General features: G+C 42.3%; 2 protein-coding genes across 6 annotated transcripts in view; both read right to left on the bottom strand.

The window, feature by feature from the left end:
- Window positions 1-50,446: 50,446 nt before the first annotated feature.
- Window positions 50,447-205,058, bottom strand: CLCN5 (chloride voltage-gated channel 5). 5 transcript variants are annotated; one of them, XM_045995030.1, is made up of 15 exons: window positions 204,914-205,057; window positions 204,181-204,297; window positions 202,667-202,823; window positions 95,636-95,782; window positions 77,665-77,816; window positions 74,967-75,066; window positions 70,998-71,185; window positions 67,891-68,013; window positions 66,818-67,024; window positions 63,893-63,973; window positions 62,924-63,466; window positions 60,894-61,080; window positions 59,089-59,487; window positions 58,715-58,931; window positions 50,447-57,436 (listed from the first exon to the last, which is right to left on the bottom strand). In XM_045995030.1, the coding sequence occupies exons 3-15, from the start codon at window positions 202,680-202,682 to the stop codon at window positions 57,346-57,348; spliced, it is 2,451 nt and encodes an 816-aa protein (XP_045850986.1). In that variant the 5' UTR covers window positions 202,683-202,823; window positions 204,181-204,297; window positions 204,914-205,057; the 3' UTR covers window positions 50,447-57,345. The 5 variants fall into 5 exon arrangements, with proteins under 5 accessions (XP_045850986.1, XP_045850987.1, XP_045850989.1 ...); XM_045995031.1 differs by lacking the exon at window positions 63,893-63,973 and having other exon boundaries at window positions 204,914-205,058; XM_045995033.1 differs by lacking the exons at window positions 95,636-95,782; window positions 202,667-202,823; window positions 204,181-204,297; window positions 204,914-205,057 and adding an exon at window positions 79,984-80,116.
- Window positions 205,059-252,700: 47,642 nt separating this feature from the next.
- Window positions 252,701-255,953, bottom strand: part of USP27X (ubiquitin specific peptidase 27 X-linked) — a 3,271-nt gene continuing 18 nt past the window's right edge. The window contains exons 1-2 of the mRNA XM_045994757.1: window positions 255,844-255,953; window positions 252,701-255,338 (exon numbers count right to left, since the gene is read on the bottom strand). The exon at window positions 255,844-255,953 is cut by the window's right edge and continues 18 nt beyond it. Coding sequence (XP_045850713.1) covers window positions 252,992-255,338; window positions 255,844-255,953 — 2,457 coding nt within the window. The 3' untranslated portion in view covers window positions 252,701-252,991. The remainder of the gene's footprint in view (window positions 255,339-255,843) is intronic.

Here is a 255,953-nt window from a genome sequence, read left to right as displayed (position 1 = left end):
ACCTCAGTGAAAGGGTTTGTTATTAGATGTTTTTATAGATAAGAAATTAGGGGCTCAGGCTTCAAGGCCTCTTTCTAGGCCCTAAGTGGGAGAGTTGGGATTCAAATCCAGGTTTGCCTTAGGTCAAACACTATGTTCTTTCCATTCTATCACACTGCCATCCTAGTAATTCAGAGTCCATGTTTACTAAAAAACTATAAAACATGAGCGAGAAGGACATCTGGGTGGCTCAGACAGTTAAGCATTTACCTTTGGCTCAGGTCATGATACCAGGGTCCTGGGTCTAAGCCCTCCATCTGGCTTCCTCCTCAGAGAGCCTGCTTCTCCCTCGGCCTGCCGCTCCCCCCTGCTTGTATTCTCTCTTTCTCTCTCTCTCTCTCTCTCTGACAAATAAATGAATAAGTCTTAAGAAAACACATGGATGAGAAAAACTAAAGGAGAACAGATAAATAGGAAAATAGACCATGTTCCTAGCTGGTAAAACTAAATAAAACATCACTCTTTTTTTTAAGTGTGTATTTTTTTAATAGGCAAAACACTTCTATTGGGTCAACGTTTAAAATATACAAAAGCATATTAATTTTAATTAACATATACTGTATTACTTGCTTCCGGGGTACAGGTCTGTGAATCATCAGGCTTACACATTTCACAGCACTCACCATAGCACATACCCTCCCCAATGTCCATCACCCAGCCACCCTATACCTCCCGCCAACCCCCAGCAACCCTCAGTTTGTTTCCTGAGATTGAGTGTTTTACGGTTTGTCTCCCTCTCCAGTCCCATCCTGTTTCATTTCTCCCTCCCTTCCCCGCACGACCTCCTGCCCTGCCTCTCAAATTCCTCATATCAGATCATATGATAATTGTCTTTCTCTAATTGACTTATTTTGCTCAGTGTAATACCCTCTAGTTCTACCCACATCATTGCAAATGGCAAGATTTCAGGGTTTTTTGATGGCTGCATAATATTCCATTGTATATATATAACACAGATTCTTGATCCATTCATCTGTTGATGGATGTCTAGGTTCTTTCCATAGTTTGGCTATTGTGGACATTGCTGCTATAAATATTCGGGTGCACGTGCCCCTTCAGATCGTAGGGTCATAGGGTAGCTCTATTTTCAACTTTTTGAGGAACCTCCTTACTAAAACATCACTCTTTAATTCAACATGTAGGTCTCCTATAATGCCATTTTAAATCTTTATGGGATATCCTGAAAGTATCTCTCCCCCAAGAAATTTATTCATTGAAAAGGGAAAAATCATAATTTCATTAACAGATGACTCCAGCAGTCACACCTTAATTAGGTGATCAAGGTTAACATCATCAGTAAAGATACATCGATACCATGAACCTCCTGAGAAGATGTCATGAGAAGAACACATCGCCTCTGAGGCATTCTTGTCAAAAACCCATGACCCCAGTCTAATCATGAGAAACCGTCAGGTTAAACCCAAGCTAAGGGACATTTGCAAAATACCTGACCAGAACTGACTGCAAAGGGTCACAAGGAAACATTTTAGGGTTATGGAAAGGTTAACTATATACCTTGAGAGGAAAGGTGTTTAACGAGGCATATGTATACATTTCTCAAGACTTATCACTTAAAACTGGTGAATATTGTTCTATCTAAATTATATTTCTTTTCTAAAAAAGATGTTATTTATTTATTTGACAGAGAAAGAGTGAGAGAGAGAACAGGAGCAGGGGGAGGGGCAGAAGGAGAAACAGGCTTCCCGCAGAGCAGGGAGCCCAATGTGGGACTCGATCCCAGGACCCTGGGATCACAACCTGAACTGAAGGCAGACACTTAACAGACTGAGCCACCCAGGCTCCCCTATCTAAATTATATTTCAACAAAGTTGGTTTCTAAATATATTTAAACCTAATACCTGTAGGAAAACAATCCCCTACCACCATTCACAAGTTTACTGTTCTTCCGCCTCTTTCCAGAAAGTCTCCCATTTAGCTAGTCTTCGTGACTTTGGGCTCTGAGCCACCCTTAACTTGCAGCCCTCCCTCCTGCCCCCTCCACTTGGCTGTGGTGGCCTGAAGCAGGCCTTGGAAAACCCGTCTTTGGGAGAATTTCCCTCCCAGACCCCAGCTATGTATGCAAGATGATTGGGAGAATTTCCCTCCCAGACCCCAGCTATGTATGCAAGATGAGAAGCTTTCCAGCTCAACTTCTTCTTGTTATGGAAGTCTCCTCCTCAGAAAAGCCTTCCTTCACTACAGTATCTCCCGCAGCTACCCTCTACTACATCACACCCAGCTTATTTTCATCACCAGAACTGATCTATCCTTTGTGATACTATTCACTTGCTTATTGACTGTCTTTTCCCACCAGAATGGCAACCCCAGGAGCACAGGGACCTGTCTGTTTGTCCTCTGTACCCAGCACGGTGCCTGATGCCTAGTAGCCATTCAATACCTGTTTATTGAATAAATAGTGATTCACCTACATTGGTGTTTCCTGGTGGGGAAAATATCATTAAATGGGGACTCAGAAAATTCATCATTAACCACAGAAATTTAATGCTGCTTAATTATCTTAATATAGCCAAGTGTCCATTTCCTCACCTTAAAAATCAGGGTGCTAACCAATACCTTTCATGTCTACTTCTGTGGAGATGATGTGCAGATCAAAGAGACAAGCAAGGTGAAAATGTTTGAAAATATGCATAAATATGCCCAGTAAATATTTAATGCAAAATAATAATTAAACTGAGAATAACTTTTTCTGAGCTTTTACTGTGTGTCAGGCATTCTTTTAAGTGCTTTCCACTTTAATCCCCCCACCAACCCCCTGAGGTAAGTACTCTTATTAGCCCATTGCGCGGATGAGGCAACTGAGTCCCAGAGAGGCAGAATAACTTGCTCAAGTTCACACAGTTAGAGGAAGTAGTAGAGTTAGGATTCAAACACAGATAGTCCTGCCTCTGAAGCTCCCATTTTATACTGCTTCATAGAATACCCAGACCTTGTCCGTCACGTCATATAAAGGATAAGTCCCGGCAGAGTGCAGATAATACTCAGAGAATGGAGAGGCCTGTCTCAGAGGCAATAGGAATCTCCGGTGTGGTGTGAATGGTTGCCTGGAAGGAGTCCAGGCTGGTGGCTAGGCACAGATTTCCAAAGGGTATTGTAAGCATAGGCCTGGGCCCAGAAAGGGACTGAAAACTGCCCCAAGACAGCAGGCAGCTGGGCCAGCTCCTGGGACTCATGGAGCAGGCAATATTCCCAAGTGCAAAGCAGAGGTGGTTCTGAAAATGCATCCTCATGGAATAAAATGATACTCCGTATTTGCTCCCAGTGCCCAGGGCCTCTACCACTGGTGGGAGGGGGCTGGGCAACCAGAGCAGAAGAACAATGCCAAACAAACTAGTGCGTGTGCCCTGGCAGGGAACAAAGGCAATCCCTGACGGTGTCCAATCATTGCTCCCAAGAGCCAGACTACAGAGGCACAGCGGGGAGGAGAGGTTCAGGACACCTGGATGTTCAGGGTATTTGCCAATCAGTATCAAAAGTATTTTGAAAATTTTAACAGCCAGTAGGGCTGTACCAGCGCCTAAAGTCTGAATACCAGACCTGGGTTGGAAATTCTCTACTTCCTCCCATCTTCCTCAAGCCGTGGGCCCTGGCTAAAAATCGAATTTGAGGTAACATCTGAGGTGAATCCAGCTGACGAAAAGTGTGGAAGGGAGGGAACCCGCAAGTTGCTTTCCTGGCTCATAGAGCTCTATCCGTACTTTGAACCCTCAGCATGACAATGCCCTATTTCTGGATGGGCCTTTCTTCTAGACTGTAAGTAGCATGCAACAGATGGATAGAAAGAGTCTCCCACTTACCGGGCAGCCAGCTAGTCAATGTTTGTTGAGTACTAGCTAACATGTACTGTGTGCTGACTTCGGGCCAGGCCTCTCACCTGATCTTTGCTGCATCCCTACTGGTAGCCCCATTTTGCATCTGAAACAAATGAAGGCAGAGAAGACCAGGAACTTGCCCATACCTAGGATTCAGCACTGGCAGCCAGATTCTGGAGCCTATAGTCTGAAAAACTGTGCTTAAGTAGCTGGTGGGTGGCCATACATGTGCAATAGTTAAGAGATGAATGAAGTGTGACTTGTTTAGGAACTTGAGAGACATATGGTAGCTGGAGTGTAGGCTGTGCGAAAGGGAGGTCATGGGTGACAAAGCTGGAAATATCAGCTGGCATCGGACTGTGAAGGGCTTTATTTATCATGGTGAAAATTTTGGACTCACTGCTAAGGTCAATGAGCCTGGCAGTTTCTGGTGAGATGTATGTTCTAGAACGTTCTCTCAGTCTGTTGTGGGAAGGATGTATTGGGAGGAGCATTGTGCAGCTTGGCTATTATTTATTTCCTTCATTTATTTCTTTCATTCCCCGTTCCATCTTCCGTGTTTTAAATGCCATCTTCACTGGACTTTACTGGAGGTGGAAAAGATTTATCCATATCTGGGCCAACATATCTCTGGGGGTCAGGAGAAGGGAGGTAATGGGCACCCTTTCTGACTGGCTAGAAAACTCCAGCTGTAGTGGAGCCAATTGGTGAAGGGGAGAATGGCAGATTTCCGCTTCCTTTCCCTAAGGCTGCACTTTGTCCAACAGCCTGTACTGACATTCTCACTCACATCAGATGCTAGGAGGGGTAGACCCCTCACTCCATGCTCCCTCCACCCCCAAATGACAAATAGGTGTATTTTCTCTGACTCTGAAGTGGTCTGACACAACACCTCCCAGAAACTATAAATCCTGTCCCAGAACTCACCAAGAGAGAGAAGGAAAGGCAAACACCCTAACCTGCTGACCTTCCTCTCAGGGGTTTGATAACATCTGTCTCCCAGAGACCCTACCTTTGGAAAAGAAATTTCTCCAATCTGAGATTTCAGGTGCTTTTGTCAGCCAGCTCTGTGGCACAGGCTGTCTGCTGGAAGGAAGAGGCAGTTGGCCAGGAAAATCTCCTCCAGCACCGAATGGTCCACTTCTGAACTGATAGAGCAACTCAGCCCTCCTCATCCTGATGCAATCTCAAAACCAGGCACACCTCATATCACTTGTCTTGGCCTATGTCTCTATTTCCCTTCAAGTATATTCCTGGGGTCTCCATACTCCTCCCCTAACCCTCCCTTCTCTTTCTCTGCCCATCTGATACATGTTGGAGGACCCTAGGATCTATCTTCAGCTCACTGTCTTCTTACCACCAGCACCCCCTAGCTGTACCTGCTTTGCAAAGGGTTGGCGGATGGCCCAGCTGCAGCCAGAAAGAACTGGGTCCAGGGTTTGGTTCCTGAAAGAAACCAAGAACCAAAGGAAGCAGAGGTGGGTCTGAGAAGTTCTCACAGTGATGCTTCTTTGTTGGGAACTGGGTTGGAGGGGGGAGAGCCTAGGACTTTAAAATGCAGATTCCCAGGCCCCGCCCAAGAAAAGTCTTGATTTCTTAGTCTGGGGCTGCAACACAGACATGCGTATTTGGAAAAATCTTCTCTAAGTGACGGTCTATTATTAACCCTTCATGTTTTGAAAAAATTAGGACCTATGGAAACTTGCAAGGTTAGTACAATGAGTACCTATATACCCTTCAACCAGTTTCACCAAGTATTCATGTTTTGCCATCTTGCTTTATCTATCTACTTAAGCACACAACTGAAGAAAATCATGTATATATAATTATTATGTTAAATAATAATTATTATTTTGCTGAACCATTTGAAAGTTAGCTGCAGACATCTTGATATTCAACACTAAATACTTCATTGTTTATCTCCTAGGAACAAGAGATTCTTCCACATACAATTCATATTCAATTTTCCTTGAATATCCCAATAATGGCCTATATAAACATTCCCTTCAGTCCCACCCACAATACATATAACGCATTTAGTTATCCTCTAGTCTCCTGTAAGCTAGAACAGTTCAGCAGCCATTTTGCTGGTCTTTCATGACATGGACATTTTTTTTTTTTTAGTGCAGGCCAGTAGTTTTGCAGAATGTCTGAGAGATGACCCACATCCAGGTTTCAGGACAACTTCGAGAGTCCTTTATTTTGGAGATGTCACAACCAGGCAATGAACTGAAGGGCAGGCCTAAGGTCAAAATGGCAGGTTAGGAACCAGACAAAAACTGGAAGATGATCAGGAGTGAAGGGAGGAAGGGTGTTGGCTGGGCAAGTTGGAGGGCTCAAAAATACGGGGTCACAGCAGCTATTCTTCCTATGGTTACAAACATTGAAATCCCTGCAGCAGTGATTGACATGGTGACTCACATAGTGAATCCCTCTGTCTTCTCCTCTTGTCTCCCATGCCCCAGACCCTCCTATGGAGCCATCTTCCAGACGTAGACTTTATTGAGCATGCGCTACATGCCAGGCACTGTTCTAAGCACATGGCATCCTTGAACCATGGCAATAACTCTCTCCAGTGGTCTCTGTTTAATGGGCTAAGAAACTGAAGCACAGAGGGGTGGTAACCTGTTCAGGGTCTCACACAGCTAGTAAACGGGGGGAGCAGAGTTTGAACCGAGGCAGTTCTGGCTCCAAAACCCTCACTTTTTTTTTAAAGATTTTGTTTATTTGACAGACAGAGATCACAAGTAGGCAGAGGGGCAGGCAGAGAGAGAGAGGAGGAAGCAGGCTCCCCGCAGAGCAGAAAGCCCGATGTGGGGCTCGATCCCAGGACCCTGGGATCATGACCTGAGCCGAAGGCAGAGGCTTTAACCCACTGAGCCACCCAGGCGCCCCAAAACCCTCACTTTTTAAAACAATTTTATTTTTTAAATTATTATTCAATCAAATTGACTTTTTTCGTTTCATTTACGGCTCTATAAATTTTGGCCCCTGCATAGATTCGTGTAACCACCACCACAATCAGGATATATACAGATCAGGTCTGTCACCCCCAAAAATCTCCCTCTTGTGATCCCTTTTAAGCCACACCCACCCCCCTCCCCAACCTATGGAGAATGCTACTTTTGTTTTGTTCCTTTGCAGGCTGTGTTTCCAATGCCAGGTAAGATTTTTAACATTTTGTACCATTAAGCGGGTCTTTCCTAGTGTTTGCCAACCGGTGGTCAGACAGTTGGGTCCTGGGGGAGGGGAAGACCATTTCACTCAGTTCTGTCTTTATTATGCTAATTAGAATCAGTTCAAGGCACGTAGAGGTCAAGGCTAAATTAACCCTAGAGTCCATTAACAGCTTTACCAGGCGGCTTTCCTGTGCTCCTCACTCTCCCTTATTTTTCCAGTTCTCTGGGCTCTGACTTTTGGTCCTCTGGGCTAGTAATAACCCATGTCCAGTACTGCCGTGAGGCTGGGGCTGAGTGGGAGGGGACAAAGAGAGGAGGAGACAGAGACAGAGAGAAAGGAATGGGTTTGGGCCCTCGATGTTAGAGCTGCAGGTCCCTTGGACAGAGAGGAAGGTAATGTTCACATTTGGGCTCCTGCCATTTTCCATTCCCTGCTGCTCTTTGCCACCCTCACTGTGGGCCTACCTGATGACTGGGGTACAAGGGAACTGAAAAAAAGAGGAGAGAAGAAGCAGCAGGGTATTTACTCACAACAACATCATCTAGCCCCAGAGGGAGGAGGAAACCTTTGGCCAGTAAAGAAAAAAACACCTTGGATGAAAAAGGTGAAAAGGATTTTTCCAGATTGAAAAGAGATTCCCCTAATACAAGAGGAGAAGAGAAAGAGTGGCAGAGCCTGGCTTGGCTTCGGGGCAGTGTGCAGGGAAGGCCCCAAAGAAAAGTAGTGAGGTGGGGAATCTAGGAAGTTGAAACCCTAAGCAAAAGTTCCTCACAAAAGCAAGAGACCACTGCCAGACCTGAAGCGCCCTGCACTGGGGCCAACAGATATCTCAGCATTAACCACAGTAAACCAGACTTGATGACCTCCAGTCCATACCCCAGACCCTGGTGCATATAAAATACAGGAAGTCGGGCACCTGGGTGGCTCAGTCGACAAAGCGTCTGCTTTCCACTCAGATCATGATCCCAGGGTCCTGGGATGGAGCCCTGGCTCCCTGCTTAGCGGGGAGTCTGCTTCTCCCTCTCCTTGGGCTGCTCTCTCTCTCTCTCTCTCTCTCTCTCTCTCTCTCAGTCAAATAAATAAATAAAATCTTTAAAAATAAAATAAAATACCATAAGTCATGCACAACTCTGAACGAGGGGCCCCAAATAATTAACGTTGAGTTTCTCTCCAGCCTCATGGGGATTGGGAACTCAAGATGGAATTAACTCGGGTTTATAAAGAAATGTGATATTTCTTATCCATCTGAGTTGCGGACTGAGGCACATACCTCCTACACTAGTCTGGCATTCTCCAGGGCTCCTGCTACATACAGAATCTTTGTGAAGATTAGAAAAACAGGCACTGCCTCTGGACTGACCAGTTAAGGAAAGGCTCACTTTCGTCTGAGCGGGCAGTGTTGGGCCAGAACATTTGGCTTGATAAGTGGAATGTGGGCTAGATTTCAGCTCCCATTCATGCTCCCTGTACCATATTCAACCTGCACTGCTATGCTTGTCAATCCTAAGTGGCTCCTGTCCCAACCCACCTTTCCCATACCGGAGGTCTTGCTCTAAAACACACACCAGACCCTGGCACTGCTCTGCTTAGAGCCCTTCAGCGGTTCCCTATTGCCTAGATCGGCTCTGACAAATACAGTAGCCACCAGTCCCCTGTGGCTCTTGAGCATCTCAGATGTGACTAGTTAGGATTGAGATGTGCTGTACGTGTAAAATACATATCATATTTCAATGACTTTGTATTCAAAAAAGAGTGCAAAATATGCCATTAATAATTGTTCATACTGATAACCTGTTGAAATTATATTTTTGATATGTTGGGTTAAATAAAATATTAGAGTTTATTTTACCTGTTTCTTCTTTTCTTTCTTTTTTTAAAAAAGATTTTATTTATTCATTTGACAGAGAGACATCACAAACAGGCAGAGAGGCAGACAGAGAGAGAGAGAGGAGGAAGCAGGCTCCCTGCAAAGCAGAGAGCCCGATGCGGGGCTCGCTCCCAGGACCCTGAGATCATGACCTGAGCTGAAGGTAGAGGCCCAACCCACTGAGCCACCCAGGTGCCCTCTTCTTTTCTTTTTTTAATGTGGCTAATAGAGCATTTAAAATTGTATATGTGGCTGACATTATAGATATTTGTTGAAGATTTTATTTATTTATTTATTTATTTATTTATTTCAGAGAGAGAGAATGAGAGCAGGAGAGCACAAGCAGGGGGAGCAGCAGGCAGAAGGAGCAGCAGGCTCCCCGCTGAGCTGGGAGCCCAATGCAGGACTCAATCCCAGGACCCTCGGGATTATGACCTGAGCCAAAGGCAGATGCTTAACCAACTGAGCCACCCAGGCACCTGAGCGTGTTCTAGTATTGTTTCTGCTTCTTCTATAGTCTTATCTACCCTCCTCTCTTCCTCCTTTCTCCCCGCCGCCTCCAACACATTCATAAACACATTCATTCACTCGGACTCGCAGACATTCAAAATCTCTTCACATTCTCTTTTTACCTTTTGCAAGTGCACAACCTTTTTCCTGTCTCCTGTTGTCAAATGTACTTGCGTCCCTTGAGTCTTAGGTTCCTGAAGTGTAAAATGAAGAAAGAGCTGTAGGTAATCTAACATTCCTTCCAGGCCAGTGGTTCTATAATTTGACTTAAAGAAGCACACCACAGCATGGATAATCCAACAGTCCTTTACATTTGCATTCAATGTGAGAAAATAAAATATACCACGCACTGGTGGCCTTCCTGCCTGCCAGGCTCTGTTCCAATTACTTTTGGTGCCACTTAATCTCCTCAGCCATCCCGTGAGATGAGTACTATACTACTGCTATCCCTATTGTATAGATGGGAAAACCTAGATTCAGAGAGGTTAAGTGATTTGCCAAGGTTACCAGAGACTTCAGTGCTCAGGCTCTGAACATCTATACTGTGTTCGAGAAACTGGAAATTGATAGCATTTGCAACTGAAGGAATCCACACAGTGAATAATGACTTGGGGGGGGAAGATGGCAAGCTGCCCAGATCTCTTACCCTGTTCTCGCTCTTTTGAAATTCAACTGCCGTGTCTCTCTTGACACCTGCAGACAGCAGTCTCCCTCTGTCACTGTCTGACCTTCCTTCCAGGTTTATATTCCCATAAAAGCTCAATTATGAAGCATCAGCCTGCAACTCAGGACCTCTGCCCGTGGACACCATTGGATGCTTCCCCTTCACTCTTGCTCAGCTCTCCCATGAATCCAAAGGTTCCAGCCAGCAGGGGATCCTCAGTATTCCTCAGGCTCCTCTCTTCAGGTTTAGGGATTTCCTGATTCTGGAATTAGATTGCCTTCCCAACAAGTAATACATTTGTCTAATAATCCCACCAGGTCATAGGTAAACATGGAGGAAATATGCAAATAAGAGGACAGAAGCATATCCATATTAATTTGGTCTCTCCTCAACACACATTCACACTCTTTTCTCTCACGTACACACTCATACTTTTTAAAAAATTATTCTCAGCGTGCCTGGCTGGCTCAGGTGGTTAAGTGTCTGCCTTCAGCTTAGATCATGATCCCAGGGTCCTGGGATCAAACCCCAAGGCCAGCATCAGGCTCCCTGCTCAGTGGGGAGACTGTTTCTCCCTCTCCCTCTGCCCCTCCCCCCTGCTCATGCTCTCTCTCTCTCTCTCAAATAAATAAATAAGATATTTTAAAATATTTTAAAAATATAAAAATATTATTCTCAAAGCAACATAACAGCAACGTTAAAGAGGAGGTGTGGGAAAAATCATCTTAGGCCAGTTACTAAGAAATGGTGTGAGATCTGTCAGAGCTGGGTTCCACTCAACTTTGCTATGTGACCTTGAGCAAGATAGCTTCTCTGTCTGAGTCTTCTGATAAACTGCTAAGCTCCCTCCATCCCTTTAATCCCCCCTACCGTGTCTCTAGCCATTTAGCTGCCCTGCTTTGAATTCTTCCACAACCCCGGGCATTCAACTTGCTTTTCTCTCATTCAGTAATTGTCAGCTTTCGCTCTCTGCCTTGGGGTTCAGCTTCCCCAAGATTGACTGAGGTGTGGGGTCCAGGTCTGAAAATCCCCCTTTTTTGCTGCCCTCCAAAGACAGGGGGCCATGACTTGGCACCTGGAAACTTTTCTTAATCTGGAACTTTTCATGATTTTCAAAGGTTTTGCTGTCTACCCCTTCGGGGAAACAGAGAGGGATTAACAAAAGTCGCTAACACTGAATTATTGACAAAAGTTCCAGAATCTTGGGAAGTTCTCTGAGTCCCTGTCCCTGTTGTTTTGCTCCTGGGTCCCTTGCTGGATGCTCCTTTGAAGCCCTGAGAGTCTTGTGTTTCATTTTATCTCTCAGGATGGGGCTCATTATTTTTCTCATTTGTATAATCCTGAGCAAGTCATTTACCTTGAGTCTCAGTGGACATAATATCTCCGGCTACTTATTCCTCCCTCATGCTTTCTTCTTCTTTCTAATCTTCTGCTCTTTCATTGCCCCCCTCAGCTGAAGCACTCTCCCCAGCTCCCAGCCCAGTCTTTGTACTGCTGGCAACTTAGTCTTTAGGTCTCAGCTTAACTATCCCCTCCTCAGAGAGGCCTTCTCTGTGTATCAGGTCTAAAATAAACCATCTGCCCTCTTACTTTCTCTTGGAATTTCTTCTTCCTAGCAGTTATCGCAGTTTGCAATTATGTATTTACTTGTTGGCTTATGTGTTATCTGTCTCAGGCCTAGACTGGGGCCTACAGAGGGATGGAGGTCGTTGACACAGAGCTGCTTTGGCTGAACCCCACTCGGTGGGGGCACATTTATTTGGTATTACATGTGCTCTCTGGGGTTCCCACACACAATCCGATTACACCAAAGATTTTATTCTTAAAAAATTAGAGGCTGGGAATAGAATCTATCGAAGATGTGGAAAGACTGGGGGAAGGGACACACTTTCCTGTCGCTCCCTTACTGCTTCTCTCCCAAGCCTCATCCTGCTTTCTCTCCACACTCCAAACTCCTCTTTCTCTACTATCAAAATTATCCCTCCCCTCACTTTTGCCACAATTTTATGCCCTCAGGAGCCTTTTCCCCCCTTTTTCTCCAGATAATTATGTATTAAAGAACATTGCTGAGAAAGTCAAATAAGGCCTCCTTTGTTGTCTCCCCTGTCCCATTTTCCCTACCCCCACCAGAGGCAAATGATATTGTGAATCTGGTGCGTAAAGTTTTAATCCAAGACTGGCTTCCTGAGGACAATGGCTCCACTCTTGCATCCTCCAGCTCTTCTGCCCCAAGCCCAGGGCTTCCTAAGTCAGTCTGTGATGAATGCAGGGAGGAGTGGACTTTCCATTTTGTCTTAAATACTAATTACTGCTTTCCTTCCCCCAGGGGATGCTGTCCTGTGAGGGGTACAGGGTCAGTGCCTGCCCTGGAGGTATTTCTGCTGTGAAAGAGGAGAGAAAGCAATACATGAGATGGTGTGTTCTCTCTGCCACGTGAAGGCGCCAGCCAACACTCTCTGAGTTCAGAGGAAGGACTGCAGCAGGCCCATGAGGCCTTATCGCTGAGGCAGGACTTAACTTGGGTGTTAAAGAAATAAAAGTCTTACTTAATCAGAGATTGACTGGGGAGAGCACTGGAAGAAGAAAGCAACCCAAGTGAATAAGAGGAGAAAGGAATACAAAGGCTGCCGAGGGCACACCAGCATCTAGTACGGTGCTCCCTGACATACCATCATCTGTAACTAGCTGCCAAGCTCCATCCCAGGTCCCTAAGGCAGCCTGGGATACTAAAGTCGCTTCTCTGGTCACCTTTCTGGGGATCATGAAGGCTACCTCACAGGTTGATAGTTTCAGAAATAGCCCTAAACTGTATTCTGGGTAAATTACATGACCCAGATGGAAGTGCATGGAGGTATATGATGGGTAGGTAGGGCCCATAGGTAGGGCCTATCCAGAAGTTTCTGTAGCGGTATTACTTTATATTTTATTTAACAAACACTTAAATAACATTTACTAGTGCTGGGCGTTCTAAGGACTTTGCAATATTAACTCATTAACAAATATCAACCTCACTAACATGTGACCAATGCGATAAGTTCTACTATTATCCTCATTTTAGAGTTGAGTAAACTGAGGCATGGAGGCGGTTAAGTCATTCGCTCAGGGTCACGCGGCTAATAAGCGGCAGAACTGGGACTCGGTCAACTTTCAGCCATTTATGCTTTAGTGCCTCTCCCTACAGAAGTCTTGGAGAGATGGTTGAATTAAGATCCTTTAGATCCTGTTAAAGGAATCTTGAGACTATTCCTCTTCTTTTCTAAGTTTTATTTATTTAAGTAATCTCTACATCCCACATGGGTCTCGAACTCCTGACCCTGAGATAAAGATTTGCATGCTCCTCTGACCGAGCCAGCCAGGCACCCCTCCTCTTTTTATTTTTAATAAACTCTTTATTTTGGAATAATTTTAGATTTACATAGAAGTTGCAAAGGCAGTACCAACAACTCATGTATACTCTTCACCTAGTTTCCCCTTATTTTTTTAAATCAAATTTATTGTTTAAATAAATTTGTTTTGAAAACAAAAACAAAAACAGTTCACTCATTTCTCTCATTCCCCAACCCCCGCTTCTGGAAACCATCAATCTGTTCTCTATGAGCTTGGTTTTATGTATGTATGTATGCATTTCTTTATTTTATATATTCCACATGTAAAAGTGATCCTATGGTATTTGTCTTTCTCTGTCTGATTTATTTCACTTGGCATAATGTCCCTTCAGTCCATCCATGTTGTTGCAAATGGCAAGATTTCACTCTTTTATATAGCTGAGTAATATTCTATTGCATATATATACCACTATGGAAAACAGCATAGTTTGGAGGTTCCCACCAAAATGAAAATTCAGCCATAAAAATGAATAAAATCTTGCCATTTGCAATTACATGAATGGATCTAGAGAGTATAATGCTAAATGAAATATATCACTCAGGGAAAGACAAATACTGTATGATTTCACTCATACATGGAATCTGAGGAACAAAACAAATGAGCAAAGAAAAAAGAGAGAGAAGCCAAGAAACAGACTCTCTCTTTTTTTTTTTTTAAGATTCTACTTATTCATTTGACAGACAGAGATCACAAGTAGGCAGAGAGGCAGGCAGAGAGAGAGGAGGAAGCAGGGTCCCTGTGGAGCAGAGAGCCCGATGCAGGGTTGGATTCCAGGACCCTGGGATCATGACCTGAGCCGAAGGCAGAGGCTTTAACCCACTGAGCCACCCAGGTGCCCCAAGAAACATACTCTTGATTAAAGAGAACAAACTGATGGTTACCAGAGGGGAGGTGGGTTGGAAGATCAGTGACATAGGTGGTGGGGGTTAAGGAGAGCACTTACGTGATGAGCACTGGGTGATGTGTGGAAGTGCTGAATCACTATATTGTACACCTGAAACTAATAGAGCACTGTATGTAAACTATACGAGAATGAATTTTTTTGAAGTTTTTAAAAAATTAAAATTAGAACTACCATGTGATCCCTCAATTCCACTTCTGGGTATTTATCCAAAGAAAATAAAAACACTAAGATATATGCACCTTCATGTTCAATGCAGCATTATTTATAATAGCCAAGATACAGAAGCAACCTAAGTGTCCATCAATGGCTGAATGGATAAAGAAAAAATTGTGGTAACCATCACAATCAATTTTAGAACATTTTCATCACTCAAGGAGAAACCATTTAACTATCATCCCCATATTCCCTCATCCCCTTATCCAGGCCTAAGCAACCAGTAACCTACTTTCTGTCCCTATGGATTTCCGTATTCTGAACTTTCATATGAATGAATTATATAGCATGTGGTCTTCTGTGACTGGCTACCTTCACTTAGCATAGTGTTTTCAAGGATCATCCATGTTGTAGCATATACATCAGTACTTTGTTCCTTTTTTACAGCTGAATAATATTCCATTGTATGACTATACCACCCCCCTTGTTTATCCATTTGTCTATTGATGGATGTTTGGGTTGTTTCCACGTTATGCTATTGTGAATAATGCTGTTATAAATATTTGTGCGCACGTTTCTGTATGGACACATGCTTTTGTTTATTTCGGGTATATACCTAGGAGTGGAATTGCCAGATCTCAGAATAATTCTATGTCTAATCATCTAAGGAAACATCAGACCATTTTTCAAAGTGCCTGCACCATTTTATGTTCCCACCAGCAGTGTATGAGGGTTCCTGTTTCTCCACATCTTCTATATCAACACTTATTATCTGATTTTTTGGTTTTAGCCATCCTAGTCAGTGTTGAGTAGTATCTCATTGTGAATTTGATTGGTAGCATTTCCTTGATAACTAACAATGTTTGAGTATCTTTTCACTTGCTTTTTGGCCATTTGTACATCTCATTTAGAGAATTGTATATTCAACTTCTTTGCCCATGTTTTGATTGGATTATTATTTTTTTATTATTGAGCTGTAAAAGTTATTTATATATTCTAGACACACGTTTCTTATTCTTATTATTCTCATCCCTTGACTGAGATCCATACCTGGTAGGAAAGTGCACAAGGTGAATGTCGCAGTCAAGACGATGGTATAATAAGGCCAGCAAGAGCTTCAGACAGAAAAAGCTGGACATGTGGAGAAAAGACCCAGCCTGGCTTCTGGATTCTCAAGAAGCTTGGAAGCCCACAGAAGGGCTCCAAGGGGAGCCAGCTATATGTAGCTAGCTGGCTAGCAAAGCTTCTCCTGGTAGTTGTTAAAAATTATTTTACCATATACAAATTTTAATTAAATGGTGCTCTTTGTAAGGAAAGTCTCTCTGGGCACCTGATAATTTCAGTTCCTCATCTTAGAACAATCATGCCACTGTTGAAGAAAAAATTATCATGACAGTTATTAAAGACAGTAAGGCAGACTTCATGCAGGGGGACGACTACAATGGGGTTTTATAGGAGAGGAGACAGACTGGGCTCAACTTGGAATACAACAAGGAAAAGTGGGAATTTGTAGCCCAGAGGCAGGGTTGGTAGGGTGGTGGTAGTGATGGAAACATCAGGGATAAAGAAGGGTTTCTGGCTAAACTGACCTAACAGGATTCTTTTTAAAAGCATTTAACTGGGGGCCCCTGGGTGGCTCAGTAGGTTAAAGCCTCTGCCTTTGGCTCAGGTCATGATCCCAGGGTCCTGGGATCGAGCCCTGCATCAGGCTCTCTGCTCAGCAGGGAACCTGTTTCCTCCTCTCTCTCTGACTATTTGTGATCTCTGTCTGTCAAATAAATAAATAAAGTCTTAAAAAAACATTTAACTGAAGCACAGTTGACATGCAATATTATGTTAGTTTCAGATGTATAACGTAGTGCTTTGATGATGCTATATATTACAAAATGTTTGTCATCATACAAAATTTTCTGTTATTGACTACTTGTCCTATTCTGTACTTTTCATCCCCGTGACTTATTTATTTTATAACTAGAAGCAGGGTTCTTGCTGAAGTCAGGCCAGAGTGATCAGATATCACCTGAGGATGAGGAAACCAATCAGATATCAAGGGTAATCAGATAACAAGAATGGGGGATTCTTCAGGTTTCTTGGGTGGCTCAGTCAGATAAGTGTCTGCCTTCGGCTCAGGTCATGATCTCAGGGTCCTGGGATCAAGTCCCGCATTGGGCTCCTTGCTCAGTGGGGAGCCTGCTTCTCCCTCTGTCTGCTGCTCCCCCTGCTTGTGCTCTCTCTTTCTCTCGCTCTGACAAATAAATAAATAAAATCTTTTAAAAAAAGAATGGGAGATTCTGGCTAAATGGACTTAGCAAATTTTTGCTAAAATTGGGTAATGCAGAGACAAACACAGAAGCTCAAAAGCCAGAGCCTAGGGGCACCTGCGTGGCTTAGTGGATTAAGCCACCGCCTTTGGCTCAGGTCATGATCTCAGGGTCCTGGGATCGAGCCCCACATCAGGTTCTCCACTCAGCTAGGAGTCTGCTTCCCTCTCTCTCTCTCTGCCTGCCTCTCTGTCTACTTGTGATCTCTCTCTCTCTGTGTCAAATAAATAAATAAAACCTTAAAAAAAAAAAGCCGGAGCCTAGTTGAGAAGGCAGTTGAGAGGAGCCTGACTAAAGTTTGGTCAAGAAGAGACCTTTTCACCAGTCCCCCTCCCCCACCTCCTACATTTTGCCTTTCTATCTTTGTATGGGGAGTAGACCAAAAGAAGGGACAAATACTCCTCGGGCCCACTGTGCTGTAGGAGGGTTGCTAGGCAACACATCCCTCCTGGCCAGGGTGCTTCTGCTTCCCCCTACAGTGGCTTTCTGTCAAAAGTATTATGGGGGGGGGGGCGCCTGGGTGGCTCAGTGGGTTAAAGCCTCTGCCTTCGGCTCAGGTCATGATCCCAGGGTCCTGGGATTGAGCCCCGCATCAGGCTCTCTGCTTGGCAGGGAGCCTGCTTCCTCTCTCTCTGCCTGCCTCTCTGCCTAGTTGTGATTTCTCTCTGTCAAATAAATAAAATATTTTTTTAAAAAGTATTATGGGGGAGGAGCACCTGGGTGGCTCAGTCAGTTAAGAGTCCAACTCCTAAAAAAAAAAAAAAAAAAGAGTCCAACTCCTGATTTCGACTCAGGTCATGATCTCATGGTCTTGGGATTGAGGCCCACCTCGGGCTATGTGCTGGGCATGGAACCTACTTAAGGATTCTCTCTCCCTTCCCCCTTCTCTCTCTCTCTCTCTCTCAAAGAAAAAGGTTTTTTGAGTCCCACATCTGCCTGCAGGCTGGACACTGCCAAGGGGCAGGAGGAGGCAGCTTTGAGGTCTGGTGGAGGAGGGAAGGCAGAGTTGTGCCATTCCATGGGGGTCACCACAGTGACCAAAATCATTTTGGTGCTGCAGGTTGCCTTTGCCACCTGCTTGTCTATTTTGCAACGTCCATTTTCTAGGTGAAGGGAGCTGGGAGCCCTAGAGTGTGGATGGCTGGTGCCCCTGGGGATGGTCTAGCACAGGTGGAGGTCAATTATTGCCTACTTGGGGCTCATTTGTCCCACCTCACTCCCTCTGTGCATTCCTCCCAAAGAACCTGGATTTCAGAGGTTCCCTCCCTATGACCTTAATGTGAACTTGGGCTGGGGCAGGACCCAGACCTTGGCTTAGATGTGGCCTAGTGAGTGGGCAGCAGTAGGAATGAGGCTAAGCTTTTTTGTCTTGCCCAGAAAGGACCAGCAGGCAAAGTAGGGCCCCTGGGCAGCCTGTAGGCTCCTACTCCCCAGGCCGGAACATTATGTGCTACCACATCCTGGGGGTGAACTCTGCAGACGCCGGTGAAAACAGAAGGTGCATTCAGCCCAGGATCCCCCCAGAGAACAGACAGTGCAGCCAGACTGCTTGTGTTCAAACAGTGACTCCATCACTTACTAGTTGCGTGACTCTAGGAAAATTGGTTTAACTCTGCCTCAAGTTCCTTGTCACGGGTTCCTCGTAAATGGGAGATAATAGTTCCTAATTAAGGTTGTTGTAAGGGTTAAAACGTGTTGCTATAAATAAAGTGATGTTTACTATTGTTTTCATTGTGAGTGAAAAGAAGGGCAAACGTCCTGGTTTTATAGAACCTGGCCCGTGCCGCGGTTGATTTCCATAGAGCCAACAGACATTGAGCGTCTGGTGTGCAGGGGGCTTCACTCATGCCTGCAGTCAATCTTCTGGACAACCCAGGAAAGTGTGTATTATCAGCCCCATTTGCAGCTATATCTCTTAGCAAAGCAGGGGAAAGGGATGGGGTTAGGTGGGGAGGAAGGGAGGGATAAAGGGAGGGAAGGAGGGAGTGAAAAGCTCAGTCTCCTGATTTCCCAGCCAGTGCCCCTCTCCACTTCATAGTCTGCAACACAGGGAGGAAAGAACAACTCTGAGCAGCAAAATATCAAAAGTGTTCTATCTTACCCTTGCTGCGGAGTCAAAGTACAGCAGCTTGGAGCAGAGAACCGCAGACAAGGAAGGGCTTTCTACTCGGGCCCAGAGCTATGTTTTGACTCTTGGTTCCAAGGAGTTGTGGCTTTCCTCTGAAATTGGAATTTATTTCCCTCCTATAGAAAAAACCCAAGAAACTAACCTACTCTCCTATTAGCTAACCTAGGTACCCTCCGAAGAAAACCAAGTCCTCATTAATCACCAACTCCGGCCACCTCATTCTTCCCACTCCTCACAGGCAAACACACACGAACACTCAGCCCCTTCCCCAATGAGAACTTTGATTTCTAAGGAGTAAAAAAGAAATCTCTCACCCCACTTCAGACTTGTTGAATAAATGTCTAGTGATTCTCAAAACAGGAAAAATATTACTCCAGGAGGAAGAGGCCAAGAGCAAGGGAGAGTAGTGACTTTGTTACTCCCTCCCTATGTTTTTCTACATTCCTGAGCCCCCGTTGCTACTCTAAGAGGGAAGTATGGATCTGCCTTTGACTAATATATAGGAATGGAACCCAAAGAAGTTCAGAGGTTAGCTCAGACGAAGAGTAGCAGAACCCAAGGCTATGAGGATTGATTCCCAGCCCCTGGTTTTCCCCCTCATAACTAGGACTCTTCCTAGAGAGGGGTATAAAACTGCCTCCTGAGATTACCAGCCAGACAAATTTCAACACACACTTCACCCTCCGCTTGTCACACACTAAGTCAAAACCAAATTAAGACTTCTAAAGGGGTGTCTGGGTGGCTTGGTCCTTAAGCATCTGCCTTTGTCTCAGGTCGTGATCCCACGCTCCCGTGACTGAGTCCCATGTGGGGCTCCCTGCTAAGCAGGGAGCCTGTTTCTCAGTCTCCCTTTACCTGCTACTCCCCCTGCCTGTACTCTCCCTCTCTCTCTGTCAAATAAATGAACAAAATCTATAAATAAATAAATAAATAAATAAATAAATAAATAACTTCTGAGGGACACCTGGATGGCTCAGTCAGTTAAGTGTTTGCCTTTGGCTCAGGTCATGATCCCAGGGTCCTGGGGATCAAGCCCCATGTCTTGTCAGGCTTCCTGTCCAGCGAGGACTCTGCATCTCTCTGTCCCTCTGCCCCCCACCCCACAACTCATGTGCACGTGCTCTCTCTCTCAAATAAATACATAAAATCTTAAAAAAAATACAAAGACTTATTTAGTGTAAGGACTGAAAAATTTGCTTTGGTAAACCAGCTACTTGTCAACCTGGTCTTTGCCATCTTTAAATTCATATGTAAGCTCTCCACATCTTAACATGCCAATCATTTTTAAATACTCTGAAGCAAAGTAGATGTCATAAGCTAAACCTCTCTTTCTTGGGAAAAATAGTTCTAAAACACAAGTTAATATGAACTTGTGAAATTGAATTTGGACTTCAAATAAGTTACAGTTTTATTTAAAAAATAGAGAAGGTCGGGTGCCTGGGGGGCTCAGTGGGTTAAGCCTCTGCCTTCCACACAGGTCATGGCCTCAGGGTCCTGGGATCGACTCCCGCATTGGGCTCTCTGCTCAGCGGAGAGCCTGCTTCCCCCTCTCTCTCTGCCGGCCTCTCTGCCTATGTGTGCTCTCTCTCTGTCAAATAAATAAATAAAATCTTAAAAAAAAAGAAATAGAGAAGGTGAATGGGATTAAGAGGTACAAACTTCCAGTTATAAAATAAGTCATGGAGATGAAAAGTACAGCATAGGGAATATAGCTAATAACGTCATAATAATGTTGTACAATGACAGATGGTGACTACACTTATCTTAGTGAGCACTGTATAATGTATAGAATTGTCAAATCATTATATTGTACACCTGAAACTAATGTAACATTTTATGTTAATTACACTTCAATTTAAAAAAAGAAATTGAGAAAGTCCTGTTTAATGTGACCATGGTTTCCTGGGAACATGTTTTTTAAGTTCTGAAGTAGTCTTTCAAAAACTGAGGCTTTTTTTGCCATATGAATTTTTGTTGCCATGTATACATAACATCCAACAGCCCAGGTACAGTCAGTTCATTCTTTTCTAGGCTTCACGTGACCTCTTCAAAGATCTTCAAACAGTTTCAGAGAAACAGCAGATAAATTTCTGTTTCCCTGTGCTCGGTTTCTCCATTCATATTCTCAATGTATTTCCAAGTTACAAAAGGATATTCTTCTTGTCCTGCATTTTGAAATTATGATTTTATAACAGGGTGACCTTTCGACATGTTTTCCATGACCAGCAACAATGATTGGCATCTTGTAAGCACATATCTAAGAAGGTGATCTACCTCTATTTCTATAAAGTAAAAACCTCCTTACATACTACTGCAAGCTTTGAAGAAATTGAAAATGACCCAAAACGTTCATTATGAAAGCTTTAATTTTACATACAAGCAAAACACACTGCTCTTAATCAGTGTTGTGTATAAGGTGTGCGGGACGTTTAACAGGTAAGAGCTTTCCACTTTCTTTAGTACGAAGTTTAGAGACTGAATGGAATTTCAAAATTTACATTTGTACTGTTTGCTGAATACGCATGTAGATGAGCAATGTCTGGGTTGCATTGTTTCATGTTTTCTGTAATTTCATTAACATCTTCATAGAAATCAAGAAGACAGTATGAGACTCCACTTTGTAAAAATCAAAGTACCTAACAGGTGGGGGGAACGATTTTTTTCTTGCTGCAATCAGACACGTAGAAAGCATGATCTTTGCTAACATCCAACAGAATCAGCTCTATGCTGTAAGGACCAACATATGTTATCAAAATTTCCCCCTTTCATTCATCTACAGGACATTTTAATTGCAACCACTGAATTAGGAAATGTAACTTTTGTCAGTTTCATGAAGCAATCGAGGGAATAACACGATAATGCATGTTCACTTGGGTGGTATGCCCAAGCGAATTCAGCAACCGCTGTTGACAAGTGAGCATCAACACCTTTGGGGGAAGACTTTTATTGATTTAGAAGTACTTGCCAGTCTCATCCTGGGCTTATGAGATTCAGTCTCCATATGTGCCTTCACATATCCTGTTCTACCATGCCTGATCACAAATTATTTTCTCTGCGTTGTTCAGTAGGTTCTGTTTGGGTTATTTACCTCCCTAATCTAGTAGCATGAGGTCTTCACCTGTCATTAAAATAACCCAGTAGTTTAACCTTGTCTTCAATGACTCTGGCATTGGTATTGTAATGGTTCTCATTTTCCTTATCTGCATTCTTACAAAACATGGTGTTATAGGCTGAATTGTGTCCCTCCAAAACTCATTTGTTGAAGCCTTAACCCCCAGGACTTCAGAATATGGCTATATTTGGAGGTAGGGCCTTTAAAGAGGTGGTTAAGTTAAAATGAGGCTGTTAGGATGGGTTCTAATCTGATATGACTGTGTCCTTATAACAAGAGGAAATTTGGACACACAGAGAGGTACCAGGAGTGTGTGCACACATAGAAAACACCATGTGAGGACACAGCAAGAAGGCTGCCATTTACAAGCCAAGGAGAAAGGCCTCAGAAGAAAGCAAACCTATTTATAGCTTCTAGTCTCCAGGAACATGAGAAAACAAATTTCTGTTGTTTCAGACACTCAGTCTGTATGTACCATTTTGTCATGGGATCCCAAGCAGATTGAGACGCATCATGACAATATTCATGACATTAAAGGTAAAACCAACACCATTTTGATACAAATCACAACAGGAGATATGCAGGGAATGTCGAAGACTGTTAGCGTTCACAATTACAACACACTGAAGTTACATACTGAAGTGGCATCATTCAGAGTGATGCAATGAATGACCCATTACTGTGAATCAAAAATCACATTTGTCCATATTAGCAGTTGGGGGAAAAAACTAGCCACAACAACTACAGAAGAAGACAGATAATCTGTAGCATATCCATTTGACACTAAAAACTGAGTTGTTTTCATCTCCTATTTTAGGTCACCATATGGGGCTTATATTCTCCCTCTCCAATCTTCTGTACCATTCACTAAAAACTGAGACTTTTCCCACCCAAAGGAGGGGTTTCCTAGGATTCAAGACTTTCAGCGCTAAAACTGGAACAGTCCAAGGCAAACCAAGCAGTTGGCCATCCTAAGTGGTGTTCCTGGAACGCTGCTGGCAATGTTCTATTCCCTGCCTGAGTGGTGAACCCATGATGTTTACTTCATAATGACTTTTACCTGTACACATGTGTTTTATACATTTTATATTTATCTATTAATTTTTACAAAACATGCACTTTAGGAAAAATTATGTCCCTCACTTCCCACCCTATATATAATTCAAAGTAAAATGTTACTAAGCCATTAAGAAAATGGAATAAAATGTAACCAATTTCTGATTTTTCTACATTTTATATATAATGTGAAATTGATTTTTTGTGATGCCTCTGCTTTGCTGATGCCCTAGGCACCTGTTTATGCAGATAACCCACTATTGCCCTAGGTGAATGACATCACATCACTGGATACAATACTGACAGGCCTTCTGGATCAGACTCCTGTCTTTTGACTTTTAGTCCTCTTTCAGGTAGAGTTAATGGTTCCTTTCCACTGCACTCTGCGAATCTCAGTGCTGATCACCATGAATTGGAATTAGGTGTTTTTTGTGTGTCTCCCAATATTGGACTGAACTCCTTGTGAGAAGAATGGTGTGTTTTTCATTTCGGCATCATCAGTATTTTGTGGTTGACATTTGGTAAATGTTTGTTGAATGAATGATGGGCTTTTATTGGGGCTATCAAAGTCATCCTTCCCTCACGGCCTTGTTCTTACAACTGCCTTCTAAGACTAGCTCTGTTGGCTAACCCGGAGTCTGGCTCTGTCCCAGCCCCATCAGCCTACAACTTTTAGCAGGTATAAAATTCAGTTATCTAAGATACATCCATTTACTTCTCACTGTGCATCCTACCCTGGAGTACAAAGAAGCAAAATCCAAATTGAAAGCATTATCCAATGCTGAGTTTCTGGCAGGGAAGATTCATCTATGTGAGTCATTTACTAAACCTTCTACACTCATGTTCCTGTAAATAACTGCTTAGCATCATCTTTTCTAGCCAAGCAGAGCTGACATTTGTTGGGTCTCATCAATGCTTGAGAACATTCAGATTCCACAGACATCCTCCTGGGTCCCCCATCCTCTATAATTCTTTTTCCTGGTAACTGTGATGGATGCTCCTCGACCAAGGAGTCCGTAATACCATTGAGGGTGGAGGTTGAAAGGAAAGTACAAGCAAAGGGAGGGGATATTGGAACTATACAGAAGTTATACCTAAAATACCAGACTGGTTAGGACTTCCCCAGACAGGATATAAAAAATCCTAGTTTCAGGTGGTGGGGGTAGAGACAACTGCAAATGTCTAGAAACAAGCACAATTTTTTTTTTTAGATTTTTGGTTTATTTCTGCTACATAGTCTGGCTCTCACAATCCTTGGTCCTATATGATTAGAGTTTCTTTTCAAAGATCAGAATCTTCTCCAGATAATTTCAGCAGAAAGAGATTTATTTATAAGTGATGGCTTATAGAATCATCGGTGGTATGAAGAGAAAAGATCTAGGTAGAGCTTCCAGGAATGTTCCCAAATTCACACCACAGCACTGGGCCATCTATGTGGCTGCTGCTCCCACTCTAATCAAGAAGCTGCCTGTCAAACTGGGGAGCTACTACCGTAGCAAACTGGTTCCCAGACTGCACCACATTTGCGATGATCTGCACTAGTAAATGTTTGATTCTGAGTCCTGCCTCTCTCCCCACTAAACTCACATCCAAATTCAAGTCTTGAGCTAGTTCTGATTAGCAGATCTTATGTTATATCCAGAACCCAACTGCTAGTAAGTGTGGGAAATAAAGGTTTGTACTTTCAAACCTCCAAAATACGGGAAAGGACACAATGAGGGTCTTGGAATGGATGCTGAGTGAATCAATCAACAAGATCTGTCACAGACCCTAATAACTGAAATTGGTCAAGGATTATTGTATCAGTCAAGATCCCTCCAATTGCAAGTAACAGAAAAACTGAAACTGGTTTAAACAAAGTAGGAAAATGTATGACTCATAGGAACAGAGGTAGAGCTGGCTTAAGATAAGTCTAAGTAAGTCAATGCTTCCTAACATTGACTCCATTTCTGGAAGGTTGTTCCCTAACAGTCCTAAGAAAGTTACTAGCAGCTCCCAAAGCTATGTTTCCTTCTTCATGGCTGGAAGAGAGAGTTAATGTCCCACCCACATCCCCAGCAGAAGTTCAGTTTTGGACTAGTTTATGTCCTAACCCTACATCTGAATCAATCACTGTGGCCAAGTGACTGTTAGGTGTTAATTGACTTAGGCCAGGGCTAAGATCATATTTGTGAACCTACCACTATGGCCAAAGGGAATGTTTGAAGAAACAGTGAAGAATCAGTTCTTTATTTTAAAGGTTTTTTTCCACAAGTAATGCATAAATACATTCTCATAAAATTTAGTAGTTGCTGCCAAGTTGCACTTCAGGGTGGCTCCAATTTACATATCCAGCAACGATATATGATATCCACTTCTCTTTACCACCAGTACTTGATATAAGCAATCTTTTGAAAACCTAATGGGGAATCTCATTGGTTTTTTTTGTTTTGTTTTGTTTTTTGTTTTTTTTTTAAAGATTTTATTTATTTGACAGAGATCACAAATAGGCAGAGAGGCAGGCAGAGAGAGAGGAGGAAGCAGGCTCCCTGCGGAGCAGAGAGCCCGATGTGGGGCTCGATCCCACGACCCTGGGATCATGACCTGAGCTGAAGGCCCACTGAGCCACACAGGCGCCCTGGGAATCTCATTGTTTTTATTTTGACTTTCATTAATCACTATTAAAATTAAACGTGTTTTCATATTCCTTTGGTCATTTTTATTTCCTACTTGGTGAATTTCTAATTCATATTCTTTGTTCACTTTTTCATTAGGATATTGGTATTCTTGTATTGATTTGTAGAAGTAATTTTTAGCACAATAAAACATTTAATATAAATGGTAAAACATTTTCAAACTTTTATAAATCCTAAAACTCAAAACAGTTTCTTTAAACCAACTACATATATGGAATTCCATTCTAAGTTAGTATGGGTATGTGTATACACATACAAGTATTTCATATCACTCACATGTTTTTTTTTCCCAAAAGACTTGCTTACAACTAGGTCCAAAGATCATGTGTTAAACTTCATGTGGGTCATTTGCATTAATTTTTAATAGAAATCTAAATAAAGCAAAAATAAAATCATGAGTTACCACAATTGGTATGACTTATGCCATCATCCAAAATGTACTTTATACTTTGTGTTAATTTACAACAGTCTCAAAAACTTAAGCATTAATTCCTTGTACATCTCAATGGAGCCTGACTTTCTATCTGCTGGCCCTCAAGCTTTTTGTCCCCCTATAGCCCACAGTAGAAAAGAAAAACAAAACAAAACATACTGCTGGTTTTACCTTATATTCCAGAAGAATGTATTTTTTTTATTTTATTTATTTGTTCATGAGACACAGAAAGAGAGGCAGAGGCAGAGGGAGAAGCAGGCTCCCTGCTGAGCAGGGATCTTGATGCGGAACTCGATTCCAGAACCCTAGGATCATGACCGGAGCCAAAGGCAAACGCTTAACCATCTGAACCATGCAGGTGCCCAAGAATTTATTTTATTTTTTTTAATTGAAATCTTACACTAAGAAATTTGATGAAAAGATGAGTTTCTCAGTCTCTACTAAATTTAATCCATAAAATATGCATAATTCTGATCCAGGCATTCATTCCTAAAGGATTCATAAACCAAACTTTTGTAGCACTGTTTCAGATAGAGAGCTAATGGAAAAAGTGACTGCACTGGAAGCAAAACTGAGATGATCAGTTATTAGCTTTGAAGTTGTATATTGGGGCTTCCACACTCAAATACCTAACTGGGGCCTCACACTCTACCTAACCTAAGTGAATGATGCCAATTAGGTAGAGCTAGCTTGTGCTGAACTACAGAGCTCAGACCCTGTCTAATCAAGGCAAGAACTTTTCATCTCCAAGGTAGTTCTTACTAGGTGGCAATATGGGCCCAATGATGTCATGTCTTTCAACTTTTCAAGAGAAGGAAGAAATGTGACTTATATGTGAAATCTTCTTTTTTTATTTTATTTTAAAGATTTTATTTATTTATTTATTTGACAGACAGAGATCACAAGTGGGCAGAGAGGCAGGCAGAGAGAGAGAGAGAGGAGGAAGCAGGCTCCCTGCTGAGCAGAGAGCCCGATATGGGGCTCGATCCCAGGGCCCTGGGACCATGACCTGAGTGGAAGGCAGAGGCTTTAACCCACTGAGCCACACAGTCGCCCCTATATGTGAAATCTTCTAATTTTTAAACCTCAGCAGCTAATTTTAGAAAATGTTTTAAAATACTTTCTGAGCCAAACAAGAAAAAAGTCTATAGGCCTTTGTAGCACATGAACAGCCAGCCAGGTTCTGAACTTTGCTGTATAGTGCAATGGTCAAGTGTGTGGACTAAGCATAAGAAAGACCTAAGTTCAAGGCTGTATTTTCTATTCATTTATAACAAATTACCACAAATGTAGCAGGTCAAGACAACACCTATATATTGTCTCATGATTTCTTAGGGTCGAGACTCTGGGTATGGGTTAACAAGGTCTCTGCTCAGGGTCTCACCAGGCTATAATCAACGCATTGGTTGGGGCTACAATCTCATCTAAGGCTCAAGGTCTTCTTTCAAGCACACTGGTCACTGGCAGAATGTATTTCTTTGCCATTGTAGAGCTAATATTCCTGTTTTCTTCCTAGTTGTCTGCCAGGGACTTTTCTCAGTTCTTAGGAGCCATCTTTAATAGGCCCTCTTGCCATGTGGCCCCCTCCACAGGCCCTCTCACAAGATAGCAGCTTACTTCCTCACCACCAACATTGGATTATCTCTTTTAAGGGCTCATCTAATAAGACAAGGCTGAGCCAGGACAATCTCCATTTCTATTAATCCAAAGTCAACTATATAGGGACCTTAATTACAGTGGCAAAATTCCTTAATCTTTGCCATATAGACTAACCTAATTACAGGAGTGATATCCCATCATGTTTACATGTTCTGCTCATACTAGAGGAAAGAGGACTATATAAGGGGTGTACATCAGAAGTAGGAATATTCGGGGCTATCTTCTTTCTTTTTCAGATTACATAATCTCTATCAGTCTATCTTCAAATTCAGTGATTCTTTCTTCTGCCAACTCACATCTACACTTTAGGCCCTCTAGTGAACTTTCATTTCAAATATTGTAGTTTTCAACTCCAGAATTTCCATTGGTTCATACATACATACATACAGACAAGTATATAATTTCTACCTTTTCACTGATATTCTCTATTTGATGAGACATTGTCATCATATTTTCTTTAATTCTTTAAATATGGTTTCTACTGGTTCCTTGAAGATATTTAAAATAACTGCTTTGAAGAACAAACAAAATCCAAAATAAGCAGAAGAAAGGAAATAATAAAGATTGGAGCAGAAATAAATGATAGAAACTATAAAAACAATAGAATAAAGCAATGAAAACAGAAGCTGATTCTTTGAAAAGATCGACAAAATTGATAACTCTCTACCCAGACTCATTAAAAAAGAGAGCAGATTCAAATAAACAAAATCAGAAATGAAAGAGGAGAAATAATGACCAATATCACAGAACTACAAACACTTGTAAGAGAATATTATAAAAAATTATATGCCAACAAATTGACCAAACTAGAAGAAATGGATAAATTCCTAAAAACATGCAACTTAACAAAACTGAAGCACGAAGAAATAGAAAATTTGAGTAGACAGATTAACAGCAATGAAATTGAATCAGTAATCAAAAAACTCCCAAGCAGCAACAGTCCATGACTAGAAGGCTTCACAAGTGAGCTCTACCAAACATTAAAAGAAGATGCAATACCTATTCTTCTTAAACTTTTTCAAAAAATGGAAGAGGAAGGAAAACTTCCTAACTCATTTTGTGAAGCCAACATTATCCTAATACTAAAACCAGATAAAGACACCACAAAAAAAGAGAACTAAAGGCAAATATTTCTGATTAACATAGATGCAAAAATCCTCAACAAAATATTAGTAAACAGAATCTGACAATATCTTTTAAAAAATCATTCACAGCAGCTCTTTCTGCCCATGAATCTGGTCCCCATTTTAATAAATACATAATAAAGGTGGTTTTAATAAAACCACCTTTTTTACACTGTAAAAAAATAAAAATTTAAAAATAATTCACCACAATAAAGTGGGATTTATTCCTGGGGTACAAAGGTTGTTCAATATTTGCAAATCAATCAAAGTGAAACATCACATCAATAAGAGAATGGATAAACACCACATGATCATTTCAATATGTAGAAAAAGCATTTGATGAAGTACAGCATCATTCATGATAGAAACACTCAACAAGGTAGGTTTACAGGGAACATACATCAACATAATAAAGACCTTATATGAAAAACCCACAGCTAACAACATACTCAATGGGGAAATACTGAAATCCTTTCCCCAAAAGTCAGGAACAAGATAAGGATGTCCACTCTCACCACTGTTATTCAACCCAAAACTGGAAGTACTAGCCACAGCAATCAGACAAGAAAAAGAAATAAAAGGCATCCAAATTAGTAAGGAAGAAAGAAAACTGTCATTGTTAGCAGATGACATGATACTATATAGAGAAAACCAAAAGCCACCAGAAAAAAAGACTAGAACTGATAAATGAATTCAGTAAGTTTGCATGATACAAATTCAATATATAGAAATCCATTGCATTTCTTTAGACTAATAATAAAGCAGTTGAAAGTAAAATTAAGAAAGCAATGCTATTTATAACGGCATCAAAAATACTAAAATACCTAGAAATAAACCTAACCATGCAGGCGAAAGACCTATATTCTGAAAACTATAAAACACTGATGAAAGAAATTAAAGATGACACATGAAATGGAAAGACATTCCATGTTCATGGATTAGAAGAACAAATGTTTAAATGTTAATACTACCCAAAGCAATCTACAGATTTAGTGCAATCCCTATCAAAATACCACCAGCATTTTTCACAGAGCTAGAACAAATAATCCTAAAATATGTATGGAACCACAAAAGACCCTAAACAGTCCAAACAACCTTAAAAAAAGAGAAGCAAAGCTTCAGGCACCACAATTCTGGACTTCAAGTTATATTGTGAACTATAGTGATCAAAACAATGTGGTACTGGGACAAAAATAGACCTAGATCAATAGAACGGAATGCAAAACTCAAAAATGAACCCACAACTATATGGTCAATGACTCTTTGACAAAATGGGAAAGAATATTCCATGGGAAAAAGACAGTCTTTTCAATAATTGGTGTTGGGAAAACTGGAAAGCAACATGCAAAAGGATGAAACTGGACCACTCTCTTAGACTATACACAAAAATAAATTCAAAATGGATTAAGGACCCAAATGTGAAATAAGAAATCATAAAAATCCTAGAAAAGAACACAAACAGTAATCTATTTGACATAGGCCTTACTTCTTACTAGATATGTCTCTTGAGGCAAGGGAAACAAAAGCAAAAATAAACTACTGAGACTATGTTAAAATAAAAGGTTTCAACACAACAGAGAGAAAACAAACAACAAAACTAATAGACAATCTGCTGAATGAGAGAAGATATTTCCAAATGATATATCTGATAAAGGGTTAGTATCCAAAATACATAAAGAACTGATCCAACTCAACACACAAACACACACACACACACACACACACACTCACACACACATTCCCATTTAAAAATGGGCAGAGGACATGAACAGACTTCTCAAAAGAAGACATCCAGATGGCCGGCAGACACATGAAAAGATGCTCAACATCACTCATTGTCAGGAAAGTGCAAATCAAAATTACAATGTGATATCACCTCGCACTTGTCAGAATGGCCAAATCAAAAACTCAAGAAAGAACAAATGTTAGCAAGGATGTGGAGAAAAAGGAATCCTCATGCACTCTTGGTGGGAATAGAAGCTGGCGCAGGCAGTGTGGAAAACAGTATGGAGGTTCCTCAGAAAGTTAAAAATGGAACTACCCTACTATCCGGCAATCACGCCACTGGGCATTTACCCAAAGAATACAAAAACACTAATTCAAAGGGATATATGCACCCCTATGTTTATAGCAGCATTATTTACAATAGCCAAATTATGGAAGCAGCCTAAGTGTCCATTGATAGATGAATGGATAAAGGAGATGCAGTATGTACATACAATGGAATATTATTCAGCCATTAAAAAAAGAAAGAAATCTTGCCACTTGCAACAATGTGGATGGAGCTGGAGAGTGTAATGCTAAGCAAAATAAACCAGGCGCAGAAAGTCAAATACCATAGGATTTCATTCATACGGGGAATTTAAGAAACAAGATAAATGAACACAGGAATAGAAATCAGATAAACCAAAAAACCAGATTCATAACTATAGATAACAAACAGATGGCTACCAGAGGAGAGGTAGGTGGGGGGAATAGGCGAAATAGGTGAAGGGGATTAAGAGTCCACTTATCTTGATGAGCACTGACTAATGGCTGGAATTGCTGAATCACTATATTATATACCTGAAACTAATACACCACTCTATGTTAACTACACTGGAATTAAAATAAAATATAAATAAATAGGTGATAGGTAGATTAATAGGGAAAACTGAATATTTATTTGCTAAAACCTAAAAATTTTAGATAATATGTTGCATCAAATCTGAATTCTGATTCCTAACCCCAGCAGCCGTTGTCATTGTTACTTGCTCATTTATTTAATGACCTGTTTGGATGCATTTTGTAGAGTCTGTCTTTCCTGCAGTGTGTAGCTGCTGATATCTGCTGAGTTTTTTTTTTTTTTTATTTGACAGAGATCACAAGTAGGCAGAGAGGCAAGCAGAGAGAGAGAGGAAGGGAAGCAGGCTCCCTGCTGAGCAGAGAGCCCGACGTGGGGCTCGATCCCAGGACCCTGGGATCATGACCTGAGCCGAAGGCAGAGGCTTTAACCCACTGAGCCACCCAGGCGCCCCAGTTGTTTTTTTTAAATTCTTGTTTTTCTTTTTAAGCCTGGCTTCATAGAGGCTACTACTGAGTAAGCATAGCTCAAAGGCCAGCCTATAATTGATCAGAAGTTGTGCTTAAACATTTTTAGCTATTGGGGCGCCTGGGTGGCTCAGTGGGTTAAAGCCTCTGCCTTCGGCTCAGGTCATGATCCCAGGGTCCTGGGATCGAGCCCCGGCGTCGGGCTCTCTGCTCTGCAGGGAGCCTGCTCCCCCCTCTCTCTCTCTGCCTGCCCCTCTGCCTACTTGTGATCTGTCTTTCAAATAAATAAATAAAATCTTTAAAAAAAACATTTTTAGCTATTAAGACTTCCACCCTTTGCCAATCAATCTGGTGGGGTTTGAGGAACACATTTGACATTCAGGCAGTTTGCAAGTTTGCCCAAGCTTTTATTTCCTTTTCTGTGCAGGACGTCATACTCATCCCGGGAGAAATAGGGCCCCGCCTGCTGTCTTCAGAGCATGTGTGCAGGTCTGTGCAAGTACACAGTCTTACAGACTCCAGGAATCTGTGAAAGCCCACTCTGCCTGTCTTGTTCTTCAGATCCCTCTGTTAGATTTCTGACTGGTTTGCCAGTCTGTTGCTTTCTCCAGCCTATACAGAGATTTCAGATTACGTGTGGTATTTGCCAAATTCCCTTTGTTCTGACCAAAGTTCCACATTTTTCTTAAATTAATCCTTCTCAATTTGTTGTATGCCTTTGGTCGCCTTTCTAGAGGCCCTAAGGAGTTGTCTTTGAGAAGTAAAGCATTGTTTTTTGTAGGGAGAGTTATCCAAGCTCCCTGTTCAACCATTCTGAAAGTCTCTACAATTGTTTATTCATTACTGTACAAGATTCTTTATCCATAAAAATAGTGCAATTTTCAAATAGCTCCAAAATAAAGAGGAATTTCTGTCTTAAAATATAAGGCAAAGATTGTTTCTTCATTGCCCCAAAGCACAAAACAAAACAAAATCTGTCAAAATCATTTTTAATATTCAACTCATAAAATAACAAATATTAGGTAATCTGAAGTCCTTGGCCATTATGAGGCACTTCTGTTTTCATATCTTTGTCTTAAAGTTGTCTTATGTTTTTGATGCAGTCAAATTTATTTACCTATCCCTGTCTTATGCTTATCCTACCTTAAGGCTTAAAATACCCTCCTATATATCCTTTTATAAGTTTATATTTTATGTTCAGGCCATCTATCAATCTGAAATTTACATTTATAAAAGTTATGAGGTAAAGTTCTAATTTTTTTTCTGAAATGGAAAACCAGTTTTCTTAATATCATTCATGGAGTACTTCATCATTTCTGCCCTGTCAAAAACTAGATTCCCATATATCCTTGTATTTTTTTTGGACTCTTTATTCTGATCTATTGATCTACTTGTCAATTTTTGCTTTATTGTCACATCTTTTTAAAGATTTTATTTATTTATTTGACACACAGAGAGAGAAATCACAAGTAGACAGAGAGGCAGGCAGAGGGAGAGGGGGAAGCAGGCTCTTTGCTAAGCAGAGAGCCCGATGCGGGACTCGATCCCAGGACCCTTGGATCATGACCTGAGCTGAAGGCAGAGGCTTAACCCACTGAGCCACCCAGGCGCCCCCACATCTTTTTAATTACTATACCTCTCTGGTATATTTTGATTGTCTGGTAGGGCAAGTCTCCTGCCATTGTTCTTTTGCAAAATTGTCTCAGGTATTCTCGTACATTTTTCCCTTCCAAGGGATTTTAAATTATTTTTTTCTAAATTAATATTCATCCCAAGGGATTTTTAGAATCAATGTGTTGAACTCTTTTAAAAATATATCATTAGGATTTTGACTGGGATTAAATTTATAAGCTTTTTAAGGTAGTTGGCATCTTTACAATATTGATTTTACCATACTGAAATACATTATTTTTATCACTTCATTCAGATATTCTTTTATGTCCATCAGTAAAGTTTTATATTTTTCTTCATCTAGACTTTATACATTTATTGCTAGTTTTCTCCCTTTAGGCAATTGGTAGTTCTAAGAGTTATTGTAACTGGCATCTTTTCTTCATTACATTTTCTAGCAGATTATATTGCTGGCCTATGAAAACACTATTGCTTTTTTGTATGTCGCTCTTGAATTTTGCCACTTTGCTTAATTATTTTTTATTGGTTCTAATGGTTTCTTAGTTGATTATCTTGGATTTTTTAATGTAAACAATCATATTGTTTACAAATAACGATAGTTTTGTATTTCCCTAGTATTGTCATTTTACCACTTCAAATGAAATAGAGGTCCATTTTGGTCCAATTATGCTCCCATTTTATAATTAATTTATCCTAAATATTTCCTTTACATACATTGTGAACCATATCAGACAATAAAATTTTGTTTTCAATAATATATCAATTTCTTAAAACTTAAAAGTATTTCTAAACATAATTTTTAAGACTCAGAAGAAGATGTATAATCTATTATACTTACCTGTTCTGTTGGTATTTCTTTATTCTTGATGTTCCACGTTTTCTTTCATTGTCACTTCCTTTCTATATGAAGAACTTCTTTTGGTCATTTTTTTTAAGATTTTTATTTATTTATTTGACAGACAGAGATCACACGTAGGCAGAGAGGCAGGCAGAGAGGGAGGGGGAAGCAGGACCCTGCTGAGCAGAGAGCCCGACGTGGGGCTTGATCCCAGGACCCTGAGACCATGACCTGAGCCAGAGGCAGAGGCTTGACCCACTGAGCCTCCAGAAGCCCCTATTGTCATATATTTTTAAATAAATAATTGCATTGCTTTTTCTTACACAAGTAATAAATAACATTCATTGTAAAAAGAAGAACCAAACAATATAGAAATATAGAGAGTAAAAAAGGAAACACAATCAGTCTCAGTTGGTCATTCCCCAACCTCAATCCCATCAGTCCCACATTCTTCCCCAGAGCTGCAGAGACACTGCTGTGTGCTCAAGAGTTTCACTCTGCTACTTGCAAAGACATCAGGCACTCATTCTGATGTCTCTTCTTTGGGATTGGAATATTTGTCATAGGGGCATAGCTGAGGTTCAGCTTTACCATATCCAGAAAGAAGCACCTCAATAGTAATAAAGACTGAGCACCGCAACAATAATAAAGACAGCAGAGAAAATGTCCAAACAATCTATGTGAACAAAATGGCTTAAAAGTCTTTCAAAAGCTTTAAAGGCATCATTTCCCTACAACAAACATGCAAGCTATAAATAATGAATTTATTAAATCAAAATGCAGAAAGATTCTAACTAAATAATATAATTATTATATTTTATATATTTATATATTTACATTTTTGTATTATTAAATATATATTTTATATATATATTTACACATTTTTTAAAGATTTTATTTATTTATTTGACAGAGATCACAAGTAAGCCGAGAAGCAGGCAGAGAGAGAGGAAAGGAAGCAGGCTCCCTGCCAAGCAGAGAGCCCGATATGGGACTCGATCCCAGAACCCTGGGATCATGACCCGAGCCGAAGGCAGAAGTTTTAATTCACTGAGCCACCCAGGTGCCCTACACATTATTATTAACTAAATTAATAGTAATTTATTTCTTATATCTTTGAAAGTAGTGGGATGGTATTTAAATAGAAATGGCAGGGTGAATCAGTAAGAAAAGACAGAGGTAGAGTCTACATGTCCAGAGACAGACAGACTGGGATAAATTAGTTTCCTCACATCAAATAGGAATAATTGTAAAATATGTAGCTTATAGAGATACCGTAATGAATAATAATCTACATAAACTGCTTAGCACAGAGTTAGACATCAAGTAAGTCGTCAATAAATGGTAGTTATTCTTAGCTATTCCTAAAGTCTTTCCTGGAAGAGGGAAGGTACTGTGAGTGGGAAGTACAGAATGAATCAAAGCTTGGGTTCTGGAATGGGGATGATGTGTCCAGAAGCACAATGATGAGCGCTGAGTAAAAGTGGACGATCTGTGCAGTAGATGGGGAAGGAATGACTGAGGGAAGATATTGAAATGGTGAGGAAAATGGAAATATTTTAGGCAAAAATCATGTGAAGAGTGAGTAGAACAGTTTGGGATGGGGAAACCAGGGAGTTGGTGGGACCAGTAGGAAGCCGTGGCAGCCCCGAAGAGAGGTAATGGATATACTAACACTGGAGGAACCAGATGGCAGAAATGTTGTGAATTGATATGGATGGACAAAGAAAATGCAGTATATGCATACAATAGGATACTATTCAGTCTTTAAAAAAAAAGAAGAAAACTTTAAAATATGCAACTACATGGATGAACCTTGAGGACATTATGCTAAGAAACCAGTCACAGGGACAACGGGGTGGCTCAGTGGGTTAAGCCGCTGCCTTCGGCTCAGGTCATGATCCCAGCTTGCTCGGCAGGGAGCCTGCTTCTCTCTCTGCCTCTGCTGCCACTCTGCCTGCCTGTGCTCGCTCGTGCTCTCTCTCTCTCTCTCTCTCTCTCTGTCTCTCTGGCAAATAAATAAATAAATAAGAAACCAGTCATAGAAAGGCAAATACATCATTCAACTTAAAGGAGATATTTAAATTGCCGAATTCATAGAATCAAAGAGGGAAATGGTGGTTTGCAGGGGCTGGGAGAGGGAGGAAGTGAAGAGTTACTAATCAATGGGCATAAATCTTCAGTTAAGTAAGATGAATAAGCTCTAGAGATCTGTTACCCAACATTTTACTTACAGTCAACAATGCTTAAAAATTTCTTAAGAGGGTAGGTACATTAAGTGATCTTAATAAATTAAAAGAATTTGGAGCACCTGGGTGGCTCAGTGGATTAAGCCGCTGCCTTCGGCTCAGGTCATGATCTCAGCGCTCTGGGATCGAGCCCTGCATCGGGCTCTCTGCTCTGCAGGGAGCCTGCTTCCTCCTCTCTCTCTGCCTACTTGTGATCTCTCTCTCTGTCAAATTAATTAATTAATTAATTAATTAAAAGAATTTAAAAAAATTTAAGACTACCCAAGCCATGATGCCTGACTATTTAAGGTATGGGGAAAGAAGGGAGAAGGGAAAACTACTTTGTTAAATCGATAGTGTTAGTTGGAGGGGCTGGTTTTTTTTTAAAGATTTTATTTATTTCTTTGACAGTCAGAGAGATCACAAGTAGGCAGAGAGGCAGGCAGAGAGAGGAGGAAGCAGGCTCCCTGCCGAGCAGAGAGCCCGATGTGGGGCTTGATCCCAGGACCCTGGGATCATGACCCAAGCCAAAGGCAGAGGCTTTAACGCACTGAGCCACCCAGGCACCCTGGAGGGGCTGGTTTTACTCTAGGTGGAGACCTGAGACTGAGAGCATACTGCGTATGTGTGAGGTGACTGCTGAAGACTCCAGTTAGTAAGCTTTCACTGGAGGGAAAACCAACAAGGCCAAGGTCTTTGGGTCTCTTCTCCAGTATTTCTGACATCTAAATAGTTTGGATTCAGAATGCCCAGTGCAACCATTACATGTTACCAAAGATGCTAATTTAGGAACACTCACTATTCTCCTCTGATTTTGTTTTTCACCTACAGATTTCAGGATTGTTCCAAACCCTCAGTCCCATGCCTGTGGGACCAGAAGTTTTGCTACTTCAAGAAGGCTGCTTCGGAGGTCTGATTCCAACATGGCTCCCATTCCAATTGCAGCGTCTCTGGGTTCTGATGGGTTATAATTCAGAGATGTAGACCCTTGCTATTTAGAGTGTGGCCTAAGGACAGGCAGCACTGGCATTACCTAGAGCCCATTAGAACTGCAGAATCTCAGGCTCTACCCCACACCTACTCAGGCAAGAATCTGCACTTTAACAAGGTCCCTATATTAAAGTCTGAGAAGCACTGAACTACAGCATGGTTTGGGGAGTCAGATACTCTTTGGAATATTCCCAATAGGGGAGAAAAATGACCTTAAGTGTAAATGTAAAATAATGATATGATGAGTCTCAATTTCAGAAATTTGAAAGAATAGCAAATAATTAGAATTGAGGAAACATGGTAGTTATATATTCAGTAAATACATCTATTACTTTTGTAACCCAAGTAGATGATGATGACAATAGTTAACATAAACTTTCATGGAGCACTTTGTTTCAGGATTGAAGCAAAGTGCTTTCCAGATAGGATCTCATTTAACCTCCAAAAAAATGTATAGTCTTGCAACAAATCTATGAGACAGGTATTGTCATCATGCCCATTTAACAGATAAGGAAGCTGAGCTACAGAATGTTTAAATGACTTGCCCAGGTACACATAGTTAGTAAGTATTGGAGCGACTTTTCAACCCAGTGTCTGACTCCAGAAACCACAGGCTTAAATTCCGTATGTCAGTTGACAAATTTCCCCTATCCCAGAGCTGGGAAGTTCAATGTTCTCTCCAAGGTGTCTGTAGTCTCAATGTCACTTGCTCACTTTTGCTTGAAGAATCTGCTGTTGCTGAATTACTCTGTATCCCTCTTACATTTTACCTCTTTTGGCTGAACTTTTCTACTTTCTCTGAAGGAACAACTACATGGGATCAGTCTCTTAATTTCCACCAAAATTATTCACAAAAGACACTCGTGTGTGTAGCAGACTTTACTGAAAAGCTTGAAGCAATGGACGGAATTGATACTACAGCAATACAAAAACAAAAACAAAACTTGACTGAATATTTGATGCCCTTGTCCTTAAAATCCTTTGTCCATCTTCCTAGTAGAAAATTTCCACTGTCTTCTTATGATCTTGCCCAATGTCCCAGGATCTCAATTTCCACATTGCAGGAGGCTTACCAAGCTTTTTTCCTTAAAAATTGCATTCTTTCCCATCCCTAAGAGAATTGTAGTGCCAGCTATTAAAATACCAGATACTCACATCACTATATACGGATCCAGGTTTTTGATGTTGGTTTTGTTTTCCATGAAGTGGGATTATATTGTACTTAATCTTCTGCAACTTGGTTTTTTGTTCAGTTACATGCAACAACTATTCTTCCATACCAGCCCATACCAATCTACCTTGTTCTTTTCAGGATATGGCTGTATCATAATTCATTAATCACTTCTATATTGGTAGATAGTTAGGCTCTATTTATCCATGATAGAGACAATGCTGAGATAAATACACTTTTACATAAAGCTTTGCACAATTGTTTATTTCTGTAGCAATGTTTCCCAGAAGAGGAATATGAGGGACAATGGGTAAATGCACTTCCCACTTGGCGAGATTGTGACCAGTGGGCCTCTATAAAGGTTGCATCAACCTAGAGTGTCTGGGGGTGTCCCTTTCCTTGTACTCTTTCCAACCTAAAACCTCAATCTTTGTTATAAATCTTAATTTACATTTCTTTCACTGTGAGCAAGATCGACTGGCTTTTTCAAGTATTTATTGGCCATTTGTGCTGTTTCCATGACTTGCTAATTTCTACTTTTTGCCCATGCATCACTCCCCTACCAGTCATGTTTTGAACTACTCAATTCCTTCCAGGGTATCTCAGGCTCAAAAAGCAGGCTCAAAATATATCTCTACCATTTGAGGCTTTAATCTCATCATTTGCTTAAAATGTTCAATTTTGTTAACATACTTGCTGTCATTCTTAATATGAAAAGCAAGCTATTTTTTTTCTTTCAAAGAATAGTGAATGAAGCAGAAAACACAATGGAATGCTAACGAAACCACTCTTCAAGGTGAAGAACTACAGTCCCACCTTTGTGTAACTCATGCATGTTTGGCCAAAGTTGTAATCACAGCTGGGGTATAATTTGGTGCCTCACTTTTGGCATTTATCACTGAATCATTATTAACCTTGGATTTTTCTCTGTCAACCCAGTGCCCATTTGCATTCCCTTACTCCTTTGGCCATAATCTTAGCCTGTTGCTGTGGCTCTAATTGCTGTGCTTTAGTAAAGCAAGCCTGGAATCTGTGACTTAAGGGAGTCCCAGATTCTGGTTTGCTCCTTTTACCTGTTCCCCAGAGCCGCCATTTCCTGTCATCTTTCCCCAGCTGGGTTGCAGGTGAAAACAGAGTCGCTGAGCAGTCACGTGGACCGAGGCAAGTCCACAGGGGCAAAGCTCCTTTAGGCTTGGAGCCAGGGCCTGAAACAGGCCAAAGCTGGGTTGGAATAGACTGGAGAACAGGAAGTCAAAAGCCCAGGAGAGAAATCATTCTGGAGGAAAAGACATCTGTGGAAAGCCATCTGTTCCAATAAATATTAAGTGGGAGGGGGGGAAAAGAAGAATATAAGGCACAATGGATTAGCATCACTCTAATTCTATGCATACGTGTGTGTGTATGTACAAACTGTCATATATAGAAAAATAGCAAAAATATGTTCACCAAAACCTGAACAGTGGTATCTGCGAGTGAAGGAATTGTAGAGAGTTTTACTTTCTCCACTGTGATTTTCTGCATTTTCTTATTTTTTAGAGTGATCCTATATTTTATAATCAGAAAAAATAAAACATTAGAATTTAAAAAGCAGATTGTTGCTTTTCATATGTCCCAGTGTCATCCTTGGAACAGTTAAGAATTGAGGGAAATGGATTCTGATCTCTGAATTCTAATGGCTTCACCCAAGGACGGGGTGTCAGTCGGCTTCGTCCACCATAGTACAATACCACAGAGGGGTGGCTTAAATGACAGAAATTCATTTTCTCACAGTTCTGGAAGCTGTAAATATGGGATCAGGGTGCCAACATGCTCAATTTTTTATGAGACCTCCCTTCCTGGCTTGTAGACGGTTGCCTTCTCATTATGTCCTCACATGGATAGCTTTTCCTCAGTGAATGCACATAAAAAGGAAGAGAGAGTGATCTCTCTGGTGTCTCTTCTTCCTCTTCTTCTCTCCCACCTCCCCTTCTTCCTCCTCCTCCTCTCGCTCTTCTTTCCTCTTCTTCTTAGCTTAAAACAACAGCAATTTATTTTTTTCACAATTCTGGAGGCTAGAAGTCCACCAAGAAAGCTCCCTCCACAACCTCTAGAGGAGAATCTTTCCTTGCCTCTTTTAGCTTCTGGGGGCCCCAGCATTCCTTGGCTTGGGACAGTATGCCTCCCTTATCTGCTTTCTGTCTTCCCATGGCAATCTTCTCTCTGCTTTTCTTTTTAAGATTTTATTTATTTATTTGTCAGAGAGAGAGAGAGAGCACACAAGCAGAGGGAGCAGCAGGCAGAGGGAGAAGCAGGCTCCCGCTGGGTAAGGAGGAGCCCGATGTGGGACTCCATCCCAGGACCCTGGGATCGTGACCGGAGCTGAAGGCAGGCACTTCATCAACTGAGCCACCCAGGCATCCCAAGCAGCATCTCTTCTTAAAGGGACACTAATCCTATTGGATCAGAACCCCACCCTTAAAACCTCATTGAACCTTAGTTACCTCCTTACTCCAATTACAGCTGCACTAAAGGTTAGAACTTCAACATACAAATTTTAGGACACAAACGTTTAGTCTATAACAGAAGTAAAGGGAAGGGATCTACACACCTACTCTATGCCAAACAGTTTCACACATACTCTCATGAAATCTCAGAACAACTTTGGAAGTTAGGTGTTATTTTTCCTAGCATGTACATAGTAATAGCAATAGTCAAATTTATCAAGCACTTACCATGTGGCAGGCACAGGGCTGTGGGGGAATCCCTTTAAAGTAACAGAAAGCAAGGAAAAGAATAAATGAAACAAGATGGGATTGGGAGGGAGACAAACCATAAGAGACTCAATCTCACAAAACAAACTGAGAGTTGCCCCGGGGGAGGGGTGTAGGGAGAGGGTGGTGGGGTTATGGACATTGGGGAGGGTATGTGCTATGGTGAGTGCTGTGAAGTGTGTAAACCTGGCGATTCACAGACCTGTACCCCTGGGGCTAATAATTATATGTTTATAAAAAATTAAAAAATAAATAAAGTAGCAGAAAACAAACGTATTGAAATTGTTGCCTGAAGTCATGTGGAAAATAGAACACATAGGTGATGAACTTGCTTATTTACTCAACAAGACTTCCAAGCAAAAATGGTGAAGGCGGGGCCTGGTTTCTTCTTGCTGTTTAGAATAGAATGTGAAAGGAGGAAGATAAATTGAGGGAAGAACTGTCAAATCAAAAAGGACCCGGGGCTTGATGACTCTCAGCCTCTCCAGATGATAGAAGATGCTAAAATTAAGAAATGGTTTCCAAACACTGTTAGGAAAGGATGACATGAAAAAAAGCTGAGGGAGTGACTATACAACCTTTCGTTACATACTCAGAAAGATGAAACATCAGAGTGGTATTTGGTCACACAAAAGGCCCTTTTAAGAGATTTAAGGATGTGCCTCATGGAACCTCTCAAACAACCGGGACTTTAGGAAGCTTAAGGCCGTGTATCTAACCAGTCAGAGATAGAGAAGGGCTTATCTCCAACAGATCTGTGGGTGTGTCTTTTTTCTACTGGGCTAAACCCCTGTCAAATCCACTGAAGATTCATCTAATCAGTTGAAGGCCTAACTAAAACCAAAGACCAACTTCCTCCAAGCAAGAGGGAATTCTGCCCACAGACAGCCGTCAGACTCAAACTACAACGTTGGCTCTTCCTTGGGTCTGCAGGCAGTCCACCTGCAAATTTTGGACCTGCCACCTCCATAAGTTCATGAGCCTGTTCCTTAAAACTTCTCACTCCCACCACCCATTCACCTGCGCACATGTGTGCGCGTGCACACACACACACACACACACACACACACTATTGCTTCTGTTTCTCTGGAGAACCCTAACACAGCAAGGAAACAAGAGGGCCTTCTGGTTGTCAGCAAGCTAGGAACCAAGGACTTCGGTCTGGCAGCACACAAGGAATTGAACACTACCAACAACCATGTGAGCTTGGATGTGGATCCTTCCCCAGTTGAGTCTCAGATGAGATCCAAGCCTGATCCACATCTTGACTGCAGACTTTACAGAGAACCCAGATGAGCTGTGTCAAGACCCCTGAGCCACAGAAACTGCGATATAATAAATGTGTGTTTGTCTTAAGCTGTTAAGTTTGTGGTAATGGTGTTACGCAGGAATAGATAACAAATACAAGAAGATATGGAAACTTGGGGACTTTTGTCTATGGAGTTACTATTTCTTACAAGGGATCTCCTAGCTTCCAGAAAGTCAACCCTATGCAGGGCTTTCTTAGCCGAAATAGCCTTTGGAAAAATTGAAGGATTGTGGTATCGTAGAAAGAGGCTCAGAAGTCATATAGACCTGGACTTGGATGCCACCTCTACCACTTCCTATCCATGTAACCTATGGCAAGTCACTTCCCCTTCTTAGCAGCATGAGATTCCCTTTCCTCATCTGACATAAAAGATTTTAGGGGCACCTGGGTGGCTCAGTCCATTAAGCATTTGCCTTTGGTTCAGGTCTTGATGGGGGGGTGGTCCCTGCTCAGCAGGAGGTCTGTTTCTCCCTCTCCCTCTGCCCCTCCCCCCCAGCTCATGCACACTCTCTCTCTCCATCAAATAAATAAAATCTTTAAAACAGATGTTAATAACAGTGTTTCTCAAGGTTGTCATGGGGATTAAATGAAATAATAGATGGGACACAAGGAGTCTAGTGCATGAAACAGAGCAAGCACTCTCAATATGTGCTTTATCTAAAGATAATTTTCAGAGGGTTCCCAAGGACAAGCACCATTGCCTGCCCCTGCCCCAGATCCATGACCACTCATTCATCTGGGGGAACAGCTCGTAGTGGTCCGGCAACTAGTGACCATGGCCACCATTCTCCATTAGATAGAGAAAAACTGCCAGGCCTCATAAATATTTGATGAAAGAGTATGTGGAAAACAAAACAGAAACACCTCTACCGGACTCTAAGCCCTGTGAAGACAAAAACCATATCTATGTTGTTCGTACTCTATCTATAGCACCCAGCACAGTGCCTGAAACAGAATCGATGTTCAGTAAGTAGTTGCTAAATAAATGAATGAATGAACAAACGAACAAATGAATGGTCATCTCACATATGGGACACAAAGAGAAATAGTTGGGTGTTTACTTCCAATATGTGGTTCCTCCACCTGAATGTCTCCTCAGAGATCCCTGAGAGAAGCACTGGGGCTGCCCAGGGACTCCCTTTATGCTGGAGTATTTCTACTGCTGTCCTGGGGAACTGCTAATTTCCCCCAGAGGGAGGGAAATAGCTGGAAGCAGGCCAACCTTGGTTTTCTAATTAGAGGTAGAATGCCATTTTTAAAGTAGATACTGAGTATCAGACATTACTTAGCTTTTTAACAAACATTATTTATCTCATTTAATTCATTACCACAACTTTCTGGGTCAGGTATTCATATTATCTGCATTTGGCTGGAGAGATTACTGAGGTACAGAGAGGATCTGTACCAGGATCTTGATCAGGATCACACAGCTGGTAAGCGACAGAGCTAGGACATGAACTTAGACCTGTCAGACTCCAAATGTACAGACTTTCAGAAAGTCTAAGAGCAGGGACCCTATCTTATTTGACTTTGTGCCTCGAGTTCTATCACAGTGGCTGTCAAGTAGCAGAGCTTCAACAGATGCTTAATGAATGAATCTATCAGTAAAGAACTCTTCCCACTCGTTCATTCTTTCATTCATTGAACAAATACTTGCGTGCCTATGTGTGCCAGGTATGTCTAGGTAGAAGCCAGGGATACAATGGTGAACAAAGTCCCTATGGCACTTACATTCTAATTGGAGGAATATACTACAAACAAAGAAAGAAGAAAATATCAGATAATGATGAGTCCAGAGGAGAAAAAAGAACACGAAGCAACTGAGAACGACTGGGAAGTCAGGGAAGGCCTCTGTAACAGAGGACATTTAAACTGAATAATGAGAAGAAGCTAGTTATATGAAAGTCTGAGGGACATACCTTTTAGAGAAATGAAACAGCCCGTGCAAAGATCCTGAAGCAGGAATAAACTGGGTGTGTGACAAGTTGGAAAAAGAAAAAAAGAAGATAGAAGAAGACAGTGTGCTAGGAGCAAGTGAGAGTAGAGGATATGTGCTAAGAGATGGGGTGTATTAATTTGCTAGGACTGCCATAATGAAGTAGTACCACAAACCAGGGGGCATAGCAGAAATGCACTGTCTCAGTTCTGCAGGCCAGAGGTCTGAGGTCAAGGTGTTGGCAGGGTAGCCTTCTTCCGAGGCTGTGAGAAAGAATCTGTTCATTCCTCTCTCCTAGCTTCTGGTGATCCTCTGGCGATATTTGAGGTGCCTTCTAGAAGCATCACCCTGATCCCTACCTTCATCTTCCCATGGTACTCTCCCCATATGTGTGCTTGTCTCCAAAGTTTTCCTTCTTTAAGGGCATGGGTCATATGGGATGAGACTGCACCCTACTCCAGTTACCCCCCATACTAATTCAGCTAATTACATCTGCAACAACCCCGTTTCCAAATAAGGCCACATTCTGAGGTTCTGGGGTTTAGGACTTCAACATATCAATTTTAGGTACAAACAACTCAACGAATAACATGAGGTTAGCAAGATAGGCCAGGTGAAGGGTATGGAAGGCCTCAGAGGCCAGGGTAAGGGCCTTGGATTTGCTCCGGTTGTAATGGGAAGTCACCAAAGGGTTTCATTCACATCAGGCAAGCAGCATGATCTGATTTATGGTTTAAAAGGCTCATTCTGGCTGCTATGTTAGACTATGAGAGAAAACAGCCTCCTGTGCCTGCATGAGTCATATGGCCCCCCTGCTAGGAATGGGAATTCTCATAACAACCACTTACGGGACCTGAGGCTTTAGTTTTAATTATCTACCATTAGTTCACAGGAAAAACAAATTTAGCTTCCAGTTGATGAGATGAACACATCCTTATAACTATATATACAAATACTGTTTTCTTTCCTGGATGTTTACATTTTAAAAAATCATAGAAGTGGTACAAGATCTTGGTAAAAGCTTTAAATAGTACCGACAGAGGTAAATTAGTAAACACAGGATCCCAGACACTGTTCCCCCGACCCCTATCCATCCCCACCTCTCACTCTTTACACATCCACATTTTTAAAGAAACTTTGGAGATTCCCTTCCTAGAATTGTTTCCGATAACCGCTACACATCTCTATAGAGATTCTTACCCATAGTAAATTTTTAACACTAGGCCAACTGCCCAACCAGACAGGCTCCTGTTACCTCCTTCCCATAAACTGGCCTGGAAATGGTCAAGGGTGAACAGCACTTAGCCACAAGATTAGTAGTAGAAATGTCACTGGACTTGAGCTCCAGTTTCTGTTCCAACCCTTCCTGCCTCTGAGATAGTAAACAAATCCCAACAGAGTCTTCATCTTTGTTTCCTCATATTTTGCCCGTCTCGGGGGGTTGTTGTGTAGTTCAAGGGTATTTGTGTAATAAAGCAGCTCCAGTATATTGTTGCTAGTGTAGACAATCCTCCACTCTCCACATACACACAGCCGTATCTGTTGGTATTCATTCATATACAATGGAGTTTTTGTTTCGTAACTGGACCTATAAAGAGGAGTCATGCTGGAGGACGGGCAAGGAGGAAAGAGGTACAGTTGGCTTTATCAGGCTGAGTAGTATCTGGGAGGAGGAACAGTTCTCTCAGGTGGCTTTGCCAGCTTCATATGTGGCTAAGTGGGATTTGGAGCCAGAAGGAATGAAGTGGGTATATCCTCCTTGAGAACCAGAGCTGACAGATTGGTTTGAGTGTAACTGGGACGTCCTGATTTAATGCGATATTCCAGAGTTTCAGAAGCAAAAATAACCAAGAAATATTTTGGTGGGCAAGAAGGTGCCAAGATTCTACTAATATTCAGGAGAGGCTGACAATCCCATAGATACTGGGCTTGGAAAAAAGTATTTCATCACTGAATAGACTTCTGGTTTATGGCATTCTAAATGGACTGTGATTTGGATTGCCATCTAGGGAATGGGCCTGTTCTTTCTCTCATTGAATCCTTAGTGCCTAGTGGTGCCCAATAAACACTGACTGTTCTCGTGTGTTATCTTTTAGCCGTCATGACAATTGAACAACAAACGATGTTTGTATAGCCAACTTGTAAAGCCCAGTTTTTAGACCCAGTTTCAATTCATCTCAACGATCCAACGAGGTGGTTTTTCTCATCATTCCTACTTTACAGATGAGGTTCCTGAGGTTAAGAGAAGTCATATCATGAGCCAAATGAGTAGCAGAGCCTGAAATAAACATGCCCTCCATCACTTCCCAAGGGTTGTATGAGAGAGTGATTATTAGGTCGTGATTTATAAACTCAGCTAGAAGAATTGCTTGTGGGCGGGTAAGTGCTGTGTCCCCGGAACGTGGTGTACGTCTAGAGAAGAGACATGTCTTCAGGCAGGAAACAGGAACTAAAAAAGGCAAGCTTTACACAAACAGCTGTCCCACCAGTTACCGTATTGTCAGACGGCCCACATTGTGCTGGGCCCTATACCTGCTACTTGGGACACAGGAGGGAAGGACCTGGACAGTGAGTTCTCCCAGGTGATGCTAAGTCGGGGCCCACCATGTAGGAGGCTGATAAGGCTTCAGGGTGTGGGGGCAGGGGGTGAGTGAAGCCTGTAACACTCCTGTATGGTTTTTCAAATACCAGTCCAAAATTCCAGGGATCTGTATTTTAAGACCTCTTTCAGATGATTCTGATGCATCATCAGGATAAGCTGGATGATTCTGTTGCATGCCACGTGGGCTCCCTTTTATTTTCCCCAGGTTTTTAGATGAAAAATTCTACCTCCCTCTCAGCTGTGCTATAGAGGCACACTCAGGCCGGAATCTTTAGAGAGTAGTGGTCTCCCAAGCTCCCCCCGCCACCCTCAGGCCAGTGAGATAACTGGAAAAATGGGCTCAATGGTAAGGAGAATCCTGTGGAACTCGAAACCCATGCTGTGAGATCCAGAAGCCCATTCTCAAGTGGGTTCCCTTCCTTCAGGGCCCATTGTGGAGATCCCAAGTTTTGTTTGAATGAGAAACACAGCAATTCCCCTGCAAAAAGCCTCCAGTCTAGGTCCTCTGGCTCCAAACCCTATGTTTCTTCCCTTCTGTCTTCTCACCCATCTGCAGCCTCCTGACTCAAGATCCTAAAATGTCTACTGAGAGACACCAGCAGTGGGTAATGCATAGATAATGAACTCTTCAGCTCCACAGTTTAAGGAGGCCTAAGGGGAGTCAGAGGCCAAAAATGTCTTTTTCCTCCCCCTGAATGTTGCTCTCTGCCCAGAGTCCTACTATTATTTTTGAGAACAAGACTTTTCTTTACCTGTGGTTGTTCAAACACCTCTTTTACCTCACATCCCATAGCAGTTAAGATGAGATTGCTTATCACGAAGGAGGGAAGAGAGGCCAGGAGAGGGGGCCTTGGGAGCTCAAGGGAAAGGCAGAGTCTGAGCTCCTAGGGAAGGAGCCTTGGAGACCTGGAGCTAGATGGAATCCAAAGGCCAAGAGCTGGAGATCCCTGAGGAAGAGAGAAACTACGCTTCTTGCTTTGCCTGGTGTTGGGAACGGAATGTTTGTGTGCCTCCCCAAAACATCTGTTGAAATCCCGATTCCCACTGTGATGGTATTTGGGGGTGGGACCTTTAGGAGGTGATGAGGTCCGAAGAGTGAGGCCCTCATGGCCAGGATGAGTGCCCTTATGAAAGGGACCCGAGAGAACTCTCTAGCTCTCTTTCTACCATGGGAGGACACATGAACAGTGGCTAGTCTGTGACCTGGGAGAGGGCTCTCAGCAGGACCAACCATGCCAGCTTGGACTTCCAGCCTCCAGAACTGTGGGAAATAACTTCCTGTTGTTTCTAAGCACCTGGTCTGGGATAATTTGTTATAGTGCAGCCCAACTAAGACATAGGCAGTAATTCCAGTCTACACCGGTTGTCTCTGGGTAATCATGAACACCACCACCACATCATCAGGGGTGTCCTCATCACCCAGTATCAGGTCATCTTAGTGAGGGAGGAACTGGGGTCCTTCTTCCCTCCCTTTTACCTAGGACACTGCTTTGAAAAAGCAGCTACAACTTCCCAACAAAAGGACGAGGAGCTCCTTAAAGGTAGGGGCTGCCACGTGATTAATTGAATAATAACAAAAGCATAACGTTTCTTAGACACATTAAAAAGAGAACGTCTGCTAGACACCTTGCTACTGTATTTTGTACTCCCACCATCTAGCTGTGTATGATGACTTCACCCTTCTTGCCTCACCTGCCCTCTGACACGAGGTTCTCTTTTGACCAAAGTGTAGTTACGTCAATATTTTAATGATTGCACTGACATCTGGTGGTCATTTCCAGGTGTTTCTGGGGGCCTCTCCGCTACTATGTGATGGATCCATCTGTACGTCATACTCCATCAAAGCCACTTTTATCTGAGCCCCACAGCGATCAGACATGACACTCTAATTCCCAGTAAGTTGTTGATCGGCAGTAACGCCTAGATGTATTGCTTTTTTTCTCAAGAGGTATTTAGATTAGAGGCAGGGATGGTAATAGTGTGGAAGGAATCCAGTAAAATGAGAAATAACACCAGAAACTCAAATTTCTTTGTGGAATTCAGGCTTATGAGGGAGTTATCGTTATACAGAGGTGTCCTTCCTAAGATGATACCAAGTAGGCCAACGGTCTTCAAGTCCTTGATAGCAGCAAGGCAACGCCATTGTAGACGCGAAGGGATACCCACTGGAGAAACTCTGCAAACAGCTGGATATGCAGTAAACTGCCTTCTTCAGGGTCTGGCTAACAGAAAGGGGAGGGACGAGTCACATGCAGGAAAAGATTACTGAATTTGAAGTCTGACTTTCCTTTGTTTTCCATGTTCCACAAAAGTGTGAAAAGGAAATGTTTGCATATTCGACCACCTCCCCCAAGAATCCCCCTCCTTGGTCACCTCAGAAGGTTTCTCACAGGAGATATTTTAATCTCGAAACACCATGAAGAAGGTGCTACTAACCTTCCTTTCCACCAGAGGCCCATTTCAATCACCCACCCCGCTCCTAGTAAGGAGTGACTGTAGGCAAGAGGCCCGTCAACGCCCATCATCTGACACCATTAAGAGCTCAAAAAGAGAGAGAAAAATAAAATCCAGCTCCCAGTTAATCCTCATGTCGTCAAGAAAGTATCACCAACCTATGAGATGGGAACGCTAAGGAGGCAGAAGGAACGAGGTATCTGGAGTCTTGGAAGAGCAAGCTGCCCCTCGTTGCTCTCCTTATGATAAAAAGGTATTACTGAACCTGTACTTGTTAAAATAATTAAGCATCTAATAAGTCATTTTTAAGAAGCGAGCCTCCCAGTAGGGGTTTGTAGTTCCCTTTTATACCATCCTCCCTCAATCCTCCCCTCCCCCCCACCCTGCCGCCTTGCTGCTATGATCAGAAATCAGTAGTTAGAAACCTTGGGGGCTTCAAGAACACACCAGACACCAGGTAGGATAAGGCTGTGCTTTATTACATGCATAATTACAAATCTGTGCTAGGTGAAAATGTATAAAGCAATGGCGACCCGGGTTTACGCCACACAGAGAAAGGACTGGACGAGCCCCTTAACCCTTCTGCCAGTGTCCATTCCATTGCCTTTAACGTGATTGTTTCCGTCTCTTACAGTTTGCATAGCACTTACTTGTCAAAGTACTTTCCATTCATTGTCTCGGTTTATCCTCACAACAACCCTGTGAGGTAGGTAGGGCAATTAACGCTATCCCCATTTTGCCGATGGGAACACTGAGGCACAGAGCGGTTAAGATCTCAAGGCTAGTTAGTAGAAGCATAGGGAATAGAAACCAGGTCTCCTGACTCCCCAACCCATGTCTTCCTTTTTAGACTATGTTGCTATGCATGACCAGGAAGCGAAATGAAGCAAGCAGTACGCCACAGCTTTGGTACAAGGTATGCCTATGAACGGGGACCAACCCCTCTACAAGCTAGAACAAAGCTAAGAAAGCGTGACATAAGGCTTGGCAGCACTCGAATAAATAATCGCTCACAACAGCTCGGCACCAAGCTCCCTATGCAACTCGGGCTGTATGAGCTTTGGCTGATGCTAGCTTCTGTACATGCCTGGCTGCTGCTGCTGTCTATGCATTAGCTTCAGCGGGACCTTTACCGACGCTGAGGACCTAAAATGTCGAGTCAGACGGGTTTTCTTTGGCTACTGTGGTAGGGAGCCGGCCTTACAAATGAACGTATTACGGAGAATTCAGAGAGGGGCCCGTGGGCTGGAAGCCGGCTTTTCTGATCCTCCTGGCCTCACTGGCTCACCCAGTGGGTAGCAATTCTCCCGGAGCCAGGGGTGAATTAGCGAGGTAAGAGCGGGAGGCTGGCCTTGGTCAAAAGAGAAGAGTCACCGTGGCAACATCAATGTCATCCTTAGGTGACATGACCAGGGTGCTATCTGGCAGGCCCAACTCCTTTCTGGCCTGTACCGGGTTAGCAGCATAGCTCCAAAAGACAATTTAAGAGAAAAAAATACTAAACACGTCGGGTTTTTTAATCTAGAAGGAAATCAATTCTTAACCATTACATAGTCCCAAAGGACCAAATATATAATAAAAATGTAAATATTTATTTAAAAGCTGAGTACTGAAAAGGCAGGGCAAAGGGCGAGAAGGGAGGGAGAAAGGGGCCAAAGTAAAACAGAGGAGGGAAAATGAGCACTCCTGAAGGACCGTGTGTTCTGAGGTTGCACCCAATGTGACCAGACTGAACATTCCCACCTGAGGAGACCATCTCGGGCCACCCCCTTGTCCCCATGTTGCCAGATGGCACTTCACTCACCAAATCCTAGGCTGCCTCTGACTTCCAACAGATTCCAACTAGTAGAAAATCAGGTTTAGCAATGAATTCTTCCTATGTCTGCCTTGAGACAGTAAAACCCTCAATGCTCTCAAGAAACACCCCTGGCTTTGGGCCCGATGGCGAAGCAGAACCCCGTGTGGCCCAGCAGCTCAGAAGTGTCTTCCATTCTCTGTCCTCAGAATGACGCCGTCCCTCCCCCAAGGTCCACATTCAAAACAACATGCTTGTTAACAACTGAGAAAAAAATGAATCTGGGGATAGGGAGAGGGGTAATAGGAGGAAAAAAGAGGAGGGAGGAAGAGGAGGGAGAAGGAGAGGCAGAGATCGCTTTTTTTAAACCCTCCTATTTTTACACCATCATATGCCATTTCTGCTTTTAAAGAGGCCAAACTTTAGGCAAGGCATTCATTGAGTGAGTGCACACAGAGGCTGAAGACCCTTTGGCAGGAACTGAGAGGTAGGAATTTATGACTGTGGGACTGGGCAGGGGGACCTGCGGGGTCCCATCCAAGAAACACAAACTCTGCACATCACAGACTTTCTTTCTTGGGTGAGTTGGCAAAATCGGACTACACAGTGGAAAAATCAATTCTGTTCCCTACATCACTTCAAAACGTTGCCCAGATCCAGATGTTCAGAAGTGAGACCATGGCCAGCAAACATTTGTGGAGTAACGTGAAGTTGCTAAGACCTACTATTCCAAGAACTTCTCTCCTCGGAGTGAACGACCAAAACTGAGGCAGAGCAAAGTGCTGCCCGGGGACCACTACATTAATTTCCCTGCAAGTTCACACGGCTCCCTGAGCTCTGATCCGAGAAGCCCTCACTGTTTTTAATACACAAGAAGTACATTCTCAGGAGGCTACAATATAGATTTTTTAAAAATGTCTTGCTATCAAAATTCAAGACAGTCTACCTAAAGCTTCTCATTTAGGCAATGGCATGTGGTCGCTGGCCCCCTTCCTGAGCAGATGTCTGGTCTCAGGTCAGCCCTCCCCATCCAAGCAGACTGCCTCCAGCGCAACGTGGCTCAGAGCCTCTCCTCTACTTGCAAAACCTGGTCTCTGAAAGACTACTTGACTTGTTCTCTACCCAGGCACATGAACAAACAGTTTATAAAGGCCAGGCTGTATGGCTTGGGGTGTAGGACGCCTTCCTACCACCATCTTGCAAGAACTCACACTTACTAGGGTTTTTCTACTGCTGCATCTTCCGATTCTCTCTCCAGAGGGAGTCCAGGCAAACCCAGAGGTGGCTTAAAAAAAAAAAATCAAGGTTTTAGGACACTTAAGTTCAGACATTTTTTTTTAAGAACTGAATGTCCTACTTCCCATTTACTCTCTAAAGCTATAGTTTTTCTCAGGGTTTTCAAGAGTTCAATACTCTGTGTACTACCCTAAAAAAATGTCCTCCTGCTTTCCCTGAATTTATTGGTGGCAATGTGGACGGACAGTCCTCAGCAAGCACTTTGGCAATATAAAACACACTGGTCATTTCAGATTCTCAATATTGTCTTCACTATCATCATTAAAAACGCAACTTCAAAAATTGCACTCCTCGTGATTAAAAAAAAAAAAAGATACCATGGGATAAACAAGTTCACCATCCTCCTCATCACCTCACAATACAAACCAAGATAGAGACCCAACCGGGACAGGCAATGCAAATACTTAAAATGTATAACATGCTTGATTACTCTGCATGATGGACTCTGCTGCATGACAAGTTTTTATATTTGCTCCCCCCACACCTGAACGAGTTCCTAACATCATGGTTTAGGGGCGCCTGGGTGGCTCAGTCGGTTAAGCGTCCGACTCTTTGATTTCGGCTCAGGTCACGATCTCAGGGTTGTAAGGGGTTATGAGATTGAGCCCTGTGTCAGGCTCAAAGCTAGGTGTGGGTCCTGCTTAAGATTCTCTCTCTCTCTCTCCCCTTCTCCCTCAGCCCCTCCCCACCTTTAAAAAAAAACAGATCATGGGCAAGAACTACTTCGCAGCCTTAAGACCACACTAAATCCCCATGACTTTATCTTGCTCACGTTCCAACGGAAATGGAGACTTGCTACAGAAATTTCTGTTGTGCTCTGCTCTTCCCGTAAGGGCTTCAGATTCAGCCTCTGATGCCAAAACAACTGAGCTGCTTTGCTGTTCAATCAGCAAATTAGTTGTCTGCTCTGCCAGCTGGCAAATCCAAAGTGTCATCAATGTCAGATTATCCACCAGAGGATATCAATTCTGTGGATTATACCACCTCTATTCCACAGCTGACCTAAGCCAGAAGGAAGCTGGGGCCAGAAAAGAGGAGAGCATCTGAACAAACATCCGAATAGAAATGACCTTGAAAGTGGCCATTAGTTTGCATTTTCAGTCCCTTGCTTCCTCCTTCCAGTGGTCTAACCATGCATTAATGGTTTTGGCCTCTGTAATTCTTTACACTGAAGATCTGACTCTACAAAGTATAGCAGCTAGACTTCCACAAACCTACCAACCCCCATTCTTTTCACAACTGGATGTCTCCCAGATCTTTCTCCTCGGAAAATCCTCTCTCCTGGAGCACTTACTGGCATTCCTTTGTAGAGCCTTCCCTTGTGTTGGGCAATTTTCTTTTCTTTACACCCAAACACACTTGTCTCAACTCAAATTAATTTTTAAATCACAGATCATCTAGTCTTTTGCCATTGAGGTATGTGGCCACTTGAGGCTACAGAGAGGCCTCCCTGTACTGGCTTTGTTTCTTGGTTAACTGGGGCCAACTGCTAACTTTGCAATGGCAGAAAGCATTTTCCTTTACCTGAAGACAAGAAACCCTTGAGTGTCAGGTGCAGAGCTAACAGTCTAGCAGAGAGCTCTAGCCACAACTAGCCAACCTTTGAGCCAAACCATAGGACTGGACATATAATGAATACCATACACTATAGCTACTTCTAGCCTACGTGTTACAAGGATTCCTGAGAAGCTGAGGTTAATGAATGAGATTTATCAGGAGTGAGGTATCAAAAGGATATTGTTCTCTGGAGGGCCAATCGGTGCTTAGCATCTAGAAAGTATACCTTGGCACAGTGTTATCTGTTTTCTCGAATTAATTCTCTGAAGTAGCACCTTAACACTGGCTCATCTGTCTGAAATCAAAAACAGACCCTAGAAGAAACACAAAGGCAAACTCAGACGCCCTCCATAGCACTGCTGCACTATGAAACGCGACCAAACCTTTGTCATCAAATACCAGAAATACTAATGCTTCCTGTTTTGCAAACTTCAGCTGGACAGCTAATAAGGAAAGATAGGTAGTGAACCAGAAATATACAGATAAGAATGACTTCTGCACAATACACAGGGGCGGTTTAGCCCACGGCCTCATCTCAGATGAGGAAATCAGTGGCATGGAAGGGACAGAAGACATAAAGTGACTAAGTCATGACTATAACAGAAGATAACCCAAAGAGTTTTTTTCTCTTTCTCTAAAATGTTAGCATGATATACTTTAAAAAAAGAAGAAGACACGAAACAAAGCTCTGGTGAGTGCCTTGATAGCTAAAGATAAAAATCAATATAAGCCTTAGCTACCCAGGTCTGGGCAATAGAAGAATCTCAGATTTTGGAGAGAACTAGGGGTAAAAAAAAAAATCCTAGATTCAGGGCTCAGCAACTTTTAAAATGAGGAACCCTGAGGTCTTGGGGGAGGGGAGGTGGAGGACAGGGGAGGCTGTGCTGAGTGACTGCTGGTTCTAGGCTGGAACGATGGCGCACAGTGCGGGGACGGACCTGCAGAACAGGAAAGGCTGAACTCACAGCCCTGGCAGTTGAGTCCCGCTGCTGCGGGCCCTGGGCATCAGCACAGAGAGGGAGGGAGGCATGGTGGCGGCAACTGCACTAGAGAGCAAAGCAGACGGCTATGCGCTACCTCGGGTCCACGTGCCAGCAGGTTGCTGAGCCCCAGTTTACGATCTAACTATCCCTGGGGGTTCTTTCTTGAGAGAGGAATGATTAACCAGGCATGGCGCCCAATCCCAAAGAGAGGACTCGGGACTGAGGAGTGGGAGGGGCCAAGAATGGAGGGGAACACAGGGTTGGTAGCGGGGGCAGCTGCACATGGGGAAAACAACAGAAAATGAAACCGGGCGTCAGTCGGAATGATGGTGATCGTGGTGGCTCTGTGATTCCACCAGGTGTCCCTACAGTGTGATGTTTTCTACTGCAGTAAAGGTGGTAGAAAATTGAGACAGGCACCTTTGCAATTGGATAAACAAGCACCTTTGGTGTCACCAGGCCTTGTCCACACCCCTGGGTCTTAGGATAGCTCTGCGTTTTACTTAGAATTCTAAGGAGCCTCAAGGGAGTCGCAGCTGCCTATCCTAATTCCAATGCCTCAAATAGATTTGAAAGTACCCCAAGCCTAAATTCATGTTCACAGGGACAACACTGGCCTGTTATGTGTACTTAACACTGGGAGGAGGCACGAGCCCCCAGCTATTTTAGTACTGGTGGTCTTCACAAAGGAATGCATGAGAACGCAGATTCAGCTCGGGATCTTCCCTGGTTTATCAGTACGCAGTCTCGAAGTGATTCCCTTTACTACTCTTACATATTCCAGAAGCCTAAAGCACCATCACTCGTGGAGGCGGCATCTGGCTAAGAGAATGAGTCGGGACCTCACAAGAAAATGTGAAATTCCTAGTCATTGATTTTGCTTAGAACTTTACTAATCATTCATTCCAAGGAAGCTGAAGAAATCATTCCTTGCTACTAACAAATTCATGACGAAGTCCTTGTCTACTGGCTAACAGATACCATCTGGAAAATTACCCTTTTTGCAGACAAGAAGAAAGTTTCATAACTTATCTTTGTGCACTTCAAAAGAGTACCAGGAACAAGCAAGCTATAAAAGTCAACCTCTCTAAATTCGTTAGAGAAGGTTAACCAAAGCAGCATTGTCTTATAATCAGATATTAAAATTAACATACATATACACACACACAAACTAATAATGCTAAATATTGTAACAGGAACAAGATAACATTTGAACTGAATTTTCACAGTCTGGAAAACACCATTACTATTTTCCTTCTGGCTTTCCTTTCTGTGGTTGGAAAAGCAAAGCCCCTTAGCTTACACTTCATCTTCCACCAACGACAGTTAAGAGTCCAAAAAAAGTGACTTTTTCATGAGTTTCCTGCAGGCTATAGGTCAGGACGGTTGGAATTTTTCTTGCATAGTTTTCAGTGATTGCATATTGGCTAACAATTATATTTTAAATTTTAAAAAAATTAAAAAGAATCAAACCAGAGCAATCTCGTTGACTCTTTCATGAAATCTTCCTAATGCAATATCACAGAAGCCTAACTGTATTTTCTCCTAAAGAGAAGATTAAATTCCAGAGATTATGTAGTGCAACTGGTTAACTTAGAGGAAAGAGACAACACACTAATAATATAACTTCACCCTCCAAATACGGGAAATGTGTTTTGGGTACCCAGTTAACAAAATACATCCATGGTCTGCAATGTCCTTCCTGTTTTATATCCAGCACAACCCTGTGATTCTAGTTGAAGAGAATGGAGTCGGGATCTTGGTTCGCCATCTGTGCTATATGCTTTAACACATCCTTTTTGGTAATGATTCCGAGCAACCGCCTGCAAGACAAAACAAGACAACAAAACAAAAATAAATCGGGGGTTAACATTCTCTGAGGTGACACCCTTCCGCCCCAGTCCTTTGCAACTCTGTCTTCAACACCGTTCGGGCTTACAGCATGAGGCACTCCCGAGACTAGGTTACATGTGCCTGACAAACGGGACTGCGCACGGGTCCCCAGACAGGCTGCCAGCATTTCTACTTCCGGTCTCACATCCTGCTACCTCTTGTGGCTTAAATATTCCCTACATATCTGAATCTTCTCGTTTGCCACCCAATTCAGGCGCTCCTCTTCCAGAATGCCTCCCTGATCCTGCAGGATGGCAATGCCTGCGTCCTCCAGGCAGCAACGGCCTGGCCTACGCCCTTGTCCCATCTGCTGTTGTGTGATATGGGTTCACGTGTTCTCAGATTCCCTAGGACATCGCGCACTCCTTGAGGGAGGAGAAGGGCCTTTTTTGTGTCCCCTTGGCATCTAGCGGAATACCTTCTTGCGTGAAATAGGGGATTCAGTAAGTGTTGAATGAATCAGTTAGGGAAAGTCCCCTTGCTGATTCAAATCCTGCAAGACATCTGTTACAACATTTAGAAATCGTAGAGAGTAAAATTCTAATGTAATTGCTGGATTAACATAGCATGCTTAGAAAAAAAAAATCCACCCTCCTCCTCCACCTCCCTTGTTTTCCAATAAAAATAGCAGGGCTTCCTTTACGGCATGACAAATGTCCCAGGGAGGGGGGTGGGAAACTGAAAAAAGAGTTTTTTAATTAAAAAAAAAATAAGGAAATGTCCCAGAAAGAGCGAGCCTTGGTCTTGTGAGTCAGAAGACTTGTGTTTAAAGCCTACCTCTCTACTGTATATTAGCAGGGGGCCCTTGTGCAGATCTTCAAACCTCACAGAAACTTGCTTCTCTCATCTTCAAATAATAAAAATAAAGGTACTCTAAGGACCAAGTACTAGATATACATATACTATCTAATACCATCATAACTTCAGTGTTGTCTGTTCAAAAGGACACAGCCGTTTCCTTTGCAGGGGAGGGACTACATTATTTATAATGTGCAGCCAGTAGTTCCCATCTCTCAAACACACTTTTTCCCCCAAACCCCTTTTCCATTCATGATGACGATAAAAGAAACACATCCATCTTCATCGCGGAGCTTCAGGAGGGCCTGTAAGTGCTACTGACGGTCAAATGAATTGGGTTCTTCTCTCTTTCTCTCTCTACAGTCTCCTTCCTCCCACAATCCAATGTGCCTCCCCCAGGGAGCTCTTACCCGTTGTGTGTAACCAGGCACTGCCGCAGTCCCAGCTTGCGGAAGATGTCCACGACAATCTCCATGGGGGTGAGGTCGGTCACAGTGAAGGGGCTGAGATCCAGGATGTTCCGGAGCTTCAGGGTGGGCGGGGTGTAGGGCGGCATGGGAGGAGAATGCTCCGTGAAATAAATGATGGACGTGCTCACAACCCCATCCTGTTTCTTCCGTGCATTTTCTATTTGAGAAGTAGGGGGAAAAAAGTTGAAAATGGAGGTGCTCCTTCTATCTTGATGGCCCCTAATTCATCCCGTCCTCCCTGTCTCCCCACCCTTTGTGCATGTATTTATTTATTTCCACCGTGGATCTCATGATCCTCTTTCTGAAATCCTTACCAATTGAAATAATGAGATCCCTTCGGAGAACAAAACCCACAAGTCTTTGGGACTCCCGGGACACCACCACTGGGAAGCCACTGTAAGTGGTTTCACTGATGATAGTCTCTACATCTTCCACAGTCATACTGTCCTGAGTAAGGACAGTCAATAAAGGATCATTTCTCCGGGGTTTCATCACATCCATTGCCAGGGTCTTATGGGCAAACTCTTCTTTGGCTTCAAGAAAGGGGTAACCGTTGAGACGAATGTGGGCATCATAGATGCCTTCCCGCCCAAGAGCGTCTGCCACCCACTTGCTTGTCATGGCTGCAGCCATCAGAGGCACAATGTACTCCAAGCCCCCAGTTAGTTCAAACATTATGACAACGAGAGAAACGGTCATCCGCGTCACCCCACCTGCAAAAAAACAGACATGGGCCACTGAAAACAGGAACAGTTCATTCATGCCAGGTAAGGGCCTGTGACAGACCCCCGTCCAGGGACAGCTTACTTGCCAGAAAAAGGAGGTCTCCCCTGTTAACTGCAACTGCATTAAAGCAAGTTTATAATGGACACGAGTTACATTTCTCAAAATAACATCTACGAATGTGCAAGAGGCCTTCTACATTTGTCTCCTTTTGTTTCTTATTTGTGCATTGCTTTCTCTCCCCTAATTATAAAGGTCACTGCAAAAGATATCCACAATTTGTGTAACAGTACTGAGAGGAGAGGTTCTCTGGAATATACAGGCTCTTGTGGAAAAGTCAGAAAACACTTCTTTAAAGTCAATAGAAGATGGGGCGCCTGGATGGCTCAGTCGGTTAAGTGTCTGCCTTTCGTTTGGGTCATGATCCCAGAGTCCTGGGATAGAGCCCTCAGTTGGGCTCCCTGATCAGCAGGGAGCCTACTTCTCCCTCTGCCTTCCCGCCCCCCCCCTCCCCGCCCGGCTTGTGCTCTCCCTCTCACTGTCTCAAAATAAATACGTGAAATCTTTAAAAAAAAAAAAAGTCTATAAAAGAAAGTCATTATCCATAAGCTTACTCCCTAAAATAAGCTGAGTAAAAATTCTGAATGACTTCTGCAAGTTTTTCATGATGTAAAAATACATGTTTTTATGTAAGTGAGCTCATGTTACACGTTTAACTCCCCAGCATGCCGCCCCCGACTTTATGTCAGGAACATCTTGTGTATTAACACAAATTTATTTAACATTATATTAAAAATATTAAATATTAGGATCACATTTAATAGCTACATAGTAAAGATTTTATTTATTTATTTGACGGAGAGAGAAATCATAAGTAGGCAGAGAGGCAGGCAGAGAGATGGGGAAGCAGGCTCCCTGCTGAGCAGAGAGCCCAATGCAGGGCTTGATCCCAGGACCCTGAGATCATAACCTGAGCTGAAGGCAGAGGCTTAACCCACTGAGCCACCCAGGTGCCCCTAACAGATACACAGTATAATATTACCCGGTTATATGGACCCTAATCCACTTAACCAGTCGCTTCCTGTGCATATTTAAGTTGATTCCAACTTCTTGCTATCATAGATAATCCTGCAATGAACATTCTTGGGCAGATATCCTTCTCCAAGTTTCTGATCATTTCTTTAGTATGATGAAATTTGAGAGTAAAATTGCTCCCCATAGGGAGGAAAACAGCTATATGATAAAGAATACTTCCTTAAAGCACTTGAAAAAATGGCAAACCCAACAGGAAATGGTCATTAAAAAAAAATCTGCAGTGAACCGTGTTTCATATCATGCTTCTTTATTACATCACCTGGGTGGCAACTTCTTCAAGGTCAATGCAGACACTACTCACCTAAGCAGGCTGCAGCCCCAACCATCGCATAAAGGCCAGGGGTGATACAATCCGCTCCCTGACTACACCAGCTATTGAAGATGGCCCAGTCGTGGTGGTAATAAGCCAGCTGCTCCATTCCCACTCCTAAAAGTCGACCGGCTATAGCACCAACAGCCATGCTAGGGATAAACAGGCCAGAAGGGATCTGCAAAGAGAAAGCAACAGGTGCTTAGGGAGGAATGATGCACTCGCCTGGCATGTGGTAAGGGCTAGAGGACTGACCCTCTGCGAAGCAAACAGGCCAATGACAATTTAACTATGCACTATGCTAGCAAGTGGCCATAAAGACGTATGTAACACTACAGGAGCTAGAGGTTCTCTGGGACGTGCAGGCAAGTATGACTGCAAAGAAGCTTACCCTGATTTGGGGGTCCATCTGGCAAGAGCCTGAACTCTCCAGACCAACATAGAACTGGAGGGTAGACATTAAGCCTTTCCCAAAGAACAAGGAAAATAGATGGAATTTCTCACATATGCAGACATTTCCCCCCATTCTGAATTCTCAGCAACAAAAATTCCCCTCTATTGACCATCTACCACGTTCTATGCTAGATACTCAACTGACAGGATTCCCCCAGTTCTGAACAACCACCCCCGGGGAGACAGGCATCATGATTACCCAATCACAAAGAACTCAAGGTTCAGGGAGGTGAAGCAACTCACCCAAGGTCAAGTTACAGTAAATACCAGTGCCAGGGATGAAACACAATCAGTGTTCCTAACCACTCCCATGTACTGAATCTTTACCCACTAGTCACATTAAAAGGATTGTATACGAGGTCACATTTTATTTTGTAATAGTATAAAGAAAGATGAAATGATTACATTTTTTAATGCAGCAGTAACTGTGGTTGTGTGAGTATCCAAACAAAACAACCCCACCACCACTACCACCAAAAGACCCTCTCGGCTATCTCCCCCTCTATTTTCCTGACTCTTAGGATATCTACAGTGAATTCTCAATGTTCTGTGTGAAGGGAGAGAAATGATGACAAGGACAAAATGAAACAGCAGATTATTTTTAAACAGCCTGTGTTCAATTGTGAAATACATTTGAATCTGGGTGGGTTGGATGGTCTGAACATTATCACTTTAAATCAACGAATAAAGCCATGACAGGGAAAAATAAATCACTCAAGAAGCACTGTAAAACCTTCTGGAGTGTAGAGGATGACACATTATCAATTCAGAGACTATAATGCTGCCTAAACTGAGCTGCGACGTCTTCTTTCCCAGTTTGAACCTCCGTTTCCCTAGAGGAGAGAGAGAACTGACTTGGTAGTTGGGTGTCAGAGGAAAGACAAACAAATAACCTAGGGAGGAGAAAGAAAATACCTTAACAAATGTTCCTTTCTGACTTCTTTTGAAACATGGCAATGATAACAGGTACTGAAAATAAAAGATGCTGGCCTGATGTCTGCTTTTGACAGTTGCAATATTAACTTGGGATCACCTGTGAAGTTCCTGATCCTTGGGCATTGATAACAATGGTAAAGAATACATTTAGCGCCACTGGGCCGAACCATGGGACACTGCCACTTTAGTGGTCAAAATGGTTGAATAACGGCTACTTTGTTTGATTCAACTTGATACTTTGCTCTATGGGCAAACTCTAAAGCCACCCTATAAGGACCACAAATGTGGTGGTCAGATATTGCTTTAATACAATAGGCACGTGAACAAATACCTCACCATCCCTTTTCTAGGGGCAAAATCTGTTTTCCACCAGAAAGGAGAAAACATTTCTTCTTAAATCTCATCACTGAGGTCTGCATGTGGCCTAAAAGTCAGCTTGGATGATGTTAGGTAGAGGTACCACTGTCTAGGAAGTTGAGGACACGTTGGCGGGGGCCTTCTGAAGTGCGGGCATAATGCTGCATGAAGCCGGAAGTGCCACATGAGCTTTGAAGACTGTATGATGTCTTGGCTTTGCCCCCCAAACCCATAGCCACACATCTACCCACTGAGTAGCCAAAGAATCTCCTCACCTTCATGCCAAAGGTGAATATAGTGATGACAATTTTCAGTATGAGCGTCAAGGCCAGCTGCCACATGGCACTGTAGACTCCCACACCAGCCGGTCTGTCAGGCAGCTCACCCCCCTTGCTTGTGTTGAAACGGTTCTCATAATCACAGAGCTTGGAGGAGTCCAGAAGTCCACAGTCATTGAACAGCTCAGAAATGAGCTCACTCGTGCTCATGCGGGTGTATTCATTGGGGAAAGCCAGGATGGCAGTGATGGCTGTCACAACGAGTACCTCTACAACAGGATACTTCCCCAGCTGCGTGGTCTTACGCTTCCGACACCAGGCAATGTTGGTGCGGATAAACAAAGCTCCCCACAGACCACCAAATATGCCCAGCAGAATGAAGGGCACAAGCTCAAAGAGATGCCAGGGGGTGTGAAACTCCACATAAAATAGAACCAGGCGGCTGTTGCCAAAGGGATTGATGGAACGTAGAGTAAATGCTGCCACCAAGGCAGCAAAGAAGGAGCGCCACAGCGTTTTGAGGGGGAAATAGTAGCTGACCTAGAGGAAAGAGGGTGAGAAAGCAAACGTAAACCAGGACGCAGAAACAGTTTCAGGTATGGGGTGTCTGGATGGCTCAGTCAGTTGGTCATCTGCCTTCAGCTCAGGTCCCTGGATCAAGTCCCGCATCGGGCTCCCTGCTCAGCAGGGAGCCTGCTTCTCCCTCTGACCCTCCCCACTGTCATGCTCTCTGTCTCTCTGTCTCAAATAAATAATAAAATCTTTAAAAAAAACTGTTTCAGGTGAACAGTGCTGCAGGAAGGAGAGCTGAGGACAAGAGAACTACCCAGAGAGTTCTGGTCACACAGTAAATGGTAACACGTGAGCTGGGCAGAGCACCTCCGGTCTAAATGTCCCACAGACACTGGCCAGAATTCCTGACATGAAAGCAGCACACATATTCTACAGACAGATAAAAGTACTTACCTCTTCTAGGCTGAATAACACTCCGCCGATAGGTGCCCCAAAGGCTACAGATACGCCTGCTGCTGCTGCAGCCGACAAGACCTACAATCCAAAACTCAGAATTAGTCTTGGAATAATGATACCTTTCTACCAACGATCACATTTTTAAAAGGAAACGTTAGTGTTTAGTAAACATTAAAAAAAAAACTATACGTGCTCCATATCCAATGGATCAAAAATGAAGTTCAATTCATATTTACTTATTCGGAGAGCAAACGCTGCGGGCTACATCTCGAACACATGGGTCTAATGCTCGAACAGGTAGAGGGTCTTTACTCTGTAATGAATCCAGGCATGGACTTTATTCCGAATCATTCCCCTCACGCCTGGTCCTCTCGATTCATTAACTGATTTTGAGTCTATAGGCCTATTAACCACCTAAATGAAGTATTTTCAGTGACATATTTACATAGCACTTTCTTTATTAAGGAAGGCTTTTCTAAATAAGATTTTAGAGATGGCTGTAATGATATAAAACTGAAGTAACAACTGGCTCACAGCCATTCGGGAGCTAAAAATCTTCACACAATAGGCAGTTGGGGTTTCTTGTACTCAGTGCCCTCCTCCATCCCCAGCGACCAGTGGAAACAGAAATAGGGAGGAAACTAGAAGCAACGAGAAACAAGGGGATAGATTTTGAAGAAAGCCCTAAGTGTATTTCACTGAGGCCAGGAAAAGGGCTAGGTGGGAGAGGAAGAGGAAGGGGAAGAAGCTGTCAGAGGGAAATAAAAAAGGACAAGGAAGGGGAGGAGAAAGAGAGAAAGTGATACTTAGCTCTACCTCAGTACATAGGCACACTCATGTGCGTGGAAAATGTGTAACCAACACACCAGAATTAATGGAAGGATAAAGTCCTTTCACTGGATTCTGGTTGCTGTGGAGTGATAAGTGATTTGTGGTAGTAAGGAAACTTTTAGAAGAAAGTTTAATAAAAATTAAGGGTTTCTGCAGAAAAAAAACGGTTCTTGGCAAAATAAACAGGCAGCTTTCCCTGGGAGTGCAGGGAGGCGCAGGAAAATGAAGGGAAGGAAAGAGTGAGGTCTTTGGGGCTAGCCCAGCAGGACTTCAAAATTCGTGCCTATATACTGGCTTTCATCGGGAAAGGATGAGGACAGTCAAACAGGAGGATTTCAGTGACTTTTCAGGATGAATTATGAGGGAAAAAAAAGAATCATGATGGTTAGTTTGCTTTAAGTTTTTGCTGACAGAGTGGAGTCTGTCCATGCTCTTCCTTCTCAAATCTGTAATCTCCACCATCTGCCCACTTTGACAAGGCCCAGGGACACAAGAGGCCTGCTGCTGATGGTGAGAAGGACAGGAAAAAATAACTAGAAAGTCTAAATAAACAATAGGAAGTGAACTCAAGATGCAAGTATTCATGAGTCTAGTTAGAGAAATACATGACATCTATACAGAGAAACAGCCCAGAACTCCCCTCTCATTTTACAAGGAACTGTGAACAAAAATGCCAATTTTATGGCATGAAAGTAACCGGCCATCTATAATTTCAAAGTCACCCCGACCCATGCAAAACCAGCAAGAATCAATGCTCTCCTCCTGCCAGCTCAAATGGTTTTTCACCTCTTCAACTTCTGTTGTCCATTATTCCCATCTAACAACCTTACCAGTTTCACACTGCCGTTATGCCCCGCTACCATCTGACGGTAGCTAAACAATCGACTCAGATTTCCCTCTCCCTTTCCTGTTAGTCTTCCTCTCCTGCCAGGAACTCTCCCCCTTGAACTATCTAAATGTATTCCATATTTGAAATTTCAACATCTCTGAGTTTCCTTCTGGGCCTTATGGTTTGTTTTGCTTCGTTTTGTTTTCCGAATAAATCACTAGGTTGCAATTTTGTGAAAAATCCATTCTAATAAAATGACGTTGGCCTTGACCCATTTCATATGTGATTTCTGTGTAATTCAAAGAAAACAGAGCAAGAACCATTATTTCCTTAAATCCTTAATTATAGCAGGATAAAAGTAACCAATGATGTGGAACATTTCTAAAATCTGTTCTTCCTCCACAAAACGATATACATTAAGAACTGCATGAACATGAGAACAGCTATGGAGACGCTGTGACAGGACTAATTTAGCCGGATGGAGGCAGAAGGCAGAGAGAGATCCTATACACGGAGAAACTCATTTAGCGTGGCATTAGGTAGAAATAAAAGATGGAAAAGCTGGTATCTGAAACATATGTGGGGCTTATATTCTTTCACAGGGGAAAAAAATGACTTCTTTTAAAAAATCTCTTATTTTTGTAACTTATTCTGTAATAAAACAGCACAACTTGTGTAGAGTTATATGTACTAAAAGTTCTTAAAGTCCTTACTTCTCCCTCACTACCACCTCACTTTCCGGCTCACCACGAGCGGGGAAATGTCACCACCGGTGGACATTTTCAACAGTTTGGAGTAAAACTACTTTTCCAGACATTTTCTTTCTAGGTGCACATATACATACTTTAAAAAAAAATTACTTGAATTATTTTATACACGTGTTATTCCAAAATTGGCTTCTGAAACTTAATGATCTTCTGTAGCCATCAATCCACATCAACATATATAAGGCTATCTTTATTAACGACTGCCTAGTATTCTACAGTATGGCCAGAATATCGTTTATTTGATCGGTCCCGTTGATGGACATTGTGACTGTTTGGTTTTACCACGATATTGACAAATGCTGCACCGACTAGCCCCACACACATACCTTGGTTCCCACACACACTTGGAGTGTCTATAGGATAAATTCCTAGAAGTGGAAAAACTGGGTCACAGGGTATTTGTACTGATATTGGTAGAGTCCCTAAATCCCCATCCCTAAGATCGAACCATTTACGCTCACCAAAAAAGAGACAATTCAGGCCATCTGTTATTACCTCTCTGCGCTTGGCTTCATTCTTCCTATATTTGTTGAAACAATGGCACAGGATGTTCCCACAGCAGCAAGCCACGTGCACTAGGGGGCCCTCTTTGCCCAGGCTCAAGCCAGATGACACGGCCAGCACCAGTGTGATGGTTTTGATAATCAGAGTCCACTTACCCAAATAGCCCCTAATAATAAAACCGCTCAAGATAGTTTTTATCTGCAGGTCAAACACAAAGAGATTAAATATAGACTAGGCAAGTAAACAAGGCTGGGAAGCAATAATCTGGTCCTCATTAGGAAACTGCACCTTTCAAACAAGTGACATATAAATGTTTGACCTACATGACCCCAATTTGGGAGGGAGCCTGGGAGCCCAAGAAAGCAAGAACTGGTCTTTAAGCTTTCAAGTTCCTTTTTGTTTCCCCCAGCCATGTGCTAGCTGGGCAAGAGAGTACTGCAAGCATGAGAGTGTGCGTATTTGGAGAAGGGGAGGCAGAGTGGGAGGGTGTTTTCCTTACTTACATCCTTACAGGCCAGTAGAGCCTTGATTCTCTGCCAAAGAAATCTGTAACTATGACTTGGTCAGGAAACAGAGAGGGGCAAGGTCATGTGGGTAACCTTAAATCTTAGTGGTTTCGGTCACTGTCAAGCAATCTAAGCCAAAAGTAGTCAGAAACAGGATTTCAGTCACCTCCCCCCGCCCTTCTAGCCCTAGTCATACTATAGGAAATATAGCAAAATAGTTTTATTTCTCCTGCTCGAACAAAGTTGACAATGCCAGTACTTTTTCAGGCCAGAAACTTGGGGTCTACCCTTGATCTCCTTGGGTAGGGAGCAGGGGTTGGCTTTCAAGAGGACTGATTCCCCAGGAACCCGCAAGGGGGCTAGGAACCCACCCCCTTTCATGTCCAGGTGGCCCAGGCTGGGAGACTTGAGGGAAGACCTAGAGAGACTCCAGATTTCCTCAGGGTCTGATCCTGTTTCTGATTAGAATTGCAGGATATGCTGGAATACCTATTAAAGACTCTTAACCAGGAAGGATTCACTACTGTTAACCGTTTATAAACTGTTTGAGAGACTCACCTCAGGAATTCCGGAGCCACAGGCATAAGGTGCAAACACTTTGACAAGAGACACAGCAAGGAAGGCAAATAGGAGAGCCCAGAGGACATACATGAAATAATTGACTATGTAGGCAAAGGCTCCCTAGAACAGGGAAAAAAAGAAAAAAGCTTGTTTTAGTCCAGGCTGCCTCAGTGAGGCACGGAGCACTGCTGACAAATAGGGTTTCAGGAGAGGTGGTCAGGCAGAAAAATAACATCGCTCAAAATGTTCCTTCCAAGAAGGGCAGCAAGGCAACCCCTGAAACACGGTCAGCCCACTTGGAACTGAAAATGTGAGGCTTTGCTCCCCCCCCAAGGAAACTGACACCAGTTGCTGAGGATCGACAAGAAGGAGGAACAAACAGAACCCTAAGCAAACTCAGGTTCAACATGAGACCTCTGGCAGGTTTGGGGGTCAAGTCGGTCTCATTTTATGTCAATTTTATTAAGAATCTTGACAGCTCTGTTATTGGCTACACATTTGAGGTGAAGACCAGCTCTACCTACCTTGGTGTCAGATTCTCACGGGAGGTTACAGTGTCGAAAATTCCTGAGCGGTTTCCTTAAAATACACAGTTAATTAAGTTCTGCAGAGAACCACCACATCTTTGAGAGAATTCTGCTATCACAGACTCAGCAACAAGTAGATGTGAGCAGAAAGTTTCAGGCTCTGACCATAAAACAAAACCACTGAGATGCCAGCTCTCCCAAAAAATAAAACAGCAACCCCTCTTTTTAAAATGGGTGAATATACTTTTGAGACTGTCCTCCTATGCTAATGAAGTCTGCCAGAAAATAAATCTAATATTGACCAGTAATAAGGAGTCACCAACATAAAGGGCTGACAAACAGTTGCATCCCCCCCCCAAAAAAAAGCTATTTTGAACATCCGGAGATCATGCTTACTGATAAAAAACTGTAGAAGTTGAAACTCACTCAAATTACATGAAACACAAAACTCACTGTACTTCTGACTTCTTAAAACATAAAACATTATTAAAATAATTCACTGACCTAGACAAGGAGAGCCGAACTGCTCAGGGTTATTTTTTTCCCCCTCCTAAGTTATAGCTTTGACACAAGTTTTCCATTATTTTAGTCCCTCAGAGGAATAGAAAATTGCTCTCCTGACCTTTCAAATGTAGCTAGGGAGGAAGAAGACTGGGGGGGGGGCAAAAAAAGAGGGAGGGGGAGTGAAAAGGCAAGCAGCCAGAAGTGGCTGGGGGCACAAACCTGGAGGCTAAGTTCTTGGCTGGAGAACTCTTAGAATCTAGAAGACTCTATCCAGGTAAGGATTTCATTCATTAAAAAAAGGATGGCCAGAGAAATATGTCACTTGAGCAAATCTCAAGCTCCCACTTGAAAGCTACAGTTGGACTATTTAAACACACACACACACACACACACACACACACACACACGGAATAGCACGGCAAAGCCTTGCCAGGATGAACAATAGTTCTAGACCTTGATTGTAGTGGTGATTACACAAATCTACACATGCAGTAAAACTGCAGAGAACCGTATACACACATACATATGTACACACATCTATGCACGTAAAATTGGTGAAATAAAATCTGTGGACCATATCCTTGTCTTTCTACTTATCCTTTATTCAGAGAAGATGTCACCACTGGGGGACACCTGGGTGAAGGATATGGGAGACCTCCCTTGTTTTGCAACTTTTTGTGAATCTATAATTACTTCAAAAATAAAAGAATAAAAAAAAGTCAAGGGAATCTCTCTCTCTCTCACACACACACACACACACACACACACACACACACACTCACACACACATTCACCCTAAACTCCAGTGCTTCTCAAAGTTTTCTACCCAAGTACTCCTAATCTACGAGAGAGGGTAGGGGGTAGATTACGCAGGAGCAGAGCTGAAAGAGACTGTTATCTTAATAAACATGGGAATTGTGCATCCCTTTGTAATTCAATATAATTTTAGAAAAAAATATTTTTAAAAAACCCTGATTTTCTGAGATGGCACACAGCATTTATCCTGCGGTTTCAGCCACCCACTGGCATCCAACCTTAGCCCAGTTTGAGAAGAACAGATCTAAACCCTCTCACACGTATGGTATGTATCCAACCCTTTTACTGAGCTCTTCCCCCAAGCCAATGTGTACAGTCATTTATGTACATAAACACTCTTATTTCTCACTTGATTATTTTCCCATTCTTCTTTTCCCTTGGCTGTGTGTGTGTATGCGTGGGTGCACGTGCACCTGCACAGCCACACACCCCATTTCAAATCATCTGTGGACCGAAGGAGGAATAAAAATGCATTTTAAATGTATAAATATATATCCTAGCCTAGTCTCAGTCACTTCGCCAACAGGGTAAATGAGGAGTGAGCTGAGATGGCACCTGTTTCAGTTGATAGAAGCCAGAAAGGAATTGGGAATTGAGAGCTGTTATGTTCTGTCTTGTGTGTTTTTGTTTTTAGTAGGAGTGACTTAACAAACAGCCCAAGTGGTAATAGAAAGGGAAGGAACTGAAAAACAATGTTACTTTTACATTGAAAAGTATCTGCTGGGAGACAAGAACAAATGAAAATATTGATTTAATCTCCAAAGAAGACTACGGGCAATTTTACTCCTGTGTTTCTGTTTTTTTCCTATGGAATGTATTCTAATTTTTTTTTAATGTTCTAATGCAATGCTCAGGGGAAAATTACTTTTGGAGTGTATACAACAGACACATTTTTAACCCACTGCTTTTGTTAGAAATTATAGCATCCCTGTTGGCTGGCTCTGACATCTTTAACGAAATTATTAGAGAAGGGCAGATTCAATCACACTGCGTACTAACAGCTAAGGAGAAACACGGGACTGTTTATGAGAAGCAAAAACGTTAAGTTACTATGTAAAGCATCAAAGGATTCCACGTGGCAGAAGTGAGGGAAATAGGGCCGCACTTACTCCACAGAGAAAGGAAGCTGGCGCGGGTTTCCCTTTCCATGAAGAGGAAAATAGGGGCGCATTCCACAAGTGCCATGAGTACAGTATAGGAAATTCAGTCAGCGTAAGAATACCGGTCAGCGGTTCAGGAATCTTCACAACACGTTACCTCATCCGTGCTGATGATAAGCTGGGACCAGCTGTTCCACTCTGGGCATTTGTCTCTGTCTTCGAAAGTGACGTGGTCGGAGTTCCAGCAACAGTGCTCATGGTTAAACCAGAATCCTTCTGTGCATATGCCTTCTTTCAAGTCTGTCATCCAATGAGCAGAAATGTCTATCAAGCCAGCTAAGGAACCTGATTTGAGGTGAGGGAAGGGGAGGTCAAAGTTATTAAGAGAATACGAGGGAAAAGGTGACAAAATAATGCACAAGCCATAAACCTTCCAGATCCCCCTGCAACCTCTTTCTGATGTTCTGTCGGCTTGATTTCCACCTATCACCTCCAAGAGATTTTGCCTGTCATTAAACACCTATTCAAGAGGGGGTGAAAAAGGGAAAAAATACCACAAAGCATTGTCTGCACTGAATACTGTGTCTGTAGAATTGCTACATAGGGATGGGGCACCTGGGTGGCTCAGTGGGTTAAAGCCTCTGCCTTCGGCTCAGGTCATGATCCCAGGGTCCTGGGATCGAGCCCCGCATCAGGCTCTCTGCTCCGCATGGAGCCTGCTTCCTCCTCTCTCTCTGCCTGCCTCTCTGCCTAGTTGTGATTTCTCTCTGTCAAATAAATAAAATATTTTAAAAAAAAAGAATTTCTACATAGGGAGAGCTTGGGGGAGGGCAAAGTGGTTGGGAGGGAGCAAGGCCTGAGTGGATTTGCCTTTTAGCTGACTTACGTGGCCAAGACTCTGCTTTGCCTCACAACTGATGGATCCTGAACCCCAAAGACAGTCAAGCTTATTAAAGATCATTTTTTTCTCACTATTTACGTAAGACTGAGAAAAATGTGAACTGCCTTCCTTGAAGACTCTTATATGATCTTTGTTTGAGGCTGGGGTAAGAGAGCTGATGAAGACCACGGAGAGGAGAGCTCAACCTTGTTAGCAATCCTGCTCCGTGGACAAGGGAACCTGAGCCAGGGCAGGAAGGCATTCGAGGCTGAGGGAAGCAAATCCAAGAAAGCACGGACCGCGACGCACGTGGCATGGTGACATGAAGCTGTAGACATGTCGAAGCCTCCTGAGCCTTGGACGTGACCATCCAGAAGTTTTCTTAGTGAAACAGGAGCAAACAATATTATGTGCAGAACAGCCACCAAAGGCAATTCTGAGAAAATGAATAGTGAATGGGGAATTATGTGCTCCGGGTAATAGACTGGTAGGGTTAAGATCATTACAGTACTTTTGATTCTGGCCTTCTCATCATTTCTATCGTCCAGATGAAGAAACTCTGGCATAAAGAAATGAAATGGTCTAGAATCGTGCTTTAGGGAAATAGCAAAGACATCATAAAATTCACAGCCCCTGAATTCCCAGACTGTTCCTACATTCAGACACACTGCTTCTTGTTGCTCTGCGATGCCTCAAAACAAAATGCCCTGTGTGTACGAGGGAAAAGAAAAACATTCACTGGCCACCTAGTGACAAGAAATACATTAAAAAGTTGAGGATATTACGCCTACATTCCAACAGGCTGGAGGCCATGCCGTGTGTATGTTTGGGTAGGTGCTAAAAATGTTAACAGAGGTTATTTACATACTTGAATAACCTAGTCAAATCTAACACCTTGTTTGACGCCTCTTGGCCATGCCCACCTTCTCCGCCTTCTCTTAACTGCACGGATTGCCCAGACTCAGAAAATTCACATGCGTTTAGAGTTTTGCTTGTTCTCCAGCTGTTTCACGTGAGCCAGTCCTTATTCTATCTAACACCAGTACCCTCAATCCTATCCTCCCTCTTCCTGATATTTCTCCTTTCCTAATGAGCCCCTTCTTCCTCGGTTACAAATTTTATCAAGTTTCCCTTCCTACAGAACAAAATGCTTTCCCCTGTCCTCATTGCCATCCCTAGCTTCTGGCCCTCCTCGCCTTCCAGTGGCCACCGAATAGCTCTGAAATCTCTACACTGGTTGCTTCGCCTTGAAATCTGACTCCTAGTATTTATGAGATAGTTTTCCAAGGTCACTGCTATCCTACTAACTGCTCAGTTATATAACCTTTTCTCAGTCCTCTTCCTTCCCTTCAGCCTCTTTGCAATACTTAGCATTACAGACCACTGGGTCTGACATCAGCCAACTCTAAACTGGCCAGATGGGGTAGCATTAACACCCTAGACCACGGTTGGCAAACTATGGCCCAGGGGTCAAATGTGCCTTCATGTTTGTGAATGAAGTTTTGCTTGGTCTCAGCCATGCTCATTTCTTTACCTATTGTCTATGGCTACTTTCATACTACAGGGACCATCCGGCCCTTTACCAAAAAACACTGCTGACGCCTTCCCTAGGTTATCTTTGAAAACCTAGTTATGGCTGAGCCTTTCTTCATGTGTAGCAATTGTCTTATGCTCCGTGGCTCGGAATCTTCCCTAGGCAACAGCAGCAACAGCGCTGTTAACAACTGTGGGCACTGTGCTGAGCACTATGCGTGCCACATCTTGTCTACCTACTACTCTGTCCTCACAGCAAATGTGGACTACAGGTACTCTTGCTAGCCCCGTTCTACAGATCACTAAACTAGAGCTGCCAACGGTTAAGAAACTTGCCAAAAGTCACAAAACTGGTAAGCGGCGGGGCTAGGATTCAAGTCCTGCAAAGTAGAGCCTGTGCTAACGGTCTTTTTATCCCATCTACCTCCAGGTTTCCCACCTAACTTCTCTTTTAGCTCAGTATTCCAGGTCTTCCATCTTTTAATACCATAAGGATACAATCCTTAGCATCTCTCCCAGGTATTCTTGGCTTTCTGCTTCCTCGGTGGGAGGGGAAGCCTGCATGGGAGCTTGCTTTAAAGCTGTACGGGCTTAGCAAGTGCACTATTCCTAGTTAAACTGTGCATTATTTGGGGTGGCTTGGGAGGCTGACGGAGATGACAGGAAAAGGAAGGGTCATCCCACTTGTCGGCCAGCATGAAAGAATGACATTATTAGTTTCTTGAGGGTATGGGCCCTATCTTCTCTGATGTTCTTCACCACCAAATGAGAGAGCAGATGTTTAAGAAATAGCTACAAAAAGCTCCCAGAGAGTTCTCTACCTCCTCCTAGAAACCCCATGTAGCAGCACTGGGTATGATACATAAACAATGAATCTTGGAACACTGAAAAAACAAAATATAAAAAATAAATAAATTTGGGGCGCCTGGGTGGCTCAGTGGTTTAAGCCACTGCCTTCGGCTCAGGTCATGATCTCAGGGTCCTGGGATCGAGTCCCACATCGGGCTCTCTGCTTGGCAGGGAGCCTGCTTCCCTCTCACTCTCTCTGCCTGCCTCTCTGCCTACTTATGCTCTCTGTCATATAAATAAATAAAATCTTTAAAAAAAAAATAAATAAATAAATTTTAAGAAAAAGAAACCATATGTAATATGTGTTTAAAAAAGAAAAAGAAAAAGAAAAATGGATTGTCTCGGGACACCTGGGAGCCTCAGTCGGTTAAGCATCTAATTCAGCTTGGGTCATGATCCCTGGGTCCTAAGATCGAGCCCCAACGTGGGGCTCCATACTCAGCAGGGAGTCTGCCTCTCCCTCTGCCCTTCCCCTGTTCATGCTCTCTCTCTCTCCGTCTCAAATAAATCAAATCTTTAACAAAAAAAAAACTTGATGGTCTCTATTAGAAGGACTCTTCCTCAAGACAACCACTGAAAGAAAGGCAGTGCTAACAGCGCCTTAAAATGGATGTAATATTTTATAGTGTATAAATGCATTTAGATACATTTCCCCATTTAACTGCATTTCTTTAAGGAAGGGGAAGCAAGTATTATTAGTATCCCTTTACAGATGGGAACACTGAGCTTCCTCGAGGTCCGCCAGCAATTTATTTCATGTGGGAAACAGTAAAAAACAGCACACAACTCAGTTCACGACTTGGGGAAGGGCACACCACAAAATTTTAGGAGATTTTTTAAGAAAATAAACATAGTTTACCATACCTGATAAGAGCCCAATAAGTAGCATCAACAACCAGCCAGAAAAAGCATCACTCACACTGTGAATTAAGGCCCATGTCGACTCTTTGCTTTTATTGGTAATCTAGGGAGAAATGAGGGGAAAAAATTGGCACACTCTACACACATACTTGCTTTCTCACCTTTAAATACACAGTAAAGAAACACAAAGACAAATCTGTTCATTAGGCATAGAGACGAATGTGGAGTTACTTCTCAGATAATTCTGGGCTGAACTGACCTCATCAGGAACCTGGGAGTTTTACTGAGCCTGTCTAGTTACTGAACCCTACCTTTCTCTGCAGTATGGCAATGGCTCTAAGTACCTTAGTCAGGGATTCCCCATTCAGCTGCTAATTCTCCATCACCTCAATTTGTTTTGCTTTTTGCAGTGGTCTCTGTCTGCCCTAGACATCCGATATTCCAAGGATGGTCTCTTGACTCATGGCCAATAGGTTGATTGCTTTTCCAATCCACAAACATGGGCTCATTCCACAAACATGGGCTTATTTGAGCGGTTAAAGTACAGTGTGAGGTTTCTTATCGGGGTGCTACTTCAGGTCAGGCAAGTTCCAAGACTTGCTCCCCGCACTGATCACAGATACTAAATGATATCACGGATGCATCTCTTTATTTTCAAAAACCTGCTGGGAATGGCAAAAGGGCACCTGGGTGGCTTAGTTGGTTAGGCGTTTGCCTTGGGCTCAGGTCACAATCCCAGGGTTCGGGGATCGAGCCCCGCAACGCAGGGAGCTTGCGTCTCCCTCTCGTTCTGCCTCTCCTCCCTGCTCATGCTCTCTCTCTCAAATAAATAAATAAAAATAAAATCTTTTTTTAAATAAATAAATAAAATCTTAAAAAAAAACTTGCTGGGAATACTGAGGCTAATCAAGAAGGGTGCAGAAAAGTCTACATTTCAGGCCCTAGCCTCCTCAATTTAACCCTTCAGTGCCCACATTTCAAAATCAAGCATTCAGACAGCTTTGTCACTGTCCCCTTCTCTGCACCTCTATTTCTTATCTTTGAAACTGTGACTTTGTTATCCCATCTTCATCTATAGCACTATCGCAAATAATGATAAATTACTATAAACATTTTAAGAGCATTTAACAACTCATTTCGACCTGTTACTAGAACTAAGTCTCCAGTTTTAGTGCCGAAAGTAGATAAGGCGATATTTTTCTCTGCAACAGTGTTTTCAGTCTAATGATGAACAGTTCATGCCAAAAAAAAAAGTCCCTTTTGAAGACTTGATAAACACATTCTAACTGGTTTTGAATTATTAGTAATTGGCATAATGTGTCTTGGATGCAACCATTTTCAGATAGTGGGAAATACGCCCTTGTCATATCCCAGATGACTTTCAAAATGGAAATAACATGCTGAATGACAAACTGAACTCTGAATTACAGGTGGCAGAAATTCTAAAGCCTGCCTGATGAACTGGTATGACAGAACATGTGCGTGTGTGCCCAAGTAGTGGCAACCTTATGAAAAACAGCAAGTGTTTTTGTAGAGATCCCCTTTTTTCAGTTAGGACAGAAAACTCAGTGAGATGACCAGAAATCCAAGGATTATGCAGGCATTTCTCAAAACCTCTGCCAGGGACAACCTGACCGCTAGGCTCAGGTGATTATGAGAAAACCAGTCAGGATAAGGGAAGGGCTTAAGAATAAAAAGCCATCTGCCCCTCACTGCTCAGGAGACTTGCCTGGCTCTGAGCGAAGGAAATCATGAACTCGGGAGAGAGTGGGACTGACTTCAAAATCACGTCTTAAATTTGGACTCAAATCAGAAACAGTAAGAAACAACCACACCTAAGGCTGGCTGAAGAAATGTCTCACCAGAGGATCACCCGCTGAATTTGGATCACTGGGGCTAGGGGGCCCTCCCTTTTGAGTAGGTGCTCCATGTGGCCCTAAGAGGAGCTAGAAATTGTGACTCCCTGATTTAAATGATGCACGGCAACAAGTTAAGGGCAAAAGACCTTGGCAGACTGCTCTAAGAGGTTTTCATGGGACTCTGGAAAGGGAAAAGTGGGGCAATTCTCTCACCAAATTCAAAGGAATCTGTGCCATAGCTGGGAGGGCCATCTTATTACCTGCCACATTAAATTAACATCCTTAATTTGAATTTGATTGGTCTTGTGGGTTTGAGCCGAATGCGTACTTTTCTTTTATGGTTGTACAAGAGCCATAATCACAAGGACTTTATCCCGTAGGCTTCAGTAAACACCAGGGCGCTGAGATTTTTTTTTCCTTTTATTCCTTTGAAAGAAGCCCCCTTTCTTTTCTTAGTTCTAAAAATCCTGTTTCAGGGAAAACCATAAAAGGGAAATGAGATCAAGGAAGAAGACCTCTGAAACATACTTTGGTCCCCTCCACCAAGTTTGTTTTTACTTCTTTACATAGGCACTTATACCCACATCAGGGCTGTGAGGATCCTTTCCAACTACTTTACTATAGGAAGATAAATCACCATTAAATAGAAATTTTTAAAATCAGACACAAAATGCCCTAAAATTAAAGTAAGTTAAAAAAAATTAAAACCCTACATTGCCAGTAGACACCAGATTCAGCCACATTCAAGGCCAAAAGAAAACAGACATATAAAGAATACGTATATTCAACCTCTTCCCCTGATGTTTCCTGACACTTAACTTGCGTACCATCTTTGTTCTTACCTCTCGGTGCCTATCCCGGTCTCGAGACTTCTCCCTCACCCAGTCAATCGTGTTGAAATCATCATAGGTCCCCACACCAGGGATCGGCTCCTCCAAGAAGTCCATCATCCTATTTGAAGAACCTATTCCTCCACCATTGTGTGACTTGTCCTCTGTATTGAACAGGAAGCAGACATTAGCACCTCAGACACTCTAAACACTTTAACACCTCCTTGCTGAGCACCAAAAGGTGAGTCCTTAAACCACTGGATGATTACAGTTAGGGTGTGCTGATAAAGCAATATAATCATTGGTGGGAACATCCATCATATTTAGCGGTTTCTGTGGTCTAGGCACAAAACGATGAGTGCCTTAAGGCAGTCTAAATGGAAAGGGACAGATGAGCAGGACAGTACAAAGGGGAGAACTGGCAGGAGTTGAAGTGTAGTGGGGAAAGGATTTCTGAAACAAAATACAGGAGCATACTGAAGCAGCTTAGGTATTTCAGTCTCTTTTATGGAAGAGAGACAAAAGGACCAAAGGTCTCTGCAGACAGAGCACACCAGAAACTATTTTGCATGTGTAAGGCAGTAATTCAATTCTGGGAGGTGGCTTTTGCCTGAGTGGGAACTCCAAAGAAAGCATGTCGGGCTCTTCAACAGTTAAGCCGGCTGGAATGTTCATACTAGCCTTCAATAGGTGGAAGACTTTGATCCTTGATGTAATGGGCTCCTAGAAACTTCGACTGTGGCAGAACAGTCTAAGACTTACAAGCAGAGATTCAAAGACCAGTGCCCGGCCGGGCAACAGAATGTCCCTCCCTGATCCTTCCATGGAAGCCACATACCCACTTGCCCAACCAGTCCTTTCTCTGCTTTGCTTTCAGCACTTCTATTACAATCACTTAATGCAAATATTTTTGTCTTCCTTTCTAGACCCGAAGCTCTTTGAGGGCAGCTCTCTGAGTTGCCACTGCATTCTCGCATCTAACACATATCCAAGATTCAAGAAATAACAGTGTAATCAAAGTTTATTTGCGGAACCGTGGGGATGAGAATGAAGTATTCAAACTCTGGAGCGGTACACAAACTAGGTTACTTAATATTGCTTGACAAACTTGTTCCACACCGTCCTCTGAGGAAACAGTACTTCTCTATTAAACACAAAATGCAAAACAGTATTCAGGAATTTATGCAAATGTGCACTGAGGAAAAATGCAGAGTAATGCTATCATTGAACTCAACCAGCCAAAACTCACATTTGCAGCGTCAACCTTGGCAGGGACAAAGCTACATCCAGACTGTTTGGTGATGAATCCCTCTGCAGAGAAGGCCAAAGTGGGCCCTGAGCTGACACCCAGCTCCCCCATCCCCCAACTACACCCCCATCTTCACTCCAAACTCCCACAGACAACTTCAGCACTCTCCTAGGGTAAGTGGGAATTAACCCCCCAAGCTGTACCTGATTTACAAACTGTCCGTCTTCCAAATTCCTCCCTGGGATGGGGGACAGCGTATCTTTCACCGGTAACACACACATTTAAAAAGAAAAGCTCTGCAGAATCCAGATCCTATTGAGGGTGGGGGTGGGGCTGGAGTGGAGGTGGAGAACCAGTTAATCTTAAAACTCCTAACCAAAGTCCTTTCCATATCTTCAAGCCTACCTGGCTGTGAAATGGTTGGTTGCTGAATCACCAGCCCAGCATTTCCTATCGTGTCAGTGGCATACTGATAAAGATTAATGCTGGTGTGTCTGAGAGCTTGGAGGGAAACAGCCAGCTAGGAAAGGAGGGCAGAAAGAAAATGAAGTATGGTGGGAGGGGCAAAAAAAAAAAAAAGAGAGAAAGAAAAAAAGAAAACCAAGCTGTTTCAACTCTCAAGACAAATGCTGACATGAACACACAGGACACCCAACAACCAGAATTTTACTTTTGAAAGCAGGTTAATGCTCCAAATGAATTTGCTCTGACTCAAGCGCTCTCCCCTCAGGAGAAATTTAGAGAGGATTTTGTGCAACTGATTTTTAAAAGCACCCAAGAGCTATCTAAGGTTACACTGTATGTCACAGGAGGCCCCCAGCTCTACGGACATTAAGACAAACATGAAGCCCTGCAACAGCTTCCCAACAGGAAAGAAAGACTCCTATTACATCACTAGGTAACATGAGCACTGCATCATTCTGCCTCGCAGACAGTCTCCCGTTAGCAACGCAAATTGTCAGGCGGCTTGGAAAAGAGCAGGCAGTGATTAGAAGCCGACAAACAGACTGCTTGTGATTCTCTAGATCCCCCTTCTCCCTGGGGTCACACTTCGGTGCTGGGCTGGGCTCAATTCTGCTTACCTGCGATCACAGCTTTCTTTTTTTCTGCCTCAAGGAAGAAATAACCTTGGCAGCCAGCATTTGGCCATTTACAGAAGGAGCCCTGGGGTGCACTGCTTTAGAAGGGCACTTGCTGCGTTCTCTGCCTTTCGCAGGAACAAATGCCACCTAAAGCACCACCAGTGTTCCCCGGCGGTCAGAATGTGATGTCACTGGGGGAGTCACGTGACCAGACCCTTGGACCAGCCGTGGAGAAAGGAAGGTTTTTAACGGAGCACAGATGCCTTAAAGATGTAGTCTCATCTAAACGAAGGCCGTCAAACGGGGGGCAGCCGGGTCAGTTCACAAAACCGGGGTCCAGGCGAGTTTCAATTGTTAGACCTTATTCAGCAGAAAATCCAGGGAGGGAAAGTAGGACTATCTGAGAGCGTTTAGAGAGTTACAGGAATCCTAAGTAAAAAAAGGGAGAGGGGCAAATACAGAAAAGGCTTTTTAAAGAAAATGTACTGGCGAGCAAAAACGAGGAGAAAATCTCAGACATGTAATGCTGAGTGAAAGATGCCAGACACAGGGGCCCATAACGCAACTCTATTCATGCTAAGTTCGAAGCCAGGAAAACCTAAATCATGTCGTTTTAGGGTGCAAATATAAGTTGCCACATTACAAAAAGAAGCAAGGAAATGACAAAAGTAAAGATGGTAGCCACCCAGAGGAGAGAGGGGGGTTGCCTTCTGAATGGAGCACATGGTGAGGGGGCGCTTCTGGAATGCTGGTAATTTTTCTCCATCTGAGCCCTACTTACCTGAGTGTCCACATGATAATCATTCCTTAAACTGTATGCATGGGTTCTGTCTTTCTGTGTATATATCGTAACTAGAGAAAATTATGAAAATGGAACTGCGCGTGAACTTACTCTACAAGCTCAGCTCTGTAACAGCACCTAGTAACTTAAAAGCTCAGATTACAGTCAAGAAAATTAGTCGTTTCTTAATATTAGTTCTCAACCCAGAAAGCAACATCAAATCTGATCCCACTAATCCAAACTGGGTAAAACTAGCTACTTGGGCTCTGAAAATAAATGCACTTTTACATCTGCATTATTGAAAAGGCTCTCCCTTCCCAGGCCCTATTCCTAAGGCTATTCTTCAGCGGGTCTTAATTAACTGTGCAAAAAGGCCAGTCGAGTAAAGGAGAATGAAATAGCCATCTCTCAACTCCCTCAGTAAATCCGCAGGACAGCTGCTATTAAACATTAACCCAGTCAGTGTGCTCCAATAATCAGACCTAAACGTAGGGCTCTGAAAGGCTGTGATCACTTTCATCACTTCTTAGGGCCCACTGCAGCCTGAAATGTTAGTACAACAAAACCTTATGAAGTCTGTGAGGGACATGGTGAACCCTATGTGCTTTGGGCCCAGTCGGTCATTAATTGTAACATCTCAGTCTCCTGACGAACTTGACTAGCATTAATAAGAAGAATGAAAATGAAGGGGCAACGGATAGTATTGCGGCAATAAACCGCAAAGCTTGAAAATCAAAAGCGATTTGTGGCCCAAGTGTGACTGTGTTACACAACTGTACTTTTAGAAAAGTGTGTCTATTTTACTCAAAGAGAATAACGTGCCCAAACTTGTAAAGTCTTTCTTTATTAAATAGGATGCCATCTGCAGTTCCTGAAGGTAACTGCGAAATTCACTTAACATCACCCACTAAGATTTACGTTATCTCACTAGATGATTTTACGCTTCAAGATACTATATGTTTTGGGGGTGCCTGGGTGGCTCAGTGGGTTAAGCCTCTGCCTTCGGCTCAGGTCATGATCTCAGGGTCCTGGGATCAAGCCCCCCCCCCCCAATTGGGCTCTCTGCTCAGCAGGGAGCCTGCTTCCTCCTCTCTCTCTGCCTGCCTCTCCGCCTAGTTGTGATCTCTATCTCTCTGTCAAATAAATAAATAAAATCTTAAAATATTTTTTAAAAAGATACTATATGTTTTGGTATTTATAAAATGCATAATTCTTCAACATACAGTGACTAAATTGTAGTACTGGCACCATGTTATAATAATTTTTGATGTAAGTTCATGTGTTTTTCAAATGTTACATCTAGGGGAGGGACTTTATTATTCCATGTAAATTTACTTCCTTTGAAAACTAGGTCTTGGTAGCTATGATGCAGTCCTTGTACTAAAATGAGATTTAATTTACAATTCCCTTTTCTGCCAAATTTGTAATCTCTGGCATATGTTCGTGATACAGACTGCCAGGCGCAGGTCAATTGATATTGTTGTGAAAATAAGACAAAGAAATGCTTACCAATTTGTAATGCAGCCTGCGATAAAAACCCAATAATACAGTTAACATATGGGAAGAAGCAGAGTTATGTTTCTGGAACACAGATGTGATCAGATCACCTTCTGATTTCTAAAATGTCAGTGACTCCTATAACAATGTTGTTTTTAATTTTAATTCCAGTGCAGTTAACATACAGTGTTATATTCATTTTTAAAACTTTCAGCATAGGAAGGCCACTTAATGGGCATTTGGTACAAGTGTAGACCTGGAATTTTTAAATACCCATAATTTTTAGAACAGGACAAATAAAATACTTGAAAGTGTATAATAATAATGATGATAACGATATTACAACTATTCTTGGTTTCATCAATGAGAGGGATTAAGTTGTTTCCACTCTTTCACGGACATTCCTGTATGTCCTGACTGGATGACAAACGTCTTAAATTGTGGGTCATATGCCACATCCAACTGGTTTCTTTTCTTAGCATTTTTTTAACTTACTAGAAAGAAATGGTAACTTTATAAAACTTAATTCTCAAGAAAGACAGCAGAGATTATCCCATTCGCGACCAACTACTGAGGTACAAATAAAGTCACAAAATGCAAAGGGGCTTTTCAAAAAAACAGTGTATTAAGAGTTACACTTCTGGTGTGTAAATTTTCTGCCAAGGAAGGAAGAGTAAAATTAAACAAGGACCCTACGTGTCATATTGAGGTACTTGAGTAAGTCTATATTTGCCTCTATACCGAAAAAAAGTAAAACTTAACCCAAGTAAGTTTTGAAGGCATGGTGAGCTCTAAGTTACACATAAAACAATTTTAATACTCTAACAGGAAAATGATTCAAGTTAAAGTACAATTAGATCTCAATTTGAATAATTTTTTTAAAGTCCCTAAAGGGTAATTTGCACTGCTTGAGTCTGAGAAAAAATGTCCAGAAAACCGGTCAGAAAAGAGTCAACATTTAAACAGCTTTCCCAGTAAAGGTTACACTTAGGTCTAAAAACTTAACAATGGGTCTTTAGAAACACACTGCTTGAATGAGGAGGCATATAAATGAATGCATTTAGCTTGTTTCCCTTTATGGAAACTACTTTCTAAATTTTTTTCCTACAAATCACATAATGCTTGAAACTAGACAACCTTGTAAAATACAAGAAAAGAAATTCCGATTTGAGAGTCATGTTTATTTCAATCCCTAACCAATATGCCACTAGAAATTTACCTGGGGGGCTGAATAGTAACTGATTAAATGAACTAGTTAAACACTAACCAAAACACAAGGGGAAAGGGAATAGAAAGAAATCTCGGGCACAGACCCTGAAACACTGCTTTGGTGATACTGCAGCGGCAGGAGGGCTCACTCACTGGCAGCAGCGCTGGGGAAGAAAGAAACACTCAGAAATGGGGCAGGGCCCTTGGTGTGTATCACAGGACCCAAAAAAAGTCCCATTTTTAAAAATGTATTTCCGTTTTTAACAGGGATATACGGTATGTTTGCAAGGCTGAAATGACACCTACAAAAAATCCAACACTCTACCTAGCGTATGGCAGCAGATATTCATCCTGTGGTTATTTAAATTTTACCTTCACTCAACGGTATGTACTAAGAGCCTACTGTATGCCATTTCTCACTTCCACACCTGCAGCCTCTTCCCTTCTTTTATTGGCTCATCCATTCGAGATCTCCCAGAAAGTTATGAATCCTTCCACATTTCATTCATCCCCAGATTTGAGACTGCATTAAAGTTGAGCCCCAATAATGAGACAATACTTTTAAAGCCAATCAATGTGTGCCTCCATTTCACTTCCAATTTGCTTTCCCACTCACCCAGACCCAGGGGCTAAAAAGCAACTGCTGGTGGAGCATCTCTCCCATCCAAGCCCTGGAGAGTATCACAGGGCCATGTCACATTTAATATACTATCTTAGTTTGGCCCCTGGGACACGTATTCAAGGAGACTTTCCATTGATACCCATCTATAGATCCATACTGATTGTTAAATACTGAAATACCTCCAGCCCTGTAGGCAAATGCCTACTTTTTCCCAAGGATGCTTCTCCCCGCCAACCATCCCCTAGAAAGCTCCTGAATGTTCCCATGATTCAGCAGCTGGAACGTGAGGAGGCCCCAGGACACTGCCTAGTGCTACGTCTGGCATCCAGTCTGACTGGTCAGTGCCTGTTGGTTTGCATACGTTTCATTTCAGGACTGACTGCTTTGGTTTCCATTCACAGCAGGTTAAAACTTGAAGTTGCAGGTGCCTGGGCAGCTCAGTGGGTTAAGCCTCTGCCTTCGGCTAGGGTTGTGATCCCAGGGTCCTGGGATCGAGTCCCATATTGGGCTCTCTGCTCAACAGGGAGTCTGCTTCCTCCTCTCTCTCTCTGTCTGTCTCTCTGCCTATTTGTGATCTCTGTCTGTCAAATAAACAAAATCTTTAAAAAACAAAACAACAACAACAAAAAAAACTTGAAGTTGCCCAAGAAGCAGGAAGGACAACAAAGAGGAAGCTCTCTATCCCAACTCTGCTGAAAGGTAGACCAAATAAGGGGTGGTGAGGGGCACCTGGGTGGCTCAGTCAGTTAAGTGTCTGCCTTCAGCTCAAATCATGAGCCCCGGGTCCTAGGATCAAGTCCCACACTGAGCTCCTTGCTCAGCGGGGAGCCTGCTTCTCCCCCTGCCCGCTGCTCCCCCTGCTTGTGCACACACTCTCTCTGACAAATAAATAAATAAAATCTTTAAAAAATACGTATTTGAAAATAAGGTGGTGAGAGATGCAGGAAATGGGACAGCAAAAACAGCAACAAATCTACTAAGTGAAGTTTGAGGATTCTGAGAAGTACATGGGAAGATGAGGCATGGCAGAAAGAGACAGGGAAAAGACTCTGAAGACAAAGAGGAATCCAGATTCTAAGGCCACTTTTGGACTCCCTGTTTCCCAATGGATAGAGCTCTGGCCCCACTGGGTTATAGACATTTGCGTGGGGGTGTGACTTTTATGCCTCCTATCCCCAGCATCTGCTCTAATCTGGAAGTTCCCAACCCAACCCGCTTTCATTACCACTGGACCCAGAGTGTGAACTACCAGAGCTACCAAAGCTGGGAGAAACAGCATATGGATTTATGGCTTGGTGTCCGCAGGCTCCCACTGGACTAGAATGCCACAAAAATCAAGTGAGAACTGGAAGTAGAGGGGCTAGATTTGACAAAGTTGCTGAGGGGGGTTGTCCACATAAAGAAAACATTCCTCACCTCCATTACTTGCTCTTCATTCCTTCCTTCTCAAACTTACACATTCACGGGATTGACAAAAGGACTGGGGAATGTCATGGGTAGGGAGACGCTGCCCTAAAACACAAATAACATACCCCAGGGTTGGGAAACCTCCTGGCTAGCACAGTCCTGTGTAATAACTTGTAATTATTGTTTCTGAAGCAGCGGTTCTCCGCTTCCTCTGTCCTAAGTCTGCGTTGGGTTCTGTCTATTAATCTCCAGAAGGAAGCTGGGGACAAGAGATTAGCAATTATTCTCTGGCAGGGGCAAAAACATGGAGAGGAAATACCAATTAGGAGATTCTTTTTGGACTCATGGAAACAGTGTAATGTCATGGACAGAAAAAATGAGTTATAGATATAAAATCTAAGGATTGCTCTTAAAGAAATACGTGTACCTGGCCACACCAATGTGTGTACGTTATTCACTGCAGCACTGTAGTGGCAGCAAAAACCTGGAAACAATGAAAGAGTCCAGTAATGGGGGAACAGCACAAGGAAGAAGGAGACCGACGTGAACTAGAATAGAAAAATGTCTCAAACACATTGTGTGAAAAAAGCAAGTCACAAAATAATAAGAATGTTTTAAACAGCGTGTGTGCCTACGTGTTGACTGGAGAGAAAAAGAACTGAAAGAGTCACATTGAATTATTTTTACGGGTTATCTTTGGAGTGGGAAGGACAGGGTACCTTTCACATTTTATATACATGTGCACTGTTTGAATCTTTAATAGTGAGGTGTAGCTATGAGTTATGTGGTGGTTCCAAAAAGAAAAATAATGACCAAAAAAATGATAGCACAGCTAGAAGAGCAGAGACAGGGCATTTCACCGGGCAGGCTTGCATTCTGAGAAGCAGACCACTGGGGTGTTTAGAAACAAAGCAGGTGACAGCATTTGGAGAACACCAGGAGGAAAGCACTGACACAGGAAGGTGGCTGAAGAAGCTTTTAAATGAAAGGCAAGGGAAAGAAAGGCTTTGCTGTCGGCCCTCTTGTCCAGCAGTGAGAAGGTACAGATTCTAACCTTAGCTCCACAAATCACTAGTTTTATCACCTTGGGCAATTGCCTTAATCTCTGTGGTTTTCAGGTTCTCTGTCTGTAAAAGGAGGAAGGATTCGCAGGCATGATTTTCAAGGTCCCTTCCAACTCTGATATTCTATCATTTTAGCAATGATTTCTTTTTTGATCACTCATACATTGTGCTGCATGACTTGAGAAGACCTTAAGCTTTGAAGAATTCCAAATGGTATCTTGATTGCATAGTTACCTGAGAACACTCTTCTGGTAGGATCATAAAATGGCACTACTGATCCTTAGAAAGGAAAAGTAAGACAGCTCATGAGTGACGTATACGACAACCTGGGACCCAAGGCTTCTGGCATATGGCTAACTAGAGCTCTACCAATATGGCTACAGGATCTGTGCAGTAGCTGCTAGCCACAGACCCCGGAAACACCGAGCATACACTCCTAAAATGTTACAGCAGACTTTCCCCCATGCTGTAAACTGGAACAAGGTCAGGTTAAAAAGAACCCACTCTGGATTTATAGTACTGCCAAAGGGCCTCTACAGATATTTTCTTTTCCTTCAAGAGGGGACCAAAGTGGTTCCACTGACTGCAAAACACACAGGGAGCTTCCAGATTCAGCCTGGCAAGTGAACAGCTTAGAAGTTTCACTCCCATCCCCACAACAAGAAAAAGCTGGACAAACTGAAAAGTCTGGAACTTTTCACAGACCTGCCTAGAAGGGAGGTTGATACTACAACGCCCTTGATACTACAACGCCCAAATCTGCAGAGCCGGGTTTATCCAAAAAGAGATGAAGAGATCTGCTCACCTGAAGTAGAGACCAACGGACCCAGAAACTGCTGCGGGGACAAGAAGGGCGCTGCTGCCCAACTGCCGAAAGCTGAGGGCAGACTTACGCAATGGTGAGAAACTTCTGAGGCTTGCACGCCTGTGGGATCTACCTCCAGGAACCCTACCAAGTTCTCACAGGGAAGATAAGAGAAAGATCCCCTCCTGGCTCTGATGAGGGGAGGGGAAGAGTAATCACTGTGAAATTCCCCAGAGCTTTCTCTATACCAAAGGCCCTATGCTCCAGGGGGTAAATACTTTGCCTTAGCCCTCTCCCAGCCGGGGGAAGGGCATTCCTCTCACTTCAGCAGACACACACACACACACACACACACACACACACACACACACTCCCGCCAGCCTTCTCCTCTCAACCAAAGGAAAGAGTCAAGGGGGGGCCTGGGCTTCCAGGAAATGGATTGGGAATGCCGTGATCAGAAGTATGGGGCAGGGAGAACAAAAACTGTACCACTGGGTGAAACTGTGTGGAGGTCACAGCCATAAGACACAGACCCAACAGACACTGAGATTTAAGAGAAAATTATAAAATGGCCTGCTCCCACATACCTTACCACAACACCAATAGGGCTCCAGTGTAATGACAGTGCATTAAAGCTGAAAGAACAGAGCCACAGAATCTTTCTCAACAAGCTGCTCTTAAAGGACACTCAAAATCAAGAGGTGACACAAAAACAAGGACACTACAGGGGCACTTGGGTGGCTCAGTCGGTTAAGCATCTGCCTTCGGCTCAGGTCATGATACCAGGGTCCTGGAATTGAGCCCCATATCGGGCTCCTTGCTCAGCGGGGAGCCTGCTTCTCCCTCTGCCTCTGCTGCTCCCCCAGCTTCTGTGCTTTCTCTCTCTGTGTCCTCTTTCTCTCAAATAAATAAAAATATCTTTTAAGAAAAAGATTTTTTTTTAAAAGCACCATACATGTACACTGGAAGAGAACAGTTAAATAGTGGATGGTGGATGGTGGGAGCCAAATTTCTCACTACCTGGAATGGGAGGTTACAAACATGGCAGGGGAGGAGGCTAGAATGATCCATGTGTTGATGGAGCAGAATTAGAGACTCATGATCTCATGTTTAGCTTAATGTAGACGTGGATGGTCACGCATAGAGAATATATTTACTTATAGATGTATGCGTAGACATGGGTCAGTATACACACACACAGGCATTTTTTACTGGGTGGCTGACAGCACCCAAAGCAATAATGCCCCAATAGAAATGAGCACACCTACTGCCCGTATCTTCGTTTCTCATACCATTCTCTACTAATAGGAACCAGGGCTCCTTGGAGAAATGGCACATTACAGTGCCAAAAAGTAAGTGCTCAAGAAAATCCCACAGTGACAGGGCTGCATCAAAGGGAGACAGAAAACTGAAAGAGCTCCAAATGGCCAAAGCTGGAAAACTCTGAACAAAATAAAGTAGAAATGGATTATAACCCCAAGTTTAAACAAATGAGTCCCTACTGACATAAATAAGTAGCCGAATAAACAAATGGGAGAGAAGAGACAAATGTCCCATACAGAACAATTCCAAACAATTTCTGGACATACTTGACCCTCAAGGAGGTGGAGCATAACTCCCTAGTTCTTAAGTGTCAGTCGTGCACTGAATTCCTTCCATCAAGTACATCAGGGAAAGGATGAAAAGCCAGTAACTTTACAGAAGGGAAAGAAGACACACACTACCTCAGCCAGAAGACCAAGGTTAAAATCAGCAGCCATAAGTTGTATGGACAATATATAGCCTTGATACAATGTCAATGTCATAAGAAAGGCATTTTACTTCTACTCTTCCTCCCCAAAATCCATAACCCCAGTCTAATCATGAGATAAACATCAGACAAATCCCGACTGAGGGACATTCTACCAAACACCTGACCAGTCATCCTCAAAACTGTCAACTGGTACAGCCACTGTGAAAAACAGTATGGCAGCTCATCAAAAAATTACAAACAGAACTACCCTACTATCTAGTAATTCCACTTCTGGGAATATAACCAAAGGAAATGAAAACACTAACTCCCATGTTCACCACAGCATTATTTATAATAGCGAAGACATGGCAACAGCCCAAGTGTCCATCAGTGATGAATGAATAAAGAAACTGTGGCATATATATATATACAATGGAATATTATTCAGCTATCTAAAAAAAATGAGGAAATCCAACCATCTGTGACAGCATGGATAGACACGGGGGGCATTATCCTAAGTGAAATAAGTCAGACAGAGAAAGACAAATACTGTGTGATCATACTTACATGTGGAAAAAAAAATGAACTCATAGAAAAAGAAATCAGATTTACGGTTGCCAGAGGCAAGGGGCAGGAGGGTGGAGAATTGGAGAAAGGTGGTCAAAAAGGTACAAACTTTTAGCTACAAGATAAATAAGTGCGAGGGATGGAATGTACAACGTGAAGGACTACAGCTGACAGTTAACATAGCTATATGATATATAGGACAGCTGTCAAGAGAATTAATCCCAAGGGTTCTCATCACAAGCAGAAGGGTTTTTTCCCCTTTTGATTCTATCTATAGGCGATGATGGATGTTAACTAAACCTACTGCAGGAATCACTTCATAGTATACATAAATCAAACCATCCTGCCGTGAGCCTTAAACTTCTACAGCGATGTACATCAATTATTTCTCAATAAAACTTGGGGGTGGAGAATACAGGTATGTAATAAAGTTTAAAAACTACAGGAAAAAAAAAAACACCTGTCAAGATCATCAAAAACAAAGAACGTCTAAGACACCACGGCAGCCAACAGGAGCCCCAGGTGACATGAAGACTAAATGTCAGGTGGTATCCTGGATGGGACATCAGGTAAAAACTAAATACATATGAATAATGCATGTTTTTGAAACAAAACAAAAATGTAAATAAATAAGTGGGAAGAAATAAGAAGGCACGAATTCTAATATCTGACCAGGTATTCTCCTATCAAGTAACCTGAAGGAGGCCCTTAGAGCCTGTGGCCATCATTAATAAGCCTCATTTTGAGGGTTCAGCATAGAGAACTGCTATGGTTTATGGCCCCAACAAGCCATTTTTTTTTCCAAGCTCAAAAAGCAACAGTAATAATCGCCATCCTCCCAGGCTAAGTATTTAAGGAAAGTTTGAGTATGATGAGGGTGATGGATTCTGAATTCCCTTTCCATGTCATAATAAGGACCAAAAAAAAGTTTGTGCCATCCACACAATCGCTTGAGTCAACTGGAGGGCTGACAGGGGCCCATGAGCTGGGGCCCAAGGTGTTTTCCCTTTCTGTCTGGAGGAATACTATAATCCTTCCTTGCAGCACGGCAGAACAAACACAACTGTCTCACAGCTTCCTTGGTGGATTTCACACACTGTCATGTATTTCATTTTCAAAGATATCTTTCCCTCCCTGGGACACTGGGAGGTCATGTTGAGGCCCGCTGGGGTGGTCTGAGCACATTCTCCCACACGCGGGAGACTCGGGCAGCTCTCGCTCTCTGCCTGGGCTTTGAAGTTATCTGCGGCTCTTCCAGTGTATTCCCCATATCAAATGAGTCCTATCAATCCCCCTTTTGAAATTTCTCCAGAAGTTACTGTTCCTTCCTCTCTGTTCCTGTTGACTTAATTCAGGCCGTTTGATCTTTTACCTAGATTTTTTTTTTTTTAAGTAACAGTTTAACTGGTCTTCCAGTCTTCAACCCACTCTTCCATCCTCCACACTGCCACAAATTCCCCAAAACACCTGTCTGATCATATCATTCTTCTGCTTTTAAATCATTTGACAACTTCTTGATTACAGCATAAGGTCCAGAAGCCCAGACCTCCTAGACCTCATGCAGATTTCTTTTTTTTTTAATATTTTATTTATTTAACAGAGAGAAATCACAACTAGGCAGAGAGGCAGGCAGAGAGAGGAGGAAGCAGGCTCCCCGCGGAGCAGAGAGCCCGATGTGGGGCTTGATCCCAGGACCCTGGGATCATGACCTGAGCCGAAGGCAGAGGCTTTAACCCACTGAGCCACCCAGGTGCCCCCCTCATCCAGATTTCTAACTAGATCTCCCGCCCTATCTCCTGCTATCTTCTCTCCTGCTCCAACTGTCACCCTCTCTGCCCCCAGGAGCCTCAGACCCCAGATGCGCAGGCTCCGTGTTACCTGAAGAGAACAGGCTCTCTCGTGCTGCTGTGCCCATACCCGTGTGCCTCCCTCTTGCCAAGAAGGTCTCCTCACGCAACAATTTGAGAGCAGTAGGAAGGCAAGAGAGGTGGAAAGACAAGGAGGTGAGGTTAACAGGGGAACAGATAAGCATTACTAAAAGCAGCACAGTGCTGGGCTCCTGAGAAGGGGGCATGCTCCAGAAATACTGAATAACTGAATGGGTGAATAAATGAATTGCCAACCATGAGGTCCAGGCTGCAAAGGCAGGCAAGTGAGAACGATGGATCACGAGCACAGCTCTGAACTTTTGCCTACAACTCCCACCCCTTTTTTTCTATCTCCTTCCCCCTCCCCTTCTGTAAGACCTCCATGTTTATGTTTCTTCTCATTTACAGACTACTAGAACACTACCACAGATGCATTTAATCATGCCACGCAGAATTTATTTATTCATTCCTCATAAATCAATCCCTCCAGCCATCTGGAAAACAAGAACCACTTCTACTGCCTTTCAAGCTCCTTTTAACTAATCTTTTTAGTACGTGCTATCGTGCCTGGTACAAAATGTAGTATTTTATGCACAGCCGCACCAGAGACATCAAGGACTTTATGACCTTTTTTTCTGCTGTTGTTCTTGTTGTGTACATTAGGAAATCCCAGGTGAAAACAGTAAATAAAGTAAGAACAATTAAAAAGCAAAGCAAGAAAATCGTATCACTACAGAGTATGGTAAATGGAACAATTTCTGCACGTGGCTCACAGTAAAAAGCTTCGCCGTTTTATGGTCAGACCTTATAAGCCACAAGCAGGAATTCTCCTGTAAAAGCAAGTGAAGAGTGGCAAAGAACTACTCATGTAAAAACACATTCTACACTCACAAGCAATGCCAATCTTGTCTGCCTCGTCTTTCGGGTCTATTAAATGGGAATAACAGATGGAGACTCGCTTGCCTCCATCACCTACTGAGAGCGGGGAGAACAGAACAAGTACTTTGGTGATATGGATGCTATATGCTAGCATCTTCGATTAGAAGCAATGATAAGAACTAAGCTAAACCACTCTGGATTAGCCAGAAGGCTTCCTGGAGGTGGCCAGGTTAAGCTCAGGGGAAACCATAACTGACTGCTTCACTAGAGCCTGGGACTGCTTTAACTATGTGTGAGAGTTATAACTACATGTAAGTGGACCGGATACACAAACACACGTGCCTTTCACAGAAGGTGGCCAATAGGGAAAAACCATTAAATATCAAACCATGAGTGCCTTTCTGTGAGGAATTTTAAATTCAGGGTCTCTCTTCTACTGTTCCTGTCTTGAGACACCTTTACTAGACAATTTCTTCTTATCCTTCTGAACCTGTGGTTTGCATACTAGTATGTTCTTCCCAAGTTGGTCACCTCCTCAGAGAGGCCTTCCCTGACCTTTCAAACTCTCTAACCTTTCTAAAGAATTATTCCTCTACTGTCATTCCCTTTACTTCCATCTTGGTACTTACTGTAATGGGTAAATAACTAAGTAGCTTTACTTATTTACGCAACTAGATCTAAATTTCAGATCAACCTGGATCTTACCTATGTTAATCCCACCACTGTATCTGCATTGCCTAGGACAGTGCCTACCTCATAGCAGATATTCAAAAAGTATTTGCCAAATGAATGGGTGGAGGAGTTTGTCCTCACAGTGACAATAAAGCTGACTCAAACTTCTTAGCATGACATTCAAGGCCCCAATATATTTATCGGGGCTTAAAGCCTACCTTTTCATACCTCTGTATATTATGCCTGTTGATATCTCTGTAGAAGCTTGCTTTCTGCCTGGAAAGCCCTTCTTCCTACCAAATAACTTATCTTTCAAGGCCCTTTCCAAACACACCTTTTCTGTGAAATCTTCTCCAATCCTAGACACACACATTCCTCTGCTGAGTCCTTACAAGAGTTACAACACTTACAATATACAGTTATAACAGAAATAAAATAACAATAATGAGAGCTAACATTTTATTGAGCTCGAGGCTGGGTACAATTATAACCACTTTATGTTATTATTTCATTTAATCCTGAAAACAACTATAAGAGTTAGGTGTTCTCATTAAGTACTTAATGTTTGTTTAGCCAGATAGAATCAACTTTGTGAAGGCAGGGTGGGTGCCTTAAAGCCTTGCTAATTCCCAGAACCTAGCAAAGTTTCTGCAGTGTCATATGCCTCCACTACAAATCTGCTAAATAATAAATTCTGACAGTTTCTTGTCCTCTCACTTTATGTTGAAAATGGCAATCCTGATCAGTTAAAGAACCAGACAATAGTTTTAAGTAATTGTACAAATTTAATATTAAAGTCCCTTCTAACTACAAGAAATTCAGAAGTCAGAAGAGAAAAGGGTGATGAATCTGACAATGTAAAAGTGTTTAATATTTGTAGATTTTTCTAAAAGGAGACAAAAACAAAACAGAAATGGAAAAAAATACACTCCACCTGCATTAGACAAAACATTAAGAATATATGAAAGCCTCCTAGAAAAGATGTGCCCATCAGAAAAACAGGCACACCATATAAACAGGAAACTTCCAGAAAAAGAAATTTAAATGGTTAGTAAACATATGAAAATACGCTCAACCTCATTAATCTAAAAAAAAGTGAAAATTAAAGCAATAATGAAAATTTGCTGCTTTATTTATTTTGCCTATCATAGTGTAAAGATGAAAAAATTCTAATATTCAGTACCAGCAAGGTTGTGGGGGAAATAAGCACTCATATAGTCATGCTACGGAAATGTTCTAATATACTTAAAAGATACACACACTCACACACACGCAAGGTTATTCACTGCAGCACTGTTTGTAAACTGTTTGGAGACTGAAATGTGTATCAATAGAAACTTGGTTAAATAAACTACGGTACAGCTACACCATGAACTTACATGGAATTATTGAAAAGAATGATGTTACTGGATAACGAAATAATAGATGGAGAGAATTCTCCTTCTATAAATGTATTCCAGGGGCGCCTGGGTGGCTCAGTCAGTTAAGTGTCTGCCTTCAGCTCAGGCCCAGGATCAGGCCCTGCATCAGGCTCCCTACTCAGCAGGGAGTCTGCTTCTCCCTCTCCCCACCTCATGCTCTCTTGTGCATGCTCTATCTCTCTCAAAAAAAAAATCTTCTAAAAAAATAAATGTATTCCAGATAATAAAAATCCAATTATAAAAAAGGGAGAGGATTTGAACAGACACTTCATCCAAGAGGATAAGTTTGCCAAATAAGCACATGAAATGATGTTCAACATCATAAGGCATTAGGGAAATTAAATTAAAACCATGGTGAGATACTACTACACACCTATTAGAATGGCTAAAATAAAAATTACAAAAAATACCCAGAGGTATTGCAGATGGGGAACAAGTGGAACTCTCATTCATAGCTAGTTCAGACATAAAATGGTACAGCCACTCTGGAAAACAGTCTGGCAGTTTCTTAGGAAGTTCAACATACAGTTCCCACATGACCCAGTGATCCCACATCAGGCTATACTAAGCAAGAAAAAAAAGAGGATGAACGATCTGAATCAATCTCCAAGGCAATGGGCTGAGTCAGTCTCAAAGGCGACATACTATGTGACTCCATGCATCTGACATTCCAGCAAAGAAAAAAATACAGGGACAGAGAATAGATCAGTGGCTACCAGGGGATGGGGGTGGAGGAGGTCTGGCTGCAAAGGGACAGCAAGAGGGAGCTCTCTGGGATGTGGATGGAACTGTTCTGTAACCTGTCAGTAGTGGAGGTTACAAAAGTCTCTGCAGGTGTTAAAACTGTTATTGCACCGGAAAAAAAAATGAATTTTACTGTGTACATTAAAAAGTTTTAGGGGCGCCTGGGTGGCTCAGTGGGTTAAAGCCTCTGCCTTTGGCTCAGGTCATGATCCCAGGGTCCTAGGATCGAGCCCCGCATCGGGCTCTCTGCTCAACGGGAAGCCTGTTTCCTCCTCTCTCTCTGCCTGCCTCTCTGCCTACTTGTGATCTCTCTCTGTCAAATAAATAAATAAAATCTTGAAAAAAAGTTTTAAATAGATAAATTGTCATCAACAGTAATAATACCTTCTATTTCTCCATCTAAGGGAGGAACATCATCTCTCATGGAAAAATCCATAGCTGTCCCTGGAATGTCCATCAAGTCTTCATCACTGGAGCTGCTCCGGAAGCTATTGAAACTCCCCTGCTGAAAGCCTCTGTTATCCATGGCTCCTGCACAGAAAGAAAAACAAGGAGGCTTATTACAATGACCTTCAAGCCCCTTACCACTTACCCTTCTTTTTTTAAGTGCAGTAAATACACATAAAATTTACCATTTCAACAATTCTAAACTAGACAATCCAGTAGCATTAAGCTCCTTTACAATATTTTGCAATTATCATCGCTCTCCATTTCCAGAAATTTTTCATCGTCCCAAACAGAAACTCTGTACCCAGTAAACATAACTCCCTCCCACCTCCACCCCCTTATAACTGCTATTCTCCACCTCCATGATTTGCCAATTCCGGATATTTCATATAAATATCATCATACAATCTGTCACCTTTTGTGTCTGGCTTCTTTCACTTTTCATAACGTTCTCAAGGCTCATCCATGTTCTGGCACGTACCAGTATTTCATTCCATTTTCAGACTGAATAGTACCCATTGTATGGCTAGAGCACATTTTGTTTATCCGTTCATCAGTTGATGGACATTGGGTAGTTTTCCCCTTTTGGGTGACTACCAACTCTATTTTTTATCATTGAAGTATAGTTGACATACGTTATACTAGTTTCAGGTGTGCAACACAACGATTCAACAGTTCTATACATTACTCAGCGCTCACCATAGTAAGTGTAGTCACCATCTGTCACCATATAATGCTATTGCACTATTACTGACTATATTACCTATGCTGTACTTTCTATCTCTGTGACTTATTTATTTTATAAATGAAAGTTGGTACCTCTTAATCCCCTTTACCAATTTTGCCCATCCCCCACCCACTTCCCCTCTGGCAACCCCCTGTTCTCTGGATTTGAGTCTGTTTCTTCGTTCATTTTTGTTTTTTAGATTCCACATATAAGACAAATAATATGGTATTTGTCTTTCTCTGTCAGACTTATTTCACTTGGCAGAATACCCTCTAGGTCTGAGTAACACTCCATTGTGTATATATATCACATCTTCTTTATCCATTCATCTATCGATAGACATACTTGGGTTGCTTCCACATTGTAGCTACTGTAAATAATACTGCAGTAAACACAGAGGTACACATATCTTTCTCAAATTGGTGCTTTTAAACTTTCTTTAAGTAAATACCCAGTAGTGGAATTACTGGATCATATGTTATTCCTATGTTTAATTAAGGAACCCCTATACTGTTTTCCACAGTGGTTGCACCGATTTACATTCCCAACAGTGCGCAAGGGTGCTCTTCTCTCTACATCCTCACCCACACTTGTTATTTCTCGTCTTTTTGATATTAGCCATTGTGAGTGGGGTGAGGCCATATCTCACTGTGGTTCTGCTCTGCATTTCCCTGATGATGCGTGATGCTGAGCATCTTCATGTGTCTGTTGGCCACCTGTATGTCTTCTTTAGAAAAACGTCTATTCAGGGTTACCACTTATTCTTAGGTCTTCTTTCATGCTCTTACTTGGACAATATAGACATGTAAACTACTTAGTATATCCAGTTACCATTCAGATGTAGTGTGCCTCTACCCTTACCATGTAGTTGATGGCCATTTTTTTGAGAACCATGCAAATGAGCAAAATGAGGACATGTGTACAAAACTCCCGGGAGTTCAAAAGTAATCAACTGAAATAAAATCTAGACTTCAGTACTAAGAAACGTGCGGGCCATTTAGGAGTAGAGAAATATTATCTCAAGGCTCTGACTCTCCCAGAGCTCATAACACAATGCAGATGCTCAGAAATACTAGGGGAAAGAGGCATGCTATGCTGTTTAATGTTTTTCTGTGTTCAAGAATTTAATATTAAAGATGAAACATTTCCTATATCCTAAGTGTGAATCTTCCTATTATAAATTTTACTCAAAAAATCTTAGTATATTGGGGCGCCCGGGTGACTCAGTCATTAAGCGTCTGCCTTCGGCTCAGGTCATGATCCCAGAGTCCTGAGATCAAGCCCCACATTCGGCTTCCTGCTCAGTGGGAAGCCTGCTTCTCCCTCTCCCACCCCCACTGCTTATGTTACTTCTCTCGCTCTCTGTCAAATAAATAAGTAAAATCTTTTTTAAAAAATCTTAATATATTGATTTTAAAAAATAGCATTATAGGCAACTTTATTTCACCTAATCCTGCCCCCCCCCTTTTTTAATGAAATATTGACCCAAAATCATAGTTAGCAGAATTCTTTTAGGTTTGGCAAATAATATTCCTTTTGAGTTATTCTAATTAAGAAACTTCTTACTTTTTTTAGGTTATCAGAATTATGTATGATGAATGTGGAAAAATTAGATGGGATAAATTAAGCAATAGGGCTGGAAAATTGGAATAATAGATAAATTAAATATTTTAAACACTGAGCATAAAGGATAAATAACCAACATTTACCAAGTACTTATCAATTTTTAGGCACTGGGCTATATGCTTAAACTGAACTCTTTCACTTAACTTTTCCAGTGTTTCCATACTGTAGCATTATCACTCCTAGTGCAGATGAGGAAACTCACAAAGCGCAGAAGAGGCTAGGTATTTGCCCAGTTAACATTTCATAAAAAGTCAAGCTCTAAATCATGCGTTCAATTTCATAAGAACTCGCTTCTAATAGAGACCAGCCTGACTGAAGTATGAGTGACATTTATGAACCACCTGTTATATACAATCATTGTGGGACAGTGGGACAGATACAAAAATGAAACTGGGTAGGCCAGATGAGATGAAGATTGAGAGACAAAGATTTAAGAGTCATCAACATCAAGGTGATGGTCGAAACCAAAAGAACAGATATCCCAAGGGAAATTGCCATTCACTTATGAATAATGACAAATATAAAGAAAAGAAATGCATTTCCAGCACCCTCCGTTAATATGCACAAATAGCATGAACTCTGTACAGGCATGAATAAGAAGTTCCCCAGGAACATTACCATGCTTATGTGGGACATATGGTCAGGTAGGGAAGGCAGGGCCATGTATCCAAAGGTATAAATAATGTACTAAATTACTGATCAGAAAACCATTTCCTGGGGTGCCTGGGTGGCTCAGTCATTAAGCATCTGCCTTCAGCTCAGGTCACAGTCCCACGTTCCTGGGATTGAGCACCACATGGGCTCCCTCCTTGGCAGGAAGCTTGCTTCTCCCTCTCCCACTCCCCTTGCTTCTGTTACCTCTCTCACTGCCTCTCAAATAACTAACTAAATAAAATCTTTAAAACAAAAAAAAGGAAAATCATTTCCTCAGCTACAAGAACTCTAACCTTGCTTTGTGGATCAAGTGGGTCCTAGGATATTAAGAATCCACGCTCTGTGGCCTTTGCAGCTGCATGCCAATCCTTCACTCTCACCGGACTCTTTCCTGGGCTCTACTGCTCCCTCCACTCCCCTTCTCTGAGCACTTCCCACAACAATCGTGCTTACACAGAATGCCCAGTCTCAGTTGCTGCTTCTAGGGAAACCGACCTACCGCAGGATCCTTAGCATTTTTTCCCTATTACTAACAACATGGGAAAATCCTGAATTTCTGTCTTTCCCCGTGCCATACAGGAAGAAGTGTTTTTACTTTTTAAGAAAAAAGGAGGTAAAGGGGCGCCTGTGTGGCTCAGTCGGTTAAGCGTCAGCCCTTGGCTCAGGTCATGATCCCAGGGTCTGGGAATCAAGTCCCACATCAGGCTCCTTGCTCGACAGGGAGCCTGCTTCTCCCTCTGCCTGCTGCTCCCCTAGCTTGTGTTCTCTGTCTTTCTCTATCTCTGACAAATAAATAAATAAAATCTGAAAAAAAGAAAAAGAAAAAGAAAGGGCCCCTTTACTTTGTTCTGGATCTGAGATCACAGATCCTTTTCCACCTTAATCTGATTTATTTCAGTGGATGCTCTAAAAAAACCTGCTATCCCTAGCTCTCATATCCACCTCGAGCTCTAGTCCTGAATTCCCAAAAACTCTGCCTGACACTTACTGCTACCTCAAACTCAACAGGATGAAAATGAAAAATACACCAGAAATAACATCACCTTAAACACAACCCATAAAATCCAAACAAGACATGTTCCCTGCCCTCACCCTCCACATCATCTTTCCTTTTTAAATGCAGCTGGCATCAGAGTCAATATTTGTAGTTAGTATTTGTCTAACTCTGGATTTATCACCTTCAACAAACCTACAAAAAGCACTTTATCTCAAGAGTAGGTATTCTGGGTTTCTTGAAATCTTTGCTAAAAACAAACATCGTTTTAGCTGATGAGAGGAACTCAGGTTAAAAGGGTAGCACAACTCAAGAGGTTTTCTTTCCGTTTATATTTACTAAATGCCCATGAATCCCACAAAGTGGCTAGCACTGAATAAGAAAAAAAGCAAGAAAATTTGCAAAATAATGCAGAATCCTTTTCCTCTCTCTCCACTGGTTGCATGTTTCATTCAGGAAATGAGGTAAAATACACAGTGCCAGCAACTTTACGTTAGACACACAAATCATGGGAAGAAAAAGTATGGGGAGTCCAAAAATAATTTATGTCTGGCTTTAGAATATGTCCTGTGGTCATATTTTCAGATGGGTGTACCTATTGTTCTGGGAATTCATTAAAACAAAATAATGACACTACAGGATGAGGGCTCACAAAGGAGAAGCTGGAAAACTTTTCAGTTTCCCCATGGGGACCTTACGAACTCTTTCCTGTAACCCACTGACACAGAACAATCCAGCTAAATTGAGCTGCCTCATTCTAAACATTTCCTGGAGCAGCTATCTGGTTCACTGTTTAGGTTATAAAGTGCTTCCTTAATAAATACACAGAAATAAGGGGTCAACAAAAGAAAATCAGAAGTAGCAAGTAAATAGAGCAAAACAGATGCTATAAACAAGAGTCCGACAAAGGAAATAAACACAATTGGTAAAAGGCGAGACTGACATTTGCCTATGGATAATCCATTTCGGTACAACCGTTGGTTTTACTCTGCAGATATAAAAAAGTTCAAGAGAAAAAGTTAAAGCAGCAGAATAATGAGGAAATGAAGTTCCTTACACTTGAGGTTTGAACCCATACGCGCGGTTAAAACTCCAAGCCCAGGGGCGCCTGGGTGGCTCAGTGGGTTAAGCCGCTGCCTTCGGCTCAGGCCCTGAGTCCCGCATCAGGCTCTCTGCTCAACAGGGGGCCTGCTTCCCTCTCTCTCTCTCTGCCTGCCTCTCTGCCTACTTGTGATCTCTGTCAAGTAAATAAAAAAAAAAAAAAAAAAAAAAAAACTCCAAGCCCAGGGCTTTTTCCATGACAGTCTGCGGCTTCACTATGACATGCCAGTACAGAGAATAGCACCACTAGAATAAATCAAACTTCTACATGGCCACAAACCTGAAATCAGCCAGAATTTAGGGGAGGAGAGGAACAAAGTATGGGGATTTGATATGTTATCCCAACTAGCGGTTTACATACATATAGGGCTTGTCACATAACGGAGGGCCAGGGAAGAGGGCAATCCAGAAAATGTTTGGTTGCTATCTGTGTTACACAGCTGATGTTCTCAGCTTAAAGGCATTAGTGCCCTCTGTCACTTTCTTGCTTAAATCATAAGCTGGCTCCCCAGTGCCTATAGGGTCAAGTTTAAATTTCTCTGCATGGTGTTCAGGGCCCTAATCTAGATCCCACCTACTCGGCTAGACTTATCCTCTGCCACAAATTTATTCTACTCCTTATAAGCCACCTACTTTTTTTTTTTTTTAAAGATTTATTTATTTGACAGAGAGAAATCACAAGAGAGGCAGGCAGAGAGAGAGGAAGGGAAGCAGGCTCTCCGCTGAGCAGAGAGCCCGATGCGGGACTCGATCCCAGGACCCCGAGACCATGACCCGAGCCGAAGGCAGCGGCTTAACCCACTGAGCCACCCAGGCGCCCCTAAGCCACCTACTTTTACACCTCCGTGCCTTTGCTCAGACCCTATCTACAATTGCATCCAGGCCCCCATCCTCTTTTCAGCCTGATGAAATCCCATTCAGCCCACCTAGAGCAAGCTCAAACAAGCTTTTCCCTCAACACCTCCTTTGTTCAGAGGTCTGTTGATTGCATAATCTCTTCCACTTAAGTCTTGTGACTACCACATGTCCTTTTCATTTCCGTTGTCCCAGCAACTCTAGTGTTGTTCCAGAGTAGGTGTTCAGTAAATGCTTACTGAGGAGGATTCCAGTTGGGGAAGAAGAGTTAATAGCCAATCAACATATTTATATGGTTGACACTCAATAAATCTATTCCTTGCACACAATGGTAGGGAACTGAGGATACAAAAAAAATATTTGCTACCTTGTCACTACTCTCAAGGAATTTATGATCTAGCCGGGGAGAGAACTTTCATATAATGTGATTACACAACACCTAAGTGCTAAACCGTTAGAATAAAAGTGCAACTGGCATTCAGAAAACAGAGAGGAGACTGTAAGCCAGAGAAGGCTTCCTGGAGGAGAGAAGGTATTCCAGACCTGGGGGCGGGGGTGGGGTGGCCAAAGGCTTTTGGCATTTGTGGCTGGCATTTGTGCTTGACTACAGGGTGTTTGTAAGCAAAAGGATGGAGCTAAATCGTGAAGGACCTGGGAAGCCAATGGAGTCACTGTGGTTTTTGAGGAAGAACATGATTTAAAAAAACAACAACAACATGATTTTTAAGAGGTAAGTGCAGCAGCAGTGGGCTGGAAGAGAGAGGAGTAAAGGGCTATAGGAAGGCAGTTTGCTACCTCCTGTTTAAATGTGGGTGATTTGGGGGCCGCCTGGGTGGCTCAGTGGGTTAAGCCTCTGCCTTCGGCTGGCGTCATGGTCCCGTGGTCCTGGGATCGAGCCCCGCGTTGGGCTCTCTGCTCAGCTGGGAGGCTGATTCCCCCTCTCTCTCTGCCTGCCTCTCTGCTTACTTATGATCTCTCTCTCTCTCTCTCTCTGTCAAATAAATAAATAAATAAATAAATAAATAAATCTTTAAAATAAATAAATAAATGTGGGTGATTTGAGAAGGCAGCGGGGGGTGCATTTTCCCAAAGGCTGTACTGAAAGAGCCAGGTACGCATGGCAGAGGAGGGTGCTAGTGTATGGTATACCTTCCTAACATCGTTTTATTTATTGTTTTTAAGATTTTATTTATTTATTCATTTGAGAGAGAAACAGAGACAGAGAGAGCACAAGCAGGGGGAGAGGCAGAGGGAGAGGGAGAAGCAGACTTCCCTTTGAGCTAGGAGTCAGATGCGGGACTCGACTACAGGACCTGGAGATCATGACCCAAGCCCAAGTCAGACACTTAACCATCAGAGCCACCCAAGCGCCCCTGACATCTTGTTTTACTAGTGACACTGACATCTGTTGGTTCAAATAAATTAACAATTCCATCTCAACTAGCCCATTTGGTAAAAACAAATGTATAAACCAATGGGTGGGCTGATACACGGGCCCTTCAGTGAAAATATAAAAATGTACCACACATTCCCAAGCTAAGAAGCCCAAAGAAGTAAATAAACTTTTCTATTTCTTATTTTTGCTCCACAAAAATATCTGTCAACCTGCACATGGCATTCTGTGTAAGTAATATAGGCCAGATGCTGCAAAATCAGAAAAGAGAGAACACAAGAGGAAGAAAAGCTTGAGAGGGTCATTACAGAATGTACCAAGATACGAATACTATCATATCATTTTAAAAAATTAAGATAATCCTAAGTATAACACTAAAAGTGATAAAAACTGACATGCACATGAGAAAATCAATTTTTGTCTACCCTCTGTACTTTGAGTTACCTGAGGACGGGGTAACTTAAATCTTTGTTCCTAAGTGCCAGACACAGAGAGAGAGCTCAGTAAACCATCTAGTTCACAGTACAATTCCACTTTTAGTTACTTTATTTTGAGAAGCAGGAATGAAATGCAAACCTTGCAGTGTAGTCTCTAAGATGCCATAGGAGGTACTGATTTCAGAGGTTTGGGCCAATCCTTAACCCAAGGCACCTTCTCTATCTGTCAAAATTGCAGGTAAAAAACCCCAGGAGGAAATAATAGTGCTGCTCCTCACAACGTAGTCTTCACCTGGGAGTCATCCTCACACTAAGTACGGGTTATGAGCAAAGACAGCACTCAAAACAGGCAGTACCAGAACAGCTCCTCTCAAAGTTTTTGGCCTCAGGATCCCTTTAGTCTTTGAAAAAAATTTTTTTTAAGATTTTATTTATTTGACATAGAGAGTGAGAGAGCACAAGCAGGGGAGCGGCAGGGAGAGGGAGAAGCAGGCTCCCTGCTGAGCAGAGAGCCTGATGCAGGACTCGATCCCAGGACCCCAAGATCGTGACCCGAGCTGAAGGCAGAGGCTTAACCGGCTGAGCCACCTGGGTGCCCCTAGTCTTTAAAACTACCGAGAAGCTTAAAGAGCTTTTATGTATACAGGTTCTAGCTATAGCTATTTACTTTATAAGAAAGTAAAACCCAGGAATGTTAAAAATAAATATTTATTAATGTATTTAAATATAATAATACTCCAATCACTATACATTAACATTTGGGGAGGGGGAGACTGTTTTTTCCAAAACAAAATTAGTGAGAGGCATTTTGAAAATGATTTTAATGTCTGCTTTCATAGAGGACAGCTGGATCCTGCTTCACATATTCTATTAACCATCACAGCAATAACATCATCACATGTCACATAGCCTCTAAAACACTCCACTGTATATTCACGATAAAATGAAAGTGAAAGGGGCGCCTGGGTGGCTCAGTTGGTTAGGCATCTGCCTTTGGCTCAGGTCATGATCCCAGGGTGCTGGCTGGGATCAAATCCCTCATGGGGTTCCCTACTCAAGTCAGTGGGGAGTCTACTTCTCCCTCTCCCTCTGCCTTCCTCCCTCCTCATGTGCTCATTCACTCTCTCTTCCCCTCCCTCTCTCAAATAAATAAAATCCTTAAAAAATGAAAGTGAAAAAGGCAAATAATATCTTAATATGAAAATAGTGTTTGAACTTGCAGACTCCTCAACAGGGTCTCAGGAAGTGCCAGGCCACTCTTTAAGAACTGCCGAACAAGAGACAGAACACTGAACGGTGAAACGGGTGCTCGCTTCAGCAGCACATATACTAAAATTTGAACGGTGAAACTCTATGTGGGCCACATCCATGCCCTGTGAGACCCAGGAAGAGAACAAGCCAGTCAGAAGAGACCACCCTGACTGCTGTGAAAGTGAAACAAGTGAAAAATTTTCCATAGCCATGATATATAAAGAGATATTTTGAACCATTAAAATTGGATCCCAACAGATAAGCAGCAAAAATACATTAGTAGATAATTTAGTAAAGAAAAGGAAAAGGGGGGCTTTAAAAATTCAGAGAAACTAAAATTAAAACAATCATGGTTTGGGGGGCACCTGGGTGGCTCAGTGGGTTAAGCCTCTGCCTTCGGCTTGGGTCATAATCTCAGGGTCCTAGGATCCAGTCCCGCATGGGGCTCTCTGCTCAGCAGGCAGCCTGCTTCCTACTCTCTCTCTGCCTGCCCCTCTGCCTACTTGTGATCTCTGTCAAATAAATAAAATCTTTTAAAAAATCATGGTTTTATTTCAGAGACTCTTCACATGTGAGAACACCCTGTTATAAAAGTTTTCAAGAGAGAAATGAACAAGATGGCTAGAGACGAACCATGTGGTTCAAGGACAAGGGTCTATCATGCCTGACAAAGACAACGCTCAAAATTTATAGATCACTTTCACTTTGGAATATACAAGTTAAACTCCTAAATAAACTTTAACAAACTGAATACAGCATCATATTTGCAAGAGCTGAATGCTATAAATAATGAGAGTTTATTCCAAGACCATAAAACTGGTATCACAAGGGAAACGATCAATATACTTTATATATACTATCAATATACTTTATAAAAGCCAAAAGTAAATATACTTTATAAAAGCCATAATTTTTTAACAGATGTCAAGAATGGATTTTTTTAAATTTACATCTATTCTGGATTAAAATTTTTAAAATATTCCTAGTGGAGGATTTCTTTCCTGACATGATACAGAATATTTAAATCAAACCCAAGCTGCAAAATAGTGTTGTCTTTCTTTTTAACATTTTTTAAAGATTTTATTTATTCATTTGACAGAGAGAGAGATCACAAGCAGGCAGAGAGAGAGAGGAGGAAGCAGGCTCCCTGCTGAGCAGAGAGTCTGATGCAGGGCTCAATCCCAGGACCCTGAGATCATGACCTGAGCTGAAGGCAAAGGCTTAACCCACTGAGCCACCCAGGCACCCCAAAATAGCGTTGTCTTGGGGCGCCTGGGTGGCTCAGTGGGTTAAAGCCTCTGCCTTCGGCTCAGGTCATGATCCCAGGGTCCTGGGATCGAGCCCCACATCGGGCTCTCTGTTCAGCAGGGAGCCTGCTTCCTCCTCTCTCTCTGCCTGCCTCTCTGCCTACCTGTGATCTCTGTCTGTCAAATAAATAAAATCTTTTAAAAAAATAGCATTGTCTTTAATATGGGGAGGCAATGATGCCTCCCTCCTATTGCCAATTATATTTAATAAGGTACAGGAAAAACTTTAAAATGAAAAAAGGGAAGAATAAATATATGATACCCTGATATTTAGATTACATGACAAATATCTATAACTCTAAGAATATTAAGTAAAATAATTAAAGATAATACATGAATTCAGAAATTGTAAAGTAAATAGCAAGAAACAACTGCATTCTTATGTACTACCACAGAACTAGAAAATACAATTATTCGTGACAGAGACATAGACTCGAAATAAAGTATTACTTTACAATTTATAAAAGTCAAATGGGGGGGGGAGGAAGACATAAGCCAAAAGATTTATCATGCTCTCGGTCAGATGTAAAGTCTGAATATAGCAAGAATGAACAGATACTAATATGAATTGTACTACATCTATATGTTAATCTAAAGTCCCCACGGCATCTATTACACAACTCAAAAGACTGATAGTGAAATTCATCTAGACGAATAAGTAGGCAAGGATACTAGTATATGTATTATCTTTTTAAAAATTCAATTTATTGGGCACCTGGTGGCTCAGTGGGTTAAGCCTCTGCCTTCGGCTCGGGTCATGATCTCAGGGTCCTGGGATCGAGTCCCGCATCGGGCTCTCTGCTCCGCAGGAAGCCTGCTTCCTCCTCTCTCTCTCTCTCTCTCTGCCTGCCTCTCTGCCTACTTGTGATCTCTCTGTCAAATGAATAAATAAATTCTTTTTAAAAAATTCAATTTATTTAAAATAAAAACAAAAACACATTTCACCCATGTCTACCACCCCCCACCCCCATTTCTGGAAGCCTCCAATCTATTGCATGTATCTATACATTTAGTTTCTTCTTTTTAGATTGCACATATAAGAGAGATCACATGGCATTTGTCTTTTTCTGACTTATTTTACTAAGCATAATGTCCTCAAGGTCCATCCACGTCACTGGAAATAGCAAGATCTCATTCTTTTTTATGGCTATTTAACAGTCCATCATGTGTGTGAGCGTGAGTGTGTGTCTATGTTTCATTCCTTATCTATTCATCCATTGGTGAGCACTTGGGTTGTTTTCGTATCTTGGCTATTGCAAATAATGTTGCAATAAACATGGGTGGTACACATATATTTTGAAATTAAGGTGTTTTTGAGGAGTCTCCATACTGTTTTCCATACTAGCTGCAACAATTTACATCCCCACCAACAAACGTGCACAGATTCCCTTTTCTCCACATCCTAGCCAACACTTCTTATTTTCAGTCTTTTTAATAACAACTATTCTAAAAGTTGTGAAGTGATTGCATTTCCCTGATGATTAGTGATGTTAAGCATCTTCTCATGCACTGTTGACCATCTGTATGTCTTTAGAAAAATGTCTATTCAGAACTTCTGCGATTTTTAATTGGATTTTTTATTAGTTTTATAAGTTCTATTGTATGGATATTAGCCCCTTAATGGATATGATTTACAAATATTTTCTCCCACTCAGTGAACTGTCTTTTCATTTTGTTGATGGTTTCCTTTGCACTGCAGAAGCTTTTTAGTTTGATGTAGTCCCACTTGTTTATTTCTGCGTCTGTTGTTTTTGCTTTTGGTATCAGTTTAACCAAACATCACCAATACCTATTGAAGGAACTTCCTGCCTATGTTTTCCTCTAAGACTTCATGGTTTCAAATCTTATATTCAAATCTTTAACCATTTTGAGTTAATATCTGTGTCTGGTGTAAGGCAGTGGTTCAGTTTCATTCTTTTGCATGTAGCGATCCAATTTTCCCAATACCATTTATTAAATGGTATTTAATACCATTAATACCATTAAATGGTATTTAATACCTTTCCCCACTGTATATTCTTGCCTCCTTTGTTGTAAATTAATTGACCATATGTTTAGGTTTAATTCTGGGTTTTCTATTTCATTCCATTGATCTATATAGCTGTTTTTATGCCAATATCATATGATTTTAATTATTATATCTTTGTTAATATGGTTTTAAATCAGGGAGCAAGATAACCTCCAGTTTTGTTCTTTTTTCTCAAGATTGTTTTGGCTATTGGGGGCCTTTTATGGTTCCATACAAATTTTACAATTGTTTGTTCTATTTCTGTGAAAATGCCATTGGAATTTTGATAGGGATTGCACTGAATCTGTATACTGCTTTGTGTAATATGGGCATGTTAACAATATTAATTCTTCTAATCCATTAGCATGGAATATCTTTCCATTTATTTGAGTCTTCTTCAAGCTCTTTCATTAATGTCCTGTTGGTTTCAATATACAGGTCTTTCACCTACTTGGTTAAATTTATTCCTAGGTATTTTATTCTTTTTGATGCAATTGTAAATGGGACTGTTTTCTTAACTTCTCTTTCTGATGCTTTATTATTAGTTTATAAAATGCAACAAATTTTTGCATGGTGATTTTGTATTCTGCAACTTTAAGGAATTCATTTATTAGTTCTAGCAGTCTGGTGGAGCCTTTAGTGATATATATTTCAACCGTTGTTTTTGGTTTTTTTTTTAAGATTTATTTATTTGTCAGAGAGGGAGGGAGAGAGAGAGAGAGAGCACAAGCATGGGGGAGCAGCAGGCTCCCCACCACGCAGGGAGCCCGATGCAGGACTCCATCCCAGGACCCCAAGATAATGACCTGAATCAAAAGCAGATGCTTAACCAACTGAGCCATGCAGGCACCCCTCTCAACAGTTTTTATATAAAGATAAAATACTGGGCATTTAGGCCTTTCCTTTTCACTTTAGATACCTTTTATTTCTTTTCTTGCCTAATTAGTCTGACTCGGACTTCCAAACTATGTTGAATAAAAGTGGTGAGAATGGGCATCTTTGTCTTGCACCTGATACTAGATGAAAAGCTTTCAGGTTTTCAACATTGTGTATGACATTAGGTGTAGGCTTCTCATATATGGCCTTTATTATGTTTAGGTATGTTTCCTTTCTCTATACTCACTTTGTTGAGAGTATTAATAAAAAATGAATGCTGAATTTTGTTAAATGCTTTTTTCTGCATCCACTGAAATATGATTTTTATCCTTCATTTTGTTAATGAGGTATATCACACTGACTGACTTGCAGACATTGAACCATCCTTGCCTCCCTGGAATAAGTCCCACATGATCATGGTGTATGAACTTTTTAACGTATTGCCGAATTTGGTTTATTAATATTTTGTCAAGGATTTTTACATCTATGTTCATCAGAGATATGGGCCTATAATAATCTTTTCTTGTATGGTTTTGGGATCAGGGTAAGACTGGCTTCATAAAATAAATTTGGAAGAGTTCCCTCCTCTTCTAGTTTTTTGCGAAGAGTTTCAGAAGGATTACTATTAATTCTTCTTTGAATGTTTGCTAGCATTCACCAGTGGAGCCCCCTGATCCAAGACTCTTGTTTAATGGGAGGTTTTTGATTACTGACTCAGTCTCCTTACTAGTAATTGGTCTGTTCAGATTTTCTATTTCATCTTGATTCAGTCTTGGTATGTTATGTGTTTATAGGGGTTTATACATTTCTTCTAGGTTGTCCAATTGTTAATGTATATTAGTTCATAGTAGTCTCTTATGATCCTTTGTCTTTCTGTGGTATCGGTTTTGTAACAACTCCCCTTTCATTTCTGATTTTATTTTAGTTCTCTTTCTTTCTTTCTTTCTTTATCTTTTTTGGTGAGTCAAGCTAAATGTCTGTCAATTTTGTTAATCCTTTCAAAGAATCAAATCCTAGTTTCATCAATCTTTTCTACTATATTTTTCTCTATTTCTTTTTTTTTTTTCCATTTTATTTATTTTTTCAGCGTAACAGTATTCATTCTTTTTGCACAACACCCAGTGCTCCATGCAAAACGTGCCCTCCCCATTACCCACCACCTGTTCCCCCAACCTCCCACCCCTGACCCTTCAAAACCCTCAGGTTGTTTTTCAGAGTCCATAGTCTCTTATGGTTCGCCTCCCCTCCCCAATGTCCATAGCCCGCTCCCCCTCTCCCAATCCCACCTCCCCCCAGCAACCCCCAGTTTGTTTTGTGAGATTAAGAGTCATTTATGGTTTGTCTCCCTCCCAATCCCATATTGTTTCATTTATTCTTCTCCTATCCCCCTACCCCCCCATGTTGCTTCTCCATGTCCTCATATCAGGGAGATCATGTCCAATGGAAAAAAGACAGCCTCTTCAATAAATGGTGCTGGGAAAATTGGACAGCCACATGCAGAAAAATGAAATTGGACCACTTCCTTACACCACACACGAAAATAGACTCCAAATGGATGAAGGACCTCAATGTGAGAAAGGAATCCATCAAAATCCTTGAGGAGAATGCAGTCTCTATTTCTTTTATTCCTGCTCTGATCTCTGTCATTTTCCTCCTCCAACTAACTTTCAGTTTTCTTTCTTCTTCAGGTGTAAAGTTTAGTTGTTTACTTGAGACTTTTCTTGTTTCTTTAGATGAACTTCCCTATTAGAAATGCTTTTGCTGCATCACATAAATTATGGTGTGTTACACTTTTATTTTCATTTATTTCAAGGTAGTTTTTAAATTCTTTCAATTTCTTCATTGACCCACTGATTGGTCAGTAGCATGTTATTTAAACTGTACATATTTATGAATTTTCCATTTTCTTAAATAAAAATGGCAAACATCCTGTCAGATTTTAACTTCTACAAAGAAACAATCATTAAAATTTTGTGGCACTGGAATAACAATGGATACAAATTACCATAATAATTCTAGTGTTAATAAATCAGAATCAACACAAATATAAGAACTGCTTTTTGGTAAACAGTTGAGAGATCGCCAGATATCAAAATGGAAAACAATATAAAATTACGGTATATACAATACTGCAATAATTCCAGGTAAGGTTTTGAAGTTGATTTTTATTTTTTTCACTTTTATTTTAATTTCAGTTAACACACAGTGTTAGATTAGATTCGGGCATACAATACAGTGATTCAACAATTCCGTGTCACCTGATGCTCATCACAAGTACACTCCTTAATCCCCATCACCTATTTAACCCATCCCCCCATTACCCTCCCCTCTTGTAACCATCAGTTTAGTCTCTATAGTTAAGTCTGTTTCTTGGTTTACCCCTCTCTCTTTTTCACTTTGCTCATTTGTTTTTTTAAATTCCACATATGAGTGAAATCATATGGTATTTGTCTTTCTCTGACTTATTTCACTTGGTATTATACTCTAACACTATCCATGTCACTGCAAATGGCAAGATTTCATTCCTTTTATGGATAATATTCCATTGTGTGTATGTACCACTTCTTTTTTTTTTTTTAAGATTTTATTTATTTATTTGACAGCGAGAGAGAGAGATCACAAGTAGGCAGAGAGGCAGGCAGAGAGAGAGAGAGAGAGAGGGAAGCAGGCTCCCTGCCGAGCAGAGAGCCCGATGTGGGACTCGATCCCAGGATCCTGAGATCATGACCTGAGCCGAAGGCAGCGGCTTAACCCACTGAGCCACCCAGGCGCCCCTGTACCACTTCTTCATCCATTCATCAGTTGATGGACACTTGGGCTGCTTCCTTATCTTGGCTATTGTGAATAATGCTGCTATAAGCATCAGAGTGCATGTATTCCTTCGAATTAGTGTCTTTGTAGTATTGGGGTAAATACCAAGGAGTGTAATTACTGGATAGTAGGGTAGTTCTATTTTTAAATTTTGAGGAACCTCTGTACTATTTCCCACAGTAGCTGCACCAGATTCCATTCCTACCAACAGTGTACAAAGGTTCCTTTTTCTCCAAATCCTCCAACACCTGTTTTTTCCTGTGTTGTTGACTTTAGCCATTCTGACAGGTGTGAGGTGATATCTCATTGTAGTTCTGATTTGCATTTCCCTGCTGATAAGTGATGTTGAGGATCTTTTTATGTGTCTGTTGGCCATCTGGATGTCCTCTCTGGAGAACTGTCTGCCCATTTTTTTAAAAGATTCTATTTATTTGAGAGAGGAGACAGAGAGTGCATGGATTGGGGGAAGGGGCAGAGGGAACAAGACAAGCAAACTTCCCACTGAGGAGGGAGACCAATGCAGGGTTCAATCCCAGGACAGGATCATAACCTGAGCCAAAGTCAGATGCTTAACCGACTGAGCCACCCAGGCACCCTGTCTTCTGCCCATTTTTTCAGCTGGGTTATTTGTTTCTTGGGTGTTGTGTCAATTCTTTATACATTTTTGAATAGGAATGCTTTATCAGAGATGTCATTTGCAAATATCTGCTCCCATTCTGTAGGTTGTCTTTTTCCATCTCTTTTTTTTTTTTAAAGATTTTTTTTTATTTATTTATTTGACAGACACAGATCACAAGTAGGCAGAGAGGCAGGCAGAGAGAGAGAGGGAAGCAGGCTCCCCGCTGAGCAGAGAGCCCGATGTGGGACTCGATCCCAGGACCCCGAGATCACGACCCGAGCCGAAGGCAGCGGCCTAACCCACTGAGCCACCCAGGCGCCCCTCCATCTCTTTGTGTCATCCTCAAGTTCGTTCATCAGTGGTTTATAGTTTTCAGAGTACAGGTCTTTCACCTCTTTGGTTAGGTTTATTCCTAGGTATCTTATTATTTGGGGTGCAGCTATAAATGGGATTCTTTTCTCAATTTCTCTTTCTGTTGCTTCATTATTGATGTATAAAAATGCCACTGTTTTCTGTATACTGAGTTTATGTCCTGTGATTTTTCTTAATTCAATTATCAGTTGTAGCCGGTTTTGGTGGAGTCTTTCAAGTTTTCTATATAGAGTACCATGTCACCTGCAAAAAGTGAGTATTTTACTTCTTTTTTTTCCGATTTGTATTTGATTTCTGTTGTCTGAATGTAAATGGACCAAATTGCTGTGGCTAGAACTTCCAGTACTATGATTAATAAAAGTGGCTACAGTAGACATCCCTGTCTTGTTCCTGACCATAGAGGAAAAGCTCTCAGCTTTTCCCCATTAAACATGATGTTACCTGTAGGGTTTTATTATGTTGGGGTATGCTCCCTCTAAACTTACTTTGTTGAGGGCTTTTTACCATGAATGGATTCTGTACTTTGCCAAATCCTTTTTCTGCACCTACTGAAATGATCATATGATTCCTATCCTTTCTCTTACTGATGTGTTGTATCATGTTGATTGATTTGCAAATACTGAACCACCCTTGCAACCTAGGAATAAATCTCACTTGATCGTGGTGCACAATTTTTTAATATTCTGTTATATTCAGTTTGCTAGTATTTTGTTGAGGGTTTTTGCATATATACTCATCAGGGAAATTGGTCTATATTTCTCTTTTTCAGTGGACTCTCTATCTGGCTTTGGTTTCAGAGTAATGCTGGCCTCATAGAATGAATTTGGAAGTTTTCCTTCCTTTTCTATTTTCTTGAATAGTTTGAGAAAAATAGGTATTAAGTCTTCTTTAAATATTTAGTAGAATTTGCCTATGAAGCCATTTGGTCTTGACTTTTCTTTCTTGGGAGTTTTTGGATTACTGATTCAATTTCTTTGCTGGTTATGGATCTGTTCAAATTTTCTATTTTCTCCTGCTCCAGTTTTGGTTGTTTATATGTTTCTAGGAATTTATCCATTTTTTCTAGGTTGTTCAATGTGTTGGCATATAGTTTTTCATAATATTCTCCTACGATTATTTGCATTTCTGTGGTGTTGGTTGTTATGTCTTTTATCTCATTTGTGATTTTGCTTGAGTCGTTTCTCATTTTTTTCTTGGTAAGTCTAGCTAGAGGTTTATCAATTTTATTGATTTTTTTCAAAGAACCAGGTCCTGTTTTCATTGATTTGTTCTATTGTTTGTTTTAGTTTCTACATTATTTATTTCTGTTCTAATCTTTCGCATTTCCTTCCTTCTGCTGGTTTCGGGTTTTGTTTATTGTTCTTTTTCTAGGTCCTTTAGGTGTCAGGTTAGGTTGAGATTTTTCTTCCTTCTTGAGGGAGGCCTGAAACTACTATAAACTCTCCTCTTAGAACCACTTTTGCTTTATCTCAAAGGTTTTTTTTTTTTTTTTAAGATTTTATTTATTTATTTGACAGATAGAGATCACAAGTAGGGAGAGAGGCAGGCAGAGAGAGAGAGAGAGGAGGAAGCAGGCTCCCTGCCAAGCAGAGAGCCCGATGCGGGACTCGATCCCAGGACCCTGAGATCATGACCTGAGCTGAAGGCAGCAGCTTAAACCACTGAGCCACCCAGGCGCCCCCATCAAAGGTTTTTTTTTAATCATTGTATTTCATTTTCATTTGTTTCCCTGTACTTTTTTATTTCTTCTTTTACTTCCTGGTTGACCCATTCATTGTTTAGCAGCATGTTATTTATCCTCCATATATTTGTGGTCTTCCCAGATTTTCTCTTGTGGTTGACTTATAGTTTCATAGCATTGTGGTTCAAAAAGGTCCATGGTAAGACTTCGATCTTCTTGAATTTGTTGAAGCTGGTTTTGTGGCCTAATGTGTGATCTATTCTGGAGAATGTCCCATGTGCACTTGAAAAGAATGTGTATTCTGCTGTTTTAAGATGGAATGTTCTGAATATACGTGTTAAATCCATCTGGTGCAATGTGTCATTCAAAGCCATAGTTTTTTCATTTTTCTGTTTAGATGATTTGTCCATTGATATAAGTGGAGTGGTTAAAGTCCCTTACTATTATTATATTACTAGTGATTAGTTCTTTTATGTCTCTTATTAACTGTTTTATGTATTTGGGTGCTCCCATATTGGATGCATAAATATTTACAATTATTATATCTTCTTGTTGGATTGTCCCCTTTATTATTATATAGTGTCCTTCTTTGCCTCTTATTACAGACTTTGTTTTAAAGTATATTTTGTCTGATATGAGTGTTGCTACTCCAGTTTTCTTTTAACATCTATTTGCATGATAGATATTTCTCCTCACTTTCAATCTGCAGGTGTCTTGAGGTCTAAAATGAGTCTCTTAGGCAGCATATAGGTGGGTCTTTTTTTTTTAATCAATTCTGTCACCCTATGTCTTTTGATTGGAGTGTTTGGTCCATTTACATTCAAAGTAAATATATATATATGTGTGTGTGTGTACATATATATATTTATATATAAAAAAGAATAAAATGACTATGCATATATAGTCATTTTATTCTTTTTTTTTAAGATTTTATTTATTTATTTGACAGAGAGAGAGATCACAAGTAGGCAGAGAGGCAGGCAGAGAGAAGGAAGCGGGCTCCCTGCCGAGCAGAGAGCCCAATATGGGGCTCGATCCCAGGACCCTGAGATCATGACTCGAGCCAAAGGCAGAGGCCTTAACCTACTGAGCCACCCAAGCACCCCTAGTTATTTTTTCCTTTGTGGTTGCTTCTGAGGATTTTCTCTGATCCTTTCTTACCTTTCACGGTTTGGTGATTTTCTTTAATGATATATTTGGATTTCTTTCTCTTTATTCTTGCATATTTATCGGTGGTTTTGATATATGATTACCATTAGGCTTGTATATAACCTCTTCTGCATATAGCAGTCTATATTAAGTTGATAGTTGTTTAGGCTTAAACCCATTCTTTTCTCCTCTCTTCCTCACATTTCAGGTCCATGTTTTTATATTTTATATTCTTCTATCTTCTTTTTTTTTTTTAGTTCCTTTTAGTCCTATTCCTTCTGATTTTTTACAGAAATAGTCACTTTTAGTGTTTTTGTGTTTCTTGCCTTTATACTGTCACTTTTGGTTTTTCCTTTACACTCAAAGAGCCTCTTTAATATACCTTGCAGGGCTGGTTTGGTGGTTACAAAATCCTTTAGCTGTTCTTTGGGAAACTCTCCTTCTATTATGAATGACAACTTTGGCTGGATAGAGTATTCCTGGATGCATATTTTTTCTATTCATTACTTTGAATATTTCATGCCACTCCCTCCTGTCTTGTAAAGTTTCTGTTAAAAAATCTCCTCCTGGGGCGCCTGGGTGGCTTAGTGGGTTAAAGCCTTTGCCTTTAGCTCAGGTCATGGTCTCAGGGTCCTGGGATCAAGCCCCGCATCGGACTCTCTGCTCAGCAGGGAGTCTGCTTCCCCCTCTCTCTCTGCCTGCCTCTCTGCCTACTTGTGATCTCTGTCTGTGAAATAAATAAATAAAATCTTTTAAAAAAATTTTTTTAAATCTCCTGTTAGGGGCACCTGGTGGCTCAATGGGTTAAAGCCTCTGCCTTCGGCTCAGGTCATGATCCCAGGGTCCTGGGATCGAGCCCCGCATCGGACTCTCTGCTCAGCAGAGAGCTTCCTCTCTCTCTGCCTGCCTCTCTGCCTACTTGTGATCTCTGTCAAATAAATAAATAAAATCTTTTTTAAAAATCTCCTGTTAGCCTTATGGGTTTTCCTTTGTAAGTTACTGGCTTCTTTCTGTCTTGCTGCTTTTAAATATTTTTCTTTATCACTATATTTTGCCAATTTCATTACAGTATATCTTCGTGTGCATCTGCTTTTGCTTATTTTGATGGGAGTTCTCTGTGCCTCCTGGAACTGGATACCTGTTTCCTTCCCCAAATTAGGGAAGTCTTCAGCTATTATTTCCTCAAATAAATTTTCTGCCTCCCCCCTTCTCTCTTTTCTTCTTCTATAATACAAATGTTATTATGCTTGACAATGTCACTGAGTTCCCTGAGTCTATTCTTGTTTTGCATAATTCTTTTTTCTCTCTTTTTTCACCTTGATTATATTCATTACTCTGTCTTCCAGGTCACTAATTCATTCCTCTGCTTCTTCCATCCAGCTCTTCATTCCATCAACTGTGTTTCTCATTTCATTTATTGAACCCTTTATGTCTGCTATGTTATTCCTTATCTCTGTATTAAGGGTCTTACTCATGCCTTCCACTCTCTTCTCAATTCCAGTGAGTAACCTTATGATCACTGTGATTCAAATTCTCTATCAGGCATGTTACTTACGTCTGTTTTGCTTAGATCTCTGGCTGTGGCCTTGTCCGTTCTTTCATTTGGCATAAATATCTTTGTCTCCTCCTTTTGTCTGCCTATGTCTGTTTATGTGTGTTAAGAAAGTCAGCTGTCTTCTGCTCTTCAAAGTAGTGACTTAATGAAAAAGAGGTCCTGGAGTGCCTCTTTTGATTTTAATATACCTTGCAGGGCTGGTTTGGTGGTCATAAAATCCTTTAGTTGTTCTTTGGGAAACTCTCCTTCTATTATGAATGACAGCTTTGGCTGGATAGAGTATTCCTGGATGCATATTTTTTCTATTCATTACTTGACACTCCAACTGGAGTGTCCCTTGACCATCAGAAGCTGGCACTTCAGGAGAGTATCCTATGTGTGTCATTTATGCCCTATTTTTTCTGAGACACTTCTCCTTTTAGTGCAGTCATCTGTCTGCTTCTCTGCCTGTTGTGGGCTAGGCTTGCTCTCTGTGGTATTGGTGGGAGCCAGGCAGGCCAGCTCTGATGGGGCATGCCTGCTGGGGAACTTCAGAGTGGGGTGGCTGTATTAGCAAAATTTGTGCTGGGCCACTAGTCCTAATGTGGATCCCCCGAAGCACTGTGGCAGCTGGGGACTGTGCCATCAGGGGGGTCATGGGCACAAGGCTGGACATAGTGCACATCAATGGTTGGGCATGGCTGGGATCTGAACACAAAGATGGCTGGGGGCAGCACAGTGGCTGGACATGGTTCAGGGGCAGTAGCTATGAATGCTGCAGCTGGACAGGGCACACTCATGGCTTTAACAAAATTTGCCCTTAGCCCAGGCTGAGATGAGCAGGCTTGAAGTAGGTGAGTCCCCAGGAGAACTGGTGGGCATGGCATACTGCTAGCAGGTTATGTATCAAGTGTCTGTGCAGCCCCACCTCCCACTAATAGCCCTGTATTTATGCTGGGGGTGGGCTTTAAGTTGATTTTTTTAAAACACACAATAGTGCATTTATTCCAGATGTAGACAATACACAAAATTATTTCTGACTATGGAAAGATATAAAATGGATTAATTCATAGGTACTAAAATAAGCAACTTTTTGCATCAGGGAATACATGCAATAAAATGAAGTTAAAGAAACAGAACTGGAATATATCCATGTCATCCCTAACAAAGGTAATAGAAAAGGCAGATACATTATCCAAGTAAACAAAATAAGAGAACAACTTTGGTTTCTGGTCAACCATGTAAAGAGCTTGGAAGTCATCACTCTCATTCTCAAAATGATCTGAAAACAAAAACTGAAGAAACTGAAAATCAACAATTCTTAGATCCATCAGAGAACTGAGGTCACAGGGCAAACTGCTGCTCCCTAAACTGGGGAGACAGACATGTGGATATAAAAAATCACAGCTTACACAGCAAAAACCTCCATGAGAACCAACACTGGAACAGAACTTGAGATATAACTGAAGAATTGCTAGAGGCTCAGTGTGTACAAGTTTGAGAGTTAAGAACGTGAGGGTGCCCAGTCCTAGAGAAACCCAAAACTTTCATAAATTTTACCCCCAGGTGCCCTATTAGTTCTCAGCGAAGACCAGAGAATAATCCCCTGTGCTTCTCAATGAGGGCAAAGAAATGAACCAGAGCATTCTGTGTTTCTTATCAAGTCTGGCCCTCAAAAGGGACTATTTTACCAGCGCTTAATCAACTTAGGGAAAAGAAAAACTCAATTCTAGCTCTCTCTAGCCTTCCTGTCTGACTTCTGTATGGAAAGGCACAAAACAAAACAAAACTGAGAAGCACTTATGAAATCCACAACTACAGGGTACAGGCTCACTAAAAGACTGAAAGCTAATCATAAGACCTTGAAACACTATTCCCCCCAACTTACCACCACAACTGTAAAAGTGCCTATTTTAAATCTTATTTAAGAAGTCATCTGTAGAGAAATCCAAGTACACTAGAGAGACCAAAACAGATACCAGAGAACATTTTAGCCTCTGACACACAGCTACAGCAAACAGTAAACACATAACAATCCCCATCCAGATAAACATTAAAGGCTTATATACCTTATCAGTTACTTTTATCCAATATGTATGTCCAGCTATCAAAAAAATTACAAGGCATACTAAAAGATAAAGAAAAACACAAAAGCATGAAGAGACAGAGCAAGCATCAGAACCATAGTATGATATGGAAGGAATGCTAGAAATTTCACATCAGAATTTAAAATGACTACAATTAATAAGGGCCCCAACGGAAAAGACAGACAACATGCAAGAACAGAAAATCAAAAGGAAATGGAAAAGATCTCGAAAAGAAATGGAGAATGACTTTGATGGCTCATCAATAGACTGGACAAAGCAGAGGAAAAGAATGAGCAAGCTTGAAGACATGTCATTGGAAACTTCCGAAACTGAAATGCAAAGAGAAAAAAAAGAATTTAAAAAATGAACAGAATATCAAGAACTGCAGGATAATTACCAGAAGTATAACATATGCATAATGAGAATACCAGGAGAAGAAAAGAATAAAAGAAATATTTGAAGCAATAATGAAAGGGAATGTCCTAAAATTAAAGATACCAAGTTACAAGTCCAGAAAGCTCAGAGAACACTAAGGAGGATTAAAAAAAAAAAAAAGATCTACAACCATGCTTATCATATCCAAACTGAAAAATCAAAGACAAAAAAAAATTCTTGAAAATAGCCAGAGGGGAAAAAATGCCTTACCTATAGAGGAATAAGGATAAGAATGCAATCAAAGTTCTTTTCAGAATCCATACAGTCACAGGAGAAGAGTGAAATACATAAAACATTAAAAAGAACCATGAATCAAGAATTCTTAATCAAGAGAGATTATCCTTCAATACTGAATGAGAAATAAAGGTTTTTCTCACGGAAACAAAAATTGAGGGAATCTGTTGACAGTAGACTTGCCTTTTAAGAAATGTTAAAATAAATTCTTCAGAAAGAAGGAAAATGATAGAGGTCAGAAACTCAGATCTACATAAATACCAAGTGCTAGAGAAGGATAAATGAAAGTAAAATGAAGTATTTTCTCATCCTTTTTTTTCCTACCTGCCTTTTTCTCTTTGCAGTATAACTGACATATCACTTTCAGGTTTACAATGTAATGATTTGATATTTGTATGTATGTATTATAAAATGATCACAATAGGTCTAGTTAATACCTCATTATATTTTTATTCTAATTGATCTAATAGATAATTTGTTCAAAATAATAATGGCAACAATTCATTCAGTGATGATAGCTTATGGATAAGTGCAATGAAAGGCAACAACGTTATAAGGACAAAAGGGTGGAAGTGAGAATACTGTTATAATATGGTACTTGCATTACACATGTAGTAGTATTATGTTATTTGACAGAAGACTTGGATTAGTTGTAAATGGACACTGCAAACACAAGGGTAACCACTACAGAAAGTTTTTTTAAAAGTATAAATAAGGGATGCCTGGATGGCTCAGTTGGTTAAGCCTCTGCCTTCGGTTCAGGTCATGATCCCAGGGTCCCGGGATCAAGTCCCACATTAGGCTCCTTACTCAGCAGGAAGCCTGCTGCTCCCTCTGCCTGCTACTCCCCCTGCTTGTGCTCATGAACACACACACACTCTCTCTCTGACAAATTAATTAATTAATTAAATCTTTGAAAAAATAAAGTATACATAATATGCTAGAGAGAGGGGAAATTTTAATCACACCAAATGCTCAATTAAAACCAGAGAAGGCAAAAGAGTGGAAGACAAAATGAGAAAACAAGGACAACAAATAGGATAAAGCAACCAATATGGTAGATATATGGAGACTCAAACATATCAGTAATCACTTTAAATGTCAGTGGCCTAAATATTTGAATTAAATGACAGAGACCATCAGAGTAGATAAAATACAATAGGCGTGGGGTGCCTGGGTGGCTCAGTGGTTTAGGCCACTGCCTTCGGCTCGGGTCCTGATCTCAGGGTCCTGGGATCGAGTCCCGCGTCTGGCTCTCTGCTCTGAAGGGAGCCTGCTTCCCTCTCACTCTCTCTGCCTGCCTGTCTGCCTGCTTGTGATCTCTCTCTGTCAAATAAATAAATAAAATCTTTAAAAAAAATACAATAGGCGTGCCTGGGGGTGGCTCAGTTAGTTAAGCCCTGACTCTTGATCTGGCTCAGGTCATGATCTCAGGGTCATGAGATGGAGCGGATTCTCTCTCTCTCTCTCCCTCTGCCCCCCTCTCTAAAATAAATAAATCTTTTAAAAAACACAATACCCAACTATGCTTTCTGTGAGAAACTTAGTTTAAATATAAAGACACAAATAGATTAAAAGCAAGGATATGGAGAAAGATATAACATGCTAACACTAATCAAAAGGAAATGAGAGTAGCTATATTAATTTTAGACAAAGCAGACTTTAGTAAGAAAAGTTATCAGGAATAAAAAGGGGCACTACATAATGATAAAGGGTCAATTCTCTAAAAAATTATAATAATCCTTAACATAGACGTGCCTAATAACAGAACATAAAAAAACACATGAGGCAGGGGCACCTAGGTGACTCACTCAGTTGAGCATCCAACTCTCAATTTCATCTCAGGTCATGATCTAAGGGTCTTGGGATCGAGCCCCATGTCAGGCTCTGTGCTCAGTGGGGAGTCTGCTTAAAGATTCTCTCCCTCTGCCCCTCCCCCCCTCTAATAAATAAATTTTTTAAAAATACATGAGGCAAAAACTGATAGAATTGCAAGGAGAAATAGATGAACCCACTGTTAATATGCAGTCTTCAACATACCACTCTACTGGAAATGGATAGATCCAGCAGCAGAAAATCAGTAAAGACACAGGTGAATGAAACAGCATCATCAATCAACTAGACCTAATTGACATCAGTAGAATACTTCATCTAACAACAGCAACAGAATATATACATTCTTTTCAAGCTCACATGGAATATTCACTGAGACAGATGACACTCTGAGCCAGGAAATATTCCTTAGCAAATTTAAAAAACCCCAGAATCAGACAAAGTCTTCTCCCAGATCACAATGGAATTAAACTAGAAGTCTGTAACAGAAAGATAGCTGGAAAAAGCCAAAATAATTAAAGACGAAACAACACTCTTCTAAATAACACATGTGTCAAAGAAGAAGTTACAAGATAAATTTTAAAAACATTTTGAACTACACAAAAATGAAGAAATAACTTGTCAAAATTTGTGGGATGCAGCAAAACCAGCACTTAGAAGAAATTGAGAGCATTAAATGAATATATTAGAAAAGAAGAAAAGATCTAAAATCATTTACCTATGCTTCCACCTTAGGAAACTAGAAAAAGGAAAGGAAACTAAAATGAAACTAAGCAGAAGAAAACAAATAATAAAAATTATAGCAGAAATCAATAAAATTGAATAGGAAAGCAATAAAGAAAAATCAACAAAACCTCCAGCCAAGTTAACTAAGAAAAAAAAACAGGGAAGATATTCATAACTAATATCAAAACTGAAACAGGGACCATCACTTCTCATCACATGCATATTACAAATATAATAAATATTATTAACAATTCTACGCCTACAAATCTGATAACCTAGATGAAATGGACCAATTCCTTGAAAGACACAATCTATCAAAAATCAGAGAGAGATACATTAGTGAATATGCCTGTATCTATTACAGAAATTGAATCACTAGTTAGCAACCTTCCAAAACAGAAAGCACAGTCTCTACAATCCCTTTCAAAAAAGAGACACAGAGAGAGTACTTATTTATTCATTGTACAAGGCTAGAAATACCTTACTACCAAAACAAACAAAGACATTTTAAGAAAGGAAAACTACAGGGGCGCCTGGGTGGCTCAGTGGATTAAGCCGCTGCCTTCGGCTCAGGTCATGATCTCAGGGTCCTGGGATCGAGCCCCGCATCGGGCTCTCTGCTCCGCAGGGACCCTGCTTCCTCCTCTCTCTCTCTGCCTGCCTCTCTGCCTACTTGTGATCTCTCTGTGTCAAATAAATAAATAAAATCTTTAAAAAAAAAAAAAAAAAAAAAAGAAAGGAAAACTACAGACCAGTAATTCTCATGAACGTAGTTGCAAAAATCCTCATCAAAATATTAGCAGAATGAATTCAACAATGTATAAAAAGAATTATATACCATAACCAGGTTGATTTATTTCAGGCATGCAAGGCATGTTCGGCATTAAAAACCAATTAATGTATCACATCAACAGGCTAAAGAAGAAAAAACTTAGGAGAGTATCGATTGATGCCAAAAAAAAAAAAACCATTTGACAAAACCCAGCATCCATTCATGATGAAAATCTCTGAGCAAGCTAGGAATGAAGGGAACTTCTTCAATTGGATAAAGAACATCTACAAAAAAACCTGGAGCTAATATCATACTTTCTTTTTTAACAGAGTGTTATATTAGTTTCAGGTATGCAATATAATGATTCAACAATTCTATACATTATTGAGTGCTCATCAAGGTAAGTGTACACTTGATCCCCTTTATCAATTTCACTCCTCCTTCACCAACCTCTCTTCTACCACCATACTTAATGGTGAGAAACTAGATGCTTTGTGCTAAGATCAGGAACAAGGCAAGGATGTCTTTACTCACCACTCCCATTCAGCATATTACTCTAAGTCCCAACTAATGCAAAAGACAGTAAAAAGAAAAAAATATACAGATTGGGAAGGAAAAAATAAAACTGTCTTGTTTACAGATAACATAATTGTCTATGTTGAAAATTCCAAAGGATCAACAACAAGAACTCCTGGAAGAAAAAAACAACTATAACAAGGTTGCAGGATACAAGGTTAATATACAAAAGTCAACTGCTTTCTTATCTATCAATAATGGAAAACTGGAATTTGAAATAAAAAATACAATGCCATTTACATCAGCACCAAAATTAAATAATTAGGTACAAATCTAACAAAATATGTACAAGAGCTATTTGAGGACTACTACAAAACTCTGATGAAAGAAATCAAAGACCTAAATAAATGGAGACATAATATATGCACCTGGATAGGAAGACTCAATCTTGTCAAGATGTCAGTTTTTCCCAGCTTTATCTATAGATTCAATACAATCCCAGTCAAAATACCTGCAAGTATTCTGTGGTTATCAACAAACTGATTCCAAAGTTTATATTGATAGGTGAAAGACCTGTAATAGCCAGCACAATATTGAAGAACAAAGTCAGAGCACTGATACTAAATGACTTCAAAACTTACTATAAAGCTATAATAGTTAAGATAGTTTAGCACTGGTGGAAAAATAGACAAATTGATCACTGAAACAGAACAGAGAGACCAGGAACTGACCCATACAAAAACAGATCTTTGACAAAGGAGCAAAGGCAATTCAATGAAGACGGGATGGTCTCTTCAACTAATGGTTTTTTGAACAACTGGATATCTACACGCAAAAAAAAAAAAAAAAAAAAAACCCGCAGAACCTAGACATAGTTCTTTAAATTTCACAAAAATTATGTCAAAATGGATCACAAACCTCAATGTAAGATGCAAAACTATAAAACCCTTAGACGATAATATAGGTGACCTTGGGTTTTGCAATGACATTTTAGATACAACACCTAAAGTATGATCTATGATTTTAAAAAAGTATTGATAAATTAGACTTCAATAAAACTAAAACTTCTGTTCTGCAAAAGCCAGTGCTCACAGAATGAAAAAACAAGTAATGTAATGGCAGAAAATATTTGCAAAAGACACACCTGATAAGGAACTAGTATCCAAAATACACAAAGAATTCTTAAAATTCAATAAGGAAAAAAACAATTAAAAATGGGCAAAAGAGGGGCGCCTGGGTGGCTCAGTGGGTTAAAGCCTCTGCCTTCAGCTCAGGTCATGATCTCAGGGTCCTGGGATCGAGCCCCACATCGGGCTCTCTCCTCGGTGGGGAGCCTGCTTCCCCCTCTCTCTCTGCCTGCCTCTCTGCCTACTTGTGATCTCTCTCTCTGTCAGATAAATAAATAAAAAATCTTTTAAAAAATTGGCAAAAGATGAAAAGAAACGAGATCTTTTTGCGACAATGTGGATGGATCTAGAGGGTATCATGCTTAGTGAAATAAGTCAATCGGAGAAAGACAACTATCATATGATCTCCCTGATATGAGGACGTGGAGATGCAACATGGGGGGTTGGGGGATAGGAGAAGAAGAAATGAAACAAGATGGAATTGGGAGGGAGACAAACCATAAGTGACTCTTAATCTCACAAAACAAACTGAGGGTTGCTGCGGGGAGGGGGGTTGGGAGAGGGGGAGGGGGAAAAATGGGCAAAAGATCTGAACCTAACCAAGATATAAAGATTGCAGATAAGCCTAACAAGAAACGTTCAACATCATATGTGCTCAGATAATTATAAATTAAAAAAATAATGAGATACCACTACCTACCTGTTAGAATGGTAGAAAATTCAAAACACTAACACCAGATGTTTATAAGGTTATAAACCAACAGGAACTTCCATTCATTGCTGGTGGAAATGGAAAGTGGTAGAGTCACTTTGGAAGATAGTTTGGCAGCTTCCTACAAAACTAAACATACTCTTACTATATGATGTAGCAACTGTGCTACTTGGTATTTACCCAAATGACTTAAAAATTTACATCCAGAAAAAATCCTGCACACAGATGCTTATAGCAGCTTTACTCATAACTGCCAAAAGTGAAAAGAAACTCAGATGCCCTTCGGTAGGTAAATCGATAGACAAACTGCAGTACATCCAGATAATGGAATGTTATTCCATGAGAAAAATAAATGAGCTATCAAACCATGAAAAGATAAGGAGGAGTCTTAATTGAAATAAAAGGAGTCATTCTAAATAAGGCTACATACTGTAGGATTCCAATTATATGACATACGGAGACTAAAAGTTCAGTGGTTACCAGGGGTTAGGGAAGGAAGGGCTGAGTGGGCAGAGCACAGAGGATTTTAGGACATCGAACTACTCTGTATGACATAAAAAGTGATAATAATAAATAAATATTTTTACTAAAGTAAGAAAAAAAGAAATAACAAATAAGTGTTACCTATTAAAAAAAAATCAAAGGAGACTAAAAGAGAAGTTTACACATAAGGAAATTTTCACTCTAAAAACCATCCTGTGTAATGCAGAAACTGCTATTAAAGTTATTTAAACCAGTGGTTCTCAAAGTTCAACATGCATCAGAACCCCTAGATCAGCGCCTGTTAAAACCCAGACTTTTGGTGTGCCTGTCTTTGGCTCCGGTCATGATCTCAGGGTCCTGGGATCAAGCCCTGAGTTGGGCTCCCTGCTTCTCTCTCTCTCTCCAACAAACAAATGAACAGAATCTTAAAAAAATCCAGACCTCTGCCTACCCCCCAACTTTCTAATTCCCTAGGTCTGGGGTGGAGCCTGGAGCCCATCTACAAACTGGAGCAGTTTGTATTTCCAACAAGGTGCTGGGGAACACTGATGCTGCCGGCCGGCCCTGAACATCAAGAGAGATAGAAGTGTATAGAATTGTTGAATCATTAATTGCGTACCTGAAGCTAATATAACACTGTGCACTAATTATACTTGAATTTTTTAAAAAAAAAATTTAAAGAGAGATAATAAAGTCTGATAAAAATAAGAGCAAAGCTGAGTAATCCCCCCAAAAGGGATTTTAGGGTAGACAGAAGTGAAGGGGCACATACTAAATAACCTGAGTCTTTTCTGTAGAATATACTAGGAAGGGACACCTGGGTGGCTCAGCGGGTTAAGCCTCTGTCTTCAGCTCAGGTTATGGTCTCAGAGTCCTGGGATCGAGCTCTGCGTTGGGCTCTCTGCTCGGCGGGGAGCCTGCTTCCCCACCCCCTCTGCCTGCCTCTCTGCCTACTTGTGATCTCTCTGTCAAATAAATAAATAAAATCTTTTTTAAAAATAGAATGTACTGGGAAAAGTTGAGAGAGAAGGACCAAGAGTCAGAATTTTTAAGTCCCCCATGTTTAAGAACTCAAGAAAGAAGACTGAAAAGTAATGCCTGTCTCTCTTTCTCACCATTTGTAATCTCTACTGCTCTGCTGACCTGAAAATCATAAATCTGTAAGAATCAACGAGCAAAGACACTGAGAAAAGTCGGAATAAACAAATCAGTCAAGCTGAAGGAAAGAGGCAGTGCTGGAGAACAGTGCTAAGGCCACAGTGGGGACAGGCTAAAAATCCTACGTTAAATCCAAATTACCCAACCCCTCCCCATCCTTTTCTCTTAAAGATTTATCCTAGACCACTTAACTCACTGGATTGTCTCCCCATTTCCAGGAGACCAAATGTGCTGCTGATAGGCAACTTCAAACTCTGAGACAATACTCTTCTGCCTCTTTCTACCTCCCTTTACACACAAACATGAAGTTAAAAAGTGAACAGAGAACATAGTAGGAGATTCTGAGAAGCTCCTGTATGTGCCCAAAAGGCCAAACACCCGATGTCCTCTACTGTGTTCACTGCAGTATTTCTAGCAAGGAGCACAGTGGCTAGCAAATGCTCCCTAAATAAATGCTCAGAGAAGGACCAAATCCAAGGGAAGTGACGTAAAGGTGAAGTCCTCCTCTATGACCACAATGCATGCTTTTCTTAGACACAGGAATATAGATGAGGGACTTAGAAAGCAGGGCACCTGTGTGCAAGGACTATGACAGCGAGAGAGCAATCAGAAAGCTCTGGTCCTGGGTGAGTGCATGTGCATACATGTGCAGGTCCCTCCACCTGTCTACAAAGACAAGGCCCAACCTGACACACCCTAGATGTGAAATGTGCCCTTCTGTATGCTTCCCATAGTCTGCTACAAAGAAGATTCACCTTTTTGTGCCTGGGGAGGAAGAAACAGAAGACTCATCTCCTTGCACAGTGAGCATGCAGACGTAATGATAATGATGTTTCTTCAGACAAACCTTCTGGCCAGTAAGACCACTGGACCCCCAATACCCAGAGACCACCCAATAAATATTTATCAAAGAAATGAATGAATGAATGAATGAAATGAATGAATGAACCAACGAACGGGAGAGAAGGGTAATCTAAGGGCACTCTGGGCCTGTCCATGTCAGATGAGGCTCACCTTCTTAAAGTCCTTGTACCAGAGCACTGCACTGCAAGCACTGGGACCCAGGAACCAAGGATGGGAGAGACGAAGATGAATATGGGGCACCTACACGCCCCAGCTGAGCCAGACAGACAAGGAGAGAGATGGAAATAGAGAGACAGGTAGCCTGGTAATATAAAGATACAGGCTGTTCTCCTTTCCATAACGTGTGGTGTACAAGATCAGCAATAAAAAGGGCCCCTGCTCTTTACTCCCTCTCCAATTTAAGAACAGTCTATGGTAAGCATCATAAGGAAGCTCACAATCCCTCCTACAGATCCTGGGAGATAAGGGACAGCTTATGAGCCCAAAGTCCTACACATCCTGTTGGTGTGATGGTTCTCCAGCAATGGGCACATCACCCGGTCCTCAGAGGGTACGGCGTGAGGGTGACGTCAGTGGTTGGGGAGGATGGCAAGACTTACTCTTTACTGCCTCCAACATCTGTGCCCATCTGCACTGTGGATCTGGACAAAGTTCAGTCTCCTCAAGGTGACACCAGAGGGCACAGCCAGTGATTCTGCCTGTCTTGTTCATTACACTCAACACAGAGCCTGACATACTCCAGAAACTCTGCACATATCCATAACTATTCTGTTTTTCAGTACTTCCCCACCCCCCACCAGTTACTGAAAAACTTTTACTAGAGGAAGGAGGGGAGGGGGAAGGAGGGAGGGAAGAGGACAGAAAAAGAAACACAGGGAAGAAAGGAAGGGAAGGAGGGAGAGAGGGAGGGAGGAAGGTGTCTAGTCTCTGTCCTTCTTGGTGCAGTCGAGCCCACCCTCTCTGAATCCTTGCCCAGGTGCATTGCATTGAAACAGCACTAGCACCCAGACAGCAAGGATTAGAGAGGGGGAGCAGGGCAGAAGGCTGAAGCACCTTGAGTGCTCAAGGTGGAACAACTTTTGTGTTACACAGGTCCACATGGGAGCAGGAAGGAGAAGTCTCGAGATGTGTGGGCACTGGGAAGGGGTATTAATAAGAGGTTCTGTTCTGTGGCCCACCCAAACTCAGCACATGCAGGGATATTCAGGGAAACGGAAGTCCACTCTCCCACACACATATGCTTGGAGATGAGGGCCAAGCCCATCCTGTGTACCATCATTGCCCAGCACAGGGTCAGCACATTTGCTCAATGAATAGTTGTGGAAGGGAGGGGGAGGGGCGAGTCATGGGGTCCTTTGTCCTTCTACATGTAGCAAAGGGCTCCTCCTAGAGTCCAGAGGCGTACTGCATCTGGAGAGTACTCACATCTATCTAGGTCAAGAGGATACGAGAGGCGGAGCAGAGCTGAAGGCCTGGGGATGCGCGTATCACATGCACATCTAGGGCGAGGGACCTAAGGAGAAGCCCAATTCCTCCACCCTGAGTCCAAGTGCCCATAGGCATTGTCGGGAGGAAGCTGACATTCCAGGAACCTGCTAGACGTTAGGCCGGTGTACCTGAGCAGTTCCGTTTACATGACATCCCCACACCGCAGGAACTCAGTACCCTTGTGAAATGACAGACCCAGACCCGCACATACAAAGGACCGAACGAACAAGTGAAGCCCCCGTGAGGCTCTGTTCGACACAAAGACCAGGCTCACGTTCTCATATCCTTGCAATGAGCCCACCGCACTGATCAGTCAGTGCTCAAGCCTCAGTTGCAAGGATAGGGGAAGGGGAGGGGCAAAAATCACGGTGCAGACACCTGCCCAACAACTGTGCATTTGAGTGCGTGTGCACTGAGGAAGATCACACTTCTTCAGACAGAGATGACGGATAACGAAGTCTATCTCCTGCCTCTCAATCTGGGCCAGAAATGTGTGTACACGTGTGTGCACATGTGCCTGCGCACAGGAAGAACATGGGTATGTACAGGGAGAATGAAAAGGCTCAATTCCTGCCACAGCCTGCTTGCCTGTGTCCTAGGCCTGGGGAAGTGCATTCACTATGCCCTTCCACTGGACAGGAAGTCCTGTAAAGAAAGAAGTCTCTTACTCAGCAGCAAACTCTCAGCATAGTGCATGGTCCCTAAAATGCGATCCGGGAACATATGCTGGCTGACTCGCTTGGGAGGAGGCTCATGACGACAAGGCTCACCCTCCTGTAATCCATGCACACAGGAGGTGCTTCGAGAATTCACAACTCCGATATGCAATGGGTATAGGAGAAGGAGCGGTTCGCTCTGCTGCAAAGCCCGAGAATTTACATACATGTGTCTGTGTATGCCTAGTGTTGAGTTCGTGCCCTGAGAAGGAACGATAAGGCACTTTCCCGATACGGTCTTGGCTGTAAGCTCACTTAACTTCCTAGGCTGGTCAAGTGTGCAGTTCTGGAGGAGGCAGGGAGAGTCGGGAGCGGATGTATTCCTTGCCACTGTGTGCGGGGACACGGCACTAAGAATGTCATGAGCAAGGGGGATGCTCATTCTCTGCCAACCGCGCCAGACTGAGTCCTTTGAGGGCTGAGCCCCCATCTGACTTGCTTCTCACCTGGTCCCCGAGCATTCCCACTAACTCAGTGATTTCTCAAACTTGACCAGACATCAGAATCAGTGGCATAGAAAACAGACTTCTGTGGTTCATCATTTACTCGGTCAGGAGTGGGGTCCAAGAATTTGCATTTCTAACAGGTTCCAAGGTGACACTGATGCCACTAGGCTGGTGAGCAGCCTTGGAGAACCACCGTTCTAAACAGACATTAAAGAAATTAAAGAATGAGAGGGGTGGTGCAAAACTCTCTGCTTTTAAATATGGGTGAGATTCCCTCTGAATTTTTGAGCAAGGGCAATGGCCTGGGACCATACTGGGACCTGAGCAGAAGTCTCAGGCTTCTTCGGACTGTGCATATGTGTACAAGAACCATCACTCTTGTGCTCACAGGTGACTGCCCACCATTGTACAAAGGGAAGTGCTTTTCCTGCACACGCACCTGTGAGATAAGCCTTCAGGGCTACTTTCATTCAAGCTCTGGCTGTGGAAGGAGCAGGCAGAAAGTTCACTGCCCCACCTGTCAGACAGGGAGAGGCTACTGTGGCTCAGTGCCCCACATACACTGTGGATGCAGTTTTGTGCGCAGAGGACACACCTTCTGTGTTTCTACACCTGGGTGCTATGTGTGTATGTGGGAGGGGTGTGTTTACAGGGAAGGCTCCCCTTTCTGCATATAATGGGTTCACATGGGACTGTACTGCAAGGTAAAGGAATAGATCTCTTTGCATGCAGCAGCGGAAGAAAGAGAGCAGTGAGGTCTCCCTCATGGAGTCCCTATGGGTGCTATGGGTAGGAGGGCGGCGAAAGCACGCTGGTCTGCATGCTGCCAGGGCCGGGGTGGTGGGGGGCAGCACAGCAGGCTCCCTCCACTGCCCTCTCTGTAAGTTTGAGCCTGCAGGCAGGTCCATGTCACTGGCTGTGTCCCGGAAGCCGGGTGGCAAGAAATCTCACTCTTAGCATCACCTGCGCATGTCCGTGTTTGCACAGTGGCCAGCAAGCAACATAGAGACCTACTTTGTCCTCTGAAGAGTGGCCTAGTAGTCTACAGCATCTGTGAGCCACAGTGGGCTTATTGGTCCCCTACCAGAAATGTCAGGACAGCAACCTTGTCCATTCTGATCCATTTCGTCCTGTGACTGACCTATGTGCCTGGCATCTAGCAGACATTCGGCTATCTGCAGAAGGAACAGAAAGGAGAAGAGGAAGTTGCTGCACAAGAGCTCTGCCCTTCTAAATGCAGACAAGGCTCGTTCCCCTGGAGTCCTCAAACAAGGACAGCCACCTAAGACAGCACTGGCAGCTAGGCTGAATGAAAGAGAGTGAAGCACCCCATCAGGGGGCCAACTCAGGGGGTACACATCTGTGTCTATGTGTGTATACCCAGTCGGACCCTTCCCCTGCACACAGTGTACTTATGTGGGATTGTACTGAGGTACAGAAGGCTCTCCTACACATATCTGTGAGACCAGAACCCAGGGCAGGATGTGTCAAGTCCCACCCTGTAGCCCACCCCCCCCCAGGACATGCAGGCATAACAAATGAGAGGAAATCCACTCTCCAGCTTGCAAGGAGGGACCAGATGTGGCTCATTCTCTTGTGCGCCAGTTGCCCAGCACAGCACCTGAAACAGTCTAGGTCCTCGGTAGGCAGTTGTAGAAAGGAGGGAAGGGAGGATGTGGAGGTGCTCTGTCCCACGCGAAGATGGCACTCTCCCTCTCGGAATCCTTGCCCAGGTGCATTGCATTCAGAAAGCACTCTCACCCAGGTAGCAAGGATTAGAGAGGGGGAGCCAGACCAGAAGATTCCAGCACCTGTATGCCGTGTGTGTGTGTGTGTGTGTGTGTGTGTGTGTGTGTGTTTAACAAGAAGGCTTACTGCTCTCGCCCAGTGCGCTTGGATTGAACTGAAGAGAAGGTTCTCCTATACATGATACATGTAGTATCAGCTACATGTGCTTGTAAGTTGGGGTGGGGGTGGTAGATAAGTCCCCTATGTGACACTCTCACTCTCAGCACATGCAGGGGTGGTGGGTGATTACAAAGTCCATTCTTCCCGCTGGACTATGATATCCAGGAGGGCAGGAGCCAAGTCTGTCCTGTCCACTCTCCCATGACCAATGCCCAGGATGATGCCTAATAAATACTATTTGTGGAAGGCAAGAACGAATGAGGGATAGATGGCAGGCTGGCATGCAACAAGCAGCTGAGAGGTGGTGCACAGATCATCTGTCCTTCTCCATGCAGAGGATGCTTGCTCTCCAGACCCCTCACCCTGGTGCACTGCAATTAGAAAGCACCCTTCCCCAGGGAGAGAGGATGAGGAAGAGGGAACAGAGCAAAGAGCCTGGACACCTGCACTGTGTGTGTGGTGCACACGCCCGTGTGTGCACCATGCACACGTAACTCTCACGGTTGCATTCCCGCAAAGCACCACCATGTGCATTTAGTTAAGACTGATGCAGCTCCCCCGGGGTGTGCGCATGTATCTGTCCGCGTGCACTAAGTCACACAGCAGTTCTCTCAGGCAGTCTCTCTGAACATGTGCTGGGAATGGTACCTTTTTCAGATCGAACTGGAGCGTCTGCACGTGTTGGTGATGTGGCAGGGGTTAACAAGGCTGGGACCATCTGTGTTCATGGGCACTCCTGCACGTATACGTGCTGGAGAATGGTATGGTAAAGGGGACACTTTTCCCTTCCACTCCTCTGCTGAACTGTGAGCTCACTGAGGGTAACCACTGGCTGTGTGAGTCTTATCAGGTACATCTCGCCATTACAGTGTCTGCCACACAGGAAGCCAAAAGAAAAGGAAAACTCATGCCCTGACACAGGGGTGAGTCTGTCTACAGGGAATATGTCCATTCTCCTGCAGGTGTCCTTGAGAGAGCCCACGCATGAGGACTCCAGGCCAGGGACTTGATCCATCTTATTGACCCTTGCAGCTCTAACACCCCGGGCAGGGGCTGGCAGCTCCAAGCAAACTCAAATATTTGCAAGAAAGTGGACAAGGTGGTGCACAGGTACTCAGTCCTTCTACATGCAGACAAGGCTCAGCCTCTTTGAATCCTTGAATAGGTGTGTTGCACTGAAATGGCACTCACACCTAGGTTCCAAGGATTCGAGAGGGGGAGCAACAAAGAAGGCTCAGGCACCTGCCGTTCATGTGTGTATGTGTATGTGGAACTATGATAAAAAGTCTTGTCCTCAGGTACAGAGACTGTTCTCTCCTGCACCGTTCTGTGTCAGATCAGAAAAGATGCCATGCTTCTGTGTGCTTGTAGGTGACGATGGCAATGAGAAGTCCACTCTGTGGCCCACCCACCCTCAGGCCAAGTAGGAGCAGTGACTGATGAGGAATTCTGCTCTTCTCCCCTGACTGTAAGCAACACAGGGACGGGGACCAGGTGTGCCTGCTTGCTCGCCGCCCAACTTACTACCACAGATAGAAGAGGTTATCATAATTACTCATGGAATGGAAGGAGGATGGAAAACTGCTCCGTCCTTAAATGAAGATGGTGCTCTCACTCTCGGAATCCTTGCCCAGGTGCATTGCATTCAGAAAGCACTCTCACCCAGGTAGCAAGGATTAGAGAGGGGGAGCAGAGCAGAAGGCCCCACAGGGGTTTAACAAGACAGAGCTCACTCACAAGAGTGAGCTCACTCTTTTCCACAGATAGGTGCTTACTTGGGATGACACAGAAGTAAAAACAAGGTTCCTAAACTTCACGCACAGCCATTGCAATAAGATGGACCTTCCTGCAAAAGCACCATCTGGGAATGGCATCTGGGGGGCTCACTGTTCACCAGGCAGGAGTTTAACTACAAGAGCACCTCAAGTTCAACTTCCAGTTCAACTGCAACAACAGTTGAGTCAGAGGGCCTGGGCCTTCACACTAGGCAAGCATTCGGACACATAGTTCTGTGTGGGTGGGGGGAGTGAGCACGTGCTGCCCATACAAGACCGCGAGGTAAGCTGGGACTTGCCCTCCCGCAAACCCTGCACGATGGAGGAATTGTAGGGATCCCATCCTCCCCCCAGGGAAGGGATGTGTGAGAGAACCGGTGGGATGGCTCACTCTCCTGAATGTTTCACATGCATGCATGCATTAGAGAGTTCCCAGAGAGAGAATGAGTCAGAGAGTGAATTCTTCGAGTGAGTGAGTGAGTGAGTGCATGAGAGAGAAATAGAGGAAAAAATACAAATGAGTGAGTGAAAATGAGGGCATCTGCCCCTGTGGGCATGAAACCGAGAAACTGTGGCGCCTCCTGTCACGGAACACTCATCTGCCTGTATGTGCTGTGCACGTAGCTACGTGTGGGCCTCTCATGCAGGCCTATCCTCCTATTTAACTGGCTAGCGTCTATGTGTGTGTCCAGGTATCTGTGTTATCTCTGAACGCAGGAGAAAGCACTCACAAGCCAGTGCACCTTCATTCAAGAACTTCTCAGGAGAACATCGAGACAGCTCAAGGGTGAGGAATCAGGGCAGAAAGGCTCTATCCCTGCTCACCTCTAGGAATCCATGCACACAGGTCCACACCCTGAGATACACCTACCTGTCCTGGGGATGGGACAGGGCACCCAGCAAGTGGGACTAAAGTGTAAACTCAGTCACCAGCAGTCTCAGCAGGTGGGCATGCCAGCACAGTGGGTACAAATGAGCTTCATCTTCCCATATGTGCCCCTAGCCTGTGTACTCAGAGGACTATGACTGTCCTGTTCATTGCTGGCTCCCTATGGCCTGCACACTGTCTGGCACAAAGTAGTAAGTAAATAAATAATGACAGGCAGGGAGGAGAAGGCGGTGATAGGTACTCTGTTCTTCCATCCGCAGGTAACGCTCAGCCTTACCTGCGGGCATTGCATGTAGAAAGCACCAGCAATCAGGTATCAAGGATTAGAGAGAAGGAGCAATGAGAGGGATCCCAGGGGGTGGTGTGGGAGTAACCACAGAAAAACCTCACTTCCCAGCCCCTTGAACACATGAAGCCAGGCTTAATGGGAATGAGGAATTTGATTCTCTGGCACGAGCTCATAAGACAGTAAGCCTAGAGCCCCTAATGTTTGCTCACTACTGGATGCCCAAATCCAAGAGACATTCAAGAAGATCTGGGAAAAATCTGAGGAGAGGTACAAAGGCACTCCATACTTCTCAACTCCTGGGGATCCTTGCCCAAGTGTACTGCACTGGGACAGCACCTGCATCTGGGTACTAAGATTAGAAAGAGGGAATAGAGTAGAAGGCTCAGGCACCCACATACTCAGTGTTTGCACAAGTGCCCAACTCATACATAAAAGAGAGGAAAGAGAAGGTTCAATCTTTGACTCTTCTTTCCCTCATACCTCACATCCAATATATCAGTAAATTCAACTGGCTTTAACTGTAAAATATATCCCTATCTAACCAGTTTTAGCCACCTTCACAGTTCCACACTACTACCATGTCTCCATCGATTTCTCACCTGAATTATTTCAGGTGAAATAATTTTGGTCTCTCTGTTTCTGCACTAGACCTTTATAGTCTCCTTGCCACACAACAGTTACAATGATACTTCCGAAACAGAAACAAATAGAACCAATGTAATCCTCATTTGTAATTGGAAGTGTAAGAATGAACTCATATATTTTATTTCAAAACAAGACAAAGGCAATAACAACAAAACATTGTTTTTATGATATGGTCATGGAAGAAGGCTGAAATCAATCACCACTCTGGAGGCAATGAGCACCCCCAGTGCCGAGAATGTGGTCTCTAAATACCACATCCAATAAAAGGAACCAAGGCTTACTGAAGACACAGCAGATTCCAAGTCTGGGGAAAGAGAGGTCTGAGATGAGTCTGGAACATTTTTTTTCAATCCAGAGGGCAGAGAAGCTACTTGGGAGTCAATCTGAAGAAGCTTCCCCTGGCTAAAGATGGAAATTTGAGCTTCACTGAGGATAAGAACTACAACGGACCGAAAGATCAAATATATTTAAATCCATGAGTTTATCATAATAATTGTGTTAAATCCTCTTTGGAGTAAGCTAGTGAACCAACTCATTATTTTTGAATACTGACCAAAGAATGAAGCATTTATCCTGCCTTTCCTAAAACAACTGTAGCACTGAATAATCAAACAGATGAGGAGAAATTTTTCTTTATAGAAGTATCCCGGCTAATAAGTGAAGACAGAATAATGGAATTAGAATATCATCATTTGGCAAACCTAATAAAATAATGGCTCTAGGAATTGAGCATCAGTGGCTACTAACATCACAGAAAGAGAGACGACAAGTCATTATGTGCCTCTTGATGGAAGTACTTCTGACCCCCATCCCCAAAATTAAGCCTAAATCCAATCAGGCTTCTAGAAACAAGTATCAGTTTACAGGAAATACAAACAAGGAAAAGGAACATGTAAACTACACCACAGGGATGCAATCAGAAAAATCCAGCCTGTGGGAAACTACAAAATAAATGGCCTACTTTCTTCCAACAAATAAACTACAAGCAGAGAAAAAAAATACAGATAAAGAGGGAAGCTATAATTCAAAAACTTCAAATACCTATCAAGCAAGCACAACATATGGACTTTATTTTGATCCTAATTTATGATCCTTTGAGAGAACAAGAAATTTAAACAATGGATATTTGATTGTGTTAATTATTACTAATTATTATGAGACTGATTATGAGACTAAGCGTGAGAGTGATATTATGGTTATGATTTTATTTTTTAAAAGACTTTTTATTTATTTGAGAGAAAGAGCATGAGAGAGAATGTGCGCACAAGCAGGGGGGAGCAGCAGAGAGAGAGGGAAAAACAGTCTCCCCACAGAGCAGGGAGTCCAATGCAGGGCTCCATCCCAGTACCCTGGGACTGTAACTTGAGCTGAAGGAAGACGCTTAACCGACTGAGCCACCCAGGGGCCCCAGTTATGAGCTTTTTAAATGGAGAGTTCTCAACTTTGGGGGATACTTACATCAGCTTTCTGTTTCACCCATCATATCTTACTACTTCCCACCTCTCTGCTCCTGCCACAATGGCCTCTTTATTGTTCCTAGAATACAGGAGGCCTTTTCTGGTTGCTCTGTTTAATCCTGAAACTTCTTTACCACCATCTCCACTGCCACAGCCACAGCCATTCCTTATCCCCTTTCCTGCTTTATGGTTCTTCAGAGTAGTGACCACCAATGGACACACTATGTATCTCATTTACTCACTTTGTTCACCGCCTGTCTCCCCCAACTAGGGCAGGGATTCTTGTCTTTTGATCACTGTTGTGTCCCTGGCGCATAGGGCAGCACCCAACACAGAGGATGCTCATTGACCTCCTGCAAATCTACCCATGATGGAGATGGGAGAAAGAACACAGGGCACAGGGCTGCTTTCCACCCCACCACCTGTGCGTGTCTATCTTTTTGTGAAAGTGTGTTTATGTGTATGTGCACATGCACAAGAGAGCAAGGAAAGCTGAGGCTCACCATCCTGCAAACCCTGCATGTGGGAGGGGTTTCAGAAAGCTCACCCTCCACCATGCAAGGGATGTGAGAGAGGGAGCATGGAAAGGCTCACTCTCTTGGCACATCGCATGGGTGTGCTCTAGAAAGCAAGGTGCATCAGCCTGGAGGGCACCCACAGGCAGTAAGGAAGCCAAAGGAGAGCACTGGTGGGTAAGCCAGGAGGGGCACGCATGGAGTAGGACAGGCATCCAGAGGGGGATTTGGTGGTAGTGGTCTGTGTTCCACACACAGGGTTTATAAGGGAGGGGCTCCATCAAGACCTCAGTTGCTCTGTGTGTGTGTGTGTGTGTGTGTATATGTGTGTGCACGCACGCACGCTCATGCCTATGCACGGGAGAGGAAGGAGACGGCTTGCCCTCCTGCAAGCCTTGGGTGTGGGAGGGTAATTAAGACACCAACGGTCCTACACTCAAGGCATGTAAGAGAGAAAGCAAGTCAGGAGTTTCCCTCTCCTGTACCCTGTGTGTACATGAGTGTGTGTGTCCCAGTCGGACAGGTATGTACATGATCATGACCCAGACATGCTAGAATGAGAAGGCATGTCTGTACATACATTCCCACATGTACCTTCAGAAATGTTCACTATCTACTACCTACCTTTTTCCCCATTTTCCTGCTTTCTTTTTCCTTGATTTTTATTCCAAATGCCATCATGGTGTTTGTTCTTTACAGGGCACTGTTCTGAGTGCTCTTCATATGTTAAGACCATTAATGCTCATAAAATATCTACAAGGAAATCACCACTATGCCTATTTGACAGATGACACAACGCTGGACGATGCAGAGAGAACACATGGTAAGAAAGCTCAGAATCTTATGTGCTTGTGTTCACAGAAAGAAGACCCAATGAAGAAGGCTCACCCTCCTGACCGCCACAGGCACAGGAGCTAGAGAGAGCATGTGTGCATGCGCACTTGCTCGAGCATGAGCACACAAGCGTCTGCCATGCAGCATGTGAGAAGGGCTCATCCCTCCTCATACTGCATGGAGGGAAGGAAGTGCAGGTGTGGCAGTGAGGTGGAGGGGATCTGGGTTGCATGTGTGTGCTAGATGTAGCAGGGAGGCTCATTCTCCTGCGTGCCTACTCGTATCAGAAGTTAAACAAAGTCTACAGCCCCACACATGAGGCATGAAAAATGACAGGGTCCCCATGTGCAAAGACAGAGTGCAAGAGTGTCGGGGAGACACCAGATGATCCACTCGCTAAGAAGTTTTGCTTTCGTGTCAAATCATAAGAAGGAGATTCAAGAAGTACAGCTTTCTGCAATCAAAGGATGTGAAAAAGAGAACAGAAGAAAAGACTTCTTCGCCTGCATGTGTGAGAAAGGGCATGAGAGCCAGGTAAGCAGAGGCTCCCTCTCCTGCGTAATGGCAGTGGTTTCAGAAAGCACACCTTCCACCTGGCAAAAGATGTGAGCACAGGAGCAGGTGAGATGGCTCGCACTTGGGTATGCACGTGTGTGTGCACATGTGTGTGTCCCAAGTGAGATACAGGAAGAATGTGGAGTAAGGCTCGAGCAGGCAGGTGGACAAGCAAGGCCAGGGCCTGGGGCAAAATGGTGGCTCACTGTCCGGATCACACGTGTGCCTACACTATGTGTGTGCAATAGTGGCTGGGAGGCAGGGGAGGAACTGTAAGAAGCCTCCCTTTTGTTCAAGCTACAGGAAGGGGAGGGACTGGAGGAAAGCAGAGTGTGGAAAAAGGGGACGGCAGGAGGAAAGAGAGCCAGTCAAAGAGGGAAAGAAGTGGGAGTGGAGGACTCACTCTCCCATCAGCACAAAGAAGACTTGGATTAGGGTGCAAGTAATGGACGAGGTGGCAAGGGGCTGGATGCAAATTAGATTAGGCATATATATTGAAAGGAGAGCCAAAAAGATTTGATAATGGGTTGGATTTGGAATGCAGAGAAAAGAAAAAGAGGTGTCAAGAATGAATCCAAAGACTTCAATGTATTAAAATCCTATGCATCGTTGGCCTGAGCAATTTTTCGGTGGGGGCAGGTCGTGGTGCCATTGACTGAGAGAACACTAACAGAGGAGTAAGACTTTTTGAGGGAGGGGAGACGAAAATCAGGACTTTGGTCTTCTTTGTGTTAAAGTTTGAGGTGCTTACTAGACATCCAAGGGAAGATGCTGAGAACCTCACCTGGATACGTGGATCTGGAACTCAGGAGAGAGGTCCAGTCTGGAAATAGAATTATGAAAGTCATCCACACAGGATGGTATTCACAGCCACAGGACCAAATAAGGACAGCTAAGGAGTAGAAAGAAGTCATCGTTGTCCACAAACTAAGCCCTAAATCCCTCTGTATAGAATTCAGGAAGAGGAGAAACCATCAAAAGAGGCTGAGAAAGAAAGGCTGGTGAGCTAAGAGGACAACCGAGCGTGTGGAGTCCTGGAAACCAGGGAGAGTCTCAAGACACAGGGAATGAGCAACCATGCATGACTCTGTCAAGTCAGATGGTGAAAGTGCCCCATGTGAAGGGCATGAGAGGTCCTGACAAGGGCTGTTTTAGTGGTGTGGTGAAGAGTAAAGCCTTAATCGGAGGGTATTCCAAAGAGAATGAAAGAAGCATGAAGAGTGAAGTGTGACAGAGAAATGGGTAGGAACTAGAGCAACTCTCTGGGCCAAAGGAGGAGGTAGTGCCCTTTGATTGTTCTGTTAGTTTAATTTTCAAACTATATACATTGTGAAAACTGAGACACAAAGAGGAAAAGTCACTGGTCTGGGATCACAGAGCTGGCAAGGGATCACAGCAGGCTTCCACCACAGGTAACCTGACTGCTGAGACAGCAAGCCCAACCACCAAGCCCAAGTGTGTATCCATGCGTGTGTGGGAACCAAAGGGGTAAGGAGTCATTCTCTGGCACATCCTGGGGATGTGCACGGGAGAGGGAGGGGGAAGATGAGAGAGAGAGAGAAAGATCACGAATGTGTAATAAGAAGGCTCAAGCTGCTGTCATGACTGTGGATGCAGGTGCACACAAAGAAAGGAGTAATGAGGAGCTAAAACTGAGCACCGCCAGTGTGTGCTTTGGGAGGCCATAATAACAAGGTTAACTTGACTTTGAGCCACACATGGGGTGGGAGGCGGGCAGCACCAGAAGGTTCACGGTCCTGCAATGCAGGATGCAACAGGAGAACTCAGGCGTCTCTCTGATACACACACCACGTGTGTGTGCATGTGAAAGAGGTGTGCAAGATGAAAGAGGCAAGCGGGAGGGGAGCATGGGAAAACACACACTCCAACAGACAGGGCACAGAAGAGAGAGATCACATCAGCAGCCTCACTCTCCTTCAGTGAGTGTGTGTGTTTGGGAAAACATGTCAAAAGAAAACAACCTCCAGGCGCCTGGGTGGCTCAGTCAGTTGAGCATCGACTCTTGATTTCAGCTCAGGTCATGATCTCAGGGTCGTGGGATCGAGCCCCACACTGAGCGCCAGTGCTCAGCATGGAGTCTGCTTGTCCCTCTCCCTCTGCTCTTCTCCCTCTCACACTCTCCTCTCTCTCAGAAAAGTAAACAAATAAAATCTTTCTAAAAAGAAAAAGAAAACAAGCTCATAATCCTGCATGCCCAAGGTGGAAAAGATGGGACAGCTCAAGAGACTCACACCCTTGCTTAGACAGTGGGGGAACTGGCAGGGGGAAGTGGGGAGCAGAGGCAGAAATGGAGCAGGTCTAGGAATACTTACTGATGAAGTCTATAAAGATGTTCAAATGTCATAAATATCCACACTATCATCATTTGAACAATGTTCCAAAACCTTTGAAACAACTAAAAGGCAAAGGCCTTTTAATGTACAGCCCAAGCAAGCAAGCTTATTAACTATAGGATAATTCTCATATTCTTTTCCTTGCGTGTCCATTGGCTTGACAACACTAATTACAGCATAAAGAGCCAAATGGGTATTCATGTCAACACCTTCTCGTTAGGCTTCAATCTTGTTGGCCAACAAATTATACCTTCGAAGTTGTCCGCCATCCTTGAAGGATAAACTCCTCCAGTTTCTGATGTTATTTTTTTTTTTTTTGCTCTAAGAGGGGCAGATTTTTTTTATTCCTTCAAACACCCTATCATACAAGGCAAACACTAACAATCAGAAGGATTCTTCTCCCTCACTGTGTGTGCACGTGTCTGTGTATACATCCAAATAAATATGTACCTATGGGTCTGAACCAACTTTTTTAAAGCCCCACAACTTTTTTAAAGCTATCCCACAAAGCATGGTTTAGGAAGGGAACTGAGAAGGCCTGCAGGGTTCAAGGGATGGGGCACAGCTCAGAAAGATTTTACACATCAGGAAAGCTTGTGTGTGGGAAGAGACTTGAGACAGCTCACACCCTGGCATGTGAGCCTGGTAAGACCAAACAGGTCAGGAGTCTTCCTGCTCCTCACCGACAGAGAACGTGCACAGACACAGGTACCGGAAGGCCAAGGGTAATAAGGAGGCGCCTCCTCTTACACACCTGCGTGCTTCATCTACGTGTGTGTTGGGGCAGGGAGGGTGTCACTGTGGTAATGCTCACTCTTGTTCACCACGCCCAGAAGAAAGGCATTAAGAAACCTCCATCCTGCATGCCAGGGGCAGGCTTGCTCTCCCGTAAACTCTACAAGTGGGAGGAGGATTTGGAACTCACCTCCAGTCAAAGCCTATGAAAGGGTGATGGGGTGAGAAGGTTCTCTCTGGCACTCTGTGCATGAGAGAGAGAGAGAGAGAGAGAGAGAAGTCACAGAAAGGTTCATTTACCTGAAAACCTTCAGTGTGGGAGAGGGACTCAGGAAATTCACACTCTGACACATACAAGGCCTGTGAGGAAGCAAGCAGGTGAGAATGTGGGTGTGCTTGTAGGTGTGAGGAGAGAAGTCTTGTTGATCTGCACCTTTTTCATGCAGCTGCTCGTGAGAAGGTTCACTTGGCAGCCTGCTCTGTGGAGGTTTACGTGGGTGCCCACACACTGACAGGAGCAGCGGTGCAGTAGGAGAGTAAGAAGGGTGACCCCAACTGTTCATTTTCTCCAACAGGAACCAGGAAGGAACTGCTAAAGGATGCTTAGTCCCAGACTTTCCTCTGTGTTCAGCAACCTGGAAGTAAGGGCGGGGGAGAGTGAATAAGAACTAAGGAGCCAACGCAGAGGTGGAATCTGCCATAAAAATGTTCATTATGGGGCCCCTGGGTAGCTCAGATGATTGAGTGTCTGCCTTCGGCTCAGGTTATGATCCCGGGGTCCTGGGAAAGAGACCCGCATTGGGCTCCCTACTCAGTGGGGAGCCTGCTTCTCCCTCTGCCTCTCTCTTTGTTGACCATGACTAAATAAAATCTTTTTTTAAATGTTCATTATTACAATTTTGAAGTAAAGGAGAAAGTGTCAAAATGGACTGAAGACCAAGACATCTGCGTGTACGTGTTCAGGAGGTGAGTGAGGAGGTACTGAGATAAGGTGTGAAGATACAGACTGTACAACAGGGACGTGACATGTAGGAGGCGAGACAATGAACTCGTGGCTTTGATTCCTCTAGTGAAAACATGGGTGATCAGCAGGATAAGACAGATAATGAGCTCCTAAAAAGAAAAAAAAAAAAGCACAAGGTAATGGTACACTTAGTAGCATCCAGAGTGAAGAAACTCTAAAAAGGAGACACACGTTTGGGGCTTCATATTTATAACATGACAGCTGTCCTTGGGGAACCTGAACCGTCTGCACCAAAGAAGAGTCCTGCGAAACGTTCTCTCAGCTCCATCCCACTCTGAGACTTAGGTGATGCCATGAAGACAGATTTAAGCCAGATAAAACAAAAGCTGAATCGGTGACACAAGGCCGTAGATGCAAAGTGCAGGGATTGAAAGAGGATAGACACCTCTGCAGATGAGATGGGTTACAGAGGAGAACGAACAAAGAGGACCGGAAAGTCCTCTTGGCCAATGGGCCAAGAAAAGAGGCAGTAGAAGAGGAAGTATTCCAGAAGATAGGGAGGAGAATCCGTAAAGGCCTACCTAAGAGGCCACAGATAAACCAGTTGGGCTGGAGTGGAGAGTTCTGCCAGGAAAATGAGGGGGAATAAGGTCAGTGCCACCCTGTGGTCCTAAAATGGCACAAGCATAAAAATGAGTTGGACTTTCGGTGTGGTGAACAAACCACTCCAGGGAGGGAATTTTAAGTGGCTCACTGAGTTTCTCGTAATATGTCCACTTGCGCGTGAGGAGGACTGAACTAAATCTCACCCCAACTCACGTCTGTATGGTGTGTATTGCTTGAGATGAGACTCAACTAGAAATTTAGCTTTTAAAATTAGCTGATCCAAAATAAGATAGCAAGTCCAGACGGACATGAGGACTGTTGAGGACAAGCAACTGGCAAGGCCACGAACACAGCAACTGACAACGAACGGGCAGTCACCAAAGTTGGAGAAGCTGGAGAACAAAAAACGCTTCTTCGGGAAGTTTAGTCCAGCAGCAAGTGGAAATCTGGATTGGCACTAGAGAGACCCATCTAAAGTGGGGCCCTCGCAACCGACACGGGAGAGGCTGTCAGGAGGGCTGGAGCGAGGCTGAGTGGATGGGAGAACAGAAGGGGGGGCGATGGGGTGGTGAGGAGGGATTCAGCAAATTTCAAGAGCTGGAGTTGGCAACTCATCACAGGAGGACTTTTCTGAAGGTGAATCTTGTGACAGTGTTCGGAACAAGCTTGAATGAGGGTACCAGCTGAGCCAACAAAAATGAGAGGAGCATGAGGGACACTTTAAACAATCTACAGAACCTGGACAATTAAGCAGGGGCATGATTTCATCAGAAAATGCCAAAGATTCCAGCATTAACACACAAATAATGGCTTGGGGCTAAGAATTAGGTATTTGCGGTCTTAGCACCCTTCCCTGAAAGGGTCACATCCTTCACGGAAATGGAAACAGAATGCTGTTGCACTGCAGATACCAAGACATTTAAGGTACTTTTGCTACTCTGAATTCTGAACAAGTTACCAACCCTATGCTGGCGTTCCCAAGATGAAGCACACATTTTTCCCCTCATTTCTCCACCCTGGAGCTCTAAAGCCAAGATATAACACATGATAAAATTGGCAGTTGAGTGGATTTTATTTTATTGCTCTAGGGAAATTTAAACAAAAAATGACAACTTGGAAGGACTTTACTCATGAACTCAAGTCCCCTCTAAAAATAGACACAGTTACACCATTCATTTGGTACATAAACTTATTACGTCTTACAATCTGGAGAACGAGCAGAATGAATAGATTCATTATCTCTTTATTTATGCTTTTCTTAAGAGCTGTCAAGCCTTTGCACTCTACATTTCCTCCAAGAACCCCCTCTAAGAATGTCTCTCTGAGCAGCTCACACAGCACTTACACGAATCCCACCCCGCATTCAGTCATTTGCGTTGTGCCTTATCTCTTCCAAAGGAAAGAGACTAACTTTGACATCATTGGGAGGCCTCAGACCTAGGGAAGAAGCTCTGTGAAATAAATCTATTTGCTTTTAGGCTAAGTACAGCCACTCCCAGTTTGTTTGAAGTTCTGCCATTTCAAGGGCCCAAAATTGTCTTATCAGCGTACTCAGATTACTTCCCCTACACCATGATTGTACAAGAAGATATGGATGAAACGATTTACTAATTCCGGAAGATTTCAGGGTGTGTCAGGTTTTAGGACACACATTCCATCCTTCAGTCACTGTTCTGCCCCCCCCACCCCACCCACCTAAGGCGTGGTGACTACTACCAAGAGAAATACCACCTACACACCTCACTCTAAGTTGTAAGCTTATGAATAAGCTTCATCTGAATTTAGGTCCAAGAGACAAGATATATTGAGCTGAAGGCACACCTTCATTCTCTCAATGGGCTTCTTAGAGAAGAAAAAAAACAAACTAAACAATCTGGTGAGTTGGATCCAGTTCCAACCCTATCACTGAGCTGACTGGAGTCCTCGAGAAAGTGGCTGGCACAGCTCTTAGCTGCTTCATACCCTCAGTGACAGGAACAAACATTTGTTTGGGGGAGAAAAAAGACTGCTAGAACTTTGTGAAAGAATTCACCCAATCATGTTTAACTTTTGTGACCTATTGTATATATTTGAAGAGAATATGCATAAGCCTCTATCTTACACTGTCCCTAGGGTTTATGCAACAGACTAGAGTCACGGGTAAGATTCTTCTAGAGACAGCTACCTTCTTGAAAGGGAACACAGGATTAAATAGGGGGGGTGCATCAAATTCTGTACTATCACGGTTGCTTATAGCGACCTTCTAACTCCACACGGTGAAGGGGGTGTAATATACACAAGATCTAACACCGCGGAAGGGAGTTTAACTGCCTACTCTCCTCAATTTCTTTTTTTAGCATCTGACATAAGGTGACACCCCTAACTCCTGAAATGCCTTTGTCTTGACTTATATTATACTATACAGTAGTCTCGTTCTTCTGCTACCTCTGTGATCTTTCCTTCTTTTCAATCTTGGCTGCCACCTCTTCCAAAGTTCCTGTGTGTCTCCCACCTCCCCAGCCCCCCCAGCAAGAATACATCTTCAGCTTGCTAATCATTGCTCTCTGAATTCTACTATGGGTTTGACACATCTTTATTTGCTAAGTATCCATTCCTGCTCTCCCATCCAAGCCACAGGATATTGCAAACTATTTGCCACAATATAAAAGGTTGATACCTAAAAAACATACCTAAAGCTAAATTCATTACCTCTCTGCAAAGCTAATTCCCAACTCCTCAGACTGCGTGCAAATGCTATTGCTATTTTTGAGTTTACCAACTTAGAACATTATTTTTTTCCCCTCCTACTGTAATCCCTATATTTAATTTGTTACCAAGTGCAAACTTTCTGGTTTGCAATAGACCGTATCTGTTCCTTACTGTCTATACCCACCTTTCCCTTTGGAGTCTGGCCCTAACTGTTTTATACCTTTCATTATCTGTTACTCCTCCCCAAGACTGGTTCCCCCACTGTTGGCCACACTCAATCTGCTTCCCAGACTCTCCACAGTCCTCTTGCCCAGTCAAGCCAATTTCCTCCTGGTCAGCCCTCTACTCCCCCCCAACCAGACTTGTGTTGTTAGGCCAGACTGGACTGTTACCCTCCCTTTCTACATGGCCAAATATTTACTGACTTTGTTTTTTTTTTTTAAGATTTTATTTATTTGACAGAGAGCACAAACAGGGGGAGCAGCAGAGGGAGAGAGAGAAGCAGGCTCTGCGCTGAGCAGGGAGCCCAACCCAGTGCAGGGCTCCGGATGCAGGGCTGGATCCCAGGACTGAGGGATCATGACCTGAGCCAAAGGCAGACACTTAACTAACTGAGCCACTCAGGCGCGCCATGCTGACCATTTGTAAAGGCCCTGGGATACCTGGATGGCACAGTCGGTTAAGCATCTAACTCTCGGTTTCAGCTCAGGTCATGATCTCAGGGTCGTGGGATCAAGCCCCACATCTGGCTTCCTCATTGTTTCTTAAATAATAAGCATGAAAGAAGCTGAGTTTGGGACATTTTTCCCTGATATCCTCATCTGTGGTGCTAGATGCATAATGGATGTTCAAGTAATGCTTTCTGATTTTGCAATCATTAAGGTTCAATCTATATTTTTAATTTGAAAACTTCTGCTTTTATTCCTCTTCTTAGTAATCGCATATTGAATTCAGAAGAACCCGTGAGAGTCATGACACTCTGGTTCCCATCCCTACTCTTCTCTCTCCCCTTTTGAAATTCAACACATGAAAAACACACAACATATATGATACTTAAAGTTCTGCAATTTGAGAACTTTAGTAACAAAGGATCACAAAATCTAGCTAGATACTTCCCTTAAATGTGAAAAACTGTTTTTCCCCACAGCGTTCAGGTTAAACAAAGCCCTTAAATTAAAAGGCAAGGATAACCGGAAACCCTTCCTCTTCAGGTCCCTGGGGAAATGCTGCTCTGAGTCTGAACTTGATGGTGGAGAAGGTGGGTGTAGGGAGGAAAAACCTTAAATGCCTAGAATCTAGCGCTCAAGCCAAGGGAGGATGAGACCCAAAGCTATGGAGGCCCAGCACATCTTTCTCTGATGCCAGAGTTGAAGCAGGGGGAATCTCACTTCTTAACTTGTCTTGCTCTATTCTTAAACCTGTTGAAGCTATTGTTTTGCTTACCCTACTGCCCACCAGCCACCAAGTAACAAGGCCTTCCTAGTTAGTCCAAGGAAACAACAGCACATCAAGTCACGTACCCTATTGTGCTCTGCCCAAGAGTAACTGCAACACTTAGGTTTTTGTGGGCTGGCAGAACTTAATTAACTACATTATAAACCAAGGAAAAATTATAGCTCCACATATATGCAAACCTTTATAATTTCAATACACCCCTGAATTAATCATAAGGGCAAGGAAATTACTTGCATTAAAAACCATCTAAAAAAGTTGCTGGCTTGCCACAAGGTTAATATATCATTGAGTTAAGAAATTATTGCTTGGGGGGGGGGGGGGAAGAAAACAACATATGGAATACTCAGCATACAGTCCTAGCAAAGCCTCATTCTTTTGCAAAAGACTTTCACTGTGTGGCCATTTTTCTCCATACTTCGTACTTCTCTTTTTTATTCCTAAACCAAGGTCTTGGAGATTCTGCCACTGAGGTAGCTGGACAGTCACTGGGTATTTTAGTCTGGGTACTGATTAAAATGCCCACCCTACAAGCCACACAGGACCCTGAAGAAGAAAACAGTCGGGCCTTTGAGCTTAAGTGCTTTATGAGGGCTGTGTCTAATCCTACAGTAAGACGCATAAAATAGTATGTCAGAACTCTGAGACGCTGGAAGCTCAAAGAAAGTGGTAATAGTGGAAAAATGGGGATATGGAAACCTTTTTGTAATTTTTCCAAGCTGAAACTCAGAAGGCAAAAAAAAAAAAAAAAAAATAGGGCTGGGAGAGACCAACCCCAAGACCCTTTTGCAGATTCTATGGCACAAGTCAAGAACATGTAGCCAGCCAGCTCATAAATTTGCCACTTACCACAACTAAATATAATTCAAAACACCTGGAAAGCTTTTTGAATAAAATGAACTGAAAGACCCTATAGAGTCAGGCAGTTGTCAGAATCTGTGTGCTGCCAGACAGATGGCGTCAAAGCTCTCAGGACAATGAGACAAGTCAAAGACTTAATTCATTCAGCTGAGCAGCGCCTCTGCACACGGATTACAGTTTACACTTCATAACGTACACTTCTGCTAATGCCATATGTTTAAGAGCTGGCACTGGGGTTGTGAAAGAAAGGAAAGACAGTTCCCAGTCAAATTCTCACCGCCCTTGGTCACGCGGCTGTGTTCACTCAGTGAAAAATCACTGAGCTGTAACTTTGGATTTGCACACTATTTTGTACTTGTGTTATATCTTAATAGAAAAGTTTAAAAACTTCTCGGCACCCTTCAGCTAAACTAGTGGCACCATTAAACACTGCAGCAGAAATACTTCGACCAACAGCAGAGCATTCCAGTCAGTCATTTGGAATAAACTGACTAGTTGAGATGGAAACGTTAAGTGCTTGTGGACTACTGGCTCATGGGCACTAAGAACCAACATCGCATCTAAATGTCTAAGGGAGAAATTATTCGTCAATTTAGGGGTGTTCAGACTGGACCACTTAACCTGAAACAGGCTAATTCAGCAATTTCCAAATGTGGGACGACTGTAATACTCTGTTTAAAGTCTACGCTAACTGTTAAAGGGAAAAAGTACCGCATGGTGTGTGCATGTGTAACAGAAATTAATAGACATTGGGTCAATAGGAATCCACTTTTGAAGTTTCAAAACATTCTTAACACACGACACAGCATAATCATAAAATCAGAGCCAAGAATAACTGAACTGAATCAGCAGAAAATGCCTATGAGAAGCAGGACACCCAACCCAAACCTGTTGTCATGGTTACAACCCCCTACAGCAGTTAAAAGATAGTGTAACAGGGCAAAAGTGGAAAGTGAGCACTGTGTGTGTCCCCAGACTAGACTCAATTTAACAGACTTTTTAAATACATGTTTTAATCAAGTGCCTCCTCTGTATTACAGAAGATTCATTCTCAGAGTAGAAAAATGTTATTTTTATTTGGCTAGAAGACGATTCACTTATTCCTTTAACAAATATGTATTGAAGGACTTACATGGCTATGTGCCAGGACACAATATTTTTCTTGGAAGACACACTGTACTCTTTAGGACCTCAGGCTACTTGGGAAGGCAGAGGGGTGAGCGGTACTAACAGAGATACAACAATGACCGAAAAGTACAATGTGATGTCTATCCGTTGCTAAGCAGTGCAGTTATTAACTGCAGCAATTGAAAGAAGGGGTATATTCGGCACAGATCAGCATAGCTGCAGGGGGAAGGGTAGGAGGGGGCACAGTCTGGGCCTTCTAGCATGGGTAGGTAAGACCGCTGAAAGAGACAGGGCATTCCAAGCTAGGGCAGGTACAGTCTAGGCAAAGGGCAAAGTGATGTGAATCACAGGAAGCAGACCAGCGCCACTCAAAGTGTGATTCAAGGCCCAGCACCAGCCCCCAATTTTTTATGACCAGTGTTCACAAAGACAGGTCCAGAAATTAAGAGGCATCTAGAAACTTTTATTGTAATGTGACAGACTAATTTTATGTTTTGTGAACCTAATTAATAAGTATGAAGCTGACATTTTATACATCTTTATCATTTCATTCTCCTAATGGTTTTTACTGCATTATACAAAAGTATCAGTCCATGATGGGTTAGAAGTTAAAAAAAAAAAAATACAAATCCGAGCCGCGGGTCTCCCAGCACAACTCTGAGAAGCACTGGTACGGAAGTGTGAATGATAGATCTGACTCAAACAGCTGGGGTGTGGAGGAGAAGTGGGGGAGGCGCGAGGCCTTGAAACCCAAGCAGCTGGAGGAATTTATACTGGAGACAAGAAGCACTGGAAAGTCGTCCCAGGTTCACAAATAAGGAAGTGGTGTGAAGAAAGAAGTTATTTTGTGAGGCAGAGTCTGGCAGCAGTTGATTGGGTTTGACTGGAAGGGAGATCCAATATCTCCAGGGAAAGTACAGGAATTAGAGTTAATTCAAAAATCTGGCCAAGAGGCTGAATTTGAATCCCCTCAGCCCAGAGGGATAGATGGTAGCGCTGTAGAACAAGGGGCAAAATTTAGAGACACTGGCTATCTGGGGGGTAAAAAATGAGAAACAAGGGCTCCAAGGTTTCTTGCTGGGAGCTGAACACAGAGACCTCACTTCTCTAAAAGGAAAAGCTAAGCCTTGACCAAGGATGACAAGTAAAGACAGGCTAATAAGGAATGCGGGGGACCCAAAAACACTGAATTACTTGAGAGGACGGAGAGAGGTTTTTCTTGGGGGGGGGGTGCGCAATAGTATAATCATGGAAAACAAGAACGGTCAGTCTAGGAAAGTCACACTGTAAACACTGAGACTACCTCTCAGTACCTCATCAAATCTGTATAATCCATAAACTAACCTATACACATGGTTTCTAACCTGAGATTCCTCTGCACTGGAATTAGTGTATGTTAAAATGGCCATCTGCAGAGGATACCGTAGGGAAGAAGCCTTTCTGTAAAGGATTAAATAGCAAGAGCTTCCCTGAGCTCCTTCTCACAGGCACAGGCAACGAATGTGACCTAAGATTTAACAGAATCTAATTAAGATGACCTCAGCTTGGGACTTCCACCAAGAATGTTTTATTTTGCCTTGAAAATACCGTCATATAAAGTTTACAACGACTGACACCAGTGATCTGTTAACGTTCAGTTCGCCATACCTAAGCACTTCCGAGGGTATCTTCTATGAAGGGCAGTGATTCCTGCACACACATACCCCACCCTGTTGTCATACTTGGACCTGTTAGGGATTGATTTTTATGAATGTAATAAGCAGTATTTAATAAGACTGCTTTTATATACATATATTACTGTTAGTAAGTTTCCAAAAGGATATACAAATTGCTCTGAGAATGTGGTTGGGGAAAAAATGCTTCACCAGATAAGATGCTATCTATCTTGGGTAAGAAATGCATTGTTTACCCTACCCCCCACCCCAAGGCTATGGAAGATAAGAGGACTAACCACAACCTTGGACAGGTTTAGAAGCCAAGGAAGGACGACCAGAGTTAGTCTCCTGAGAGGTCAAACTTCAAGAAACTTCAATAAAAGGAGACATAGAGTAGAGTCGGGGTCCCTATGAGGATGAGACTATGTCATTAAAAAACAATTTGTTGCCAATATAAGCTGGTTCTGTTTCTTGTCAGCACTGAAATTTCCGGCCTATACTACGCCTGCATTAACCTCCTGAATGTGCCTTGCATTTTTCCTTATTACATAATCTTTCATTTCTGAAGATTATCATACTTGGCCAGCAGCCTCTTCTGAATGAATGCAAGTATATATTCCCTAGACTGGCATTTTCTAAACTGTGAATTATGGACCACTTGGTTCTATGAAATGTTGGTGTATTTCCTCACAAAAAGAAGTATGATTGTCCTATGATCAAAAAAAAAAAGTTTGGGAAACCTACAAACATATTAAAAACTTCAAGAAGTCCTGCAGTGAAGAAATTCATTAAACTTTTTACTTATCTTATAATTTTGGAAATGACCAGAAAAGCTTTTTTCCCCTTCTCAAAATGTTTATGATCTTCACAGCAAACACTGTGCTTTATGCAGAACTACTGCCTTGCCCAAGCAGAGTTAAAATCAGTATTTAAAATAAAAACTAAATGAAGTAGGTCATGAGAAGGAAAAAAAAGATCCATGTGAATTTTCTGGAGAAAATATATAATATTATTATTACTGTATCTTTGTTAACTTCCTATTACACTGAACCAAAAATAAAATGTTTCAGATGCATTTGAATGAGGTGGAAAGGGTAACAAAGATAATTTTGTTTTAAAAGAGCAGATATTTATAGTAATTTATCTTAAGCATTAGAGTTAATTTCATATTTTCAAAGTATATTTACTTTCCCAGCTGCACTTTTCATACTTTCTGTTTTTATTCCTGACTGTGGGGGACAGCATTTTTCAAAACATCAGATAGGTGGCAGAAGACAGCCAAGTGGGATGGGATGTAAACTTAGGCACAAACTGCCCATTCATACATGGACTTGACTGAGGATACATTTTTAAGGCTTATAAATATACAGATAAATATAATTCTATATAGCTTTATTTTTAAATGTTAGGTTACAGAGAAAGCAAGCTGGAAGACAATACGGTCACTTTGAGAAAAAAACACTGCTGTCTTTTGCTAACTATTTAGATAATTTATTATATCTCCTACTGGAGAAAGAAAAGATTTCTAAATACTCTGTTTCCTTCAGTAGCTGACTGCTTTTCTCTAAATTAAAAATGAGAAAGGATGGAAAATTAAACCATAAATGCAAAGGGAAACTTAATCATCCTTAAAGTTTTACCACGTATGAATGAGCTAAATACCACATCTGTGAACAGAAAGATTAAAACACCTAATGGATTTTTTTAAACAAACAAATCCTTACATATATTTGACTACGGGAAAAGCAATTTATTTTCATATCCTAGAAAAGAAATTCCATATAAGTGTTTTAAAAACATAATGTTAATTGTTAATAATAGGAAAAAGGACTGAGAAAAGCTGGCCACACATCTGGCCACACAACAGCTCCTTTGAAATTAAACATACCAACTTTTTTTTAGTCTCAAAGAATAACAAGTATTAGTAATAAAAAATAATCAAGATAGGACTCAATTATTATGATTTTTAAAAAAACAAACCACGTCCAATTAAAAAGTTTAGCAATACGAAAAGCAAATAAGCAAAGGTACAATGATAAGGCAAAAACCACAGCAATTAAGATATCATAAGAAAAACAAGTTGAGGAGCGCCTGGGTGGCTCGGTCGTTTAGCCTCAGCCTTTGGCTTGGGTCCCCGGATCCCAGAATTCTGGAATCCTGGGATCCTAGGATCAAGCCCCACATCGGGCCCTCTGCAGGGTGGGAAGCCTGCTTCTCCCTCCCCACTCCCCCTGCTTGTGGTCCCTCTCTCTTTCAGGGTCTCTCTCTGTCAAATGAAGAAATAAAATCTTAAAAAAAAAAAGACAAGTAGAATAGGATGGATGGTCTAACAAGTACATAAGAAAGACTACAGTTCTATGGCAAATAACCACTAGATTATTAGAAGTAAAAGAATCGCTGGACACAGAAATAAGAAAATAGAGCAATGTTATAAATTAAGGAATTAAAGCCATCCTTTCATATCATTTTGAACCATCCCTCAAATCTACTAGAGTATGAATTTTAAAAGGAAAAAACAGTCCACTGCTAAGAGAAATAAGGTAATTATAATGCTAAATACCATGCAGTGAGTATAATACAAATAATTATAGGCTGGATTAAACAAAATCTGACCCTAACTATAGAAAAATACATGTTAAAAATGACTACTCCTTTTTGATTAGCTAATGCAACATAAGAGGCCAGACATTAGTCACAGAATCTGGGGGAGAAAAAAGCAAAAAAAGACATAAATGATAAACCACCAATGATTTTTTTTTAATATCCAGTAAATTAAAGAAGACCTAATGATTTTTTAAAAACACTGATAACTTCAACATGACAAACACAATCCTACCTGAAAAACTATTCTACCGTTTGAATATGAGGAATCAAATTAGCAACACAAACAACAATGAAAGAATTCAGTATATCTAAACAAAACAACCAATACTATAATATAATCATAAAGTTAATCATAATATTCAAGTGCAGAATGTTTGGGAAAACATTTCTTCACAATATTTTATCATATACTCAGATACAGACATTCTCAGTAAGTATAATACTGCAGGATTTTTACACAGCACAAGCAGTAAGATAAATGGAATATAAATATAATCAAGACACATGGAAATTGTAAAAATACATCTTTCTTAAATGACAACTGAATCAAAACAGGAAGGGACTATTTAAAATATAGCGAATTAAAATATATTCATAGCTCTACATGTCTCTCTTAAGAGCAACTTGAAAAAACTGTAAAATTGATAAACGGCTAATACAATTAAACAAAACAGAAAAGCATACAAATTACTGACTTCAAAGATACATAGTTAACGCAAAAATTATTTAAATTGTTAGGGAGTTCCATATGTAAGAATGCTTTTTTAAAAAAGGAAAGGAATAAACTTCTCAAAAAGAAAAGGAAAAAAAATACGTGCCTAAAATGAAATAAAGAATCTAAAGAGACCAAAGAAATGAGCAATATTATCAACAAACTTCAAAAGAAACAAAAATCTCACTTAAATGTTTAAATATTAAATGAATGATCATCCTTTTACAGAAGTGGTTCCTGCAAGTGCTCTATCAAATTCATCTTCATGAGGTGAGTGTCAGCCTGATTATTAAACCAGACTTAGGGCTAAAATCTCAAAAGGAAAGTCACAGATTGGTTTTATTTGCAAACTTAGATGGAAAATTTGAAATGAAATGTTAACAAACCACTTTAAAAGAATTGCTCTTCACGTTCTCTCAGGTTTTAGCCTGAGCCTGCAAGGCTGATTTTAAATAAGACCAATGATTCACAAAAAAAAAATAACAAAAATAAAGTGATATGGTAAAAAAAAAAATCTGAAAATCCAAAACTCATCTGTCTTTAAAGCAGATGGATTTTTTAAAATATTATATATATGATATGTCCAAAAGAAGTCAACACCATACATAAAAGAGACAATTAGGTGTATTCATCTAAAAAAAAAAAAAGAAGAAGAAAAACCATAGAAAGATATCTAGTAATCATTCCTAATTAACCTTGTTAGAAAATTTGACCTTTGTGATCAAGTATGAAAAATGAATGAGTTATATAAGGAAATAAAATTAAAACAGCACTATTTGCACACTATGCAATTATGTAACCTGAAAGACCAAGATACTGAAGAAACCACACTAAAAATAATGAGTTGAATAAAAGGGTAAACTATAAAATCACAAAAAAAAAAAAAAGACTGCACTCTACTCCAATAATAAACATCTACCAAACACAACTGGGACAGAAATCCGTTTTACCACAGTAACAACTGCCAAAACAAAACAAAACAAAACAAAATAAACATTAACCTGAAAATCACCCTAATTGGACATACACTGTGGGGATTAAGTATGGCAAAAATGACAACAGTTTAATAAAATGCAGAAGCATTTAGGCCTTCATTTCTACCTAGGCAGGTTCCAACTCCTGTCAATTTTAGCTCTGTAATGTAATGATATGATGTACAAAAAGTTTGTCCTCTAACTATAAACCTAATGCCCAAGTTCCTCAGAACATGAGATTAGAGACAGATGGTTTCTATCAAAGGAATGAATGAAACAAACCACAAGTAAATGATTATTTAGTACATTTGTGGTAGTAAAAGAAAAAAAAATAAGGATAAAGCCAAATAACTATAGAGCGACTGGGATAATGAAGACATCTACTCGAGACTCTGTGGACCATACTACCACATAGACCAACGGTCTGAGCCAGGACCCAGTTCAGGAACAGGTACCCCTCGAAACAGACCTCTTCTCTTCCCTCCCATGCAAAAAGAGTGTTTTCTCGTAAAGATGTTTGTCGCAGGTGTATTCATAATATATTTTTTTGAAATCTCAGAGATGTAGTTAAATCAACTCTGAGCACTTACTCCCCTCACTCCCTGAGTGTTCATGTCGAGGGATATGCACATGAACAAAGCATGCAGTCTCTGATCTCGAGGAACTTCTGTGATCATTTAACACAGCCATTAAAATTAGTGTTTGCAAAAAAATAATAGTAAGTGTTTGTATCATGCTACCTGATACATGAAGACGAATGTACAGAAAAAGTCAGCTGATAATTTCTCTCAACAACAAAAACAAAAAACTGTATAGCCAATGATGACAGCAGTGTGAAAGGACTGTCTCTCTAAAATGCAAACAGAAACAGAGACAAGAATCTGTAACAACAACAAAAAAAGACAATGTAAGTAGTTGGTGTTTTAAATCTGTGCAATCGTTTTCTACACAAAACTTACACTGCAACTTTCATAAAATTTTCAATAGCAAAGTCTGGCATTATCTAGTTGTTTCTATTCCTGTATTTTTTAGAGGTGAAGAGCCTTTATGTATAGGTAACTCAATATACCCTTTTTTCCCTCTCCTGTTTCTCTTTTGACTGCCAATAACATAAAACACAAGTACTTCTTGTAAATTACTCGCTGCTCTTACTGAATAGGGGAATTTATGTTCCTTTTCCTCATTTTAAAACAAGATGAATGGAACATGTTATATTTCTTTACTTTCCAAAAGTCGTTTTTTTTTTAACTTGTGAGCCTTAAATGAATTCTTTCAATGGGTCATTGGCCCTGATAGAAAAAAAGTTCCCCCATCCTATTTAATATGACGCTATTTGTTAGAATATAAAAAGAAATTCTGATAGTAGAGGTCACAAGTTTTCCAAAGCCAGGCAGGGGACGCCTCTACATTTAGGCCCTAAAGACATTTAAAGGGCTTTCATGTTTATTCTTTAAACTTCCAACTTAATGTTGTTCCTAAATGTCACCTGCATTAAAAACAATGTTTTGTCTCTGTTGCCACTCTGAAAAACAGCTCAAAATTAGGAGACCCAAAACAGAGACAGAAATGAGCACGCATGACAATGGCAGTCAAAGGAAAGAGGAACTGCCACTAAAGCCAGGATAATTCTCCCAGAATCCCTCACATGCTTGGTCCACTAGCTCCAGTTAGAAGAGAAGCATCACAAGGCCTTCAGACTTGAGAGAGGCAAAGAGCATTGACCTAAGGCCTTAGGCTAATTTCCTTAATGATACCAGAGGGAGCTTGGTGAATTTAATCTTGAGAAGGTTTATTATACTGGTTTCGGCTTCATATTTAGCTTGAACACAATTAACTGTAGTCCAAATTCAGTCTTGTCTGTGTGCTCTTGCTAGTCTCTCAAAAGTTCAACAGCTGCTTCTCTTTGGCTACTAGTAATAGAAAGGAGGGGCGCCTGGTTGGCTCAGTGGGTTAAAGCCTCCGCCTTCAGTTCAGGTCATGATCCCAGCACCCTGGGATAGAGCCCTGCACCCAGCTCTCTGCTCAGCGGGGAGCCTGCTTCCTCCTCTCTCTCTCTCTCTCTGTCTGCCTCTCTGCCTACTTGTGATCTCTGTCTGTCAAATAAATAAATAAAATCTTTAAAAAAAAAAAGAAAGGAATGGATTCCATAATATTTAGATTTAAATTGAAAGACTTGACTCTGGCACTTGAAAATCTCATTTAAAAAACAAGTAAATAAATAAAAGGAAAACCGGCCGAGTCGAGACTCTAAAGCTGAGGCATGGAAAAATGAAATTAAATAGCCATGGTGGCTTTCGATCCAACTTCAAGATGCAGTTTTTGGTTTATCATTCTTTTTCCATTAGGGTGCAGTATAAGGGTTGAGTCTCCAGATTAAAAAGTAGAGAAAGACGTGGATAAGGCTCAGAGACAGAGGAATGAGTTAACCGTGAAATCAGAAATTAGAATAGGATTCAAGCAACTTCAACCACGTGAGCCAATGGAGAGCAGAAAAAGAATTCACACAATGTCTTTGGATTACAGTGTGAGAAAAGATGGCTCACTGGGGAGAGGAACTTTTAATAAACACTTTTGTGGAAACGATTACAATTCATTCCAGATGAGTCAAGGATTCAAACTTTTTAAAAAATTATTTTTAAAAAGTGTAAGAAAATGGTATGGTGCATTTATACTCAATGTGTGAGAGAATTTTATTACTACCAAAGAAAGAAAGAAAGAGAGAGAGAGAGGAAGGAGGGAGGGAGGAAGGGGAAAGGAAAGGGAGGTGAAAGGAGGAAGGAAAGAAGAAATTATCACCTATGGGTGATAAATGACTAAATAAAAACTATAGCTTTTGTACACTAAAAAAAGAAAAACACTATTGCAGCCAAAATTCTGATGTCAAAAGAACTTAATATAGAAAATAATAAAAAAGCTGATACAACCCGATAGTTAATACTGCTATAAAATACTATGTCAACAAGGAAGGAACACTGGAAAATGTTCAGCTTCATCAGCAATTAAAACACTGCATCCCTATTAACTTTATAACAAAGCTCAATGCTCCAAGCACAAGTTTATTCACTTGGCTAACGATACCAGTTTTTAACAGTACAATACTCTGTTGGCTCCAGATGAATTAGTTAAAGCAACAAATAAGAGAAAAATCCGTATTTTCAGTCACTGGCATTTTATGTACTGGCCATTTCCGTATACCACTAGGATAGTTCTGTGACTTTTAGAATATGTTCTGAACATTTCAGTTTCTTTCATATATTTTTTTTAAATTTCAGGTTTATTTTTAGCCACATATGCTTAAACGTATTTGCTTGGCAGTCTTTCCTAAACAGTTCTCCATTACATCTCTGCCATTAAGTGAAAATGCTTTTAGAAATTTGGTGATAAATATTTCCAATCACAAGCTTATTTATGATAAATAATTTTGTACACTCTCTGGTGATTTTACACCATTTAAAACAGACTTTTAAAAAAAGCATTATGGACTATTTTAATTATTTTCTTTCATAAAATCCCGTATCATAGAAAAACAAAACTTTTTTTAAAGATTTTATTTATTTATTTGACAGAGAGAGACAGCGATAGAGGGAACACAAGCAGGGAGAGTGGGAGAGGGAGAAGCAGGCTGCCCGCTGAGCAAGGAGGCCAAAATGCAGAGATATGAGGCTCAATCCCAGGGCCCTGGGATCATAACCCGAGCCTAAGGCAGCCGCTTAATGACTGAGCCACCCAGGCGTCCCGAAAAACAAAAATTTTAATAGGGTTTAAGGACTGGCTACATTTATTGTTGGGTATTCCTAAAAGTGGCATTAGATTTTAAATGTTCTCTTATGATAGAGGTATTGGCTAACACTAAAATGGTAATCAATTGCAATATATAAATGTATTAAATCAGCATGTTGTACACCGTAAGTTCACACACTGTTATATGTCAATTATAGCAATAAATATATTATTTTAATTCTGTAATATGAAACCAAGAGAGACATATATAGGCATATCATTAATTCAGTATCTCATAGTGATAACAAGAATATCTGTATCTTTAATCCTACATACATTAGACAGTACTAAACTTTAATGGCACCAATTAGTGTTTATAAAAGCAATGCTGCTTCAATATAAAAGAATTCTAGAACAAAATAGGTGGAGAGGGTGCCTGGGTGGCTCGGTGGGTTAAAGCCTCTGCCTTCAGGGGCGCCTGGGTGGCTCAGTGGGTTAAAGCCTCTGCCTTCGGTTCAGGTCATGGTCTCGGGGTCGTGGGATCCAGCCCCGCATCGGGCTCTCTGCTCAGCGGGGAGCCTGCTTCCTCCTCTCTCTCTGCCTGCCTCTCCGCCTACTTGTGATCTCTGTCTGTCAAATAAATAAATTAAACATTTAAAAAAAAAAGCCTCTGCCTTTAGCTCAGGTCATGATCCCAGGGTCCTGGGATCAAGCCCCGAATCGGGGGGGTGGGGGGTGGGGGGGGTCTCTGCTCGGCAGGGAGCCTGCTTCCCTCTCTCAGCCTGCCTCTCTGCCTACTTGTAATCTCTGTGTGTGTGTCAAATAAATAAATAAAATCTTAAAAGAAAAAAAAAGGTGGAGAAAGCACAGCTAATGAGGTAAAGCAAGCAGAGAGGCTAACATTTTTAAAATCACCTGAAAGTTTACCTAATAATGGAGAGAACTGTTTTAAGTTTAGAAAGATATAGCCAAACAAGTAAAGTAGATAAGCTGAAACTGAATTATATTTTGTTAAGTCTGAAGAATGGACAGAAGTAATTCAAGGCAGGTAAAAATCTTCAGAACTACCCTGTGGTACATAGAAATAAGCAATATGTGAAAAGTGTTGTTTAAGTGCATTCTCTCAAACCAACCAGTTCCTAAATGTTTTAAAAAACCAGTCAGTGAAAAAAAAAAAAAAACAGTCAGTGGCTAAATAAACTCTAGTGTATTAGTGAAGGACTAAAATCTAGCCATCAAAAATGATAAACGTGTGGCCAAAGTGGGGAGGAGGGTGTTAGGAGAGATGGGCAGTAGGCAAGACCTTAATAAAATATAGAACACAAATGTGTTTTGGCAAAAATGACAGGAGCACAAAGAGATTACAGAGTTGTATAAATAGCTGGTACTTTGTGGGGAAGACACTGCCCCTTTTCTCTTAAGGTATTGCAGTATACGATAAAGAAAAAAAAATCATAGTATCTTCATCCGATTTTTGCTCATTTCAGAGGATGAAGTTCCCCCATCCACTCCAAATTTGGCCCTCTAACTTGTGTTTCCACAATCCTCTTCCTAGCCTTTGTGGGACCACTGTATGTCCAGTGATGCCTGTGGTCCACCCTCCCATTTAAAACAGAACCACAAACACTCCTTTAATCTTGCTGTACCTCTAGGACCACCCCCACGCCCCGCACCCGGGCTTCCACAGACACCTTGCTCCTGCCTTTATCTCACACATTGGTTGACAAAATGTCTACCCTCTTGGAAGAGTCTACAGGTCAAATCTCCCCACTTAACATATCACATTCACTAAATGAAGGGCACATTTTTCAATTTTTTTCAGCCTCACTGAGGTATAACTGACAAATTATGTTGTAAGATCTCTAAAGTGTCTGTTGTGGTGATTTAAGTATACACTATGAAAGGATTCTGCCCATCTAGTTCATTAATACATCCATCACCTCACATATTTATCTTTTTTTAAGTGAGAATATTTAAGTTCTACTCACTCAGCAAATTTCAAGTATATAATACACTTATCAACTATAGTCACCATGTTATACATTAGATCCTCAGACCTCACTCATCTTATAGCTGATAAGGCAGATTTAAAATAGATTGAAGAGGGGTTAAAATCATTATGTAAGCATTTTCAAAGGAGAGTTCAAGACTGGCAGGTAGGGGCTACAAGCAGAGGAGATGAATGTGAACCTGTTTGTTTTTAGAGATTTTATTTCTTTATCTGAGAGAGAGAGAGAGAGAGAAGGGGGGAAGGGACAGAGGGAGAGAAAGAGTCTTAAGCAGACTCTGGGCTGAGCGAGGAGCCCCAAGGAGGGGCTCGATCTCACCAACCTGGATCTCAAAATCAAGAGTCAGATGCTTAATCAAGTACACCACCTAGCTGCCCCCGTGTTTGTTTTTTGTTTGTTTGTTTGTTTTAAATATTTTATTTATTTGACAGAGAGAAATCACAACTAGGCAGAGACGCAGGCAGAGAGAGAGGAGGAAGCAGGCTCCCTGCGGAGCAGAGAGCCCGATGTGGGGCTCGATCCCAGGACCCTGGGACCATGACCTGAGCCAAAGGCAGAAGCTTTAACCCATTGAGCCACCCAGGCGCCCCCTCCGCCATGTTTGTTTTTAAGTCCAGACCATACAGAAAGGAAACGAACACTTAATTTCAATAGCAACCACTATGGTTTTCAAAGTGCTTTCCTTTGGGTTAGGGAATGTTACTGGTATACTGTTATTGTAGAGGAAATCTCAGACATGCTCTAATCTAGCACTTTCACTTTACAAATGAAGAAACCGAGGCCCAGTGCCTTGATAAGGATGCCTAACATCAACCGCTCCATACTCTGCACCTACACCTAAATGCTACACACATCTTCTGTACCAACCTCAGTACAAGCCCCATTTAACAGTAGGGGAAACAGGGGCACCTGGGTGGCTCAGTGGGTTAAAGCCTCTGCCTCCGGCTCAGGTCATGATCTCAGGGTCCTGGGATCGAGCCCCGCATCGGGCTCTCTGCTCAGCAGGAAGCCTGCTCCCTCTCTCTCTGCCTGCCTCTCTGCTTGCTTGTGATCTCTGTCTGTCAAATAAATAAAATATTTTTTAAAAAAAACAGTAGGGGAAACAAACTCGGGACAGTTAAGTCATTTCCCAAACACAGGCAAGCCAAGTAATTTGCAGGACCCACTGCAAGATGCAAATACAGGTCCCTCATTCAAAACTGAAGAATTTCTAGTTCCCAACAGTAGACAATTAAACCAAGTACAAGGCCCTTGCCTGGCTCTGGGGGCACTGCACAGGTCACAAATACCCACAGAGTCGAGCCTGGGCGTCCCATCAGTGCAAGCAGCGGAGCTCACACTCAAACCCACTTCCTCCAATCTCAAAATCCCTAGACTGAGCCACTACTTTCTTCTGTCTCCTGGGGAATTGAAGGGATCGGCTTACCCAATGTCTCACGACTGGTTGGCAACAGAGATAAAATATGAACCCCAGAAGCTTGACACCAGCTGCCCATGGCCACAAAAGCCCCCTCTGTGCCCTGTCCCTCTTCCAGGTGATTGAGATCAGCTAGTTACAGGCTCCTGGAGCGGAGCAGCTGTCACCATCACAGCTGAACCCACTTGCCGCTGGCTGGCCCAGCCCTGCCCACCACCTGCTCCGCACTCTAAAATCAGCCTCTGCACACCCTGGCTTCTGGGAAAGACCAAGGAAATGGCGGGAGGAAATGGCGGGAGGTGGTTCTTCTCCTGTGTGTCTAAGTCACCCCTCCATAGATCCTCTCCAGGGCCAGTCTCGACATGTATTTTGAAAAAGTGCCCCCCCTTGGTCCTCATAATCTCACCTTGGGTACCGATTTTAGTCTAATAAGGGGGTTATGAAGACATCTCAGGTGCCTCCAGGAAACACCGCTAGGGTAGCTATTCCTGTGGAAACGGCAATACACTTGGAGAAACACATATCAGGGTTTCGAGTTCAAACTCTGACACTTACTTGCTGTCTGACTCTGGTCACAGCATTTCACTTCGTTGAGCCTCAGTCTCCTCATCTATAAACTGAGGATGCCACCATAAATTTCTCGGGCTTGTAAAGGGTGCTTAAAGATGCACTGGCCTGGGCACCTGGGTGGCTCAGTGGGTTAAAGCCTCTGCCTTCATCTCAGGTCATGATCCTGGGGTCTGGGATTGAGCCCCGCATCGGGCTCTCTGCTCAGCAGGGAGCCTGCCCCCCCCTTCTCTGCCTGCCTCTCTGCCTACTTGTGATCTGTTTGTCAAATAAATAAAATCTTAAAAAAAAAAAAGATGCACTGGCCTGTGCCTGACACACATACAATTATGAAGCTTTCTTTAAAAAGAGGGAAAACTCCACTATGCAAACTGCTGTTTTAAATTTATTTAAATTTAACTTGATTAACATATAATGTATTATTCGTTTCAGAGGTAGAATTTTAGGACTCATCTGTTGCCTATGACACCCAGTGCTCATCCATCCCATCACCCAGTTACCCCATCCCCCCACCCCCTCCCCTCCAGCAACCCCTCAACCTGCTTCCTAGAGTTAAGAGTTTCTTATGGTTTGTCTCCCTCTCTGACTTCGTCTTATTTTAGTTTTCCTTCCCTTCCCCTGTGTCCATCTGGGCAAAGTAACCGCTTTCTAAAGAAGCAAAAATTATATTCAACATTAGGGAGCATTTCCCTAAGACACTCAACTTGTTAGGGAAGCAAATCTCTGACCCCAGCATCTGTTTTAACTCTCCCTCCCGCAAAAGATGCAAGGATGTAAAATCCTTTTCTCCTCCGCCCCCACTCAGTAAAAATCCTCTTTAATAAAAACGATTCAATCCAAGTATCAACCCAAATAAAATACAGGAAATCCACAGCATGGCTCTGAGATAGCACCCTGAGCCTCTACTGTTTATGATGGGAGCTGGACGCCTAAAGGAGACCTTTCTCCCAGCTGTCAGCTCTATATTCTCAGCTTCCTTAATGAGGCTCAAGAAAAACCTCTGGTCTGAAGCTGGGTTCTTCTGCTGTTTACTTCCCACATCACCAAAATTTCAGCCTAAGTGCACCTGGCTGGCTTCTTCAGGGACTTCAAATTCCACCAAACCGCCCTGCCCCCAAGCAGAACAAACTGAGATCAAGTTTACCTTCACTGCCATAGCAAAACACTGCCTACTGCTCTGGCATAACCTTTGAAAACGCCTTTTTATTTATTGTGACAGCAGAATGCTCCCCTGTAAAAACAGTTCTGTACATGGGCAAAGCCTGCAAGAAAACACACAAAGAATAAGAGCCACTGTGCTACAGGCATGAGAGTCCTGGCAAGTTATTCCCACAAGCCTAACCTGAAAGATAAATTTTTAAAAAGCTGTTATGCTGCAAAGATGACTGCAAACTAAAAGCTTTCGGGTCCCCCTCCCCACACCCCTCCCATCCCAGCATGCCACTTAATGACATTATCCTCACCTCCCTCCATTTCAGAAGACTTAGCTATTAGCAGCAGCCTCACCTCCCCTTGCCTGTTAGCCACCCTTCAGGAATAGCTGCTACCAGTGACCACACTTCCGGCTGGAAATCCACACTTCCTGTGGACTGTTCTACCATTACTCCTCAGCCACTCCCACTCTGACTTCTTTTGGGGCTCCAGTGCTGGCTCTGTCGCCAACCAGCTTTTGGACTTTAAGGGTGCTTCTCCCATTTCAGCCGGCATCAGAATCCCCAGGAGGATTTGTTCAAACTGAACTGAGTTCCAACCCAAGTTTCTCCTTCAGTGGCTTTGGGATGGGACCCTAGAATTTGCCTTTCTAAGAGTTCCCGGGTGATGCTGCTACCGCCCGGGTGGCATATTCAGAGGCATGGGGGTAACAAGGCCTAAGAGTCAGAAAACTACCAGTTCTACCCGGGCTGCAGGCCATCATCTGTTCCCCTGGTAGGAAGAGGGAAAGTAGAGGGCAACAATATTATCCACTCTCAACTTTCTTGTGAAGGACTACCACATCTTATTATCTCCTGCCCATCTCTGGTAATTCTATGTCCTTCCCCCAATTTATATCTTAGGTGATAGCAATTTTGAAATTCTGCTCACCTCAGAGCCTAACAGAATTACTTTCTGCAGATGCCTGAATTAAATTCTTCTCCTCTCTTCTAGTGTGACACCCACTACACCTACCACTAGGTCTGTCTGCCCTACTAAGCCCACAAGCGCCATTAAGGCAGGAACCATGGCCATGCTCTTCAGTGTATCTCCAGTGTCCTGCACTGTGCCTGGCACAGAGAAGCCACTCAAATTAATGAACGATCCCCTCTTCTCTATGACCCAAACTGAGCACTCACCAGCATCTTCCTTCCCCAAACCAGCTTCTTCTTTTGGATCCTCCCACCATCCCCTCCACCTCCCACATACCCCACTCATGTAGTCACATCGAAATCTGGGCATTATCTTCACTTCTTTTTTCTCACTCCATACATCCACCTTGGTGTTTCCAGTGAGAAGCAAGGTCTGTCCTCTGAACCTCAATAAGTACATCATCTGGGAGACAGTAGATGGAAAAAGCACAGGCTCTGGAATCAAGTAGAGGTGAGCTCATCTCACTTCTGCCTCTTAATCACTAGCTGATTTTGAAGACATTACAACCCGGCCTCCAAGGCTTAGTTTCCTCATTTATAAATGGGTTCCACAGCACCAACCTTATAAAAGGTTGTTATGAAGTTCAATGTGAAGGACTTAGTACTCCAATGTTACTACATAAATGTTTCCCTGCACCTCACAGCATTCCTGGCAGGGGTAAGAAGCAGGCAGGAGGATAGGGAAAAGGCCAGCTAAATAGAAAGGGCAATAGAATGGGGCTGAGTGAGAGGGAAAGCCAAGAAAAGCCAAAAAAGCCATGGAAAGCCAAAAAAGAAAAGTTTTATGCCCCACAAGAGCCACATTCTCTTTCCTCTTTTTTTTCCTCTCAGAGTTGAAAACATAACACTTATGCTAACCAAGGAACACAGTAATATCCAAGAGAAATGAAAACATATGTCTACCAAAACACTTGTGCACACATGTTCATAGCAGCATTATTCATAACAGCAAAACAGTGGAACAGCCCTAATGTCCATCAACTAGTGAATGGGTAAACAAAATGTGGTCTAGCCACACAATAGAATATTATTAGGCAACAAAAATGAAGGAGGTTCTGTTACATACCATGACACGGATGAACCCTGAAAACATTATGCCAAGTGAAAGAAACCAGATACATAAGATCGCATATTGTGTGATTGCATTTATATGAGATGTCGAGAACTGGCAAATTCTATTGAGACAGAAAGCAGATTGCCTGTGGCTGGGGGCTGAGGAGAATGAACAGTGACTGCTAATGGGCACAGGGTTTTTTGGTAAGGACACAAATGTTCTTAAGTGAGTGTAGACTCAAAACCATCAAGTCATACACTTTAAATGGGTGAGCTGACAGAATGTGAATTATATTTTAATAAAGCTGTTAAACAAGAAGATACGGAGAATGAAAGAACAGCTAGAGAAATGGCCAAAAAGAAAAGTATCATTTCCTTCCTACATCCTAGTAGATTATCTTCTATATCCCACTCCAAAGACTGCCACCTTCAACTAAAGAGAAATTGTCTGATTATAGAGAAAGTCTCTCTGGCTCTGGCTGTGACAAGAATTTGGGGGCATGGCCAGAGAATCTGGTTGAGGGGACAATGAGCACCAGGTCTAAGTAGAGGCTAAGGGTCAGTGCCCCCAAAGAAGCGCTACTCAGATGAAGGTACACACGCATCACCCTGGGGTCCCGCTTTCACAGGCTACTGTGGCTCTAAAATGAAATAATGTATTCAAATGCTTTGGGATCAGTGAAGAGCCATATAAATGTTTTTATGCAATCAAGCCAAACATCTCTGAGGCTATGTGGGGGTCATTTTGAGAGGAGGAAGGGATATGGCAGTAAGATTTCCTTTTCCCTACTTTGCTTAGGGCAGTGGCAGAGGGGCAGTGTGGGTAGGAAAAGACAGCCACTTGACCTCACTGAGCCACAGTGTCTTTAAATCTATTCGTTGGAAGCACCTGGCACAGGTTTGAGAGTCATATGACCTTAAATTGCTTTAGAATTCTCAAGTAGGAAAGTCACATGGAGACAGCTGAGAGCTTACCCAGCAAGGTCATTTGGTGTAGAAAGAATATGGGCTCTGGGGTCAGAATCTTGACTTTGAGGCCCAGTCTAACACTTGCAAAGCCTTATATCTTTAGTGAATTCCTCAGTGTTTCTTCATATTTGATACAGGTGGGGAAATATATCTTGCTTATGTCACAAGGTGGTGGTAGGATCAGCTGAGCCAGTATGATGAAAGCACATTGTCAAACTGGATTGGTTGCTTCACAAATCTTTTTATGGTACAGGTCTATCAGGAAGAAAGCTTTCAAGCATGGACTCCCATGTACGTACTGCTGTATTAATATTACATACAATATAAAACACATACAAAAACAGAGGGAGAAAGCATTCGATAAAAACAGAAGTTTAGAATTCCCATGGTAGGTTAAAGAATCAATGTTAAGTTTACTGAAATTGGTAATTACACTGTGATTATGCAAGAGAATATCTCTACTCCTAAGAAATACACACTCAGTTACTTAGGGTAAGGGGCCATGATGTATGTACTTTACCCTCAAGTGGCTCAGAAAATATGTGTACCTAGGCATATACACACTAGGGCATGTAAATGCAGTTAAAAATGTTAACGACAGGTGAATTTGGGTAAAGGGTACAAGGGTGTTCTTTGTACTATTAATTGTTTTTGCAAATTTTCCATAAGTTTGAAATTATTTCCAGATAATTTTTTTTTTTAATTGGAAGGTCTAATCATTGAGACCTACAGAATGGCAGAGTAAAGAGCTTGGCCCATTCTCTCCCCAGCAAAGCAACAATTTAACTGGTAAAAATTATTTTTAAAAGCAATCATTTAAGGGGCACCTGGGTGGCTTAGTGGGTTAAAGCCTCTGCCTTCGGCTCAGGTCATGATCCCAGGGTCCTGGGATCGAGCCCCACATCAGGCTCTCTGCTCAGCAGGGAGCCTGCTTCCTCCTCTCTCTCTCTACCTGCCGCTCTGCCTACTTGTGATCTCTCTCTGCCTACTTGTGATCTCTCTCTGTCAAATAAATAAATAAAATCTTAAAAAAAAATTTAAAAAAAGCAATCATTTAAAGTCTCTGGAAATGGTCCTAAGGGCAATCAGCAAATAGAGACACATACATTGAGGAAAATCTATTAAATCTCAGCTCTGTGTTACAGAGGCTCTACCCTGGGTAGCCAAGAAGATGGGGGCTCCTTCCCCTCTCCACTCCCAGTCTGAAGCTACAGTTTCACCCCAAGAGGGGCAGGTCACTAGTGTTTCTCATCACCCCCGCCCCTAGGTGATGCAGAAGTTGTATCGCCATCAGGCACAGCCAAAAAGACCAAATCTCCCCTCCCTTACCCAGTTCCCACTTGTTGGGCAGGAACTCTGCTCCAGGTGCAGCAGGCCAAGAACACTGGGCCCTAATCACCCTCACCCCAGCTCACTCCTAGGGTAGAGGCTGCCACAACCTTTTTCTAAAGCTTTTATTGTAATTGCAGTTAGTTAAGATACAGTGTAATATTAGTTTCAGGTGTGCAATATAGTGATTCAACACTACATACAACACCCTGTACTCATCATGAGTACACGCCTTAATCCCCATCCCCTATTGCACGCATCCCCCCACCCACCTCCCCCCTGGAAACCATCAGTCTGTTCTCAATAGTTATGAATCGGCTTCTTGGTCTGCCATTCTCTTTTTCACTTTGCTCATCTGTTTTATTTCTTAAATTCCACATATGAGTGAAATCATATGGTATTTGACTTTCTTTGACTTATTTCACTTAGCATAATACTCTCTAGCTCCATCCCTGTTGTTGCAAATGCCAATATTTCATTCCTTTGTATGGCTGAGTAAGATTCTATTTGAGATAGATAGATCGATCGATCTCACATTTTCTCTACCCAATAATCTACCGATGGACAACTGGGCTGCTTACACATCTTGACTATTGTAAATACTGCTGCTATAAACATAGGGGCGCACATATTATTTAATTAGTATTTTCATTTTCTTTGGGTAAACACCCAGTAATGGAATTGCTGGACCATATGCTATTTCTGTTTTTAACTTCTGAGGAACCTCCATACTGTTTGCCACGGTGGCTGCAACAGTTTCCATTCCCATTGCCCTTTCTCCACCTCCTCACCAACATATGTTGTTTCTTGTGTTGATTTTAGGCATTCTGACAGGTGTGAGGTGATACTGCCCTGTAGTTTTGATCTGTATTTCCCTGATGATGAGCAACGTGTCTGTTGGCCATCTGGAAGTCTTCTTTGGAGAAATGTCTGTTCATGTCTTCTGCCCATTTTTAATTATTCAGTTTTGGGGTGTTGAGTTTTATAAGTTCTTTATGTATTTTGGATACTAACCCATTATCAGATATTTCATTTGCAAATATCTTTTCCCATTCTGTAGGTTGCCTTTTAGTTTCACTGTTTCCTTTGCTGTGCAGAAGCTTTTTATTTTCGTATAGTCCCAAGAGTTTATTTTTGCTTTTGTTTCCCTTGCCTCAAGAGACATATCTAGAAAGAAGATGCTATAGCTAATGTCAAAGAGGTTACTGCCTATATTCTCTTCTAGGATTTTTATGGTTTCCTGTCTCACATTTAGGTCTTTAATCTATTTTTAATTTATTTTGTGTGTGTGGTGTAAGAAAGTAGTCCACTTTCTTATTTTTGCATATAGCTGTCCAGTTTTCCCAACACCGTTTGTTGAGAAGACTGACTTTTTTCCATTGGATATTCTTTCCTGCTTTGTCAAAGATTAGTTGACCCTATAGTCATAGGTACATTTCTGGGTTTTCAATTCTGTTGCATTGATCAATGTGTCTGTTTTTGTGCCAGCACCATACTATCTTAATGATTACAGCTTTGTAATATAGCTTGAAATCTGGAATTGTGATGCCTCCAGCTTTGCTTTTCTTTTTCAAGATTGCTTTGGCTATTTGGGTCTTTTCTGATAAAACTATCAATAAACTAGGAGTCGAAGAGAACTTCAACATGATTAAAGACCAACTACAAAAAAACTCCGGAGCTAACATCATAATTAATGGTGAAAGACCAAAAGCTTTCTCCCTAAAATCAGGAAAAAGACAAGATGTACGCTCTTACCACTTCTATTCAGTACTCTACTAGAAGTTCTAGCCAGGGAAATTAGGCGAGAAAAATAAATAAAAGGCACCCAGACGGGAAAGTAAGAAATAAAACTATCTGTAAATACAGGGGACGTGATCGTGTATGTAGAAAAATCCCAAGGAATTCACCAAAACGTTATTGGAACTAATAAATGAGTTCAGCGAGGCTGCAGAACACAAGGTCAACATACAAAAAATCAACAGCATTTTCACACACTAGCAATGAACAAGCTGAAATGAAATTAAGAAAAAAATTACACTTATAATACCATCAAAAATAGTAAAATACTTGGGAATAACTTTATCAAAAGAAGTGTAAAATCAGTACTCCGAAACTCCAAAACATTTTTAGAAGGAATTAAACAAGACCTAAATAAATGGAAAGGACATCCCATGACAGACAGTAACAAGTGCTGGCAAGGATGTGTTAAAATTGGAACCCTCGTACATTGCTGCTGGAAATGGAAAACGATGCAGCTGCTCTAGGAAACACACACACACACACACACACACACATACACACACACATATTTTGGCAGTTTCACAAAAGAGTAAACAGAATTACAATACAACCCAGCAATTCCATTCCTCAGTATATAGCCAAGAGAACTGAAAGCATATAGCCACCCAAAAACTTACATGTGAATGTGCATAGCTGCATTATTCATAATAGCCAAAAGGCAGAAACAACACCAAAGTCCACCAACTGATTGTCAAAATGTGGCATATCTACGCGATGGAATATTTTTCAGCCAAAAAATGAGTGATGGACTGACGCATGCTACAACATGGATGAACCTTGAAAAGATTATGCTAAGTCAAAGAAGCCAGTCACAAAAGACCATGCACTGTGGGAATCCATTTAAAAGAAATTTCCAGAATAGGCAAATACATGGGGACAAGAAGTAGATTAGGGCTGGCTTAGGGCTGGTGTCGGGGAAAGGAGAGTGAGAACTGACTGCTAATGGATACAGGGTTTCTTTCAGGGTGATGAAAATGTTCGAAAATAAGATTGTGGTGAGGGCTGCACAACTCCGAACATGCTAAAAAACCATTATTAGATCGTATACTTCAAACAGGTGAGTTGTATGAAGTTATATTTAAAATGTAAATAGCCTAAAAAAAATAAAATGTAAATAGTCTAAACAAACCAAAGAAAGGCAGATATATACAGACTGACTTTAAAAAAGCAAGAATTTATGCACTATATGCTATGTATTAAAAAAAAAAAAAACACTTAAGGGGCACCTGGGTGGCTCAGTGGGTTAAGCCGCTGCCTTCGGCTCGGGTCATAATCTCAGGGTCCTGGGATCGAGTCCCGCATCGGGCTCTCTGCTCATCAGGGAGCCTGACTTCCCTCTCTCTCTCTCTGCCTGCCTCTCTGCCTACTTGTGATCTCTCTGCCAAATAAATAAATAAAATCTTTTTTAAAAAACCACTTAAAATATGACACAAGTTAAAAGTAAGAGACAAACTAAAGCTACAGTGAGATACAACTACACACCTACTAGAATGACTAAAATTAAATACACTGGCCACATCAAGTATTGGTATGGATAAGGAGATACCTACTATTCTTCAGGAGAAAACTGGACAAAAGAGCTCAAAGTCATTCCCAGGGCTGAAGAAGTCCACAGACCGATTTAACAGAGGAGCAGTAACAAAGTCACAGGGTACTTGCAACACAGGAAAGCAAATATGATCTCACAGTTACCATCACCAAGAGCTAGTGAGATGGCACCTGATACTAGATCATAGGAGACAGGAGAGTAGAGTAAAAAGAGAAATTTGAAGCTTGGCAGACCAGGGCTCAAACTCCCTGTGCTGCCTCTCACTGGGCATGTGATCCTTGGCTAAAACACTTACCCTTTCTGAACTTTCATTGGCCCATCCAGAAAATGGGTATCAGAATACTTAGTCCACTAAGCTTTTACGAAGATGAAAGGTTATAACGCGTTTAAGTATCTATCACAGGGTGTGATACACAGTGGGCACCCAAAAGGTGGACAATATTGTCGTCATCATCATCATCATCACCACTTATAGTAAAATGGTGGTACTTTCTTATGGACTTCAACAAACCAGATGGTGAATAACAGTTGGTTGAGAATAGAAGCAAAGAGAAAGAAGTGATGCTATTAGATCATGCTATGAACTTCCATGGAACAGAAGAAAGGTACCGTATTGAATTCTATCCTTCTCCCTCATACTTCTTTTCCCCTCTTAAACAGGGCTGGGCAACTCTGTGTATGTGTATGTATGTACATACGTCTGTACATTCACACACACAGACACACATGCACACACATGCACAGACACACACATGCACACACATGCACAGACACACACATGCACACACATGCACAGACACACACACACCCATTCCCTCCTCTGTTTTCTGTATCGCAGGGCATCCAATCCACCCAATCTGAATTTTGAAGTCCCTGTTGACCTACTAAAGGTCAGTCTTTAATAGAGGGAAGGATGTACAAGGCAAATTCTATGAGCTGACAACAGAAAGATGAAGTATAAAAAATATGCCATTAGTCTATGACGATGGTAGGATTAAAAGATGCTTGGGAAGTAGGTAGAAGAGGGATTCTTAGGTACGTCTATAGACAGAAGAAAAAGAGCTCCTTGAAGAGAAAGTACTAAAGATACAAGATAGAGAAAGGAGAGATTAATGGAACAGAGTATCTGTAAGGAGGCATCCAGGGATATGCAAAAAGATGGGTTAGCCTTGGAGAAGACAATACAAAAAGAATGAAGATAAAAGTAGCCATGGAAATAAGCATTTCTGAGAGAAAGAGAAGACTTTGTAACCAATGGGCTCTATCTTTTCGGGGAAGTATGTAACTACATTATCTGCTGAGGGGAGCTGGGGATAGAGAGGGGTAAATTGGGGCACCAAAGGGGTATAGAAAGAAAATGCAACAGATGCTGTGGGAAACTGGAAAAGGAACCAACTAGGAATGTGTAAAAAAGGATTAGTGAGCAGCCGTTGAGGATCCAGCTGTGGTCAGAAATCACAATTTGGTCATGGATATAATCAGCATGGTGAAACGATTTTCCCTGAGTACCACTCGGCAGCCTGGGAACGGGACAGCAGAAAACAGATGCTAAAGTCCATCTAGGTCTGGGGATTGGCAGGGCAGGTGCAGGGAAACAAAAGGGGCATAAGGGAACTGAGGATACTGGTGGGGATTAATACCAAATAGCCGGCCCAAATGTGGGTGGGAAATGGCAGACTGAGTGGGAGAGACGGTCGAGGCAAGAGAGGACTGAGAGTCAAGGAAGAAAAGAAAAGGGACTGGGAAGTGTCAATGAGGTAAGAGCAAGAGAACAGGCAATGTGGAGGGCTAGAGAGACATTGTCGAAAGCTGCATTTCAGAGTTTGAAATATCAGAAGTAGAACAGGTCCAGTTCCAGTTCCAGCTGCAGTTCCAGGAAGTGCTATGTGGGAGCATCTGGTGATGTACCCGTGTGGCCACTGACATGGTCTAAGACGATGCCAGGAGTCAGGATAGCATAGAATACTAACCTAGGTGCCAGAAGCCTCAAAGAACGTGAGCAAGTAACCCAAAGGTTGGTCTACACCAGTGAAGAGAGTCAGTATAATACTTGATGGCACGTACATTAAAGAATAAGGAGAAAGGAACGTTGCTGAACAATGTCCTGGCACCCAGAGCTAGCTTTGAGGCTGAGAAATTACAACAGCGTCATCGAGACAAAGAGATCCAAAAAAGGGTTGAGGATATATGGACATTTCTTGATTGACCAAAGAATGACCAAAGAACAAGAGTTCTGGGGGGCACAGGATATATTAGAAGGGAGTATCAGCCACTAGACGATATGCCTATGAAACGGGCAGGGCTGTGCTGAACTTACAAAGGGACATTTCATCCTTTAGGATGCCAAGGAAGTAGCAAGGGGAACTACAACATAGAGTTTCATCAAGAAAGAAGAACTGACTGGTAAAAGTAGAAGTGAAAGAAAATTTAGGAAATAGGACCATGTCGTCTCAATTACTACTCAGCAATGCCCAAGGACAAAAAAAGTGATAGGTACCAAGATATTTCCCAGATACTGGGAGTGAAAGTTTCTACAAGAGACCACAGTGGCTCTTCAGTGGACTACTGTTTAAGAATAAAACATCTGTGAGGGGGGAGGGGAGTTTTCATAATATCATCAATTCTCCATGTTCTTGGAGGGGGAAAAAAAAGGAGAAACAGCTAACAAACACAATGGAGCGACACAGGAAGCAGGCTGGCAGGCTACAGGAACTAATGTAGCTATAGCAACCCTGGGTTTTTCAAGGTAAGATCACTGACCCTAAATAGAAGATATATGCAAACAGGTGACAGAGAGCACAAGCAAGCAAGCAACACCACCAGTGAGATGACTGGGTTCCTATTTCTACTCCACTTAAATCACAAGGATAATTTCGAATTGGAAACGGTAGCATAAACATGAATAATAGTTCCTCGGGGCCCAGCAGATGCTGAGATATTGAGAACAGCAAGCAGCTGAAGATGAATGTGGGCCCATGGGCCCCCATCAAGGATACCCCATGGTCCGGAGATAACCAACACTCCTGATCGAGAAGCCACTGCTGGTAATCTCTGAAAAACCATGGCCCACTACCAAACTGAAGGAAGACTGCATTTTGATTTTGACAACAGCCCAACTTTCAAAACCCAGACACTTCTAAGACAGCTCAGAAATCAAAACCTGCTGATCTTGATGAAAAACAACAACAACAACAACAACAACCAGTCTTCGGTGGAGTGCTCAGCTGGTGGTTATGAGCAGTGATCAGGTAGCAAGACGGGTCGATTGAGAGAATGCCGTCAACTAAGTGTTTCTGAGCTTCAGTAAGTCACTGAAGACATTTCTCCCCATAAAACACATGCATCTAAAGCAGTGAGACGTGCCCTGCACTGTTATACAGGCAGGCTGACTCATGACTGACAGAATAACCTTAACTCAAAAAGAATGCTAAGAGAGGGCTACCCGGCAATAAGAAGGAACAAACTACTAATAAATACAACAACTTGGATGAACCTGAGAAAATTGTGCTCAGTGAGAAAACCCAATCTCAAAAGGATGTATATCGCATGATTCCATTTATGTGACATCTGCAAAATGACATAATGTTAGAGACAGCCAACAGCTGTCAGGGAGTAGGTGTGAGGAGGGGGAAGGGATGTGGCAACAAAGGGGTGGAACACAGGAGTCTCGTAGTGATGGTAAAATTGAGTATCCTGATGGTGTGATTACACAGACTCACACATGTGCTAAAACTCCATACAGCTACACACACACACACACCTACACACAATCTGAACTAAGCTCTATGGATTATACCAACGGCAATTTGACACAATTGAGATTCAGTTGCTCATCTCAGGGCTCTGTACTTGGCACTACTGCTTTGCCATTTTTAACCCAACAAGCTAAAGAAGACAGAGAACATGTGTTCACCAAGTTCGTGAACGATATACAAGACAGACCCAGTGAATCTATTTTCAAATAGAACTAGAATCCAAAAATACCAACAGGCTGGACGGGGACTAAATATAACAGAGACAAAGGTGGAACCCATCGTTGTATTCCCCAGCACCCAGCACAGTGCCTGGCACAAAGAAGTGGGTCCAAAAAACTATCTTGTGAAAAAAATAAGTGAATTCTGTTTTTAAAATATTCAACAGGTTTAATGGGACTTCATCTGAAAAGGGCCTTTAGCCAAAAGAATGGTAATATTCCCTTCACTGACACAATACTCCAGTTCATTAACAAAGTATAGGTTTTTAAGGGAGGGGAGGGAGGAGGTAAATATTACATTATCACTAAGCTCTGCATGATTCTCACTGCATATACAGGCCCAAGTCAAGTCCTAGGGGCCATGTTTTAAAGGAAACATGAAGAAAGGAGACTCTATCCCAAGTAAGGCAACTAAGATGATTATCTGGAAAGCCTGCCATGTGAAAAACACTAGAAGGAACCCAACATATTTAGCCTGGAAGAGATGAGATGTGGCAGGTGGAAGGGACAGGTTAGATAATAACTGCAATATAGACCACGATATACTAATACTAAATACTCCATTGTAGATAGCACGACACTTCACAATGCAGTTTGCTTTCACACTTGTCTCCTTCCCTGTCCAAATACCTGAAAGCTGGCCAGTCAGGGAAGGGGTAGATTTTTTTTCTGGGCAGCACAATGGTTAGCAATTACAAAGAGACTGCAGCTCAGAATAAGGAAGGATTCTCAAACATTTCAATCTTCATGTCAATGGAATATCAGTAACGGTAACAGCAACAAGACTGTGCTAGTAAACATAATAAGGATTCTACATTCATTATCTGACTTAATCCTCACAAGAGTCCTGTAAAATGGGTACCATTATCCCCATATTGCAGATGAGAGAACTAATGCACAGAGGGGTTAAATAACCTGCCCAAGGCTATAACCACAGCTAGTCAAGTGTCAGAACCAGAATCCAAATTCAGGCAGCCCCACTCGAGAACCACGACTTGTGGGGAAACAGAAACGATGACCCAGTAAGGCCACCGCAGGCTGAGCAGACCGCTAACCTGAGTCAGCAGCTGTACTAGATCAAACCTAAGATAACAGGATTCTAGGAATCTTGGAGGCTGGTTTGGACTGGAAACACAAACTGATGCCCTCCTAGAAGTGGTATGGCTCTGGTCCAAAAACAAAAAGAAGAAGAACCATTTTTTATTAACATATACTGTATTATTTGCTTCAGGGGTACAAGTCTGTGAATCATCATGCTTACACATTTCACAGCACTCACCATAGCACATACCCTCCCCAATGTCCATCACCCAGCCACCCTATACTTCCCCACCACTCCCCAGCAACCCTCAGTTTGTTCTCTGAGATTAGGAGTCTCTTACGGTTTGTCTCTCTCCCCAGTCCCTTCTTGTTTCATTTTTCCTTCCCTACCCACCCCCACAACTGCCGCCCCCCCCCCACCACCCTGCCTCTCAAATTCCTCACATCAGAGAGATCATATGATAATTGTCTTTCTCTGACTTATTTTGCTTAGCATTATACCCTCTAATTCCCTCCACGTCATTGAAGAAGAACCATTTTTAATGGTTTACTAAGTTTATAATTTATAGTTTACTAAGAAGGTAAGGGACATTGCTGTCCAAAATCTTTCTTCCATATCTATATTTAGTCTTGTAATGGCTATTTATGTGATTCCCTAAACTTCTGCTCTCCTTTGCTTTTTCCTGCAGAGTATTTTCACCATACTTCCACAGTGTTGGTTTTATGCTAGATTTAAGAGGCCAGGGTTGGTGGGGGAGCACAATACAACATGTGTTGTTACAAAATGAGCTACGTTATTGCCTATTCAGTCTACAAAGGCTGTACACTGAAAACAACTAAGACAAAGCAAAGCAAACAGAAAATATTAACTTTAAGGCCCTAATATAGGCTGTTTGAGAGTGAAAGGAACAGCATTAATTAATAGAGCTAAGACAGACTTTGGAGATAGCAGCTCAATTCTAGACACATCTGGGTCAGTTTTGGCTTCCAAAATCTGCAGTTTGAAAATGCACCAGAAGATTAGTGTCATCATAACCAAATCACAAAAGTATTCTGAACTATTTCCTATACCAACCCCTGCCCCCATCAACTGACGCAACATGCACTGACATCTCAAAGCTCACTAAGCTTTGACAGTTTTAATTAACAGGTTTTCTCTGCTTGAACCACATAAATTGAGATGTGTACCTCTGGGGAAATGGAGTAGGGTTTTCCTTCATTAAAGAATAAAAAAAGAATGAAACCTGCCAGGTTGAAAGTCAGTTTAATAGTCGCTAACTTGAACTATCTTTGAAATATGCAGTACGTGGTTAAAAGAGACAGATGATAAAACACTGAGTCAAATCTAGATAAATGTCTGAGAAATAAATTAGAGGAAAATAAACCAAGGTCATGAAAATAAGCAACCTGTGTTCAGAAGCAGTCAAGTTATTTCAGACTTTTACCAATGGCCACGTTTATGGCATCTCAAGGGAGCTGGGAGCGGGTACTCTCTGAACAGCTTGTCAGAAGCCTTCAAACAAACATGCCAGTCCTGTAAAATAAAAGTGCTTTGAAGAGAAGGCTCCACAGCTCAGGGGTTAGAGTACTGATCTTGGGAAGGGCTTTGTTGGGTTTCTACAGACATTTGCATTCCCATCCCCAGGGTTCTGGCTGGAGTTTAAGAAGCAGAGCTTTGGGGGCGCCTGGGTGGCTCAGTGGTTTAAGCCGCTGCCTTCGGCTCAGGTCATGATCTCAGGGTCCTGGGATCGAGCCCCACATCGGGCTCTCTGCTCGGCAGGGAGCCTGCTTCCCTCTCACTCTCTGCCTGTCTCTCTGCCTACTTGTGATCTCTCTCTGTCCAATAAATAAATAAAAATCTTAAAAAAAAAAAAAAAAAGAAGCAGAGCTTTGTGGGGCGCCTGGGAGACTTGGTCCGTTAAGCGTCTGACTCTTGATTCTGGCTGAGATCACAGCTCATGGGTCCCTGAGACTGAGCTGGGTGTCAGGCTGTGCGCTCAGGGGGAGTCTGCCTAAAATTCTCACTCTCCCTCTTTCCCTCTCCCTCTGCCCATCCCCCCTCTAATAAATAAATAAGCCTTTTTTTAAAAAGAAGAATTTGATACAAAAGGCAGTAAAGTTTTGACTGCTTTATAAACATGGGCAACAGCCAGGCTGCAGCACGAGGATGAGGTCTGACCTGACCACCAGGGGCAGAACCCAGAAAATGCAGCTCCCTGGGTGAAACAGTGGGTGGTGTGCAGGGGCGGATGGGTGGGCAGGATTCTCCTGTCTAATTATCAGAGACGGGTTTTACATACCCAGTGAAAGGTCAGTTAGTACCAGACCCTAAAGTCAAGCCCAAATCTATGTGTCTCAAAAGAATGAGCACTAGTCTGTCAGTCATAAGAAACAGCTCTACCACTAGCCAGCCCAGTGACTCTGGATAAATTACAACTTAAGTCTCACTTTCCCCATTTATAAAACAAGAGGGGTGACATTTGGGGGTGTAATTCGTTTTTGGGGTTTTTTTGGGGGGGTTGTTTTAAGTTTTACTTATTTATTTATTTGTCAGAGAGAGAGAGAGAGACAGTGAGCACACACAAGCAGGGAAGCGGCAGGCAGACGGAGAAGCAGGCTCCCCGCTCAGCAGGGAGCCTGACAGGGGTCTCAATCCCAGACCCTGGGATCATGACCTGAGCTGAAGGCAGATGCTTAACCGACTGAGCCACCCAGGCACCCCTACTTTAGCTCATCCCAAAGGAAATGCCAGATGGAGTCAAGATTTAAATGTCATTAAAATCATAAATATTACTGTGAGAAACAGGTCTGTTCCCGACATTGGTGAAGCCAGAGACAAGAAATAATTATAGGCTCACAATCCCTCCTCCCCCAACCCACTTCCTCCTGGTTATAGTAGGAACATATTACATTTTTTTTTAAGAGGAGAGATGGATTATCATTTCTAGGGACTTCATAACCTTCTACAAGAGCATCCCTTTGTAGCTTTAACACTTTAGGATTCTAGGAAAAGAAAAGCCAATGAAGTGTATGATATTCTCCTGAAAGCAGGACTCACTGGAGCATCTTCTACATTAATGGGACAAAACTCTATTAGCATAAAACAAACAAAAATCCGCCTAGAAGACAAAGGCACTGCAAGTACAGAGTGAGCAGTCCCCAAGGGGGACTTAAGGCTTAAGGCTCTTGAGTTCTTTCCTTTCTGGATTTTAGCTTGAAAGTAATATCCCAAAGTCTTTTCATGCCAAATGAGTTCCACACAAACCTAAACCAATCAATTCGATAAATGAACTGGCAGGTGGAAGGAAAGGTCAGAATTCAATACAGTAGTGTTGGTGGGGGGTTGAGGAGAGTGTTTTTTCCACTTCCTCCATTTCAAGGTGGAGAATCATCTGTTAGAGCAACATTTCTGGACTCTTTCTGCCCCTGTACTTCCTCCACCCATGCTATAATTATTTGCTTGAGATATCAGACAACAACTCAGAAGAATAAATTCATGTTAAAGCTAATTTCAAGGCTGGCCCACTGTAACCATAGTTCACAAAGAATTCATCTGCCTGCTGATACATACCTAAAAGCATATACATAGGCACAAGCTCTGTGCTTAAGCAACACTTGCTGCCTGGCTGATCCAGGAGATCAGAAATCAGAAAGACTTAGGTAAGGAGTCTGTTTCATGACTGGAAATTTGTATGTATATGCAAGAAGGGGTCTGCTGTACAAGGCATAACAACACAAATGGGTCCTTAAAAATCTCCATTTCAATGTATCAGGCCTCTCTCCCTCTTGCATGATGCAGAGCTTTCCTTTGGCAAGCATGCCAGCTCAATGACCTGTCCCCTATTTCTGCAAGTCCCTTTGAATACAGAGGGGACCTCTATTAAAATCCTATCCATCTTTCTCCAACCAGCTCAAATGTCACCTCCTTCCCATACCTTCCGTCCTCCTCACCATAGTGGCAAATGGCCTCTTGTTCACTTGGGATTCCAAGTGCTTTGTTTCTACCACTCATTACATATGATGTAATGTAGAGTCGAGTGTGTACATGTTCTCTTTCTAGATTATAAGCTCCTTGATGGCGAAGTCCAAGTCACTGATTTTTATCTGAGCCACATTATCAAGTGTCTTACACAGTTATTCAACAGATGTGTACAAGATTAAAATTTTAGAATTTATATATGTTTAAAAGCATCCTCCCTCCCCACCCCTTAATAAAGCAAGCATTAGAGAATCGGCCTGATGTCTACCTTAGACACTTACTGACCACAGCAGCAAACTTTAGCCTAAAGATTTAAGTTTTAAACCTCCCTCAGCTTTTAGTCTCAACTATGCAATAGGGCAAGAAATCACCCACCTCCAGGAGCTTGATAAAACAAGGGCCATTTCTAAAAGAAATATAAAAACACCAGCCATGTGTGTAATTTTAAATTTCCCAGCAGCCACATTAAGAAAAGGGAAAAGAGGGGTGCCTGGGTGGCTCAGTCAGTTAAGCATCTGCCTTCAGCTCAAGTCACAATCCCAGGGTCGTGGGATCAAATCCTGCATCCGGCTCCCTGCTCAACAGGGAGCCTGCTTCTCCCGCTCCCCTCTGCTGCTCCTCCTGCTTGTACTCTCTCGCTCTAATAAATAAATAAAATCTTTTTTTAAAAGTGAAAAGAAATAGGGTAATATTAATTTTAAAAATAAATTTCATTTAACCCAATATACCCAAAACATCATCATTTCAACATGTAATCAATACTTTAAAAATTACTGAAATGCTATATATTCTTTTTGTCATATTAATTCTTTGAAATCTGGTGTGTATTTTCCATGAACAGCATACCTCGATTCATAGCAGGCTCTGTTTATTAGCTATAAAAGCTAGTACCTTAACCTCTCTGCCTCAGTGTCCTCAATTTAAAAATGGGAAAAACGGCATCTACCTTATAGAGCTGTACTGAATTTTAATAATATGCATAAAAGGGCTTAAGAATAGTACCTGGAAAATTATAAGTCCTCCATAAACATCAACTACCTTCATCATCATCATCCTCCATTTACCAGTTGAAGAAACTGAACACATGAAGACACAAAGCTTATTTCCCAAGCTCATGAAGTAAATCAATGCTGCTTCTATTCTCTTTCAAACAGTTGTCTATTAAACCATGCAGGGCAGCTGGGAACAATGGAAAATCTTTTTTTTTTTTTCCCACTGAAGATTCCAAAGTGCAAGCCAAATGGAGTTTGGGAGTTGACCCAAAAGGCAACATTCTTCAAAATGGCAGCTAAGAGAAATGCCATCCAGCTGTGTTATGCTAACACCCTTTTACCCCTACCATTTCCTTGAGGCTCTGTTCCCCATTTGCTGTCATACTGCATCCATGCTAATCGGTGAAAAAGGTAGGACTCCTGAAGGTTCACTTTGCCTTATTTGGGGTTATTTTTGCTGTTGCTGCTATCTTTGTTTTAGATGACCAGTAAGGTTGAATATTCTTGCATACATCTGCAAAATGCCCAGCACCTGAAACCACCCAATCTTTGACATACTTGACCCGGCTCTTCGGGAGACTCAAAGCAGAGAGGCAGCAATACAGAAACAATGGCAGAATTGAAGGAACAATGGCCTAGAAATCAAGAAATCTGATTTCTAGAACAGGTTCTATGATCCAATCAATATATGACCTCGGGCAACCCATTTAAACTCCAGAGCTATAATCTCAGTTTAAGATAAGGTCACCTGTAATATTCAGGACTAAGAATTAAAATGGAGTATGCCAGAGCAATAACTCAAGATGAAATTGCATCAGGTGTTAGCATTCTTGTTTTTCTCTCTTTAAGTGTTCTGGTGATAAGTTCCTCTTAAAAAAAATGAGGACAAAGTTTGGAGATATTTTCCATTAATAACCAAATAATTAAAATACCTAGAAAAGTTACGTTCACCTACGTGATATTTATGCTGCTGTCACTGAGATCCAATCATCATATCCTCCCAGGTTAAGAACTACAGGATATCATCATGAACACAAAGGGGCATCAGTGACCACCTCCATGGATCTCCCCCCAATCCCAAATGCCCTGGAGCAGGGTTTCTCAACTTCAGCAGCACTGACATCTTGGGTCAGGTAACTTTGTCCAGGGGAGAGGGGCACTGGCCTGGGCATTTTAAGATATTTAGTAGCTTCCCCAACTTCTACCCACTAGAAACCAGTAACATCCCCCACAGTTGTGACAACCAATAATGCCTCCAATATTGCCGAGGGGCAAAACTGCTCCCAGGGGAGAACCGCTACTATGGATCCCCCACCATGGCTACCCTAAACACCTTTGGAATTAAGATTATACGGAGACCAAAAAAAAAAAAAAAAAGATTATACAGAGACCTGCAATTTTCAGTGCATCCTTACTGGTCACAAAGCCTCATTATAGGATATGGAGTGATCAACTTCCATTAGCAATCTGGACCGTCAAAAGGCATAACCTCTTCCAGTTAATTTGCTTTTAGTACACATATAGTGGCCAGTAATTTTGTAAAATGACCCATTACAGTGCAGAGATTATCCATACATCTTTTACAGAGTCAAAATGTTTCCACACAAACACTGGTGCTGGCAGCTAATATTTTAGATTAAGATATTTAAGTTTTAAAGCCCATGATTTAGTCCTTTAATGGTAGCATTAAATTAAACGGCTTTAATTTACTGATCAAAGTTTGCTTCCCAATGACTGGACCCTATGCCTATTCAACCACCTTTTCATCTCAAGTTTTGACAGTGTTATTCTGTTTTCTTGGGTCTGTGCATACAAGCCAATTAAGAACTTATCAGCCATAAAATAATAGGATCACCCAAACATATAGGGAAGATCTACTCTTTAATGTATGGGGACACAGAAAGAAATACATATTAGACACAAAAGAACCACAGAATAGAAACAACCACAGAAAGAATCACATCAACCGCATGCCCAAAGTCATTCAGCTAACTAAATCTGTCATGCTGAGAGCGAAGCATAACGGTATCTTGATTGCAGCCACAGATGAAAAAACTACAGTTTAGGGCTCAATTTATGGGTCTGGGACTCAACCCCCAGAAGAAAGGACACCAGCATGATCAATGGTGGTTACCTGTGAGGAGGAGGTTGAAGAGACACTTTCACCTTTTGCTTAAGATGGTTCTATATCATCTTTTCAAGATAAACATGTAATTGTGTATTACTTCTATAATTAAAAACCAAACAGGCTAAAGCCAGGAGAGAAGATGAAATCTCAGAGGCAGAGAGTATAAAGAGAGAAAAGGCAAAGAAGTTGACACTCCCAAATATGGGCAGAATTAGCGGGCAGAAGAAAGCAAAAGCAAAGAAGCAGCAGGAGAGGCAGGCAGAAAGAGAACTAGGAGAGTACAATAACTCTGTGGCCAAGGGAGGGAAGTTTCAAAAAGGAACTGAACTGTCAACAGAACCAAACAGGGAAAGGGGGAGAACAATAACATGGCAAGACAATTCAGATCTGAAAGAGGCTACTTAAAAATCATAACCTTCTTGGGGCACCTGGGTGGCTCAGTGGGTTAAAGCCTCTGCCTTCGGCTCAGGTTATGATCCCAGGGTCCTGGGATCGAGCCCCGCATCAGGCTCTCTGCTCAGCGGGGAGTCTGCTTCCTCCTCTCTCTCTCTGCCTACCTCTCTGCCTACTTGTGATCTCTGTCTGTCAAATAAATAAATAAAATCTTTAAAAAAAATCATAACCTTCTCCCTAAGTCATGTCCCTCAATCTTAGAAAACTGAGGCCGAGAAAGGTTAACTGGCTATCCAGACAGGTATTGGTAGCTAGGGTGCACCGCAAAGGGAGATCACATGTTTATGGACAGGCTAGCAAATGGGTCCAGTGGAAAGGAAAAGAAGATACCAGGAGAAAATGGGACTAATGGGATTAGTAGTACCTGGAATAGACAGAAGAGAGGAAAAGGGAAGACAGAAGCAAACAAAAATAAGCCAACTTCTCCTCTGAAACTAGATGATTTGCTTCCTTTTGGGGGGAGTTGTTGAAGGTCAGGGGAATCACTCAAGAGTACCTGCATTTCCCCAGAACTCCCTTTCCTCTCTCACACTCTACATAGACCCTAGGCTCCATTAACCATCTATACACGAAAGAGTCCCAAATCTCTATTTAAGCCCAAACCCTCTCCTAAGCCCCAGACCAGATTAGATGAATCTATACTTGGATATTTATAGGCATCCAAACTGAAATCCCCCTCTCCACAATTCTACTCCTGCTCCAGTGCTCTCTGTCTCAGTCAAAGGCCCCACACGATGGCTTTAGGCAGATTACTAAACATCATCTCTCATTACACCTTTGTAAGCAAGATGAAAAAAAAAAAACATTTGCTGGATGACAGTAAAGTCACAGTCACAGCTGCTAGAGAGAGCCTTACCCAGTGAGTGTCCATTAGTGGATTAATAGTAAGCTGATAAGTCTTCAGTTAGCCTCTTTCAGCTCCATGCCAAGTATATCAGACACTAATAGTGACCCCCAATAATGCCCACCTCCCTGTGTTCATGCCCTTGTATAATCCCCTTGCCTTGAGTGTGGAGGGACCTTATAACTAGCTTCTAGCCAACAGAATACAGCAATGGCAATGTGAGATTACCCCCATGGTTAGGCGTGTGTGTGTGTGTACACAGTAGTCCCCCCTCTCATCTATGGGGGATATGTTCCAAACCCCCAATCAATGCCTGAAATTATGGATAGTACCAAACCCTATATATACTATATTCTTGCCTATACATACATACATACCTGTGATAAAGTTTAATGTATCAATAGAAGTTAATAGTTAATAATAAGTTTAATAAGAGGTTAGTAATTAACTATGAGGTTAATAATAACAAAAGAAAAATTATAACAATATATAGCAATAAAAGTTTTGTGAATGTGCTCTCTCTCAAAATCTTACTGTACTCCACTTACCCCTTTTATCCTGTGATGTCATGAGATGGCAACATGCCTACATGATGAGATGAAAGGAGGTGAACTGACTTTCTGGTTACATGTCAGAAAGAAGATCATCTGCTTCCAAACTGAGCTGATCCTGGAAAACTGGAACCATGGAAGACATAAGCACAGGTAAGGCGAGACCACTGCACATGGGATTCCTTCTTGCCGGCGTGACACAAACTCCATCCCTGGCTGGCCTTGAAGCAAGCTGCTGTGCTGGAAGTGTCGACGGAGAGGGCCATGTGGCAGGGAACGACAGGTGGCCTCAAGGAGCTGAGGGTTTCTATCCTCCAACCGCAAAGAACGAAATTCTGCCAACAGCTACGTAAACTTGGAAAAGGATGCCAAGCCTCAGATGAGACTATGATCTCAGCCAACACCTTGAATGCAGCCTGAGAAACTGAGCAAGGACGTAGCTAAGCCATGACAGACTCATGACCCATGGAAACTGAGATAAGCAGGTACTGTTTTGAGCCACTAAATCTGTGGTCTTTTATTATGCCACAACAGAACACTAATACACCAAGCAATATTTTTTTAATTACTTAAAGCTTTTATGAAATATGTATGATGATGCTAAACCTAACAAGAGGAACAAGAAATATCAATTTAACTACATTAATGCTTAAAAAGAGTAAAAGCCAAGACAGAAAGGTTTTTTGTTTGTTTGTTTGTTTTTTAAGAAGAAGAAAAAGAGAGACAGACATATACTTGGAGAACAAAGTAGGCCTTGGGCTCATTATGAGCTCAGAGTAAGATGTAGCTACCAAAAACCCAATGCTATTTGAGACCATATTAACAAAATATAATGTATAAAACAAAAGTAGAAGCAGTCTTATTGTGCCATATGAACTGATCAAACAAATTAGTAAATATTTCCTGTGTGTCTCCAAGGCATTAGGAAGAATAGAGGGACATACATGTTCCCGTCCCTCGAGTATTTTTTTACAGTATCTGTGGACCTAAGATAAACATATTAAAAAGTCAAATCATAATATTTTAAAAAGCAGTTTAAAACAACTATGGAAAAAATGTTACAAAGCAGGCATTAGAATTCATCTAGCAATTAGTTAAAGGTGTTCACAGAAGCAGGAGACAACACATCATTACCAATATGATCATTATTGCTTTGCCAATAGAATATAAAAGTGACTGTACTCAACCCTGGGATTCAATTTCACATTACGGAGCACAAGCACTTGAAATTTTGAAAATACAGAGGTTAAAAAAAAAACATTCAGACAAGCTCTGCTATTTTGGAGAGTTTTTAGTGACAACATTACATTTTACAGATAAGTAAATATGGGCAAAGGAGGATCAAATAATTTGTTTATGATTATAAGTCAGTAAGTCAATTGTACTGAGAAACAGATTGTCCCTTAAGTCTAGAACGCTAATGAAAACTCACATAACCTTTCCAGGTTACGACAGCTACTTTTGGCTAACATGATGTTTTCACTAGAAGAATTCTGAGATTCTGAGTCATCATTTACTCTTCTCCCTCCAAAGCTAACCAGTAGTCAAGGTTTGTCACTTCTTCCTTTGTGATGTGTCTCCCATTTATCCCCTCCTTTAAATCCCCGAAGTCAACAGCTTATAACCAGACCCTTGTAATGTCCTGTCTGAATCTCTCTGGGAAGTCTCCTAACTAATCTCCCCATTTGTGGTATCTGCCTCCCACCTGTCTTGCATAGTAATAACCGTGGCATTCTCTGCTCCAAGCCCAACTGCCCCCATTGCTTACAGAACAAAGTACGGATCTCTTAGTTTGGGGGCTGCAGTTGTTTTCAAATTCTGGCTCTATTGCTTCCTAGCTGTGTGACTTAGAACCTCCTTTCTCTCACTTGTTAACTAAGGATAGTATCAACTGCCTCATCTATCCTGGTTTTTCTGAGTCTGTCCCTGTCTATATGCCTACCCCATGTGATTAGCAAACCACACTTCACTCTCAGAAGTGTCTGAGTTTTGACAATAAATCGTGTGGTCAGTAAAGGGTTGTTGGAAGGGTGTAATGAGACAATGCACATAAATATAACAGGCCTGGCATGACACTTTTTTCCCCATTCCCTCAAATGTACCTTATGCTTTCCTGCCTGAAATTGTATCTCTAACATCAGCAACTATAGAAGAACTTTCCCTCTACTACATGGTCTGCCTCAGATGCTTCCCCCTCCCCTTTGTCTAAGTCCTATGACATCCTAAACCTCTCTTCTAATGTGTATCTAACACTAGTTTGGATCATGGTAATTTGTGCACACGTTTTAACTGCCTCAGAGACTAGCTGTGGGGAAGACAGTGTCTGCTTCTGTTTCCTCTCAGTCGCACACGTGACACCTAGTAGTGTCTTCCCCACAGAAGATACTCACTAAATGACTTACTCCAATTCATAAATAACCCAGAATTTTGGCCACAGACTTGCATTTCGTTCCTCCATCCACACTTTATTCAAGCATCTGCTGTCTTATTCTCCTGAGATCATTGTACTTGCTCATTAGAGTACCGAGGGGACTCTAATAGAAAGCTTTCCTCTTTCATACCTGGCCGCCACCCTGACTATCTTGGGGGTGATGGCAGAGCAGGAATTCTTGGAGCAATGGACTTAAGAATACAGAAGAGCGAGAGCACAGCTTCTTCAGACAGACAGCCTTGGTTGGACCCAGGCTCTATCAGTTGTAAGCTCAGAATCCACATAAAGCACTTGGGGAAAGTACATGGTAAATAATCGATAAACGATAGCTCTTATTTTTCTCTTCCCTTCCTTGACCTCAGTCAAATGAGAATATTTTACTATGAAGTGAGGCCTGTCAGCAACATTCTCTACATGAGGCAGCCAAGTACAGGCTCAGCACATACAAAGTCCAGCCCGCTCATGGCTCAGGATCTTCTCTTTCTAGGATGTCTGCTTTCTTCTCTCAGTTCCTCCCTCATTTATGCCAAGTCCAAGCTGGGGCCATTTCTAACAGCTTCTCTGATCACCAGCAAGGACAAGAACCTTCCTGTCTGGTTCTCTAGGCATAACATCCAGGTCCAGGTCCAGGTTCAACCTCAAACCACAGTCCGGGCAGCTCCTCTTGCTCTACATTTCCACATGCAGAAAATCTCTCAAAAGTTACAGTCTTTATGGGTCCCCTCTTTCTATACCAATCTACAGCCTGAAATTACTTAGCCTTTCTCTTTTCTCACAATTGTTCCCATCACTCCAGTCTCTGCCACCAGCCCAATTATAGCTTATAGGTACAATTATACATCCAAGAATAAAACCTGTCTTGCTTCTTAATCCACTGGCTAAAATTCCAAATATTAGCAAACCAAAGTCATTTAAGACAACCTAGGGACTCTGGTCTCTAAACATATAGCTGAGTAAAGGAATTATTCATTATAGCAAATCAAGAGGACATTCATTTCAACATTCCTCTTACTTCCCATACCTCAGAGGAAAGTGGTCTTTTTATGGGGGGAGTAAGCTAAAATGAGCTTAAAACATTTGAGGATTTAATAGAAACTTTATTATGTAAATAGACAGCAACTTGTATCTTCTTCATTTCAAACTAAGACTATACCTGCATTCCTCATCAGAACCTTGGGCAAAAAGCTCAAGAAATTGTAGCCTAGCATTCACTTAACAATATTTAAACAAGTCAAACAAGAACAACAGCTATTTATCTAGACACGAAGACACTTAATTGTTTAATTGTGGCCTAGAATACAATTACTGTGCAACTTAGGTATTAAAATACCCACATATCAAAACTAATGACATAATTAAAATTGCTTCATCAAAAAAAGGAAAACCTAATAAAATCATGATTTTTTACCTAATTTTCTCTCACTCACTTTCTTAAAATGAAGCTTTAACAAAACCACAGCTCCCTTAAGCCCCCTAGCCATGATGATTCCCTGACAGCTTGCAGAGGCCCTTGATTTGCCCAGACTCTGCCTCAACCATTATCATAACTTTTTATTCCTTAGTATAATAGTTCAAGAAAACAATCAAGTGAGGTATAGGTTTTATTTCAATTTTATTATTTAAAGGCATTTTGGCTTGCTGTAAACAAGGCATGCAATATAGAAAGATATCAAGTGAAAATGAAAACCAAAACCCCCTTGCCCTTCCAACCCCTAATTTCCAAGGTAATAACTGATAACTGTTTCTCATGTATCCTTCCAGAAAATGTCTATGCATTTGTAAATATACATATATACAAACTCATATCTGTCTATCATTTTAGTCCCCTCTTTCCATTGTACAGTTGGGATTATACATTATCATTCTGCACCCATTTTTCCACTTTAAATGTATCTTGGACACCATTCCCTTTCATTATATATATATCTACCTCATTCTTCTTAACGCAATGCTCCGCATCCCACTGAGTGTGTACATATGCCATGATAAACACAACCAGTCTCTCGTGATGGGCACCAAGACTGTCAAGAGTGGAAGAGTTACAACAGTGGAACACCTAACATCCTCAGGAACAGTAACTTTTGTGCAGTTCCTTTTTAGACCAGATTCACTGCGACAAAAGACATAGACATCTTACATTTTGAAAAGGACTTTCAAACTGCCCTCCAAATGGGCCCTAACAATTTATTCTCCCACTGACTGCACAGACAGGGGCTTTGGTCTAATGATGCTGTACTGTAAATAGGGAACTAGATATTTAATGCAAAAATAGTGAAGCGCTGGGGCACCTGGGTGGCTCAGTGGGTTAAGCCTCTGCCTTTGGCTCAGGTCATGATCTCAGGGTCCTGGGATTGAGCCCCGCATCGGGCTCTCTGCTGGGCGGGAGGCCTGCTTCCCCCCCCTCTCTCTGCCTGCTATTCGGTCTACTTGTGATCTCTCTCTCTCTGTCAAATAAATAAATAAAATCTTTTAAAAAAAATAGCGAAGCGCTGATGATTTTGTTCCATCTTTCATTTTAACACACCCTAGAAAACCAAACACCACAGTGGGTAGCAGCCACGCCTCACCTCACCATGATGAACTCTGCCCTCATCCAAATGCCAAGTTCAGACGGTGCTATTCTTCAGCATTAATCCAGGTCCTAAATAACAAATTCCTTAGGTCTGGAGACTTACTGAGTGAATTCAGTGTAGAAGAGAAACCCACACTGCTCCTGGCAACATCACCCACAATGATCACTAACATCATAAGTGCGACCTAATGGGATATAAGGTGGTTTCCACTCCTGCGTAATTAAAGTCACTGGCCATGAAGGCACACTTTGAATATGTAAGACTCAGTACACCAGCATATTGTGGTATGGGATAATCTGACTGAGAGACTGCTAGTTTAACAGAGAATCGGGGTTCATCCCCTGATAGTGAACACTGATAAGCATCACCGCACAGCATCCAATGACTCACGTCTAGAATGAAACTTATTGAACATTTTCTATTTTGCAAAACACCTTAGCATATCTTACCTCATTTAACCTTCATGGCCATCCTGGTAGGAAGGCAAGGTAATTATTACTCATTATTACTCACAAAGATTCCATGAACACAAAGTATGTGCTGGGTACTCCCTTCTAGGTAGTCGGTATATGAAGATGAATGAGACCCTCCCCTCATTCACTGTTGCCCTGCCCCATCTGACCTTTCCCCAAAGCCTTCCCATTGCACTGAGAATACTTAGTAACTTGGCCTACAAACCCTGTGTGCCCAGGGCCTTCCCCACCCTTCCAGTTTCATCCCATGTCCCTGGATTTCTCATTCACCATCATCCAGTCATAGCAGACCACACTGGGGAAAAAGCCAGGTTCTTGCGCCTCAGGGACCTCCCCTTCATTTCCTCTGCCTGGGACACCCACACACACCCCCAACTCTTTGCCTAGACAGCTCCTGCTCATCTTTTGATCTCAGCTGAACCTGTCACTTCGTCCCAGACTCCTCCTCCCAATAAGTTATATTTCCTTTATTATTCTTTTTATAGAACTTTACTTCCTAGTGTTCATAATACTTCGTAGTGAAATATTTGTGTATTTGTTTGCAATGCAACTCCCCCACACGGCTGCAAGGATTAGGGAGGGCAAGAAAAGGGACTTTTGTGTTCACCACTATAAACCCCAGCACCTGCCCAATGCTGTGCCTAGCACACAGCAAACCCGAAAAAAAAGTACCAAACAAATACAGCCAATGCCCTCAAGGGGTATATGATACAGCGGAGAAACACACAAGGAAGGGAAAGAAGGCTCATTTTACCAGAGGATGGGAAAGACTACAGAGAAGAGATGACCCTGAGCTGATGGCTGAAAAGTAGACACTTGTCCAGAATGCAAACCTACTGAAATGATGTAGGCCATCAGGAGGCGACTGCAGGCAGAGAGGAGCAAAGGGCTGTGCCATGCCTCTCAGACTTCCGGCTCTGATAGCCAGGTGGATGGTGGCACAATCATTCAGTGGAGAGAATGAGGCTCTATTATTATTATTACTTACTGCCAGGGTACAGAACCTGAGGTCTTGGCAGAGCTGGAAATCTGGATAATGGCAATCCCTGTGCCCACCACCTGCCCCTCGCCACTCTCAAGCTGAACAGGAAAACTATGATTTTGACCTGAGAATACTCAGTGCTGAGCCACAGGTAGCCACAGGCGAGGGCAAAGGAGGCTAGTGGAAGGACCAGAAGGCTCAGCACAAACAGGGCCAGGAGGGTTCTCTATATCTGAATACTCTTTGGGGCCAAAAGATGTCAATAACGTAATTTAAGGTATGGAAGTATCAAATCACTATACTATACACCTAAAATAACTAATATGACACTATATAATTAACTAGAATTAAAATAAAAAACTTAAAATAATAACAATAATAATAATGTAATTTAGTGTGCTTCTCTTTTTGTGTGTGAGCCAGAAGAAGGGAAGAAAAGGAAAAAAACTCAGTCCTGAGTATCTCACATGCTTCGTAACAGCTATTTCATTTCCACTGGAGAGTCCCTTTCCTGGATTTATTTCTAACGGCTCTGTGTTGTAATTTCTGGGTTGCTCTTCATGGAAGTAGTCAGGGCAGAAGTCCTAAATAAATATAATAAAATGCTACCTAATGCCTGAATGGTATTGGGTTGAAAAGCATCAAAATATGTCATTACTAAGGGGGTTACCTCATCCTATTAACTCCTCAACAGCTTCTCTGGTCTGGCCACAGGTCGATAAATACAGAAGGCAGAAAGAAGAAGGAGAATCTGGAATTTGCTGCCACCCAGAGTGAAACTTTCTAGTCCCCCCTCCCCCCATCCTGCCACACACAGAATAGCATTACATGAAACAGGAAGCTTTGAATCATAATTCTGGTTAAAACATAACCTATAGTTTATTTCAAAAATGTCAAGAGAGTGACTGGAAGAAAAAAAAACATACCCTGGAAGCCTCAGTGAAAAAAAAAAAATTCTTTGAGGGAGGGGGGAAACCACCCTAATCTTTTCAGTCACAATAATGCGTAGGAGGGGAAGGCTAACATTTAGCGTAAAATTATAAAATAGCCAGGCCTAAGGGAGACAGTGTAACTGTAGGAGGGCTAAACAGGGAGACAGACTGACAGAGCAAGCGCACTAGGCAGAGCGGATTATCGGGAGCTGGGGCCTTGTCCTGACTCAATGTACCAGGCGACAGCTCTGTGACCCAGAATCAGTTTCCCTAGGCCTCAGTTTCCTCCCATGAAAGATGAGATGTTTGAACCAGTTCACCTTGAAAGATCCTTTCCAGTTTAAAAACATCCCTTGAAGACTAAGTTGACTTTTTTTTTCTGCCACAGTTATAAATAATACAATCAGAACAGCTACAACAGGTAAGTGTTTTAGTGATTCTCACTCTTGTGCATGACCACAAGAGGCAAATATTGTCATATCCTTTTGCATGTTTTAATAGTAAAAGTGAGTGCTTAACAAGTGGCCAGCAGTGTGCCAAGGTTCTAGATGTATTACCTCATTTCACCCTCCCAATCCTCCTATGAGTAGGTATGATTATTCTTAACCCATTTTACAGATGAGGAAGGTGAAGCAGGATGAGATAAAGTAACTTGCCCACAGCTAGCAGTGACAGCCAATATACAAATCCAGGGAGTCTGTCTCCCGAGGCTACCCTTGACCAGCTGATGAGACAAGCGAGGCTTTCAGAGTTTGGTAACTTTGGCCACCACCTGGCAGCATTGGGTTCGATTCGGATGTATCAGATTCCAAGGCCCATGCTCCTTCCACAGCCGTCTGCTTGAGAAGGAATGGCTGGCTCTCAGAGAATTATTTTCTGAAAGATTATTTTTGCTTACCCCCCATCTATCCCCCACCTCTTCTGCCCCGCTAAGAATGTGTAGGAGGTGAGAGTGAAGAGAGACTGAAGAACCCTTCTCTTGGACCAGCCACAGGTGAAACATTCTGGCAGATAAAGAGAAAAAGGGGCAGGATGCTCTGTGTCCTTATTCCTGCTCTAACAACGTGACTTTTGTTTGAGAGTTGTGTAGATACTAATGTTTTGGTCAACAGGCAGGAACAGATGGCTTCTCCCAGATGATGGTGGTCCAACTCTCAAGCCACACAGCAATCCTGATTTCACAGTGAAGTTCTGTCATCAATCCACTAACTGCTTTGTGATGCTCCCCCGGCCTCCATGTGTTAGCTAAATCACCAGAGTGTTTACAAATACACTGTGATGTGCTAAGAAAAAAAAATCTGTGAGGTCAAAACATACTTCCTTTAGATCGGGAGTTTCTCATTGCTACTATCTGTTTTACTACAGTTTTCCTCTGCCTTATGTTCGTATTTTGAACATATTTTGCTGACATATTTTGCTACCTCACCTTATTATGTAACCCCACATCAGATGAATGGTAATTTCCCAATTTTTGCACAATCTCCCTGCCTGTCCCCACTCTCACTCCCAAAAGAGTTTCTGGAGTCAATAGGAGAGACGGCCAAAAATCACAAGAGTACTTGAGGAAGAATTAGTAGCAAAAAAACTGCTCTGACCAAACCCTTGGGGGTCTTGGCTTTTTTTTTTAATGTGGGGAGAGGGCAGAGAGTGCCTGAAGCAACTGTCCAGAAGCCCACACAATTCACTCCTCATTTGTGACGCTATTGCTGTATATTGCATTTTCAAATAACTTATTTTTTTAGTGTAAAAGTAATACATACTCATTGTATAAAATCTAGAAAATAAAAGACCAAAAAAGAGGGGGAAAAATTGCATCCTACTACCTGGAGATAGCCACTTTAACAACTTTAGTTCCTTCCATTTCATATTTATCATTACATTCACAGGCGTATATTAACATGTGAACACACAGAAACACATAATCCCACACTTAAATTAAAAAGACAGAAATGGAATAGTACCATATTTTTCCGCTGTATCATGAAGATTTTTCTCAGTATGAGTCTTGATATTTAATGGCCAGATGTTTTACTATGTGGACCTGCCATAATTTACTCACATTCCCCTACTATGGAAACTAGGTCTTCAGTTTTTCACTATTATAAATATGACAGTATGTAAAGCTGTGCACATATATCAGAGATTTCCTTCAGAAGTTACACTTTTTTAAAAAAATTAGCAAGGAATCCATATTATTTACAGAAAAATTGGAATATACAAATAAGCAAAAACAACTGTCAAATAAGCAAAAAAAAGTCAACTGTAATTTCTTTTTTAATACTTTTGTGTATATCCCCTCAGATTTTTCTTTATATCATACACACATAGACACAAACACATATATTAAAATGGGGTCATACTGGGCACCTGGGCGGCTCAGTGGTTTAAGCCTCTGCCTTCAGCTCAGGTCATGATCTCAGGGTCCTGGGATCGAGCCCCACATTGGGCTCTCTGCTCAGTGGGGAGCCTGCTTCCCCCTCTGTCTCTCTACCTGCCTCTCTGCCTGCTTGTGATCTCTCTCTCTGTCAAATAAATAAATAAAATCTTTTTAAAAATGGGGTCATATTATTAAGAAATAATAGGTACTAATAATAGTTACCATGTATTGACTACTTACCACATGCCGGCCACTGTGATTTCCTCATATTCCCACCCACCCTCTCTGTGTTAGCTCCACCATTCCCAAACTTGTCTACACACTGAAGTCACCCGGGGAGCTTCAAAACTCCTGAAGGCTACATCCAGTCCCCAAAGATTATGGCTTTTAATCAGCTGGCTGAGACCTGCACCTGGGAGGGTTTAAGAGCTCCCTAGATGATCCCAATGGGTGTAAGAGTTGGGAACTATTGGGTTCACTGCTATTTTTTCCCTTTCTTACGAACAAACATCACCCAGCTGATAAAGCTGGGATTTCAACCCATCCCTAAGTCCAGAGCCCAGACTTTTTTTTTTTAAGATCTATTTATTTATTTGTCAGACAGAGAGAGAGAGACAGAGAGAAAGAGAGAGGGCAAGCAAACAGGGGGAGCAGCAGGCAGAGGGAGAAGCAAGCTCCCCACTGAGCAAGGAACCTGAGACGGGACTCGATCCCAGGACCCCAGGATCATGACCTGAGCAGAAGGCAAACGCCCAGCCAACTGAGCCACCCAGGCATCCCAACATTTTTTTCTTTTCTTTTCCTTCTTTTTTTTTTTTTTTGAGTATGGTTGACACACAATGTTACATTAGTTTCAGGTGTACAATAGAGTGAGCCCAAAAGTCTATCCCTTACGCAGTGCTGCACCTCAAGTATAGCTCTCATCTGTCACCATGCAACTGTCACCACGCAACTGTCACCATGCAATGGTGTGTTACTATACCACTGACTATATTCCTTATGCTGTGCCTTTCATCCCTGAAGCCCAGACTTTTAACTATGGATAATCTGGGATCTGCTCCCCCCACCACCACTCACATAACATTACACTATGGACCTACGTTGTATGTTAATAAGGAGAACTCAACATTATCCTTTTTGGCAACTATAGTATTCCACTGTATTGCTCTTTCAGAATGCAAGTGTTAACCAATTTTTCCCCACTCTAAAAATGCTGCAATGAGTATCCTTATTGACATAGCTTTGTGCACATCCTTAATTACTTCCTTGGGATAAATTCCCCCCCCCCAAAAAAAACAATGCTGGGTCAAAAGGTAAATATGGTTTTTATTTTTTTTTATTTTTTTTAAATATTTTTTTAAAGATTTTATTTATTCATTTGACAGAGAGAGGTCACAAGTAGACAGAGAAGCAGGCAGAGAGAGAGAGAGGGAAGCAGGCTCGCTGCTGAGCAGAGAGCCCGATGAGGGACTCGATCCCAGGACCCTGAGATCATGAGCTGAGCCAAAGGCAGAGACTTAACCCACTGAGCCACCCAGGTGCCCCTAAAGGTAAATATGGTTTTTAAAGCTTCTGATAAACACTGCCAAACTCACGTTCCCACCAGAAGTATATCAGAATGTCTGCTTCCTCATGTCCTTGCCAGCACTGAATTTTGTCATTCCTTTTTAATTTTTGCAAATTATATTGGAGAAAATGGTATGCCATCCTAAATCTCCTTTCTTTGACTACCACTGAGAACATTTTTCACATTAACGGGCCATGTAGATTTCTTCTTTTATGTATTTTCCTATTCCCATCCTTTGCTAGTCGAACACTTACGTTTTTCTTATTGCTCTGTAAGTCTTTATGTATTAAGAATAATGAGTCTTGTTGCAATTGCTTCCAGTTTTCTCATTAACTGTATGGTTTTTGGAGGAATTTTTAAATTTTCATATAGTTGATTAATGTTTTATTCATTATTTTACCTTTGATATTATGCATACAAATATCTTCCCTACCCCACAATTATATATTCTCCTATATTTCTGAGTTCCATTACCATCTCTTTTTTAAGAAGTTTTAATTCTTTAATGTAGCCATTCCCAAACAGAATTACAGAGCAGAATTGCTTACAGAGGTTTGTTGTTTGTTTGTTTTTTAAATGCTCAGGTCCCAAGACTGAACCACAATTTAGGGGCCTAAGACCTGAGCAGGCACCTTTCTAAAAGCACTACGGACAATTCTGAGGCACCCCCCCCCTAAAAAGAAACACTATTTTCATCTTCTAAATTTATATTGGTGTCATTTTTTTCCAAATTACTTCGGGACATTTGTTCAATAAATCATTTCGTGAATTTGAAATGTTCCCTTTATCCTAGTTGGCAAGCTCTATGAAAGCAGAAACTGTACCCGTTTTACTAACCACAGCACCTCCAGGGCTCAGCACAGTGCCTGGTGCAAGCTGGTGCCTAATGAGGACCAAATAAAGAAATAACACCCAACCATATATCTCCAACCTCATCCCACCCCAAACTGGCTAGTCCTCTTGTCAATAATTCTTGACCATTAGACCAAGAAAACTGATGGTATTGATGATGACCCTGAGTTACCAAAAATATTAAATTTGGCCCAGCAGACTCTGTTTAAAGGAGCCAGGAAATGTGTTAGTGGGCTTCATCGAATGAAGTCAATAATGTCGGCAATGTTTAAGAGGTATGGGAATTCTGATAAAATTCTCCAAGGAAGGGTGCCCCTGGATGTCTCAGTGGGTTAAAGCCTCTGCCTTCGGCTCAGGTCATGATCCCAGGGTCCTGGGATCAAGCCCCGCATCTGGGCTCTCTGCTCAGCAGGGAGCCTGCTTCCTCCTCTCTCTCTCTCTCTGCCTGCCTCTCTGCCTACTTGTGATCTCTGTCAAAATAAATAAATAAATAAATATATTTAAAAAAAGAAAAAAAATATTCTCCAAGGAGGAGCTAGACAACATTGACCCCAGAGGCTGAGACTTGGCTTCCTTTGGCTCTTAGAATTCCTCAACTAGCTCTAGAAACTGACTCAGAGCTTCCTTGAGCTGAAAACAGACCCACACATTCCCTCTTCCATGAGCCCATGGAAAGAAAATTGGAATAGGGAACCAGGACACCCGGGTTTTAGTCCTGTCACCACTATCAACCTGTCTGAGTATGGGCATGTCACTTAACCTCTGGGGTTGGGCTAGATGTTTTCTAAGGATGCTTTAGAAGTTTTCTAAGAATTGAAACCTCTACCTAAAGACCCAAACAGATAACCACAGGGCAGGGCTTCCAAGGACAACCTGAAACTCCCTCCACAGAACAGGGCCTCAGGCCCACCTCAGGCTAGAGCAAAATAATAGTGACAGCAATAGCAGTAGTCATATAAGTAGTAGCCATAGTAATGGTAGTAACAACAGCAGCTACTGCTAAATTTTAATGACCACTTACTATATGCTGGGCAATATTCTAAATGTCTTACTACTAAGAATAAAGGCATACATTTAACACGGCACTTACAAAGTCCTAAGTGCTTTGCATAGATTAATCTTCAAAATGACCCTATAAGATGAGTTCTATTATTATTCTCATTTTACAAAGGAGGAAACTGAGGAAATCTGAGGAACAGAGAGGTTAAGGGACTTGCCCAAGGTCTCACAGCTATCATGTGATAGAACCAGCAGAAGCGAACCTAAAACTGTATTTTTAACTATTATACCAATCAGCCAGCCACACTATCATTGAACTACACTTGTCACTTCAGAGGTTGCACAACAACAAAGAATAAGTCGCAATTATAGGGAATACTCCCCTCTTCACCAATGGTAGGAAAATTCGGTTTTATTCCAATGTCATTTTAAGCAGATCCAGTTTCAGGGCTGAGAGAGCAAAATACATTATTTATTAAGAAAATGGGCCATTTTATTAAGAACTGGCACCCATTAAAATGTTTTTATTAGAAAATAAATCATTAACTACTAACGACGTTCCCCATTAAACAGAGAAAAAAACACAAGCTCTTTCTCCGTCACTAGGAACAAAACTTTAGATCCCCACCTGCACCAACTTCAATTCCCTACTCCCAGAACTATCTTTTCATCATGGACCTGACAGCCCACAGGTATCCCAAGCAAAAGAAGCCAAACCAAAGTCAGTACCCTAACTTCCCATCATCCCCATGACCTTGTGACCTCTTCCCATGGTCATCTCTGTGGCTGGCATCACCAGCCCCAAACACCCTAACTGGGTGTCAGCCTGGGCTGCCCCCCCGCCACATCCAGTCACAGGACAGTTCTAGAATTCATCCCGTGGCTCTCTGCCCCTGCTGCCCCCGCTTCTGCTCAGACCACCATCTCCTTCCCTCAACTACTCTACCAGAAACCTTCCAACCAGTTCTTGGCTTGCTTTCTCTCCAGCTCCAACTCCACCTTAACACTGCTGCCAAAGTAATCTTTCTAAAACAAAATCTGATTATGTTACTTCCCTGTTTAGAATCTTTGTCTCCCAGATAAAGTGTAAAATCCTTCCTAGAACATACAAGGTTCTGTATTATCTGGCCTCCGACTACCTTCCCAGCTTCATCCGAGGTCGTGGCCCACACATCTCACACAAGGCAAACGGAGTAACTTAGAAGTTCCCAACCAGTGCTTCTCTGTCCTGCCCAGAATGCACTTCTCTCATTTGCCCATCTGGCAAACTCCCACTCTTTTTTTTTTCAGACCAGCTCAAAATTCAAAATTCAGCATGCTTTTCTCTAGGCTTCCATCACATTTTGCACCTCTCCCTATTCCGACACTTAATTCAACCTAACACAATTATTTGTTTAGATGTCGCTCTTTGCCATAAGACAAAGAGCCCTCTAGGTCTCTGTTTTACGCATATCGGTACCATACTTGTTGAATAAAAGAACGTCTCGGGATTTGAACCGGAATTTCCAAACTTCTCCTGATCAGCATCCACTGAGTTCGCCAAAGCAATACAGGCCAAATCCCATTTCTTTTTTTTTTTTTTTTAAGATTTTATTTACTTGTCCAAGAGAAAATGTGAGGAAACAAGCAGGGAGAAGGGCAGGCAGATGGAGAAGCAGACTCCCCGCTGAGCAAGGAGCCTGATGTGGGGCTCAATCCCACATGACCTGAGCTGAAGGCAGACGCTTAACCAACTGAGCCGCCCAGGCATCCCCAAATCCCATTTCAGTAAACATCTTCAAACCAACGATCCTTGTACATCAAAACTATGTTACATTTGTGTGCCTTCACACTTGAAGGCATAACCAGCAGGAGACAGTTTTAACAGATACTTCAGAAACCAACAAACCTACCTGTTGAAAATTTATAGCTATTCAAGTTCTTGCATATTCTGCTCCACCTAAGTGGTCCTTAACCTTTTGTGGGTCACAGACCAGTTTGGGCAGCGTTTGTCTATCATTTCTTAAACCCACATGCCCTTTGGAGAAACATAAAAATCCCACACACCCCCAGAAAGGCTGATAGTCTCCCAAAGGCACAATCCTCATCCCCACCAAAAATAAAAAATAACTTTGTATGTGGTAGGAATTCTCAGGTTCACAAGAGTTTGTAAACCCATCGGGCAAGATATCGTTGAGTTTTACTCTTGGGTAGTTCACATTGTTAAAACAGGAATTTTCCTTGTATCACCAAATATAAACATTATAACAATAAATATGCTTTAAAGTCTTTATGGGGAAGAGGAAGCCAGAGAGGTGCTGACATCTGTCTCCCTCACTATCGGGAACCTTATGATAGGAATTTGCCGGAAACAAATGAAAAACACAAATATGAAAAAAAAAAAAAACCTCTGTTTCCTCACATATAAACCCCCACAAGCACATGTTCAAATGGAGGGAGTTCTTTGAAAATGCTTCTGGCATTACATTTTCCAGCTTACTTCCCTCTCCCTACCCCTCCACCCCTACCTTAAAATTCATCAAACTTCTAGCTAGCAGCAACTTCTTTTAAATTAATATCCTTTGTCCTTGTGGAGACAAAGGGTTAAATTAAAGAAACAGCTGGCTGCCTGCCACTGGCTTGGGGTGTTGAGTTGGGATGGAGGACAGAGGAGGAGGAAAAACCAGTCAGAGAAATAAGTGCTGATCTCTTACCCTGCCACATGGCCATCTTGATCCTGTCCTCTCCCAGGTTGGGGGTCACACACTCAGTTTCCCAAATTCCTCCAGTTTTATAAGGAGGCTTGAATGGGATGTAGATGGAACAGCAGCTGCGTGGCCTTATATCCTGCAAGCAGCTCACGCCCTGAACCTGAAAATGTGAACAGAAAAATGAATACCTAAATGAAAAAAAAACATTTCAAATCCTTAAAAGTTACCGCCTGTCCCTCTTTGAACCTCTCTTTCAAGGATATGCAGACAGGGCAATGTCAAGTTTCTCCCAGCAAGGTATCGCTTTAAAAAGAATGGTGGGCGCCTGGGTGGCTCAGTGGGTTAAAGCCTCTGCCTTCAGCTCAGGTCATGATCCCAGGGTCCCGGGACCAAGTGGAGCCCCGCATCGGGCTCTCTGCTCAGCAGGTAACCTGCTTCCCCCTCTCTCTCCACCTGCCTCTCTGCCTACTTGTGTTCTCTGTCAGATAAATAAATAAAATCTTTTAAAAAAAAGAATGGGAAGATCTAGAGTCAGTTACTATAGACATTGAGTGCTGTCCAATTCTGCATGAATCACTGGATCTTCAGTAAATGGGTTTCAGAATCTCAAAGGATGGGTGGTTGAGTGAGATAACCACTAAATGTTCTTTCCTACCCTGAAGTTCCACAGTGTGGGGAATGAAGAGCCATATAATATCCAATGCCCTCACCTGCCCCCCAATATCAACTTCACATTCAAAAATTAATAGAAAGGAAAACGAATTTTGTAGTACTTCAATTTTAGAATAGCCCCTGTATCAGGATGGAAAAGAAAGGAAGTATAATAAAGAAAAGTTAAGAGCAATGCCCTTTGGGTCGTGGTTCTTCCTCTCTGCTTCGTTATAAAAGAAGTATGTACTTCATTTGATTCAGAGGCTTAATATATTAAACAAAGTGCTGGCCACTTAAGTTCTTAATTAATAAACTGTTCTTCCTTATTTAGCATACAAGCCATCTGCTTTGTCTAAGAAAAAGTCCTCACCTTTTTGAGTTGGTCAACATGGAATTACATTCTGCAGTTTCCATCGCTTAGACCAGCAACACCTCCACCCTCTAAGTGAAAACGCTAACGCACATACACTAAAGACTAATACGAACTTGAGAGTCATCATTTTGGTCGTTCTTAATGACTTTTTTTTTAAGGACAAGAGTGTCAATGTGTACACTAGTCCCAAAAGCACCCATAGAGAAAAAACAATGCTTTGATAAGGAAAGGTTCGCAAAGTCCAAGAAAACTCAGAAACTCACAAGTCCAATGATGAATTCACCAGGAAAAAGCACTCTGTTGACTTATCTGGAACCTGGGACAGTTTGTTTTGGTTTGTCTTCCCACCCCCCCCCCCCTTATTTCGTGTACAGTTAAGTAGTGGTCCGCGCCTCATGGGACCAGGCGAAATTTAACATCTCTGAAGTTAAACCCGGGTAGTTGCTAATAAATGTATGAAGATGACGTAAAGCAGCGTAAAGCAGATTCTTACTGGGTTTTTATGCTCCACGGTTGTCGATTTCCCTCACTTATTCGGAGTAGCTTACACTGACGTTATCTCACGGGCACACGGACAACTTCGCTTGGCACTCCAGAAAACTGATTTGCTCTGCAATATTAAGAAAGGTAAACGTGCAACAGCGTGAAGGTAAAGCTTTCCCCTTCGCGGTGAAGGCGCTCCAGCGCAAGCCTAGAAAGCCTGGAGAGAACAAGCTACGCGCGTGAATGGGGGGTGGGGGGGACTCGAAGCACCGACTTTTCTGAGAGCCCGGAGTCCACTTCGCAAAGATCCACACCAACCTGCGAGTCCAGAGCAGGAGGAAGAAGAACGGGGCCTCGACAGAGCTTCACCAACCAAAACCACTCTGCCCCAATCCTGGAAAGGGGACGCCTTGCAGCCAGCCTCCCCCCTATTCAAAAGCGGGACGAGCTTGGCGCCGCTCCGCGAGAAAACTTCGCTGGGACAGCGCAGGGACCCTGGCTCGCAGAATAGGGCAGGGCTCGCGGGAAGATGCCGCCCTGCACTGGCTAGAACTAGCCGGTCTAACTCCTCCGAATGCCAGGCGGCGGCGGCCGGGCAAGGGGAACCCCCATCTCCGGGGGGCCGAGCCAGCGGAGGAACGCTTCCCCCGTGTCGCTGCGCTCCAGCGGTGCTCCGCGAGCCGGCCGGGGGCCAGCGGCCCACGAAGGACTTGTTGGGAAAGCGACAGCCCATCTGTCTTTACCTGTCGCCGAGGTCGGGGGCGGCGGAGCCCGTGTCGGCCGCCGGCCGGCCGAGCGCTCAGACGGCTCTGGCGTCCAGGACACCAAGCTGAGCTAGCGCCCCACGTAGCCGGCAGAGCTTCATTCACAGCCCAGCCGGGAGGAGGGGGAGCGGAGCGGGCGCGCGGCTCATGTGACAGGCGCCTCGCAAGTGCCGGCCAAGCAGAGCCAAGGTCTGCGCGTGCGCGGCCCGGCCGGCCTTCTCCCGGCACCTCCGCCCAGCCCGGGCGGGGGGTGAGGCGAGCAAGGGAGGCGGCCGGGCGGAGAAAACGGCGAAGGAGGAGTTTCCGCGTGCGCAGCCGCAGTAGATCGGCCCCGCTTGCTGCCATATTTAATGAGGACTGGGCGGGTCCTTAACCCAGTGCTGGGCGTGCCAATTGCTTTTGAAAAAGAAACGCTCCATTATGTTTCACCGTTTCCAGCCCGGGCTACGGTTCTTTGGAGTTTTGTCCTTAGAATGCAACTGTTTATCCTGAACTTCTGGTCCACGGAACAGCTAATAGTAATCTAATACTTATTACATTAGCTCACATATTTGGAGCCTCTAATTATGTACCAGGCACTGCTCTAAGCCCTTAACTCATTTTCATCTCATTTAATGCCCGCAATAACCGCACTGGGGTACGTACTATTATTCTCCACTTTTATTCACGAGAAAACGGAGGCACAGAAAGATTAAGTAACTTGTCTGAGCTCACATAAGAGGAGTAAGGATAGTGATGGAATATAGTGATGCTTTTAACAATCAACCGGATCTTCATTGCAACACTGGATAATCTACGCAGCGGTTTTCACGGAGGCTCAGAAAAAGCAAAAATCGGGACGCCTGGGTGGCTCAGTCGGTTGGGCCGCTGCCTTCAGCTCGGGTCATGATCCTAGTGTCCTAGGATCGAGTCTTGCTCAGCGGAGAGCCTGCTTCTCTCTCCGCCTCTGCCTGCTTGTGCGCGCTCTCTCTCTGTGTCTCTCTTTGACAAATAAATGAATAAAATCTTTAAAAAAAAAAAAAAAAAGAAAGAAGAAAAAGCAAAAATCACAGGCCTCACTTAAGTGGCAGAACTGAGCGTCCAACCCAGGTCCACCTGGGATTGTAAAAAACAGTTCCTCATTTTACAGAAAAGAAAATAGGCCAGAGGAGTGCATTGGCTTTTTAAGGTGATCCTGCTAATTATTTATCAGCAGAACTGAGATCGGAATCCATATAATCAATCCAGGTAATCTAAAAGTCAGGCTTTTTGACCACTGCAATGAAGAAGACCACCCACAAGAGAAACCATGGGGCACTTCAGCAAACAAAGAAAAGCAGTCACTACAGAATTTGAGGGAATGGTGGAGTTTAGATAGATTTTAAATGAAGGATTGTTTTTGGGAAGCGGGAAGCAAGACTGTGTGAAGGGGTCAACATCAGGTCTGGACTGTGAAATGAACCCAGAGGACTGTTTCCTTGGAAACCACAAAGTAAAAATAGATGTGGAATGTTGTGTCCAGATACCCCTTATCCAAAGCTCTACACCTGGATAGGAAATCAAGGCTGACTCTTCAGGTCCAAGAAACTTATGTCCTCAAGACAAATGTGGAATGTTTTATTCTCATTGGTATGATTTCAAACAGCAAAGTCTCTCATAGTCTGTGATTGTAGAGAGCAAAGTTTCTTGCTGAATAAAGAAAAGGCGGTGGTCACTCAAAGGGGGTTGTTATCAGTTTACAGCTGCACTGTGTCTTTGGGAGAAATATTGTTCCCTATAAAATCTGCAGCTGGCTTTATCTGTGTCTGTTACTCCAGCCTGATGAATAGCCAGATTTTTGTTTTCTTGGTCCAAGCTGATTTTTACTTTCTCACCTGGTAGCATTTAGTCCCTGCCTTCAGGCACTCACACTGTTAACGGGTGGGTGGGTGCGTGGGAGATACCCATAAGTAACTAGAAAGAATCCAGGGAAAGTTATGCTGAGGCCTCTGATAAAGGTAAATCCAAGTGGAGATAGTAACTTGTGCAAAGGAAATCACCTATGAGGACGTATGAGTAGTCCTATATGATTGAAGCTTAGGGTAGGGAAGTGTCAGGGAGATACAGCCAGAAATTCAGGCCAAATTTTGGAGGATCCTGAATGTCAGACAGATTTGTACTTAATTCAGAAAGTGATTGAGAAAGAATAAAGGTTTTTGAGCAAGAGAATCCCATTATTGGAACTCTTCTTTAAGAAAATGAATTGGGGGGGGCGCCTGGGTGGCTCAGTGGATTAAGAAAATGAATTTGGGGATGCCTGGGTGGCTCAGTCGGTTAAGCGGCTGCCTTTGGCTCAGGTCATGATCCCAGAGTTGTGGGATCAAGTCCCACATTGGGGTCCCTGCTTGGTGGGAAGCCTGCTTCTCCCTCTGCCTGCTTGTGTGCTTACGCTCGCTCTCTCTCGCTCTCTCTCTCTCTCACAAAGGAATAAATAAAACCTTTTTTAAAAAAGTTAATCTGGCGGGGGTGGGGGGGACCTGGGTGGCTCAGTCAGTTGAGCATCTGCCTTTCGCTCAGGTCATGATCCCGGAGTCGCAGGATCAAGTCCCAAGTTCTGAGTCCCGAGTTGGGCACCCTGCTCAGCTGGGAGTCTGCTTCTCCCTCTGACCTCCCCCCTCTCATGCTTTCTCTCTCCTTCACTCTCTCTTGCTCTCTCTTAAATAAATAAATATAATCTTTTTTTTTTAAGTGAATCTGGTGTGATTGTTCAAAGAGAGGTCCATTTGTTTGGTTTTGTCATTGCAAGATAGGAAAATCCAGAGCTTATTTGTAGGCTGAGCGGGAAGAGCCACTGGTGAAACAGAAACTGAAGAGGCAAGAAAAGGGAGGGATAAATAATGGAGTAAAATACCTGGAGATAGAAATGTGATGAAAAATAGAAGCTAACCTTGGAAAAGATGCCTTTTCCTCTGAGACAAGAAAAAAAGAGGATGAAGGGTAGGAATCTGGTTGGAAGCAGACTTGTCATGAAGCTACCTCTGTAGAGTGAGCAAATATAAATTTATTTGGGAGAGCTTGGGCAAGAGTGACTGTCAAGTCGGAGAGGGCTGCAGTACACAAATATTACCACTTGGTGTCGCCACTGACTTGCTGACAGGTTGGAGGAAAGGTTATTTCACCTTTTGTGAATTGCAAAACAAAACAGTTATGAGAATGGGCTGTGGACCCAGACTGCCTGGGCTCAGAACCAAATAGACTCAGGCACTTAATAGTTGTGTCACCTCATTCAAGTTACCTAATTCCATTCTGTTGCAGGGTTTTTATTTGTAAAACGGGATAATAGGATACAAGGTACTAATAGATGTAAAATAGAAAAAGATTAACAATAAATGTCAGTTAGTATTACTATTACTGATGATAATGATAATGATGAATTCTCCTTCAGCCTTTGGCTCCACAAGACTTGCAGGAGCTAATTCTGTGGCAAGTAATAAATACCTATACAACAATACCTTGCCAAGTGAAGTGGTTAGAATGTAGTGCTAATGAAGCAAAGTTAATAATTTAATCAAGAGTTATAGATTCTGTTAACTCTGTGTTCTCTTCCCCCTGAGATCCTTGGCCAGGTGTCCCACAAGTGAGCGTACGTGGTCACAAAGGAATCTGGCCTAAGAGTGTAGCTAAATCAACATAAATGAGTCCTCTGCTTTCCTCCCACCTCCTTGGAAGGAATTTTTAAGAATGTTCCCACAGTGGTCAACGGATTGGGTCAAAAGCCATGTCAGGTCTTATAAAGCAAAAAGTAAACACAATGTGCTCTTAAAAGTTAACTCTAAAGAAAGAATAAAACAGTAAACTTCTCTATAAAATAAAAGGCAGCCCTTGAAAGTGAATTTCGCAAAAGAAAAAGCCCCAGAACAATAGCTCACTGTGGCATATCAAATGTCATGTCTAAAGCAGCCCTATGTTTAGTTTTGAAATCGTCATTGCAAACACAGACTGAAAGTTACATAGCCATATGAAGTAGTAAGTGAATGTTTCTGGTGTTGTTCTTAATTTATTTGTTCCACAGTTTGTTTGAACCCTTCCTGTTGTGCCAGGCATCATGTTAGCCTATAGGGATACTGGGTTTTTTTAAATTTTTATTTATTTATTTGACAGACAGAGATACAAGTAGGCAGAGAGGCAGGCAGAGAGAGAGGAGGAAGCAGGCTCCCCGCTGAGCAGAGAGCCTGATGAGGGGCTCGATCCCAGGACCCTGGGATCATGACCTGAGCTGAAGGCAGAGGCTTTAACCCACTGAGCCACCCAGGCACCCGGGATACTGGTTTTAAAATAAAATATCTGGGGTGCCCCAGAAATGCAATGGGGCAGAATGAAAGGAAATGAACAACATCCTTTAGTTTGGGGGCTCCATTGAAGCAGTAGGTTAGGAAATTCTGAAAACAGAGTGATCTGGGATCATTTGTAATTGCCCTGTATCTGGACAGCTGAGCATCAAAATTACCAAAGCGTTTGTATGTCAATAATGGTAACTAACCTCATGACTGGAGAAACACTAATGAAAATTACAGTGAGATACCATTGGTAAAGTATAAAAACATTGAGAATACACTGTGTTGACAAAGCTGGGATGGGGAAGTCCTCTCATAAATTGCTGATGGGAGGGCAACTAGTCAATTGAGGGCAATTTTTGCGGTTACTATAAGAAGTACAAATACATGAGACTTTCATACCAAAATTCTATTTCTAGGAATTTCTCCTCCAGTTATGTTTGCATTGGTATAAACTGTTATGTGTGCAAGGCTAGTTATTCACTGTAGCGTTGTGTATAATAACAAAAAATGATGGGGGCCTGGGTGGCTCACTCGGATAAGTGACCTTCAGCTCAGGTCATGATCAGGGTCCTGGGATCATGACCTTTGGCTCAGGTCATGATCTCAGGGTACTGGATGGAGACCTGCTGGGTGAGAAACCTGCTTCTCCCTCTGCCTGCCTCTCTCCCCTGCTTGTGCTCTCTTGCTCTCTCCCTCTTTCTCAAATAAATAAATAAAATCTTTTTAAAAATAACCAAAAGTGAGAAGCAAACAGATCCATCAACAGAGGATTGACCAAATAAATACTGGTATGTCTACCCAATGAGAAAACTCTTTATGTACTCATACAAAAAGATTATGAAAAAGCAAGATGTGGAGCCGAGTACTTTCTCAATTTGGTGCCATGGAAGCGTATTACCTATTCAATTATATATCTGAAAAGTAATGTGGAAAAACATTTGAATAGCCCATCAACAATAGTGTTTAGACTGAAGGACCGTTGGTTAGCTTATTGCCTTAGTGCCAGCTACAGAAAGATGCCGTTAGCCTGTGAGCATATACTGGAAAGTCTATGATATACAAAAACCCAGTCTTTACAGTTCTCTAATTGGGCCCAGCATAATTTTTCACAGATGGTTTCCATGAGAAATTTTACTCTTAAAAAATCATGTGTCAGGGACGCCTGGATGGCTCGATTGGTTAAGCGTCTGCCTTCGGCTCAGGTCATGATCCCAGGATCCTGGGTTCGAGCCCCGCATGGGGCTCCTGGCTCAGCAGGAGCCTGCTTCTCCCTTTGCCTGCTGCTCCCCCACTTGGGCTCACGCTCTCTCTCTCTCTCTGTCTCTCTCTCTCTCTCTCTCTCTCTCGCACATACACACACACACACACACACACACACACATACAAATAAACAAATAAAATATTTTTTTTTTAAATCATGTATCAGATTGCTCTCTATTTGAGAGAAGTCCAATTCTATCTAGATTCAAGCTGCTGGTATTCTGAGACGGCAAATAGGAGAGTTTGTTTGATCTGAGGACTCGCAGGTCTCTAATCTGTAGGCACATCTAGCTCTGTGTAGCCTACTGTTCCGTGAAGGAGTCGAAGCAGGTGGAATCGCAGCAATGGGGTCTCAGAACCACTGTGACACCTGTTCACCCACAAGCATGAGTGCTCCCTGAGGACACAGCCCACATCCTCTATTTCCTTTCTATTCCTTGAAGCAGTACTTTTCAAACCATTTATGAGGAAGGACCATTTTCCTCCTGAACCCATCGTGGACCAATACTTTGATGAAATACAATAGAAATCAAATACTAGCAATATCAAATCAAAACACACACATACAAAATTCAAGCCCAGTGTTTTCATGATTATATTCAACATAGAATTACTCTGTCGAATCATTATGGTTTTGAAACACTTATTCTCAATTTCTTGTCACAGACCACTAATAAACAGTTTGTGGACTGGTAGGGGCTACAGACCACACTTTGAGTAGTATTGCCTTCCAGCACTGCCACCGTGCCCAGCTCATAGTCAGCACTTGACAAATGTTGGGTTTAGGGGTGCCATAGTCCGTTGAGCATCTATCGGCCTTCGGCTCAGGTCATGATCCCTAAGTCCTGGGATGGAGCCCCATGTCTGGCTCCCTGCTCAGTGGAGAGTCTGCTTCTCCCTCTGCCTTTCGCCTCACCCATGCATTCTCTCTCTCTCTCTGTCTCTCTCTCTCTCCCTCTCACTTCCTTTTCCCTCTCTTTCAAATAAATAAAGTCTTTAAATAAGTAAAATAAATGCTCGGTTCATCATTCTTACAGGGTTTTCTATTTTGCAGAGCCTTTTCACCTCTCTTTCCCCCTTCTATCCTCACACCACCTTCAGAATTCCGTGGAGCAGATGTTAGCACTCCCATTTGTCGGAGGAGGAAGCCGAGGCAAGCAGATTAAGTGATTTGCCTAGTCTGAAACAGCTACTTAGGGTCAGAGCCTGAATTTAGGCACGAAGAAAGCCCTCCGGTCAAAGACAGCTTCCCAAGAGCTCCACCAATCAGAAAAAAAAGGAAACCAGCCTTAGCTTTCCAAATGACAGCAGATTGACAGCGTGGCAATAGAAAAAGCAGAGTCTGGAACAAGAGCCCAGTGTGGAATCCAGGCTTGAGCAAGAGATTTTATCTCTGAGCCAGTCTCCATATCTCTAAAGTGGGGATAATAATAGCTTCTCCCCAGAACTGCACTAAGAAGTAAATGCTCTAAATAACCAGACCTGTAATTCAGAGAATGGATGTTGTTATTGACACCAGGCTCAGTATAGAAGGCTTGCATGAAAGGGCTGGCTCTGTGATCTAATCATGTGAAATGTCCGCCATCTACTGGTGGGTTAAAGAACATGGCTCCCCGGAGGAAGGCGTAGCTCTCAGTTAGGAAAGGGATCAGTGAATCCTGCTTGCCAGTTCTTCTCTTTCCCTTTTTGCCTTGGCTACTAGACAGCTCAGAGCCAAAAGTGAAAGGAAGGGGGGCCTGGGTGGCTCAGTCAGTTAAATGGCTGCCTTCAGCTCAGGTCATGATCCCAGGGTCCTGGGAACAGGCCCCGCATTGGGCTCCTTGCTCCGTGGGAAACTTGCTTCTCCCTCTCCTTGTACTGTTTCCCCCACTTGTGTTCTATGGCCCTCTCTCTGTCAAATAAATAAATAAAATCCTAAAAAAAAGTGAATGGAAGCTTACAGATTGCGTTTTGTATTAACCTCACCTCGAGTTTCGTTCTATTTTTCCTATCTGTATTATCCCTTAGCTTGATTATCTCATTTTTAATATATTTTTGTCAGTCATTTCATTTGTTTATGTTAGTTTCAGTATAGTTAACACAGAGTGTTGTATTAGTTTCAGGTGTACAGTATAGTGATTCGAAAATTCCATTTATTACTCAGTGCTCATCAAGGTAAATGTACTCTCCATCTTCACTATTTCAACCATCTCCCCACCCCGCCTCCACCCCCGGGAACCACCTCTTTGTTCTCTGTAGTTAAGAGTCTGTTTTGGGGTTTGTTTCTCTCTTTTTTCCATTTGTTCATTTGGTTTTTTTTTTAACTTCCACTTTTGAGTGAAATTATATGGTATTTGTCTTTATCTGACTGTGCTTTAGAATATGCAGAATGGTGATTTATTAAAGTAGGTAAAAATATGACAAGAATGCATTCTACTTTTTGTTACTACTGGTCTATTATTCTGGCAACCTTCAGAATCTAACAACAGTTGCAAAATAGATAAGCTGACTCTAAGATGTCATGGAGGTAAAATAATAATAATAACTTAAAATAAAACTATAAGATTCCAAGTCTGTGAAAAATGAAGCAGCCATTACCAGTTAGAACTGGGACACTAAAGGGATGCTTGGGTGGCTCAGTCAGTTAAGCCTCTGCCTTCGGCTCAGGTCATGATCCCAGGGTCCTGGGATCGAGGCCTACATCAGGCTCCCTGCCTGTTTCTCCCTTTGCCTGCCACGCCCTCCTGCTTGTGTTCTCTCTCTCTCCCTCTCCCTGCAAATAAATAAATAAAACCTTTAAAAATAAAAAAAAAGAACTGGGACACTGCAACCAAAGTCAGACGACATATTCATTTGTTATACACTGGGACTTACCATGTGCCATACTGTTCCAGATACAGAAAATGCAGCAGTGAACAACAACAAGGAAGTCCATGCCCTCACTGAGCTTATACTCTTTGGAGGGCAGTGAAGACCAAGGATGAACAAGATAAATAAGAATATTATATAGTATATGTCGGAGGTAAGGTAAAAAAGAATCTGCAAAGGGGTATGGAGAGATCTGGAGGGTGGGTTACAATTTAAAATAGAGGAGTCAGGGGTACCTGGGTGGCTCAGTGGGTTAAAGCCTCTGCCTTCGGCTCAGGTCATGATCTCAGGGTCCTGGGATCGAGCCCCACATCAGGCTTTCTGCTCTGCAGGGAACCTGCTTCCCTTTCTCTCTCTGTGCCTGCCTTTCTGCCTACTTGTGATCTCTGTCTGTCACAAAAATGAATAAAATCTTTAAAATAAAATAGAGGAGTCAGGGAAGGCTTTGAGAGAAGTTGACACTTGAAAAAGAACCTGAAGCAAGCATGAGAATAGCTCATGCGGGAACAAGGAGAAAGGGTACTGTAGGCAGAGAGAAAGCAAGCGTGAAGGCTCTTAGAAGGGAGCATGCCTGGTGTGACTGGGAATAGTGAGGAAGCTAGTACGATGGGAGAGATAGATTGGTGGTGATGAGGTCAGAGAACTCACGGTGGGACGGATCATAGAGGCTGGCACAGGACTTTGATTTTACTCTTGCTTGAGCCTTGACTTGGGAGTCATGGGAAGGGTTCAAAAAATGGAGTGATTTGATTGACTTCTCTCTTAAAAGGATTGCCATGGTTACTGTGTTCAGTGAGAGGGAGAAGCACAAGTTAGGAGGTTCTTTCAGCAATCCAGACAAGAGATAATGGTAGCTTGGACGAAAGGGATCGCAGTGAGGATGATCAGAATTGGTCAGACTGGGGGCACCTGGGTGGCTCAGTGGGTTAAACCTCTGCCTTCAGCTCAGGGCATGATCTCAGGGTCCTGGGATCGAGCCCCACGTCGGGCTCTCTGCTCAGCAGGAGCCTGCTTTCCCTTCCTCTCTCTCTACCTGCCTCTCTGCCTATTTGTGCTCTCTCTGTTAAATAAATAATATATTTTTTAAAAAAAAAAGAATTGGTCAGACTGTGTATTTACTTTCAAGGTGGCACCATCAGGATTTGCTGATGGATTAGATGTGAGGTGTTAGAGAAAGAGGGATGTCAAGAATGAGCCCAAGGTTTGTGGCCTGAGCAACCAGGAATAATGAAGGACAAGCAGCTCTGGGGAAGGTGGAGATCAGAAGTTTTGTTTTTTACATTTTACATTTTGAATTATGTGTTATATGCCCAAGTGGAGATATTAAATAGGCAACTGGATATACAAGTTGTATATAGTAGCTTAGGGCCAAGTTTTGCATCAAAGATACAAATTTGAAGGCTGACAGTAGATGGCGTTTAAAGCCATGAAATCGGATCAGATGACCAAGAGAAAGAGACATAGGAGAGACTAGGACAAGACCGAACCCTGGAGTACTTCTACAGGAAGTAATCAGGAAGCCAAGAAGGAACTGAAAAGAAAACTAAGAAAGAAAAGCTGTACAATAGAAGAAAATCCTGAATGGTTTGGTGTCCTGGAAACAAGTGAAGAAAGTGTTGGTTTTTTTTTAAGATTTCTTTATTTATCTGAGCCCGGGGAGGGGGCGGGGGGGGTGTGAAGGGGCAGCAGGAGAGGGAGAAGACCCGCCACTGAGCGGGGGTACCAGATGCAGGACACGATCCCAGGACTCTGAGACCTTGACCTGAGCCGAAATCAAGAGTGGGCTGCTTAACCAACAGAACCACCCAGGCACCGGTGAAAAAAATGTTTTAGGAAGAAAGATCAACCAAGTTTAGGGGCGCCTGGATGGCTCAGTCAGTTAAGCATCTGCCTTTGGCTCGGGTCATGGTCCCAGGGGCCTGGGATGGAGCCCCGCAGTGGGCTCCCTGCTCAGTGGGGAGTCTACTTCTCCCTCTCCCTCTGCTGGTCCCCCTGCCTGTGCTCGCGGGCTCTCTCTCTCTCTCTCTCAAATAAATAAATAAAATATTTTTTAAAAAAAAAGAGAGAGATCAACCAAGTTTAATGTAGCTGATGGGCCAAGTAAAAATAAAGACAACATAGGATTTGGCAATGTGAAAATTACTGGTGACTTTGACAAGACCAATTTTGGTAGTGCCATGAAAGATAGAAGTTGGGTAAGAATGGGTTTAGGAGAAAATGGAAAAGGAGACATTTCAGTTCATAAGATGAAGCAAACACACCTATCCCTCCTCCTCCAACTAAGTAAAACCCCTGGATGGTATATATAAAACAAAGTGGAAAAGGTTTTGAAAGAGAAACAGAAAGAAAACTGACTAGGGAACTTGGAGCCCGATGAATGACACAGTGCTTGAGTGGTGTCAGTGGAGACCTAGTGCGGAGCTTCAATTCTCACCTGTTCCCAATAGTAACCAGGTGCCTCTCCTGACCATGGTGAAAACAAGGTAGGAAATATTGTCTTCTGCATCCAACTAGCTGTAACAATGTGGCACTCCCTTCCTGACAGGGTATCAGGGGAGATCAGCTAAACAGAAGATTTAAATAAGATCAAAAGTCGCAGGGCACCTAGGTGGTTCAGTGGGTTAAGTATCTGACTTCAGCTCAGGTCATGATCTTGAGGTCCTGGGATCAAGCTCCAGGTTGAGCTCCAGGTTGAGCTCCTGGCTCACTGAGGAATTCCATTCTCCCTCTGCCCTGCCCTGTCATGCTTGCACGCCCGCGCTCTTTCTCTCTCTCGCTCTCGCTCTCAAATACATAAATAAAATCTTGTTAAATAAAAGATCAAAAGTCTCATAACGTAACAACCAAAACTTCCAGGATACAAATAAAAATCACTTGTCATAACAAGAAACAGAAAAATCTTAGCAAAAAAAATTGGTAAACAGACACCAAGACCTATGTGGCACTGATGTTGGAATTATATGACAAGGATTTCTAAAGCATTCAACATAAAAATGCTTCAAAGAGTGGTTCCAGAACAGATTTGAAATCAATGAAAAAATAGGAGGTCTCAACAAAAAAACAGATGATATTAAGGAGAACCAAATGGAAATTTTAGGACGGAAAGCTACAATAACTAAAAATTTCCCAAATTGGGGGAAAGACATCAACCTACAGGTTCAGTAGCTGAGCAAATCACAAACAAAATAAACCCAACCAAACCCATGCCAAGACACATTACTTTTGAAAAGTAAAGACAAAGTAAAAATCTTGAAAGCGCCAAGTGAGAAATGACACCTTACTTAGGCTGACAAAACCACTGGCATATTTCTCAGCAGAACCTGTGGAGGCCTGAAGAAAGTGGCACAGCACTTTTCAAGGGCTCAAAGAATGGAATATATAAAGAACACTCAAAATTGAACAGTGATAGAAAACAAAAAACCCAATTAGAAAAGGAGCAAAAGACAGGAAGAAGCATTTCATTGAAAAGGATATGCAGAGGGTAAATAAACATATGAAAAGATGGTCAATAACATCAGCCCTCAGGGAAATGCATATTAGGACTTTGATGAAGGATCACTGCAGAGCTACTGGGACTGCCAAACTGAGTAAACAGCAATAATACTAAATGCTGGCAAGGATGTTTCAGACATTTCTGGTGGGAAGCAAAATGGTCCCGCTGCTGTGGAAAATAGTTCAGCAGTTTCTGAAAAAACTGAACATACGCTTACCATATGACCTAGAAGAAGTTCAAGGTCCTGTATGAGAAGGAACAGACGGGGCGCCATCGCTCAGTGTCATTGTCACTGGCCCCTGGTGTGCGTCCTTGGCCAGGAGAGTTTCCTGGGGGAGCCTGGAAGCTGGTGAGCTGAGGGACACGGGCTTCATTGAAATCCCGAGATCCTTAAAATCCAGAGGATCAGCGTGAAGCTCTTCGCCCCGCTTCGCTGCATGCAGAGCACCTCCCAGCTACACTACCGAGAAGACAGCAAGATGGCGAACCTGCAGTCCTGGGACCCCAAGCCTCTGGAGGTGGTCAGTGTGGACTTCCTGGTGGACAACACCCAGCTGGGCTTCAGCGTGTCTGCTTGAGACAGTAACTTCATGGTGTACGTGTACCCGTCGGAAGTCAAGGACAGTTTGGGAGCATGTGCCTGCTGCACGGGGCAGAATTCCAAGGCGGCAGGATCCCGGTTCTGGAGGATCCCCGGCAGAAGGGGGGTCCACTGTGGGGCCCAGCAAAAAGCGAGTGGTGTGAGGGAGAGGGCATGCCGCGTGGTTCTTCACACTGGATGGTGGCATCTGGCTCTCGCTGCCCATGCAGGACAAGACCTGCTGCTGCTGTTGCTGCCTGCAGCGTGTGGACAGCGCAGGCAACAGTGCTGCTGCGAAGCGTGTGGACTATGACGTCCCAGAGAGCTCCTTGCAGACCAGCCTCACCCGGGCTGCAACCTTTGTCTCTCTACCATGGAGCACTTCGAGCTGGACAAAAAATCAGCAACAAGACCCCCTGATGGAGACCCAAGTCGTCACAGCCCACTTCATCCTGAGCCCATGGATGCTGCCGCTGCTACCTCCGTGTGCTACTTCCCACCCGCACCCCCCACGCCCTTTAAAAAAAAAAAAGATTTTATTTATTTATTTGTCAGAGAGAGAGAAAGAGTGGCAGAGGGAGAAGCACGCTCGCCGCTGAGCAGGGAGCCCCACGGGAGGGGGCTTGATCCCAGCACTCTGGGATCATGACCTGAGCCGAACGCAGACGCTTAACCTACTGAGCCACCATGCACCCCTCCACCCCCTTTTTGTGTAACACATGGAAAGAGGAAGGAAGGGGGAGAATAGATCCTACACGCAATAACTTAAATGGATCTCAAGGACATTATGGTGAATGTAAAAAGGCAATCTCAGAAGGTCACATATTATAGGATTCCGTCTACTTAACTTTTTCGAAATGAAAAAAAAATAATAATATAGAGATGGAGAACAGATTACTGGTCGCCAGGACTTAAGGATGGTGGAGGGAGGGGAGTGGGTGTGACAACAAAGGACTGTTAGCAGAGAGATCGTCATGGTGATGGAACCGTTCTGTATCCTGGTTGCAGTGGTTGCACAAATCTACGCATGTGATAAAATGACACAGAACTATTCACATACTTTGTCCCGACGTCAGTTTCCTGGATTAGGTATTCCACTATGGTTTGTAAGATATGACTGGTGGGGGAATCTGAGCAAAGTTTACAAAGGACCTCTCTAGTATTTTACAACTTCCTGTGAATCTATAATTATTTCAAAATAAAAATACTTTAAAAGAAGGGGAGGGGCACCTGAGGGGCTCAGTTAGTTGTCTGCCTTTGGCTAAGGTCAGGAGCTCAAGGTCGCGGGATGGAGCCCCGCCTCAGGCTCTCTGCTCAGTGGGGAGTCTGTTTCTCTCTCTCCCTCTGCCCCTCCTCCCCACTTGTGTTTCTCTCTCTCTCTGAAATGAATAAATAAAATCTTTAAATTAAAGAGAGGGGAGGGGAGCCTGGGTGGCTGAGTTGGTTAAGGGGCTGCCTTGGGTTCAGGTCATGATCCCGGGGTCCTGGGATGGAGGCCGGCACTGGCCTCTTTGCTCAGTGGGTAACCTACTTCTCCTTCTCCCTCTGCCTCCTGTTTGCCCTACTTGTGCTCTCTCTCTCTGTCTCAAATAAAGAAATAAAATATTTAAAAAAATAAAGAGACAGGAGAGGAACTGTAGACATCAAGTATAGATAATTCTAGTGAGGAGCTTGCTATAAAGGAGAAGAGAGACATAGGTTCAATTGTGAGCAAGGAAAAGTGGCTCAGAAGAAGACATTTTAAATCTTTTAGTGGGAGTACTAATAGCATGGTGAAGCTGATGGAAAAAAACATGTGGAGGGGGAGAGGGGGGAACAGAGGAGAGAACAGCCAGAAGAGGATGGGGTCAAGCAAAAAGTGGAGGGGTGGCTCAGCTGGGAGCAGAACAGTTCTTCCACAGTCACAGGAGAAAAGGGTAGAATATACCCATAGATTTAGGCAGGTGGGTAATTGCAGCAGTGGAAATTTGTGGGCTTTGTCTTCTAATTGTCTCTGCTTGTTCTGAAATCAGAGCAAGGTCAGGAGCTGAGAGTGAGGACGGGTGTGGAGGTGTTAGAGCTTTGAAGGGAGACGAGAAGATATGAAATAGTTGTCTAGGAAACCGGGAGAACAAATGGACCAGGATAATATTATGTGATTTCCTGGCAACATTAAGTGCCCACTTCAGGTTCGTGGTATTGAATTTAAAGAGAAAATGTCATTTTGTGTTTTTCTCCAACCATGTTCAGCTCCGGGGATAGAGGAGAGGAGTAGAAATTATCGGTAATAACATGATGGAGGCAAATGACTGTGATTAGGCAGAAGACAAAAAACTGGAAGAGTGGATTTCAAGAAATTGGAGCCTGGGCTGTTGGGAGGATCAGTTTTTGAGATATTGAAATCACAAAGAATTAGAACAGGATTCATTGGAGAAAGTGACAGTGAGACAGAAGCAAAAATCTTTGAGAAATTGGAGGGGCACCTAAGGGTCTATAGGGAACTACCCCAAGGTAGGATACAAAAATATAGTCATATACATATTACATATTATATCATATAAATAATATATTCTGTGACAGGGAATTCAAAGATGGGGATTTTCAATTAGAAGAAAGGGAGAATGATTTTGGAAGTGGCCGTGAGGGACCACAAGCTGTGGGATTAGGCTAGAAAGTCCTTAGGTAGATCCAGATTTCAGTCAGATGAAGAAGGTGAGGGAAGCATTTGGTATACAGGGAAAGACTAGAGGGAGCTTTGCTAACTATTTTCACTGTATAATTTATTATCTGATCTGGGACATTTGAGAATGCCACATGTTAAAATTGGTCAGGCTAAGGGTATACCATGGATAAGTTGGAATGGTCCTGAGCAAAGCAGGACTATGGTTCCAGGAGGCACAGTAGGGGGATTTCAGGATCTGGAGGGGGCTAAGAGGTGGGGATATGTTAGAATACACAAAGTTGTATGGGATTAGAACATGAGATGAGCAGAGTGTTACCCAGGAGTCCTAGGGTCTTGTGATGACTGACATAAACAAGGTTGAAGGGCATAAAGAACTAGGTTCTGGTACTATTAAGACAGCAAGTGGTGGCCAATGTGTGAGTGTTGAGAGGGAGAAATGGGTAAGCGTTCAGGCCTTGGCCTTCACTCCTACTAATGGAGGTGTTGCATCCCAGAGGAAGGCATTTTATTCCCAGCCAACAGGGAAGTCCGTCAGTCCTAAGGCCCACTGAGGAAGATCTTGCAATTTTTTTTTAAGATCTTGATATTTCCAAAACCCTTTGGGCTTCCAGTATGAAATGTTTCAGGAACTGGGACTGGGCTGATGATTGACTGCAGGTAAGGAAATTAATTGATCTAGCAAAGAGAGGCTGAAGATGGCAGACAGAAGGGACACAGTGGCATTTCTAACACAAGCAGGGAAACATGTTGACAATGACAAACAGAAAATCCCAAAGTGAATGGGAAAAAAGTGTACAGTCCACCACTTAGATCTCAAAACCTACCTGTGCTAGAACAAAAGGGTTAACTACCTAAGGGTTCTTATTTCTCTTTCCTGTGTTCGTTCCCCAGGTGATTTGATTCAGCCTCATGGTTTTATTCAGCATTAATAGACCCTGACTTCCAAATTTTTCTCCCTAAACCTAGTATCTCACCTAAATTCCAGATCATACATCTAACTGCCTTCTTGACATCTCGACTCAGATGTCTAGCAGATGTCTCAAACTTAGGATGTTCAGCGCTGCACCCCTGATTTTTCAAGGAATTTTCTTTGAACATTTGTTCTATCCCCAACATGCCCCATCTCGGTTGAGGGAAACTCCCTTCCAGTTACTCAAGCCAAAATACTTTGGCCATAACTGTAACCCTAATTCTAGCCCCGATTCTCTTTTGTTTGTTTGTTATTCTCACACTCCACATCCAACCTTTGAGCAAATCCTTTTGGCTTGCTTTCCAAAATATACCCAGAATCCTACCCCCTTCTCACCTCCTCCACCACTACCTTGCTGTTCTTAAACACCATGATTTCCAACTCAGATTACCATAATATTCTCCATACTAGCCTCCCTGATTCTACCCTTGCCACCTTATATGCTATTCACAACACAGAAGTCAAAGTGATCCTTTCATAACACAAACCAAATTGAGCTACTGCTGTGTACCAAACCCTTTAATGGCTTACCCCTCTCGCTCAAACAAAAACGTGTACTCCTTACCAAGGCTTACAAGAAAAGCTCCATGGAAAGTCAAAAGCATGTGATTTCACTCATAGGTGCAAGCTAAGAAACGAAACAAATGAACAAAGGAAAAAGAGACAAGCAAACAAAGCAGTCTTTTAACTACAGAGAACAAATGTGGCTACCAAAGGGGAGGTGGGTGGGGGATGGGTGAAATAGGGGATGGGGATGAAGAGTGAACTTACCTCGATGAGCACTGAGTCCTGTATAGAAGTGTTGAATCATTACTGTACACCTGAAACTAATATAACACTATATGTTAATTATACTTGAATTTTTAAAATAACTTTTAAAAAGAAAGGCTCTATGACCTATTCCTTCCACAATTCTCCTCTAAACACACTAAATTTGTGTTGCTCTTTTATTTTTTTTAAAGATTTTATTTATTTATTTGACAGAGAGAGAGAGAGTGAACAAGTACAAGCAGGCGGAGCAGCAGGCAGAGGGAGAAGCAGGCTCTCCACTGAGCAAGGAGCCCGATGCGGGGCTCCATCCCCGGACCCTGGGATCATGACCTGAGCCAAAGGCAGAGGCTTTAACCCACTGAGCCACCCAGGCTCCCCTACAATTACATTTTTTAAAAAGATTTTGTTTATTTATTTAACACAGAGAGAGAGAACACAAACAGAGGGAGCAGCAGGCAGAGGGAGGGGGAGAAGCAGACGCCCCTGCTGAGCAAGGAGCCCAATGTGGGGTTCAATCCCAGGACCTCGGCATCATGAGCTGAGCCTAAGGCAGCGGCTCAACCTACTGACCACCCAGGTGCCCCTACAATTATATTTTAACTGCTAGTTGCCACTGTAGGAACTCTATTGACATTTACATGAAACTCTTGTACCTAGCAACCTTGTTGACTTCTTATTCTAATAGTTCATTTATAGATTCTGGTAGATTTTTTACATAGACAGCCGTGTCATCTGTGAATTATTTTTACCTCCTTTTCCAATCTTCCTGTTTTCTTTCTTTTTATTATCTTAGTGCATTTGTTAGAACCTGCAGTATAATGTTGGGTGACAATGACTCTAGGTAATGCCTAGTTTTGTAAATTTAAGATAGATACCCTTTTTCACCTCTGTATCGTTGCATTTTGTTGTTTGTTTTTAAATTATGAATGGGTGTTTAATTTTACTGATCTCTTTTCCTACAACTAAGATGATCATATGGTTTTTCTCCTTTTTATCTATTAAAGTGGTGAATTACATTAACAGATTCTTTAATTAAGCTTACTCTTGAAATAATGGGATAAACCCTACTTGCTCATATATTTTTTAAGATTTTATTTATTTATTTGACAGAGAGAGACACAGTGAGAGAGGGAACACAAGCAGGGGGAGTAGGAGAGGGAGAAACAGACTTCCCGCCGAGCAGGGAGCCCAAGGCTTGATCCTAGGACTCTGGGATCATGACCTGAGCCAAAGGCAGACACTTGCCAACTGAGCCACACAGGCACCCCTACTTGCTCGTATTTTTTTAATGTATGTAAGGAAATAAAGCCATTTGTATTTTGCCTAGGAGTTTTTATTTATGCTTAACATCAAGATTAGCCTATAAAAAAATTTTTATGCACTGTCATGGTCAGGTTTGGGTATCAAGATTATTCTAGGCTCATGGGACGCCTGGGTGTCTCAGTCTGTTAAACATCCAGCTCTTGATTTCATCTCAGGTCATGATCTCAGGGTCCTTGGACTGAGCCCCATGTGGAGCCCCAGGTGGGCTCTGAGCTGGGCCTGGAGCCTGCTTCAGATTCACTCTCGCTTGCTCACACTCTCAAATTTCTTAAAAAAGGAATTATTCTAGGCTCAAAAATTTAGATACTTTTTTTTATTCACCACCAGAGTTGAAGTTATATTTTTGAAGGCTAGTTTAAAAAAAAAAAAAAAAACTATGGTAAAGTCATTTTGGTCTTGTGACTTTCTTTAAGGGGAGTCTTGTTTTTGGTGTTTTTTTTTAAACTATCAATTTAATTTATTTAATGGTTACTGGTCTATTCAGCTTTGAAAGTTCTTTATATATTTTGGATACAAGTCCTTTGTTAAGTGTGGATTTGCAAATATTTTATTCCTGTCTGAAGTTTGTCTGTTCACTTTCCTAACATTTCACTTTCCTAAATTTCCTAATTTAAATTTCCTTTAAATTTCCTAAATTTAAAGAACAGCTTTAAATTTAATGGAGTCCAATTTATTCCTCTGTGAACCATGCTTTCGGTGTTATATGTGAGAAATATGTGCCAAACTCAAGGTTAAAACATTTTTTCTACAATGTTTTCTTAGAGAAGTTTTATATCTTCTGGGGTTTTTTAGGTTTTTCTAAAGCTTTAGGTTTTTCATTTAGGTGTATAGGTGTATGACCATCTGGAGATTTTGAGTTAGTGTTTATAAATGGAAAGAGGCAAGCATCAAAGTTGGTTTGGTTTTTTTTTTGCATTTGGAGGTCTAATTATTTGAACACTATTTATTGAAAATACTGTCCTTTCTCTAATGAATTGCCTTTCCGTTTTTGTCAGAAATCATTTCTGTGGGCCTATTTTTGGACTCTAATCTGTTCCATTGATCTATTTACCTATATTCATGCCAATACTATACCGTCTTGATTACTATATCTTTATAATAAGTCTTAAAGTCACTCAACATAAATATTCTAACTTCATTTTCCTAAAATTGTGTGCATCAAATCATTACCTTGTAAACCTTAAACTTTCACAGTGTTATATATCAATTATATTTCAATCAAGCTGGAAAAAGATTTAAAAGATTTATACAGGAACCAAAACCTCAATAATAAAATAATAGTTTAATATAGTATTTTTTAAAATCAGAATTAATGTGAAAAAGTCTCTATTGATGGGGCGCCTGGGTAGCTCAGTCATTAAGCATCTGCCTTCAGCTCAGGTTATGATCCCAGGGTCCTGGGATCCAGCCCCACATCAGACTCCCTGCTCCGCGGGAAGCCTGCTTCTCCCTCTCCCTCTCCCCCTGCTTGTGTTCCCTCTCTCACTGTGTCTCTCTCTGTCAAATAAATAAATAAAATCTTTTTTTTTTAAATCCCCATTGAACAAAATATAAAATTTTAAATAAAGTTAAGATCCAACTCCACAATCAATCAATTGCATTTTCCTTAAAAAAAAAGTATTTGACTATTTGGAGTTCTGGAAATTAATGTGAGTTTTAGAATCAGCTTGTCAGTTTCTAAAAAGATTCTGATAGGATTTTGGTTGAGATTACATTGAATCATTAGGTCCATTTGGAGACAATGGACAATTAACAATATTGAGCCTTCATATCCATGATCACGATATACCTTTCAATTTATTCAGGTATTTTGTAATTTTTCACTGATGTTTTCTCGTTCTCAATGCACAGAACCAGTCCATACTTTGTAAGATTTCTATCTCTAAGTATTTTGTGCCATAGTTAATAGTATAGATTTTTAAATTCAATTCCTGATTGATATTGATATTGTAGATAACAATTAGAAATGCAAGGTATTTTTGTATATTGATCTATTTTGTCTATTGATCTAAACATTGCTAAACACGTTAGTCCTAATAGCCTCTTGTGAATTCCTTTGCATTGTCTTTGTAGACTATCATGTCATCTGACTTAAAAAGAGAGTTTTGCGTCTTTGCTTCTACTCTGTATACCTTTTATTTCTTTGTCTTGCTTTCTTGCATCAGCTAGGACCCCAAATAGAGTAATGAATCTAAGTGGAGAGCAGATATTCTTCTCTTGTTCCTAGTCTTGGGGTCAAAGTATTGCGTTCTTCATCATAAGTATGATGTTACATGTAGGGTTTCTGTGGATATTCTCTAATAGATTGAGAAGGTGCCTCTCTTTTCCTTGTTTGCTGAGAATTTTTATCATGAAGGGATGTTGGATTTTGTAAAATACTCTTTCTGAATATATGATCATATGGTTTGTTATTTTATGCATCTTTGAATATTGTGAATTACATTGATTTTCAAAAAGTAAACCCTCCTGTTATTCTTGAAATGAATTACTTGTTCATGATATATTTGATTATTTTTTGTATCTATTCTCAGAATGGATATTGGTCTATAGTTTGTTTTTGTTTTTGTTTTGCCTCATTTGGGCATTAGAGCAATGTTGGTCATATATAATTAGTTAGAGAGTATCCCTCTTCTGTATTCCAGAAGAATTTGTTAAGAATTTGTATTATTTTTCCCATAACTGTTTGGTAGAATTTATCAATGAAGCTATCTGTGCCAGGAGATTACTTTGTAGAGAAGTTTGTCAACAAAAATTCAGTTTTGGGGCACCTGGGTGGCTCAGTGGGTTAAAGTCTCTGCCTTTGGCTCAGGTCATGATCCCAGAGTCCTGGGATTGAACCCGCATGGGGCTCTCTGCTCAGTGGGGAGCCTGCTTCCCTTCCTTTCTCTCTGCCTGCCTCTCTGCCTACTTGTGATCTCTGTCTGTCAAATAAATAAAATATTTAAAAAATTCGGTTTCTTTATTAGTTATGGGTCAGTTTAGACTATTTCTTCTAGCAGGGACTTTGGTAGTTAGTATCTTTCGTATTATTTGTCCATTTTATCTATGTGGCTGGATTTATTGGCATCAAGTTGTTCATAATATTCTCTCATTATCATTTTTTAAAGATTTTTATTTGTTTATTTGTCAGAGATAGAGAGAGAGAGCACAAGCATGGGGAGTGGCAGGTAGAGGAAAAGGCAGTCTCCCCTTAAGCAGGGAGCCTGATGCAGGGCTTGACCCCAGGACCCTGGGATCATGACCTGAGCTGAAGGCAGATGCTTAACCGACTGAGCCACCCAGGAGCCCCTGAATGAAGGCTTATTAATTATACTCATTTTTTTGTAAGAGCCTGCTTTTGGTTTCATTGATTTTTTTCTTATTTATTTTATAATAAGTGATTTCTTCCCTAATATTTATTATTTCTATTCTTCTGTTTAATGTGTTTGATTTGCTTCTCTTTTTCTAGTTTCCTAAAATGGAAGCTTAGGTTATTTACTTAAGACCTTTCTTTTTTTATTATTTTTTTAAGATTTTATTTATTCCTTTGTCAGAGAGAGCACAAGCAGGGGGAGCAGCAGGCAGAGGGAGAAGCAGGCTCCCCGCTGAGCAAGGAGCCCAATGAAGGACTCAATCTCAGGACCCTGGAGTCATGACCAGACCTGAAGGCAGACGCTTAACTGACTGAACCCAGGTGCCCCTCAACCTCTTAATTTCTTTTTGCAGATCCAGGTTTCCACCTGGTGTTTTCTTTCTTCCTGAAAGACATCATTTTATTTATTTTTTTTTCAGATTTTATCTATTCATTTGACAGAGAGAGACAGCGAGAGAGGGAACACAAGCAGGGGGAATGGGAGAGGGAGAAGCAGGTTTCCTGAGGAGCAGGGAGCCAGATGTGGGCTTGATCCCAGGACCCTGGAACCATGACCTGAGCCGAAGGCAGGCTCTTAATGACTGAGCCACCCAGGCGTCCCTGAAAAACATCCTTTAGCATTTTTTTGTAGTACTGCTGCTGGTGAAGGATTATTTCCACTTCTGTGTGTCTGCAAAGGTCTTTATCTGTCCTTCTTTTTGAAAATATTACTGCTGGGTAGGCATACAACTCTAGGTTGAGGGTTTTGTTTGTTTGTTTGTTTTTTTCTGGCTCTTTAAAAATGTTGCATCACTGTTTTCTGCCTTTATCTGGTTTCTGGTGAAAAATATGAATCATTTTTATTTTTGTTCCTCTGCACATAATGTGTCTTTTTTCTGGTTCCTTTTAGGATTTTTTTTGTCTTTACCGGTATTTTTTTGAGCAACTTGACGTTGGTGTGCCTTACTGTAGTTTTCTTTAGGTTTCTTGTGCTTGGAGTCTGTTGTTTCTTGGATTTGTGAGCTTAAGGATTTATCATTTTGGGGATCATTGTAGCCATTATTTCTCCTAATAGTTTTTCTTTGCCCTTCTCTCTCTCCTCTCCTGAGAATCCTAACTGTATTAGGGTGCTTACAGTTGTCCCATGGTCACTAATGTCCTGTTCATTTATTTTCAGATTTTTCTTCTGTGTGTTTCTTTTTGAGTCATATTATTGCTTTCATATTATAAACATATATTTTAATCTCTGCAAATTCAATGTGGATTTTTACTTATATCTTCTGTTTCTCCACTTAATTTACTCAGGCTTTCCTATATGCTTTCCATATACGAAATACGTTTTAACGGTTATTTTGATGGCTTTGTCTACTAATTTTATCACCTGTGTCATTTTGGGGTCTATTACTGTTGATTATAGTTTTCTTATTATAAGTCATATTTTCCTGCTTCTTTGTATACCTGGTAAATTTTTATTGGGTCCCAAAATTGTGAGTTTCATGTTGTTTGGTACTGAACTTTTCTGTATTTCTTTGAATAATTTTTATCTTTTTCTGGGAGACAGACAAGTTATTTGGCAAGAGTCTGACCCTTTCGAGTCTTGCTTTTAACCTTTGTAAAGTAAAATCTAGAAGGGTAAATAAAAATAAAATGGAACTTCCCCTGTTGCCAAAAAGGAAAGAGCACTTTTCTCCCTCCATTTTCTTAGAGTATTTCCTGAGAAATGTGGTGTTTGTGAATCCTTCCTCTGTCCCTTTGATATGCATGTAAATCCTTCTGAGAACGGAATAAGCCTCTTGCCAGCCTCCGAACCCAGAACTGTTTTTCTTAAGGGACTGGGAGCCATCTCTTTGAAATGTAAACATCAAGGAAGATAGCGCCCCCATATTTCTCTGTCATCCTGGGATTTTAGCCTAAGCACCTTGCTCTAAGCCGTAAGCACCTTCATGTTGTAGAAATAAGAGAAGTTTTCTTTTTCCTTTAGATAAAGACAATTAACCAGCCCAGATGGCTACTCCAATTACCAGGTGAACTTCGGATGGACTATGGAAGAGTGTATAGCAAACAGTGCTTTCAGGTCCTCTTACATAAGGACAATTTACCATTTATTTTAAGAACATGTATGTAATGAATAAATTACATCCATAAGAATGGGATTTATTTCTGGCTTTGCAATCTCATTAGCAGATTGTCTGTAATGTATCACAGTCTGGTTTAATGCTTATTCAATAATAACCCTGTTTTCCATCTTTTCTATATTCAAGCAGAGGATTTCCTGGACTGGCAGGAAATTTTATTTTTAATTTTTTCCCAGTAGATCATAGCAGTCATTTATGGCTAATAGTGTTCTCTACGGAGGCACTACTCTTCTGGGCACTGTACCCAAAACCCCGTGTATTACAAGGTTTCTCCACTCTGGATATGGGGGAGATGAACCCCTCCCAGCCCTGTTTGAGCTCCAGGATGTTTTCTCCATGCTCATTTCTTGCGATGCATTCCCTAGCCTCAGGTAGTTTCCTTATACACCTGTGCTGCTCAGTACTAACTGAAGACCCAAGGAGAACCTTCTGCGTATTTCCAAAGTGCTTGAGCTTGTGGCATTCTCTCTCTTTTACACACACACACACACACACACACACACACACTACTCTGTGTTGCAAATCTAATAACCTTGTGCTCCTTGAATTTTCTATTCTGTGTTCTTGATTCAGGGAGACTGCCAGGCTCTCTTTAGAATCTCCCTGCCTGTGCTATGACCTGAAAACTCTCCAAACAGTAAGCAGAAGTAATCATAGGGTTCACTTTGTTTGTTTCCTTTCTCTCAAGGGCCAGTGTCCTTTGCTGCCTGATGTCCAGTGCCTGAAAACCATTGTTTTCTATAATTTATCCATTATTTTTAGTTGTTTGAGACAAAAAGCTAAACCCAGCTCCTTTTACTCCATCGTGATCAGAAAAAAAAAACAACAACAACAACAAAAAAAAAAACCGAGTCCCTGTGTTTTCTTTGAACCATATTTTCCTCTTTTCCCTGCTCCATCCCTCCCTCCTTTTGGATCAATCACCTAAAAAAAATCCCTGTCTCTTTCTCTGATGATTTTGAAGTTGTTCATTATAAGCACTGCCCTTTTTTTCAGAGGTGACTCTTTTCCGCTTATCTTCCTGAATAAATGGTGAATTTCCTTGCCATATTTCTGGTCTTGTGGGTGACATTTTTCTAGTTCCCTTTGTGTGAAAGGGTGGCTCATGGCTTAATGGATGGAAATCAGTTCCTGCCTCATGGCCTCATGAACTTACTATGAAGTTGCAGAAATCAAGACAGTGCAGTACTGGTGAAGGGACACATGCACAGATCAATGCAGGACAGCGTCCAGACATAGAACCACACCGGTATGACCAATCGATTGTTGACAAAGGTGTTAAGACAATTCAATTGAAAAAGGATAGAGTTTTCATTCTCACCAAGTTTTTATTAAAATTCCAATTAGTTGACATACAGGGTAATATTCGTTTCAGGTATCAAATGTAGTGATCCATCCCTTCCAAAAAACACCCGGAGCTCATCCCAACAAGTGCCCTGAGAAAGCATAGTCTTTTCAACAAACGACATTGGAAAAATTGAATTTCCATGCACTGAAAAAAAAAAAATGAACCTCAACCTTAACCTCCCATCTTACATGAAAATTAACTAAAAATCAAAAATTGATGTAAATAGAAAAAATAAAACATGAAACTTCTAACTGAAAACATAGGAGAAATAGTTTCATGACCTGGAGTTAGGCAGTTTTTTTCACATGACACCAAAAGGATGATCCATAAAAGGGAAAAAATGTCAGATTAGACTTCATGAAAATCACAGTTTTGGGATGCCTGGGTAGCTCAGTCAGTTAACCATCTGCCTTTGGCTCAGGCCATGATCCCAGGGTCCTGGGATGAAGCATTGGGCTCCTTGCTCAGCAGGAAGCCTGCTTCTTCCTCCCTCTGCCTGCCATTCCCCCTGCTTGTGCTCTCTCTCTCTCTGACAAATAAATAAAATCTTTTTAAAAAATCACAATATTTTGTTCTATTCTGTTAAAAGAATGATAAGAGGAGCTCCAGACAAAAGGAAATATTTGCAATTTCCATACCTAACAAAGGACTTGTATCCAGCATATATAAAGAACTCTCAAAACTCAGTAAGAAAATTAAAACTCCGTTAGAAAATGCCCAAAAGACTTAAACAAGTCCATCAGCAAAGAGGATATATGAATAGAAATAAGCACATAAAAAGATTTTCAACATCATTAGCCATTAGAAAAATACATATTAAAACCATGATGAGCTACAACTACACATTTATTAGAATGACTAAAATAAAAAATACTGCAGGTGCCTGGGTGGCTCAGTCAGTTCAGCAACACATTGTTGGTTTCAGCCCAGGTCATGACCTCAGCGTCCTGAGATTGAGCCCCTGGCGGAGCTCCAGGCATGGAGCCTGCTTAAAATCCTCTCACCCTCTCCTTCTGCCTCACCCCTGCTCATGTTCATTCATGATCTCTCTCTAAAATAATAATAATAATAATAATAATAATAATAATAATTAATAAATAAATAAATAAAACACAAAAAATAAAATAAAATAAAATTTTTAAAAAGAGAGAGGAAGGGGCGCCTGGGTGGCTCAGTGGATTAAGCCGCTGCCTTCGGCTCAGGTCATGATCTCAGGGTCCAGGGATCGAGCCCTGCATCGGGCTCTCTGCTCCGCAGGGAGCCTGCTTCCTCCTCTCTCTCTGCCTGCCTCTCTGCCTACTTGTGATCTCTCTCTCTGTCAAATAAATAAATAAAATCTTTAAAAAAAAAGAGAGAGAGAGGAAATAATTTTTTCAAAAAGTAAAATAGGGTGCCTGGGTGACTCGGTGGGTTAAGCCTCTGCCTTCGGCTCTGGTCATGGTCTCAGGGTCCTGGGATCGAGCCCCACATTGGACTCTCTGCTCAGCGGGGAGTCTGCTTCCCTCTCTCTCTCTGCGTGCCTCTCTGCCTACTTGTGATCTTTCTCTGTCAAATAAATAAATAAAATCTTTAAAAAAATAAAAAATTTTAAAAAATTTTACGTACAATAAAAAATACTGGCAAAACCAACTGCCAGCAAGAATCCAGAGCAACTGGAACTTTTCTATTGCTCTTCAGCGTGGTAAAATGTTCTATAGCCACTTGGGAAAACAGTTGAAAGGGGGTTTTTTCCTCCTAAAGTTAAACATATACTCATCATATGATCCTGCACTCTCATTCCTGGGTATTTACCTCAGAGAAATATTCACATGAAACCTGTACATGAATGTTCATAGCAGCTTGATTTGTAATAGCCCCAAGGTAGGAATAACCCAAATGTTCTCCAGCAGGTAAAGGGATAAACAAACTGCAGTACTACTTGGCAATAAAAAAGAATGCACTAGGGACACCTGGGTGGCTCAGTGGGTTAAGCCTCTGCCTTTGGCTCGGGTCATGATCTCAGGGTCCTGGGATCGAGCCCTGCATCGGACTCTCTGTTCAGCAGGGAGCCTGCTTTCTCCTCTCTCTCTGTCTGCTTGTGATTTCTCTCTGTCAAATAAATAAAATATAAAAAAAATAAAAAAGCTCCCTTGCTTGATTAAAAAAAAAAAGAATGCACTATTGATGGATATCAACTTGAATGAATCTCAAAGGCATCATGCTGAAAGAATCAAGCCTCACAGGGTTACGTATTATATGATTCTATTTTCAAAAAGAGGTAACAACAGTGACAGAGAATGGATCAGTGGTTGTCAGGGCTTCAGAGTCAGCCTGTGGGGCGGGAAGTATGACAAAGGGATAAACCACGGGAGGTGTTTTTTTTTTAATAGGCTCATTTGTTTTTATTTTATCATATTTTATATTTTTGGAGAGGCGGGGGAGGGACAGAGGGAGATCCCCACCACCCATTTCACCCATCCCTTACTTACCTCCCCTCTGCTAACCATCAGCTTGCTCTCTACAGTTAAGGGTCTGGTTTTTTTAGCACAAGGGAGTTTTTGGGGTAAAAGAACTGTTTTTTTATTCTGGTTATGGTGATGTTTACATGAACATACACAAGTGTTAAAATTCACCAAACGGTGTGTCAGCAAAGCCAATTTTATTATATGTTAATTTTAAAATAAAAATAAAAAATTTTTACACATCCTAAATAATTTTTTTGTTAAATATTTTATTTATTTAACAGAGAGATTAAATATTTTATTTATTTAACAGAGAGAAATCACAACTAGGCAGAGAGGCAGGCAGAGAGAGAGGAGGAAGCAGGCTCCCTGCAGAGCAGAGAGCCCAACGTGGGGCTCAATCCCAGGACCCTGAGATCATGACCTGAGCCGAAGGCAGTGGCTTAATCCACTGAGCCACCCAGGCGCCCCACATCCTAAATAATTTTTATGTGGGGTTATATTGATCAGTTTTTGTCTCAGTGGAAGTTAAAAGTGATTAAAAATTTTTTTAATATTAATTTGTCAATTTGTTTAAAAACAATGCTGAAAACATGTTAAATAAGTAGCATACTTGTAATAAAAAATAAACTTTATATCTCAAAACGTGCAAAACACGTAATCTCATATTTTTACATTTTTGCAAATCTCTATCATGTCTGGCTTAATAGAAGACAGCTGGAGTCATTCTCCTTTCAATCTGTTGTTAATAACATAGGTCAAGTAGCTTCAGGAAACCTCTGCTGTATACTTGAGAGTGATAAATTCAAATACAGTCTCAGTATTATTGTGAAAATAGTTTTGACTCTATGGGCCCTGGAAAGGATTTTGGAGATCCCCAGGGGTCGCCAGACCTCCCTTTCATTATTGCTGCTTGAGGATACCAAAATCTGATGCCCTCTTAAGTCATTTTCCGCTTCAGCTCAAGTTCACTGATCTAACTTTGCCTTCCCTTTTTGTCTCTGGTACTTGGAGATTTCCCTTTCTTAATTCTGAACATGGGTATATATATATATATATATATATATATATATATATATATATATATATATTTTATTTCCATGTGTCCAGCCATTATGTATCTAAGATGGGATGAAGAATTTCGCACATCAGCACCTTCTACCTGATTATTAGCTTTAGTTTTATCATCGTGGAGCTACTGATATTTTCAATTTTGTTCAGTGTCACTTCCTTGAGCCTTTCACAATGTTTCTATCTTTTCAGCTGTGGGGTTTGATCACTTGCTTGCTTCTCATGTGGCTTTGTAATTTATTTTTCTTTTCTATTTTGCTTTGAGATTTATAAACTTGTTTTCTTAATCCCCTCCTGTCTGATGTGTCTTCTTTGAACCCTTGTATTTCTTGACTATGTCCCCCCTTTTTAGAATATTTTATTTAAATATATATATATATTATTTATTTATTTGACAGAAAGAGAGAGAGAGGGCGCACAAGCAGGGGGAGTAGCAGACAGGGGGAGAGAGAGAAGCAGGCTCCCTCTCCCCATACAGGCCGGGGCTCCATCCCAGGACCCTGGGATCATGACTTGAGCCAAAGGCAAACACTTAACAGACTGAGCCACCCAGGTGCCCCTTGACTGTGCTCTTTTTAAGTGCCTTTATGATACCTACAATAAGTACATATCATTATTATATTTATACTAGCTATATACAATCATGATATCTGTAATACTTCTAATGTTTCTTTGGTAAACCTTCTACTCATGTATATGTTCACTTGCCTATTTCTTATTTTTTTTTTGCCTGTTTCTTTTTGTTTGTTTTAAGATTTTATTTATTTGAGAGAAAGAGAGCACATGCGTGGGGGAACCAGCAGGGGAGAGGGAGAAGCAGACTCCCCACTGAACAGGGAGCCTAATGCTGGGCTAGATTTCAGGACCCTGAGATCATGACCTGAGCTAAAGGCAGACGCTTAATGGACTGAGGCATCCAGGAGCCCCCGTTTGCCTGTTTCTTATATTCCTTGCTCTTTTCCTCACTTCTCCACCAGTTTCCACGCAGTCTTCAACGGGTTCCTTTTGGATTACTGTTCCTATTTTGATGGGCAGTCTGTCTGTTGAAGACACTGTAAAGCATCCCACATCCTTGACATAGGTTTATTGTACCAAATAGTCTATCTCAAATTATATCAGCTTATTTGTTCTAGGAGAACATTTCTCCTCTATCTTTGTCATTCCTTACCAAGGGCAAAGGTGGTGGGAACAGCTTTCGGCACAGGACGGTGAGGCAATAAAGGGGTGTATTGCCCTTAGATAATTTAAAAAAATAATAATAATAAACAACTAAAAGTCAGTCTGCTTTTTATCCCCAAGCATCAGCAATTCTAAATAATATCGGTGATAAAATACTCCTCCCCCCAGGGAATGCTCCCTTTGCCCTCCCCCCACCTCTTCCCTGCCGGTGCCGGCTGATTCATCAGATACACGTGACTCAAGCCCTTGATGACACAATATCTTTATAAACGAGCCTCCCAGTTTTTGCTGGGTTGCTTGTGTGTTATTTGCAACCAGGGGCAGCCGGCGTGGTGGGGGCGGGGAAACAGGCTCAGGTGTTCCATACACAGATCTATAATTCATTCCCTTATTTTCAATATCACTTTTCATTCTTACCAACCTCCAAATCCTGTCTGGGACTCCACCAGCAAGACAGGCTTCAACCTCCACTCCAGCTTCCTCATAAAAGAACTGTGGGGTCCAGGTTTCTCGTTTTCCTCTAGGACACAGTCTCTTTAATCAGGAATTTTCACGTGTTTTGTTCACTGCTATATACCCAGTGTTCGGTATAGTGTCTGGTACACAGTAGTTATCTATCTATCTATCTATCTATCTATCTATCTATTCATCTACCTCTCTAATGAGCCATGATCATACTTTTTTCTATATTGCCGTGTTGTACATCTCAGCAGATGGTATGATAGGAACATTATGAAAGTTACATGTCCCAGGGCACCTGAGTGGCTCAGTTGGTTAAGCGTCCGCCTTCAGCTCAGGTCGTGATCCCAGGGTCCTGGGACGGAGCCCCACATCAGGCTCCCTGCTGGGCGGGAAGCCTGCTTCTCCCTCTGCCTCTGTGCGCTGCTTCCCCCTGCTTGTGCTCTCTCTGTCTCTGTCAGATAAATAAATAATATCTTTTTTAAAACATGGCATAGATTCACCAGATAGCCACCAGACTTCTTGGAACTGTGAAGGCCAAGATTCACTCAGTGGCAAACTATGTGGACAAATGACTGAGGACCAGCTGCCAATCTCCAATATCCCGGCATTATCTAAAAATATCTGGGCTTGGGTGGTAGATGGGGATAGGTCTGAAAGAGGATTCCTGGGGAAGTGAGGGCTCAGGGACAGGAATTAGACTGAATTATTGAAAACCTAGTTATCTTTATTTCACACAAGTTTGTGGACAGAGATTAATGCTAGGTACACATATACAGCTTACATAATTAAAACTGTATCTCTCGGATAGATAATATATTCACAGGTGATGGTGGCATTTCGTGCTTACTATTCTGCACTCTGCCTTTTTTCATGTAATACGTCTTGCCAGTTATTCCATATGAATACATAAAGAGTTTGGGTTTCTTTAAAGACTTCTTTATTTCTTTGAGAGAGAGAGAGCATGCAGGGGCGAGGAGCAGAGGGAAAGAGAAAGAGAAAGTCAAGCAGACTCCCCGCTAAGCGCAGAGCCTGATGCAGGGCTCCTTCTTACAGCCTTGAACTCAGACCTGAGTGGAAACCAAGAGTCGGATGCTTAACTGACCGGGACACGCAGGCGCCCCAAGAGTTTACTTGTTTTTTAACAGCTGCGTTTTAGTCTATTGGATGAAGGTACCATAATTTATTTAACCGGACTTCTGTTGATGGACACTTAGGTTGTCCCCAGTGTTGCAATAAATAACTTTATACATCATTTTGCATGTGTGCAAGTATATCAGCAGGGTAAAGTATATGCAATGGAATTGCCTGGTATAAGTATGTGAATGTGTAATTTTGATAGATGACTAATGGCTCTACACAGAGGCTGTACCAGTTTAATGGCTACAAATAATATCCCTCTGTCTTGTCTGTCCACAAACTTACCACTTTATATAACATCTCAACTTGGTCTTCATTTGCATTTCTCCCGTTATGACCGGGGTTGAGAATCATTTATGTGTAAGAGCAAATTTTTTTTTCTCTGTGAACTGTCAATATTCTTTGCCTGCATTTTTATTGTGCTCTTTTTCGTGTAGATTTGTAGGAGTTCTTTGTATTTCAGAAAAATAAGCCCTGTGTGATATGAGTTGTAACTATTTTTCACAGTTTGTTATCAGCCTTTTGGCATTGTTTATGTGGGTTAGACCAATAAATCACACTTCCATAATGAAATATTTCAAACATACAGAGAAGTGCACAGAACACAGTAACAAATACCTATGTACCTTAAATTTTGTTATTTGGGTCATGTTTACAGACATTGTTTTTCTTTTTAAAGAAATAAAATGTTCCATGGGATGCCTGGGAGGCTCAGTCAGTTGAGCTGCTGCCTTCAGCTCAGGTCATGATCCAAGGGTCCTGGGATCGAGTCCCACATCGGGCTCCTTGCACAGGAGGGGAGCCTGCTTCTCTCTTTGCCTCTGCCTGCCACTCTGCCTGCTTGTGCTCCCTCTTTCTCTGACAAATAAATAAATAAATAAAATCTTTAAAAAAAAAAAGAAATAAAATGTTCCAGATACAGATAGGCCCCCTTTGTACTCCTTTCAGATACCTTCCCCTCTCCCCTCCCCCAAGGTAACCACAAGTCTGAAATTAGTTTTTATTCTTCCTATCAATGTTTCTATACTTCCACTATGCATCGATAAAAACTGCACTGTTTGGTATAATTTTTACAACTACATAAACAACATCAAACTCTACGTATCAACCCCAAACCTGTTTTTTTCCCCTCAATATTATGTCTGTAGTGTTTATCCAGGTGGTACATATAGATCAAGTTAATTCATTTTCATTTCTATAAAGCATTCAATTGTGTTAAGATACCAACAGTTGTTCATCCCTTCCTTCACTGGTGGAAATTGTACTATAAAAAGCAATACTCTGAATGCAAGAGTTCTCTAGGGTTTATGCCTAGAAGCTCAGTAGCTGGCTGGTACCATGTCCCTCTCAAAACCTGTGAGAGAAAAAAAAAAACAAAACAAAAACTCCCCTCCAAACTGTTCTCTAAAGTGGTACCAATATATATTCCAACCAGCAGTATATGAAAATCCCAATTATTCTAACATCGTTGCCAATGCCAACTCAGTATTTTCAGACTTAAAATTTTCCAATCTGGTGAGTATGAGAATGGCTAATTGGTATTGTTTAATTGGCATTTCCTAATTGCTAGTACAACTGAATATTGTCCAGCTGGGTTTCCTCTTCCACAAACTGCCTATTCATCTGTTGCTCATTTTTTCCATTGGCTTGTGCATCTTTCTTACTGCTTTATAAAAGAGATTTTTATATTCTGGATAATAGAGGTACACAGAACATATATGAATGACACTCAGTCAAAGTTGAAGCCAAAGCCAAGTATCATTATCATAGAATAAACTCCTGGAATACAAGAATACTTCTAATTTTTTTTAAAGATTTATTTATTTGAAAGAGAGAGAGAGAGAGAGAACAAGTGAGAGGATGAGCAGGGGGAGGGACAGAGTGAGAGAGAGAATTCTGGAGCAGACTCCCCACTGAGTGCAGGGCCTGATGCAGGGCTCCATCCCAGGACCCTGAGATCATGACCTGAGCCGAAGGCAGAGGCTTAAACCACTGAGCCACCCAGGCGCCCCATACTTCCGACATGTTATCCATAAGCATTTTATGATTACAATTTTATTAATGGACTTTTAACAGTTGGACATAGTGCAAGAATACGAATTTCTCAACACTGTCAGCAGGTGGACTCCTTCTATGCTCACTAGAGAGCATATGTTCAGTACTAAATACTCACTTTCAATTGAGATCAATGAAAGAATGAGATATTTGAGGGGCTTCTCGTTTTTCTCTAACTTATTTTCCTTTCTTTGAACTCTTTATCATCTTTATTAAGGATGAACTGAAGATTTATAGTGAATATTGCACAAGATTTGGGGATTTTTCCATCACATGAAATTTTGACAATGGAAAGATGACAGTTTGCTTTTATTCCATCTTCACAAGATATGAGAAATTCTCAAATAAGGCTTTTTCTTAAAAGATTTATAGTCTAAATGGAATTCAGCAGCTAAAAATTAAACATAATCTTAAAAATTATTTTAATATGAATGCTCTGTAGGCAAACAATTCTTATCTTTGTATAATAAAATTATTATATAATCAAATATCTGTTATTGTGCCTTGGGCTATTATGTAAAATAACATAGACATCAGTTAGCTCAAAAAGCATATAATGACTTTCCTAAAATTGTCTAGCTAATATGTTCTCTTAATATTGATGCTAAAGGCCAACCTAAGTCCCTATTTAACTATTTGAAATTTCTTAATTGGTTTTTGACGTAAAATTAACAGCTTGTGTGAAATTAACAGAATTTGCTCTTGCAATAATAAATAAAACTTTATTCTTCAAAGAACTGATAGAACTTATATATAAATAGAAATATGGAATTTGTATAGAATTTCTATACAAAACAAATAAGATTTTGTTGGCTTCAAGTTATACCAAAAATATTTTGTGTTGTGTTTTTTGCTTGCTGTGTTCTGTTTAGGAGAACCTGAGGTTATAATATTCTCCTATATTTCCTTTTTTAAAAGATTTTATTTATTTATTGAGAGAGAGAGAGATAGTTAGAGGTAGAGCGTGAGCGGGTTGAGGGGAGGGAAAAACAGGCTCCCCACTGAGCAGGGAGCCCGACTTGGGGTTCGATCCCATGATCCTGGCATCATGACCTGAGCTGAAGGCAGACGCTAAACTGACGGAGCCATACAGGCACCTCCTCCTATATTTTCTTTTGAAAGTTTAAACATCCTGTTTTCTTCACATACAGGTCTTTATCTGAAAGTTTGGGGGGGTTATGATGACAATTACTGGCTGAATTAAATTTTTCCATGTGGGTTGCCCCAGCAGATCTATTAAATGACCTATCTTTACCCACTAATTTGTAATGCTTCCCCTTTTGAATACCAAGTTTCCATATATATGTGGATTTTCTTTTCTGGATTATTTATTCTGCTCCATTGATCTATTTGTCTATGTCCTGTACCTTCTTCTCCTTCAGAATTATCCTGGCTGTCTATGGACCTTTGTTTTTTCATATGAATCCTGAAGTTTGTTTTTCTAGTTAGATGAAAAAAACCTTTGGGGATATTTATTGGTTAACTTTGAATTTTACATTAGTGAGATTTTTTAAATCCGTGAACATGCCATATTTCTCCATTTTTAAGGTAATATTTACGTGTTACAATAAAAATTTTATTTGTTTATGAGAGAGAGAGAGGACTGGAGAGGGAGAGAGAATTTGAAGCAGATTCCACGCTGATCACAGTGTCCAATGTGGGGCTCAATCTTACAACCATAATGACCTGAGCCAAAACCAAGATTTGGACACTTAACCAACTGAGCTACCCATGCACCCCTACAAGGAAAATTTTAACATCTTCCATATACATTTTGCATCTTTTGTTAGATATCCCTTAGAAACCTTATGCATTTTGTTGCTTAAAGTTTAAAAAAAATTTCTAATAGGTGGTAGCTGGTAGGTAAGCATGTTTAATTTTTGTACACTAATCTTGTCTCCAGCAACCCAGTTGCACTCTCTATTATTAGTTCTGCTAGTCTGTTGCAAACTCTCTTGAATGGGGTGATGTTAATGCCCCGTCCCATACCACTTGGCCCATATTTGGGTTCCTCTACAACTGTGGTACAAAGTTTTTGTCAAGCTGACTGCTTTCCTCTTGAAGGGGATGACCCTAAAATGATGGATGGAAACACAAAATGTGGCGAATACATGCACTGGAACATTATTCAGCTACAGAAGGAATGAAGTATTGATACACACTACAACATAGATGAATCTTGAAAACATGCAAAGTGAAAGAAGCCAGACACAAAATGCCACATATTGTATGATGCTATGCATAAGAGATGTCCATAATGGGCAAATCCATAGAGCCAGGTTTTAGATTAGTGGTTGCATGGGGTTGAGGGGAAAGGGGAATGGGAGTGACTGCTAATGGACAGGGTCTCCTTTGGGGATGATAAAAATGTTCTGGGATTAGATAATGCTAATTGTTGTGTAATCCTGTGATTAAACTAAAATCCACCAAACTGCACACTTTAAAAGGGGGGGGGGGGTTATAGGATGTGTATTCTGTCTCAATTTAAAAATGTAGTTTATAACATAACATAATAAAAAATAATAATAATAAATTTAAATGTAGATTGTAATAATAGAATCTCAAGGAGTTGTTAAGATTCAAAGAGATAATGCATGTATAGGGTTTAGCACAATTCTTGACATTGTCATAAGCCCTCAATAAATTACAGGGTCAGTTCCTTCCCCAGAAAAGAAGAAGCAATTAGACCCAGAACCTGCCTCCTCTCCCCCATCATCAGCCAGTCTCCCACCTCAGCAGCAGACTTGTATTTGTCTATATCTTTTAGGCTTTCTATTTCTTCTTAAATAAGTTTTGCAAAGTTATATTTTCTAGAAAATTGTGTTCATCTATAATTTTATATTTATTGGTAGAAACCTGTTTGTGGTATTTTACAAATATTTTATTTACTTATTTGACAGAGAGAGAGCGAGAGAGGGAATACAAGCAAGGGGAGTGGGAGAGGGAGAAGTAGGCTCCATGCTGAGCAGGGAGCCGTATATGCAGAGCTCCATCCTGGGAATCCAGGATCACAACCGGAGCCAAAGGCAGACACTTAACCAACTGAGCCACCCAGTTGCCCCATTCAGTTCTAAATACTTCTTACTTCAGATTATGAATTGCCTTTAATCCATGAGTTATACAAAAGTGTTTTTTAAACATTCCAAAAAACTTTTTACAAGTTTTTGCTGTTATGGTTGCTTTTTAGTTCTAACTTAATTTCGTTGTAATCAGGGAAGGTACTCTGAATGAAACTAATACCGTGTATGTATTGAGACTTGTTTTCTAGCCTAGAATGTGGTTAGTATTCCAGCTATGCTTGAAAAAAAATGTATGTATTAATACTTAGGTGCTAGGAAATATATATGTGTGTGTGTAAAATATCATTAACCTTATTCCCTATGCTGTACCTTTTATCCCATGAATTATTCATCCCCTAACTGGAAGCCTGTATCTCCCACTCTCTTTCATCTATTTTTGCCCATCCCCCATGCTCCTCTCTTCTGACAACCATCACTTTGTTCTCTATGTTTATAGGTCTGATTCTGTTTGTTCATTCATTTGTTTTATTTTTTAGATTCCACATACAAGTGAGATCATATGGTATTTGTCTTTCTCTGCCTGACTTATTTCACCTGGCATAACGCCCTCTAGCTCCATCCATATTGCTGCAAATGGCAAGATTTCATCCTTTTATGGCTGCATGATATTCCATCTCATATATATATGATATTCCCTTTCATATATATATGCCATCTTCTTTTTCCATTCATCTATCATCTATCTTCCATATCTTGACTATTATAAATAGTGCTGCAATGCATATAGTAAAAAGCTTCTGCACAGAGAAGGAAACTATCCAACAAAACACAAAAACAACCTACTGAATGGGAAAAGATATTTGCAGATGATAAAGCTGATAAGGGGTTTATAGCTACAATATATAAAGAACTTACAGAACTTCACACCAAAAAAAAACAAATAATCTGATTAAAAATGGGCAGAGATCTGCCTGCTCCAGAACCCTGACCAGGATGCATGTCTGCCACTTCTGTTCTCCCCCTACAGACCCGGCAGCTGCACTGGAGAGTGGTGGGGGGCTGGAGAGGAGTAGACATTGCTGGCAAGAACAGTACTGGAAAGCATGGCCCCTATCATGAAGGTGCTGCTCCCTGTGTATCTAAAGCAGCTCCCCAGGGGCGTCTGGGTGGCTCAGCCAGTTAAGCCTCCCACTCTTGATTTTGGCTCAGGTCACGATCTCATGGGTCTTGGGATGGAGCCCCACGTTGGGCTCCACACTCAGCGGGGAGCGTGCTTCTCTCCCTCCACCCCTCTGTGTGCTCTCTCTCTCTCTCATTCTCTTAAATAAATCTTTAAAACAATCTTTAAAACAGCTCCCATCCTGAGAGCATTACCAGGTACACCCAGCTCACAGTTTTAGAATGGCTTCGATTATTGCCTTTTGTCGGTGTACTTGCACTACTTGGCTATCTTGCAATTTGTCCATTCCTCCAGAATCAAAAACGACAGAAGGATAGCTTGATTCATCTTAATATACAAAAGGAAAATCCCAAAATGGTGATTTAAAAAAAAAAACGGAAGACTTGTGTCTTTTTTTTTAAGATTTTTTTATTATTATTATTGAGAGTGAGAGAGAGAGAGACAGTACAGAGGGAGAGGGAGAAGCAGACTCTCCGCTGAGCACAGACCCACACGCGGAACTGAATCCCAGGATCCTGAGATCGTGACCTGAGCCGAAGGCAGATGCTAAACCAAATGTGTCACCCAGGTGCCCCAAAGGTTTGTGTCTTACTAAAGCAGCTTATTGTGGGTTTTAGTGTTCAAAGACTTTCCTGCCTGTGATGGTTCACATAATCAACACAAGGAATTGACAGGAGACAACATGGGTCTACTCATACTGAAGAAGAAAGAAGTGCAACAGTTACGAATTAGGATTGAATGCAGTTGTGTGCTGTAAAATCTTATAACAGTATGTGTTCATTCTTTGTGTAGAGGAGGTCTTTCAAATGGTGGTCTTAATTATTGCTATTGGTTGAGTAACGTTTCTGCTAGTTTATTTTCTTGCTACACTACTGTTAATATTTGATACATTGGATATTCTGTCACTTACATAGAAATTAAGTTGTACAACCCAATCATTCTTACTTCAAAGACTTAATGTATCTTCCTAAATAAAACCAATACTCTTGGCCTTAACTGACCAAGAAAAATCTAAGTTTTGGCAATGGATCCAAAGCTATTCCTTTGAATACCAGTATTATCAATAGAATCTATACTTAAAATTTGTCTCCCTATGTTAGTAAATATATTATTTTTCAGTCTTCTTCTGTTTTGACCATTTGAAGTGATTTTTCCTCTTTGGCCTTCCACATGCCATTCCTTATAGATCAATAAGAAAAATATTCCTCTCAAGAATTATTTGAGGGCCATCTGTGTGGCTCAATTGGTTAAGCATCTGCCTGCTGCTCAGGTCATGATCTCAGGGTCCTGGGATTGAGTCCCACATGGGGCTTCCTGCTCAGCAGGGAGTCTGCTGCTCCTTCTCCCTCTCCTCCCTCCCCGCTCCCCGCTCATGCCCTTTCTCTTTCTCCAATAAATAAATAAAATCTTTTTAAAAAGAAGAAGAAGAATTACTTGAGTTTCAAAGCAATAAACACTTGGGACACCTGGGTGGCTCTGTCCGTTAAATGTCTGCCTTCAGCTCAGGTCATGATCCCAGGGTCCTGGGATTGAGCCCCACCTAGGGCTCCCTGCTCAGTGTGGAGTCTGCTTCTCCCTCTCCCTCCACCCTTCCCCCTGCTTGTGCGCTCTCTCTCTCACACAAATAAAAAAATAAAAAAGATCTTTTTAAAAAAGGAGATAAACACCTTGCTTTATAAAGATTGTGTCTAATAAGTGTGAATATCCCAATTTCAGAAGAGACTTCAACTGGGTATAGAAAGTTCCAAAGAGGAACAGTTATTTGCATCACAAAATATTTATTTACTTTATAAAAGTCTTGTTTGTGTCCATTTACATGCGTGTTTTGTGCATGTATCTTGAACTCTGACTCAGTCGACAGGATGGAATGGGGTGGCAAGAATACTTATAGTAAACTTAAGAGCTGAAGGTCAATTAGAAATAAACAAAATATATGTGAAATCATATTAAAATTATAAATAGCTCAGTGTTCAAAATTGCATACTTTTTTCTCTGTATAACAATGTAAGCCAATAAAACTCAAAATACAAATAGTTTGCAAAATAAACTTACTGGAGAATCTTTTTTAAAAATAATAAATTAATAATTTTAAATGCACAGAGGACCTGAATAAACATTTTTTCTAAAGACATCTAGATGACTAACAGACACATGAAAAGATGCCCAACATCATTAATCACCATGGAAAGGAAAATCAAAATCTCAACAAGATATCACCTTACACCTGTCAGAATGGCTAGAATCAAAAACATAAGAAACAAGTGCCCGCAAGGATGTAGAGGAAAAGAAACCCTCGTGCTCTCTTGGTGGGAATGTCAATTGGTGCAGCCATTGGGGAAAATAGTATGGAGGTTCTTCAAAAAAATTAAAAATAAAAATACCGGGGGTGCCTAGGTGGCTCAGTGGTTTAAAGCTTCTGCCTTAGGCTCAGGTCATGATCCCAGGGTCTTGGGATCGAGCCCCGCATCAGATTCTCTGCTCAGCAGGGAGTCTGCTTTCTCCTCTCTCTCTGCCTGCCTCTCTGCCTACTTGTGATTTCTATCTGTCAAATAAATAAATAAAAATCTTAAAAATAAAAATACCGCATGAACCGGTAATCTCACTACTGGGTATCTACCCAAAGACAATGAAAACACCAATTCAAAAAGACATCTGCACCCCCTCCTCTTGTTTTCCCTTTACTTTTTAGCAAGAGACTTCTGCTTGGTGCCAAGGCAGCCTTTTGTACAATTTCTCTAGGATTGTCGGGCCAGGGGGCTGTTGCAATCTGGTTTGCCCTTATGCAGCTGACGTAGGCCCTTGGGGTTCTCAGCTCATTGTGGAGAGTTTCTCTTGTTAAACTCCAATCCTGGGCTGGCTCTAAGCCTTAAGTTCTCTCTCTCTGTCTAGCTCTGTGTGGCCACTGAATCAAAGCTCAGGTGAGCGATGGAGGCAAACACCCTCAGATAAAATTGGCTTGGGGGGGGCACCCATATTCTGCTTACTTGTGTGGTTACAAGCTTTCATCCCAATTTGGCCTAGAAGTTTCCCTCTGTCCTATCAGCTCATCAGGGCCTTTAAATTCGTTTTGAAAGATTTTATGCAGCATATTCCATTACTTCAACAGGCAAGTGGAACCAAAGAACCAAGCCTGCCATTGCCAGAAATTAGAAGCCCATATCCTTAAATGTTTAAACGTTTATACTTGACTTAACAAGGTCTGAATTCAGGCAATACCCGTACCTTTCTCTCAAACAATACGAGAGCTTTAAAAGCGCTTTAAATATTAATAGCCTCCTGCAGTCTTAGATGTTTTTTGCTCCAATGTTTTTGGTGCCAGCTTGTTTTTATACCTCCAGCTCATTCGACGTTATTACTGTTTCATACACCTAATGCTTACTCAGATTTCCACACATTTACCAATTTTTGTTCACTATTCCTTGCCACCTATTCACCCCTTCTACCTGATTTCAATTTCCTTCTTCCTGAAGTATATCTTTCAATAGTTATTTTTAAAATAAGATCTCTCTCTCTTTTTTAAGATTTTATTTATTTATTTGAGAGAGAGAGAGAGTGATAGAGAGCATGAGAGGGAAGAAGGTCAGAGGGAGGAGCCCCTGGGTGGCTCAGTGGGTTAAGCCTCTGCCTTCCGCTCAGGTCATGATCCCAGGGTCCTGGGATTGAGTTCCGAATCCGGCCCTCTGTTCCTCAGGGAGCCTGCTTCCTCCTCTCTCTGCCTACTTGTGATCTCTGTCTGTCAAATAAATAAATAAAATCTTAAAAAAAAAAAAAAGAAGGTCAGAGGGAGAAGCAGACTCCCCATGGAGCTGGGAGCCCGATGCAGGATGGGACTTGATCTGTTGCTCAACCAACTGAGCCACCCGGGTGCCCTTCTTTCAATGGTTATTTAATGATAGTATGTTGCTAAACTTTTTTAGGTTGTTTGGTTAGTTGGGTTTTTTTTTTAATCTCCTTATTTCCCTCTCAAAAAAAAAAAAAAAAAAGGAGAGAGAGAGAGAGAGAGAGAGAGAGTTCCCATCAGGATTTCTCTCTCATTTTTTAGAAGATTTTATTTATTTATTTGATACACAGAGAGAGAGACAGCGAGATGGGGAACAAAAGCAGGGGGAGTGGGAGAGGGAGAAGCAGACTCTCCACCGAGCAGGGAGCCCCATTCGTAGCTTGATTCCAGGTCGCTGGGATAACGAAGGCAGTCGCTTAACGACTGAGTCACCCAGGCGCCCCCATCAGGATTTCTTGGGGATGCTCATTCTACTCCTTGTGGCAACCGGCGACTCTACTTTACCGCGGCGCCATTTCTTTCCAAGTACAAGATTTCTTTTGTCTGTTTCTGAACCCCTATCCCGCAGCTCTGGTCTTTTTCCGTGAGGTTCCACCTGCCTTGGGCTGTAAAGAGGTACAATATTTGACTCTTGCTGGAGTTCTAGAGGTTTGAATGCTTTTGCTCCCGTTTTTATTTTAATCTTCCAGCACGTGGTTTCTGTAACACGCAACAGGGTGCGCTTAGACCCCCACATCCACATACAATGGAAGCCTGGGATTTTGATTTCTCATGGTGGCTTTGGAGAAAGCGTATGTCCTTTCATTGCTCGCTTTCCAAACACGTTGTGACAGACAGAGGAGCTACCACAGGCTTTATCGCGAGGTTTGAGTCACACCTTCTCGGGCTCTGGTGGATTTGAGGTGGAGTTGCCAGTACCCACGTGGACTTTAGATTCTCATCTCTAAGCCCCCGCCCCTAGGGACCAACACCAGGATGGACGACTACAGTGTCTGCTTACAATAACTAGCCTGGTTTTAATTTTTCCTTATTGTTTCTCTGCAGATTTTACTTTTTTTTTTCACGGTCAGCTATAAATGCAAACTTTTGTTATGGTGTATCTCCTGTTACTATATGTTCGGAGTTGGTGAGTGCTGTTCATGTCATCTTAGAGTTCTATCTTGCCAGAAAAAAAATTCTTTATTCATATTACTTGGCACCTTATTTATAATTAAGCATTTTCCCTTATCACTTCCATCCTCATAAATCTGCACCTCTTTAAGTTCCAAGGAAATCAAGTTCCCTCCCAGGACCATCTAGTTTAAGGGCACACAGCAGGCCAGGTCTCCAGAGCACACTGGATTATTTCCCAGATACACCACCCATGTAGTTTAAAGACATCGTTCCCTCAGGGTCTACAGCTCCTTAGCGCTTCGATTTTCAGCTTTTACAAATTTTAGGGGCAGAACTTTTTCTTCAAGTATTACTTGGAACCCCAAGATCTAAAATAAATAACAAGGGAGCTGCTCTGGTCAAAACCGAGGTTGAGAGTTCCTGATATTCACCAATGTACCCTCCCCCTTGTTCTTTGGGTGCTCTCCAAAGTGCTCCCTGGAGCATCTTCACAGAGTCCTTGGGCTCCAAGGACCCCAGTGAGAAAACGAACTGAATAGATGACTGGTTCTCAAAGAGCCATCCCAGAACCAGAGGCATCACCAGGGAATGTGTTAAAATACAAATTCTTGGGGTGTCTGGGTGGCTCAGTCGTTAAGTGTCTGCCCTTGGCTTGGGTCTTGATCCCAGGGTCCTGGGATCGAGCCCCACATCGGGCTCCCTGCTTGGCAGGAAGCCTGCTTCTCCCTCTCCCACTCCCCCTGCTTGTATTCCCTCTCTTGCTGTCTCTCTCTCTCTCTGTCAAATAGAGAAATAAAATATTTTAAAAAAGAAATACAAATTCTAGAGCCCCACCTCCCAGATCCACTGAAATCAGAAATTTTGGGGAGAGGACCCAACAATCTATGCATTAAGCCCTCCAGGTGACTCTGCTGTCCATATAAGTTTGAGGATTTACCAGAATAGGGTATCCCATTCAGGAGCTATTGGACTGGGGCTGGGGTCCAAGATTATTAAACAGAACAGGGCCCAAGAGCAACATTTCTGGGGCAAATTATCCCAAGATTCTCTGGAAGGCTGTTTTCTGTCCACCATCTTCTTATACCTGAGATTAGACACACTCTCAAGGTCCAACTTTGCAATGGCCTGGGTCTCTTTGAATGGATTCAGTATGTCAGCAATCACTAGGAGGAGTATGGATTCTCACTTTTGGCTCATTAGACAGAAACAGTGACAATCCCCAGAATTGTTCTTGACAAAAGGACTTCAGATCTGAAGCCCCTAAAATGTTGAGCAAAAGAAGCCAGATGCAAAAGTATACAAACTGAACAATTCCATTTATAAAAAGCATAAAATAAAATTTTAAAAAGCAACACTCAGGTACTACATCTACAGTGGAAGAAGTCAGGATAGGGATTCCTCTTTGGGGTTATTATTGATTAGAAGGAAGCAGAAGTGGGGCCTCACTATGGCAGTGTTCTGTTTCTTGACCTGGATGTTGTTTGCAGGGATCTGTTCATTTCCTAGAAATGCATTGAATTGTACCCTTATGGTACATGCATTCTCCTATATAACTGATACACTTTAATATAAGAGTTTAAAAATGGTATCAGATCACCTGCCTGGAAAGGTCAATGTGTAATGACATACAGCTGTGGGCCCTGACCTTCATAGTCTCAGAGGACGTGGGCCTTCACTTCCGGGTGTGAATATACATTTGGCCCAAACACAGGTTGCTGGCTTACACTCTACTGCATTATGAGAACACGAGTTGTAATGGGAGCCACTCTGTTATTTCTTGATTGGAAAAGACCTCTTGGTTGATGGCATCCCTGATCAGGATTCCCTGTGGTTGGGGAAGAAGTGAGGCAGTTGCGTATGTGAACTGTAGGCCAGAGTTAAGTCTCAGCATTTGGCTACTCCAGGAAATGGGAAGTTGGTGGGGTCCTGAATTTTCAACCAGATTAGGCCAAAAAATTGTGGGAGGCATGTGCAAGGGGTGAAAGGGAAGGGCCGCATTGTTTGGTCTCTCATTCTGAGCTCTCTGGGTGGATAAGACCCCCGTCATGAGCACTCATCTGCTGTCCGTGCCCTTTGGGGTCCAGATCATAAATCTACATGTGAACCGAGTTCCCCTGGCCTTCCCAGCTTGTGGAAGTAGATGGAGTCAGAGTTAAACATTAGCTTGAGTTTCATCAGCTCTAGCCCACATTTGCTCACACCGGAATCCCAGCCGTCACGTAAAATAGCCCAGATGTGTCTGAAAGTCACCCGTAAGTCACAACCCCATCTGTTGTTGACCCAACCCATGTTTTTCCTTACTTAGTCTGGACCCCAGCTTCCTGCCCGCTGCCCCCAAAGCTGTTTAAGAACTCACCCCTTCCCTCCTCCCCTCCCCACTGCTGCTGTGCCCACCACGGGGGAACTGTTGATAAAGGCATCAAGGGCGTTCCGTCCTGGTCTCCCCCCCCACCGCCAAGAAGACCCCACCACAGCGGTACCCACCCAAGGGGCCAGACATGCCTGACTCTCCATTGGAAATCAAGGTAACACATACCTGCCTAATACATTGGTGCCTCGGGTCCCACGGTGGTGTGATCCGCAAGCAGGCCCTGGCTGATGCTGTTACATTCAGTGGCTCAATTTGGGGGTTGGTGACAGGTAGGGGCATAGGGCTGGGCTTGAATGGCTCCCCTGTTGCTGAGGGGCAATGGTGTTTCCTAGAGGTGTGTGCTTCCATTAGGAAAGGCCAGGCACAGCTGCTCCCTCTGGTGGTCGTGCTTTGCACCAGCGGAGACAGGTGGGTCAGCCCCAGCCCGCTCTCGCCATTCCTAACTCCTAGGACTATTCCTGAGTGCAGGGTACTTAAAAGACAGTTTCTGTGTCAGACAAACCCAAAATGAGGAACAGTCTCTTAAAAATTCTAATGCCATACAAGACAAAGTAAGTTTGTGGAAGTGTTCCAGACTAAAGGAGGCTAAAGAGGCATGACAACTAAAAGCAGTACCTCACTCTAGACCAGATCCTACGGTGGAGAGGGGAGCGCTGTTAAGGATGTCGTTGGACCAACAGACAAAATTGAAGTACAGACAGGAGATCAGATAATAGTATTGGACCAGTGTTAATTTTTTTAAAATTTTATTATTTATCTGAGAGAGAACGAAAGCAAGAGAGATCACAGAGGCAGAGAGAGAAGCAGACTCTCCACTGAGCAGGGAGCCCGATGTGGGGACTCGATCCCAGACCCCTGGGATCATGACTTGAGCGGAAGGCAGTCGCTCAACCGACTGAGCCACCCAGGCGCCCCCAGATCAATGTTAAATTTACTGATGCTCTTACCTATATACCGTGATGTAGAGAACATGCCCATTGGTAGGCAATGCATGCTGAGGTACATTAGGCACAAGGGGCTACGATGCATGTAACTTACCATCATATGGTCCAGACACACACACACACACACACACACACACACTTACTTAGGAGTGTGCATACGTTTTAGCAATCGGTGAATCTGGTAAAGGGTATACAGATGTTCTCTATACTATTTTTACTTTTGCCACTTAGCCCTGGGTTTAAACTATTTCCAACTAAACAAGCTGAAAAATGCAAGAGAGTTTCTGCAAGCAATCAGAGGCTGGTGGCACGTGGCTTCCTGAGCTCTTCCTGTGGCAGAGATGAGGAGCGAGGACATGGCTGTCTTCCCAAGAGGTGGTCAGATACCCTGCATTAAGTTGCCAAGCGACACCTGAGGCTTCTCATCGTTTGATCTCCCCCATCCTACAAGATACCGAAAATAACACTTTTGACATATTCTCCTGAAGGATCATGGGCCCCGGGTGTTGGCAAAAATTCGGTTATGAAAGGAAGGTGTATTGCTTCATTGATTCACCCAGTTAAGTGTTTTGACTATCTCTTACTCTGAGCCAGGGCCGAGTATGCAGCTCCAGGTATGAGAAGAGCCACAACCCCTGTCCTAAAGAAAAATCTGTGAGCCCACTGGGGATGTGCCCACAACCACAGAAATAAATCTGTATTCCCAAAGGAGTGGACCAGAAAGTAGACTTGGGAAGCCCAGGGGTGAGGGTGGGGGGCCAGCCTTTTACCAGAGCCAGTGGATCCAAGCCCCATGGGTCTGATCCTGTTTCCCTCCCCCCAAGATTTTCTAGGTTATAGGTTCCTTTGTACCTGGCACTAGAGAGAAAAGAAGGAAGTGCCAGTGCTCACCCCCTCCTGGGCACATCTCATCTGTCTTATCTGTTCTGGCTTAGAGACCAAGGTGCCACTCCATCGATATCCCTGGGCTGGCAGACTGTTGAGCTTTGGAAAACAGTCCTAGGGATCTATGCCTGCAGGTGACTCTTACAGCCACAGGCATAATGCTCAGGGAAGGCAAGGGCCTGGGAGCCAGTTGGGGCACTCTCCCCCCTCCCCCCACCCCTGGTGTGGCACTGGTTGTAATGCGCTTATATGGGGACCAAAGTTGACTCCATTGCCTTGGGGTCCAGGTAGACAGTGTTGGGGGGTTATAAGTGTGTGTGTGTGTGTGTGTGTGTGTGTGTGTGTGTGTGAATGTGAGAGAGAGAGAGAGAGAGAGAGACTGCACGTGACACGATGCGTGTCCATTCCGTCCACAGGTCTCAGGGAGGACTGATCCTCACCTCGGATGCATTCTGGTCCTGGTCCAAAGAAGTTTCAGATCCAACAAACGTTAATGAGCCCCTACAAAGTTCCAAGCCTTTTACTTTATATTTGACACATGTTATATCATTTAATCTTTCACAATAACCCTTTAAGGTAGGAATTATCTGCATTGTACAGATGAGAAAACAATCGCAAAGAGGTTCATTGATTTGCTCAAGTATATCATACAGCTTTTTTTTTTTTTTAAACACTCACACACTATACTCTTAGCTGAGGCCTGTCTGTGCTGGTTGCTTATCTTACAGGATTTTTTTTTGTCTTCTCTACTTTTGGAGCAATCGCTCCCCTTATACAAGCCCCCTTTTTCTTCTCCTTTCACTAGCCCCACGGGCTTTTTTTTTTTTTTAATACTGCATTTAATAGCACAAAAAATCACGAATACAAAGAAACTGGCAAAGGTGTTTGTCAATGAGATATCCTTGCCTCCTCCACTTTTCCGCTTTCATACCCATATAGGTCATGGGCTGCATTTGTATACTTTTCTTTCCACCCACACCCCCACTGCCGAACATATAACTGTTATGTGATTGGTCAGTTGAAGCTGAAACACCCATGGAGAAAGATGTTTTACGGTTACAAGGGCACACCCCCCCCACACCACCCCCCTCCCACCCCACACTTTTCCCACACAATCTTTTGGAGGAATATAGGATATGTACCAGTGTCGGGATTTCCCTGCTCCTGCCTTCCCTGCCTAAAGCATTCCTGCCATTGAATTTTCCTTCAAGGGACTGCTTAGACTAGAGCCTCTTCTCCCGCCCCGTCTATTTCTCTTCCAACCAGGACCTCTCAGACACTGGGTACTGTTCAATTCTTACTCTGTCGGGCCCATGGGCCATGCAAGTAGGTCCTTTAAATCTCGATGCCAGTTGTTGGACGGGTGTTGCCATCTCCCATGACAGGTAGGTCTGCGTATCGCTTCAGTAGGCTTGTGTACTCATTTCTTTCACTTTTTCTGACTCGTGTTCCAGGACCTGTTTGTGATAGAACAGTAAATACCCTTCACTGTCCAGAACGTCCTTGATACTGGCCTTGGTGATGACGGCATCATCACACTTGAACCACTGGTCCTTGTGGTGTCGGATGAAGCTGGTGTAGTGGCCACTCTCCAAGGTTCCTTGGTGATTAACCACAGCAAATAAGGAATACTTATTCTCATCATTTGCACTATTGGTTGGCAGCTGCAACTGTCCATTCATCCTGCTCTCTTTACTCGAGGCCATGAACGGTGTCATATCCAGCTCCAGAGGGAAGGATATGTAGGTAGTGATCTTGCGCCTCTGCTTGGCTGAGTGTTCAAACCGTTTGAAATGAAAACAGGCAACAACAGGTAACTTATTCATGGTGAGCTGTTTGGTAGATTCCTGGTAGCTTTGGCAACTACCACACTTGATTTTGGCACTGCTTCCCAAGTGCTCTGGCCTCGTAAACCTTCGCAGGCAGTCCGTGAGGGTGGTGATTCCTGGCAGGTGGCTTTCCCCGTTCACACTGCTCTCCCTCCCTGGACTCATGGGCCAGAAGGAGGTGCAAGAGCCAGGCAAGTCCAAACTGATGTCCCAGCATGGATCTATGGTGGTGGAGACACCATGGCAGGCTTGACAGGTGACATCGGACTGCAGGCCACCTGTGAAGATTTGGTCTATGATGCAGTTACAGTGGTTGGGATTGTTGGCGGCCTTCCCAGCCTCATCCCCTTTGCAGTGCCTGTGCAGGACATCTAAGGCCGCAATGAGGAACTCGTGGGCATCCTGTTGCCTGTATCCTGCTAAGTGACGGGCATGTATCCATACCAGGTGCAGCAACTTGTAAGGAACGTGAGGAGACGGGTTTCCAGAGTACAGCTCCCGAAAAAGCGACGACATCTCACAGACCAGACACAACTCAGGGCTTGGCATTTCACATCTGTGCCGGTCAGAGAGGAAGAAATCTCTCAGGATGGGCGTGTGGGTGAGGGCCTGGACGATGCAGTTCATAAAGCACGTGTTGCCGAGATTGATCAGTCCTCTTAAGCCGATGGTGAAGCTCGACGTGATTCTTCTCCTCCTTGGGTTGTGTCCCAGCAGTTCTAACTCGGGTTTGGTCGTCTCCCAGGTCGGGTACTTCTCCCCGAGTCCCAGCACTGAACACTGCTGGTGAGAAACCTCGGTTGAGGTGGAGGCTTGTAATTTCAAAGCCTCTCCTTGCTCTTCTTTGGCAATTTGCTCAATGTCTTTGTCATATACATAGTCCTTACACATAAAGCAGTATATACCTCCATAATAAAGGTCTACGGCTAAGTTGTGTTGCTTCGTCTCAGCGTGCTCGTGAATGTGTTTCTCTGTGAAGCAGCCAAAGAAGACACAGGAAAGGCAAGAGTGAAGTCTGTTCAAATGGGTGCCACACACATGGCAGATGCACGACTTTGCCTTGCTTTTCCTGGTCTCTGGGGTTCCACACCACACGAAGCACTGGTAGATCACCCGCAGTTCCTGCCTCCAGTTCTCTCCCACCTTAAAGCTGTTCACGTGGGAACAGCCTGGTGGACCCACAGCGAAATCCACATCCAGGCATCCGCCCCCAGGGCCGCGCCGGGGCCGGGGCCGGGGCGGGGGCCGTGGCCTAGGCTGCGGCGGGGTACGGAGCCGGGTCTGTGGCCGCGGCCGGGGTCGGCGGCGGGGGGCACGACTGCGCCGCGAAGAGGGATCGGGGGCCCGCGGGGGATCGGAGGGAAGGGTGGGGGGAGGAACCTCGTCGCTGCTGCCGCCACCGCCGCTCCGCGCTGGGTTCTCATCCTCCAGCTCCTGCTTCGGCTCCCCCTTCGGCTCCTGCTCCGCCTCCGGTACCGGCTCGGGTTCGGGCTCCAGCTTGAGCTCAAGCCGGCGGCCCGGACCCTCCGCGGTCTCCACCTTCCCGGCGGCGTCCACCTTCCCCGCCGCCTCCACCTTCCCCGCCGCCTCCACCTTCCCCTCCACCTTCGCCTCCGCCTCCACCTTCCTCTCCGCCTGCTCCGCCGTCTCCGCCGTCTCCGCCTCCTCTACCTCCTCCGCCTCCACTGGCGGCGGCTCCTCCCCCTGCTCGCAGGGCTCGGGCGGCCACTGGGCGTGGCGCGGGGGCCACGCAGACCTGGGGTGTCCCCCGCCCGGCCTGAGGGAGCGCGGCGGCTGTGACAGCTGGACCCAAAAGGGACTTTCACTGAAGGAGGCGGCGGCGGAAGCAGGCGACGCCCCCCGGGAATCCTCCCGCCGTAGCCCCCTAGCGGAGGCCGCTTCGGCAGCCAGGCCCCGTTTCCTTTAATTCAGTATTTCCCAAACTTGCTTGTTCACGAGAATCACGTGGGGAGCGTGTTAAAATTACAGATTCCTCGGCTCCACCCGCAAACCTACTGAATCAGAATCCGCGAAGGGAGGCGCTCCGGAACCTGTATCTTTAACTGGGGCCCGAGAGGATTCTTATGATCAGGCAAGTTTGGGAAACACAGCTCTAATTCATTGAGGCTGGCGGGAAGGGGGGCGGGGACCGCGCAGTCTCTTTAAGGCGCTTCCAGTTCTCGGCTCCAATCGCAGCTCTGACCCCCTTCATCGTCTCCTCCCCTCTCGTCGTCCTTCCCCTCGTCCATGCAGCTTCCCTCAGCACTGCGGGGCCAGGGACTGAGGAATCGCCGAGTCCAGAACCGTCTCTGGGTCTGCGAAATGGCCCTCAGAGGCCAGGTCCTGAGGAGCAGTCAGAGACCGTGATAGGCCATCATCTCCACAGCTGAGCCTGCCCCCAGCCCCATGCCAGGCTCCCCTCCCACCCCGGGTTCTGCCCCTCCCGAGAAGGACGAAGCCCCACGGCCAATCTGGGGACAGGCCTGGACCCCAGATCCCGAGGGGCCGAGCTCTCAAGGCCGCTGGGTCCGAGGAG

This window comes from Meles meles, chromosome X (genome assembly GCF_922984935.1).
Source record: "Meles meles chromosome X, mMelMel3.1 paternal haplotype, whole genome shotgun sequence".
Classification (NCBI taxonomy): domain Eukaryota; kingdom Metazoa; phylum Chordata; class Mammalia; order Carnivora; family Mustelidae; genus Meles; species Meles meles.
Note: the sequence above shows the minus strand (reverse complement) of the source record. Positions and strands in the feature narration are given on the sequence as shown.

Coding starts and splice junctions, on each gene's coding strand:
- CLCN5 (XM_045995030.1), bottom strand. Junction 75,067..77,664: donor ACCGGGATAGGCACCGAGAG/GTAAGAACAAAG, acceptor ATTTCTCCCTAG/ATTACCAATAAAAGCAAAGA. Junction 61,081..62,923: donor TATTCACCTTTGGCATGAAG/GTGAGGAGATTC, acceptor TTCTCTTTGCAG/ATCCCTTCTGGCCTGTTTAT.